This window comes from Hyperoodon ampullatus, assembly GCF_949752795.1.
Source record: "Hyperoodon ampullatus genome assembly, chromosome: 6".
NCBI lineage: Eukaryota > Metazoa > Chordata > Mammalia > Artiodactyla > Ziphiidae > Hyperoodon > Hyperoodon ampullatus.
Window position 1 is genome coordinate 125996831 of NC_136919.1, and position 287637 is coordinate 126284467.

The 287637-nt window shown below is 47.4% G+C and overlaps 3 protein-coding genes across 3 annotated transcripts in view; 2 read left to right on the plus strand and 1 right to left on the minus strand.

Annotated features, from left to right (window-relative positions):
* Positions 1–4564: 4564 nt before the first annotated feature.
* SH3RF1 (SH3 domain containing ring finger 1) lies at positions 4565–152077 on the plus strand (the record flags this gene model as incomplete). The annotated part of the gene is made up of 11 exons (XM_079706875.1): positions 4565–4957; positions 100479–100754; positions 101585–101680; positions 117213–117515; positions 121822–121932; positions 128079–128221; positions 129248–129418; positions 131650–131906; positions 132677–132981; positions 141560–141858; positions 151909–152077. The coding sequence occupies 11 exons, from the start codon at positions 4565–4567 to the stop codon at positions 152075–152077; spliced, it is 2523 nt and encodes an 840-aa protein (XP_079563001.1).
* A 66007-nt stretch (positions 152078–218084) lies between these two features.
* Positions 218085–234934, plus strand: CBR4 (carbonyl reductase 4; the record flags this gene model as incomplete). Its single annotated transcript, XM_079706251.1, has 5 exons — positions 218085–218226; positions 219816–219936; positions 220666–220802; positions 223541–223675; positions 234756–234934. The coding sequence occupies 5 exons, from the start codon at positions 218085–218087 to the stop codon at positions 234932–234934; spliced, it is 714 nt and encodes a 237-aa protein (XP_079562377.1).
* A 45425-nt stretch (positions 234935–280359) lies between these two features.
* Positions 280360–287637, minus strand: part of PALLD (palladin, cytoskeletal associated protein) — a gene marked incomplete at both ends in the record, with an annotated part of 383889 nt that continues 376611 nt past the window's right edge. Inside the window, 4 exons of the mRNA XM_079706944.1 lie at positions 280360–280532; positions 281605–281738; positions 282122–282287; positions 284558–284765. Coding sequence (XP_079563070.1) covers positions 280360–280532; positions 281605–281738; positions 282122–282287; positions 284558–284765 — 681 coding nt within the window. The remainder of the gene's footprint in view (positions 280533–281604; positions 281739–282121; positions 282288–284557; positions 284766–287637) is intronic.

The window sequence follows — 287637 nt, forward strand, 5'->3', positions numbered from 1 at the left end:
ATATATATATCACATCCTCTTTATCCATTCATCTGTCAATGGACACTTAGGTTGCCTCCATGTCTTGGCTATTGTAAATAGTGCTGCTATGAACATTGGGGTGCATGAATCTTTTCTAATTAGGGTTTTCATTTTTATCATTTTTTTTGTGATAAATACCCAGGCATGGAATTGCTGGATCATACGGTAGTTCTATTTTTAGTGTTTTGAGAAACCTCCATACTGTTTTCCACAGCGGCTACACCATTTTACATTCCCATCAACAGTGTAGGAGGGTTGGAGGAGGAATTCGTTTTGAAGGTAGATGATCATCAGACACACGTATGTATATGTATGTGTAAGCACAGTACCAGAGCTTACCAAAAGCACTCTGGACTGGGACCTGAAAAGTCTGATTTGTGTCAGAACGTCATCACCACGAGCAATAACTTCTCGACACCTCATTACTTCCCATCTGCAACGTGGGGATGATTATATCTGTCTTCACTGCTTCAGAGGGTTGCTAAGAAGATAAATGAGATAGCGTTTAGGGAAGCACTTTGAAGTCTTGGTTGGACAAGAACTGTATAAATCCAAGCTACCATTATCATGTCAGGGTGTGTTTATTTTTCATGTATCTGCTCAAAGTCACAGGGGCCATGAGTATATCATGTGTACATTCTTTCCTTCAGGTTCAGTTCCCAGAAATGGTCAGGTGAACATGTTTTTCTTTCCCCAACTCTCCCTTCGGCTGTAGTATTCTCTCGACAGTATTCTGCAATTATTAGTATTGTGGAAGACATTTTAAAGACTCTGGGAAGAAAGGATTTTTCCCAGTATAACTTTTCCCAGTTAATTCTTGGCTGATAAAGATAATGGTGATACCTTCCTTTAAAAGAGATGGACAGGTTACAAAGAACCAGTGCACTGTCTCATAGAATCCTCAACAACAGTCTAAGAAAGGTATGATTTTTTTCACCATTTGCCAGAGGAAAGATGGCTCAAGAAGTTAAAGTAATTTGCCTAAAACTTCACTGTACCGTTGGAGTAATTAAAGCTAATAAAAGAGCTGCATTCTAAAAAATAGAGTGAATGAGCAGCAGGGGTGTTGAAAGAACTGAGCCATGTCCCAGGTGACATTCGTCAGAGCTTCCTCCATCCTAGAACCCTGGACGCAGTCTCCAGGTCTTTGATAATGGGCGCGACTAGGCTTTTTCTGGTCTGGAGTTTCAAAAGCTGGACCATTCCACCCAGGACCTTGTGTACTCTTCTCTACATACAAACAAGCAACCAAAATAAAGTAAAATTGTCCCTTGGTCTCCAGAGTCATTACCTGGTTAACTGTCAGCTTTCCCTTGGAGGACCCAAAGAACATTCAGGTTTGCTTGAGGTGACCTGTGAAAGAGGTTCTTGGGATGGTGGGAAGAAAACTGGACTTGGAATCCAGACATGAGGTTGAGTCTTGGTCCAACGTGGCTTATTGTGATGAGTGAACCTATTTGAGTTTTGGTTTTAATTAAGTGTAAATGGCATATAATAATGTTTATCTGTTTGTTTATCTGTTTACTGACTGTGACCTTCCAATCAGCCTCTCCTTCAGGCGCGCAGTTGCAGGTGCAGAAGTTTATGGGCTAAGCAGTCCCTTTCAGAGTGACTTGTTGGTGGATTACTGGATTAAAAATGCTCCATTCTGATCATTTCTTCCTTTGTCTTTCTCAACTCAAATGCATGGGTATTTGCTCACTTCTTTTTTTTAATCAATGTTTTTAAATTGGAGTATAGTTGATTTACAACCTGGTGTTAATTCTCCTGTACAGCAAAGTGATTCAGTTATACATATATATTCTTTTTTCATATTCTTTTCCATTCTGGTTTATCACAGGATATTGAATATAGTTCTTTGCGCTATACAGTAGGACCTTGTTGTTTATCCATTCTCTATATATGTATTTGCTCACTTCGAATGGAGGGGAAGTGGGCTATCCTTTCTGGTACTCATACAGTAGGGCTGTGCACATATTCATGCATTAGCACAAAGCTAAAGAGGGAAGGTGGACAGAGTTGCAGTGAGGACTAGATGAGCGCCTCTCCAGTGTTGAGCGGGTGACTGCACACAGTGAGGGAGAGACAGCTGGAGTGTCACAGCGGTTCCTTACTCAGGTGATTCTCATTTGTCTGCACTTGTTTCGCTGTGGCCCTGGCTGGAGGCTAGACGATCATCAACTCCCTTCAAATGGTCAGGCTGGTTAGAGGTCGGCCATTGGTTTCTCGAAAAGGTGTATCTGTCACCCTTTCTCCTTATTTTCTGCACACCTTTGAGGAGGGTATTTGGGAAAACTTTTTGTTATGTGGATGGCAAATGCAAATAAAATGACAATTTTGAGATCAATGACAAATTTTTAACTTGTTTTACCTCTAAACTGAGGCTGAGAGAGAAACCCCCAAACCTGTGGACAACGTGTTTTTCCAAAGGACTTTTCGGTTTATACGTGTATGCCTGGGTTTACAGGTGTGTGCCTGGCTTTACAGGTGTGTGCGGGGGCCCCCCCAGAGACCGCGGGGCTGGTTCGGGCCACACGGGCCCCGGGTCCCGGGCGGGTAGGACGGGCCTCCGGGCCGGGCGTCCCGTCGACCCCGCCTTCCGGGTCCTGGGCCGGGTCCCGAGGCTCGCGCCCGGGTCTGTGTCCGGGGTACCTGGTGGCACCCGCCCCTCCTCTGCGGTAGCGCGTCCCCACTCGGCCGTCCTCCCAGCCTCGGCGGCGGCCGCTCAGGTCCCCTCCTCCGTGCCCCCGGGACCTACCCTGGACCCCCGCAGCGCCCGGGCGCTGGAGGCGGGCGGCTGGCCTCCCCCGCCCGTCCTCCTCCTCCTCAGTCTCTGCTCTCCGCCCTCCTCCTCCTCCCCTGCTCCTCCCCTCCCCTCCCCCTCCTTTCCCCCCCGCTCCCTCCTCGCCCCTCCCATCCCCTCCCTCCTTGCCCCTCCCTCCTCGCCCCTCCCCTTCTTCTCCCTCGGGCCCGGCAGGCGGCGGCGGGAGCGCGCAGGCGGCGAGCGGAGCCCGGTGCGGCCGCGGCGTCTGAGGCCGGTGAGCGGGAGAGCGCGGGGCGTGCGGACAAAGAGGGCGCCGCGCGGAGGTAGGACCCGCCCCCGACCCCGAGTCCCCGGGCCCCCGCCCCCGGGGCCGGGTTGGAGCGGAGCTGGGCGGCCCGGCCCGGCCCGGGTCACTGCGGCGGCGGCGCGCGCCCGGGCGCACGGCGGGAGGACCTGGCGACGCTGGCTGCGGGCGGTCCTGAGCTCCCGAAACTTCCCGTGGGCGCGGGGCGGCGGCCAGGCGGCGGGGGGACCCACCCGGCCCTGCCGGCCCTGGCCCGGGGTCTAGGCGGACGGCCCCCTGCACCAGCCCCGGCGAGCGTCTACGCGGGCGGCTCCCGGCACCAGCCCCGGCGTGTCTGCGCGGGCGGCTCCGGGCACCAGCCCCGGCGTGTCTGCGCGGGCGGCCCCTGGCCCCGGCGTCTGCGTGGGCGGCCCCCGCCTCTGGCCGCGGGCGCGTCTACACCGGCGGCCCGGCACCTGGACTGGCGTCCACGCGGGCCCGCAGTACCTGCGGCGAGCAGAGGGGCGGTCCGACCCCGCCCCGCCGTCAGGGGCAGCAGTTCCTGCCGACGTCCACAACGCCACCCGGTTCCCCTGGACACGTCCACACTGAACTGGGGGTAGGGGAGAGCGGTGTAGGCTCTGGTTTGAACGCTTTTTTCCTGAATGGCCCCATTTTCATATTAAGCCCTCGGTTCTCAGTCCAGCATTCCATTCTCAAATTCTTTGGGTGATAATTTTGCCAGATTTTCTGAATGGGATTAACACAGGCCGTTCAGAAATCGTTTCTGAGTTTGGCAGCCGCTGCCCTGATGGGTGCTGTTATATTTGAGCTGCTTTCAGGCCCATCTTTAGTGTGTTGTTTAGAATTGTGAACCTTCGTGTCGTTTTGGTTGGGTAGGATTAAACAGTTCTATTTTTAAGAGCGGCGAAGAAACGTATGTATTTAATATTGGGACCATGTGCCACAGAAATCACATGAGGCGCGGTTTCTTAACCACCAGAGTGGCTTAAATACTGGGAACTTGGTGGGATTGAAAAGGAATTTCAGGTGGAGGAGACGTTCATTGGCCACTTTCACCTTCTCAGGTGGGTTGAGGACTTTACTAAGGCAGCAGATTTCACTTTGAGAGCCGAAGAAATTATGTTCTTATTACGTTTCATAAATCCTGTTTATGGCAAGAGTCCTGAATGGTACTTGGTAGCTCTTTCTGCGCCCTGAACTAGATATCTTTACGGATTCATTTTGAATTGCTTAGAAAGCCTATTTTGTTTTAACTTGTTGACGCTGGAGTTCAGGCCCCATGTTCCAGAGCAAACAGCACTTTTGTGTGCTTCTTGGTTCCTGGCTCTCCTCCGCACCTTTCCCCCAGACGATCATACTTTTCTGTCTTTTCTCCCTCTGCCCCGGTGCCCCCAGAGCAGCGTCTGACATGGATGTTACATGAGCCACTCTCAGGGTCGCGTGGAGCGTCTCCCTCGGTGAACTAGAGGAAGATGGATGAGTCGGCCCTTCTGGACCTTCTGGAGTGTCCCGTGTGTCTGGAGCGGCTCGACGTCTCTGCCAGAGTCCTGCCTTGTCAGCACACGTTCTGCAAACGGTGTCTGCTGGGCATCGTCGGTTCCCGTAATGAACTCAGATGCCCCGAGTGCCGGACTCTGGTTGGCGCGGGCGTGGAGCAGCTTCCAAGCAACATCCTGCTGGTCAGACTTCTGGATGGCATCAAGCAGAGGCCTTGGAAACCCGGCCCTGCGGGGGGCAGTGGCACCGACTGCACAAACGCCTCGAGGGCTCAGAGCAGCGCTGTGGCCAATTGTAGCTCGAAGGATCCACCTTGCCCCCAGGGTGGACAGCAGCCTCGGGCGCAAGCCTGGAGCCCCCCGGTGAGGGTGAGTAGCCTGAAGAGGCCGTGCGGTGGGTGACGGTAGTGATGGCCAGTGTGTATTCTTTAGTCTTTGGATGTTTTCTAAATCAGCTCATGGCTAAAGAAGTCACGTTACTGGAACAGATAGGAGATTGTGCCTTGGGAATTTTTTTTTTTTCTTTTTGGAATGAGATTGGTTATAAAAAATTTTTCTTGTTTTTAAAATTCTCTCCCGGATGGTGGGCCTCTATTACGTTTTAAGATAAATCTTGGGAAACAGTAGCAATTATTCAATGAAATCTAAAATACAGAAGTTTTTTATGCCGAGTTTAAAATGGAAATTTGGTGTGGTTTTACCTTTTCGATGGTGTTGAGAGGACCATGAGTATGTATGTATGTGTGCATATATGTAGACATGTTATAAATATGTGTGTGGGTAGATCACAAGTAGGACATTGAGCTTTAATTTTTAAGTGGCTTGGAGCCATTCTGTTGGTTTTATGAATGCACAGCACAGAATTTTCTGGTTGGAGGAATTCTTAACAAATCATGGCCACAGGTAGCAGAGTTTTGTTGCTGTAGCAACGAAATGTCATTGAGAGCTATGCTAAGACAGCAGACGATGTAGCTTTATGTTGGGTTTTATAGGGAGTGAAACGAAATGTTTCCATCAGAAAGATTTTTTTTGGGTTTTGGGTTTGGACTGAAATAATTTGAAGTGAGGCTAAATATCTGGGCAGTTACCACGACTGAAATTTCTAGAAGGTAAGGTATTTTGAAGAAATGTAAATTATGTTGCTCGTGATGGCACCCCAATAATACATGCTTTTCTCATTTTTGTAAACCTGAAAAGTAGTTGTGGACATTCGATAATTAAAGCAGTTCCAATTTTGTCGGAAGAAACAATCTTGATAATTGGCCAAACTGAGAGAATCCATTTTTAAAGAACAGTTAATCTGGATGAGAATCTTTTTTCAAATATTCGTTGTAAACACTCAAAACTGACTTTTTTCAGTGAGGTAGGAATAACCCTTTGGGATGGCATTAACTAGGGTAAATTCACAGATGTGGCTCTCTGGGAGCTGTAGGGAATGACTACCTTCTAACCATTCCTTTCCTTTCTTCTCAAGTTTATCTTTTATGAATGATGTATTACATCACTTGATGTAGAGTACGCAAAGTGTTGTTGTTTTTTTTTTTTTAAACATCTTTATTGGAATATAATTGCTTTACAGTGGTGTGTTAGTTTCTGCTTTATAACAAAGTGAGTCAGCTATACATATACATATATCCCCATATCTTCTCCTTCTTGCTTCTCCCTCCCTCCCACCCTCCCTATCCCACCCCTCTAGGTGGTCACAAAGCACTGAGCTGATCTCCCTGTGCTATGTGGCTGCTTCCCACTAGCTATCTATTCTACATTTGGTAGTGTATATATGTTTTTTTTTTAAATAAAGAAGATTTATTATTATTATTATTTTTCCTTTATAACAAATTTAATCAGTTATACATATACATATGTTCCCATATCCCCTTCCGCAAAGTGTTTTAATTGCTGGAAAACAGCTTTATCCCCAGGCTATCAGGTTTCTTTTGAGTCATATTTAATTTTTTTTTTTTTTAATGTTAGTGAGAACTTTGGGTTCTGGAGGTTTTCTTTGCTTATTTGAAGCCCCCTAGTTTTGAAATTGGTCTGCTTATAGGGTTTTCTTAGATTTCCTTCTTTTAATGGAGTTTACACGATTAGTATCTGTGGACTCATGAATATTTCAACCTCAGAACCATCGTTTCTGAGACACCGGACCTAGGTCTGCTTCACTTAATTAGGGGGTAGATTTGCTTCCTTGGAGGGATTTTGTTTCCTTGTTAATTAGACTGGAGAGGCCTAGCTTCTGGCTGTGAATAGAAGTGTCTCAGTTGTTGACACGTTGCCTTACCTGTTGTGAGGAATGTGGTGAATGTTTGATTACTGATAAAAAGGAATTTAAGAAGAGGACTCAAGCATTCAGCTCAGTGTCCTTTGGATTTTAAGTTTTCTTTCTGATGTGGAAACTGACAATGTGATGTTGGAATGTTCATTTATTTGAACTGCTAAACTCCCAAAGTTGAGCTTCACGTTTCTTAGGTACATTATTCTGTGATTTTGATGATGTCGGTATTATTTTTCTGGCTGATATGATTTTCCTGATTTACTTTATGTTTCTTCTTTGGCATGAGAAAAATTACTTGCCAAGAAGCTCAGTTGAGCTTGAGCCTTATAATTTGGATAAAGTAGTTGAGGCCAATAAAAGCAGGAGATGATCATGTCTGTTACTTTCGGGGGGCGGGGGGCACAGAGAGTGGAGGACAAGACAATGAACAGACAAAATTATTCGGTAATGTGGGTTAATGCAGATGCTGTAATTCCTGTCAAAAGCATTTCTTTTCCCCCCAAGTCTAAAATAATTTCTTTTACCAGTAATTACTGGTACCTTCTACTTTGAAATATTCAAAACAACCAGGGCTACACAAACAGCCCAAGGACCTGAAAGATATATACATTTCAGAAAACGCTCCTTTTATTTTTTACTTTATTTTATTTTAAAAATTTATTTATTTTATCGAAGTATGGTTGATTTACAATGTTGTGTTAGTTTCAGGTGTACAGCAAAGTGATTCAGTTATACATATATATATATATATATATATATATATACACATTCTTTTTCAGATTCTTTTCCATTATGGTTTATCACAGGATATTGAATATAGTTCCCTGTGCTCTACAGTAGGACCTTGTTCTTTATCCATTCTATACATAATAGTTTGCATCTGCGAATCCCAAACTAGAAAATGCTTCTTTTAAAAGTGAGACCCGTGGAGTTGTCAGCCAGCCCCTGGGGTGTCCCCTGGGTGAATGACATCATAAATCCTAGATCCTCAGCTGTTCTGACTCGCCCCGGGGGTGTGAGAGCCTGTTCCCACGTGTGGTAGAAGCCAGTGCTGGTACCACGTGGGATGCTGTTCGGTTATTGGTTATGTTCCACGTTCCGTTAGATCGTGGCCATGTGGCTTCCTCATGCGTGTACCTCAGGGAGACTGGGTGTTATCAGCAGATAAGAACATTTGCAACGTGTGACACACATCTTGTTCCCAGAATTTTAGTGTTTCCTGCCTCACATGAAGGAGCAAATGGAAGAGTGTTGGGTCGGCGTCACCCCTGGAAACCACCAGCTCTTACTCCAAGTAAAGAATCCCTGCTGGTTTGGCGCCAAAGTGGACCAGTGGGACGAGGTGCAGGGAGTGGGTGGCTGCAGACACTTGCTTCCATGGGCTGAAAAATACCTACAGAAGGTGGATTTTATATATATAAGTATGTACAGAGTTCGATGTGGACATGTTTGATTAATCCCTATAGAATTGTGACCTAATGGAATAAATTTCTGCTTTCTAGCTGTGGCTCCACTGGTTCCAGGTCTAATACCTGTACGTGTATCTGTCTGTCTAGGTGCTGATACTTAATGATTTCACACTGCCGCTTCCTCAGAGTGAGCATATTCAGCCAGCACTGATCACATGGCCCCTGATTTACACTAACTTGCACTTGTATTCTTTCCTTTATCTAGCAAATATTTATCAAGCACTTACTAGGTCCCAGGCACTGCCCTAGCTGCTGGATAGGTAGTACTGGACAAAGCAGACGCGGATTCTGCTTATGAACCTGTGTGTCTGGTGGAAGAGACACACCTGTAATAGCATGATAACAGTGCAGGTAGGTCATTACAGGTGCTAAGTGTTAGGCTGGGAGCTGGGGAGATGACAGGCGAGGGCCTGGTTTAGTGCGTGTGTGTGCGCGCACATGTGTGCGTGTGTGTCTGTCTGTGTGTCTTCAAAAGCTTCTTCAGGCCGAGGCATTTGAACTGAGGTCTTAAGGGTGAAATGGTATTAATTAGTTGAGAGGGGTTGGCGGGAAGAGGGACGGAGTATTCCAGAGGTCCTGACCCATGGCCAGATGAAGCGGAGCTCCCAGGAGGAAGCGAGGGCCGTGCGTGAGAACAGAGCGGGCGACGGGCTAGTGACCCAAGACGAGGCCTCTGGTGCAGCGCTGGGCTGGGAGCCATCCAGGACCGCGCGGCCGTCCTGGTCAGTGCCCTGCCCTTGGGGCCAGAAGGAAGGGTCCTTGGGACTGAGATGGCCGTCAGGCCCAGGACAGAAATGGCTGGAGCGTGCCTCAGAGGCCTGGGAGAGGGGGAAAGAAAAGGGGCACCGGCGAGCTCTCCTCCCTGCTGCTTTCGTTTCTCCATAGTGCCCGCTGCCTCTCTCCCTGCAGCTGACTGTTAGGGGCTGAAACATGTCCCCCCAGGCTCATAGGTTGAAGCCCTGTCCCCCAGGTCTTCACTGTGAGGCTGCGCTCAGGGGTGGCACCTTCGAAGAGGTGCTTAAGGTGAAGGCAGCTTACGCGGGTGGGTCCTAATCCACAGTCTGGCGTCCTCCTAAGAGGAGATCAGGGCGTAGAGCCGGGGAGAGGGGAGACGCTGTGGGAACCCGGCCGGCCCTCTGCAGGCCGGGGAGAGAGGCCTCGGGGGACAGCCAGCCCCGCCCACACCTCGGTCTCAGGCTGCAGCCTCCAGAATGATGAGATAAATGCCTGTTGTTCAGCCGGCCGGCCTGTGCAGCCCCAGTGCCGCCCGTGGATGGGCTCCTGCGGGTCAGCCCCGCGTGGCCTCCGTCCCCTCTGTCCCCTGCGCACCGGCGGGGCTGGTCCTACAGGCCTGTGGGAGGGCGGGCTCAGGCCTCTGCGCCCTTGGACGCTGAGTCACCTCGAGTGGACCTCCAGTCCCTGCCAGCCCCGCTGGTGGAGCCTGGCCGGCTGGACTGGCGGGGTCCAGGAGCGGGGTGGGGGGGTGGTGGGGGGTGGGGAGGAGATGGGGAGGGGGGAGGGGGTGATGCCGTGGGGCGGGGCCGCGGTCGAGAGCGCGCACGTTGGGGAGAGCGCGCGTTTAGCGGAGGCCGAGCACGCAAGAAACAGCAAGCAAGGCAGCAGGTGGTGAGGCCCCGAACTGTGCGGTGAGATACAGGATCGCGCCTGTGATGAGGGTCGTGGAGGAGGTGGGCGAAAGTGGGCAGGACCTGCTCGCCCTGGCCAGGGGGTGGCTGTCAGGGCACAGTGGGGACCACCCCTCCTGGACCTAAGAAGCAAGACTTCCAGGTCGTGGTTTGGACCGAGGGAGAGGTTTTGATGTTTCCCAGTGGCCGAGTCTAAATAGAAAAAGGTATTTGTTTTTGCCAAACACCGTGTTGCAGCCATTCTTGACCTCTTCTTATTTGTTCATCGTGTCATCCTTGACCCCTGCTCGGTCCTCCTGTCCACCTCCACCCTGACCGCCCCCTTGTTCCTGAGTCGGGCCTGCGTCGAGGCTCAGGGCTGGGCCTGTGTACAACCCGGGAATGCTGAATGAGTCTTCTTTGTATCACATTTGTATCGTGTGACTGTTACCGTGTAAATCTCAGACAACCCTCTGCAGCTAAGGAGTATTGTTATTTAAAAAATGTTCAAAATGTAAATTGCAAAATGAGTTCCTAAAAACATTCTGGCTATAAAAAAGTTCACCACTTTGGAAGTATAATGTGTGTCCTTCTGTATCTCTTATGTGTTTATATGTATATGCATCTGGTTGTTTTGATTCTTGACATAAGTGGGATTCCGTACTCTGCATATCTGATGACTAGAATATATCTGGGAAATCTTGTCACGGCTGAGCACATACACCTACCTCGTTAAAAAGAAAACACCTATTTATTGAGGTATACTATATGGAAGAGTGCACGAATTGTGAGTGTACAACTCACTGAATTATCATGCTCCGTGCTTTTTAAATGACTGTATACTGTTTTTCTCTCCGTTTAAAAAATTAAAGGTAATATGTGCTCATAGTAAGAAATTTGTGGTAGAGAAGTATGTAAAGGGGAAAATCAGGGCTTCCAATCTGTCTGTCCCTAATCTCCAGAGGTGACCACTGTGCAGAGGGTATTTTGTGTGTTCCCCCCCCCAGGAAAAAACTGAATAGAAATAGGATCGTGTTGTACGTGCTATGCTGCAATTTGAGCTTTTCTCTGAAATGGCGTCTCTCTCAGAGCTTCCCGTCTGCTCTCATCGCTGGTCAGGAAGGTATCCTCGTGTTATGGACGAGGGAAGCGTGGCTGGAGAGGCCTAGAAACTCGTGCAAGGCCCCCTGCTCTCAGGATGGAGCCGGCCACCACCCCAGGCCTGTCTGCTCCCCGCTTCGCCCCCTTAACCGTGTCCCCCTCATCCTCGCGCTGCTGCGGCCCTGGAAGCTTTCCTCAGTGTAACTGGCGGGGCTCCTTTCACCTCACCGTCCCCGATGCCTGTTTTGTTCTGATAAAAAGGGGCAGGTGGCCCCGTGCCATGGAGGTAGGTGGGCCCAGCCCTTCCCTGGTGTGGCTGGCACACCGGGAGTTGTGGAGGTCCGGGTTGTGTTGGCAGCTGCTCGGCCGCTCTGGGCTCCGTGTCTTTTGTTTGTTTGTTTGTTTTTGCGGTACGCGGGCCTCTCACTGTTGTGGCCTCTCCCGTGGTGGAGCACAGGCTCCGGACGCGCAGGCTCAGCGGCCATGGCTCACGGGCCCAGCCGCTCCGCAGCATATGGGATCTTCCCGGACCGGGGCACGAACCCGTGTCCCCTGCATTGGCAGGCGGACTCCCAACCACTGTGCCACCAGGGAGGCCCTGGGCTCCGTTTCTTCACAGGAACGCAGAACCAGAGGGCCCGAAGCTCCACGCGGGGCCCGGGGCCAGGATCGCTGAGTTTGGTTCACCTGTGACTCTTGAGCACCTTCGTGGCGCCTGGCTCATAGGACACACTCAGGAGAGGTTTGTTGAATGTGTATTAGTTTCCTGTGGCCGCTGTAACGAAGCACCCCCGGCCAGTGGTTGAGAACAACAGAAGTTCTGGGTCCAGAGTCTGAAATCCAGGTGTCGGCAGAGCTCTGGCCTCCGCTGGCTTCTGGGGGCTCCCGGCACACCCCGCTGTCCTCGGCTTGTGGACGCACCCCTCCCGTGCCCGTCTCCTCTTCACAGGGCCTTCTGCCCATGTGTCTGCGTCCCCATCTCCCCCCACAGCCGGGCGGGCGTGGGGTGCACCGTATCGGGGGTCCCGTGCGCCCCTGGTGGAGCCACTGCACGCCGCGCCCAGGATGGCGAGGACTCGGGTGCCGCTCGGGCGTGGGTCAGGCGGGCTCTCCGCAGCAGCACAACGTCCTGGGGTAGACACCTTACACTCGAAGCAGCCTTGCTGCTGAGGCACCCTCACTGTGGAACTCAGGCTTCATCCTCCCGAGCTTTTGTCATAAAGACTGCGTGTATCTCCTCACTTTTTTCTAAACTTCAGAGACTTCTGAGCGCAGTGACGCTGAAGAGAGAAGCTGTGCGCGGCCCCGCCGTGCTTGCCCTTGGCCGAGCCCCGCCGTGCCTGCCCTTGGCCGAGCCTGTGCCCCGTCCGGGGGATGGAGTGCTGGCCTCTTGAAGGCAGGCAGACATGCAGCTGCAGACACAGCTGCTTCAAGGACGGCCCGTGAGTGGGCTCCTCCAGGTAGTGGGGAAGCGGATGGAGGTGCTGGTCCACGTGGTTGGCGGTAGCCGTGACGTCGTAGATGATTTGTCTTGTGGAACGTGGAAGAAGGCAGCAGTACGCAGGCTGTGCAAGTGCATTACGTTGCTGTAAACATAGTGCAGAAAGGCAAGGCCCGTCAAGTTTGAACTTTCTTCTCTTAGCCTAAGGAAGTAAAAATTCCTCCAAGTATTTTTTCCAAGGACAGAAATCCTTTCGAAACACTGTATGTTCACTGTTCATAATTCAGCAATGAATGAACAGGGGTGAATTTTCAGTATTTTAAAATGTAGTGAGAACTGCCCAGGATGAAATGCGGGTTTGCTGTAGGGGCTCCATCCCTGGGTGTAATTCATGTGAAGGACCCCCGCCGTCCCCACAAATAATCCAGCAGCGACGGAGCAGAACCTCAGTGTGGGTGCCAGCAGCCCTGGCATCGGTGTAAGGTTCCTGGAAGGGTGTTTGGACACCAAGGATGAAAGGGTGAACGTTAGATTTCTTACGAGGGGATTAAATTCCTGCAGAGCTCAAAGTATTCTAACGCTCTTCATTATATAACTGCTTGGTTTTTAAACACATATCTTTAAAGAACTTTTAAAGTTCTTTAACATGTTAAACACATAGATTAAACAATGTATGTAATAAATGAAACCTCAGACCTTAAATTTTTATTTGCTCAGCTCATTTGAAGTGACATTTAGTTAGCGGAAGTCTCAGTTTTTTTCTCCCATGGTTGAGTTTGTCTTTTAAACACACTCTTTGATATGTTATTTCCGGCATTTCATATGTTTTTAACCTTTTCTCCCCCGCAGCTGAGCAGAATTGAAGTGCTTAAGTCTTTCAGGCTAAATATGTTTGCCACTTTTGGACAGTCTAATTACTTTCGTTCCGTATTACGTATTTCATAGTACGTAATACTATTAGCATTTTCATTTTTCTGTTTTCTACTTATTTTTATGACAAGTCCAAAATATTAGAAGATACGGAAACCCCAAACTCTTGTCATACAAAGGTACTGATTTTGTTGAAACCGAAGTGTTAGTTGAAGGTCGTCATCAGGTGACAGTGTGAAACATTTACAAAGCCCAAGAAAGCCCAGCTGTGGCACCAAAAGCTCTGGTCTCGCTGAACGAGGTGCGAGAATGTAGGAAGTGTGACTTGAGGACCCCTTGCGCGGTGGTGAAGTGATGGAGCCGTGGTGTTAGTCCTGGCCCGGTGACTTGCAGCCAGTGATTTCTGTTCCATAGGCAGGCGTTTCCCCGTCTCTAAAACGAGGGATTTCTGTATCTGAGTTCCTGTGCGGCCCTGAACATTTTGGCACGATTGCCCAAGCCAAGGCCAGCTCCGGCCGTGAGCGTTTAGAACAGACTGAGGCTGGCGTCTGGGTATCATCTGGGTGCGGTGACGTGCGATGTGCCTCTGAGTCACGCTGGGACACCGGCATCTCCTCGGGGTCCCCTGGAGGCCCTGCCTGCCACAGGGACCTTCAGACGGATGGTAGGGTGGGCCAGACCTTCAGCAGGAAGGCGGGGGCAGCCAGGAGCCCGACTTGGGGCTGGTTTGCTCGCTGGGCCTCCTGGGTGGAAGGACCTCCCCCGTTCCGCCTGCAGTGTCATCCCGCTGCCGGAGGCCCCCCACAGCCGGGGATGGGGTGTCCCCACGTCCAGGGGTGCTGCCCTTTGGAGGGGCCTGAGCCCGTCTCACCGCCGTGCTGTCCCACTCTGACCGGCAGCGGGCGGGCGGCGTATTTATGCTGAATGCGGGTGGGAAGCAGCTGAGCTTCTCTGGGGTCGCACAGGCCTGGGCGCAGGAGGGCAGCGACTGTGGACTGGATCCTGCACGCAGGGACACGTGGGGTGGGAGTGGGGAGGGATGCTGTTGATAGTTTGCAGAGTCCACGGGAGGCATCAGGGACCGTCTGGGGCAGCGGGGGCTTCGTCCGGGGTGGGGAGATGTCCCAGAAAACAGAGGCTCCTTCAGACGGGTCAGGGGGGACTTGGGAGCTGAGTCTTCCTCTGAACGAACGCTCCTTTTTTTTTTTTTTTTTTTTTTTTTGCGGTACGCGGGCCTCTCACTGTTGTAGCCTCTCCCGTTGCGGAGCACAGGCTCCGGACGCGCAGGCTCAGCGGCCATGGCTCTCGGGCCCAGCCGCTCCGCGGCATGTGGGATCCTCCCGGACCGGGGCACGAACCCATGTCCCCTGCATCGGCAGGCGGGCTCTCAAGCACTGCGCCACCAGGGAAGCCCCGAACGCTCCTTTCTGAGCGCTGGAGCGCAGGCCGCGGGGCAGCACAGGCCGGGGGTGTGGCCCCGGGCAGAGGCCCGTCTGCTCCCCCTCTGGCTCGGCACCTCCCTCAGCCCGGCGTCACTCGTGGAGCCGTGAGGGTCCGCCCTCCAGTGCCCGGGACCTGCGACGCTCCGCTGCCGGTCCTCTCTCCAGAAGTGAGAGCTTGGAGTGCCCTGTGTCAGTTACGTGGTGCAGTCAGCCCTGTGTGCGCGTGTGCACGCGCGTGCATGCAGGCTGGCGGAGTCTGGTGATTTAACCAACCGACATTTGTAATGTACACGTCATCGCGCATTTTGTTCTGTTTTAAACAGCCAGCTTAAACTTTAGGTTCACAAGCTGTTCATGAGTTAGTGACTGCGGAGGATGCCAAATCTGGTTTCGTCCAGGTTCTGCACCGGCTGGGTGTGACCCTGGGCCTGGGCTGTGCAAGGAGCTGGGGCCCTCGTGTCTCTCCTCCTGCTTCTGTGGCCCCAGCGGCCGTGGAATTCCTTATGTGCTGGCCAGCCGTGACTGTCTCCTCTCCCTCCCTCCCTCCCTATCTTTCTTTTTGATGATGTAGGGAAAATAATAGCTGAAATAATTTAAAATACTTATCTTTTGACTTTGTTCTTTGGCATAGTTTTGAAAAGTCTTAGATTCCTAAGACTTCTGTAGGAAAGACTAAGTGTGCTTTGTAGTTTGGTTCTAATTTTTAAAAATGGGTGTTAGGAAAGATTCCAGTGCCCTCACAGGGGTCCTTTAATGGGTGCTGGATGTAGAATGTGTGTCTTATTCCTCGCGGCCGAGTTTTGTTTACCCTCTCACCCTTGCCCTCCCCTCCTTCCAGAGCACCCCCGTGCTGTTTTTAGATAGACACTCTGGTTGGTTTATCCGTGTTTTGGTTCTTTTTCTATCTCCTACCTAGAGCAGCTGATCACTTTTTTATGTGACTAGGCCCATCTCTGGCTAAATAAGTACATTTATGTAGCTGGTAACTTTCTGATGAATTTTGAAAATGCAGCAACAGTGAAGAGCCTTGCAATGCTTCCACTTCTAATAAGTCTGGATTTTTTTTTTTAAATGGAGCTTCTATTTATAGTTAAAATATTCACTTCCTGCCTTTGTAGGGTAAGAAAGGACACTGAGTGAACATTTTATGCAGAGGATCATCTACTGTATTTTTTTTTTTTTTTTTTTTTTTTTGTGGTACGCGGGCCTCTCACTGTTGTGGCCTCTCCCGTTGCGGAGCACAGGCTCCGGATGCGCAGGCTCAGCGGCCATGGCTCACGGGCCCAGCCGCCCCGCAGCATATGGGATCCTCCCGGACTGGGGCACGAACCCGTATCCCCTGCATCGGCAGGCGGACTCTCAACCACTGCGCCACCAGGGAGGCCCTCATCTACTGTATTTTAAAGTCTCTGGAAAAGGACGTTTCAAACCTTGTTGACAACGTACTCCAGAGCCGCACAGTCTTCGTAGCCAGGAAGTTCTTTTTTTTTTTTTGTATCAAATACAAATCCCTGTCCCTGCAGTTTAATCCCATTACTCTCGTCCTGTCCCTAATGGGAAGGAGGGGCCCCTTGTGCCGGCCCTGACCACCCTTACGTGGCCTAAACGCTGCACTTTCCTTTACGTGTCCTCTTAGGACCTGTTTCCTAATGTTTTGATCGTTTTAGTCGCTCTCCTTTGGATGCCCGCCAGCTTCTCCTCGTGCTTCGGTTCCGGTCCAGAGGAGCCCTGAGCCTGGTCAAGAAGTTCTGGGTAGAATAGAGCCTCGCGCTGTGGAAGGACTGTCACGTGACCCTCCTGAGTGCAGTGCTCCTTGTATATCTTTAAAAATAACGCGCTGCGTTGCTGATTCATGATTCGCCTGGACCCTCAGATTTTCTCTTCCTGAAAGTTTGGTTTTCTCCCATCTCTTATCTGAGCCCTTAGTTTTGAGTTCCTTCCTAATTAAACCACCTCTTGTTTCTGTAATCCTCACGGTAGAGTCAGTAACCATCCATGGGAACTGAAACCTGTCCATTCCAAATGCTGATTCTGTAATAGAGAATTATCATATGTGGACCCTTCATCTTAAACACTTACTTAACTTGTTTATTCCATTTATTTTGAGGATTCTCTGCTCTCACCTGGTATTTGTTCTCTAATTCATGATGTTTTTTTTTTAGCTTTGTCTTCTGTACCAAGTTGTACGTTAGTTGAGTGCGGGAATCTTGTGTTTTGTGTCTCTTTTCTGTCCTTTACAGTTGAAAACGTAGTGGGTGTTCATTTCAGGAACTACATCTTGATGGGCTTGACAGCTCAGATTCCAGAACCCCAGGTCCACTGGGACCGACCCTTTTGTCTTCATAAGAGAGGGACCTCACCACACGTATCCTTCTGGTGCCCTGAATTGTGTTCATTCTCTATGGTCTAAGACAGCTATGAAGGTGTTACCAGAGGTCGGGGAAGCTTCACTGTCATCGGATCCTCTCTGGAAGGTGGCCCTCACAACGTTTGCGCGACCCCCACCGTGGTGGTCTAGAAATCATGTTTTCCTAGTTTATTAGAAAGTGTTCTGCTGAATTGAATCAAAAGTCTTATGAAAGTTAAAATACGTGATCTGTTATCTCCCACCCCCGACACATTGTCACTCTGACACAGAGGAAAGGGAAGTGGATCTAATAGGAATTAGCTACCAATGATGGTGTTGATCTTTACCAAACACCTTCTTTATTTTTTTTTAAATTTTATTGAAGTATAGTTGATTTATAATGTTGTGTTAATTTCTGCTGCACAGCAGAGTGATTTAGTTATACATATATACATTCTTTTTCATATTCTTTTCCATTATGGTTTATCACAGGATATTGGATAGAGTTCCCTGTGCTCTACAGTAGGATCTTGTTGTTTATCCATCTTGTATATAATAGTTTACATCTGCTAATCACACACTCCCAGTCCATCCCTCCCCCACCATCCCTCCCCCTTGGCATCCACAAGTCTGTTCTCTATGTCTGTGAGTCTGTTTCTGTTTTGTAGATAGGTTCATTTGTGTTGTATTTTGGATTCCACATATAAGTGATATCATACGGTATTTGTCTTTTTCTGATTTTGATTAGTATGGTAATCTCTAGGTCCATCCATGTTGCTGCAAATGGCATTTCATTCTTTTTTTATGGCTGAGTAATATTCCACTGTATATATGGACCACATCTTCTTTATCCATTCATCTGTCAATGGATACTTAGGTTGCTTCCATCTTGGCTATTGTAAATAGTGCTGCTGTGAACATAGGGGTATGTGTATCTTTTAGAATTATAGTTTTATCTGGGTATATACCCAAGAGTGGGATTGCTGGGTCATATGGCAACTCTATTTTTAGTTTTTTGAGGAACCTCCATACTGTTCTCCATAGTGGCTGCACCAGTTTACATTCCCACCAACAGTGTAGGAGGGTTCCCTTTTCTCCACACCCTCTCCAGCATTTGTTATTTGTAGACTTTTTTTTTTTTTTTTTTTTTTTTGCGGTTCGCGGGCCTCTCACTGCTGTGGCCTCTCCCGTTGCGGAGCACAGGCTCCGGACGCGCAGGCTCAGCGGCCATGGCTCACGGGCCCAGCCGCTCCGTGGCACGTGGGATCCTCCCGGACTGGGGCACGAACCCGTGTCCCCTGCATTGGCAGGCGGACTCTCAACCACTGCGCCACCAGGGAAGCCCCTCACTGTAGTTTTGACTGGTGTGAGATGACACCTCATTGAGGTTTTGACTTGCATTTCTCCAATAATTATCGATGTTGAGCATCTTTTCATGTGCCTTTTGGCCATCTGTATGTCTTCTTTGGAGAAATGTCTATTTAGGTCCTCTGCCCATTTTTCGATTGGATTGTTTGTTTGTTTTTTTGTTATTGAATTGTATAAGCTGTTTGTATATTTTGGAAATTCAGCCCTTGTGGGTCGCATCATTTGCAAATATTTTCTCCCAGTCCATAGAGTTGTCTTTTTCTTTTGTTTATGGTTTCCTTTGCTGTGCAAAAGCTTATAAATTTGGTGAGGCCCCATTTGTTTATTTTTGCTTTTATTTCTGTTGCCTTTGGAGGCTGACCTAGGAAAACATTGGTATGATTTATGTCAGAGAATGTTTTGCCTATGTTCTCTTCTAGGAGTTTCATGGTATCTAGTTTTCTATTTAAATCTTTAAGCCATTTTGAGTTTATTTTTGCGCATGGTGTAAGGGAGTGTTCTAGCTCATTGAGTTACATGTGGCTGTCCAGCTTCCTAACAGCACACGCTGAAGTACCAAACACCTTCTGATTGCTCTGCTTGCAAGTCTGCTTTTGGAGTGAAAATGTTACCTGTAATCAAGGCCTCGGTTTTGGTGCAGGTGATTGAGATACTGAGTAATTCCTGTGGTCGGCAGTCCTGCGGGTGGCAGAAAGCACAGGTGGTGATGTGGGTGGCGATGAATGGCACCTCCACACCCTAAATCCCACAAGAGGCATCATGCACGGTCAAAAGTAAATTAAAATTCCTGAAAATGAAGCAGAAAGGGGAAAGAAAGGGGCAGTTAGAAGAATAAAGTAGCCCCAAGGGACACTTTCCAGTTCTCGAATCCTAAGCCAGCTCTGGTTCAAATACCTGCAGCGATGCATCCCTGTGATTGTTCGTGTGTCAGATATTTAACTGTAATGCGTGGAAATATTTTGAGTTGCTGTCACCTCTGTCAGGAGACTGAGCTGTGTGATACTCACAAATAAGTAGCACTACATCGACCCAACATTTCATTATAGTTAAGAGAGTGGTCCATCTTGAGGAACAGCCAGCCCATCAGATAGGCTTGGTCACCTTAGAAATGCTTCGCACTGCGGATTCTAGGCGTGCTGTACGTGGAGAGTTTTCTGTCAAAGGAGCGTGATGCTACCTCCATGTTTATTATGCAGATTCGCATGTGTTGCTAGGTTTATTTAAGTTTCTTCTTTGTGAGCCTAGCTTTCTTTACTTCCTGGAGGGAGAGGCAAGTTTATTTTTCACATTAACCTGATATGTACATTTCTCACCCCTCTGCTGGCGACTTTTTTCTCCTTCCAATAGTGGCATCAGGTCAGGGTCTGGGCAGGGAGTCCTGGCATTAACAGCTGGCTGGTGTCTTATCTCTGTTTAGCTGCAGCCCTGCTGTAACTGGGGGGTGTTGGCCAGGGTGGATCTATTCAACATGCCTTACGTATAAATGGTGGAGTTTCAGAAGGTATGAAAACAGGTTGTGTTTTGCTCGTTCAGGACACATTTTTTTCTCTGTTACTGGATTGAAAGGTCAGCATTTCTTGGAAGTTACCAGACACGTTGGTAACTTAAACCAAAAGGTAGAATAGGTGAATGAAAGGCACATTGAGGCCAAGATTGATTTTCAGTTTGATACTTAGTATCAATTTTTCTAGTCAATTGAGTGTTATCTGACAAGTATGCAGCATTGCCAGTTATTGGCAGCTGTGTCCTCATAAGGCAATCTGCAAAGCTGGGAGAAGTTAGATCACAACTATCTATCAGTAACTTTAGGATGAAAATAGTAGCAATCGTAGTTCGTTGGCAAAATCAATTTTAAACGGTCTGATATCACTTTAAGAGCTGATCCTATGCAGTAATGTGTGTGGGATTCAAGAGAGTAAATTCTTTGACTACCTGACCTTGGGGGAAAAATATGTAGCAAGATGTTTTGTGATCTTGAGAGAGTGAAGTAATACTTCAGCGACTTGGTGTTCTGTTGGTTGCATCTGGGCGAGCCATGACTGAACGCGTTCTGTGCTCAAAGAACTTGTTTTGCATCGATATCCCTGTCTGAGAAAGGGAGAAGTGATAACATTTCATACGCTGGAAAACTCAACATGCCCTCAAATGTGAAAATGCAGGCCTTCCTTTTATATACTAAGTACGACCTAAAACGTCAGCTTAATTGCCTTCCTTCCACGTTTCACGTGGACAGGAAACCAGAGTCCTGACCCTGGAGACATACAGTGTGTCTATTACAGTCTCTGACTGATAAATACACTTACCTGGCACAAACACACATGATCAAAGGTGACTGAACAATAATATGTAGTTTTGATTAATGAATATGCTGGGCTTTCCTTTAAGGTTTGAACAAAGAATGATGTAGCACCCAGTTTTGTTAATAAAATAAACAGGTTAAAGCCTGGAGCTGTTTCTGGTAGACTGTGCAGCCCTAAATCATTCAAGGGCAATGAAGCAGTTTTCTGGACAGATGGTGTTTCCTCATGAAGGAAGGAAGCCACCTTTGTTCTGAGTCCCTGGCGCATACCTTACAGGTGAGGTCGCCCTGTGTACCTGATAGCCCTCTCCTTTCACGCACGCAGGGGAGCGTGGGCCTTCCAGCTCTCCCAGTCCACAGAGCAAGGCTTACGTGTACCTGTGCATTAAAGGCTTTTGAAGGCCGAAAGCCAACCCCAGGGGCTATGTGAACCATGAATGGACAATAAAAGACAGTGTGCTTCTGTTTTTCAAACAGCCTGTTTAAGGACAAAAGAGCTATTCACTCCTACATGACTTTCACGACCAGTCTCTGATGGTCGTTGTGTTTTGGGCTTGATTTTAAGGCTGCTCCGCTGAGACTATTTGAAACAATAGTTGTCAGTTTCTCAGACTAATAAAGTCGCTGAGGCATGTGTGCTAATACGTCTCCATGTCTTGTTTCTTTAGAAAGAGGGGAATTTAAGAAGTGGGTCACCACCCCCTGCAAGATCTGAGGGTGAAAGCGTTTAGAGCGTCAGATTAAGCTCTAACTGTTGAAATCGCCTCCTATCTCGTCCTCCTGCCCCGCCGTGTCCCCTGGGGTCCCTGGTGTTTCTGTCAGCGTGACGTGACGCCTGTTGTTCAAAACTGCAGGATGGTTACACGGAAGCCTCGTACCTGAGCCCCGCCCTCCCCTCCACCTTGTCTTTGCCGCTTACGTGTTTCGCTGCAGCCACGCAAGCTTTCTTGCCGTTTATTAAATCACCAAGGCCCGGGGCCTTGTCACCTGCTCTTTGCCCTCCCTGGAGGGCAGGGCTGCCTTCACCTGCGTCTCAGCGTGGCCCACTCCCTTTCTTCAGTTTGCTGTCTTCCTCAGAAGGTCCTCTCTGACCCCCATGTCCCCAGAGGCCCCTCGTCCTCGTCCTGTCACTCTGTTGGCCTTGCCCTGCTTAGTTTTTCTTTGGGGCACTTAGGTCCGTTTAAAATCATGGATTAGTTACTTGTTTGTTCTTTTCCTTAAATAGACAGTAAGCTCTGTGAGGGCCAGGGCTTTGATTCATTTTATTTCTGTCTGTATCCTCGGCAGCTAGAATGCTGCCTGGCACATAATAGGCCCTCGGTAAAGAATTTGTTAAATTAAGAAATTGGTGAATGAGTTTTACTTGAAGTATGTTGGTCTCCACTACTCTGCAAACGTCATGCAGAAAAAATGTGGCAAATGGGAAAATGATCGTGAATCAGATGTTTTAAGTTGGAGCTGAGAACTTTTATAGACGAGTCCTTTAAAGTGTCATGTTTGCTTACTTGGCCATTCATTTTGTATTGTTCTGTTTTATGAGGATAAATGTGGAATGATTTAAAAAATAATCTTGCCGTGAGCCCTTTTGTTCAACCCAAGAGGTGAGCAACGTGATTTCAGACTAGAGCGGCGCCTCTGCTTTTAGCTTTTGGAAATGAACACGCACCCTGTATCACTGACAGGGCGCTTCAGCACTCCTGCTGAAGCTTCCGGAATAATGAGAGCTCAGAGAGGAACATGGTCTTTTTCATATATTTCTGCAAATCCTGTGCTTCACATACTCTTGGGAGGAGGAGTGACATTGTTTTCTGTACCTACCGCTGTTTAAGGAGTGGGTGGAAACACCTAGTCATCTCGGCTGTGTCGTGACTCCAGCACATCCCTCCGGTGCTGCAGTGGGGATGCAAATCCGTTCTAAGATAGCCTGTACTTCCCTTTCCAAAATAACCCAGCTGAATGGGGGGTTGGTTCCTGTCGGTTCCTGTCAGGAGCCACTTTCCTGTTCAGAATCTGGTCGCGGCTGTGTTTGTTACATGCAGGACTCACCGGGGCAGCCCCCGTGGTCCCTTGTGTGTCACCAGGGACCACACCAGACCCCACGTGCTTCCTCGGGCTCACCGCCCGGGAGGTCACCGCCTGCTGGAAATCCATTTTTCCCGGTCGCTGCCCGGGGGCTCCCAGCAGGGGCACGGGTCTTTGTACTTCTCACGCCCACGTATCGGCACACGGTCCGTCTCCACATAGATTTCGAGGATGTCCAGAACGGTTCCGGGCGGTTCTCCAAGGTTACTGTGAGGCGGCTGCAGGTCACACTGTGGGGACCCTTGGTGTCCCATCCGGGGGGCCGCGGCCCCTGCTGGGTGCGTGGCCGGCTCGCTGTCCCGTTCCCGCTCCCGTGGTCAGCTGCAGGGTCTGCGGAGCCCGCAGCAGGGGCGTGAGCCTCCTTGGCCTCAGATCCCGTGGGCAGAAGCCCCTCTGCAGTGACAGCCCGTGCTGTGCCCCGCGTGGATCGCCATCCTTTGTCGGAGTGCAGCCGCCTCGGGAGCTTAGACTTCAGCGCAGGTCAGGTGAGCTGCGACCGCTCCCACCTCCAGGCCTGCCCTGCGGGGCTGGTCACTGGTGGTCATTGCGGCCGGGCGGGCGCACCTCCGGCACGGCTGTGGACGCTGCCCTCCCGTGGTTCGGTCCCTTCACAGATGCCGATTCGGGAGGAAGCCCCAGCTGGTCCCACCACCCCTGCCTCCCGCAGCCGTCAAGCTTGCTTTTTCTCTCCTCCATCTTGAGACCTCTTGTTTCGCCTTCCTGCCCCTTTGCCCCTCCCCGCCCGTCTCCAGCTCCAGTATCTCAGCCTTGGTCCTCAGTCATCACCTTTTCCCAATTTTCCCAGTCAGCCAGCCCATCGCACCTGACTCTGTTAAATAGCCCTTGGAGTCCTTTTTTTTCTTTTTAGATTAAAAAAAATATTTTGTACGATTTTTAAAGGTTACTTTCAATTTATAGTAATCACAGAGTATTGGCTCTATTCCCCGTGTTGTACATACATCCTTGAGCCCGTCTTACACCCAGTAGTTTGTACCTCCCCTCCCCTACATAGCCCTTCCCCACTCCCACCGGTAACCGCTGGTTTGTCCTCTATGTCTGAGTCTGCTTCTTTTTTGTTATATTCACTGCTTTGTTGTGTTTTCCTTAATGTCTTTTTTAAAGTGAACTACGTTTGACTGGGGGTAGAAAAACCTGTGGAGAATAAAGCACGTGGTAAGAGGCAGCTTTCTTGATACTTTAATTTTCCTGTGAAACGGAACTTTGTCTTTTTTTTTTATTTATTCAATTTATTTATTTTTGGCTCCATTGGGTCTTTGTTGCTTTGGGCTTTCTCTAGTTGTAGCGAGCGGGGTCTACTCTTTGTTGCGGTGCTCAGGCTTCTCATTGTGGTGGCTTCTCTTGTTGCGGAGCACAGGCTCTAGGCGCGCGGGCTGCAGTAGTTGTGGCACGTGGGCTCAGTAGTTGTGGCTCATGGGCTTAGTTCCTCCATGGCATGTGGGATCTTCCCGGACCAGGGCTCGAATCCGTGTCCCCTGCATTGGCAGGTGGACTCTTAATCACTGCGCCACCAGGGAGGTCCCAGAACTTTGTCTTCTTTCACCTACCTTTCTAGATGGAGAGCTATGAGATTATTCATGTTTTTCACCAGCAGTCTTGCAAGATGGTCATACTTCCCAGGGAATTATTTTATAATAGTGTTCAAAATTTGAATTGGCTTTTAGTTTCAGAGTAGAGTAATTGCTGGTTAAATGACTTGCATTAGCGGATCAGACCCAGTTAGTGCACGTGTGTGCCTCTCTTAATATAAAAGTTGAAAAATTGAATTTGTTCCTTGATAATTTGATCTGTAGGAAGTGGGGAACAAAAGATTCCAAACAGGGCTTTTAAAATCAGTTCTAATTAATTGCGTGTGCAGTTGCATCGGTGGAGATGGCGAGGCAATTAGTCTAATTATGTTTAAAATAACAGTTGCATGCCTCAACAGACGTCACACCCTCAGGCCTGCCTATCTTTTTCTACTTTCTCCTTTAGGCATGTGGTGGATTTTTTGGCCATTAAGCATGACCTCGTCAGAGTCTGTGGAGCAGAACAGAGTGACAGGCTGCAGGAGGGCAGGGTCACAGACCCCCCAGCTCCGTGGTAACACCTGCCCAGCACACTTAAATGGGAAGACTGAGACGTGCTGGGGACCATTTTTGTTCTCAAGCTGCTACCGCCCCCCACCCACCAAATCTTATTTTTGGAAGGCTGAGCTCTCTCTGAAGTATTTTTCTCATGCTCCAATTTGGAGTAAACTATAGCTGAGTCCTGTTCTGCACACAATGAAATGATACGAGTTTCAGAGTAGAACTTGACTAAGTAGCACCTTGCCTGACAACTTACCCTTAGCATGAAAGAGAGCTGCAGGCCGGGGGGAGGGGCCGGGGGAGGGGCCGCCTGGCTCGTGAAGTCCTCTAATACCCGCCAGGTCTTCAACTAGTGCAGCTACAACGGATGTGACACCCTTGACAAAACTGTTTTTCTTTTCCACATAAGCAGTTGGTGTTTGCACAGGAGAATGAACCAGAGATGTTTTCCCTGCCTTTTCATTAAAAGCTAACAGGAGCGCTTTTCTCTTCCGTAGATTCAGTTTTATGGGAGGAAGGATCGAAGGTGGTCTTCTGTAGATCCTCCGCTATTGCCCTTGCTTTGGTTTCTGGTAGCTTTAAAAATGATTTGTAAATTACACATTAGTTTTACAGGATATCCTGCTGTTACAAGACTACAGTCTTTATTACCGACCTACCACAGCGACTTTGCTTTCCTTTCAGCTGCATTTGCTGTATTTCTGACCGTGTTATTTGTTGCAGAAACCGGGGCTTGACTCTCATTGCTCTAGTTATGACTGGATTGTGCGCTTTTCTCCATGTAGGTTTCCTCCTGCAAGAATGGGATCTTGTGGGTGGATGGCTGACGGTGTTAGGCCAGTTAGACCTTTGTTTTCTGACTGGTTTTGCTAATCCTGGTGTATGAAGACAAGCTTACTTCATCTGTGGCTGTCGGAATGCAGTGGATGTCGGTGAGCGGTGGACACATTTAGGTGGAGATATTAACGCGGACATTGGAACACGTGGATCATCGGGCAGTGAGGCCTGTGCGCAGGCATTAGGGCCTCTCTGTTCACGGTTCATCCGCAGACACAGGCCTTAACTCTGAGTGGATTGTCCTTCCTTCTTGGAGGGTTACTCTGTCAAAGTGTTGTTGTTTGAGAACTTATTTCTTCCTTTAATCTTTGAAACAAAACCACTCTTCTTAATATGGTAAAGCATAAGCACATTCCTTTAAAATCCAGACCAGTCTAGGAATTTGGTTTGTAGTAAAGCAAAGAGAAATGTATTCTTTTAAACGGATGTTCGATGCTAGTCATGCTGTCATTATGCTGGAGTATCTGCTCACAGAATACGGGTGTGTTTACCGTAGCGTAGTCCCCTCTGTGTGTTGTGTCATCTCTGCGTATGTGTATACGCGTATACGTCGCCATCTCTGTGTATGTGTATCCCGCGTTTTGCGTAAGCTTTAACAAACACTGGGTGACTCACGTTCTTGCTTTGTTATAACATCAGCACCGTTTTCACGCACAGCCTTATGTACTAGCCTTTTTCTTTCCTATTAATAAGCTGTTAAATAATAGTACAGTTTCAAGACATCAAAGGAGTTAGCAGGTTATAAAAACGGAACTGAAAACCACAGGTTAAGTTTAGAAAAGCTTATCACTGGGGTTGCCATTGTGTCTTGGTTAGATATGTGCAACTCCAAAGAAATCATTACTTTGTCCTCTGTATTGTTTTATTAGACAGCCTTCCCATATTCTCTCTTAAATATTGTCCTGAATGTTCCCACATGCATTTTGGTGGTGTTTGTCTTTCCCCTTCAAGTCATCCTGGTTATAGTTAGATGAATTTATTATTAACTTGTGGTCTGAGAGAATTTAGATTGATTGACGTTCTGGCTTCGGGAGTATAGTGAATTCTTGAATTCACAAGAAAGAAGATGTATTGTGAAACTGCAGAATTGGGTAGAAAGAGATCGGCTGTGTAGTGGCTTTAAAAAAAAACTGGGAAGAGCTTTTACAAAAGCAGCAGGAAGTTCTTACTGAATCAGCACTGGGCCATTGTGTGGAGGGGTTTGCAGATTTGTAATTAAGCCGCTGAACACTTACAGTCCTCAATTCACATGGAAAACTTTGAAAATGGTGGTGAGGCTCCTGTCCAGTTTGTGTGTTTGCGTAGAGCAGCTGCATGTAATGACTTGATAGTGAAAATTAGAAAAAAAAAAAGGTAACATACGTGGAAACAGCAAGAAAATTTTAAGTAGAGCGTCTTAAAACAAAATAGTAGGACAAGCACCAAAAAGTCACCCCATGTAATTTCGAGATCAGACAAAGGGGTGGCCAGAGCATGATGGGAGCGTGTAGAAGCCTGTTGCTAAATCACAAACGAGCAGGAGTGCGGTTCAGAACCTCCTTTACTACTCTGTTGCCCTGGAGACAGACTTCACGTGTCAATTCTGGTAACGCCAGGGTAGCTCTCGTTGTCGGCAGTTATTTGAGTGAAAATCTGAATTTGTGATTTGAAAATATGAGTTGACCGTATTCGGTGCAACAAATTACATTTGTGGCTGGGTGGAGACTTCCAGTAGGTTCTCAGTCATCTTGTGGAAAATAATGACATCAAGGATCAGAAATAAAATCTGATTCTAAAAAGTTCAAATAGGAAAGCGTGGTACATGAAAGCAAGACTTCCTGAAAACCCAGGGCAGAGGCTGCCGAGGCTGATTTAAATGTCAGGCATCCTCTCACTCTGTAGCAGAATGAGGTAACTGGAGAATGGAGATAACAAAATTAATAGTTAGGGGAGTGCTGAAAATACTGTTTAAAGGTGAAAATGAGAGACTTAGCCTGGAACGGTCAAGATCGCATGCAGTTGTAATTTTAAATGATTCCTTAGAGGAGTGAGCTTTCCTGCATTCTTCACTCTGTCTGCCGTGCCTTGCCTTCTGGTGTTGTGCTGCAGTTGCAGTGAAAATGACATTTCACAGATTTTCCTTGAAAAACACTCATCCAAGTGTTTAAGAAGTGTCAAATGAAAAAAAAAATCACGGAGTTGCAGCCTGGACAGACAGCTCTAATGGAAATGAATTGTCTTCCCTGCGGTGCTATTTTTCGAGACCACCTGCATCAGAAACACCAGGGTGCTTATTAAAAATGCAGATTCCTAGTCCCCCCCTCCACCCCAAGACCCACTGGTTTCGGTGTCCTGGGGCCGGCCCTCGGGAATCTGTATTTTGAACAAGTCCTTGTGCTCATGCTTGAGGAACACACTTCCAAGATGTAAACGCAGATCTTAGCTATTAAGACACAGGGATTGAATGTTTGCAAATCTCTCTTAACTTTGGAAAATTTTGGAAGTGGTATTGCATCCTGAAACCATTTCTTTATAGAAATGATTACGCGGATGCCAGAACTTGGGTCACTGCACGAGCGAGGTGTCTGTGTGGGGAGAAGAGTTTTCACAGAAAGCAGTTGTATGTTTGGGGTTAAATCACAGATCACATTAATGATCGAAATGGCTTCAGCAGAGTATTTCCCCTTTGGGGAGAGCGGCAGAGTCACTTATTATAATTTTTACTCCTCTGTTTTAAAAAAAGCCTTCTATTTCAACTAGAAAAAAATATATAAATATATACATATATACATATATATATATATATATATATATATATATATATTTTTTTTTTGGCCACACTGCATGGCTTGTGGGATCTTAGTTCCCTGGCTAGGGATCGAACCTGTGCCCCTTGCAGCGGAAGTGCAGAGTCTTAACCACTAGACTGCCAGGGAAGTCCTTCAACTAGAAAAATATTTGATTAAGAATCACATCCCTCCTTTCCCACCAAAGGAGTCTATTTATAATATTTGGGGCCTATAAGTATTATTGTTTATATGTAAAATTTTCAGATTTCATTGGAAATATGATTGAAGTGAAATGTCATCTTATATATATATTTTTTCTTTGCGGTACACGGGCCTCTCACTGTTGTGGCCTCTCCCGTTGCGGAGCACAGGCTCCGGACGCGCAGGCTCAGCGGCCATGGCTCACGGGCCCAGCCGCTCCGCGGCATGTGGGATCTTCCAGGACCGGGGCACGAACCCGCGTCCCCTGCATCGGCAGGCGGACTCTCAACCACTGCGCCACCAGGGAAGCCCCTGTCTTATATTTTTTTAAAACATCTTTAGATGCTACGCCTTCTGCTGTTTTAATTACCCGGTCGTGAATTTAGGGAGCGGCCATAAGGGCAGAGAACCGGGTTGGCTTTGCCGGGCGCCGAGGGCCTGTGGAGGGAAGCTGGCCTCACGTCCCCGGTCCAGGTGCCCGAATGACACTCCAGTGGGGTCTCGGCCCCCTCAGCCATGTTCTCCTTTTGGTTTGGATGCATTTCTGGAGCCGCTGATCTTGGATCCCACCCTGGGGCCTGCTGGCTTTCTCTGTGTCTGTGCGTGGAGCTCAGGTGCCCATGTGGGCGGCAGGCCTGCACCAAAGCACATCTCCTTGCTCAGGTGCGTTCGGACCCTTCCTCGCCTCTGAGGCCCTTACTGCAGGGGATGGTAATTTAAAGCACAGACAGCACTCCTACAAGATAAGGCCAAACGATCCTACGTGGAAGTGGGGCTGAAGTTCGCTGCCTGTGCCGAAGGGTGTGTTTGTTGAAGCACATCTATTCAAGCGCCTTCTAAGTGTATCCAGCCTGCATTTCCTATATTAATTGGAAGGTTTAAACTTAGGTCCGTTTCACATAGACTTGAGCCGTTGGCATAGCTTTAAATTTTTTAGCCACTGGTAGACATTTCAGAAAGGCTTCACTGCCTTCTGAGGCCTCCCTGCACTGAGAAGGACGCTCGGGCAGTGTTCAGTTACGCCTGGACCGTTTACCGAGCGAGCGCTGTGCGCCGGCATTGTCGGCAGGAAAGGAATAGCGCAGGTTGGCATCTCAAGTTGGAGACAGTTTCTGGAACCACTGCCTTAAATAACTAAGTGAACCTGAGTTCATTGTAAAGCATGTTGAGAAGTATTAATTGACTTGCAGAAAGTTGACCATCTTAAGATTCCGGGAGTAGGTGTCCCAGTGTCCACTTGGAGGGTCTGTGCTCTGTGATGCTGTCAGACTTCATTATTTTTATTTTTTAAAATTTTTATTGAAAAAAAATTTTTTTTTGATGTGGACCATTTTTAAAGTCTTTATTGAATTTGTTACAATATTGCTTCTGTTTTATGCTTTGGTTTTTTGGCCACAAGGCGTGTGGAATCTTAGCTCCCCGACCAGGGATCGAACCCACACCCCCTGCATTGGAAGGCAAAGTCTTAACCACTGGACCACCAGGGAAGTCCCTTCATTATTATTTTTTTTGAATTTATTTATTTATTTATTTTGGGCTGTGTTGGGTCTTCGTTTCTGTGCGAGGGCTTTCTCTAGCTGCGGCAAGCAGGGGCCACTCTTCATCGCGGTGCGCGGGCCTCTCACTGTCGTGGCCTCTCTTGTTGCGGAGCACAGGCTCCGGACGTGCAGGCTCAGCGGCCGTGGCTCACGGGCCCAGTTGCTCCGCGGCATGTGGGATCTTCCCGGACCGGGGCACGAACCCGTGTCCCCTGCATCGGCAGGTGGACTTTCAACCACTGTGCCACCAGGGAAGCCCCCCTTCATTATTTTTAAAGAAAAGTTTTTCACTGATGGGTCTTGTGTTATATTATGATTTGCAGTTAATTAATTGCAGTTCTCCCGAGTATTTTAAAAGATTATACTTATTTCATTGAGGTAGAAATGTTTGGTAACGAGGCAGACGTTGCTAACGCTGGAGCGGTTGAAGGTTTTAAACCTTAGACGACGCCGATTCATTTCTTGTGAACAGCTGTTTGGTGCAAATGCACGTTAGTTAGCCTGCTGCCTGGCTCCAGGGCTGCTCCTGGCACTTCTTTGTTTTGTGTTCTGGACAACGTGTGTGGCTCCGAGCTCACCCTGCTAACCTCCTGTTCGCTCCCTACGCCCTGCCCCTTGGGCATCAGCTTCTGTCTGCAAGGCACTTGCACACCTGGCCTGCAGGATACCCCTCGTGGTTTAACAGACATGTGTGACCTCGACAGAAACATCCCTTTATACAAAGCGGGTCGATTGGTTAACCTTCCTTATTGGTGCAGTCGTGGCCGAAAGAGCGACCCACGTATGGTTTGAAAAGGCAAAAATTCCGCTTGAGGAGGGAAGTCAGTAGGAAAAAGATCATCCAGGCATTTCTGAGGTGAGCCACGTGTCTCTGGTATGGTCTTGTGTTTAGGAACTGGCCAGAGTTAGGCTTGGCCTGTAGATGTATGTGGTCAGAACAGACTTTTCGTTTTAATGGACTAGCCACCAAAATTTAAAATTCTGGGTGTCCATGAAAATGTATTTTTTTCTGGAGAGAGGGCCCCTGCACTTTCCCCGGGCTCTCCCGGGGCTCCACAGCCAGACCGTTCACGGGTCTTGCTGTGCCCTGGGTAAGGCTGCGGGGTGCCCAGCCTTTGCGGTCTCAGCGCTGATTCCTCGCAGGGCGAAGCCTGCATCTGACCTTGTCCTCACTGCCTTCCTCCTTTGGCCGGCCGCAGGGTGCTCCCCTGGATTTGTCCAGCACCCTGGATTTGTCCAGCACCCTCTGTGACTCGCCACCAGCGAGCTCCCCAGATCGCATGGCTCTGCCCGTGACTCAGCTGATGGACCTCCCACCAGCCACGTTCAGGGCCTTGTCATCCAGATCTGCACTTAAGCAATATGTGCAGGGGGCGTGGGGAATACGGTGGGAGATTGGGACTGACGTCTACACACCACTGTGTATAAAACAGACGACTAATAGGGCCCTACTGTACAGCACAGGGGACTCTACTCAGTACTCTGCAGTGGCCTATGTGGGAAAAGAATCTAAAAAAGGGCGGATATATGTATATGTATAGCTGATTCACTTTGCTGTACACCTGAAACTAGCACAACATTGTAAATCAACTACACTCCAATAAAAAATTTTAAAAAATACGTAAAGCTCCATATACACATTTTATCACACCAGTCCCCTGACTAGGTTATTTTTCAGTAGCGTAAGATACTTTTCAGTATGTAAATGTGGTTCTTCTCTCTGTGTTTAAGAAAGTTTCCCTCTGTTTCCTTCACCAAAATTATGTCTCGTAAAGACTTCAGAACCTTGCATTTGTAACAAGCTGGTCGTTGCTGTGGGCGACCTCCTGTGGGCGACCCCCTGTGGGCGACCTCCTGTGGGCGACCCCCTGTGGGCACGGGCAGTGACTTCCGCTCTCGAAATCAGTTTTACTCTTGTCCCAAGTAAATAAAGAGCACCTGGCGAGAACGGCCTTTGGAAGGTTATGCTCCTCCGAAGGTTCCATGAGTGTAAGCACGGTCCTCTCCCTGCCCCGTCACCTTCCCTGTGTGTCTAGGAACCTCCCCGGCTGGTTCCCCGTCACATCACTCCTCCTCTGTCTGCCGGCTCTGTCCCCGCCTCCTTGACCTCAGGAGACATTCAGTACTGTGCGTGTCACACAGCCAGCTGGCACCGCACTCGGGGCTCCTGTTGAATCTCTAGATGGCCGGCAGATTGTCTGCTCATTGAGAAGGGGATGTGTGTGTATTCGTGTTTGTTGATGTGCGTGCTGTTGGCAGAGGGTGAGGCAGGAGCCACAGTCGGGCTGCTTAAATGCAGTCATCGCTCTTCCACTTTCTGCCTTTTTCCATCACTTTGTACCAGAGGAGATCATGGGTGTTATTATTCAGGTTTTTTTTCTTTTTTATTAGTTGTTTATTTATTTACTTTTTAAAAAAAATTGAAGTATAGTTGACGTACAACATTATGTAAGTTACAGGTAGGTGTACAATATAGTTATTCACAATTTTTTAAGGTCATACTCCACTTATAGTTTTAAAAATATTGACATTGTACAGTATATCCTTGTAGCCTTTTTTTTTTGCGGTACGTGGGCCTCTCACTGCTGTGGCCTCCCCCGTTGCGGAGCACAGGCTCCGGATGCGCAGGCTCAGCGGCCATGGCTCACGGGCCCAGCCGCTCCGTGGCACGTGGGATCTTCCCGGACCGGGGCACGAACCCGCGTCCCCTGCATGGGCAGGCGGACCCTCAACCACTGCGCCACCAGGGAAGCCCCTTGTAGCTTATTATACATCATAGTTTGTGCCTCTTAATCCCCTGCTCCTGTACTGCCCGTCCCCCTTCCCTCTCCCCAGTGGTAACCACTAGTTTGTTCTCAGTATCTCTGAGTCTGCTTCTGTTTGCTTTATTCACTAGTTGTATTTTTTAGATTCCACATATAAGTGAAACCATACAGTATTTGTCTTCCTCCGTCTGACTTATTTCACTTAGCATAATGCCCTCCAGGCCCATCCATGTTGCTGCAAGTGGCATTATTACCGCCTTTTTTATGGCTGAGTAATAGTCCATTGTGTATATATGTACCACATCTTCTTTATCCATTCCTCTGTCGATAGACATTTAGGTTGCTTCCACATCTTGGCATCTGTAGATAGTGCTGCTGTGAACATGGGCATGCATGTATCTTTTCTAATTAGTGTTTTCATTTTTTTCTGATCTATGCCCAGGAGTGGAATTGCTGGGTCATGTGGCAGTTCTATTTTTAGTTTTTTGAGAAACCTCTGTACGGTCAGTGAGTTATTTGTTAGCGTCTGAGTCTGCGTAGTTATCGTTTCCTTCTTAGAATAGTTGGGAGCAGTGCATATATCTGTCCACCCCTTCCTTGTGGCGTGAAGCCCCTTGACCCTGGCGGCGAGGTGGCCGGCGTGCGGGAGGGGTTAGGGTGGACAGCGGGTGCCGACCGCACCGGGCGGGTTCCGGGTCTTCACGCGTGTGAGCCTGCGTGATTCCCACTGCAGCACCGCGGGGTGGTCGCTGTTACCATCTCGGTTTCAGGGATAAGGAAATAGGCACGGGGAGTTGAGTGGCCAGGTAAAGGTCCCTCAGCTGGTGAGTGCGTGTGTCACTGAGGGCGGGTTAAGCTGTGGCTGGTGACAGACGGCCCTGCAGTCTGAGGGGCCCCCACGACCCACACTCGGTGCTCACTCGTGCCGTGTGCCCAGCGTGCGGTCCTCGGAGCCCCGGCGCCACGGAGGCTCCGTCTCAGCTCTGCTTCCAGGAGGGGGCTGGCCGGCGGGCTCTGGGTTCCAAAGCGTCTCCCGCTGCCCCCCACCGGAAGTGAAACATTTCCCTCCTGCTCACATTCCGTTGTGCAAACCCTTGCTGGGCCCTGACCCAGTTTGAAGGCGGCGGGAGGTGCATCCTGCAGGGAGCAGCGGGGTCTGTGAGCAGCCTCGGGACTAGCCTGGTGGGGGACCCAGCCTCTGCCACAGCTCAGTGACCACAGCCGTGGGGAGTGCATGGCAGGTGGCCTAACGCGCTTGGTGTCCACGACGTTTTGTCACTTATGGTGCAGAGGATGTGTCTTTGAAAGAGATTAAGTAAAATCCCCCTACAGTATGCTCATTATTATATGATTTGTAGTTATGAATTTGGCATGCTTTTATACGAGAGGTGGAGGAGCAGGATAGGCAGGAGGGTGGATTCTGGATTGAAATGCCAGCTCTGTTGTGGATTTCCTGTGTGACCTTGGGTGAGTTACTTAACCACTCTGTGCTTCGATTGCCTCCTGTTAAAATGGGAATAGCAGTAACACCTGTCAAATATAGTTACTGTATCATTTAAAACAGAGTGGGGGGCTTCCCTGGTGGCGCAGTGGTTGAGAGTCCGCCTGCTGATGCAGGGGACACGGGTTCGTGCCCCAGTCCGGGAAGATCCCGCATGCCGCGGAGCGGCTGGGCCCGTCAGCCGTGGCCGCTGAGCCTGCACGTCCGGAGCCTGTGCTCCACAATGGGAGAGGCCACAGCAGTGAGAGGCCCACGTACCGCAAAAAACAAACAAACAAACAAAAAACAGAGTGGGTATTGCTATTAGAATAGCAAGTATGGAATTCATAGTAAATATTGAGTAAATGGCAGCTACTACCTTTTACTGTGAATTTCGTCGTGCCACAGAGTAAATGACATCTCTAGAAACTTAACTCTAAGCAAAACAGACAGATGGCCAGGTTGGTCTGTCAGGGTATCGCTCTGTTGTCATGGAAGCCAGGTTGTCCTGATGCTTGGTGCCAGCAGTTCATAAATTTCCATTTGTGTTCATCCAGGATCAGGGAAATGTTGCTCTGAGTCGTGTTTCCCACGGTAGGGTTACAGGTGGTATCCTATTTCAAGAATATCAACGTAAAAGAACTTGTTGATTTAGTTATTAAATACATTTATACCCAGCAAATCAGTGAATGGAAATGCAGATGTGTAAAGCTAAGTGAGAAGTCTGCTGTGTAAGCTCTGGAGCAGAGGTCATCAGTGGAGTGGTCTCGACCCCCAGCGACGTCTGGCAGTGTCTGGGCCTATGTTGACCTGGATTGGGGCGTGGGGCTGGCATCTAGTGGGTAGAGGCCAGAAATGCTGCTAAACAGCCTACAATGCACAGGACAGACCCTGCCCTAGAGGATTATTCAGCCTAAAATGCCAGCCATGCCAAGGATGAGAAGCCTGACCGAGAGGTAGAAAAGTCTGTACACGTGGATAGCTTTCATAGGAAGAGCCCTCCGGGTCAGGTGGGATCCCGTGCAGTCAAGGCCATTGTAACCCCCTACTGGAGATAGTAGGAGTCTGTCTCCAGACGCGTTGGGTGCTTGTCCTAGCAAGGCTGGTCAGTGAGAAGTCTGCTGTCAGAAGTGCGCTGATTCATCCTCGATGAAGGCAGTGACCAGGATGTCTCTGTTTAGATGCAGTAAAGGTTCTCCACCCAAACCCACGCTCTCTGACTACTGTGACCCTGTACTGGAAGAGTTGTGTGTAGTCTGCGCCCTGTGAGAGCTTGAAGCTTGTGCTGCTTGGCTTGGGATCATTCTCGATCGGGGCTTCTCAACTGCGAACCATTGGCATTTTGGTTCCTTTTGGGTGGGTCTGTTCTGTGCATCACAGGATACTTACTTAGCAGCGTCCCTGAAACCTACCCACCAGACGCCAGCAGCAGCCGCCTCCCCAAACCCCTCCACCTGACCAGGAGGGACCTCAAACATTGGAAGCGCGCTCCGTGGAGGCCCAGTTCCGGAGTGCTTTGGGTGAGGACACTGCTTTTCCAGGGGTGCTTAGGTGGACTCAATGAACAGGTTTGGCAAAGTGAGGTAAGAATGGAAAAACAGCAGCAGCAGCAGCAGCAGCAGGAGTACTTTTCAGTTTGGGGGTCACTTAGGATCAGGATGGCAGGCGAGGGACATCTCAGAGCATAAGGTGGGTAAGCAGATGGTACTTAACAGGGATGGAAGAATTGAAGTCCTGTGTTAATTATTTGATGGGCGTGAATCTTATTTGGGGGTTTGAGCACATCACCGGAGAAGGGTAAAGATCTCTAGTAGCAGCCAGCTTTCCGGGCTCAAGCACAGTTTTCCCAGATTTACCAAATCAGCGTCATTTGGTGTAGCTGTGATGTGTGTACCCTGCTGTTTCAATCGGAAGGCATCTGATCCCAGGTCGGTTCATTTGCCCTGGTCGCGCCAGGGACGTGATGTGACCAAAGGTGGCCTTTGATCTGACCTTCGTGGGGTGCAGAGGAGGGGCCAGTGGCAGGAGGAGACCTGGATTCAGGGCCATCTCTGCCCTTGTTCCAGCATTTTCGTGGGACCTGGGGCGAGGCTGTGACCTAGTTGAGGCTCAGTGTCCCACACTGAAGGGCGTGAGGATGCCCAGTCGGGCTACCGCTGTTGGAGCCTGTGAAAACCATGATGCTCCGTGACTGGGTCTCCCATTTTTCCTCCTTCCTTTATTTTACTGTCCACGTGGCTACAGTGATCTTTTCCAAACGCGAATGTGAGCACTGAGGCCTCTGCTTGAATCTCTCAGGCCCTCTACTGCGTAGGGCACAGAGCCTCACCGTGTTGGCCCTGCCCACAGGCTGCAGGGTTGCCGTCCACTTGCCCTGTCCCCTCGCTGGCCCTCACTCGTGCCCTCCCCAGCCGGCCAGCACTTAGAACAGAGGCTCAGCAGCCTCCCTCCCCCTTGTCCACCTGACTAGCTCCCCGGCCTCGGGCCCCTCCCCCTAGCAAGGTAGCCAGGCCTGCCTTTTTGCCAATAGTCTGTCCTATGTTTTGGATTTCCATTCTAGAATTTTTAAAACTGTTGAAAATTTTTTTTTCATTTTTTTCTCCTTCTAGACTGATAGGTTTTTAAAGACAGGACCTGATACTTACATATCTTTATATTTCTCATGTCAAACAGTGCCCGACAGGTATTGGGTATTTGGTGAATATAGCTGAAGGAATCAATAATTGAAGAGAGATGGTCCAGGCAGAAGTAGAAAAAGGCATCAGTTGTTCAGGACTCTGATGGGAACAGAAGTGGGAGTTGGTGCTTATGGGTCATCGGAGGAGAAGTGTCCTGTCACGGCTTTGGGGAAGAGCTCATCTTCACAGTTTAGGATCTTGAGTGGGGAGAGATGTATTTTCCTTTGTGTTTGTGAATAACAAACAAATTTGGGGCAACAAACATGACCAGCCAGAGTGTCGTGAAGTCAGCAGTAATGTAATAATAACAGGACACATTTGCTGAATGCTCGTGTGCTGGTGCTGTTCTCAGCATCTGCATAACCCAGGGCCCTTGCCTCTCCCGTTTGTTCATGAAGAAGCGTGGATGCCGGAAGGTGAGCAGCTCGGGGCACGCAGCTTGTGTGCAGAGCTGGGACCCTGCCCGGGCCACGACCTTGTGGTCTTTACGCTCTGTCTTAGCATCTCTCAGAGCAGGTCGCTCATTGACCACAGACAGTGCTTTTTAACTTGTTGAGCCTGGTGTATTGTTTCTACTTAATGACTATAAACTTAAAGAAGTAGATCTCATTTATAGAATTTTTTTAAAAGGGAGAGCCACTAATATTTAAACAGCTAATAGTTTAGGATTAAAGGTGAGATTTTTAGTTTAGATTGAAATATTTCTAGACTTTTATTGAAAAACAGGGTGAGAACCACTTAAAAGCAGTTCCCCATCCCTTCAAAATTAACCTCAGCTTATTTGAATTGAATATTCTTTTTTTTTTTTTTTTTTTTTTTGTGGTACGTGGGCCTCTCACTGTTGTGGCCTCTCCCGGTGCGGAGCACAGGCTCCGGACGCGCAGGCTTAGCGGCCGTGGCTCACGGGCCCAGCCGCTCCACGGCATGTGGGATCTTCCCAGACCGGGGCACGAACCCGTGTCCCCTGCATCAGCAGGCGGACTCTCAACCACTGCGCCACCAGGGAAGCCCTGAATATTCTTTTTGATTAACTCCATGGATGAAGAAAAAAACCTTTGGAATGCCTTTTACGAATCTGTTGCTTATATATAGTGGATGAAACATCCATGGCTGTATTTGAGGACCAGTATTTTGAGTAAGATACATTTTGACTATTTATAGATATGGTATGGTTTGTTTAGACAGGGATCATTTAAAGTCATATTGAGTTAAACGTTGTTTCTTTTAAATGACCCATGCATATAAATACCATTAGAGGCTACAGTACATTTTCACAGTTGTGTTGTTTCAAGTAAATCTTTTTTTATTTTTGGCTGTGTTGGGTCTTCGTTGTTATGTGCAGGCTTTCTCTAGTTGCGGTGAGTGGGGGCTACTCTTCGTTGCACTGAGTGGGGGCTACTCTTTGTTGCACTTTGCGGGCTTCTCACTGCGGTGGCTTCTCTTGTTACAGAGCATGGGCTCTAGGCGCGCGGGCTTCAGTAGTTGTGATGCATGGGATTAGTTGCTCCGCGGCATGTGGGATCTTCCTGGACCAGGGCTCGAACATGTGTCCCCTGCATCGGCAGGCGGATTCCTAACCACTGTGCCACCAGGGAAGCCCTCAAGTAAATCTTAATCCTAGCTGCAATATGTCATTGATTGTACATTTGATATTTGCAAATAGATCCCATAAACTCTCTTGGGCTAAGCTGGGGCTGGTTTTGTTCCCACTTGTGATGAGGCTGCTCTGAGTGCTCAGTGAGTGGTGCCCTGTGCAGATGTTCTCATTCTCCAGAGGTTCACGGAGGCGTTGGGAAAACTTTCTGAGAACAGTGAGGTTGAACACTTAGAGCTTTCAGTGCTTTGGGACTTGTAAATTTTAAACAGTTAATGTGCATTGGTGACCCTCTAAAAGAGGATAATGTATACATCCTTTCCCAAACACATGTGACCACAGAAGAGTTTTTTTTTTTGTTTTTTGGGGGGTTTTGTTGTTGTTGTTTTTTGAGATATACCAATTTATATTTTCCAGTGTTCCAAGGAACACAGTTAATTTGGGGAACAAAAAGATCATGTATTTTAGAATAAATTATTTTTAAAATTGCTCTTTAGAAGATTCAGAAACTGTTCCTCTGATCATCATTTAAAGAAAGTGGGCGGGCTTCCCTGGTGGCGCAGTGGTTGGGAGTCTGCCTGCTGATGCAGGGGACGCGGGTTCGGGCCCTGGTCTGGGAGGATCCCACATGCCGCGGAGCAACTCGGCCCGTGAGCCACAGCTGCTGAGCCTGCGCATCTGGAGCCTGTGCTACACAACAAGAGAGGTCGTGATAGTGAGAGGCCCGCGCACCGCGATGAAGAGTGGCCCCCGCTTGCCACAACTAGAGAAAGCCCTCACACAGAAATGAAGACCCAACACAGCAAAAATAAAATAAATAAATTAATAAACTCCTACCCCCAACATCTTAAAAAAAAAAAATAAAGAAAGTGGGCAACAGAAGTATTTGAGAATTGAATTCAGTTTGACGAAAGTATTCTTAATTAAATTCAAATATTTATTCTATGCAAGTCTCTTCACTTAATAAAAAAAAGGGGAATTGTAAAGATGAGTCCATTTTCCCACAACTGAGGTTGGAATTAAAATGTCATGTTTTATTTTTATTGGAAAGCAGTGACAGTTGAGACAGTTCAGATATCTTTGGTTAACTGAATGGAGACCTTAAGAGTTTCCGGAAAAACTCACTCTTTTGAGATACAGTAACATTAACTTAAAGGAAGTGTAGCCATAGGTCAACCTGACTGTAGCAGAATGAATTATACCTCCAGGAGCCTTTGGATCTTTTTTGGAATAAGCCCTGAAATGGGCTTAAAGGAGGTATCAAACTCTCCATGATCCTAAAACAGCTCTTTGGCAGGGCTTTCTTGCTTTTATTATTTTCTACTTAAAGATAGTTTCTGGTTTGTACTCTGGGAGCCATCTGAAATTTCTTTCAAGAACAGATTTCTTTAAAAAAATAAAATTTTAACGCTACCAAGTTCTACAGATGTTTGTAGAGTTATTCAGCAGAGTCGGTCAAGAACTCATAATTGGAGCAGGAAAATCCAAAGAGTGTGTGCGTGTGTGGGGGGGCATATGTCTGTGTGTGTGTCTATGAACAAAATAAAATGGTATGTGTACTAGTAGATGATTACAAATTGTTGGCGGCCAGAGCGATGCCCCCCCCAATCCTGGGACCGGGGAACATGCTGTCACATGGCAAAGGGGAAGTAGGGCGCAGATGGGATTAAGGTTGCTACTCAGCTGACCATGAGGTGAGGAGATGCCCTGGGAGTGCCCAGATGGGTCCAGTGGGGTCCAAGGGCCTTTCGAAGGAGGAGAGAAGCAGAGAAGGGCAGAGTGATGCCGCGTGAGAAGGGCTCAGCTTTTGCTGCAACTTCGAGGTGGAGGAAAGACCCATAAACCAAGGAACGTGGGCGACCTCCGTACGGGGCAAAAGCCAGAGGATGGTTCTTCCCTGGAGCCTTCAGAGAGGAGTGCAGTCCTGTCCACACTGGACTTTAGCCCAGCGAGACCCAGTTTGGACTTCTGACCTTGGAACTGTTAAGACAGTCAACGTGGATGGTTTTAACCCATGAAGTTTGTATTAATTTGTTACAGTAGCCCCAGGAAACTAATACGCATGTGAACTGTGATCTGTTGAGGTTGACTCCCTGTATTTGAAGATCACTTGGTTTTACAGCCAGTGTTTTCTGGTGCAGATTTTTTAGTTCTTATAGAAGATGTGCATTTAGAATATGTATTCAGTGATCTGCTTAGTGCTCCTGGGAACAGTTAAAAAGTGACACTGTGTAACGACTTGTTGAAGAAAAATAAGAATTGAAAATGCATCCTGTTATTTCCATAGGAAATAAAACCCTCAATAAAGTTCAGATCAGGGGTTTGGGACTCAGAGTCACTTCATGACTCCAGGATTTATAGAGTTCCCTTCATTCCCTCTTGTGAAACACCTTTTAAAAAGTTTTCCTTATGAGTGGCCTGAATTGAAGCATTTGGGGATGCGGGAGATTCTGCTCCAGAATCCTGGATGGTATGTTTCCCTGCGGGAAATTCCATTGTAGCCACCCTTGCCCTTTGACATTCCTCTGAAAGTGGCCGGGTTTATCTTGATGGCACTGCTCTGCTGCCTGGGCATCCGAGGTCTCTGCTCTCAAGGCATTTCCACCGGTGGAGAGTAATTACCATCAGCGTGTGGTACAGCGAGATGAGTAATGCAGAGATGCCGAGGGACCCCCAAGGACCCCAGCTACCCCGGCAAATGTTGTTTCAGAGGATAAAACGCTCATTCAGATTTTAAAAGAAACACTGTGCTGCTGGGGGCTCCATTACAAGTCATAAAGCATAAATTCCGACTTGACACACCTGTTAAGAAGACCACTTACTTTTGTCCCCATTGGTGGTCTCCGTGAATCCTTTTACCGTGTACCCATCAGTGAAAGACGGAATATTTGGTGACAGATACATTTTATTCCAGAGGAACATTTTTAAATTATGTGAAATAGGGAATAGTGCTTCGCTTCTCATGAGCCATTTCAAATCTATTTAGTGTTTAATAAATGGAGTTTTTTGAAAAGAGATTATTGATTGATGTTATAGTCTAGTGAGTTTTTAACTTCCTATTCTTGTTAACATTTTGTAATTGGAATTAATTGAACTACCAATTCTTTTTTTATGTGTTTGTAAAACCAGTTTGGTGGTTGAGGTGTGTACAACTTAGATTTAGAATTAAGGGTAACTAATGCTATTTTAACTCATTCAGTTTGTTACCCAGTCACAGTTATTATAAGGCTTTACCTTCATGACAGTTTTGGTGCACTGAATACATATAGTTATAAAGATACACTTTCATTATCTACAGTAGTTTCCTATTAAATTGATGGTGTGTCATGGCCAAATATTGAGAAAGTTTCTGACCTAAAGCTTTTTGTTGTTGCCTTGTGCTGTTTCTGTACCTCCCTTTGGGGAGGGAAGGATGGTTAAATGAAGTCAGCATGAGCTCTGATTTATTATCTCATTAATTACTTAATTCATCTAGGTATTCTGTTCTCTCCTGCCTTTTTTTTTTTTTTTTTTTTAATGAAGCATCATCGAAATTTTCTTCCTTGTAGCATCTTACGTGTTTTGCTTTTCACTGCTATGGAATGGGGGTGTTTTGGTGACCAGGAAAAACCTTGATATAGAGACAGGACAACTGTGGTGGAAAGCAGAATCCTTTTGATTTATGAACTTGAAGCTGAATTGTAATGTCAAGTGATCGTGAAAAACAGACCCAGTAGGAGTTGAACTTAATTTCAGAAACAAAATATACTCTTTTATGTTCAGCGTGTTTTGCCTTATCTGGAAGCTGCTTCTTCATTCACTTACCACAGGTATTTAACCACCCACCTCTTCCCTCTGCATTAAACGCACAAAACGAGACAAGCGTGGGTCCCAGCCTGGCCTGTTCTGATGTCGTTACTGGGATGGTGGCCATCAGGATGCTCTCTCCCTGCTTGGTGACGTTCAGAGTACGCCGCTGGGTGGCTTCTTTGTCTTGTCCCTTAGATGCATCGCCCCGAGGGTCCGTCTCCCTAACACGGGGGTCTTCGCTCTAAGCTCCTCCAGTTCATTCTCACATGACCTCTCCCCCGCCCTGCCCCTCCCTCAAGCTACCCCCGCCCCTTACTCGCCGGCGTCCCCCTCCAGGTGCCCCTCGCCGGCGTCCCCCTCCAGGCACCTGTGCGTGTGACTTCGCCACACAGCTTGGTTCTTGAGGCTTCTCTGCCTCGTCCCGTGACAGCCTTCGAGCCAAGGTTTTCTCTGCCAACCCCCCCAGGTGGTGACATCAGTCTGTGACTTCAGTGGGGGCCGCCTTGCTGATGGCGAGCGGTGACCCTGTCCTCTGCCTGGGCTCTGGGCCCACATCCAGCTGACTCTCCTGCTGGGGAGGCGTCTGGGCGAGGTGCCTGAGGCTGAAGCTGGACGCGCTTCCTTTCTCCTCAGGCCCCTCCTCCTCCGGGTCGGCTAGTTCGTGGCCTGTCACCCTGTGCCCCCGGGGGAGTCTCGGCGGCGGGCATCCCCCACGGCCTGTCTCGGTGACGTCCTGCCCCCAGTCCCCCGGGGCTGCTGCACCTGGGCTCCCTCTGCGGTCTGTCCTCGTCCCTGTGCAGCACGCGCACCGTGCTGGGGTCTCTGCTGAGAGGGGGTGATCTACCCTGGCACCCTGGCACCTGCGGAAGGCCACCACGTGGCCCAGGCCGGCCCCGAGGGACTCAGGGGTCCAGCCTCCCCTGTGATGTCCCCCCTTCAACGCTCTGGCCGTATCTTCATGACCCCCCCACCCCTTGCTACCCTCCAGCACCCCTGCCATGCCCACCCTGTCCAGGCTGTCGTAACCCCCGATGACTGCAGTGTCCTGAGCCCCGTCACCCCAGGCTGCGTTCCCCTCCCAGAGTCAGGTCCCCGGGCAGCAGACAGAGACGTCTTCTAAGACAGACTTCTGGCCACAGCTCTAGAGGCAGACAGTGTGCCGTTTCCTCTGCTCCCAGCACTGCGGCCTCTCGGTCGTGCTCACAACGAAATCACCCCGACTCTCGGTGACGGCAAAGCCACATGGGGTCCGGCCGGCGGTTCTCCCCTTCCTGCCCCTGCAGCAGCGTTTGGCACGAGGGTGGTTCTCTGATGCTTCCGGGGATGGTCCTGTGGGCTTCCAGTGCCTCGGCCCACGATGCCGAGCGGGACGGGACCACCCGCTCCTACCCCAGGGAAGGCAGTGCCCTTGCTGGGAAGGCGCACCCCCCTGCTTGCCTTGGCCGTGGCTTCTGTCTCCCGTGCGCTCGCCTGTTCTGCTCCAGCCCCCCGGGCCCTCCGAGGCTCCTGCCGCCCTCGTGCTCGGGGCCTCGGCACGTGCCCTCCCATCCTTCCTGCCTCTGCCTGAGTCACTTCTCTCACCGGGTTCGGGTCTCTGCCCACGTGTCGCCTCCTCCTCGGTCCTCTTGCAGGATCCGCCCCAGCATCACTGCGCCTTTGCTCGGCTTTGTCTTTCCTCTCGGTACCGCTCACGACCTGTCGTGAGCCTTTGTGTTTGCCCGCGGGTCTGTCTGCCCATCTCCTGACCTGGGGAACAAGCTCGTGAGCGCGGCGCCTGCCGGTCGAGTTCGCGGTGCACCCGTCCGCCGCCGGAAGGCGCCCGGACCGCCTGGTGACCTGCGCTGACGCGTCCTTTCCAGAGGGGCGCTGGGGGCGGGCGTGGGCCGAGGGCACGCGGCCGCCCGCACCTGTCCGGCGCTCCGTCTGCACCTCCACTTCCCGCCGTCTCTTGGGGACCCCTGCCGCTGGGCCGTGTCCGATCTGGCGGCTCCTGAGAGCGCGCCTGGGCCTTTATCTGCCTCCCCCGTTCCCCGTCACTTGAGGAGGTGCCCTTCCGTGTCTTCCTGGAGGAGAGGGCCCCCCCCGCCAAGGTGTGGGCCGGGAAGTGTGCATATGGGGGCGATCCGGGCCACCTGCAGCGACTTGGAGGCCACGTCGTGGGTGCCTCCCCCATGGGGGCTGCGGCTGCGCAGGCCGGCGGGCGCGTGGGGCACCTGGTAATCCACACGTGTCGGGCGTGCCGTCCACACCGCGCGCGTCCTGGGGCGCCGCGCACACCCACAGGATCAGGGGTGCCGTCCACACCGCGCGTGTCCTGGGGCGCCGTCTCGCCCATTTGGGTTCTGGGTCGGCCCGCGCAGAACTTCCTGTCCAGAGCGCTCTCTCAGCAGAGGTGGTGAGTCAGGGGTACGGTGCGGAGCGGGACGGATCTCGGGGAATTAACCCGTAAAAGTTAAAGGGCCGCAAAGTAGAGAGTTGTTAACCCCAGTTCTCTCTCACTTTTAGTTGTAAATCGCAGTTTAGAAGGTGAAAGATTAACAAGGGAAGCAGTAAACTGACTGAATTTTATCCTCAGATTACGATTCCATTTTTATTGAAGCTGACTTTGTTTTTATTTTGTTCTGGTATTTGTCTAACGATGTTGTTAATTTGGAGTTAAACTCTATTATCTTAAATCCCTGTCAGGAAGGTGTCAAAATATACAGAACAACCAACGACTTATAATTTAAAAACAAGTAATAATCGTCGCTGATCTTATGTTGCAGAATGTTTTGCCAGGGAGGGAAACAAGTCAGCCTTAAACACCAAGCAAATGGATCGGATATATGTTATTATCGCACTTCATAATGTTACACGGAGGAGCTAGTGGCGTGTCCTTTGGGTGGAGGAGGGAGGAAGGCTTACTTTAGAAGGACGGATTGTACAGTTTATTATATTGTAGTCTGGTTATCCACTAAGCACTAAGGTTATGCTTTAGCTTAGCAATTTAGTATATGTGCTATGCAAAGACTCAGGATCCCTCTAATAAAAAGCTATTGGAAGGCTTCCCTGGTGGCGCAGTGGTTGAGAGTCTGCCTGCCGATGCAGGGGACGCGGGTTCGTGCCCCGGTCCGGGAGGATCCCACGTGCCGCGGAGCGGCTGGGCCCGTGAGCCATGGCCGCTGAGCCTGCGCGTCCGGAGCCTGTGCTCCGCAACGGGAGAGGCCACAGCAGTGACAGGCCCGCGTACAGAAAAAAAAAAAAAGCTATTGGAGTTGTAGAATGTAGATATTATGTGCATGATGAAACATAAAATTCATGGCAAATTTTAGGGAGGAAAAAATGAAGTGTTATGTCATCTTGGATTTAACAGCTATGCTCTTTTTAAAAATATTTGTTTATTCATTCCAGTTTCATTGAGATATAATGCACATAGAGCACTGTATAAGTTTAAGGGGCACAGCATAATGATTTGACTTACATCATGAAATGATTATCACAGTAAGTTTAGTGAATGCCCATCTCATATAGATTAAAAAAAATTTTGTTTGTCCTTTCTGTGAGAACTCTTAGGATTTACTTTCTTAACAACTTACATATAGAACATTCAGCAGTGTTAATTATATTAATCCCGGGGTACATTACATCTCTAGTACTTCTTGTAACTGGAAGTTTATACCTTTTGACCACCTTTATCTAATTCCTCCCTCCCTCCACCTCCACCTCTGATAACAGCAAATCTGATCTCTTTTTCTGAGTTTGTTTATATGTTTTTGAAGTATAATTGACCTATAACACTATGTTAGTTCAAGGTATACAATACAGTAATTCAATATTTATGGGTATTTCAAAATGGTCACCGTGCTCAAACAGCTACATTCTGTTATTATAAAACATAATTGTAGATTGTGAGGTACATTACCAACAGTATAGTCTTTACAGGCTGAAATGAAGTGCTGCTGTGGAGGAGGCTTTAACCTACTGCATATATTTGACCAAATCTTCTTTTCCAATGTCAGCGTTTTCTAAATTTCCCCAGAACAGAGTTGTTAGTATAATGGATTATGGTAAAGCTTAAGTTATACATGATTTTTCTTTGATGGAGATCAAAACCAGCAATTTGGGCAGTTTCTGAGTTTTGTTTTTGTTTATGAAGCCTTAAAAGGGCTTCCACCGAGTCTGCAGGGTAAGGACTCAGCTGGTTCACTCTTTATCGCACTTTGTTGAAAAGACTGATTTTTTTGTGTGTTTGGAGGCTTCTCAAAGTTCTGTTTATAAACATTGCCAGGAGCAGAGAGTTAGGAATCTTCCACTCGAAAGAAAAATGACAAAAGGAATAAAATCATGACTTGACTTGCCATGGTTTGGTGCCCCTTGTCTCATCCCGATGCCACTGGGGCCACTCCGGGTCCCCCGAGGCATGGAATGGGTGGTGTCAGCAAGTTGGAAGCTGTGTAAAAGGCAGCGTGTGCCTGTCATTTCTGATGAACCGCTCCGGGCCCTTTGGAATTACAGTTAAGTTGTGTTTAAACCATTTTGACACGTGACGTTCAAATTTAACTAAACCAGAATTGTCTGTCTGTTAAACTTCTGCCTTGAAGGCACATTCTACATGTGACTGACCTTCGATCTCATTCATTTTCACAATAATCAGAGCCTCTGCTGTGACTTCATTCTTGAACATGATGATACTGACCTCGTGAAGCGTGTGGATGGTAGACTCTTTCTCCAGTTGCGTTTTCACGGAAAGTCACGTTGCCTGTGTGCCACCCACCCCTACATGATAGGGGGCTGATAGCGTGGTCAGGCGGCTGTGCGTGACGGTGAGCTCGGAGCCGTGCGGTCAGCTGTCTGGCTGAGGAGTCCAGTGTCGTGGAAGCGACTCGCCCTGCAGCTGGGTGCCCAGGTGCCCAGACTGCTGGACGGTGGGCCAGACCTTGAGTTGCTAAAATCTCCAAAGGCCAGACAGTGGCCGCTCTTGAAGCCGAGCAAGTGTCCCCCGTTCCTCAAGCCACCGATGCCAAAATGTGCATTCCAGAAGGACTAGAAAAAGGAAATTTATCTTGTGGAAGAGAGGATCACACAGAAGTTCCCTTGGCTCATTCATTGCTGACCAAGGAAAGCTAGTATAAATGTTTACTCCTAGAACTTGTCAAGTGACATGTATTCAGAATGAAGTGTATTCTTCACAGTCTTCCTGTGAAGAGGCAGCCAGTTCTGGGCGTTTTTCTTTCCGTTACAAGGAGTTCATAGGAAAGACAGAAAATTGTGTCAATTTCAATCTCATTATTAAAACAGTCAAAAGTATGTGCAGTCTAGAACACAAACTATTTCCTGGCTTAGTTTTCTCTAGTTGTAGACAGGCAGTGAGGCAGACTGGCGATTCGCTTTGAGTTGAAGTGATTTTGGTGTCTCTTTAATGTATTAATGAAAAGTTCCTCTTTTTTCTTCTTTCCTCCCTTCTGCTTTTCCCCTAATTTAGATTAGCACAAGCTAATTTGAATTGATTGCACAGGTGTTGATTGTTTAAAAAAAGCAAAACTATCCAAGTATCATTTTTGTCACTGAGACAAAATTAAAATCTTGGAATAAAAAGCATGACATTTAAGTGAACGGAATGCTTTTACACAGGGTGACAAGTAAATAATTGATTCTGGTGGTTGCTGGCTTGATAAGACAAAATAGAGGAACCCACATGCAGAAATATTCCCACCTTCAACACTTATAAGCAAGCCCCTGGTTTCCACAGCAGGAAACGCAGGGACCTGGCTCTGGGTCAGGGGGGCAGCTGTGTCCCGGGCCCCCACCCGCAGTGGCCACAGGGAGCAGAAGACAGTGGACACAGGAGAGGGAACGCAAGCTGCCCTTGCTCACATCCTTCCAGTACTTGGCGAGGGCTGTCAGGGGAGAATATGTTCGTTTTTAGCAGGCAGTGTTTGATAGCCTTGAACTTAGGCAGTGGCTGCTTGGCTTGACATTGGTGGGAAAGAAGGTATCTTCATGGATGAATATTTGTCGGACTTTTTGTTTATGAAGTCAGATAACAGAATCCTTTTTCTTTTTGTAATTTTTATGAAGTCTTTCCTTAAACGCATCATATGCTCCCTTCACTGGTTGGACAAAGACTGCACAGCGTGGACGGCCCTCCCCTGAGGGTTTGGGACCCCGCCCTGTGCTCAGTGTGGCTCCAGGCCTCCACCCAACTCGACTCTTCACCTCTTCCACGTTATTATCCTTGCACCTGTCAGATACGCCTTCTAATCTTGTATGTGTTGAGAAATCAGGTAGCTGGGTTTACTGTGAGCTCTCTGCTGTGTAAGGAAGGCTATGAAGAAGTGTGGGTCTGGGGGCTTTGGGGTGCGTGGTCTTCAGGGGGAGGAATCACGCTTCTGTGCTCAGGGCTGTGTGTTACAGGGTGGATCTGTCCAAAGTCTGATTTCTAAATGCTCTAAATTGCTGTGTACTTCTTAAGGCACCTTGGAAAAACAGTTAACCCCTAATTAGCCTGAGCAAAATCTACTTCTAGATTACCTTTACTTACACTTTTTATTCTTACATAATTCCTCCCATTAATAAATTTATGTATTTATTAGGCACTCTACTATCTACTTTGCCTGCCTACAAACACAGCCCAGTACTGGCTTCAGCCAGCTATCATTAGGTAGTTAATGCTGCTCTAAATTCCCAAATGACCAATAAATGACCTTGGCTTTCTCTGCATTTTGATCATGGGTGGTGGTGGTCCTTTCTGGTCCCTGCTCTTACCCTTCCCTGCCTGTGTCAGAGTGGCTGCAGCCACATCCGCAGGCTCTCAGTCCCAGCTCCAGGGAAATGGTGAGGGGTTTCCAGGTCAGGCTGGTGAATTTCATGGGGGGGAGAGGCAAGTGTTTTATTTAAATGTGTGTATGTATATTTATTACGTATACGTATATGTATGTATATGTATAAGTATGTATGTACACACACATTTGAAGTAAAGATGGCTGCATCAAACTTGATTCTGACGCAAATCCTGGCTACTGCTTATTCTCCATGGGGTAAAGGCATTCATACTTGAATGAATTTCTTGTTGGAAGTTCAATCTGCAGACTATTCTTGCACTGCAGTGATTTGAGGGATCATAGGAATTTCCCAGGGTAATTGAAGAGACCCAGTATTTCTTTTTTTAATTAATTTATTTATTGGCTACGTTGGGTCTTCATTGCTGTGCTCGGGCTTTTTCTTGTTGCGGCGAGCGGGGACTACTCTTCGTTGCTGTGTGTGGGCTTCTTACTGCGGTGGCTTCTCTTGTTGCAGAGCACAGGCTCTAGGCTAATGGGTTGTGACACGCAGGCTCAGTAGTTGTGGCTTGCAGGCTCTAGAGCGCAGGCTCAGTAGTTGTAGCACACGGGCTTAGTTGCTCTGCAGCATGTGGGATCTTCCTGGACCAGGGCTCGAACCCGTGTCCCCTGCATTGGCAGGCGGATTCTTAACCACTGCGCCACCAGGGGAGTCCCGAGACCCAGTATCTTTGACCAATGATGATAGAAAGCATTCTTTTCCCTCAGTTTTGAAACATTTCTTTTTATTGCAATAAAATATATGTAACATAAAATTTACCATTTTAAGTGTAGAGTTCTCACGCATTAAGTCCATTCACATTGTTGTGTATCCGTCTGCAGAACTCCTCCTCTTCCCCGCAAACAGTCACCCCCTGCCCCCCCACCCCGCTACCCTGTCACCGTCAGTCACATCTGGTCTTACCCAGCCCAGCCCTGGTTAGTGCCCCGCCAGATGCCCTCCAGGCCTGGGGTCGCTTTCTGCCTCTGGTGCTGCTTTCCTTCCCGCCTCCCCTGAGCTCTGACCAGTGTCTAGGCCCCTTCGCCGATGCCTTCCTGACTCGGGCAGCCACCACCTACCCTGCTCCTGTCTTCCCGATTCACCGCCTGGTGACGCACACTCCCGATGGTGCTGCTTTGTCGGGTCTTCTCTCTGTTGCCCAGCAGTTAGCGTTGGGGTTTGCCTCCAGCTTTGAGACTTCTCCCAGGATGCTCTGTTCTTCCTACAGCTGCCTGGACTGGCCTTGGTCCTGACCTGCCTGCCCAGCTCATGGTGGGTGACCAAGGCCTCCCGACCATGTAAGAAATAACGTCAGGCAGATTTAAAATTCGACCCTGGGAAGTCTGATGTTCAAGGCACTAAATGGCATATTACTGTGTTATAATATATAACGTTGAAAAATGAAATACCAAATGTACTTCATTTACCAGAAATCTAAATAGCAGGAAACGTACTGAAGACCATGAACTGCTTTTCTAAAAATAATTTTTGAGTTAGCAATTAATGGATAATACAAAAGCGATGGAAGAATAATTCCCATTAAGAAATTTGGCGAGGTGCTGAAGAAATCTGTACTAACCCAGGTTATGAAGATACTTTCCTATGTTGCGGTATTGCTGTTTATTGCTGTGTAACAAACGACCACTAAAGCTGATGTCTTAAAGCAAGAGTTTATCATTTCTCCTGGTTCTCGGGTTGGCTGGGCTCGGCTGGGTGGTTCTTTACCCCGTGTGCTGTCTGCGGGCATCACCCTGTAGGCTGCATTCAGCTGGGAGCCTGGCTGGGGCTGGGAAGTCTATGATGACCCCCCCTCCCGTCTGGCCCCTCAGCAGAGGCCACCTGGCCCCTCTCCACATGGCCTCCCAATCTGTTCCAGCTCCTTTACACTGTGACAGGTACCCCAAGACGGTTTTTATTGACATATTATTCTAAGATTTTAAAAACTTTATTCCAAACTTGATTTAATTAGTTTACTGTTAAGTCTTTTAAAGAAATAGTTAACTACACCCAAATAATTGTTTAGTTGTTATATTTAGTTTACGTGTGTGTGTATCTAGTAGATGAGAGAAAAGAATTTTTGCTTGGAATAACTAGGCAGTTATACTGTTTTGTACACGTAGGTGTAATTTTCAGATGACTTGCCTTCAAGACACAGTCTTCATATATTAGAGTGTAACATGACTCTGATATGAAAACATGAGGAGAAAGCATTTCTTGTTTCTGAACAGATAACGGTGGTCATTGCATAGACCTTATTTACACTCAACAACAACAAAATGAGTAAGGACAGTTACAGAAAACTTTATGAAAAAATATAATATTTCAAAAATGAGAGAAAGCAATTCAGAATAGCTGGATGTCTTTAATTCAGGAATTGTGGAGAGGAATGCTAAACTAACTTTTTAAATGTTTAAACCTCTTAATTTTGAACAGTATAATTTCCAATTTTCCTAAACCTTATACAGAATATGGGTTTTTAAAGGATTCTTTAGTTATTTGGTTGGCTTAGAAATAAAGATTTAGACACATAGTTAGCATACACTACATATACTACATTACTTGACTATTAGAAAACAAGTGATTATCCTGCATATTCAATAATAAATCTATGAATTTGGTGTTCCTGAGAGAAATAAAATGCAACTTCCATAACAAACAAAAATGATGTCACTGAATAGGCAGTCTGAATAGGGCTGTATCTATTTTTTTTTTTTTTTTTTTTGCGGTACGCGGGCCTCTCACTGTTGTGGCCTCTCCCGTTGTGGAGCACAGGCTCCAGACGCGCAGGCACAGTAACCATGGCTCATGGGCCCAGCCGCTCCACGGCATGTGGGATCTTCCCGGACCGGGGCACGAACCTGTGTCCCCTGCATCGGCCGGCGGACTCTCAACCAGTGCGCCACCAAGGAAGCCCAGGGCTGTATCTATTAAAGAAAGTTAATCAGTAATTAATAACATTCCAAAACAGAAAGCAGCATGCTCAGATGGGTTGACTGGTAAATTCTACCAGACATTTAAGGAAGAAATATCAACTCTCCACAGTCTTTTTTTTTTTTTTTAACATCTTTATTGGAGTATAATTGCTTTACAATGGTGTGTTAGTTTCTTCTTTATAACAGAGTGAATCAGCTATACATATGCGTATATCTGCATATCTCCTCCTTCTTGCGTCTCCCTCCCACCCTCCCTATCCCACCCCTCTAGATGGTCACAAAGCACCGAGCTGATCTCTCCACAGTCTCTTTAAGAAGATAGAATATTTTCTAACTCATTCTACAAGGCCAGAACTACCCTAACATCCAAATCAGATAAAGACATTATAAGAAAAGAAAACTACAGACCAATATTTCTCATGAACATAGATGTAAAAACCCTCAACAGAATATCAATATTAGCATATTGAATCCAACAATGTATAGGATGAATTATACACCATGATCAACTGGGATTTATCCTAGGTATGCAAGTCTGGTTCAACATTCAAAAGTGAATTAATGTAATCTGTCACATAAGCAAGCTAAAGAAAAGAAAAACGCCATGATTATCAGTATATGCAGCAAAAACATTTGAGAAAATTCAATACCCATTCATGATAAAAACTCTTATTAAACTAGGAATAGTGAGAAGCTTCTTCAACTTGATAAACGTCTACAAAACGCCTACAGCTAACATCATACTTAATGTTGAGAAACTCGAATCTTTCCCACTAAGATCAGGTACAAGGCAAGGATGTGCTCTCTCAACACTCCTTTTCAACATCATACTGGAAGTCCTTGCTAATGCAGTAAGACAAGAAAAGGAAGTAAGAGGTATACAGATTGGGAAGGAAGAAATAAAACTGTCTTGGTTTGCAGATGCCATGATGGCTTATGTAGAAAATTCTAAAGAATTGGTGAAAAAACTCCTAGCACTAATAAGCAATTGTAGTAAGATTGCAAATACAAAATTAATTTACAAAAGTCAGTTGCTTTCCTACATACTAGCAACCAAGAAGTGGAATTTGAAATTAAAAACACAATACTGTTTACATTATCACCTCCAAAAATGAAATATGTATAAATCTAACAAAATATGTGCAAGATCCATTTGATGAAAGAAATCAAAGAAGAACTTAAATGGAGAGATAGTCCATGTTCATGAATAGGAAAACTCAATATTGCCAGGATATCAGGTCTTCCCAACTTGATCTCTAAATTTAATGCATTCCCATTCAAAATCCCACCAAGTTATTTTATGGGTATCAACAAACCGATTCCAAGGTATGCATGAAAGGCAAAAGAATCCAGAATAGCCAACACAATATAGAAGAACAAAAAAGTTGGAGGAATGATGCTACCTGACTTCAAGACTTAATATAAAGCTACAGTAACCAAGTCAGGGTGGTATTCACAAAAGAACAGACAAATTGATCAATGGAACAGAATGGAAGGCTCAGAAATAGACCCACATAAATATAGTCAACTGATCTGTGACATAGGAGCAAGGACAATACAATGGAGAAAAGATAGTCTTTTTGACAAAAGGTGCTAGAATAACTGGACAACAACAGGCAGTGAAATGAACCTAGACACAGACCTTACACCGTTCATAAAAATTAACTGAAAATGGATCATAGACATAAATATAAAATGTAAAATTATAAAACTCCTAGAAGATAACATAGGAGAAAATCTAGGTGACCTTGGATGTGATGATGAGTTTTTTAGATACAAAACCAAAGGCATGACCTGTGAAAGAGAAACTGATAAGCTGGACTTCACTAAAATTTAAAATTTGTTCTGCAAAAGACACTATCCAGAGAGTAAGAAGAAAAACCACAGGCTGGGAGCTAATATTTGCAAAGACGTATCTGATAAAGGACTGTTATCCAAAATTTGCAAGAACTCTTAAAACTCAGCAATAAGATAGCAAACAACAAGGGGTAAAGGGAGTTAAGTGTATAGTGACAGATGAAAACTGAACTTTTGGTGGCGAGCATGCTGTAGTGTACACAGAAGTTGAAATATAATGTATGTGATACTTACATAATGTTTTAAAACAATGATACCTCAATAAAAAAAAGAAAAACAACCCTATTAAAACTGGGCAAAAGACCTGAACAGACACCTCACCAAAGAAGATACACAGATGGCAAATAAGCATATAAAAAACGCTCCACATCATATGTCAGCAGGGAAATGCAAATTAAGACAACGAGATGCCACTACACACCTATTAGAATAGCCAGAATCTGGAACACTGACAACACCATACATAACCTATTGAGGATGTGGAGCAACAGGAACTCCCATTCAGTGCTGGGGGGGATGCAGAATGGTGCAGCCATTGGAAGACAGTTTGGCAGTTGCTTACAAAACTAAACATACTCTTAGCAGGCGGTCCAGCACTTGTGCTCCAAGTGAGTCAAAACGTATTTTCACACAGATGTGTATAGCAGCTTTATTTATAATTACCAAAACTTGGGAGGAACCAAGGTGTCCTTCAGTAGGTGATTGGATAAACGGTGGTCCATCCAGACAGTGGAATATTATTCAGCACTAAAAAGAAATGAGCTATCAAGCTATAAAAAGACATGCAGGGGGCTTCCCTGGTGGTGCAGTGGTCAAGAGTCCGCCTGCCGATGCAGGGGACATGGGTTCATGCCCCGGTCCGGGAAGATCCCACATGCCGCGGAGCGGCTGGGCCCGTGAGCCATGGCCGCTGAGCCTGTGCGTCCGGAGCCTGTGCTCCGCAATGGGAGAGGCCACGACAGTGAGAGGCCCGCGTACCGCAAAAAAAAAAAAAAAAAGACATGCAGGAACCTTAAAATTAGTATTACTAAGGGAAAGAAGCCAATCTGAAAAAGCTGCATATTGTATCATTCCAACCATATGACATTCTGGAAAAGGCAAAACTATGGCGACAGTAAAAAGATCAGTGGTTGCCAGGAGTTATGGGGGAGGGGTGAGGGAGTTCTGGAGCAGTGAATCTGTACTCTGCATGAGACTGTAACAGTGGGTGTCATTATACGTTTGTCAGAACCCACAGGACTCTCAACAAGGCGGAACCCTCACGCAGACTTTGGACTTCGGGTGATCTAGGTGTGTCACTGTAGGTTCGTTGATTGTAACAGGTGTGCCCCTCTGGTGAGGGTTGTTGGTAGTGGGCGCTGTGCCTGTGGTGGGCAGGGTTATATGGGACTCTCATACTTCGGCTTAACTGTTTCTGGGGACCTAAAACTGCTCTAAAAGGCAAAGTCTATTTAAAAGGAAAAAAAATAGAAGGAAATGATGGAAAAAATTAAAGATATCTGCTTAAATATTAAAAAGAGTACTGAACTTATTGTGTCATTCTGTTTCAGTCTAGAAATTTTTCCTTTTTCTTCAGCAATGATTAACCATTTCAGAGGCTGTTTTAGAAACGAGATAATGAAGGTATCACAGAAACATTTATTTCTCTTCAGTGCTATTCGCAAAAGGCTACGTCGTGGTATGAAGAGTGGGAAGATTAATTAGCTACATTTGGGAAAAAGTATCTAAAACTGGATTTTTGCCATTTTTCTTGCATTTTCGGCATTAGGATGTAAAATGTAAGTTAATACCCCTTTGAAAAGCCCCATCTGTGAGTGGAGTCAGAGGGGTAGCCATCCAGATGGTGGCTTTGGGTGGCGTCAGCACGATTTTGTGCCCGTTTCCTCAGCGTCTGACAGATCCTCTGATATACATGGAAATAAAACTTCTGAATGCCTTTGTCTACCAGCCACACAGATAGGTTTATACATTCGTCGTCCAGCCTATAACTGTCCGCGGTGCTCTGTGGACGCACACAAGGCCGTCACTGAAATCGAGGTAACTTGCTAAGAAGGGTTTGACCCAGTTCCTCATCCGCCGCAGACCCGGCTGATGCGGTGCCCAGCCTGCTCTGATTCTCCAGTGAATGCTGGCAGCATGGCGACCTTGGACTTAGTTCCTTAGAGACTGGGTTGAAATACCAAACCTGTTCAATTATGGACAGTAGTAGAGACTTTTTTTTAGGCAATGCATAGATTTTAATATTTTTTCTTTGAAAAAATTATTATTTGTAATTGAAGTATAGTTGCTGTACAATATTATATAAGTTACAGGTGTACAATATAGTGATTCACAATTTTTAAAGGCTATACTCCATTTATAGTTATTGTAAAGTATTGGCTATATTCCCCTTGTTGTACAGGATATCCTTGCAGCTTATTTTATACCTAATAGCTTGTATCTCATAACCCCCTACCCTTATTTTGCCCCTCCCCCCACTCTGCACTGGTAACCACTAGTTTGTTCTGTGAGGCTGCTGCTTTTTTGTTATATTCACTACTTGTGTTTTTTAGATTAATGGAGACTTTTTATGGGGCTTAGGGATAAGGATGTAAGTGTTTTTGGTCTTCTGTTCTTATTTGCATTGACTTGTGAAAATAATTCTGTTTCGATGAACATGGTGGTTTTTCTTTTTTTTTTCTTTGAGAGCGTAACATTGAAGCAGCATAAAAAAATAAAATAATTATGCAAAGTTGTGCATGTTATTATGAAAAGAAATGTTTTTCACAAAGTACTTAGGCCAATGCAATTTTATTTCAATAGGCTTAAAAAATGTTTTTAAACACCCTATTAGGCTTACATCTTTTTTGGAAATAATACACTGAAATCTGCATAATGTTTCTTTATCATTTATAAAATTAGCATCGCTTCATTATTTGCCTCATATTATGCATACTCATAGGTTGAAAGGTATCTAGGGAAGCGGCCACACAAAACATTTCGCCTTAGTGTGCATTAGAAGGTGAAGCTTGCAGTTTCCAGATGCAAATGATCCTCGGTGGTAAGAAGATGGAAATAAGTGGGAAGGCAAACACAGGAGGAGGAGCAGGGAGGGGAAGACGAGGGAGGCGAAGGGTCACAAGGCCGGGAGGCTCCAGGGAAAGCCTGGAACCCTCGCGGAGCCCGCCCGCCCGCCCGTGTGTTACGTACAATCTTTTTTGTTTTGTTTTGTTTTTTATTAGTTTCTGCTTTATAACAAAGTGAATCAGTCATACATATACATCTGTTCCCACATCCCTTCCCTTATCTACCTTAGTGTCTCCATTTTGCAGGTAAGGACACTTGAGTACTTCACGTCACCGTGTGAGTCAGGGTTTGAACACCCCTGATTTCCTTTTTCTAGTAATAGTGGCTGACTCATCGTGGGCCAAGCTTGATATTGAAACCACTACAATTACAGGCGCCACACGGTCCCTGTCCTCACTCAGCTTGAATCCCAGTGGGGAGGGTGGACTAGTGACTGCACGGTGACCTGCAGGGCAATACGTGCTGTAGACAGGGGAGTGTGTGGGAGGATGCAGGATGGCAGCACCTCCAACAGAGCTGGCATCAGGGAAGCCTTCTTGGAGGAGGGGGCTTCTTTCTGAGAACCGAAGGGCTGAGGCAAAGACAGCTCTCCACTTCGGACTTCATTTTTATTTTGTTTGGTGTGGTTTTCATCTTTCCCCATTTCTTTTTCTTTTTTTTTTTTTTTTTCCAACTCCTTCTTATTTTCCAGCCATAGAAACCAGAGCCTTGAGGAGGTTCTGAGACCATTATCCACGCCTAGGGGTTTGTGCCCGGTGGAGCTCACAGCCTACGTCTGGGCTCCGTCCTTGCAGTCACACGTGACTCACAACTAATGTCCGGGGCTCTCCAGGAGCTGGCTCGCAGCTGCAGGCCCTACGTGTGACACTGATTCAAGTCTGAGTGTCGCCTCATTTTGTCCTTGGGTTGTCAGGACACAGTAGACTTGGTGTAGCTAAGATGGCTGATTGTCATTTACTGGGCCTTCAGGTGTGTGTATTAAATAGGAATGAAAAATAATTGTTTACTAAATCATTAGGAACGAAACATTTGACTTGATAGCAGCATTTCCCAAGTTTTGTTAAAACTCACATAAAGTACATTATGTTTTTTAGAAACCTTTGCGTCTGTCTTCCTAAAAAGAGCTAGAGCTTTATGCTGTTAAGATTGCTTTTTCGTCCTTTTTTTCTCTGGCCAGTGATAACTGTGTGCTTCCTTGGTAGAGAGTTTCTTGAGGAATACAGTAAAAGTGGGCGGAGAGTGAGGCCCAGTGGGCCCCATGGGCACAAAGGGTGGATGGAATTCCGGGCCAAGCCAGGGTGGGTGGGAGGGCAAAGGTCATTTCAACTCTGGGCAGAAACTGCTAGTACTTGGGGTCAGACAGCGGGGCGTGGATGAAGGAGGGTTAGTGAAGGAAGGTGGTTTCCTTCTAGGAGAAAAGCCCGAACTGGACGCCTTGAATAAGCACGTCTGAGCTCGGTCTGGGCATTTCTAGACCCGCTTCCTCTGCTGGAGCAGGTGCCACTTGCTCTGTGGTCCAGGAGGGCCCGGCTGGCAGGCAGAGGTGCCACTGGGCTGGGTTTGGGCCCTGCCGCGCCTGCCCGCTCCTCTCCGGTGCAGGGTCCCCCCCGTGGTGTGGGCACTAGGCCTGTGATCTGAGTCCAGGCCACACAGGCTGGGTGCTCCCGGGGGTGCCTTTGGAGGGTGGCGTGCGTGTCAGCAGCCCTCTCCTGCGTCCTCTGCTGCGTCCCCGTGGGTCCTGGCGGTAGAAGAGCAGTTAGAGAAGGGGGAGCTGCCTGAAGCGGCGTCCGCCACCGGGGCGGCTCATGGAGGAGCTCTGATGACCTCGTGGACAGAGCCGCAGCTTCTCAGCCTCCCTGGGCGCGTATTGGTTCTGAGGCCAGAGGTGATCCTGAAAGGTTGGAGTGTTTCGTGACGACTTGGTTGAAAATGTAGGAACCCTGGTGTGATGCCCAGAAGCCAGCAGATGCCGTGTCTGTTTGGGTTACTGCCCGTCCGCTTTGTCCCCGCCTTGTGTGTGTCTGCAGCTCGGTGTGTCTCCTGCTGCACACCCGGTGTCCTGAGAGCTTGGGATGGGGGTTTGCTGTATAACCTACCTTCACCGTGCGCCCAATTGCTGGGCCCAGGTGTGTTTCGACTTCATTTTATTTTTATTTTTATTTTTATTTTTTTTTGCGGTACGCGGGCCTCTCACTGTTGTGGCCTCTCCCGTTGCGGAGCACAGGCTCCGGACGCGCAGGCTCAGCGGCCATGGCTCACGGGCCCAGCCACTCCGTGGTATGTGGGATCTTCCCGGACCGGGGCACGAACCCGTGTCCCCTGCATTGGCAGGCGGACTCTCAGCCACTGCGCCACCAGGGAAGCCCTTGACTTCATTTTTTTAATTTGATTGAATCCTATGAGCAGTCTTTTTGGACATTAGGCTCTAGGACAGTGTTGATCGGGTCCTGGGTGAGGACTGGTCGCGAAATTATTGCAAGAGGTCATGAATCCAGTGGACCTTCCAGTGTCCCTTGTGGCCAGAATCATGTATGATGCAAAAGGGTATCATTTTCAGGTAACTGGAAGTGTGGTGTCACTTACATCAGTTAGTTTGCCCTAGGTTTGGTCATGTTTCCTCCACGTTCTCTTCAAGGGGGATATTCAGGGCCCTCTTCGGATCAGCTGTGCAAATGCCTGGCTGGATTGATTGACCTGAGAGAGTTCGGGTGTGGTGCCTCTCAGGCTGCTGCAGTGGCTGCGTTCCAGGTCCTGTCACTATTTATTCCATTTAGAAACATGAATTAAAAATTTATTTATTGTTCTTGTGTTGGTGGTGAGGGCAAGACCCAGTTGTAAAGGCCCCGGTGGGGCTGGAGTTGCTTTCTCAGGGGCTTTTTCGCCAAAGCGGATTTGAGAACTCCTGTGCCTGTGGTTTGCTTGTTTTCCCAAGTCGGGGGGGGGTGGGGGTGGGGGTGGTGTGTGTGTGTGTGTGTGTGTGTGTGTGTGTGTGTTTTGTTAAGAAATTCTTCACATATTCCTGGTGTTATCTTTCCTTTCGTTGAGTCAGAAAACTTTCACTGAGTGTCAGTGTGGTGTGTTGGCAAATTTCAAGGAGGAAGAGTGAAATTTATGAGCCCAGTTAGGGATGCCGCCGGGCTCCTCCAAGAGTTCCTGGCTGTGTTACTAAGTGAAAAAATATGCTGGGAGATTTTTCTGACAGGTGAGTATTTGTCAACACTTTAACGAGGTCAGATGGTTTAACAACAACCCCAGGAGGATGTGCTCAGCGCCGCCCTGTGCGCCTCTGCGCAGGGCCGTGTATTTGACAGGCCTGGAAACTGGCCTGCATTTTTGGGTGATTTGATCTTAGTTTTGCAAAATCAGAGTTATTAATATAAAAGAGATAGCGCATGGGGGAGTTAGCCATGCGTATTACTGCCTTATCAGTGGGATTACAAAAATATCAATTAGTTTTTGTGATAGGACTCTGACAAGTCATTTCTTTTTCTCCAAGGTCACCCATGTGGTGTTAATTTTGACCTGATTCATAGGTCCTCTGCAACCGTCCACACAGAGTGTGTGTAAAACAGCCAGACTTACTGGCACTCACTTGTAGCTCTTGCCAGCAAAGAAATACTGTGTACGAAATTTGAATCTGGTTTCAAAACAAATGTCAACATTTTCAAACGCTGGATTTACTGGAACGTAAATAGTGCATTTAATGAAGCAGTTTCTCCCAACTCCCCCTTGTTCTGCCTGCATATCAGGTAACTGCACGAATTTCCATTTTAATATGTGATTCCCATCTCTCCTTCGTTCCCTGATTCCTGATTGGCACAGAGAAAGGAAACCCAGCCCTCTTATAAAGGCTTTTCATCATCAAATCAACTTCTCAGTATTACAGATTACTTCGGATTTCAGAAACAAGATAAACTGGAGCCCAGACTCTTCAAAGGGGGAGGTTGATATCTGACAGCTTGGCAAGATAGTCATTGATTGATTGATTGATTGATTGATTGATTTGGCTGTGCCGGGTCTCGGTTGCAGCAGCGTGTGGAATCTTAGTTCCCTGACCGGGGGTCGAACCCGGGCCCCCTGCGTTGGGAGCACGGGGTCTTTCCCACTGGACCGCCAGGGCGGTCCCCAGATGCAGTCTTATTTGTGTAAGTTAGGTGTGTGCTCGTTGCCCATCTTCAAACTCGAATTGTTAGCGTATGTGCAGTGCTAAACTTGGCTTATTTGGGGACATTTTTAGGTGTAGAGCTGTTGGAAGAAAGAGACTGTTTTATTGTGAAAACTGGCTGGTTTGATTTTGAAGTTGTGAAGCCTTCGACAGAGAATAGGGTGATTTAATGAGATGATACGCTGGGAGTTTTGCTGAATTAGTGTGATGAAAGAAGATGAGCACCTCAAGGTGAAAAGACGCTCCAGCGCTCAAGACCTTTAGGAAGGCGAACGGGGACTAGTGTTACAGTCTTTGGAAGCGAATTCCTTCTTGTCTCATACTTGATGTGGGATTTATTTTGGCTTATTCCACTCACTCAACAGTCCCCCAGGACGTTTTACTTGTCCTTTGAGTTGCTGTTTCCTCGGGGTTTAAATTAGGGAAAAGTCAGTCAGAACGAGGGAGGGAGAAGGAATTGGTATTTTTTGAATCCTTCTTTGTGCCAAGGTCATGCCAGGCCCTTTCTTCATAGTAGTCTGACAGGATAAAAACAGTTTTAATTCCTGTTTTGCAAAAAGTAAGTGCTCAAGGTCACACAGCCCTGTTTTGCACCAGGTCTGTGTTCTTTCTTCTGTCATGTGCTCCTAAGTGTGTGATTTCATAGCATCCCTGGTCCCTGCTTCCTCTTAGGGAGTTTGGAGGGCAAATCAGAAGAGCTATCTCTTGACTAGAATGAAGAAGAAGAAAGAGGATTATTCAGTCATTGATTCAACACGTATTTTTATATGCCAGATACTGTTCTAGGTGTATCCTCAACCAAACAGGCTTCTGTTCTTTTATATCATTTAGCTACGATTTACACATTTTTAGACCATAATTCTTATCTCTGGTGGAGGTTGTTAAACAACTAGAGAACAACACTAGGATGTGTTTATTTTGAGGTATCTAAGAAACGTAAACTGCTTCTCCACTTGTCATGAAGTTGCCTGGTAAAATTATTATGTTATTTCTTTAGAAATAGGCACTTCCACAGGCCTGGAATTAACTGATACTTTGGTTTCTAAAGGTAGGTATTTACTTCCATTGTGTTTTCAGAGGTTCAGACAGTTGTCCCTGTGCCTCAAACCCAAATAATAATTATAAGCTGGCTGCAAGCTGAAGACTTTTATTCATTTTAAATTCCCCTCTGAAAAGAACCACATCCCCTCCTTCGGAGGAGATGGTAAATTGAAATAGTCCTGTCCACTCTGGACTCCATTCTCGTCCACACAGAGGCTCACTGTTTCAGTTATAAACCTGTGCTCTATTTGCCTGCATGTGTGGACACAGGAGAAGATGGGGCCCAGAACCAAGGTTGGTCTCATCCCAGGAGCCAGCCTCCTGCCGAAGAGGTGTGTGTTAAACTGAAGAAGTGGGGGGAGAAACAGCCTTTGCTGTGGCCACAGCACATGCACGGCCCTCCCCGTTCCTGGCCCCTGGGCACTGGGTGGTGCAGACCAGGCACACAACGGATATCTCCTGAGTGACTGAACCCATAGCTTCCTCTTTAATTCTGTATCTGGAGGTCAGAGATCACTGAAAGTTCTGGGGAGCTCAAGGTGGCCTCTGACTTAAGTGGACATTTGCCAGGCACTGTGCTGTGTCTCATTTATATCATCTCATTTAATTCTCAGAACAATCCAATGAGGTCCTTGGCCATTTTACAGGTGGGTAAACGGAGGCTGGAGACCATTGGATACTGTGCCCGAGGCCCGTGTCTCAGAGTGGGGGAGCTCGGGTACAAATCCAGGAGCTGGCTTCTGCTGCTTAAAACTTCACCAGGATTCTGGGCTGCTGGGTTTCTTCTTGCTTCAGTGAGGATGGTAGGTGGGGTTTCGGTGTTAAGACCTTCTCCCCAGAACTTTCAATAGTAACCCTCGTATTTACATTGGAAGGAGTAAAATCAACGTATGATTTGACGGGGGTCGGGGGGGAGTCAGGACTGCCAGAGGGACTCAGCTGTGTTTTCTCTGTGATGTCGCAGGAAGTTACCATGGCAAGGATGATGGTGTTATGAATGCAGAACTATAACCTCGAGCGGGAAATTAGCAACCTAAGGAGACAGAGGCTGAGGAAAAGCAAACAAATTCAGCAACATGAGGTCTAAATGCCTGCTGCTTTCAGCTTTCCTGAAACACCCATGTGAAATGATTCTTTTTACTCTCCCTGGTTTTGTTACTACTTTCAGGACTTGATGAAAGTAAAATAATTCCCATGTGTGCGTATGTGTTTTTAGTTTAGCAGATACTGTTTTTTTTTTTTTGGATCCTTCCTGCCCAGCCCCCTCTAATCCCTTCTTGAAGATATTCCCAGTGGAGATAAACTGTTTCCTGGCATTTAAAAAAAATTTTTTTTAAAAATTAAATTTATTTTTTTTATACAGCAGGTTCTTATTGGTCATCCATTTTATACATCAGTGTATACATGTCAATCCCAGTCTCCCAATTCATCCTGGGTTTTGCATCACCAAATTCCCTATGGAGTAAGTTAGCATGGGTATTTGTTAATTGATAACGCTGATTCTGGCAGTTGGATGGAGGAGGTTCATTAAAAAAACATGCTTTTCCCAGTAGAAGCTTGAATTCCAAATTCCGAAGTTCCTGTCGCTGTTCAGTAAACGTAATCCTTTCCAGAAAATGCTTCTTTCGGAAACATTGGTCATACGCCGTAAATCTTGTCACAGAAAATTTTTTTAGGTCGCTGGGAATTGGAGGTGGCGAGAGTTCACCACCTCCTTTGTGTGTATCTGGAATCCTTGGTTCTCTGTCTGTAACCAGCCCCGTGTCCGCCTGGCTCCAGGGCACCCTGGAGATGTGTGTTCTCTTCTGCTGCCCTTTTACTGTGACAGGAGCCTTACCGTGGTTCTAGCCCCTGAAGCTCTAGAAGCTTGTCAGCTGACTGACTTGAGTTAGTACCACAAATTCGTGTGGGATCAGAAGTATCTTTCTCCCTAGTCTGTTCTGGGATCTGAAGTGTTTTCCTAATCTGTGATTAGGAAGAGATTAGTGAGTAGAAGTGGAGCTTTCTTTTAAATAGAAGAGGATTTAAAACGATGAAAGGAGTCCGTAGAGAGTTGAATTGGTCACAGGTGTCACTGCCTGTTGTCAGATGATGGTAACACGTGACACCCAGGCGAGACCGTAAGGTGTATGTGCTATGAAACTTGCGTATATGATGAACCTCCTCTGTTGAAGAGTCAGAGTGTGTGACCAGTACGAGTGAGAGGTGACGTGTGTTCTTTCACTGCCCCATTCCTCTACCGGGTTGTGTTTATTATTCACTCGTCTTGTAAAAATAGAGTTGTGTAAAAGTACACAATTTGGTAAAGACCAAATTAGTACAAGTAGTTTCGAAGAAATGGAAATACACTAGTCATAATGTGTTTTTTTCACTCAGTATTGTGTTTCTTATTCATCCATGTTGTTGTGAGCTGTGGTTCATTCTCACTAATCTATAAATTTCCTTTCCAGTCTTTACTTTCACTTATGTGTTATTTAGAAATGGTAAAAATTTTTTCCAAGTATAGGTATTTCAAATTTATCCATGTATTACTGACTTTTAACTTAATTGGTTTGTGATTAGGGGACATGGTCTGTATAATCACTAATCTTGAAATCATCTAACCTTGAAAGTTGTTCTGTGGCTTAGCACATACAAAGTTTTTGAAAACGTTTATGTGAAAATAATATGTACTCTTATTATTGAGTGTACTACCTGTGTTTACTACATTGAACATGTCTTGGGATCTCCTACCAAATGATGGGTTTATTAGTTTCTCCTGTGTTTTTATTAAATTTTATATCTACATAATTGAGGCAACTTTAATAAATATACAATATATAGATTGGTTATACCTTCCAGTTAATTTTTTGTCATTATGTAGAGGCTCTCTTTTTTTATTGAAGTATGATTGACTTACAATATTACATTAGTTTCAGATGTACAACATAGTGATTCATTATTTTTATACGTTACAAAATGATCACCATGATAAGTCTAGTTACCATCTGTCACCACACAAAACTGCTACAATATTATTGACTGTATTCCCTATGCTGTATGTTACATCCCCATGACTTACTTATTTTATAACTGAAAGTTTGTACCTCTTTATGTTGCTCACCTATTTCCCTCATCCCCGCACCCATCCCATCTGGCAAGCACCAGTTTGTTCTCTGTATCTATGAGTCTGTTTCTGTTTTGTATGTTTGTTCATTTTTGTTTTTTAGTTTCCACCTGTAAGTGAAATCACACAGTATTTGTCCTTCTCTGTCTGACTTATTTCACTTAGTATAATGCCCTCCAAGTCCATCCATGTTGCTGCCTATAGCAAAATTTAATTCTCTTTTATGGCTGAGTAGTATTTCATGATATATTTATATACACATACATACATACGTATATGTATATCTCTCCACATCTTCTTTATCCATTCGTCTGTTGATGGACACTTGGGTTGTTTCCATATCTTGGCTGTTGTAAATAGTGCTGCTGTGAACATTGGGGTTCATGTATCTTTTCAAATTAGTGTTTTTGTTTTTTTCAGATCTATGCCAGGAGTGAAATTGCTGGCTCATATAGTAGTTCTGTTTTGAATTTCTTGAGGAGCCTCCATACTGTTTTCCACAGTGGCTGCACCAATTTACATCCCCACCAACAGTGCAGGAGGGTTCCCATTTCTCCTCACCCTCTCCAGCATTTGTTTTTTTTGATGATAGCATTTTGACAGGTGTAATATCTCATTGTGGTTTTGATTTGCATTTCCCTGATGATTAGTGATGTGGAGCACCTTTTCATGTGTCTGTTGGCTGTTTGTCTTTTTTTGGGGAAGATGTATATTCAGGGTCTCAGCCAATTTTTTGATTGGGTTGTTTGTTTTTTGATGTTGAGTTGTATGAGTTTTGTACATTCTGGATATTAACCCCTCATCAGGTATATCAGTTGCAAATATCTTCTCCTATTTAGTAGGCAGCCTTGTTTTTTCCTGTTCATGGTTTCCTTTGCTGTGCAAAAGCTTTTTAGGTTGATGTAGTCCCATTTGTTTATTTTTGCTTTTGTTTCCCTTGCCTGAGGAGACATATTCAAAAAAATATTGCTAAGACCAATGTCAAAGAGAATGCTGCCTATGTTTTCTTCTAGGAGTTTCATGGTTTCAGGTCTTACATTTAAGTCTTTCATCCATATTCAGTTTATTTTTGTGTTTGGTGTGAGAAAGTAGTTCAGACTGATTCTTTTGTGTGTAGCTGTCCAGTTTTTCCAACACCATTTATTAAAGAGGTTGCCTTTTCCCCATTGTATATTCTCGCCTCCTTTTTCACAGATTAATTGACCATTTGTGTATGGTTTTATTTCTGGGCTCTCTATTCTGTTCCATTGATCTATGTGTCTGTTTTTGTGCCAATACCATACTGTTTTGATTACTGTACCTTTGTAGTATAATTTGAAATCAGGGAGTATGATACCTCCAGCCTTGTTCTTTTTCAAGATTGTTTTGGTTATTTGCAGTCTTTTGTGTTTCCATACACGTGTTAGAATTATTTGTTCTAGTTCTGTGCAAAATGCCATGGGTGTTTTGATGGGGATGGCATTGAATCTGCAGATTGCATTGGGTAGTATGGACATTTGAACAATATTATTTCTTCCAATCCATGAACACTGTATATCTTTCCATCTGTTTATGTCATCTTTGGTTTCTTTCAACAAAATCTTAAAGTTTTCTGAGTACAAGTTTTTTTCTTTTTACCTCCTTGCTTAGATTTATTCCTAGGTATTTTATTCTTTTTGATGCAGTTTTAAATGGATTGTCTTCTTAATTTCTCTCTGTTAATTTGTTGTTAGTATATAGAAACAACTGAGTTCTGTATATTAATTTTGTGTCCTGCAACTTTACTGAACTCATTTATTCTAATGGTTTTTTTGGTGACATCTTGAGGACTTTCTATATATATAGTATCATGTCATCTAAAAAATGACAGTTTTACTTCTTCCTTTTCAATTTGGATTCCTTTTATTTTTTTATTTTGTTTTAGTTTTTGTCTGATTGCTGTGGCTAGGACCTCCAATACTATGTTAAATAGAAGTGGTGAGAGTGGGGCATCCTTGTCTTGTTCCCGATCTTAGAGGAAATACTTCCAGCTTTTCACCATTGAGTATGATGTAAGCTGTGGGTTTGTCATATATGGCCTTTATTATGTTGAGGTATGTTCCCTCTACACCCACTTTGTTGAGAGTTTTTGTCATAAATGGATGTTGAATTTTGTCAAATGCTTTTTCCACATGTATTTACATAATCATGCTTTTTATTCTTCAATTTGTTAATGTGGTGTATCACCTTGATTGATTTGCCAATACTGAACCAACCTTGCATCCCTGGGATAAATGACACTTAATTGTATGATCCTTTTAATGTTTTGTTGGATTCGGTTTGCTAGTAATTTTTTGAGGATTTTTGCATCTATATTCATCAGTGATATTGGCCTGTAATTTTCTTTTTTTGTGGGGACTTTATCTGGATTTGTTATCGTGGTGATGCTGGCCTTGTGGAATGATTTCAGAAGTGTTCCTTCCTCTGCAATTTTTTGGAACAGTTTCAGAAGGATAGAGTTAACTCTTCTTTAAATGTTTGGTAGAATTCACCTGTGAAGCCATCTGCACTTTTGTTTGTTGGGAGTTTTGTTTGTTTGTTTTATTTTGTTTTTTATACTACTGATTTAGTTTCATTACTGGTGGTTTGTTCATCTTTTCTATTTCTTCCTGATTCTTTCTTGGGAGATTATATGTTTCTAGGAATTCATCCTTTTCTTTTTTGTTATCCATTTTCTGGGGTGTATGATTGTTCTAATAGTCTTTTATGATACTCTGTATTTCTGTGGTATTAGTTGTAGCTTCTCCTTTTTCATTTCTGGTTTTATTGATTTGAGCCCTCTCTCTTTTTCTGATATACGCTAAAGGTATATTATTTTCGTTTATCTTTTCAAAGAAGCAGCTCTTAGTTTCATCAATCTTTTCCTTTTTTTAAAATCTCCATTTTACTTATTTCTGCTCTGATCTTGATTATTTCTTTGCTTCCACTAACTTTGGTGGTTTATTGTTGTTGTTGGTCTTCTTCTGATTGCTTTAGTTGTAAGGTTAGATTGTTTACTTGAGCTATTTCTTGTTTCCTGAGGTAGGCTTATGTCACCAGAAAGTTCCCTCTTAGAACTGTTTTCAGTGCAACCCACAGATTTTAGAACGTTGTGTTTCCAGGTTTTTGAAATTTTCCTCTTAGATTTCTTTGGTGACCAACTGGTTGTTTAGTAGGATGTTGTTTAGCCTCCAGGTGTTTGTGTTTTTTGCAGTTTTCTTCTTGCATTTGATTTCTAGTCTCATAACGTCTGTGGTGGGAAAAGATTCTTGATATGATTTCAATTTTCTTAAATTTTTTGAGGCTTGTATTGTGGCCCAGCATGTGATCTATCCTGGAGATTGTTCCATGTGTGCTTGAAAAGAATGTGCATTCTCCTGCTTTTGGATGGAATGTTCTATATATATCCATTAAGCTGATCTGATGTAATATGTCATTTAAGGCCAGTCTTTCCTTATTGATTTTCTGTCTGGATGACCTATCCACTGATGTAAGTTGGGTGTTAAAATCCCCTACTATTATTGTGATTCTGTCAGTTTCTCCCTTTATGTTTGTTAATATTTGATTTGTGTATTTAGGTGCTCCTATGTTGGGTGCATATATATTTATAATTGCTATATATTGTTGAACTGATCTCTTTATCATTATGTAATGTTCTTCTTTATATTTTTACAGTCTTTGGGTTTTTTTTTTTGGTGTGGGGGTTTGGCCTCACCAAGTGGCATGTGGGATGGGATCTAAGTTCTCTGACCAGGATCAAACCTGTGCCCAGGGCTTCCCTGGTGGCACAGTGGTTGAGAGTCCTCCTGCCGATGCAGGCGACACGGGTTCGTGCCCCGGTCTGGGAGGATCCCACATGCCGCGGAGCGGCTAGGCCCGTGAGCCATGGCCGCTGAGCCTGCGCGTCCGGAGCCTGTGCTCCACAACGGGAGAGGCCACAACAGTGAGAGACCCACATACCGCAAAAAAAAAAAAAAAGAAGCATGAAAACCTGTGCCCACTGCAGTGGAAGCGCAGAGTCTTAACCACTGGACCACCCGGGAAGTCCCTTTGCAGTCTTTGTTTTAAAGTCTATTTTGTCTGCTATAAGTAAGCTACCCCAGATTTCTTTTTGTTTCCATTTGCATGGAATACCTTTTTCCATCCCCTGACTTTTAGTCTGTGTTTGTCTTTAGCTCTGAAGTGCGTCTCTTGTAGGCTGCATATATGCTGTGTCTTTGGATTGCAACATTTAGTCCATTTACATTTAAAATAATTATTGATAGGTATGTACTTATTGCAATTTCATTGATTCTTTTCTGGTTGTTCTTATAATTCTTTTTTGTTCCTTTCTTATCTTGTTCTTTTCACTTATGATTTGCAGACAATCATTAGTGTTATATTTGGATTCCTTACTCTCTTTTGTACCTTTATCTATTATAGGTTTTTGGTTTGAGGTTACCATGAGGTTCATATAAGACAACATATACATAAATTTAAGTTGATGATCTCTTATGTTCAAACACATTGTAACAACACTGCATTTTACTTCCCCTACCCATGTTTTTTTGTTTGTTTGTTTTTTGTGGTACGTGGGCCTCTCACTGTTGTGGCCTCTCCCACTGCAGAGCACAGGCTCCGTACGCGCAGGCCCAGCGGCCATGGCCCACGGGCCCAGCCGCTCTGCGGCATGCGGGACCCTCCCAGACCGGGGCACGAACCCGCGTCCCCTGCATTGGCAGGTGGACTCTCAACCACTGCGCCACCAGGGAATCCCCCTACCCATGTTTTTTTTTTTTTTTTTTTTTTTTTTTTTTTTTTTTGCGGTACGCGGGCCTCTCACTGTTGTGGCCTCTCCCGTTGCGGAGCACAGGCTCCGGACGCGCAGGCTCAGCGGCCATGGCTCACGGGCCCAGCCGCTCCGCGGCATATGGGATCCTCCCAGACCGGGGCACAAACCCGTATCCCCTGCATCAGCAGGCGGACTCTCAACCACTGCGCCACCAGGGAGGCCCCCTACCCATGTTTTTGACATCAAATTTTACATCTTTTTGTTTTGTATATCCCTTTACTATTTATTGTGGATATAGATGATTTTACTGTTTTTGTCTTTAACCTTCCTACTAGCTTTATATTGGCTGAGCTATTACCTTTACTGTATGTTTGTCTTTACCAATAGATTTTTTTCCCTATTGTAATTCTTTCCTACTTAGAGAAGTTATATTTGCAATTCTTTTCTACTTTGAGAAGTCCTTTTAACATTTCTTGGAAAGCTGATTTAGTGGCACTGAACTCTTTTAGCTTTTGCTTGTCTGTAAAACTCCTTATCTCTCCTTCAAATCTGAATGATAGCCTTGCCAGATAGAACTGCAAACCTCCGGTCTGAAAAGTTTCTGCTGAAAAGTCAGCTGATGGTCTTATGGGAGTTTGCTTGTACATAACTAGTTGCTTTTCACTTGTTGCTTTTAAGATTCTGTGTTTAATTTTTGCAATTTTTATTACAGTGTGTCTTGGTGTGGTCCTCTTTGGATTCATCTTTTTGGGATTCTCTGTGCTTCTTGGACCTGGATGTCTCTTTCCTTTCCCAGGTTATGGAAGTTTTTAGCTATTATTTTTTCAAAAAAGTTCTCTGCCCTTTTCTGTCTGTCTTCTCTTTCTGGGACCACTATAATGCAGATGTTAGTATGAATGATGTTGTCCTAGAGGTCTCTTAAACTATCATTGTTTAAAGAAAATCTTTTTTCTTTTTTCTCTTCAGCTTGGGTGATTTCCACTATTCCTGTCTTACAGTTTGCTGATCTGTTCCTCTGTATCGTCTAATCTACTGTTGATTCCTTCCAGTGTGTTTTTTATTTCAGTTATTGTATTCTTCATCTCTGTTTGGTTCTTATTTATAGTTTTTAACTTTTTATTAAATTTCTCATTGTGTTCATCCATTCTCCTCTTGTGTTTGTTGAGCATTTTATGATCATTACCTTGAACTCTTTATAAGGTAGATTTCTTCTCTTTGTTTAGTTCTTTTTCATGGGTTTTGTCCTGTTCCTTTCTTTGGAAATACTCCTCTTTTTCCTCATTTTGCCTTTTCTTTGTTTATTTCTGTGCATTCAGTAGGTCAGTTACGTAGCAGACTTGCTTTCTGGGAACATTTTCCTTCTTGAAGTGCCTCCTTTAGAAGCTCTAGTGGATAGAACCCTACTAGTAATAAATAATCTCACATTTTGTTGGTGTGACTATGTCTTTTTTTTCTCTTATACTTTTAATTCTAGGTTTTAAGTGTAGGTTGACGGCTTTTTTTTTCTTTCTTCCCTTTATTTATTTATTTATTTATTTAGCACTTTAAAGATATTTCCACTAACTTTTGGTCTCCATTGTTTCTGTTCGGGTGGAAATTTGTTTTCAGCCTAATTGTTATTCCTTTGTTATATGTTCTACCTTTTTTTCACTTTTAAATCTTATCTTGTGTTTGATGTTCTCCAATTTCATTATAATGTGTCTAGGCGTGATTTCTTTTTATTTATCCTCTTCTTTTTTTTCAGTGAAAAGAAATAAAGAATTTTAAAAGGAAAAAATATATCTTTGTGATGAGAACTCATAGGACTCTCTTAACAACTTTCCTGTTTATCGTCTGACAGTGATAGCTATAGTCATCACCTTGTACATTAATCTCTAGCAGTTATTTATGTTATAACTGGAAGTTTTTACCTTTTGGTGACCTTCCTCAAATTGCAGTCTTCCCCCCACCCCCACCCCGAAGTCTCCACCTTTGGTAACCACATGTCAGGTATCTTTTTCTAGGAGTTTGGTTTTTGTTTTTGTTTTTAATTCCACATATAAGTGAGACCGTGTAGTATTTGTCTTTGACTTATTTCACTTATATGAACATAATGCCTTCAAGCTCCATCCATGTTGTAGCTTATGGTAGGATTTCCTCATTTTTTTATGGCTGAATAATATTACTCTGTGTGCGTGTGTGTGCATGTGTTCTCATAACTTCTTTATCTACTCATCCATCAAGGAACTCTTAGGTTGTTTCCATGTCTTGGCTATTGTAAACAATGCTGAAATGAACCTTAGGGTTCAGCTATCTTTTAGAGTTAAGGTTTTTGTTTCCTTTGGGTTTATGTCCAGAAGTGGAATTTCTGGATCATATGATAATTCTATATTTAATTTTTGGAGGATCCTCTATACTGTTTTCCATAGTGGCTGCACCAGTTTACAATCCCACAAACAGTGCATAAGGATTCCCTTTTCTCCAAGCCCTCACCAGCATTTAAAATGATGGCCATTTTAACAGGTTAGGTGATACCTCATTGTGGTTTTAATTTGCACTTCCCTAATTATTAGTGGCAGTGAGCATCTTTTCATGTAGCTGTTGGCCTTTCGTATCTCTTCTTTGGAGAAATGTCTGTTTAGGTCCTTTGCCCATTTTTAAATTAGGTTATTTGTTTTTGGCTATTGTTTTATGTTTTCTTTATATATCCTGGATATTAACTCCATATCAGATATATAGCTTGCAAGTATTTTCTTCCCATTCTATAGGTTGTTTTTTCACTTTGCTCATGGTTTCTTTTGCTATGCAGACGCTTTTTAGTTTGATATAGTTCCACTTGTACATTCTTTATTTTGTTGCTTGTGCTTTAGGTGTTATATCCAAAAATTCACCAAGACCCATGTCAAGGAGCTTATGAGTTTCATGGTTACAGTCTTACATTTTCATCTTTAATCCATTTTGAGTTAATTTTTGTGAGTGGTGTAAGATAATGGGTCCAGCTTCATTCCTTTATATGTGAATATCTAATCATCCTAGCACCATTTGTTGGAGAGATTGTCTTTTCTCTATTGAATGTTCTTGGCTCTTTTGTCAAATATCAGTTGACTGGGTATGATTAGGCTTATGTCTGGGCTCCTAATTCTGTTCCCTTGGTCTATTTCTCTGTTTTTATGCCAGTAACATGTTGTTTTGATGACTAGCTTAATACTATAACTTGAAATCAGGAAGTATGTTGCTTCCTGGTCTGTTCTTCTTTCTCAGGGTTTCTTTGTCTTTGGGGTCTTTTGTGATTCCATATAAACTTTAGGAATTTTTTTCTACTTCTGTAAAAAATGGCATTGGAGTCTTGATAGAGATTGCACTGAATCTATAAGTGGCTTTTGGTAGTATTGACATTTTAACAGTATTAATTCTTCCAATCCTACTTATTCTCTTTAATATTCATTTTTGCATACTCTGTATTTATTTATACATTTATAAAGATTTACACAAATTGGATGATCTAAAAAAGGTCAATTTAAAAATTTATTTCCATAGGGAATGCATTATTTCTAATAACACAAATTTCTTTCCAAATATTGTACAAATCAGGTTGCATGTGTTGGTATGTATATGTGTGTGTGTGTGTATATATATATATATATTACATTGAATATGACATTAAAAGTAGGGGCAAAAAACAAATACATGTATTTTGGGGACATGTACAAAGGTGTGTAATTTTAAATACACATTTGTATTGACCAGCCCTATGGAAAATTACAGCATATAAAGACTTAAGAATTTGGTGTTTTAATACTCTGATATTTGTAGACATATATGCATTGCAGAAGGAGAACACTAATATTAATATAACTAAGGATGTTACATATGTATAAAAGTATTCATTTGCTGGTGTTCTAAAAATGAGGTCTTTCATTTGTGGTTTAAAGTGATGAAAACTACAGTAGCTTGACAGTCAATTTTTGGTTATAGAAAGCACATGAACGGGGGGGCAGAGGACCTTGTTTTTAACCTTTCCATCAGGTAATTTAACTTTTTCTCCAGTTCAAAAATAGTGCCAGAAAGAGTGGAAAATCTTATTTGATGCAGTAACTTTGGGCCATTTGATTTTTCTAAACCACTATTATGGAACATTTTTATCTTTCCTTCAAAGGAGAACTTTCTCATTTTGAGGTGTCAGTTTTTATGTAGCAGTTCCAGCAGGCAAGTCAACTCTAGTTTTCCTATACAGCAAAGAAAACTGTTGGAACTTTTTATATTTTTCTCTTCCTCAGTGTCCTATAGTCAGGAGTTAACTTTTATTCATATTTTAAAAGGATATAATACTATCCTAACCAAGAGGTGCTAGAAAAGTTTCATCATTTATTTGTGGAAAGAGTACCAAGTCTGTGATTTTAATATAAAATGTTAATAATTTCATTTATATTTAAAGGATTATTATGCCATTCCAAATTCAGTTTGTTTTATAAAACATAATATAAGCACAGTTATTCTGCAGTGGGCCTTTGTGTAATTAAAAGTAAAAGTTACAGAATTACAGACGATTTTTTCTTTTTCTTTTGTTGTTTTTCTTTTTTTGTTTTTTGCTTTCTTGGTTCTGGAGACTAAAAGTACCAGGTCAAGGTGTGGGCAGGGTTGGTTTCCTTTGAGAGCCTCTCTCCTTGGCTTGTGGGTGCCACCTTTCATGGCCTTCACTTGGTCTTCCCTCTGTGTCTTCTTTTACTTGACTTTTGTTTACTTTTGAGTGTTTCTTTTTCAGTATTTTTAGAATAAAATGGTCAAAACTATTTTAAGGACTTTAAATAGTTGATAATAATGTCTTGTTGAGTAAGACTAAAGTTGGATAAAACTAAAGTTGAGAATAAATATCTTGTTGGATAAAACTAAAGCAATCGTAGGCAAATTCATGGGTGAATATATGGGCTGGCTTTGAGGAGATATAGTAAAGGATCAGCCTGTTAAAATAAAACACAGGCCTAGGGCAGTGGGCTAGGTAAGTTGGGTTAACCCTCTTGCTAAGGAAGACTAGGAAAGCAAATTAAAATATAATTTGTTGTTGGAACAACAAGATGTCTTTCAGTAGGTGCATGGAGAAATAAACTCTGGTACATGCAGGTGTTAGAATATTGTTCAGTGCTGAAAAGGAACACGCTCTCAAGCCATGAAAAGACAGAGAGGAATCTTAAATGCATATAGCTACATGAAAGAAGCCAATCTGAAAAAGCTATTTACTGTATGATTGCAAGTCTATGACACTCTAGAAAAGGCAAAACTATGGAGAGAGTATAGAGATCATTGTTTGTCAGGGGGTGAGGGTGGGGAAAGAAGAATAGGTGGCGCACAGAGGATTTTTCAGGCAGTGAAAATACTCCGTATGATAGTATGATGGTGGATACATGTCATCGTACGTTTATCCAAACCCGTAGCACATGCAGCACCGAGACTGAACCTTAATGTAGACTGTGGACCTTGCATGATTATGACGTGTTCACATAGGTTCATCAGTTGTAACACGTATCACTCTGGTGTGGGATGTTGATAATGGGGGGGCTACATACATGTGTAGGGGTGGAGGGCATTTGGGAATTCTCTGTACCTTCCTCTCAATTTTGGTGTGAACCTAAAACTTCTCTTTTAAAACATTGTCTTTAAATTAAAAAATATTCTACTTAGAGGCATTGGGGAGGTTATAAGATAGTGAAGAAGTATGGGGCCAGGATCAGGGAAGATGGAGGCCCAGCTTCAAATCATCTCTTTCCCTGAAATGAGATGGAGGTGATTCCAGAGTACTAGTCCCATCGGTGTCCAGCAGAAACAAGCTTACATCCCCTTTGGAAGAATAGAATGTTACCCTAACCCTCAAATTATTTCTACTAACAATTTGCCAAAAACAACATCTGACAATCAGAAATAAACACTGGATGAGGAAGGACAACATTAGCACAACCCAGAAAAACAATAGCAGTGGAAAAATGCAGGGAAGCATCACAAATTGGTGTCACGAGAAACAGACTTCAAAATTATTATGTTCACTCTTTTCGAGGAAAGACAAGAATTCAAGAGAACTGGAAAGCATAAATAAGAACCAAGTGAAAACCCTAGAACTGCAAGTTACAGTAACCAAAGGAACAACTCAGAGGTTAGTTGGGTTTGTTTTTTTGTGTGTGTGTGGTACGCGGGCCTCTCACTGCTGCGGCCTCTCCCACTGCGGAGCACAGGCTCCGGACGCGCAGGCTCAGCGGCCATGGCTCATGGGCCCAGCTGCTCCACGGCATGTGGGATCTTCCCGGACCGGGGCACGAACCCGTGTCCACTGCATCGGCAGGCGGACCCTCAACCGCTGCGCCACCAGGGACGCCCTAGAGGTTAGTTTTAACAACAGAGTAGATAATAACCAAGGACAGATTTAGCAACCTGAAAAATAGGTGAAAGAAATAAGCAAAATTAAACACAGAGAGTGAAAGGATGAAAAAATACACAAGAGAGGTTACAGGATGTGGTGAGAAGTTTTAACGTACTTATAATTGGAATCTTAAAAGGAGATGAGAGCTAATAAAGAATAGAAGGTGACTCAGAGCTTTCTAAACGATAACCTGTATCTACCAACTCAGGAACTTCTGTGACCTCCACGAAGGATAAATAACAAGCAGCTCCTTCCAAGTCCTATCGGTTGTAAAACTGATAAAAGCAAAAACAGACAGAAGGTTATTAGAAGCAACCAGAGAACAAAAGACAAATTACTTTCCAAGCTACACTGAAATCAACAACTGACATCTTAGCAGAAACAGTGGAAGCTAGAAGGTGATGGGGTGGTATCTTTAAAGAGTGGAAAGAAAATACCTGCCAACCTAGAGTTCTCTGTCCAACAAAAATATCCTTCAAGTATGTGGGTGAAATAAAGACGTTTCGGATGAACAGAAATTGAAAGGTTCTGTCGTGAGCAGATTTTAAGGTTAGATGAGAAGGTGTTATTTAGGTAGGAGAAAAATTTTGCCAGCTGGTCAGAAATATAACTATAAATATGACTATGCAGAGAAATCAAGAAACTGTTCACTATATAAAATAGTAACAATGTCTTGTTGGATTAAAATATACAGAGAGTTAAAACACATGACACGTAGGTTTTGAAAACGCGCTCAACGTAATTTATTACAGGGAAGTGGGAGGTACAACCACCATGAGATGCTACCACACTCCTCCAAGTGTGGCGGGGAGGGGCAGCTGGTGCTTTCTGGCTCTGCTGGTGAGGAACGTGAATCGCTAACCACGTTAGGAAGTTGGGGTGATCTCCAGACGTTTATACCCTGTGATCCGGCACTTTCACTCCAAGTATACACTTAACAGACGTGCGTACAGAAGACACATTCAAGAATGTTCATGACAGCACATTCATAATGACTAAAACCTGGAAATAATGCAAATGTCCCCCAAGATTAGACGGACAGATAATATATGCGTGCAGTGGACTACGCATTGATGTAAAGGAATAAGCTGACGAGTTCATGTAACCACACTGATAAATTTCACACACGTAACGTGGAGCAGAAGCAGCCAGACACATAGGAATACAGACTGCATGATTCACTTAAGTAACATTTTTTTTTTTTTTTTTTTTTTTTTTTTTGCGTTACATGGGCCTCTCACTGTTGTGGCCTCTCCCGTTGCGGAGCACAGGCTCCGGACGCGCAGGCTCAATGGCCATGGCTCACGGGCCCAGCCGCTCCGCGGCACGTGGGATCTTCCCAGACCGGGGCATGAACCCGCGTCCCCTGCATCGGCAGGCGGACTCTCAACCACTGCGCCACCAGGGAAGCCCTTAAGTAACATTTTTAAAAGCACCACAGAGCCATCGTGTTTAAGGATGCAGACTTAGGTAAGAGGCAGGATGGTGGATGCCTTTAGGAAAAGAGGGGGCTGGTTGTTACCAGGATCGGGGGAGGCTTCCAGTCCTGACAGGTCTGTCTCTTGACCTGATGGTGCTATGTGAGTGGTTCCCTTTGTGGTAAATCTTTGAACTGCATCTCTTGTTTTGCACGTGTCTGCGGATGATTTATTTCACAACAAAAAGGTTAAAATACACACTCAGTCATACTTGAATTATACAGAAAATATTTTGGATGGAGAACTGTCTTGATTTCATTTTCTCTGAGTGTGTGTGTCTGTCCCTGTCTGTCTGTCTGTCTTTTAATATTTTGGAGATTCTCTTGGGACAGGTTTTCAGGGACTCTTGTGCTCGCTGCCAGGAGTCGGCCTGTCCCCTGGTCCCCTTTACAGCTCTGGCCTGAATATGAACAAAATCCACATCCCTTAGGTTGCCTTAGCACAGCGGATAAAGATTTCTAAAAAGAGGATTTTACCAACCATCCAGGGAGGAGAGGGCAGGAAAAATCCCCAGGAACATCAAAGGAACATAAACCTGGAAAAGACTTGTTCATTCAGATTTCCAGTCCTGCAGCAGCTGATTTATTCCCAAGGCTCGTGGGCCGGCCTCTTCCATCACCGAGCGGGTGTCTGTTAACGTCTAAACAGAGACCTTGTCCTTGGTCCAGTCCCCAGGCCAGGAATCTTCTCTTCCGGTGATGGGCAGGCCGTGGGGAGGCCTTTCCACCTCCCCGTGTGCACGGCGGGATGTGCTCGCTGACAGGGCCCACGCTGCAATGATCACTCAGCCACACAGCAGGCGCAGCACCCTTAGTAGCGGGGCAAAGTCTGTCTGTCCCAGAGGGAACAGTTCTGAATGACAGCTTTAACTTGCAGGCGTAATACTTCTATATACTGAAGCGGAACCTAGCTGCTCTGGAATAGCTACCGGCACTTCCTTATGTGAAAGGAAAAGATATCCCTCAGGTAACCCCGGGGGAGGAGTCCTCGTGCTTTGTCTGCTGGAGGCCGACACCGTGTTCCTGCTGAAGCTTAAACCTGCCTGTGGCTGGGGGAGCACAGCAGCGTCCGCAGCCTCGGGTGGTTTGCATGTTCGTCCTTCCTTCAGCCTGACAACACGAGCACGGAGAAGCTCAGAGAGGTTGAGTGGTTTGTCTGAGAGCAAACAGCTAACTAAGCTTGGTGGAGGGGGTCCACGGCTCGTTCTTCCCCTACGCGCCCCGCTTTCTCTGAAGGCACAGGGAGATACTGGTTTTATTTTTAACCTGGGGTATTGTGCTGATGGCCCTTGAAACAGAAAATCTGTGACTCAAAAGATCCGTAGAAGAGAGGCTGGTGGGGGAGCCGTAGTGTACGTGCCGTGACCGAGTCCTCCCCCTGCCCGGATGCTGCCTTGTCTGGCTTTGCAGCCGGAGCTGTGATGGGCGGGGAGCTCATGCTGGTCCCCCTGGCTCTGCCCGCTTGGCCCCATGTGGGGACCAGCTCTGTAAAGGAGGGGCTTTCATGGACTGAATACCAGCAGAGTATCAGCACCGAGTGCTGCAGGCCGCGCTGCTCCACCATGTACCTGATGGCAGAGAGCCTCTCCTGAGTTGATTTAAGTGGTTTGTGGAGGGCGTTGCGTTCATTGTTGTGATCAATGGTCACTTTGTTCTGAGGGCACTTGAATGTTGCATCAGTGGAAATAGAATTGAGAAAAGCAGAGTGCTTAGACGCTTGGCAGAGCTTCTACTTGAACCAATAAGAGTCTCTTCAGAACTCCTTAAGCCAAAGCTATCTTTATGAGAATGAGACAGTTCAAATGTCTTCCCAGAAATTTTCATTTGTGTGTGTATGTGTAATTTTTTTTCTTTACCACAGTTCGTAATTTGTTGAAAATGTCAAGGTAGCTACATAATTCCATTGAAGAAGTCAGTTACGAGTGATACATTGATAAGCTATTTCCCTACTGATGCAGCCACCAAAATATTGGGAGGAGAAAAGAGCCTGTGTTTCACACTCCTTGCTGAAAGGTTGACGCACACACTAGTGTGTGTATGTGTCCATCCCAGTCTCCCAGTTTATTCCCACCCCTCCCCACCGCCCGCTTTCCCCCTGGTAACCATAAGTTTGTTTTCTACATCTGTCACTCTGTTTTGTAAATAAGTTCATTTGTACCATTTTTTTTAGATTCCACATATAAGTGACACCATATGATCTTTATCTTTTTCTGTCTGACCTACTTGACTCAGCATGACCATCTCTAGGTCCATCCATGTTGCTGCAAATAGCATTATTTCATTCTTCTTTATGGCTGAGTAATATTCCATTGTATATATATATCACATCTTCTTTACATGATTAGTTTTCAGTAAGATCTTGACTACTATGTTATTGCTGGATACAGTATATGAAATGTATTCTCATGAAAAAGGAAATAAGCTTAAACATATTGCTTGTCAACCAGAAGAGAGAGCGAAAGAGATTGTCGTAAAGAAAATAAAACTGTGAAACAAGCTAATTTAAACTTTAACCAGTGACCATAGGTTTGTGGGTTTATTTCTGGGCTTTCTATCCTGTTCCATTGATCTATGTGTCTGTTTTTGTGCCAGTACCATACTGTTTTGATTACTGTAGCTTTGTAGTATAGTCTGAAGTCAGGGAGTGTGATTCCTCCAGCTCCATTCTTCTTTCTCAAGATTGTTTTTGCTATTCGGGGTCTTCTGTGTTTCCATACAATTTTTTTTTTTTTTTTTTTTTTTTTTTCAGTATGTGGGCCTCTCACTGTTGTGGCCTCTCCAGTTGAGGAGCACAGGCTCCGGACGTGCAGGCTCAGCGGCCATGGCTCACGGGCCTAACCGCTCCATGGCATGTGGGATCTTCCTGGACTGGGGCACGAACCCGTGTCCCCTGCATCAGCAGGTGGACTCTCAACCACTGTGCCACCAGGGAAGCCCTCCATACAAATTTTAAAATTATTTGTTCTAGTTCTATGAAGAATGCCATTGGTAATTTGATAGGGATTGCATTGAATCTGTAGATTGCCTTGGATAGTTGGTCATTTTAACAATAATTGATTCTTCCAATCCAAGAACACAGTGTATCTTTCCATCTTTTTGTGTGATCTTCAGTTTTGTTCATCAGCAACTTATAGTTTTTGGAGTACGGGTCTTTTGCCTCTGCAGGAAACCATAAACAAAATGAAAAGACAACCCACAGAACAGGAGGAATATTTGCAAATGATATGACCAACAAGGGATTAATTTCCAAAATATACAAACATCTCATACAACTCAAAAACAAAAAAACAAACAAACCAATCAAAAATGGACAGAAGACCTAAATAGACAGTTCTCCGAAGAAGACATACAGATGGCCAACAAGCACATAGAAAGGTGTTCAACATCACTAATTATTAGAGAAATGCAAATCAAAACTACAATGAGGGCTTCCCTGGTGGCGCAGTGGTTGAGAGTCCGCCTGCCGATGCAGGGGACACGGGTTCGTGCCCTGGTCTGGGAAGATCCCACATGCCACGGAGCGGCTGGGCCCGTGAGCCATGGCCGCTGAGCCTGCGCGTCCGGAGCCTGTGCTCCGCAACGGGAGAGGCCACAACAGTGAGAGGCCCGCGTACCGCAAAAAAAAAAAACAAACTACAATGAGATATCACCTCACACTGGTCAGAATGGCCATCAGTAAAAAGTCTACAAATGACAAATGCTGGAGAGGGTGTGGGGAAAAGGGAACCCTCTTGCACTGTTGGTGGGAATGTCAGTTGGTACAGTCACTATGGAGAACAGTATGGAGGTTCCTTAAAAACTAAAAATAGAGTTACCATATTACCCAGCCATCCCACTCCTGGGCATATATCTGGAGAAGACCATAATTCGAAAAGTTACATGCACCCCAGTGTTCATTGCAGCAGTATTTATAGTAGCTAGGACATGGAAGCAACCTAAATGTCCATCGACAGAGGAATGGATAAAGAAGGTGTGGTACATATATACAATGGAATATTACTCAGCCATAAAAATCAATGAAATGCCATTTGCGGCAACATACATGGATCTAGAGGTTATCATACTAAGTGAAGTCAGACAGAGAAAGACAAATGTCATATGATATCACTTATATGTGGAATCTAAAAGAAAATGATACAAATGAACTTATTTACAAAACAGAAATAGACTCACAGATATAAACAGACTTATGGTTACCAAAGGAAACGGGGGGGAGGGATAAATGAGGAGTTTGGGATTAACATACACACACTCACCATACATACAATAGACAACCAACAAGGACCCACTGCATAGCACAGGGAACCACATTCAGTATCTTGTAATAACCTATAATGGGAAAAGAACCTGCAAAAAGAACATATACATGTGTATAACTGAATCACTTTGCTGTGTACCTGAAACTAACACAACATTGCAAATCAACCATACTTCCAAAAAGAATTTTAAAAAGGATATGTAGTGTAAATGTGGCAAATATTTGGATTTTCTGGAATAGTCTCCATTTCAAATATTCTGTTTCATTCTCCCACAAAAGCCACAAAAACTCCATTTATTCATTCAACAAAAATGATTTGAATATTTGCATCATGCCAGGCACAGGTCTGGGCTGGGGCTACAGCGATAGATAAAACAAATATGGTCCCGCTCCTCCTTCTTTTAATAGGCGAGACACAGCAGACAGCAAAAATAGATACGTCACAGAGTATCGTAGGTGTATAGACAGACGCGCAGTGGACTGTGAGTACCGTAAAGAAAATTGAAGCCCAGTAAGAGGATGTGGAGAGTGGTAGGGATGTAAATATCAGACCAATTTTGTCAGACCGTGGAGCTTAATTTTGAGGTTGAAAAACTTGGTCAGGAAGATGGCTGGAGAGCTGAATGGAGAGATCGCCTCACTCAGGCCCCAAGGCCACTTGCAGGAAGGACCGACCAGCTGGGTGACCTTGAAGTCCCCGGGGTCGTGGTCTCGTGCTGGTCTCCATCCCCTCTTCTTCGGCACCACAGTCATAGAAGAATGGGAGCGAGTGGACCACAGCCGCAGAGTGTCGAAAGGACCGAGTGGGCAATGGCGTGGGTCTGAGGGCGCACGGTTTCAGTGATGCAGGAAGGGTGATGGTTCTGGAGCTGCTGAACAGGCTGTGCCCTTTGTTACCAGGACGGCAGTGTGTGCTTGAAAGTGTGTTAATAGGGTAGGTCTCATGTGAAGTCCTACCGCAATAAAATGAAGTTAAGAACAAAAATTGGGGGAATTCCCTGGTGGTCCAGTGGTTAGGACTCGGTGCTTTCACTTCCAGGACCGGGGTTCGATTCCTGGTCAGGGAACTAAGATCCCGCAAGCTGTGCGGCACGGCCAAAAAAATAAAATAAAATAAAATAAAATGAAAATCATCAACTTGAGATCTCTGTTTAAAAAAAAGAATAAAAATTGAATGACATAAGTAGTTAAATTTACGAGAGTATGATAGATAGTTGTCCACATGCTGTAGATGGAAGAGAGCTGGGGCGAGGATCCTTACACACTCAGACGTCGTCAGGGTGCCTCAGATTTCACCATTAGTTTAACTTCTTTGGTACCTAAGAGATCTCATTAATCTTGATTAATGAGTTCTCTATTAAAAGGTTTGTCTAAAGGGAACGCTTGTGAAAAGAATTTTGGACGTGGGACACAGGTAGGGAGCAGGGAGAAGACGGGGTGCCAGGCAAATCAGGGAGGGAAGAAACAGGATGAATTTCCCCGAAAGGCCATTATTTTCCGTGTGGCTCCCAGGGTGGAGCCGGGGCCACAGCGCTGTTTCTGCCCTTACCTGGAGCAACTCAGGAGGGTCTGGCCCAGCATGGAAGGCTCCAAGTAGTAGGGGTTTGTGGCTGAATTGCAACAGGGTAGGAAAGACACTGCACTTGTGTTTCTTCTGTAAAACAAGGGGAGGAGAAGGGGTGCTCTCTGAGCCCCCTCCCACGTAGGAGAGGTACGGGCCCGTGGCCCAGACAGTTGTAAAGAGGCACCCCGCGTCCCAGTGGGAGGCCTGAGCCCTCCTGCACAGGGTGTGCTTTCCCTGAGCACCTTGCGTGGGCACCTCTCAGATTTGATGTACTTCACCCAGGAAAGAGTGCAGCTTCCTCTGTTCCCTGGAGCGAGCGTGTGATTAAAGACAGAGGCAGGGTCGTGGGCCGGTGAGACTCCTGAGCTGGAGAGGAGAATGCCCATGGGTGCCCGAGTCACTGGAAGATTTGTGTAAATTGTTTGCTTGTTGAGATTAGAGATTAAGAAAATGAGGAATAAAAGTGTCTGAAAGCATTGGGTTTCAGCTGTTTTGGGGGAGGGGGCAGTGGTTATGTTAAAACTTACTGAGGGGAAGAGTCACGTGTCTGAGTTTGCTTCGAATGCGCACGAATCTGATGTAAATTAGTGTTTTTCACACGATCGCACGGTGTATTTGAAGTGCTTTTGCTGAATCTTATTCACTTGAGTAGGCGACAACCAAAGGCTGAACCAAGTAAATAAAAACAAAACAAATGGGGTCAGGGAGAGGCTGGGGGCCGGACCCTGTGGATCAAAAGAGCCTCAAGCCACCTGGCGCCCCCTGACTCTGCTTGGAGGCTCTGACCTGGGCAGTGGTTGGTAGCATCCCCAGTTGTGTGGTGTGTGGAGTGCCCTGTTAACCATGGTTGCTGGCTGGTTGGGCGATGCCCACAGCTCAGAGGCGGAGGCTCAGTATTTACACGAGCGGGATTTGGGCCTCGAGCCTTTGGAGGTCTGGTCGGCATGCTTTTCTCCCCGGCAGGTGTTCAGTTTGATTCTTTTCCTCTCACTGCTTTATTGTTCGTGGACAGCCCCGTCCCAGACCGAGCTGCACTGGGTTGGATGTTGAAAGGAAAGGACCACTTCTGGCCGCCTGGGCGTTCTGCTCGCCCGCCGTGCAGGGGCTGTGGCCGAGGGGTGTGCAGGCTGTCTCTGCGTGCAGGTGACGTGTCTTCTGGAGCCGCGCCTTCCTCTGAGACGCCGATTGCAGGCTAGAATCGAAGGGCTTTGCATTCAAGAGGTGATCTGTAGTCACCACCAAGGCTTCTGGTGTGACTCAGTGGGAGGAATATGTTTTAGGAAAAAATACAGAGTTCTGACAAGATGCTTTTTGGAAAGTCCAACCAGCTGTTTCAAGTAGAACACTGTAAAATCTATTCAGAGTAAATTGTATCTCACTTGGAAGCAAATGTCGTTCCAAGAATGAGCTCAAGTAAACAGGGAGTGGCCTTGCCCAGCGTCTGGGCGGGGCTCTCTTTGGCCTGGGCCCCCGGCGGCCCGCTCTCCCGGCCCCGGGCCCGGCCGGGCAGCGCTGCCCCGTTATCCTCGTGTGACCCGAGCACAGACGGACGTGATGTGAGGCCGGGCCTGTCCCCTGTGGCCTTGGACCTCGGACTGGCCCGGGGATGCGAGTGGTGGCTACAGATTCGCATGGTGAGTTAGTCTCCTAGGGCGCCTGTAACAAATCACCACAAACCTAGTGGCTTAAAGCAACACAGATGCATGTTCTTACAATTTGGTAGGTCCGAGGCCCCGTGAGTCTCCCTGGGCCGACACTGCAGCGGCGGCAAGGCTGAGCGCTCTCCGGATGCTCCCAGAAAGTTTCTTGCCGCTTCCGCTGTTTGGAGGCCACGTGGGCCTGGACCGGGACCCTCCTCCACCTTCCGAGCTTGCGACGGGGCAGCCTGTACCTCGGCGTCCACAGCAGCGGGGCTCACCCTGAGCACAGCCGCCTCTGACTCCCATCGCAGCCGGGGTGCTTCTGATTCTAATTACCCTGTGATTCCATTCAGCCCGCTCGGTCCGGGATTAAGCACCCCGTCTGAAGGCTCTTAACTGCACCACACTTGCCAAGTGTCTTTGGCCCCATAAAATCACATCTTCTCGGGTTTTAGGGTCCTGGCTTTGGCACTGATCAGCTGCGTGATGTTGAGATAAGCGTCAGCTTTTTTGTCTTGACGTGCCGGAGTTGGGCTAAATAATCTTGCAGGTTCCTTCCAGCCCCAGCACGCTGTGATTCTATGTCTCAAAACGGGTCAGGCTCAGTGCTTCTAAAATTTGTTTGACTTCTCAAGGACCCCGTCTGTGAGAACCAAGGCTTTAGCACCTTTACGCATCAAATTAGTGAGTATCTGTCTGGATGTGTGTTCAGCCCATACGTACACACGGAATGCTTTCTATTCAGTCATGCAGGGAGAACTGTATCAGTGAACTATATGTTCAGGGTTTTTCCTCTGTCTTCTCACCCCTTACCTCCGTGGAAACTGGTCTCCATATATGTAAGCAACTTGAAAATACAGAGTTATTTTAAAACATTTGAGGGCTTCCCTGGTGGCACATTGGTCGAGAGTCCGCCTGCCGATGCAGGGGACACGGGTTCGTGTCCCAGTCCGGGAAGATCCCACATGCCGCGGAGCAGCTGGGCCCGTGAGCCATGGCCTCTGAGCCTGCACATCCGGAGCCTGTGCTCTGTAACGGGAGAGACCACAACAGTGAGAGGTGCACGTACCGCAAAAAAAAAAAAAAGAAAACTCGACCATTTGATGCAACAGAGCAATATTAGACTTATTCTTTTTTTTTTTTAAGTGGTGTGCGGACCTCTCACTGCTGTGGCCTCTCCCGTTGCGGAGCACAGGCTCCGGACGCGCAGGCTCAGCGGCCATGGCTCACGGGCCCAGCTGCTCCGCGGCATGTGGGATCTTCCCAGACTGGGCCCGAACCCACGTCCCCTGCATCGGCAGGCGGACCCTCAACCACTGCGCCACCAGAGCATGAATCTTTTTTACCCTTACTAATCCTGCTCGGTACTTCGTGAAACTGTTGTAGCTGAGATCTTGGGTGTCTTCAGTGCATGAAAAAAGTTTTTTCCATTCCTGTATTTTTTTCGTGATGCTCCTTCCCCTTATTGCCTGTCTTCCTTCTTTGTGGATACAGGGCTTTGTAGAGCTCTCTTTCATCTCTCCTAGCCCCCCTCCCTTTGTTTGGGGACATACCCTTGACTCCACAAGGAGGGCCATCATCTTATCTGTTAGCCCTGCCTTACACCTTTTTCACTCCAGCCAGTGAAACTTTTCTGATATCACTTGATTTCATTCTTCTGGAAGTTCCTAAAATTTTCTGGTATGCTAATGGATGTTTTCCCTCTTTTTTAGAACTGCTATAGTTTATTTAAAGAAAAACAGCTCTTAGTAAATTCAGTATGACCTTGGTGGGAGGCCACTCAGGCAACTAAATGCATGTGTTTAACCACCACTGCACACCACTGATTTACGACGTGTCTTCCTTTGATTTCCTTGCCTGGATCAGGTAAAATAACCACGAATACAAGCAGGCGCCCGTCTCGGTGCCCTGACCTTTTGTTTGGTTGCTACGTATCGGCAGATACCACCCAGGCTGTCCCACTAACTTCCACCGCAGAGTTCCTGGTTGTAGGACACCAGACGCACGCTGCCGCCTTGGACACAGGGTGCGGGGTGGCAGCAGGTGAGGGAACGTCCTCTTCTCTCCTAGGTTTGTGTGGCAGGTGGGAAGGGGTGCCTGGAGGAGGGAGGGACCTAGTCATTTCAGTAAGTGTGCTTACTAGTGAATAGGGCCCAGTGCTGGACCCTGCAGGTGACTCAGGACGGCATCAGAGATCATCCCTGCCCTCAAGGTGCTTTCAGTCTTGTACTGTTATCAGTTAAGATCTCAAATGCATATTTTAAAGGTGCAGTAAAGCCATCTGAGAACTATAGGCAAAACCCTGTGGGGTCCAGACGGAGAATATACATCTGTATTAAGGAATAAGGAAGAGATTGCACAGTGCGGTATTAGAGTTGTGTGTTGCAAGGTGCATAGGCTTCTGACAGGTGGACTGTGGAAGAGAGCTCGTTAGGTGGAGAGAATGTTGGAGAAAAGTCCCAGGGCTTCGGAAAGAGAGACCGTATTCTGGGAACTAGAGGGGCTCTAGTTTGGTTAGAATACTGGATACTTGTTGAGAAGGAGGATGAGGTATTTGAGCTAATCGTTTGGGGTCTCAAGTGCCAAAGAGAGGGGTTTGAACTGAGTTTGCTAGAAAGGGAATTAGAAAAAGGCTGATCAGACAGGTAATCTGATAAAAGCTTTTTTTTTTTGTGGTACGCGGACCTCTCACTGTTGGGGCCTCTCCCGCTGCGGAGCACAGGCTCCGGACGTGCAGGCTCAGCGGCCATGGCTCACGGGCCCAGCCACTCCGCGGCATGTGGGATCCTCCCGGACCGGGGCACGAACCCGTGTCCCTTGCATCGGCAGGCGGACTCTCAACCACTGCGCCACCAGGGAAGCCCATAAAAGCTATTTTTTAAGAAGATTAATCTGGTGGATCTCTGTAGGATGGAGTGAAATCTAACAGGTTGATTTTGGGCAGCCCGGTCGGCTGTCAAGATGTGAAGGTGAGACCTGGCCCCGACCTCAAGGGGCTCACAGCCTGATGGACATGAAAACCTGGTTGCTTTGCCCAAAGAAACATTTAGTTAAACAATTTTTGAAAAAGCATATAGATGTATGAAAAAGATTGTATATATATATATATACTATACATACTATATATACTATATATATAGAAGTTAATCACTCTGCTATACAGTAAAAATGAACTATTCGTCAATAAGATAAATTTAAAAAAATATAGATGTAGTATATTACATTAATAGATTTTTAACTATAATTAATCTGTTGCCATAGCCATCTCTAATGATCAATTTTCTCATTATCTCAAATTATCTATTTTTATGAATGCAGTTAGAATGATCTGTTATCTTTTTATGCCATATATATTAAATGCTTATTACAAGTAGTCTTGCTTAATTTTATATTCACTGCTAGATGTTTAATCATCTAGAAATATAAAAAATTATATATCTATTGATTAATGGTTCATTTTGGTTAAAAATACCTGCAATTCACATCCTCCTGTTCGGTTATTTAGAAAAAGAAGACTTAGATTGGGGCTTGTCAGGAGTGGCTTAGTTAGTAAATCTTTCCCCTTAAGTTTCTCTTATTTCTTATTTTTGGAGATCAATGTACTTGAATTGGATTACTGTTTTTTTTTTCTTTTTTTGAGGGAGCATCAGTAAAATTGCTTGTTTCAAAATAATTATCTAATGATATAATTTTTCATTGCAAATGGATGTTTCTTTTCCTCTTACATAGTCAAGTATTTGGAGAAAGTAGGGAATAAAGGCAGTTACTGTTTTCCAGTAACACTCATTTTACTCACAGAATATTCTCAAGTGCTTTTCAAGCATCTTTTTACAACAGACTTAGTCAAAGGTGAAAGAGCTTAGCTGAAAGGGCCGTAAGATTGCACTTTTAGTGCTTTTTGAAAGCCAAAATCCCAAAGCGTATGCGCCTAGGTAGGGTTTGTTTGTTTGCTTTTTAAAGACCTTGACTGTACCCTCTGGGTTCACAGGGTCAGCTCTCTGTCCTTATAATATATTATTTCCTAGTGAGAGGGTGTCCGTGCTCTGTGATTACATGCCGTCTTTACGCTCCATCGGCCATCAGAGCGGTCCTTTGGAGAGCAGTGACAGTGACACGCAGGTTACGTGTTACTTTTTCACGGAAAGCGAAGGCCGTGAGAGGAAGGGCTGCGTGCTGTGCGGCGCACGGCCGAGCTGCCTCTGCTCTCCTGTGACCTGGACCCTGGGGCGTTGAGGCCCCTGCACTTGGGTCCTGCAGCTCCTTCACATTCCCAGATGTCTTCTTCCCAAACGTGTCCTCGGTGTCGCCCTCTTTCACCTCATCCCCCTCCTCATCCTGGAGATTCCGCCCCTAAAAAACAAACAGAGACAGAAACATCAGGCATGAAAGCAGCCTTTCGAATGGTCTGGTGGCTCAGAAGTCATAGAGATCCTAAGTCATCATCTCTTCCGTTGCCTTTGGGCAGAGCGCACCTCGTGAGAAGGTCAGAGTTTTCAGAGGCTCCAGTGACAGAGGTGTCATAACCCGTTGCAGTATTTAACAGCTCGCTGTCAGGACACCCTTTCATCCCACTTAAATAATGCACGCATCCGTGTTAGCCCGTGTGTTTTCTTCAGTGAATACGGAGCTGACTTACTCTCCCTGTGTGAGACTTTTCTGTTGTATTGGAAGACCGACTGCCCCACGGATACATCTCAGCTTCTGCAGCTCGTCTGTCATAGTATTTTCAAATATTATGAATAGAGAAGAGTTGAGGGACTTCCCTGGTGGCGCAGTGGTTAAGAATCCTCCTGCCAATGCAGGGGACACAGGTTCGATCCCTGGTCCGGGAAGATCCCACATGCTGTGGAGCAACTAAGCCCGTGCGCCACAACTACTGAGCCTGCACTCTAGAGCCTGTGAGCCACAACTACTGAGCCCTCGTGTCACAACTACTGAGCCTGTGCTCTAGAGCCCGCGAGCCACAACTACAGAGCCTGTATGCCACAACTACTGAGCCCACGCACCTAGAGCCCGTGCTCCAGAACAAGAGAAGCCGCCGTAATGAGAAGCCCGCGCACTGCAACGAAGAGTAGCCCCCACTCGCCGCAACTAGAGAAAGCCCACGCGCAGCAATGAAGACGCAACGCAGCCACAAATAAATAAATAAAATAAATTTATAGAAAAAAAAGAAGAATAGTTGAGATGTAGGCAAAATCATCTGTACCTCTCTCTCCCCACCGAGAACCCTGCAGTTGTGTGTTCCTTTTGCTTGTGAGATTCAGGGTGGATCCCTAGTTGATGGATTCCTAGCCATCTGATGAGAGGCCCCCAGTGCTGGTTTGGGATCAGATGACAGTGGACACTTACTTCTGTGCCTCGGTGATGGGTTTCCTTCCCTCTGGGCCCTGATCTCTGTTTCTGAACTGGGTTTCTTGTTTTCCCAGTTTTGCCATTCTCTTGATGGCCGGTGTGGCTTGTTCTCACTGTGATGCTAGTGTGGCTTTTCCTCCACGTGCGTACATAGCCATGTATCTGGCATATGTGGTCATTTCTAACGTTTTCCCTCAGTGCCACCACGGGTTATTTTTTAAACATTTTAATATTGAGGTAAATTTTACATTGTGTGAATTACAGTGTGGAAATCCTTAAGTGTGGAATTACTGAGGTGTCACACATGTCCACGCCTGGATAACCAACATCCCTGTCAAGGTATATAGAATACATCTGTAATCTCAGGAATTTCCTCATGCCCTGTGAGGATTTATTTCCAGTAGATTAGCTTTACCTATTGTGGACGTCAGGTAGATGTAATTTGTATATATTTATCCTGATACGTGTGTATTCTGATTTCCCACTTGTACGCACCAGTAAGTTGTTCTTTATTTATCTACTTTAAATAGCTGAGGAGTCCAGTGCTCATGTCCCGCAGATGGATGTTTGGGTTTTTGGTGTGGAGTGCTGTGAATAGTTCTGCAGGGAGCGTGTCTGTGTGGCTCTTTATGTGGACATGTCTTCATTTCTTGGATTAACACCCAGGACTGGAATTGTTGGGTTGTGAGTAGGTGTGTTTGTAACTTTATAAGAAGCTGTCGAGCAGTTTTCCAGAATGTACCATTTTAGACTCAACCTGTGTGAGTTGTTCATTCTGTGATATTGACAACATTTTCTGTTGTCAGGCTTTTTAATTTTAATCACTCTGATGGGTGTGAAATAATATCTCATTGTAGTTTTATTTTATATTTCCCTGATGACTAAGGATGTTGAGTACCTGTATACTTCCTTTTCGAAGTGTCTGTTCAAATCTTTTGCCTGTTTTTCAATTGGGTTTGTTGGTTGTTGCTTATTTGCAGTTCTTTATATTTCTGGATTCAGGTCCTTTGTCATGTATATGTATTATAAGTATTTTCCCCTATATGTAGCATGCATTTTTATTTTCTACATTGTCTTTTTTGATGAACAGAATTTTTCAGTTTTGATGAAGTTCAATTTATAAAGTTTCATGGTTAGTTAAGATTTGGGGGGGGAGGTGAGGGAGGTCTGCCTCATCACTAAGATAGTATCCTGTGTGTTCTCCTAGAAAACTTACACACTTTTAGATTTTACATTCGATTCTGGGATCCATCTCAAGTTATTTTTTGTATGTGGTGTGAGGTAGGGGTCAGGATGCCTTTTTCCTCCACGGGCTGCTAAGTGTTCCAGATCCATTGTTGAAAAGACATTCTTTTCCCCAGTTGAATTGCCTTGACACTTTTGTCTAATTGTCCATATATGTGTGGGTCTATTCCAGTGTTATTTCAGTTCTGAAACTATGAACTGTCTTTCACATTTAATGTCATGTTTAAATTATGTGAGCATCTCTCTCCACTGCACCGATGGAATCACTGGACACAAACGTCTAAACCAGGCACTTGAACTAGAGGTCTCACCTGACCTTCCCGTTTAGTATGAAAACCTGCTCCTACCCCCGCCCCCGCCACGTTTCTGGCTCTCCCTACCTCCCTGGGTTTCTGTGAGGGTTGGATGGGTGCTGTGCAGAGCCCCTCATGCAGGGCCGTTCTTCCCCACGACTCCAGTGGCAGGTGGGAGGTTTAGGCAGGGCTGGGGCAGGGGCCTTGCCAGGAATCCAGCCATCTTCCAAATAGAAAGCTGACTTTTTACCAGGAAGTGTCCCTCATCCTGGTATGAATCCTCAAGACGGCAGCTCAAGTTACTGCAGCAAGTTTTCCCAGTAAGTTTTCCTGCTCTCTGGAAAATATTATCATAATTATTAAATGTGATGAAACAGAGAAACTAATATCCAGGGCAATGAGCCACATGAATTTCCTGCATTTTAGTTCAGTGACTGCATTCTCAAGAGCTCTCTGCCCTTGGAAACATCCGTAAGATTTGTTTTCTTTAATGGTTTGTCAGTTGTACACTCTCGGTTTAAAGACCATCCAAGAAAAAAAAGCTATGTATCAGCTGTGTGACTGTTTGCTTATAACCACCAAAAGAGTCTGTAAGGAAGATGCTTGTTTGCTGTGGTGTGCTGCAGACTTTGCTTCGCATTTTTCAAATGCCAACAATTCACTCCGTCCAAAGCCCTCAGCTGCCCTTTTCCAGGGCATATTGCGTTTTTAGCTATGTTTCTAGCACACGCTGAAGTGGACACCGGTGAGCGGTAGTGGCTCATGCTTCTCCAGGTTTTCCTCGTGCACTTCGGTGTGCCAGGCTCCCCGGCAGCCCCAGGGGACGGGGAGTGACAAGCCTCCTTCCTCCTGCTGTTCCCCCGTATCTACCTTGCACTGTGCCCCAGGGGAGGTGCTAAGGACAGTCCACAAGGGTGGGTAGCTGTCCCCAGGCAACACGACACGCATGGAGGTGTGTGGTCAGTGTGTTCACAGCTGGTGAGCCTGACCCACTGTAGAATCGCCTTTTAAGCGGCTTTTCCTTTGGCTGTGGTTTTTCCCACTTTGCCGCCCACACTTCAGCGCTCAGCCCCCAGCGATGACGTTCATTTTTTCATGTATTCGTCTAGCAGGGATGTAATCGCAGGCACCGTGGTGAGGGCTCATGATGGGAGATGACCCTGCGGCTCAGGTGCACGGGTGTTGCAGTCTCTTGGGGACCAGGCTGTGAGCCGAGTGATGGGTGGACGTGGGAACCGTGTGCCCGGGCGCGGGACGAGCAGCCCCTTCTCCAGACCGGGGGCAGCGGGTGTCCTCCCCACAGAGGCCACGCCCGCTCTGGTCCTAAAGCAGGTGTGGCTTCTGCATCTGGGAAATGGTCCGTCCTGTTGACCTGCACCCTGAACTTGGTCTTACTTACGTCCGATTCCAAACAACAGAGGCATCCATCCCAGACAGAAAGCTGTGAGAGAAACCCGACCTCCTTGTCAACTAAGCACGCGTCCAGGGGCTGGGGCCGTCCGGGTAGGAAGGCGGGGTTGAGGGGCCTGCCCTGTGGCCTTCGGTGGAGGGCTGTCTCAGTCCGTTCGGGCCGCTCTCGTAAAATACCACAGACCGGGCAGCTTGTAAACAACAGAAATGATTTCTCGCTGTTCCAGCGGCTGGGAAGTCCAGGATCAGGTGTCTGGTGGAGGCCCCCTCCCGGGTCCACAGCTGGTACCTCTCACCGTGTCCTCACAGGGCAGAAGGGATGAGGGATCTCTCTGGGCCCCTTTCATTAGGGCACTGATCCCACTCTCGAGGGCTCCACCCTCTTGACCTAAGCACCCACCTCTACACCATCACCTTTGGCGGGTGGCGTTTTGGCATAGGAATCTTGGGAGGGACGCAGACAGGCAGACAGTAGCCAGGAGGCGTGGCACGTTGAGGCCGGAGGTGACGAAAGCAGACTGCTTCGCTTGCTGAGGGTGGAAAATATGACATGAAAGCGTCCAAATGGAGGGCCGTGAAAGTCACGGTTTAGGACATTAATCTGATGGAGGCGGGTAACTGGGATCATCTTCAGATTCCAGAGACACAGGTGGTGTGGCCAGGCCCACGCTTCCGGAATGACTCCCGCTGCTGTTGTTGTGTCCCTTTGGTTCTCTTCTTCCCTCTCTAATTCTTAGGGGTTTTATTTTATTTATTTATTTTTTTGAGGTACGCAGGCCTCTCACCCGTGGCAATGGAGGTGGAGGCTTAAGAAAGTGATCAGATCGCAATGCCCCCGCAGAGTGCCGTCCACACAGAAACAGTACAGGAAAGAGCAAGTAAAGTGATGGGCTTTGTGGGGTTGTGGCATTCCCAGCCCCTTCTGCTGTTGCCTTGGAGAAATACCTTGTAATAGTCATCTTGGATGTTTGTTATATTGAAGTGGAAACATTTCAAGTGACGATCAAGTCGTATTTGAGTGGTAATCCAACCCAGAGATTCTGAGAACACCACTTAAGACTTATTCACTATTAAAGAATCAGTATTTTAATGAAATGCTGTTATGTCCAGAGAGGTATTTCGCTTTGCGGGGGTAGGGAAAAGCCAACATGTATTTTGTGTACAAGGAACATTTTTAAAAAAAATCTTTTCCTAAACCATTTTGCTACTTGTTACTCTGTGTGCAGTGCTTAGTGCTTCCTATTTGGTTATTTCTTTCGGCCTCAGTTCTTTCTGGAAAGTTTTTGAAAGTCAAGTTGCAACCAGCCAGAGTTTATGCCAATTGAAATACAGCTAAACTATTAAATTATACACATTTTATGGCTTTCCTATGACAAGCGTATCTTCTAGATGTTCTTTTTAGTAGGTCTTTGAATCTTTTTTTACCTAATGGAGCACTAAGAAATGCATGAAGGAATTTGAATTTAGAGAGGCTGTCTTGCATGTGTATCTGGGCACTGGCATTTAGCGTCTGTAAAATCAGTTGGCAGTGAATGTTTTATTTACCTGTTAGGATCTCAGCTGATCGTCAAGCAGCGCTTTGCCAGATACATTGGAATACACTCGATGGTACGGGAACGGAGTGGAGAGCAGTGACTCAGAAATGTTTGTGTGCCAGTCTCATGAGGATTTTAATGCCCTGAAAAATACCTGTGTATATAATGGAGAAGCAAAAATGATTGGAACAGTAGAGCTGGCGCACTGGCATAGTTACTCTTTTGTACACGAGCAAAATAGTCACTGTTTACCGAAATGTATTTTGGATCAAGAATCGTTATCAGACCTCAAATTGCCTAAACTGCCCAGCTCTTTGCCGAGGCCTGAGTGGCAGCTGCAGAGCGAGGTTGGCCGCGGTGCCGGGTTCTCTGCAGCCTCTTGGCTTCTGAGCCTCCCTTTCATGTGTAGCCAAGTGAAATGTGAGCTCTGCAGATACCGGGGCCTTGGCCGCACAGCAGTTTGGAAAGGCTGCCGAGGGCCCGGAGGCCGGGGCCGGGCGAGGCCACGACTCCCAGGCCTTTGCAGGGCAGTGACCGAGGGGCTCTGAGGTTCCAGGCACGTTTCCCTGCGAGACCAGGCCTGGGCTCTCAGGCGATGGTTTTGGCTTCATCCTTCAGACGCTGCATGAGGAATACGCAGTTTTTATTGCTTTTCAGTCACTTAACCGTTTATCCTTCACCTTCCACAATCTGTGTGGCGATCAGTCTTTTAAAAGATCAGTGCACTTCACTGGATTTGAAATCAGGGTGGGGTTCGTTTTATTTCATACAGGAAGCCTTCTTTGGGGAAGTCTGACACAACTGGCTTTTCAGCCTCTTGGAATTTAATTGGAAAAGCACAGCAGAGAAGGACAGAGCCGGGTGCCCTGGTGTCCGCTGGTGGGTTAGGTGGCCCTTGACCTCGGGATTCCTTCTCTGTGGCTCCCAGTCACTGGGAGAACCTGATTCACAAGTCAGTGTGAGTTGGTGCGTTTCCGGTCGCAGTCAGGGATGTAACCGGGCTGACCGTAACGCACGTCACTGTTCCCTGAAGTTTTATTCTTGCTGCTCGTTGTGTTAAGAATGTTGGATGATTTTAGGAGAACTTAGTAGATTTGCCTTGATGGGAATGTTAGTAAGTCCGTCAGGCCGCCGGTGCGTGGAAATGATCTACGGAGAAATAAATTCCTTCCCTCCCACACCAGCACATGAGAAAAGAGCCATCCTGTGGGTCACTGGGGATCTGACAGGTCTCCCCAGGGAGCAGTCCAGAGCGGTCCTGAGTGCCGGATCTGGGTCTCGGTGCTGTGTTTGGCTGGCCAAACAGAGCTAATCGAGGTGGGGAGAAAACCGAGACGACAGGCCCTAATGGTGCACAGAGCTATCCGTCACCGAGCCAGTAATAGGATCTTCAGTTAATTCACGCAGCCTTCCAGCTCCCTGCGCTGGCCCTGCCAGGGTGAGATACAGCCTCGCACAGAACGCCACCCCTACTAGACAGGGCGTGTCGGTGCGTCTGCAGTTTCTTCTGTTCACCCAGAAGATGAAAACAAACCTGTGCTTCAGAAATGCCCCCCGTGAAGTCCCGATGCCTCCCTAGGGGGAGCAGTCTCTGGGTTGCTACACAGCGAGTGTGCTCTGGAAATGCCAGTGCTGTGTGAATTCGTGCAAAAGGAGGAGCATCCGGCTGCAGAGACGGACGTGTTTTCAGGTGCCCGGGGTCCCTGCTCACAGGCCCTTCCTGCTGGGTGGTGGCAGTGGTGGCACCTCTGCCCACTGGCCGCTTGCGGTGGGTTACACGCTTTACTTCTCTTGGTCCCCATGGCACCCCGAAGGTGAAACTAGGCCCAGAGAAGCTCACCTGCTCAGGCTCACACAGCAGGTGAGCGGCTGGGCCGGGATCCCGGCTTCAGGGCTGCCAGTCGTGTCCCGACGGCTGTGTTCCGAGCGCCGGTTCGCTCCGGGATTGTCACTCCTCCGGCTCTGTCACTCAGAGCGCTGTTTACTGCTTGTTTATTTACTGTCATTTCCTCCAGTGTGTCTTAGGAAGTATTGTTGCACTGTGACTACCAGACTTCCAGAAACACACAGTAAAGTAGAGGACATGGCGAGGCCCTTCTGTGAGGGGGGCGGGGCCTACGCCCCTTCCCCGAAGCCGACACGGCAGGACTGCGACCCCGGTCCAGAGGACCGGGCGGCATCAGCGTCCTGCAGGGGAATCCGAAGGGCGCAGCGGAGTCGTCGACGAGGTTCGGTCAAGGCTGGGTGACGGGGCTCGTGTCGTTAGAAGCAGGGTCCGAAGGTCAGAGGGCCCTTGAGGGGTCCGAGGACTTCTGGAAGGCTCGGCTCCGGTGTCCTCCGGAGCAGCTCCTGTTAAGCAAACCCAGCAGGACACGGGCGAGGCTGGCCAGGCCCCCCGCCCGCAGCCATCGGCAGCAGCCGGCTCTTCCTCTGACGCAGAGCAAGAATGCCTCACCAAGCAGAGTTTGGCCAGACGCTGGATCTCTGACTGGAAGCTAAACTAATTATGCAAAACTATGTTAGGAAGTTCTGTTGCCATCAGGGTTTGATCCACTTTTTTGGACGGGGCGGGGGCAGGGCGAGACTTTAAAAAAGCTTTAAAAAAACCGTTGCCGTGGGCCTCCCTGGTGGCGCAGTGGTTGAGAGTCCGCCTGCCGATGCAGGGGATACGGGTTCGTGCCCCGGTCTGGGAGGATCCCATATGCCGCGGAGCGGCTGGGCCCGTGAGCCATGGCTGCTGAGCCTGCGCATCCGGAGCCTGTGCTCCGCAACGGGAGAGGCCACAACAGTGAGAGGCCCGCGTACCACAAAAAAAAAAAAAAAAAAAAAAAAAAAAAAAAAAAAAAAAAAAAAAAAAAAACCGTTGCCGTCCCCCTGCCTGCCCGCCCCCTGCCCATTTTCTCCCCCCACCCCCGGCCGGACTCGCCTGCCTGGCAGGGTTCTTCCCGCCCAGCACTGCCTGAAGGACACAGCAGTCGAGACGCTTCAGCCCGTCTCTCGGGCCCCTGTAAGCCGCCCGCCCACCTGTGTGCACTTACACACCTATTCCGTCCTGAGCATCGCGTCCTCCGTCACGCCGGTGCCTCTGCCCCGCGTGCTCCTTGCCTTTGCGGGTGCTGCCCCCAGCGCCCCTGCTTTTCTCTTTCTTTCTTCTTGTCCGGCTTTCCTGCCGGCTCCTCTTGTCTCCTTGAAGATGTGGCTCGTGTGTCCCTTCCTGCAGGAAGTGTTTCAGTTTCCCCCTATTCCACCCCAAGACCTCTGCCCTCTGCTGCTGTCACAGCCCGGTCCCTGCGTCCCCGGGTCACTCAGTCCCTGCCCTCTGGCCTAATGACTTCTAGACCTTGTCCCTTAAGGGGAATGGCTGTGCCTGGCCCTCTTTCAGTCCTCAGCCCTCGCACACCACCTGGGAAAAAGGGAAAGCTTGATAAGTGTCTTCCCGATGATGAATAAATGAGTAAGTACGTAAACAGCAGGAGCTCAGGAATCTCCTTCAGTGAATTACTTTGGATGTTTGTCGTGCCCGTTTATCCTCTGAATCAGGGGTAGGTAGCAGTGACCCGGAGAGGTCAGAGGTCGTCTTAAAGTGACACCTAATGCTCAAGAAGGGCACCTCCAGTGCCACCAGAGAGGGAGTGTCGTATCCAGTCCATCTGGTGATTAGATTGCCTGGGGGCACACGCACATGTTAAAGCTGTCATTTAAAACCATAACGCAGTGTGGTCACATCCAAAACCCCGGCTGTTAGCATCTCAGCCTGACGGTGCTCTCTAGGCGGAAAAGAGCAAAGGGGGGTGGTGATCGTATGTAGGTTGTGAAGGCTGTGTGTGCACGGTCACGGGTTATGACCCCTGAGCGGCCGGCAGCGGTGCCTGACCTCCTCACGGCCGTCCCAGACCCCGGCACAGAGTTGGCCCCAGCTCGTCCTTGAGTCCACGAGGGAGAAAGAGCTGCTGCCCACAGCGAACGCCGCTGGAAAAGTTTTCCCCAAAAGCCAAACTCTGATTCTTATCTGTCAAAAGCTTAAGAGCAGTTAGTAAATTAATGAATTGTTTTTCTAAGTGTTTCCTCCTCTTTTTTTTTTTTTTTTTTTGGTGCTTATCATTTATCCTGCTGAGTTAAAAGCGGAAATTAAGTTTTTTATGAGTTTTTGAGTTTTATGCCAGGAAGCCAGACACAGCAGTACTTCCATGTACTAAAAACCCCCAATAAGGCAAAAGCCCCACTAAATTAGCCTTAGGAACAGAATGCCATCTCAGGGGCCGGGGATGGTCTACTGTTTGTTTTGTTTGCTGTTGGTGACACGTACATATACAGTTTTATTTATTTATTTATTTATTTATTTATTTATTTTGTTTATTTATTTTTTTGCGGTACGTGGGCCTCTCACTGTTGTGGCCTCTCCCGCTGCGGAGCACAGGCTCCGGACGTGCAGGCTCAGCGGCCATGGCTCACGGGCCCAGCCGCTCCGCGGCACGTGGGATCTTCCCAGACTGGGGCACGAACCCGTGTCCCCTGCATCGGCAGGCGGACTCTCAACCACTGCGCCACCAGAGAAGCCCATACATATACAGTTTTTTTTTTTTTTTTTTTTTTTTTTTTTTTTTTTTTTTTTGGCGGTACGCGGGCCTCTCACTGTTGTGGCCTCTCCCGTTGCGGAGCACAGGCTCCGGACGCGCAGGCTCAGAGGCCATGGCTCACGGGCCCAGCCGCTCGCATGTGGGATCTTCCCGGACCGGGGCACGAACCCGTGTCCCCTGCATCGGCAGGCGGACTCTCAACCACTGCGCCACCAGGGAAGCCCCATATACAGTTTTTTAATGTGAGATTTTCTTTGTAGGGCAAAGTGTGGAGTTGACCTTGACTTAACAACCATGATAATACAGTTGAGTTTTCAGACATTTTGGGACCGTTCTTTCATGAAAACTCTTCTCTTTCCTTCAGGGAATACCTCAGTTACCATGTGCCAAAGCATTATACAACTACGAAGGCAAAGAGCCCGGGGACCTTAAATTCAGCAAAGGTGACATCATCATTTTGCGGCGACAAGTGGATGAAAATTGGTATCACGGGGAGGTCAGCGGAGTCCACGGCTTCTTCCCCACCAGCTTCGTGCAGATCATCAAGCCGTTACCTCAGCCCCCGCCTCAGTGCAAAGCGCTTTATGACTTCGAAGTTAAAGACAAGGAAGCCGACAAAGATTGCCTTCCGTTTGCAAAGGTAAAGCGAGAACAGCGTCGCCTTCTGTTCGTCGGCTCTCCTCTGTACCTGGCTGCATAGACTATGGCTTCTGTTTCCTTGTGCAGAAACATATGATAGTTTAATGTGAACTATCTCACTGTGCTTCTAAAAATATCTGGAAGCAGGCTTCTCAGAGTCACAAAGACAGTAATTTTGTGCACAGAATGTTCTCTGTGAAAGATAATTTTGGTTGATGTGCTGTGTGGTATCATTTTCGTATTTAGGGCCTAAATGTAATCCTGAGCTACGTTCTGGGGTGTGTGTGCACCACTCGGGGATTTTAATTCCCTGAATTATGGATAACAAAGTGAAACATCATTACTTCCTTATTTTATATGAAAATTTCTTTGCTGAAAAGCACACAAGACTATATCTACTGAATTGATAAAATGCTTTGGGATTTTGAGCAGAATGTTGTGTTTTTTTGGTAAAGAAAAACAGTAGGGTGTACGCTTACATGGGTATTTGGTGTATTATCAGAGAAAAAGTGAAAAGAGCCTGAAAATTAATCTGGACCAGGGGTTCAGGGGGCCTGGGTGGGATTTGAGGTGGCAATTTGTGGGTCTAAACAAAATCAGCCGTCAGTCCCTCGGTGGAGGGGCTGGTAGTTTACAGCTGTCTGGTCTGATGGGGGATGCCAGGCGGACTGGTAATTACCATTCAGCTCATCAGCTTCTTCTATTCACATCCTGAAGACATGTCATGGAACTTTTATTCACGTACTCTTACGACTTGAGTCCCATATTGAAAAGAAAATTAGGTGGCGAGCTTCCGGGGATGACGTGGAGTAACGTTCACTGTTTCTTCAGGATGACGTTCTGACTGTGATCCGCAGAGTGGATGAAAACTGGGCTGAAGGCATGCTGGCAGACAAAATAGGAATATTTCCAATTTCGTACGTTGAGGTAAGTCAGTCTCTAGAAACGTCAGTTGTGTTAGTGTTCTGCTTGGCAAATCAGTCTTCAGTGTGCAGTGTGAGTACTCAGAAACCCTCAGGATCACGTCTCAGTATGTACCTGCATTGCATCATTGTTGCACACCTTGAACTGATACAGTGTTACCTGTCCATTATGTCTCAATAAAACTAGGGGGGAAAAAAAGAAAGACAAAAACCTAATCGATTAAAAAAAAAAAAAAAAAAAAGCCCTCATAGCACAAAGCCCCAGGAATGCACCTGTTCTAAATCCTGGGGTGGAATCCCTCCACCCTGCCCTGCAATTCCTGAGGACCAGGAGACTGTGAAACGTTTGAACTCTGTACTTTGTCCCCTGCTAAGAGCATCAGTGTGTCTGTTAAGTGGGACCCTGGGCTCCCTGCCGGCCCCTGTGTTGTCTGCAGCCGCGCTGTTCTGTTGGCAGCTGTGTGGTCAGAGGCTGGTGAAGGTCCCGACTGAGGTGGGAGACGCATGTTTCTGTCTGTTTACGTGTTTCTTCCATGTGCCCCATGTCTCAGAACTGGGACAGTGATTTGCACGGTAGCCTCCAGAAAACGTTAAATAAGCAATGAACCGCCTTCACCCCATCCCAGCAATAACTAGCAACGCTGCCCCCTTTAACCAGCTTTACTCGGAAAGGTATGGCCAACCCGATTCAGCGAAGTCTTCAGTGAAGGCTTTTTAGGAATATGTGTAAAGTAACATGTATTATTTTAAAGAATAGCACAAATTAAGAATGAACTAGGAAGTTACAATTTACATTCAGCCTTATTACATCATATGTCATAAACTTTTTTTTTTTTTTACATCTTTATTGGAGTATAATTGCTTTACAATGGTGTGTTAATTTCTGCTTTATAACAAAGTGAATCTGTTATACATATCATAAACTTTCATGTCATTTAGTCATGAGACTTTCATGTCAAAAACAAAATTGAAGGGATTTTCAAAGAACGAAAGACCAGCCCAAACAACCGTATAAGGTTAGCTGAGGTCACAGAAGGCTTCTGGGAAGAAGCGATTTCTTAGTGATGTCTGTGTCCTGGGTAAATGTGCATGGAAAAGGTGCATTGTTACGGCAGAAAGGACACCCATGCCGCACAACCAGCATGTGCACAGGCCAGAAAGTAAGAGACAGCACAGATCAGGAAATTGAAAATAATTCTCTTGTTTAAGATATCAAAGCATGTATCTTAAGATGTAAAAAAAGAAAACCCACACCACTTGTATTCCCATCTTTTCATCTGAGGCATTTATTTTGGCGTGGTTCTGAGGTCAAAAATGACAAATTGTGTTATCGTAGCCAGCGTTCAGTCTCCCCACAGACTGTGAGATGGCCAGCGTTTTCCTAGTAGAACTCCCCTGGACTACCGTGTGTCTGTGGAAAGGTAATTCAGACCATGTAAAAAGCCTTGAAGTTTATCCGTATCCTTCAGGTGTTCCTGTTTATTAAAATATTTTTTCCTCCTTTGAAACTAAACAGTAGAAACAAAATCTTAGCTCTCAGGTAATCCTTCCTGCACATTATTTACATATTCTAACCGCGGTCACGAAAAGTTACACGCTTTCCCAAGCATCTGAATCGCTACAGTGAGGAGCGTGGGTACCGCAGGCTTAGTCGTGAGAGCCTGTCTTCGCCTGCTGGGTATTAGCAATACTACGTGCTAGCACCTGGCGTGTGAGGCGTGGGCAGGTGTAGAATTGCGTGATAGGCATAAAAGATCCACCCACGGCAAACCCAGAGTCACCGGGAGTCACTTGAGTCACGAGGATTATTTACTCTGACTTCGGTTGGAAAGATAAACTTCTGCCCAAGTGGAAAATACTTTCATTCTTCGGCCTCTTTTCTTTCACAAGAGTATTTTCCTCATTTGAACCACGGTTTTGCCAGTTGAGACGAGGTGAACAAATCATCTCTCCCAGGGAGACCCTGAGCTTCCCTTTGATGTCAGGCCATCGGATGGAAGTTCCTGGCACCTGGGGGTTAGCACGGGGACTCAGCCTTTGGGGGAAGAAGGGGTGGCAGGTTTCAGTAGCAAAACCTCCGGAAATGCAGCCGTTCAGGTGAAGCGTGAACCGTCTTACAGGGCAGCCTCACGTGGAGCGAAGCCAGCTAACCGTGGGAATCAAAAAACGGGGGCTTTTTCCTAAATAATGTCTTTCTCTTGCTCTGTAAACCCCTTTAGGGTCCAGACCATACCTCACTGTAAAAACAGACTGTGTTACAAAAATCCACTTGCAAGTTATTTTCTTCTACCTTGTAGATACACATTGAGGTTTCCACCAGTGTTAGGTGCTTTTGCTTTTTTCACGGTGCTGCTTCCCCAGACTGTTGCCCCCCAAGGTGTGAGAAGGTTGTGTGTGATGATGTGTCTCAGAGGGCCTGGCCCTGCTGTGTCCTGTGCACCATGGTTTGGAGCTCAGATCGGAGCATGACCCAGAGGATAGCAGTGGTCCTATAAGAGAATCTCAACGCCACGTCTCGTGAGGAAGTGAGTTCAGAACTGAGTCTGCAGAGTGGCATCTGGGCTTGTCGCAGCGGAAGCTGGAACCCCGACGCCTGCTGGCTGGCTGGTTCATGGAGATGTCCACGGAACTTGCCTGTGGCAGAAACTCTGAGCAGGATGGGCTGGGGGATGGGATGCAGGCCTGGAGCAGGACCTCTGGGGTCGAGTTGGGAGCTGAGTGTCAGCGGTGGCTGGGGAGAGAGCTGAGTCAGGGGACCCAGGGCGTGAGGGCAATGCTGGGGCGCTGTGCCCTCCCCACGCCTGCCCCCCACCTCCCGTCCGCCGAACCCCCCAGCACCAGAACTGGGCACTGGGCTCCCCGCCTGTATCACAGGAGGTGAGAAAACAAATGATCTCCGATTAAAGTACCAGATTCTTCAGGGTTTGAGCAGAGAAGGAGAGTCTGGCTGGGGGTGACTAGGGAGAGAACGGCCACGTGAATGTCCTTGAATTCTGCCCCTCGGGTCTCTGTCAAGATGAGGGGTCTCCTAACTTGATCACCATCACGCTTCCCCGGAGACTCTCCCGTCAGAGCCCCCGAGGATGTGGGTTCTGTTCTGTAGGGAAGATAGATGTTTCTTGGGGAAACCCAGGGGACTCTTGGAGACACCGTGTCAGGATATGTGTACGAGGGTGTATTTGTCAAGGAGTGAGTGCGCTTTTAAAAAGGAATCAGTAGCTTGCTATTCTTTTTTGTTCAGAAATATCAGGCTTCTCCAAAACCGAATGATTTTAACACCCTCATTAATTCAGAGCTGACTCATTCACATTTCCTGGTCATTTGGACAAAGATGACATAATGCTTAGCAAGGCAAAAGTTTGAATGAAGTAAGTGCTAAATATGGCATTTTGGATGATTTTCAAACATTGTTGTGTATTGTAGGCTTATGAGCTATACGTTTTTATTAAATGTGTCATACAATATTTTGATTCTTAGTCATTCATGCAAACTATCACTTACCCAGTTTTTTCAACAAAAACAATTGTTTAGCAACTCTGCTGCAGATAGAATGTAAAAGTGAGCATTCCTCGTGTGCAGGTGGTGTGAGGTGGGCGTGGCCTGGTGAGCAGCTGTCTGGCTCTGTAGCTAACTGCCGTAAGGAAGGGTTGCATCCTCGGGTTAGATCGCTGCCCCGAGGTCACCTCTGTGGGCACACCTGCCCTCACCACCTCGTCTAAAGGGGTTCTTCCTCTCCCACCTGCTTTGCCTCACCCACCAGATGCTGTGATCCTGGAAAACCTTGGGCTCGGAGCCCAGACGGCCTGGATTCCAGTCTTGGCTGGACCGGTGATTGTGGCATGACTGGTCTCCTCATGTGTAAAATAGTAGAGCCCTCAGGGTGAGGTCGTCCAGTGGTGCTGTGCGCTGCCTGCAGCTAGTGAGAAGTGTGTAGGGGGACTACGGCCGTCACCACCGCTGTCATTGTAATCATCCACCACATCTTGTCCCCTGTAGCTGTCTCATCTGTGGATGTTACTGTCTCCCAGTGTCCGCCCTGCATAGAACGTGAGCTCCCAGGGTCAGCGTCTTGTCTGGTTCGCCCGCTCTCCCGAGGTCCCCGCGTGTCACCTCCCGCTGGTTGACCCTCAGTAAACATGGGTTGAATGAATGAGTGAGCGACCCAAGGACCTTTTGAGCCGACATCAGGAATGAACTGGTTTCAGATGCGGCCAGCTTTGACATTTTTCAGCTAGAACGCCCAGCATTCGCTACCCAGCCATGTATTTTCTCATCGGTTTATCTTAGTGCTACATCCGGACCCCACCATCCTCAAAGCACAAGGTCTCTCCGGTGACTTTAGGGAGATTGTTTTTTAATGAAACTGGGTGAATCTTTGGTTATGCCTAGTTTAGAATTTTCCAGACTAAAATAACGGTGGCCGTACTCTGTGGATTAGATCCTGGAGCCTCTACGGATTATCTCCTTAATACGTTCTGAGATGAATTTTCACCTGCTTGACACGATTCCTTTGGCTCACTTTGAGCAGATGTAGGGTGGCCTAATCGTTAAGGATACTCATTCTTTTAAAATAACTTTATGGAGTTATCAGTGACGTATAATAAACTGCGCATATTTAAAGCGTAAAGAGGTTTGCTGTTTTCAACTTTCAGAATCAGACAAGTCTTGGGAGATATTTCGGTGGCCAGGGAACAGAAGGTGACATCAGCTTTAACTGTGGAAAGTCACGTGTGCGGGCCTCCCGGAGCACCAGCGGCCTCCAGGGGGGTGATAGCTTCCTTTTCTGTGGACATGGGGACTTGGGAGATGTCATCTGTGTTTCAGGGAATTACAGGTGCAGGTTTAGGTATCGGGTTTGAAGTTGACAAGGTGCCCCTTGAAGGAGCTAAGAAGAGCATTGTTCACTTTACTTCTTAGAGTCTTTGTGCTAGAACAGCAGTCCCTAACCTTTTTGACACCAGGGACTGGTTTCGTGGAAGACAATTTTTCCGTGGACTGGCGGTGGGGTGGGAATTGTTTGGGGATGGTTCAAGCGCGTTACATTGATTGTGCACTTTATTTCTATTATTATTACATTGTAATATATGATGAAATAATTATACAACTCACCATAATGCAGGATCAGTGGGAGCCCTGAGCTTGTTTTCACTTGCCACTCACTGATACGGTTTTGACGTGAGTCTGCAGTTGATTTATGATGGTCTCTGTGTAGTCAAACCTCTCTGCTAAGGATAATCTGTATTTGTAGCCGCTCCCCAGCGCTAGCGTCACCACCTCGGCTCCCCCTCAGATCATCAGGTATTAGATTCTCACAAGGAGCACACAACCTACATCCCTCGTGTGCACAGTTCACAGTAGGGTTCGTGCTCCTATGAGAATCTAATGCCACCGCTGATCTGACAGGAGGCGGAGCTCAGGCGGCAATGCGAGCGGTGGGGAGCGGCTGTAAATACAGACGGAGCTTCACTCGCTGGCCCGCTGCTCACCTCCTGCCGTGCAGGCTGCTTCCTGACATTCAGGCAGCTGGGGACCCCTGCTCTGGAGAGTAATGAGAACCGAGGATCAAAATCGTCCTCTTTGATCTCTTAATCAGAGAGAGCTGATTGAACAATGTAAAAAGATATTTTGTCGTTTGTATTTTGGGATGTATTCTTTTCCTTTTAAATGCAAAAGTGAAATGTTCAATTCACTGAAATCTTTTCTTTTTAAACAAGAAATGTAGGAAAATTGGGGGGGGGAGTTGGAAAGAGAATTATGATATTGCTTGGCTTCCACATACCCCTTCAATTGTAAAGTGAAATAAATTTTATAAAATACATTTAGAGAAATTGTTGGGAAGTCAGGAAGGCAGTTGGTTGCCGCACTGACTTTCTCCCTCCATTTTTGAGGTAAATTAATTTCTATAAATGAAATCTAGAGTTGCTGTTGAGGAACCGGTGACGGAGACTTACCCCGTGCCCAGTGTAATACATTCGTTCACCTCCAAGTCTACACCGGCCCTGCTTTGAGTAGCGCTTTCAGCCCCACGGGCTCTGTCCTGCGCCGCGCGGGTCCTTGTATCCTCTGAGAGCTGTCAGCTTGGTGCAAGTAATAGTTGCATTTTGTTTTGCCACAATGACGGAAGGGGAGAGGATCTCTGGATTCCGAATTTCTCAGGGCAGAGGCAGGTCTCTGGACTCCAGGAAAAACCCCTGCTCGCTGCAGACAGCTCGAGGCAACCTGGCCAGACCCAATCAGAACAGGAGCCCTGTAAATTAGGTAAGGATTTATTTAGGGCAGTTTGCGCCCCATCTATCATTGCAGCAGCCTCTTTCCAATTTAAGAGTTTCCTTTTGTTTTCCATCAGGAAAACACTCCAGGAGCTGAGATTCTAAAGATGGGTTAATGTGTATGGACTTCTGGCTTCATGAGCAGGCAGTTTCCAGCACTCTGGGTAGTTTCACAGAACATAAACCTGCAGGCGTCCCGAGGAGCCTGGAGCTGAGGCCAAGGGTGATGACCAGTTGGTGTCTAATGTCCGCAGCGCTTTCCCCCAGGAGTCCTCAAATTCTTTAGCCTGGCCGTATTCCCCTGGGCCCTCACTAAGTTGGTCTGATGATTGTTCCTGGAAAATTCCATACCTGGGAATTTTCCATACCTTTACAGCTCATCAGGGATGTTTCTTGGTCCATGTGTCTGTGGAAAGCTCACCCTTTCTTCAGGGTCCCGATGAAAACTATCATTTCTCATGAAGCCATTCTTCCCTGATTCTCCTTTGCAGAAACAAAACAGAGCAACCCTCTCCTTGTGTCAGACTTCCCTCGTATGCAGCTTGTCCATTCTTACAGCCTGGCACGTGCCAAGAGTATAGTTATGTGTGTATAGGATTCAGTGTTTTCCTGGGAGCCACATCATAGATAAAAAAACATTTTTAATGATTTTATTTCTATGGTATAATCACATTCCAGAAGAGTTGGAAAGGAAAGAAAGAACCCTTAGGCCCATCACGTATAATTTTGGTAAATATCCTTCCATTCTCTTGCCCTGTGCTTTATTTAATGAGACCACACACATGATTTTGCCTTTCCCTACACTATTATAGCGCTACTAACCATCAGTTTTGTGACTGCATAATAAACATTTTAGGAGCTAAACTGTAATTTAGTTAATTATTTTTCCATTTTTTAAACAAGTGTCTTGTTTAGGGACACCCAGCCAGTAATTGAGAGGGGAATTGTGGTCTTTCTCAGACAGCCCGTGTCTGCCCTAGACCCCTGCCCTGCAGTTGCCTCCGAGGACATGTGATGATGGCTAGTCTTCCTAAGGTTGGTACAGAATCACTGTTATTACCAAGCTTCGCTTAAGAAGTGTTTAGTTCATTTTGATTTTTCATCAAGACTAGTGACAACTTTTCAGGTTTGAACACGCAGAAGGTTAATTTTCAGAAATGATGAACTATTCAACAATTTCAAAGAACTGGGGTTGCTTTTTTTAAGAAAAAAATCACACATTCATTAAAACCACAATATTTTAAGGTCTTAAATTTTATCATTTGAAATTTTTATCACATTGCTTTATACACCCTAAATTTGGTAGTAACTAAGGCTTTTTTTTTTTTTTTTTTTTGCGTTACGCGGGCCTCTCACTGCTGTGGCCTCCCCCGCCGCGGAGCACAGGCCCCGGACGCGCAGGCCCAGGGGCCATGGCCCACGGGCCCAGCCGCTCCGCGGCACGTGGGATCCTCCCGGACCGGGGCACGAACCCGCGTCCCCTGCATCGGCAGGCGGACTCTCAACCACTGCGCCACCAGGGAAGCCCGTAACTAAGGCTTTTTAAAGAAGTGAAGTAGGGACTTCCCTGGTGGCGCAGTGGTTGAGAATCTGCCCGGCAATGCAGGGGACACGGGTTCGATCCCTGGTCTGGGAAGATCCCACATGCCGCGGAGCAACTAAGCCCATGAGCCACAACTGCTGAGCCCGCATGTCACAACTACTGAAGCCCGTGTGCCTAGAGCCCGTGCTCCACAACAGAGAGAAGCCACCCTAATGAGAAGCCCGCGCACCAGAATGAAGAGTAACCCCCGCTCGCTGCAACTAGAGAAAGCCCGCGCACAGCAACGAAGACCCAATGCAGCACCCCCCCCCCCCCAAAAAAAAAGCAGTGAAGTAGGTGCAGTTTAATCAAGCAAGGGTTGTCTTGTGCTCTGGAAGAGACAGAATGACTGTTCTGCATATTTGTGTGCATCTGTGGCATCTTGACGAAGCTTCTGGGAAGAAGCTTCCCTGTAGCGAAGTAGACGTGTTTCAGGAAGGGTGTCGGGAGGTGGTGTGGAGCAGCTGCCCTGGTGACAGTGGAGTGGCCTGTCCCCCAGGCCTCACGGGTGTGCGAGCAGGCATCTCTGCAGGCGGGAAGGGGGAGGAAGGTCCCCAACCCCTGTACGGGGTCGCCGCATGGCCTCTTCCGTGCCGATTCCTTCCTGGCGGTCTCTCTGTTTCCCACCCGCTGCCCCCAACACTTTGGGTTCCAGGGGAGGGGGGCGAAATATCGTTCACCGGTTTATTAACTGATTACATATCAACATGGGATTTCTGTCCGTGTGTCCTGTCACGTCAGCAGATGCTTGCTTAGAATTTAATGGCAGTTCCATATTCCTAACCTCCTGAGATGTATGTGTGTATATTTCTTCCTGCATCTACTCACGAGGTCCTTGGAGATGGAATGTGTCGTTGAACGTATCCTTTGGGTTACCAGACGTTTCTTGTTTACTGTGTGTGTTTGGCGAGAGAGAAACACACCCCAGACCTGGTGTCTTGTCAGACCCAGGAGCACAGGGCAGTGAGCTGGCCCAGGGTTTAAGTCATCTACTGGGCGCGCTCCTGGGCACCGTGATTGATCTGCGGCTGCCGAGGTAATGGTGGGCCTGCCCTTCAGCCTTGACCTTCGGGGTCCAGCTCCCCCCGCCCTCCCTGCGTGGTCGCTGGTGGCGTCTCTGTCGTCCTGGGGGCGGGGCTGCCCCTCCGCACCTGCCCTCCCAGACGGGGCTGCGTCCGCGCACCTCTGCTGCTTTCCGTTTCCGGTGTTTGCTCTCCCAGGCCCCCCTTCCTGTTGGGGGAGCGTCGGCCTCTCGCCGTCCCCGGGCTCTACGCCGTCAGCACCCCCCTCAGTGACGGTGCCTCCTCCGTCCTCCTCTCCTGCCAGAATCCCCAGGGTCACTCGCTCAGTCCCTGCGGGCATCGCCCTCCGGGCTGCCGGCTAGCTGCTGGTCGTGCTTTACCCTCCCGGCGATGGTGACCCCTGCCATGATGCTTTTGCTTCTTCCTTTCCCTGCAGAAGCCCCCGCCGGCCCCCCCACCCACCTCCCTGGTCTCCTCGCCGGCGGCCCTGGGCGCCGTCGCCCCCTCCTGGCCTTGCATGTTCTTCACGCTTCCTGCCCCGTCAGAGCCCCCGGCTGGCACGGCCTGCAGGACTTCCACGCTTGGCTTGCAGGGGTGCTTTTGTTTTAATTAGTTGTTCAAATGGAAAATCAGGAGGTTTTACATAGGCTTAAATGTCTAGCTTTCCTTTAAAAAAGAATCAGCTGACGCTGGCAGCAGCTGCAGAGAGAGAGAGGGGCGGGGGGTGGGGAGGGGAGGGAGAGGGGAGGGAGAGGGAGGGGGAAGAGGGGGAGGGGGAGAGAGGGGAGAGAGGGAGAGGGAGGGGGAGGGGGGAGAGAGGGGGAAGGGGGAGGGAGGGGAGAGAGATAGGAGAGGGGAGGGGGAGAGGAGGGGAGAGAGGGGGGAGGGGGACGGGGGAGAGAGAGGGGGAGGGGAGGGAGAGGGAGGGGGAAGAGGGGGAGGAGGGGAGAGAGGGGGAGGCGGGGAGAGGGGAAGAGGGAGGGGGAAGGGGGAGAGAGGAGAGAGGGGGAGAGGGAGGAGAGAGAGGGGAGGCGGGGGAGGGGAGGGGGAGAGGGGGAGGGAGGGAGAGGGGGAGGGAGAGGGAGGGGGAGGGGGAGAGAGGGGGAGGGGGAGAGAGAGAGGGAGGGAGGGGGGAGGAGGGGGAGGGGAGGGGGAGGAGGGGGAGGGGAGGGGGAGGCGGGGGAGGGGAGGGGGAGGCGGGGGAGGGGAGGGGGAGGCGGGGGAGGGGAGGGAGAGATGGGGGGGAGAGAGAGGGAGGGAGAGAGGGAGAGGGAGAGGGAGAGGGAGAGGGAGGGAGAGATAGGAGAGGGGAGGGGGGGAGAGGGGGAGGAGGGGGAGAGAGAGGGAGAGGGAGAGAGAGACCCTCCCTAGGTCGCTGAAGCGCCCACCGTTGCTGCCGGCGTCCCCTGACCTCTCCTGCCCCAGCTCTGCAGACACACGGCGGCACAGCCCCCGATGACTGCTAGAAACCCAGGCGCCGCTTCCCTGGCCCTCTTCTCTCCCACGTCGAGGGCATGTTTCTCTCCCCCCGCCGGCACTGCGCCCCGCTTATAACAGCCGCTCAGAGAAAGCAGGGGCGAGGGGCGGTCTCCCCGAGCTTTAACTCCGCTCACCGTGGACCCGAGGTCTCGGCCTCGGCCTACAGTGAAGGGGGTCTTTCTGTTTGGTGTTGAGCAAAGGCATTTGTCCCTTGTATGGGCGCAAGACTTTCTAGATCGCGAAGTCCAGCCTCATGTGACGTCTGAGACACAGGAGACACGCCCCCGCGTCTCCCCAGGCGACAGGGCAGCTGCAGGGCAGGCTGGGCCTCGCGTGGCGGTGACGGTAAACCACGTTCGTGGGGCGCATCGCAGGCGACAGGCGCTCTCCCCGTGCCCCCTGGTGCCCAGGACAGAGGCTCCCGTCCTGGTGTACAAACCTGAAGCCAGGGCATTCGAATGGCCCCCGCTGTTCCTCAGCCGGCTAGGATGGGGGCCTGAGACCGCCTGGGCCTCTCACCTCCGGGCTCGGACGGTCCTGTCCTCAGCTCCCCTGAAGCAAACTTCTTTCAGGCTTTCGAGGACGTGCTCCCTCCCTTCATCCCTTACATTTCATAGTCAGAAACCTGGAAAAGAACATGCTAGCGTATTTATTTTCCAGTCACCGGGGCCACCGGAGGGGAAGGTAAGGGACTGGTCGGCGAGGCAGGTCCTGCCGAGCGTGGGGCTGGCAGTGCTGTGTTCCTGGCCAGTGGTTCGGGCCCAGGACGCCGCAGAGGTGCGGCACGGAGGTGCACGTCGGTGTCCTCCCCGTTCCGCACGTTCTTTGCGCTTGATGAACTCAGGAGACGTCCCCCCACCCCCCACCGTGAGCCCCTGATGCCTCTCCGGGGACAGTCTCGCTGTGCCCTGTCCCAGCTGGGATGCAGGCGGGAGGCCAGTGCCCAGTGGATGGCAAAACTCATGCCAAACAAAGGGCGTACCTGTCTCCGTAACTTTACACTGATTACATGCTGAAGGGATAACATCTTCCGTATGTTCAGTAAGATACGTTATTAATTTTACCTGCTGCTTTTTATGTTTTAAAATGTGGCTACTGGAAAGTTTCACATTACACGTGTGGCTCTTGTTCTACTTTGGTGGGACAGTGCTGGTCTTGAGGCAGTGCTGCCTTCCCTCGATGGTTCTGAGAGGCCGGCACGTCTTTATTCGTTCAGCACATCTCTGAAGACGCCATAAATGGAGCTGCTACCTGGGGGAGGCTTCCGGATCCATTAAAGAGGCTTCTGACTACGCCCTTCAGTCTCTCCGTTTATTCCTCTGCTGTGGGGAAGTCGCCTTTTATGAATGAAGACTAAGCTTGCTTTTTTGTATTTAGATCATCCAAAAACAAAAGCCTTGTTACCCAGATTGCAGGGAAGGATGGAAGACTGAGGGAAAAGCAAATTCGCCATTGCCATCGTGTAAAAACAGTTTGCAGAGGAGTGTAACGTGAGGCAGACACTCATCTCTACTTTGCAGGGGTGGTGGCATGAATTCGTCCCTGGGGACTGGGCACTGGGCCTGGCAGTGCAGCAGAGGGTTCTCCCTTTGACCCTGGCTTGTGAAGGTGGCTTTTCAGACCTGGCAGGAGAGGATGGAAGCTATACAAGCTGCTGGGCCACTGGAAGAAAGAACACACTGTCTCTGCTTCAGTCTTTACACAAAAACAAACATCCTCGTGGTTCAAAGACACAGACGGACAAAGGGAGGAACCATAAATATACTAGGAGAAAAGTGATTTTATTTGTAAAAATGATTGTAGAAAAAAGATTTTTAAAGCATGATGTTAGCTTGAGATGCCATAATGGAAAAGGTGAATAAATTTGCACATCCAAGAAAAATGTATATATGACAAACATATCAAGTTAAAAAACAAATTGGAACAATGTTTCTAACTTAATGGAGATATATACACATTCATATACATACATGCATACGTAGTATATTGAAGAATGATTTTTGTACTTTGTAGAGAGCGCTTATAAATCTATAAGAAAAGTACAACTCAGTCGAAAAATGGACGAAGTGTGGGAATAAGGAGATCCTAGGGAAAGAAAAAAGACACTTAATCTCATTAATAGAGAAATACAAATTAAAAGAAAATACAAATTACCTCTTCAACTGATAAGAGTTTTTAAAAAATAATTGATAACACCTAATATTGTAACTGATAGAGATTTTAAAAAATGATAACGTGTAATACTGTAACTGAGAGAGGTAACACCTAACACTGTAACTGATGGAGATTTTAAAAAATGGTAACACGTAACACTGCTAACAATGTGGGGAACAGGGACTTTTTATTCGCTCTCAGAGATGGTGAAAATGGACACGTTTTTTGAGTGCAATTAGGCACTATCCTTCAAAAAATGCTTTAGGCTACACTTTGACCTGACAGCTTCCGTTTTGGGAGTTTGCCTTGCAGATATGGTTGTTCGGGCAGGATGCACAGAGGGGGATGCAGCGGGTACCATGCGACCAGCCTGCTCTGTTCACAGGAAGGGCTTTTCATGAGATGCTGTGAGAGGAGAGAATGTGCGTGCTGCTTGGTTGCATTTGTGTTAAAATTAATCAAGCAGGTGCTTAGTTAACAACATCTACATAGAAAGTACATGGAAGGGTATGTTCCAAACTGTCGAGCGTGAGAGAACTGGGACAAAGGTCGGCGGGGGAGACAGAGGCAGAACCTGGCTGAGGCCCATCACTTTTTACTCACCATAAATCTACACCATTTCCTGTTTAAAGTAATGAACGTGTATTACTTTTGTGATATATATTTTAAAGTCTTTATCTGCCTTTTATTGAAAAACCATCATGTTGAGGAACAAACACCCCAGTGGGTTATGAATTAGAAAAGGTCCCTCTGCACAGACCTACTATGTTTAGCCTCTGATGCCCAGAACCTAGAGGCCGATTCCTCTGCAAAGCTTTATATAAAACGGTGACTATTCAACTTAGTTCTCATTAAATTTTTTTGCTCTCTTTTAGAAAAATTTAAGTACTGTATTTTAAAAAGACTGTATTCTCTTTAGCAAGGAGGCCAGCTGCACACACAGAAAATATCTTGATGTTTCTTAAATTGCCTTGTTATTACTGTTATTATGTCAGTATTTCCTTTCTCGTGTTTATTTATGCTTCCGATAGTTCTCAAAGACTAATTCCTTCTAAATTTCAGGGTTTCCCAAAAAGGGACATTTACACTTTTAAGATCAGCAAATCCTGCGGGCCCCTGCTTTCTGCTCCAGGCTGCTGAATTACCTGGTATCCACCCTGAGTCTTACCAGCTAGTCCTCACCCAGGGCTGGGAGGAAGGTGTTTTAGGGCACAGATTTGTTTTGTGGGTGGACAGTGAACTTAGGTGTTGTGGCTAGAGAAGGTCATGGAAAGAAAGCCACACTGGAGCTCGTACAGAGTTCCTCGAAATTCCATGAAAAGCCGCCGGGTCCTTGCTTTCCTGTCAAGGTGAGCTCACCCGGGAAGGAGGCATGCCCAGACCCCTGAGCTCTGGCATCGCAGTCCTGGTCTTCCGTCTCACTGGGTGCTGGCTTTGGGGTGAGTGGAATGAAGGGACTGGTCTGTCTGCTCCGATTTCAGACCCTCGTCCCTAGCCTGTGCAGGAACAGGGACCTCGCCCCACACAGTCTGTTGCTCTGTCCTGAGGTCTGGGCCACTCCTGCCGTGAAAACAGAGCCGTGGCCTTGCTTCCTTGGGCATATGATTCTCTTGGGGCCAAGGCGGCATTGTGAATACGGGGTCTCCGGGCCAAACGCCGCCCCTTCCCAGCAGCCCAGCCTTCGTCCCTAACACCCGCTGGAGTCATGATTCCCCTCCCCCTGCCCCTGGCACTCGGGCATCGCCGGGCATTACTGGGGCGTTACTGCCTGCGAGTCTTGAAAGTTTGAATGTGGGTAGGATCCCTGCGGTCTGAAGGGGGGTAGGCGTGCGATAGAAACGCTGTCGGGTCCCGTGACGGCGGGTCCCCAGGCAGCCGCAGGAACCCTCTTAGTCGGTTTTCATCTGGAAGCACTGGCTTCAGGGCTCAGTCACCAGCTTCCCGAGCCGCTGGTGCCAGAGCAAGTTCACATCTTTCAGTATCGCGACAGGATTTCCATCCTTCTGGGAGGACGTCCTCGTCCACGGCTGGGGAGACACAGCTGTAAACCAGTTAGGTGCGAAAGAACATGTGATGAAAGAGGCACGTGTGCAAAGTGCTGGGATGGGAAGACCCCCGCTATGCTTACTGTTTCCCCAGTTCTCTCTGAGGAGCTTATTGTTTTTCATCTTCATGGTTGTTAAGAGGTTAAACTACGCCCGATGTTTCCCGTCACTGTACTGTCTGGGTAAGTACAGATGCGGCTGCTTGTCGTGCAGGCTTTCTAGAAATGCTGTGTTTGACCTCAGGGAACAGAAACTCCCTGTGTTCTTTCTTGCTGGCGTTCCCAGGCCCGTGGGCAGCTTTTGACAAACCGTCGGGCCCCAACTTTGCACTCAGACAGCTTTTCAAACAGGCCAAGTTCGCTTGGCAGCAGGGCTTGGATTTCAGGTCTCGACGTGTTAGAACTCAAAATTTAAGCTCAGGAAAATCGCCGGCACGAGATTTTCAGAAGTAAAAGTAATCAGGAGTTTCTGCCGACACTTCTGTGGGGGCCCCCCTAGAACGGGGAGGTGGGGGCGGTAATTCCCGTGGACGTGTGCCAGGCTCACGGTGGCGGTCGTGCCCGTAGTCACCGCCGGCAGCTGCCCTGCAGGTCCGGCTCTGAGCGGAGCCCAGCTGTCACCCAGCAGTAGAGGCCGCCCTGAGACCACACGCCCTGCCCCCCACGGTTCCTGCATTTCCTCAGGGGCCGAAATAAATCTTCATTTGTTACTGGCAACGTTTAACATTAGATATTCTGAAGATTCTTGGGGGGAAAAAGATGTTCTTAATCTTGCTGGTGTTGCATTGGAATTGTTTGTCCTTGGTTTAGCATCTCTCTGTGCTGTACGTACAGTGCAGTCCTCGTATTGAGAGAAACGACATCTCACGTGGGAACAAAGGTGTACTTGCACCTGCAGACTTTAAAGTGATGATGCTCAGCTTTAGATAAAAGGGTGTGGAGAATACCTGTCATCTGACCTTCTCGTGTCCTCTGCTGGTTTGCAGTTTAACTCGGCGGCCAAGCAGCTGATCGAGTGGGACCAGCCTCCCTCAGGGGGCGTTGGCGCTGGGGAGGGCGCCCCGGCCGCTGCCCCGAGCAGCGCGGCCCCCAAGCAGCCCGAAGCCAAGAAGAACACGAAGAAGCGGCACTCGTTCACCTCCCTGACCACGGCCAGCAAGGCGTCGCAGGCCACCCAGCAGCGCCACTCCATGGAGATCAGCCCCCCGGTCCTCATCAGCTCCAGCAACCCCACGGCCGCCGCGCGCATCGGCGAGCTGGCCGGGCTCTCGTGCAGCGCCCCCTCTCAGGTACCCGCACTGCCCAGCCCCGGGGCCACCGTGGTGTCAGCCTTCGGGGGACAGCAGCTCTCCCAGGGCAAAGCCCTCTGCGTTTGTGCGTGGAAATGGGGTGGGGGGGAACCAGCCTGGATGTCCCCAGGTCGGCTCAGGCACCTCCAAAGGGCAGTGCGGCAATTACAAGATGACTCCAGTCAAGCTGAGTGCTTTCCCCACCAGGCCCCCATTCAGCGGGAAACTAGAAATTGGCCTAGCGTTATTTTTTTAACTCGTTATTCCAACAAGACTTTGCATGGCCTTAAGACATAGCTACGTGTTATTCTTGTGTTTATAAAAATACACACGATGATTGGGAACGTTGGTAATTCATCTGGCAAACAGGTCTCGAGTGCCTTCTTACAGATGTTCTGGGTGCCGTGCACGCACCGTGTACCCAGGATGGAGAAGACATGGGCTTCTGTGTGTCAGACCCTAGTTGTGGTCGGACTGAGCCCCGGGCCGGGGGGCCACCCAGGTCCCAGGCGGCTGCAGTTACCTAGGCAGAGGACAGCCGTGTCCTCTACCACCAGAGGCCAGAGAGCCGGGTCCTGAGCAGCCTGCTGTAGCGGGAGACACTGCTTTCAAGTCTTGTGTTTCATCTTAAAATTCATGCAGGTTTTATATACATTCCACTGTGCTTTGTAAAAACAAACATATACTGCACAGGTTGATGTATGCCTGTTTTGGACCACGGAATAAAAATGTGCCGTGCAGCATTTGGCATTCCTTACCAAGGTTATCAAAATGCCCCTTGACCCCGTCCTACAGGTCCACACTGGATCTCGTAGTTTCTGAATGGGATTGTGGCTCAGCAGCGTTATTTAGGTGGTGTGGCCGTGGCACGTGACCCTGCAGGGGAAGTAGGACATGGACACGCACACAGAGATACGCACATGGACACACACACACACACACACGGAAGAGGGCAGAGGGCAGGGGGCTTTGTCTGTTCACTGCTGTTCCCAAGCGTCAGACAGACAGTAAGCAGCGTAAACGTTGGTTGAGTGAGTGAGTCACTTGGACAGTGTATAGAGGAGAGCCAGGAAGGGATCAAGCCTGTAGAAATAGACACGGTTCCAGGTCTGAGCAAGGAGTACGAGGGGGTGACCCTGGAGGGGTCAAAGCTGCAGGGCCCCCTCTGAGGGAGGCTCTGACGGAGGGGCTGGTGACGAGGGCTCTTCCCTATGGAAAATCGGGTCGCGGGACTGTGTTTTTCATTTTGTGACCTTAGCAGCATTCACAGTGACATTTGCTTGAAATAAAAGGTGAGCTTCTGCTGGGACTCGGGGCGGCTCAGCAGGGCACAGACTTGGAGGTGTGGACAGCCGTCTGTGGCCGTGGAGAAGGTGGAGGGGAAGGCGGGTCACCCAGCGTCTGTCCCAGAGACCCCGGTGTCGGGCGTGGCGCTGGGCGTGGGCACGGCAGGGTGGGGCTGTTTGTGTCTTGGGCGCAGTAGCTGAGGAAACGGGCTTCTCTGTTTCCATGAAGACAGCCTCCCCGTGTTCTAACAGGTTCTGTTCTCAGTGCTAACATGTCGCCTCAGGGAGAAGTTATTTCTAGAAGAGATGGGAGAGGTTTGCAGCGCTGCCTGGGTTCTCCAGCCTCGGCTCCGGCACGCACACCCGGCCCCATCACCGGGCACTACGGGCCACAGTGACGCAGGACCAGCCCAACCCAGGACGGACCTGCTGTAGATGTGACGGGCCCTAGGCTGGATGTGTCTCCTGCTTTGGGCCTCGTGTCCTTCTTGCTTTTGTTTCACGCGGTGTGGTTGCTTTGATGAGAAAATCCAAAGCACGGGGCCTGCAGCAGTGAACGTTCATCCTCTCGCACCCGAACGAAAGCCACGTGGAGGGGGTCAGGCCACTGTGATGTCGCCTCCGGGTCAGCTCCCCTGCCCGGGCTCGTCCTCGTGTTTCCGGATGGCACTTAGAGAGCGCACTGTCACGTCGAAATCCTGCAGGACACAAGGGAACAGACAGCTTGCTTGCTATCGTATCAGTGACTCTGGCACCGTCAAATGTGAGAACTGGAAGGTGGTTTGTAGGCTGTGCCGTCAGGCAGGTCCCCAGCACAGGTGTGCACAGATGTCTGTGATGGGCGTCTGTAAAGCACATGGTGTCACAAGCAGCTAGGCGTCGGTCTGCTCCTCTGGCCGCGCCCTCGATGTTTCGTGCCCTCTGCCAGCTGCAGGAGAGATTCATGATGTTCGGTGCTTGGTAGCATTTTTGTGTTGCCGGCAGCTTCAGGGGAAGCAGGAAGGTCCACCCACTCCTTCCTCTTTGCTTTCCCCGCTCTCCACGTAGCCCTTTCCCGGGGAGGAAGCCGAGCCAGTGTGCAGCCCCACGGGAGGGAGTGAGCACAGTAGGAAGCCAGGCTGCCCGACCTGCTCAGGGCGTTCGTCCCGCACCTGCCCCGCTCGGCCCGGTCACTCCTGCCGCTGGCTTCTGCCTTTAGTCATCCTTTGGTGACTGTCTCTTCCTTTACCCGCGTGGAACTGGGGCCTGCAGGGTCCTTCACGTCCAGGGCCGTGTGGGCAGAGACCCCAGGCGGCCTGTGGTCTACCCCATGCCCTCACAAGGTGACTGTCCAAGTTCACGGGCTCGTTCAAGGTCATCACCCTGCCTCCCGGTCTGGGGCTCTTGGCGAGATGTCAGACACTAGTGAGGACTTCCTCCGCGGCCTGTAGGGTCAGGCCCTGGAAGCTGAGTTTTGGCAAGGTTTTCCCACCCGAAGGTTCCTAGGTAACAGCGTGCACTTTGAACGGAGGCTCATTTGTCTTTGAAGAAAGACTTGTGTTTCCTGTGACGCCAACTTGCATCTCAGAGTACGTACTTGTCCTCAGAGTACGTACACAAACAGTTTTCTTGAATAGGATAGCTAGAGGCCACTAGGTTTTATCCTAGGATGAAAAATCCATGTACGTCTCATTAGAAATTGCGTGGAAATAGACTTTGGTTCACAGGAGAGACCGAAACTGAGGTTTGGGGGGGAGCCTTTGTGGAGGTGCCCCTTGGCTCTGCTTAGGTTCAGTCAGTGTATGAGCCGCCAGGTACAGGGATGTGGATTTACAGGGATGTGGATTCCACGTAGCTCAGACTTGACCTGTGAAAATCAGCCGTGTGCTAGGATGCTGGTTGTCCTTGCCTGGCAGGAAATGAAAGTCCTTCAGGCCATCTGGGAACTGATCTCTGAGCCTCTCTTTGTCCTGATAATCTTTTTCCTAATTATTGGGATTGAGGAAACTAGGTTTGGGGTTAAGTTTTTGTTACAAAAAGCCCAGCAGTTTTGGTGGAACATTGTTTCCTGGGGAGACAAGGTAGCAGCCAGCCACATTCCTTTAATAGTGGAGGAAAGACGTCCCGTGCAGGAACCGTCGCCCTGGGTCTGCGGTCACACCCGGGGTGCAGCGGGCGCGAAATTGATCAGGTAGCCGAACACCTGCGATGAAATGACCCGAATAACTTTCTTTCTAGTCAGTTAATCTTGGGTAGTGTCGTGGATAACACACCCTTTCTTGTTTTTTTTTTTAAGACTTTTTTTTTTTTGATGTGGACCTTTTTTGTTTTGTTTTTTTGCCTTTATTGAATTTGTTACAATATTGCTTCTGCTTTTTCTGTTTTTGGTTTTTTGGACCCGAGGCTCGTGAGATCCTAGCTCCCTGACCAGGGATCAAACCCGCACCCCCTGCATTGGAAGGCAAAGTCTTAACCACTGGACTACCAGGGAAGTCCTGATAAGACACCTTTGAAAACAGCTAGTTTGGCTTGACCCTGTTCCCTGAAAGGTTTTGTAAATAACTGCCTGCGATCGGCAGTCCAGGCGGCTGCATTTTAATTATGCATCCCCATGGAAGGTACAACAAGTCATGAGAAATGATCCTGGAGGTGGCACGATACCTTAAGCTTGTCGTGTAGATTTAACGAGTTGGTGGACCGGTGAGCATTCAGGACAACCCACCGGAGCAGGATCCCTGGGAAGGTGTTCATGGGCTAGTTGCAGGCCAGGCCGGTCCCAGCAGCACTCATGTGAGGCAGCGGCCGTGGATTCTGTGCGTGAAGTGTCGTCGTGACCAGTGTTTGTCAAGTGGCTCCCTGGCATCTGACACACCTTAGGGCCTCAGTACGTTTGGGCTGGATAACCTGCAGGGGATTCCGCCTTCCCCCAGTGATGGGAGCTGCGGGTCTTGGATGTTTAGCTGTGACTCGGTGCCCGGGGCTTAGCTGGTCTCATTAGTTGTACGTGCGTGCTCTTTTACTCACTCTTTTTTCCTTGGCAGGTCCACATAAGTACCACCGGATTGATCGTGACCCCACCCCCGAGCAGCCCGGTGACCACCGGCCCCCCGTGCACGGTCCCGCCAGAGGCCCCCTACCCGGCCGCCCTTTCGGTGAGTGTGCACCACCGCCTCCCGCCCGACCCCCGTGCCTGCGGCTCACAGGTGCGCAGCCCTGTGGGCTGGCTGCTGCCGTCCTGACACCACAGCTCACCATGACGCTTGGGGAGGGTGGGGTCTCTATCTCTCATTCTCTCTCTATTCATTTTAGCAAAAAATCACAAAGTCTCAGGCCGGTAGCCAGCACTTTATTTTAATGGCAAGGGTCGGTGGCCTGAGGCTACAGGAAGATCTCCGGGAAGTACTTTTAATTTTCATTAAAGGTCAGCCTGATTTTCTGAAGGCTTATTAACCTTTGCTTCTTTTGGGTTTCTAGACCAGGCGTGTTTATGGAAGTACTGAGGGAGCTGGGATCCTAGAGGCCGTGTGGTTTGCCTCGGGTCACGCAATGCATGGATTCCTGTCTCCGATTACAGTTCCCCTTTCGGGCTCCTGGTCTTCTGTTGGTCTGTGTGACTGGCCTCCCTGGAGGTTATCAGATGTGTGATTCTCCAGAAAGCCCCGCAGCCTGCAGACAGAGTCTGAACAAAACCGCTGAGTGCTTTCAGACAGCCTAAGGGGGAAATTAACAGGAAGAGGGAGGGCAGTCCAGGGAGGCTGATACAAACAAGAACTCTGTGGGGAGAAAACTGAAAAGGAAGAAACAAGAAATTCAACCTCGGGAAGCAGGGACACAATTAATTCACATTCAGCCATTTCATCCCAGGATTATACAAGAGAGCCTGCCTGTCCAGCAAGAGGACGGTTTAGTAACGCTGCGTCTATGCCAATTCCATTTAATGGAAAACTAATTATAAGCACATCTGTTGCCTGTCACCCTGGGAGATGTCTAGATCTCAGAGTCCCTGGTCGGCTGGCAGGAATGCTTTGGATTTAATATGTTAGGTTTAAGTGGAAAAATCTCGGTAACATGTGCCCTCTATCTTCCATCAACCCGGAAGAAACCTTTCCCAAGACTTTGAGTGCGATCACAGCAGGCGTAGGCGACGTGGTGGGAAGGAAACCAGGCTTTTCCTGGTGTGGATTTTACTTTATTTATTTATTTTAATTATTTATTTATTTGTTTAGGCTGCACCAGGTCTTAGTTGCAGCTTGCATGCAGGATCTAGTTCCCCGACTAGGTATCGAACCCGGGCCCCTCGCATTGGGAGCATGGAGTCTTACCCACTGGACCACCAGGGAAGTCTCCCGGTGTGGATTTTAGGTGATAAGTACCTCTGCTGGACTAGGACATGAACATTATTTCTAGCACTTTTTTCATAAGTTGAGACTTTTTAATCTTTTATTCAGAGTGGAATTATGAGCCTGTTGTCCTGTACATCTCACAAGTAACAGTTAAAATGTTAAATATCTAATAATAGAAGCAAAACTGGTATTACATCTCTCTCATTCAGACATCAGACTCTTCATGGCAGGGAGGGTTTTTTTTCCAGCTGATTCTGTGAGGGGAGGAGGTTGCAGAGCCTGCTCTCGTGTCCTGTGCACAATATGGCAGAAGAACTTGTGAAACAGGTGCTGGGTGATCCCTGATCCTCTGGACCAGCTGAGAGGTGTTTAGCTACAAGATGTCACAAGGTAGCCAGGTCAGGAAAGGCCAGATACAGTCCATGGCCAAGTTGAAATCAGATTGCACCCAACAGTGTGTAACCATAACTAAAACAAGTGTGTGGGGCTTCCCTGGTGGCGCAGTGGTTGAGAGTTCGCCTGCCGGTGCAGGGGACACGGGTTCGTGCCCCGGTCCGGGAAGATCCCACAGGCTGCGGAGCGGCTGGGCCCGTGAGACATGGCCGCTGAGCCTGCACGTCCGGAGCCTGTGCTCTGCAGCGGGAGAGGCCACAACAGTGAGGAGCCCACGTACCGCAAAAAAAAACAAAAACAAAAAAAAACAAGTGTGTGCATTTGTGTGTGCACTTAAAGAAACAAAATTAAATGATGTCATGTTCTCAGGATAGCCAAGACATACTGAGTCCATTGTCGCCCGTGGTGGGAGGGTCCGGAGGGTCAGGGCAGGATTCTGGACGTAGGGACGGGACCGCCCAGCTTGGCAGCGTGAGAAGCAGAAGTCAAGCGTTTGGAATCGGCAGCAGTTCTGACGACCAGAATGGGGACAGGATATGGACAGGACCTCCATGGCGACCACAGAGAAGGACCCTGGCATCTCGGGAACCAAGGCCTCTTGATCCATATCAGACCGCCCTGAGGGCGGCAGGCGCACAGGACGCTTTCTCGTTCGTGAAGCCCTCGTTGAGGGTCCGGTACCTCCCGTGGACAGAGCTGGGTGATGGGGACACAGGACAGCGAGACAGTCTCTGACTCTGCAGCCTCGTGAGTTCTGACAGCAGCCTCCATCCTGAGCCTCCGCTGTGCCCAGGGTGCCGGAAGGGCCGTCTTCCCTGACCTACTGCTGCTGAGAACCCCTCGGATGTCGTTTCTGCAGAGTCAGCGAATGGTGTGGGTGTGTCTCCTCACACGTCAAAGGCAATTGGTGAGGGAAAGTCCATTCCCAGAGAGGTTGTTTTAATCTACCAAATTCTTAATTACATCTCCCCTTCCGACATCACCTTCCAAGCATCTGTCTCTGGCATTTTTAAATATACTCTTTAATTTTTTTCTTTTCTTCATAGCTGTGCCCACGAGTGGCTGACTGAGTTCCAGGGAGTGTCCAGATGAGATGAAAAACTCACTTTTCCATCTTCTTAATTTTACTGAATTCTGACCCCTGAGTGTTTTTTTGAATCGCTGGTTATCAGTGCTTCCATTTTTCTGTTTCCTACTCGTTGTTTAAAAAAGGCAGAATACTCCAATGATTGCACACATGTGGCCGTGTGCAGGCGGTGACGCTCTGGGAATTGGTGGCACCACTGCCCCGAGGAGGGATGACCAGCCACGCCTCCTGCTATCCCCTCGGTGGCCAAGCACCTGCGTGAGTTCACGGCACAGGAAGACCCTGAGAGGTTGAAAGTGGGTTCATTGGAATCGGATGTTCAGGAAGGAATCATGACGGGATTGGTGGGTATTAAGTGGTGTTTGCTCGGAGGACCCAGAAATGCCCAGAGTCTATGCCAGCAGCCACTTCTCTGCCCTGGAGAAGAAGGAGGGGCACACGTGAGGACACACGTGAAGGACGGTCGGGAAGAACATGGACCTTTTGCCGTCAGAACCCGCGGCTCCATCCAGGCAAAGCGCTTTCCTGGTCAGCGGCCTGCAGCACTCGCCCGGGGTGAGCACCTCGTGGAGCTCGGCCCCCAGGCGCCTCGGGGCTGGGTGCAGGGAGGGGAGACAGGAGGGAGCCACGGCCCGTCCGTGAGCTCCCACCGTCCACTAGCGGATGTGGCCCGTCGGTGGCCTGGAACCGGTCACACGTACAGGACGCTGCTCTCTTGGAGCGAGCCCGAGGGCGGCCCTCAGAGGCTGAGCCGGGGCTAGAATCTGCGTTTCTGACCCCAAACCCTCGGCGTCCTCCACGGTGTAAAGCTGCCTCTTCCGAGAGATCAGTGGGTCGGGGACAGAGCCTGGTCGGGGCGGACGTGACCGTGTCCCACCGCAGACCCTGCCCCCCGAGCCCTGGTTTTAAGCAAAGTATTATTCAGAGACCGTCGTCGTGGCCTCAGACCATGGCCGCGTGGAGAGGGTAGGAGGGTCTGGATCTGCAGAAGCACAAGCAGAGGCCCGCTTCGGCGACAGCGCGGCCGACATCCGGTCCCCTGCGTTGGACCCCAGAGGCCCGGTCCCGCTCCCCTGGCCCTCGGCCCCTCCACGCGGCTCAGCACAGGCCCGCTTCCCAGCCCTGCTGCTTTAGGTCAGTGTCTGGTGCCGGCGGTGACAAGCGTGGGGTTGGCTTCTGAGCGCTGTCGTGACCAGAGGTGTCCTGCACCCCCAGCAGCCCGCAGGTGCCGTTGCTGCGGCAGGAGGGTGTGTCCTGGCTCCCGGCGCCCAGCCGTGCGGTGATGGGAGGATGCGGTCGCTCCCGCGCGTCCACGTCCCCACATTCTCTCGGCGTGGGGTCTTCACCACGCAGCCCACGGGACCTTCTGGCCGGCCCGGCCCTGGACACGCTGGGGCCCTGGCATCTGACCGGCCCCAGGGGGCAGCCACGCTGGGGAGCCCGAGTGTAACCGCTAGTCTTTCTGTGCGCTTATCCCCCCACGAACGCGCACACACACGTGCACATTTCTCCGAAGATACACAGCCCAGTAGTGGGGAGAAGTCTGCCCAGTTTCACCAGCACCACCCGTGAGGGAGAGAGCTGCGTTCTGCCTGCAGCACCACCTTTGGGACCTTCGAGACCCTCCTCTCTCGTGCCAGATCTCAGATGCCTCCTGACTCACTCTTTGTAAAAGTCACCTATACCAGACATTCCCTTACTGCATTCTTTAACTATAAGAGGTGATGTGTTCTTATATTTTGTCCCCACCAGCGTGGCCTGTATTTTTATCAGCTCCCTAGATTGTCTTGCCTTTTTTTTTGTCTTTTTCCGCATCGGGCCAGGTGAGTACAGCCTCTGTTTCACCGCCATGAAGGCGCAGCAGTTTTTCTCTGCTCTCTTTGCCGGTGGAATTCTACTCCGAGAGCCGAGTGGGCCCCTGGCCCTGCTCTGAGTGATTCCAGGGGTGGGTGGCCTGGGCTCCTTTTGTCTTCTGTGTCACCTGCCCCCCACGGCTCCGCGGCTCTGAGGTGAGGCCTGGGGAGACTGGAGGAGACGACTCGGGTGATTTCGTGCCCTCCGGCTACTGTTCTGTTCAGTGTCCTTGCCCAGGACCCGCCCGGGTCAGGTGCGCTGAGTCTTCTACCAGGATTATCTCGATTTGTCTCCACTTTGTCTCTGAGACCAACGGCATAAGTGCTTGGCCTTCTCCTGGTTAAAGGTGGTAAAGGCTGCAGGGCCCGTGTGTGCCTGCCCGGAGCTGCCCCGGGGCGCAGGGCGGCTTGCTCTGTGACTGTCGCCACGACCCCGCCCACCCTGGGACCGCAATGTGCAGTTTATCCTGCACTGGGTGTCCTGCCGCGGCTGCAGGGTGGAAAAAGCCTTCTCTGAGGTCCAAAAATTAAATACAATGTGTAAAACGGTTGCAGCGTGTGTCTGGAAATTTGATATCCTTTTCTACTCAGTTGATTTTGTTTCTGGAACTGTGTACGTTAATAGGCAGATGAAGGAAACGTTGATGAGATTGAATTTTTTTTTTCCAAAAAATAGAAACAAATTGCTGTTCCCTGTGTTTAGAAACCGTGGGGTTCTTTCTTCTTTTAAGCTGATGTGGAGACGCCATGCACACCTCCCAAGGGGCAGTCTTCAGCCTCCTTATTTCTCCTTTGATTCGGTGTTTACGTGGAATGGTTCAAAGATTTGGGGAGGGCAGGCGAGGTAGGGGTTTGGGCAGGTCTTTGTGTGCCTGTTTTCCCAGGAGTTTCGGTACCCAGACCCTAAAGAATTATCCGGGGTGTATAGATCAGAAGGTAACAATTGCTCCATTGATTCTGAAAAGGCACCGGAGTCCTGTCGGCAGAGCCCATGAAGGAAGCAGCGGGTGCTCACGGTGTACTTGTTAAAGATTACCAGCCTCGATCGTCCTAAATTTCAAAAGCTGGCAGAGCTAAGAAGAGAATAAACAAAAGTAAAACCAATGGCCCAGTGATTGTGGCTTGCTATTGTGTGTGGTTTTGGGAAACCAGGCATCAAAGGAAATTTTCTTTTGTGGGGATGGTTTGCGATACAGTGCAGCTAAATTGTTTTCCGTGGTGTTTTAAGTTTCGGGTTGCAGAAACAATCACAAGTTAATTCCTAGCGAGCAGGGTGACATCATAGCCGCCCCCTTGAAAGGCGTTCGGGTCCTGGTCCTGGTTTTTGCACTTAGAAGTGCCATCAATGTTAAAATTACACGCAGTTGTGTCATTTTTTTCTTTCCCTTCTCCCAGGTGTGATGACTTACCTGTTTGGGGAAGGGGTCGCTGTGGCTCTAAGATCCTAAAGGGTAACAAAGAGGACTCTTTTCCAAGGAGGCTTTTGCACAGGGCAGCTGCTTCTGCTCTGTGTGGATTCCACCGATGTCTTTTTTCACGGGTTTCTGATTCCTCTTCCCTCCTCTTTGCCGTGAAGGATGTGCATAAATCATTTGTTTCTTCTTTTTTGTCTCTCTCTCCAGACTATGAATCCTCCTCTCCCCCCGCCCCCTCTCCAGGAGGCCACCCCCATGGGCGCTGTTGCTGCTCCCGGGATGGGCTCCAGACCCGTGGCCGGACCCAGTGACCAGACCACACACTCACGGCCGCAGACGCGCCCCAGCGTGTAAGTGCGGCGGCCTTTCTGGCCGCGGACTGAGCCCAAGCAGAGACGCGGGGAACGGCTTTCTGGGGGTCGCTGGTGCCAGGGTGGTGTCGTATGCTTGGTCGTGCGTGTCATTCATTAGGAAACAGAAACTAAGTGGGTCTGAGGATGGGCCACCGGGCAGCCGGCCTGCTGAGTGCGGGTCTTCCCGGCCTTCCTCTGCCACTCCTGCCAGGGCTTTGTCCCCACCTTCGTCCCCTGCGTAAGGATGCTTGGGAACAGGGAGGGGCTGAGCAGAGGCCAGACCTAGCAGAGTGTGCGCGTGCAAAGCTGCAGGTCCCCTACAGTGAAAAGTCTGGACATTATCCCGTTCAGGGGCTCCCCGTGGCCGAATGCAGCTCGGCGTTGGAGGCTTTTCCCCTGTGTGGACTGACCCAGCAGACGCTCGGAGCCTGGTTCACGTGGCCCGCCGAGCTGCGGGCTCCACGTGTCGGGGCACAGTCCCGTGCATGCAGGAGCTGTTGGGGGCTCTCTGCGATCTGCACTTGCCTTGCCTTTGACTCTTGCAAATTCCGTGTCTACCCTGGCTGAGCTCACAGACGCGGGTGCGGCCGGCCTTCGGGTTCAGCCATGTGCCAAGCTCCCCAGCGGGATTTTGAACCGTATGTTCCTGCCGGGGCTGCTTCCCAACTCTGACCGGGGCCATCTGAAGGGCTCAGTTTTCCCAGTGGGCACCTGACGCCCCACAGCAGGCTTGCACCCTGGCAAGCTGCATGAATTCCTTCGCACCCATGAGTACCGTGTGGAGGGGTCGTCGCCTTCACACCGGGAGGACCAGGTGGGCAGTTCTGAGTCAGGAGGCCGCTGTCTTTTCTATGTAGGTGGCAGTTCAATGGACAGTGACCAAGGCCACTCACAGCTTAAAGGATTGTACTTTCTGTTTACTTTTGTGTGAAACATCCAAGGCTTTGTGCCAAAGAAGAGTTTTGAGCATCTTGGGGTCTGTCTGTTACTCAGCTTGAAATCGGCTGTTTTTTCCTCTTCTAGGTATGTTGCCATTTATCCGTACACCCCCCGGAAGGAGGATGAGCTGGAGCTGAGGAAGGGGGAGCTGTTTCTCGTGTTTGAGCGCTGCCAGGACGGCTGGTTCAAGGGCACGTCCATGCACACCAGCAAGATAGGGGTCTTCCCTGGCAATTATGTGGCCCCTGTCACGAGGTAGGGCTCTGAGTAAGTGGTTGCTGAGTCCTAAACAGAGAAGCTTTGTCCTTTCCCATGGTTTTCAGCCTGTCCAAGATTCCTCCTCCCATTACAGCTGCTTGTTACACAGCCGACATTTTAAAGATCCCTATCTGTATTTGCCGAAATCCCTTCTAATTCTCAAAATTTTAGCTTACTCTTCACATGGATATATGTGAAATTGTAGGTTTCTACCAATAAATGTACTGGGTTTTAAATTATTTGCTTTAAGTTACATGTGAGAAGACTCAACTACACCATTTTCAAGCGATATTATTAATACTCTATGTGATGCTTACGAGATGCCAGACACGCAGGTTTCTAGATGCATCACACACGTTAATGCCACGTCCTTAAGCAGCTGCCTGATGTATGTGCTGTTGTGATCCCCACTCAGCAGCTGAGCCCGTAGAGGTGGAGAGGTTAAGCAACTCGTCTGAGGTCACCTGGTGAGGAGGTGCTGAAAGCCAGCCGTTTATTCCAGTAGCTTGGCCGTCACCTCTGAATTCTCACAGTTATTTTCTGTCGTACAGTCAGAAACAGAATTCCTTCAATATGACACAGCTCCTTCACCCTTCTCAAATGAGGGCAGTTTTGCTCCCCAGGGTAATTTGGCAACGTCTGGACACATTTTTGATGGTCACGATGCGGGGTGGGGGTGCTACTGGTCTCCAGCGCACAGAAACCAGGGACGCACAGGACACCTGCAGGGCACGGCACAGCCTGCGCAGAAAGGAGCTCTCTGGCCCCAAATGTCACCAAGGTTGAGAAACCATGTCAGTGGGAAGCAAGAGCTTTAGATGTATAGATACATCGCCTTCACTTTATTTAAAGGTAGTCCCCTCTCTGGGCACTGAGGAACGTAGCTTTGGAACGAACGCAATGACCTGTAATGGCATTGTCGTTGAGGAAACCCCAGTTTTGGGCCACCTGGCTCTTCATAAATGGGCCAGCTTCTCTGTGTTAAATCATTTCTCAAAGTCCCTGATTTTAAGTAAATAGTTTAATGAACTGACATGTTGTCAGCTGTTGGCCTTGATTCAGAGGCTGGCCAGCAGCCTAATCAAATGAAAATCATTCTGTTTGCAGATGGTGACAGAATGTTAGCTTTCATTTGACTTGCACATTTTTCATCACTATAAACCTTCTTCTCGGTATATGTTAAAATCTACATCCATATCCAGAAGATGGCAGCTAGATCTTCCCTCGTGGGAAGAAAACAAACAAAAAGCCACAACAACTAAGGGAGATAAACCAAGCAACAACAACAAATCAAGTTAGTGAAGGAAAACATTTTCATAAGATTCAAATACAAATTATCCAAAAGTCTCTGGAGAGAAGCTTACTGACAGTAAATTCTCTGTCATTCCTCATAGTAAATAATAAGGAGGCTCAAGTTAATGAAGTATTCTGCTTGGTAGAAAGTTACTATAGAATTGTTGTTTAAATGAATTTAGAATATTAAAAAAAAATACGTTACGTAAAACTACACTGAACCTAATTTAGTTAAATTCAACCAGTAAATATTTGTTTGTAGCTGGCTGTACCCCTATAACGGTGCATGTACAAGAGGAATGGAAAAGAACCATTGCACATAGCCCTGCTTTCAGGGAACTTTTACTGAGTCAGGAGTATTTCATAAGGAATTTACTAAAAAATAGGACATCGTACTTTGTAATCAAGGGTCATAGAAGGAAGAAATCCACCTGAAACAGTAGAATCCTGAGGTCTTAGACCTGAGCCTTCGGCCAGGCTGCTGGGAATGGCAGGATTGAAACGTGAATGAGGTTAAGGTAGTTCGAAGGAAGCCAGAGGGGACATTGCAAAGTGTGTGCACACACGCACGTGTACACAGAGCAGTTAGGGAGGAGGGCAGGGCACATGAACACAGCCGTGACAACACAGACACTGTCATCTAACAGACCGGCTTCTCCAGGGCCTGGAAGCTGGTGGGGATGTTTAGCTTCAGGCGGGAGCTGAGACCAGGAACCATATGTCCTTGAGCAGAGTGACGCGTGATTTTCTCCGACTCCGTTTCCAGACCGTTCTCTCCTCAGGGCCACCGTTCTTTGAATCTGCGCTTCTTACCCTTGGGCATATGGTTCCATTCACTTCCTAACGTGTTCTGTTTTTAAGCTCTGCATCGTTTTTATGGTTGTTAATTGTTCTGTCTCCTGTCTTGCTGATGGACTGGGCTTCTGTCTCGGCAGGGCAGTGACCAGTGCTTCCCAGGGTAAAGTCCCCATGTCGACCACTGGCCAGACAAGTCGAGGGGGGGGACCGGCCAGCCCTTCCCCCGCAGGAGCGCCTGCCCAGAAGCCCCCGGGGAACGGCATGGCCGGCGGTCCCGGGGTCCCCACTGCCGTGGTGTCAGCAGCTCACATCCAGACGAGTCCCCAGGCCAAGGTCCTGCTGCACATGTCCGGACAGATGACCGTCAACCAGGCGCGCAGCGCTGTGAGGACAGGTAGGGGGGCCGGGCGGGTGGCACCGGGAAGGGGGCTCTGAGCAACATCAGACCTTTTACAACAGATGCTGAGAAGGACAGATGGAACTTTAAAATAATGAATAACGTTAGGAGACAGGCAGGCACAGTCTACTCACAGCTACTTGACTCCGCCTGCCTGGCTCGTGAATTCAAGCCTGATCTACAGATGGGGAGTCTGAAGGAAATTAGGTGGACCCTAGCCATGTCGATAGTACTTGAGAATGTGACTTCTGTGCTTGAGATCAGATGATCCTGAATCCCGCTGCTGCGGCGGCATGGCAGCCTGAGGATCGCCGGGCTGAGGGTCTGGTCTGAGCTTCATCACAGCTCTGCTTCAGACCCAGCCGGACCTTGAAGAGCTTTCTTCTTTCTACAGCATGAAAACCTCCCAAGAGCCTTAGGTAGCAGTGCTGGAGAAGACTGTTCAGTTCTATCAGAATAACCAAAGGGAGGAAAATGGTTACTGAGAAAAGGGAGAACGATGATAATAAGAAAAGATCTGGGGCCAGCCTGACCTGACCCTGTAGGGGTGTCGCTGGGTCCCTGGGTGAAGTGGGCTCGCAGGCACTCAGCAGACGTGGGGCTGACCCGGGATCTGGAAGGGTGGTGTCCAGGGGCCCCGCCAAGACTAAGTAAGCGCTCTTAAAGCACCGTGGTTTCTTACTGCTGTGACAGGTGTGCTGGTCGGCGCGGGCTCGGCGAGCAGCACGCGTCCAAGTCACTCTCTGCTCTTCTCTCCCGTCCTCCAGTCTCGGCCCACAGCCAGGAGCGCCCCACGGCGGCCGTGACGCCCATCCAGGTTCAGAGCGCCGCGGGGCTGCCCCATCACCCCCTGGCCTCGCCCCAGCCCCCCGGCCCGATGGGCCCCCCTGCCCACGTGGCTGCTGGCAGCCTGGGCCGGGTCGGCGCCCCGCTGGCCTGCGCTGTGGCCCCGCCGAGCCTCCCCGCCGCCTCCCTGGAGACCGAGCCCGGCGGTCGCCCAGTGACCATGCTCCCGGGGCCGCCCACCTCTCCCGACAGCGGCTCAGCGGCCAAGCCAGACAAGGACAGCAAGGTGACCACCCCAAGGGCCTGCCGGGCAACCGGGGCCGGGCTCTCTGCAGTTAGACCCTGGTGTGGGAAGCTGGGGTCTGCCTCCGGGGGCTTCCACCCCACCCCCTCAGTGACCTTCACTCCTCCTGTTTAGTGGGCTTTGCTTCTGGTTGACAGTCCTGCAGAAATGTACTTAATATACTAAGGGCTAGAAACGGTTGATCAGAAGTGTTACTTTTGGCTTCATTGTTCCTACACTACGTTTGATTATAACCTGTGTGGATAGTTTTTCTCTTGACTTGAAATACAGGGGGGAGATTATTTTCTAATTTGATACATCTTTCTAAAAGATGTGTCTTTTTAAAAGGTGTATCTTTTAAATACATCTTTTAAAAGATGTACCTTTTTACATCTTTTTAAAAGGCTCTCTCCTTTGGGCCTGAATTTGAAAGAAGATGTAAGTGGGAAGCTGTGTTTGAAAGACTAACTTCTGGTGGCGTTTGGAGACAAGGGAAGTGCCTGGTGATTAGATGTGCACAGAAAGAGCAGAGTGACAGCAGATTCTGCGCAATTGTATTGTAACCATGACTTTTCCCCCAGTGTTCGTGCCTTTTCCCCAGAGCTGGCCTGCAGCTCTAGGGTCATCACCAGGTTCCGTGGTCATGTATGTCGCTCTGTTTAAATGGTTAGGGAAGCCTGTAAGCAGGGGTTTGTAAGGAAATAAACTTTACAGGCTACTAAAAAGTTAATATTTAATTGTTGAGTTAACATGAGTGTTTTTGCAAAAGATTGGTATCTGTTCAGTGTTTATAATTAACTACCTTAAACTTGTACTCAAGCTGACATGGTCAACTTTGTCAGTATCTTCAGAAGAATTATTTTACAGTTTAGATTTGAAGGTTCCGGGATGGTGTGTCAGGGCCACTGTCACAGAGGAGAGCAGACTCTTCAGCCGCAGGCCTCCCAGGGAAGGATTCATGGAATCTCTGAGGCTGAAGCACGCCTGTGCTAGACAGAATAATGGCTCCCCCAAGGATGTCCATGTCCTGATCCCTGAAGTTTGAGAATACGTTTCCTTACATTGCAAAGGGGATCTTATGGTTGGGATTAAATTAAAGGTTTAAAGGTGTTTGGATTATCCAGGTGGGCCCAGTATAACCTCAAGGATCTTCACATAAGGGAGGGAGGAGGATCAGGGCCCGAGGAGATGTGAGGTCAGAAGCAGAGAGCAGAGTGACCCGAGGAGGGGACCGCAAGCCAGGAAATGCAAGTAGCTCCTGGAACCTGGAAACGGCAAGGAAGTGTTCTCCCCCGGTGCCGCCAGAAGGACCCAGCCCTGCTGACACCGGGTTTTTGCCATGAAGTTTGGGGTGATTGGTTACAACAGCAACTGATAAGGCCCTTACGTTTATCCTGCTGAGTCCCCATCCTTGACAAGTGGCCACTGGTCTCTGCTTGGACCCCTGTGGGCCCCGTGCCCTGGCTCCACATCGTCCTTGCTGTCTTCAGGCACCTCCAACTCGGAGAAAGTCTCTTCAGCACACACCTGTCTTCTGTGACTTCAAACCCTTGCTCTGTGTTTTGAGGGGCTACATAGAAAATGATGATCTCAGTTCCTTGGTGGTCCAGTGGTTAGGATTCCGCACTCTCAATGCCAAGGGCCTGGGTTCAGTCTCTGGTCCGGGAACTAAGATCCCACAAGCTGTGCAGCAGGGAAAAAAGGAAAGAAAGAAAGAAAGAAAAAGGATAGTCTCCTTTGTAGTTCAGGGTAATCTTCTTTTTTGAAAGGCTACACTCTACGGTTTTTTTTCCTATTCCTCGTGTCACAGGTTTCAAATGTCCCTTTCTAAGTCTGCCACCTCATTTAATGTTCCCAGCTCACTACAGACACTGTCCCAGTCACTCTTGACTCAGTGATCCCATGATTAGCACGAGTGTCACTTTGCCTCCATCGCTCCATCCTGCTGCCCAGGGCATCCAGGGGCAGCTTGACAGAGGCCAGATGAGATCTGAGCGTCTCTGTTCTTCCATCCAGACTGTTCCCTGGCTGCCCCGTTGTTTCTGCTGTAACTGACTATAGCCAGCATCTCCTGGAAGAGACTCTTCCTCGGTCTCACTTCCTCTCCTAAGTCAACCTTTCATCGAATACACTGTTCTAGGATTTTCCAGATGGTCTGCAAGGCGTGTTGTTGTCTTCTTTATGAAAGTGAGGACTAGACATGCCCTTCTTTGGCCTGTTGAGTTGACCCTGATCCCATGTTCACCAGGATCTGTCAGATTATTGGTTGCATTTCAGCTGTTCATTTCCTCTGTTCGCTGGGGTGGATTCAGCCTGTGGGGAGGAGTGGTTTGATCTCTAAATGCCGGCCTCCTCCCCCGTTTCCCTCCTGTCAAGGGGCATTGTTCTCCTTTCCCGTTGGAAGGTGGCCCTTCCCTTTCTTCCTGCGTCTGAGGACCGCCATCCACCCCGAACGGCAGCTCTGCGTCTCTCTTGTTCTTCCTCTCTCAAGCGTAACTTTAAGCAACACTCCCTACACACACACACTTGTTTTTTGGTCATTAGCATTTTTGCCAGTTTAAGCTCATTCTGGTCTTCAGCTTCTTGAATCGCCCCAGCTGTGATATGTTCTTCTTAGGGCCCTTCTCCCGATCTTTTTGTGGAGTCCTTTTGGCCGCTTCCTGGGGCATCACATCGGTGCCTTTAGGTGCCTCTGCATTTTCATCCACTGAGGTAGTTCGCATTTGTGTGCTTAGAACCTCGTTCTGGAAAGCCCTTCCATTGCTCTTGAAGTATCTTTCCTTTTGAGTTTCAGGTCATGCATATATTTTCTTGGAACTTTTAAAATCAGTTCTTTTACACTTCAGAGTTCAAGCCTGACCACGGGCAGTCTGTCCTGTGGGCACTTACTTCCGAGTCCTCACCAGCTGGACATCTCTGCCCCTGGGCTGTGCCTTTCCCCCAGGTCATCAGAGTTAGACCCTACGTTGCAGTTAGCTCGGCTTTCTGTGAGATTAAATTATCAGCAAGTCAGGGACTTCCCTGGTGGTCCAGTGGTTAAGAATCCGCCTTCCAGTGCAGGGGATGTGGGTTTGATCCCTGATCGGGGAACTAAGATCCCCCATGCCGCGGGCCAACTAAGCCCAAGTGCTGCAACTACCGAGCTTGCGCCCTAGAGCCCGTGCTCCACAATGAAGAGCCTGCCCACCACAACAGAAGATCCCGAGTGCTGCAACTAAGACCCGAATACATAAATAAATATGAAAAAAAATTATCAGCAAGTCAAGGGAAAAGTGTATCCAAGATTCTAAGTGTATCAGAGATTCTAGTTTTAGTTGGGACTTGCAGCCACTCTCTAAGTTTCTGACAATTCCCTCATTATTTCTGTCTTCCTTGTCATTCTGTGATGGGCATCGCCCATGTACATAAACTCTCCCCCAGATGCAGGCCCATCCATCGTGCCCTTCTCTCTGCACACGGGGGCCCTCTGGGGGGCTGCCCGGCTGCCCCACATGGCAGGTCACTCCCACGTGTGCTCAGAGCCGTTCCTCTTGAGCAGTATTTTGTCTGGAAGTCCTCGCTCACCAACTCTCAGAAACGTGTTTTTGCCCCGACGTGAAATCTCTAGCTAACTCTGTCGGTAACTGTGTTGTGTGGTTTGATAAATAGGTATTGGAAGCTCTGTCATATGTTTCCAAACATCATCTCAGTTTTTTCTTGTTTGAAACTCTGAGCATTTCTACCACTGTTTTTCTTCTTCCTGTAAGACCTCTGATAGCCTTTACGGTTATCAGTTTAACCGCCTATCTGGACATTTTTCTAATTTCATGCTCCATTTAAAGGCTTCATTATTTGATCAGCTTGTCTCCAGGCAAATGTATTTCTCAGTCCTTATGAGATACTCATGTATATGTATATACATTTTTTATTGTTTTCTAATTATAAACTTTTTTAACTTCTGCATATTTATTTAGAAGTTAGAGAAGATCCAGACATCTAAAACCTAAATGTGATCCAGGGTTTCAAAGAAAACCACTAATATGGTGGTGTTTAAATGCTTTTTTCCCCTAGATACCAAAATATAGCAAATATTATTTTGGTCTTTTAAGCTTTCATCTAGAAATAAAATCTTTTTCATTAGCACCAATTATATAATCGGCTGTTCTTATAAACTCTGAGTTCTGTTGAAACATAACTGAGGCATTTAAAAAATGTAACAGTTTGATTTGAGCAAAATTCTGTTCAAATCAGGCAGTGCCCCAGTGGGAGTGGTCAGGAGACACCAGCCAGGAGCTGAGGGCCAGGCTTTTATAGAGAAGATGGGGAAACAAAGCAGGGAAATTATGTAATTGGCTACAGGTTAAGTGTCACCTTATTTGGGGAGGACTAGTCCTCTGTGACTGGTTGTCCTGGGTGTGGATTTCTCAACCCCGAGGCGTCTGCAGGCTGAGGGCTGGTTTGCTTAGAGCTTGTCTAATGGCCTCTAATTAAAGCCTGATGGTTTAATTAGCTCAGCTGTCCTGATCTCACAACAGGAGAGGAGAAGGATCCATCTGACGCCCTCCTCTTCCGCCCACCTCCTTAGTCCCTCGGGTGCTGGGAGCATCTTCCCCATATTGTCCTTTGCTCCCAAGCCCACCAGCCGAGTGCTGCTGGTCCCCAGGCTCCCGGAACACCTTCCTGGAAGGTGGCTTTCCTACACGTCCAGTTTAGTGCCCAGATCCCTAACAGCTGTCCCCTTCTTTGTCACTGTGCCGATGCTTGAGGACCCTTGCTGTTATTCTTGGGTTTCTTTTTTTTTTTTCTTTTTTTAAATTTTATGTTTTGCCCTCTGGATCTTAGTTCCCCGACCAGGGATCAAACCCATGGCTCCTGCATTGGAAGCACGGAGTCTCAACCGCTGGCCACCAGGGAAGCCCCATTCTTGGGTTTCTTAACTGGAGCATCCATCTAGGGTTTATGTGCTTGTTTCCTTCTCTCTTGAACACTCATCCTGAAGTCCCTGCTCGTGGCTTTGCTCCACGATCTTCCTTCCTCCCAGCTCGTTTTTCGCTGTCAGAAACAACGTAGTCTGTGGCTTGGCTGTTTCGTTGAAACAGTTTCATCTGAAACTGTTTCGTTGTCTTAAGGAGAAGAAGTTCCCGCTGAGCTGGGTCTGGAAGGTCCAGATCCGCCCGCAGAGCTCGGCCCCCTGGCCTCTGGCCTGCAGCCCAGGTGGACGGTCCCCAGAGCAGAGGTGCTTCCAGAGATGTGGCCGCACTGAGCTCACCGGAGAGGAGGGTGGGCTCGGATGAAAGCCCACGTCACCCCTGACAGTGATGACCATTGGTGAGCCTTAGGTGGTGGGGCCAGTACTGATTCCTGTTCCATCAGGTGGGTATCAGGAACAAGCATGGAGACTCGTAGCAGCATTGAGCAAGGCTCTTGAGCCCAGTGGTGTTTAACCACGTCTGGAATCTCACGTGGCCTTTCCCTCTCGCCATGCACGATGCCTCTTGAGCCGCGCGTCCACTGGGGCCAGCACCCCGTCGTCCTCCCCCGGCCCTCCTGGGTTTCCTGTGAGTGCCTGTGTGCCCGCAGGGCTGCGTCTCTGCCGGAGGGTGTGAGCTTCTTGCTGCAGGTTCACTGCTGTGATCCCAGAGCCCAGGGCACTGAGGCATCACATTCGATGCTCAGTAAATAGTCGCTTAAAAAACGAGTGATTATCATCATATGATGGTGTGAATTAGGTGTCGGAGGTGGCTTACCCGTGAACAGCACCTCTTATCGCTGGGAGCCTGACGACATAGATTTTTGATACCAAAGGCCCAGAAGCCTCCCTCTTGCTACGTTGTGTGTGCATCTCAGGGCACAGCAGACCAGAGGGGAAGACAGGCTCGGGTGTGGGTAATGGTGAGTAGTTCAAGTGCAATTCATTTCTGCTTGGGAAGGAGCTCTGACGTGGCGTTTCCATAGTGTCCCCAGCCTCTGCTGTATGACTAATACAGACTTATTAACTTTATGTTCAGATATTATGTTTATATATGAAACTCTTTCTGGCTATCTGGTGATGATTTCCTGACCCAAATAGCTTTTTGTTTTCATATGAGACGTGATTTTAAATGATGAAATCTTCTGAAGAGGAATTATGACAGCAAAAACATTATACATCTAGGAATAGTTTCTTGGAAAAACCCACAGGAGAAGAATTATTAAGATTTATGTTAAAAGATATGCCCTTTTCCATGCATGCTAACATGACATTTTAAAAATTGCTTTGCTGAAGTGTAGCTGTTATTAATTCATCCGTAGTTTTCATTTCTGCTGTTGTATTTTGAGAAACAAAGGTGCCCTTAATGATACATGTCTGAGTTTGCAAAATTCCCTCAAGGGGCTCAGTGTTCTGCTAACATGGAAACACTGGAATATGGTATTCACAGCCCAGCTACTGGACCCGGGGTAGCGTCCCTCCATGCCAGTGCCCCATCCTCATCCCCACCCCCACCCCCACCCCCTGGAAGTCACTGGAGCTGCACTTCATGTGTGTGACCCTTCAGAGGAACAAAGTCACCTTTCTTCTTAATCACTTTCGAGGCTGTTCCCCTAGAGGCATCCAGTCAACTGTTTCCCTGGCATCAGGACTGAGCTTTTAGGCAGAGTCTTAGCGGCGGTTTCCTGAGACCGAGTTTATCATGGACTGTGTTCTCAGTAGACCTGTGGGGCCCCTGGGCTCTCGTGTGCGTCCTGATGTCCCAGCGGGAACCGCTGAGGACCTGCAAGGCTGGACGTTCTTCCCAGCTCCTGTATCCGCCCCGAGGCCCCAGGCCCCCTCAGAGGAGGCGCAGATGTGCCAGCAGGTGTGTCCTTCCCCGTCACAGGCCGCCGTGTAGATGGAATCACCATTGCCCTGTGGAGTGCAGACTGCCCTCTCCTCCTCCCTCAGCCCTGGGTCCGGCCAGCTTGCTTCCCATCCCCCGTCCTCTGCCAGCTCATCCGCGTCCTGCTCTCGGCACTGGCGCCGTAGGACATGCAGGCTCGGGTACCTGGCCAAGGATGTGGGACCATTCACTGCAGTGCACACATGGCCCTACGGAAGGTGAACGGGTGAAGCAGAAGCCAGAGAGGTGCAGCTGAGGCCCGGCCTGACTAAAGATGCAAGAGAACCTTCCTCAGGAGGGAGGGGAAGGGTTGGGGGGCTGATGCGCCAGCTCTGCAGCCTGAGCCCCTGACAAACAGAAATGGTCCAGCACATCCCGCCCCTCCCCCCTTCATTCTTGCCCCGGGGGTTACAGGTGCTGTGGGCAGCGATAGCTAAATGGGGCCTGGGGGTGCAGACCCCCTGGGATGCTTGTTCATCTGATACGTGATTACTTTTATTTCTTCCTCTTTCTGCCAGCCTGCTTCTAATGAAACTGTGTTATTATGCCTCCCCCAGGGGGCTTTTACTGAGTCTGAACTAACTCAATATTCAGGAAAACTTCCTCAGTGTTCTATTAACTCAATATTCAGGAAAACTTCCTCAGTGTTCTATCTCCTTAAGGGCCCCTCATAATTCTGCTTCCCTGTTAGTGGACCTTAATAATCCCAGTTTGCCTGGAGCGTGTTCTAAAGAATTATTTCTCTGAATTGTTTTATTCTCAGGCCGTGTTTTGAGTCAGAGGACCTGATGATGTAGTTGATATCTTAGTAAGACAATTTAAAGTGACGATTGTTAACCTGTGCTTGGGCATCAGAAGAACACTGACACTTGGGGTCTGGGCACGGAGGAGAGCCAGCCCTCTGTCTGGTTTCCTAGCAGAGCAAAGACCAAGAGCCACGAGATGGCTAGGAAAAATTCTTATTTGTATGCTTGCTTGCAAAAAAGAGACACAAAAATGTTTTTTATTATACTGAAGCTTGTTTTTCTAATTTTGTGGAGTTGTTTTTGGCTTTTTAATCAAGGAAGTACTTGCACAATAGAAATGGTTTGACTTCTGTTATTATTGGTTTGTTTAATTTCATCAAGGTGGTGACAAGTGAACACTTTGATCAAAACGTCACCCATCCCCTCCATGGACTTCCCTGGAGGCCCAGTGGTTAAGACTCCGCGCTTCCACTGCAGGGGGCACGAGTTCGATCCCTAGTTGGGGAACTAAGATCCTGCGTGCCGCGCGGCACGGACAAAAATAAAAGACATCACCCCTGTAAATGATAAGCGTCAGGTCTGTGGCTGTAGAAATGGGAACAGGTTTATGCTAATTCCGCACACAAGAATTAGAGCTCGGGTCGGCAGAATTCCAGGAAGTTAAAGCCGTCATCTGAAATTTCCATTTGGTCCTAAAGTGCCACTTTGCCTTCACCAAGCCTGAGAAGTGAATAGGTTGGATTTGGGTTTCTCATCATTTTTCTCTACTTGTCTTACCTGCTCTGTGGAGGATGCTGATGAGCACTGGAATGTCCAGAACGAGGGAAAATGCCCAGGCGGGTGCGGGGGAGGCCAAGGGCAGGTGAACACACGGCCCCCGGGATCCGGACCGAGAGTCCCCAGACACCCACAGGCGCCCCTCGAAAGCTTACATCAGAACTTGAAACTGCAGCAACGGAACCATGTCTTCGACTCTCGTGCTTTTTTCTTTTTTTCTAGAAAGAGAGAAAGGGACTGTTGAAGCTGCTCTCCGGGGCCTCCACCAAGCGCAAGCCGCGGGGGTCACCGCCGGCCTCGCCCACCCTGGATGTCGAGCCGGGGGCCGAGCTGCTGCCCGGGGCCCCCTGCGCCCCCTGCGCCTGCCCCGGGCCCTGTGACGCCGACACGCCGGCCCCGGCCCCCGGCCCGCAGCGCCGGACCTGCTCCCTGGACTCGGCCCCGGTGGCGCCACCACCGCGGCAGCCCTGCTCGTCCTTGGGCCCTGCGGCCGGTGACGCGAGGCCTGCAGTCTGTGAAAGGTGAGTCCACGGTCACGGCCACCGGGGAGCCAGCAGGTCTGCGGTGTCCGGGGGGCCTCACGTCCCCTTCCCTGGGTCCGTGGTGACGGCCAGCCCGGCCCCTGGCCCCCCTGGGGTGGCGGGCTCCCCCTCTGCCGTTCTCTCCGTGTTCTCGCCCCGCGGGGCTGTGACCCCCTTCCCGTCCGTGTCTCCAGCACTGTCCCCGACGGGGCTGTGGGTCACCGCCGCCCTGGCCCCGCTCCTTCTCGTTCCTCGCTCGGGGCCAGCCCTCTGCCCTCGTTTCGTATTTGGCATTTTCCTGAGAGGTTCACGTCACGACCTGCTAGTTGTGAAGCACCTCGAGGACGTGCCCACTCACAGTCCTCTTTGGGTGCTTCCCGAGCCAGAGGGCGGCCGAGTTCTCCCGGGCTGACCCCCTCCTGACCCCCTCCTGACCCGCTGACTGGGTTCCGATACCCGCAGGACGCCGAGCCCTGTTCCGTGACTGTGGCCCTGAGTCACCGTAATTTACACACGGGAGCCACCCTGTCTCATTCTGCTGCTGGGGCTCTTAGGAGCGCATTAGGAGAGAAAATGTACTAAATAAGACAAAAACCTACTAGGATCGTATGAATTAGAAACGCGGCACAGTTCATTGCCCGGGAAGACACCATGAAGTACACTAAAAACGGGACTGTTTTCCCATAATGCAGAAATATATAAATACGTGCTTTACGGGGTGCCGTCTGTGTCTGTAAGCTTTATTCCCTCCTCTGTCCCTGCGTCTCATAAATAAAGCAAATTTCTAGTTTGTGGAGGTGTTGCCTTTGGGGCAGCCTTTTCTGTTACTCATTCACAAACTACTATCAAGTGTTATACTTTCAAATGACTGAAATTCACCTTAACTCTGTATTTCAGATGAACACTTGTACCCACCAAAATCTGAGGCTTTCATTCAGACGACTTGGGGGGAGGCATATACTTTATTACTCAGAAATAACCTGGGGAAGAATTCGTCAAACAATCTATGCGCCTTGAGTACAAAGTACACAATTTACTGTGTACTTTTACGGTGAAGTAAAATAATTTCATGTATTTCTGACCCTTATGGAACCGGTTTTGAAATGAGACGTCACCCTGAAAAGTGTTCCTGTCCCGCCGATAGGATCGTTGTGTCTTTCCCCTCATCTGTGGGGCTCTCAGTAAAGCCTTGAAATCCTGCCCCAGATTCACGCCATCCTTTATTCTGAGAGTCTTGCTCTTCTCTGCGGTGTTTCTCTGCTTTCCAGGGATCGCACCTGTGTGCCAGTCCAGCAGCTGGTTTCCTTTCTTTCCGTCCCAGGCACTAATATGCAGTTTCCCCCCCCGAGCCCTGAGCCTCCCCCCTCCCCTGTCATTTGTGGTGGTGGCGTGACTGTTCCGAGTGACACTTTACTTCCCCGAGCACACGTTCCTTTCCAGACGCCACATGTGCCCAGTCTGTGAGCTTCTGCATCCCAGCCCCTTCCTCTTCAAGGAGCTCCTTGCTCACAGCAGGCTCCTGCTGTCCAGAGCATCTGCAAAGGAGGGGCCTCGGGTGCAGGCAGGTGACAGCGGTTCACGGGCAGGCTGCCCCTCAGGCAGGGAGCGGGGAGGGTTTACTGGTGGGGACGGAGGGGGCACGGTGTGCTGGGATCCTCTTCCGGGTGTTGTATAGCACCATTTCCATCTTTACAAGTGGGAAAGTGCTCTTGGGAGAGAATTTCTGCCCCGCGTTTATATTTTTATAATCCATATGTTCACTGGAATACTGAATATAATAGCCAGCCTGACCGACTTTTCCCAGCCCTTTTGCCTTCGTACAGCGCGGCTGATGTTATGTATCTAACTTGGATTCTTAGGTCTGCCTGACTATGAAAACAACAGGAAAAATGTGTGGAAACAAGTAGAATAGGAAAACAGTCTATTATCCTGTTGTCCACTGGGAATGAAATTTTTTGTTTACTCAAAAACTACCGAGGACATCATTTAGGGATTGCCTGTTTCAGTATTTCAGAACTTTCAACATAATAAAAAGTACTTCATGCTAAAAATGCAGGGAAGATTAACTGTCACATCAGTCTAATTCAGGAAGCATTTCAGGATCTCAGAGGCCTCGATTCACAATCTAAAAATCACGACTCCAGCCCCCGCAAAGCGCAGAAGCCTGAGGTTCTTTGGGTAGAATTTTTCCTGGTAGAATTTCACTGAAATATTTTTCAGTGTCTAACATCGGTCCAGTATGAGATAGGATTCATCTACAGATGAGAATGAGAACAGGAATAAAATTTCCTCCCAAACCATGACCCTGCCCCATAAATCTCAAATGAAAGAATGGGACCAGGGTGCCCAGTGCTGTCAGGCGGAAGAAGCAGTCTCAGGAGAGAAAGACATAAGCATCTCACAATAAGGAAGGAGGAGCCTGGAGGTGTGTTGACAGATCTTGGTGTCAGCTGAGACTGTTCTCTGAGGAACAAAAGGATTCTTTTGTGTTTGTTAGAGAAACTGAAGAAAACAAGCAAGAAATGTTATATCCTGGAGGCAGAATAGAATTGATGACAGTGGAAATAATAGATGTTTTAGGCTCTATTGGAGAGACTGGGAAAAATATAATTAGGAAATTGCAAAGAGAAAGTAGAAATAAAATATTTCAGAAGGGATGGCAAATAAAAGAAAGGGCATGTGACAGTTTTTTTTCCTACTTAAAAAAAATTACAGATAAAGGGCTTAAGGAGACACAGCAGGTCATCTCCGTATATTTTTAAGTTTAGGAATTAAACTGATAACCACATACCTATAAGCCCATCTGCTAAATTGGCAAAGAACCTCTGATCTTTGATGAGGGATTTGGCTAGAATGCTTAGAAACATACAAATTGGATAGAGAGAGATTTACAGAAAGGCAGTCGGGCTTAAACAGCATGATTAATTTGAGCCCGTGACAGTGAACCCACCGGGTGAAGCAATGGACATAATTCACTCGGACTTCAAGCAAACTACAAAGCGAGTGAGTTTGGTTTTGCCAGTGAAGTACTTAATTGGATCTCAGTTTGCTGTGGCGCCTGGCAGAAAGCAGTGAAGGCCAGGGAGCTGGACAGGGTGCTTCCCAGAGTCCCAGGGGGTGCAATTTGGGCTAAACCAGGAGAGGTTAGAAACAAAAATGCACGAACTACAGAGAACATGAGAGAGACCAGAAAAATTAAGGAAATAGAAAATTTGTGCTAATAAAAGACTGCAAGTGCTCGTCTAGTCAGAAGCCAGATATCTTAGCCCAGAGCGGGAAGACTGCCCTTGGGATGTCAGTGAAGCTTCTTTATACAGCAAGCGTCTTTTTCTCAAATTCCACCCTGGTCATTATCACCAAAAATTCATTTAGTGTCACACAGCCACCAAGAGGCCGAGGCCTATCTAGGGCCAGGTCTGTGAGCCACTCTGTACGTCCCACAGTGACCCCAGGGCTCTGTCCAGAGGGGGCAGGAGATGCCTCCCAGCAGCCAAGCACCGCGCAGCTTTGGATGGTTTTTCCTCTTTCTCGCTTCCTTCCGTGCTTTCTCTCTCTCTCTCTCTCTCTCTCCCTTTCCCTCCTTCCGTTCCTCCCTCCCTTCCTTCCTTTTTCTTTCTTTCTTTGCTTTCTTCCATCTTTCCATTAACTTTTAAATTCACTTATCTTAATTTTTAAATTGTGATCAAATAGCATTTTTACCATTTTTTCCAAGTGTACAATTCAGTAGCATTAAGTACATTCACGTTGTTGTACAGCCATCACCACTCTCCACTTCTAGAGCTCTTCCATCATCCCATTCAACACTAACTCCCTGTTCCCTCCTCTCTCAGCCCCTGACAACCCCCATTCTACTTGCTGACTGTATGAGTTTGTTCTGCAAACCTCATAAGTGAAATTGTATATTTGTTCTTTTGTGTGCGGCTTATTTCACTTAGCATAATGTTTTTAAGGTTCATCCACGTTGTAACCTGTGTCTGTCAGAATTTCATTCCTTTTTGAGGAGCTTTGTCCATTTAAAAAGTAGTTTTCCTATACGGTCAGGACTTTTATTTTAGTCACTTGGCATGCTTATTAAGGATGACCATATGGGGCTTCCCTGGTGGCGCAGTGGTTGAGAGTCCGCCTGCCGATGCAGGGGACACGGGTTCGTGCCCCGGTCCGGGAAGATCCCACATGCCGCGGAGCGGCTGGGCCCGTGAGCCATGGCCACTGAACCTGCGTGTCCGGAGCCTATGCTCCGCAACGGGAGAGGCCACAACAGTGAGAGGCCCGTGTACCGCAAAAAAAAAAACAAAAACAAAAAAACCAAAGAATGATCACATGTATTTACTATGTTCGCTGGTGTGAGGTGTATACCGTGAGTTTACCATCACTTCACCCCTGAAGCAGCTCATGTTTTGTTTTGGCCAAATGAATGAGGCAGGGGTGCAGCTGGTGGTGATGCAGTGTAGACTGTGCTAAGTGCCGAGGCTTCTGGAATCTGGTCAGGTGTGAAGTTACCTGCAGCCGTGGGGCAGGTGGGAGCCAGGCTTTGAGAGGCCTGTCAGGCGTGGGCGGCGCGGAGGTTGTCTGAGAGAGTCCCCAGGGGACCACATGAGCCAAGACATGGGGTGCGGAGAGAGGCCACGCCTGGGGGAGTGTCCCCGTGTGGAGGCGCGCTTGGCACGTTTGTGGGGATAATAGTAGCTGTAGCTATAAAGAGAGACTGAGGCCGGTCACTGAGGGCTTCACACACCAGGCTGAGGAATAACCTAACTCCGAGGCGCTGGGAAGCCATAAGGAGTTTTGAGCCAGAAATAGCTACACACAGAGCTGGCAGTTAAAGTTAGTATTTCGCTTCTTTGCAAAATGGAATGGGGACGGGAGGAGATTTGAGGCGGGAGGACAGGCAGGTTGTTTGGTCAGGTGGGAGGGGACACAGCGGCGCGGCAGACTTGCAGGTGGACCCCAGGTCCCGTGGCGGTCATGGGAAAGAAGTCTGGCCGCTGAGGCTCAGGGCTGCCCCGCGTCCCTGCTCAGATCAAGCCGAGCATCATCCAGGGGCCTGACGGCTGTGCTCACATCTGCCGGGGGATTGCTGAACATCCACTTGGCAAAGCTCCTCCACCCCTGAGACGGTGGCCGGCTGGGCCCATTGTTGGCCTTGGGCGTCTGCATTGGAAACCTGGTGCAGACACCCTCGAGGCATATCCAGCATCTGAGCAGAGTCTCTGCTGCACCAGCTGGTCTCCCTACAACCCAAGGTCTCCCTGAAGGCCCGTCACTTAGCGGTGAAAATCCACTGCCCTGTGGGCTTGGCACGAAGATCATGGTCTTAGCCTAGCAGCAATTCTAGTTCAGAAAATGTTTGACAAAATTGGTTTAGTACAGTTTTTAAAATGCAAATATTAGAACTATTCACTTTTTTCAAGAAATGTTTTTGTTCCATTTCACCTGTAAGGCAGCTGGCAGAGGACCGGTGGGGATACATTTCATCAGAGAGCTACTGTGAATATGATTTGAGTCACTTGTACGCTTCTTTCCATAATTATAAAGCTTTGCTCAAATTTCAACTTGCCCCAAGTGGCAGCTTGGATTTGTTTTTAATTTAAATATTTATTTATTTGGCTGCATCGGGTCTTAGTTGTGGCACACGAGCTCTTCGTTGTGTTGTGCAGGCTCCTCTGTAGTTGTGGTGCGCGGGTTCCAGAGCTCCAGAGCACACAAGCTCAGCAGTTGTGGTGCGCGGGCGTAGTTGCTCCGCGGCATGTGGGATCTTAGTTCCCCGACCAGGGATCGAACCCGCGTCCCCTGCATTGGAAGGGCAGAGTCTTAACCACTGGGCCGCCAGGGAAGTCCCAGCAGCATGAGTTTTTCCGTGGATCTTCAGCCTGCTGGCATCAGAGTTGAGCAGCCTTCTCATCTGGATTCCTTCCTTCAGGGTAGTCCACAGTGGGAAGCTGTCGGAGAAGGGTTTCCAGAGCCCTAACTCTGTCATTCTAAAGTCTGTCAGTGTGTTGTCAGGACGTTCTCCTTCAGGGTGTGGTCTGAGTCGTTCCTGGGTAGAGGCGGCTGTCGGTCACCTCCCTGAAGCGCCAGGCCCCCGCCCGCTCTAGCCTGAGCCACACGATCGTGCTGGGGGCTGGCCCTTGGGGTGTCAGCTCTGTGACAGACACCATCCTGGGTGCATCCCACCTGTGTCCTCCACACATCACCTGATGCTACCTGCTCCAGTCCCTGCAGTCCTAGTCCACAGATGAGAAAACCGAGGCCCAAGCAGAGATGGCCGCCCACAGTGAAGCTGCTCCAAATGGCCCCAAAGCCTGCGTGGATCCCCAGGCCCACTTCTTCCACGAGGCCAGGCCTCCCCCACCTCCTCCAAGCTTGACTGAAGCCTGTCAGTACTCATGTTTCAGTTCTCTGGACCTTTCTTGGAGATAATCAGGCAGCCTCCGTGCCATGCTTCTGCTCCAGACCCTGGAGGATAGTTTGGCTCCTGAGCCCAGGGTTGTTCAGAAATGGTGTAGGTGGCCCCTGGGCCTTTGCAGAGATGCCTTTTTTAATAGAGTCATAGCCTGGGGCTCTTGCTCAGGTCTTAACATGAGTGGATTCTGGTTTTTATGGAATGGAGGCTGGTGAAACTAGCAATCTTCCAAAAGGACTGGGCTCAGATGGCTTTCATGAGTTTGGGGCAGTTCTGTAGAATCGGTTTTGATGACCAACTTTTCACCCATGACATTCTCTACTTGCTGTTAAGAGTAATTCCTGTGAGGCTATAAATTCATTTTCTGACTTTGAGACCCAAATGAGAGTAGAAACTCAACCCCTTTTGTAGCTGAAGAACTAACTGATTAGCATGAGACAGGGAGAGATTATTTATTAGTTATCTTTTGCTGTATAACACATTACCCCCAAAACTCAGTGGCTTAAAATAACTGTAAATATGTATTATTTCATAGTTCTATGGGTTGAGAATTTGGGGATAGCTTATGTGGGTGATTCTGGCTTAGGCTATTTGTTAGGATGAGTGTCCAGATGTCAGCCTGAGCTGCAGGTGTGTCAAGGTTTGACTGGGGCTGGAAGACCCCTTTCAAGGTGGTCCCGCTGGCTTATGGGAAGAGACGTCTGTTACCCGGCATGTGGTCCTGTCCACAGGGTGATGAATCAGCTGACAGTGTGGGACTGGTTTCCCGGGAGACAGCCGGGTGGGAGCCGCACCTGTTAGGACCCCACCTCAGGACCAGAGACCGTCATTTTCACAGGATTCTGTTGGTCACACAGGTGGGCGGAGACCACACAGAGTGTGAAAAACAGCTCACCTCCCTCTGGCTTCCCTGGCTCTTAACCATAATTTTGCAGAAGGAAAGGAAGAAGCATGGAAGCAGGGGGTAGATGACCTTGAACCAGCAAGGCTTCTGGAATCTTTCAGTAATAATTACATATTTTCCCACTGATACCTGAGTTGAGAACCAGTGGAGAAACGGACACAGATGTCAGACCAACTGAGTTCTGAATGCCGGCCTCCTTCCTGGTGGTGGTGGATTGAACTGGTGGTCTCGGTCCTCCCGTCCCTGCGTGGACCTTGGGAGACCTGCCCCAGGGAGAACTGGGGTGTTTAGGGCAGGATTTCCTTAGCCAGGACCTGGTCTGTGGACCATTATGCACATCCAAACATTGTTCATGCCAAGTCTCTACTCAACAGGGGACGGTGGCATTTTGAGTCATTTTACCAACATTATAGGCAAACTTGTGCTCCGTCCTGTTCTGTCAGCGTCTCAGGCGCGTGCACTGGCTTTGCTCAACTCTGAGCAGCTGTGACTAAGCCCACTGTCTCTCCCCGCCTCCTCCTCCTTGCTTCCCCTCCCTCCTTCTCCCCTCTTTCCCATCTCTCTCTCTCTCCCCATCTCTCCCCCATCTCTCCCCCCATCTCTCCCCCATCTCTCCCCCATCTCTCCCCATCTCTCCCCGTCTCTCCCCATCACACCCCATCTCCCCCATCTCTCCCCAACTCTCCCCCCATCTCACCCCCATCTCACCCCCCATCTCTCTCTCCCCCCCATCTCACCCCCATCTCTCCCCCCATCTCCCCCCATCTCTCCCCGTCTCTCCCCATCTCTCCCCAACACTCCCCCCATCTCCCCCCATCTCTCCCCATCTCTCCCCCCATCTCTCCCCCACACCCCATCACACCCCACCACCCCACACTCCCCCAACTCTCCCCATCTCTCCCCCCATCTCTCCCCATCTCTCCCCCATCTCTCCCCCCATCTCTCCCCCATCTCTCCCCCCATCTCCCCCATCTCTCCCCATCTCTCCCCCCATCTCTCCCCATCTCTCCCCCCATCTCCCCCATCTCTCCCCATCTCTCCCCCCATCTCTCCCCATCTCTCCCCCATCTCTCCCCCATCTCTCCCCATCACTCCCCCATCTCACCCCCCATCTCTCCCCCATCTCTCCCCATCTCTCCCCCCAACTCTCCCCCATCTCTCCCCATCTCTCCCCCATCTCTCTCCCCCCCATCTCTCCCCCCATCACTCCCCCATCACTCCCCCATCACCCCCGTCACTCCCCACTCTCCCATCTCTCCCCCCATCTCTCCCCCATCTCTCCCCATCTCTCCCCCCATCTCTCCCCCACTCTCCCCATCTCTCCCCCCATCTCTCCCCCATCTCTCCCCACTCTCCCCCCATCTCTCCCCATCTCTCCCCCATCTCTCCCCCCATCTCTCCCCCATCTCTCCCCCCATCTCCCCCATCTCTCCCCATCTCTCCCCCCATCTCTCCCCATCTCTCCCCCATCTCTCCCCCATCTCTCCCCATCTCTCCCCCCATCTCTCCCCATCTCTCCCCATCTCTCCCCCCATCTCTCCCCATCTCTCCCCCATCTCTCCCCCATCTCTCCCCCATCTCTCCCCATCTCTCCCCCCATCTCCCCCATCTCTCCCCATCTCTCCCCCCATCTCTCTCCCATCTCTCCCCCATCTCTCCCCCCATCTCTCCCCCATCTCTCCCCCCATCTCCCCCCATCTCTCCCCATCTCTCCCCCCATCTCTCCCCATCTCTCCCCCATCTCTCCCCCATCTCTCCCCATCTCTCCCCCCATCTCTCCCCATCTCTCCCCCATCTCTCCCCCCATCTCTCCCCCATCTCTCCCCCCATCTCTCCCCCATCTCTCCCCATCTCTCCCCCCATCTCTCCCCATCTCTCCCCCATCTCTCCCCCATCTCTCCCCATCTCTCCCCCCATCTCTCCCCATCTCTCCCCCATCTCTCCCCCATCTCTCCCCCATCTCTCCCCCCATCTCTCCCCCATCTCTCCCCATCTCTCCCCCCATCTCTCCCCCATCTCTCCCCCATCTCTCCCCATCTCTCCCCCATCTCTCCCCCATCTCTCCCCCCATCTCTCTCTCCCCCCCATCTCTCCCCCCATCTCTCCCCCCATCTCTCCCCCCATCTCTCCCCGTCTCTCCCCATCTCTCCCCATCTCTCCCCCCATCTCTCCCCCATCTCTCCCCATCTCTCCCCCCATCTCTCCCCCATCTCTCCCCATCTCTCCCCCCATCTCTCCCCCATCTCTCCCCCCATCTCCCCCCATCTCTCCCCATCTCTCCCCCCATCTCTCCCCATCTCTCCCCCCATCTCTCTCTCCCCCCCATCTCTCCCCCATCTCTCCCCATCTCTCCCCCCATCTCTCCCCCATCTCTCCCCCATCTCTCCCCCCATCTCTCCCCCATCTCTCCCCCCATCTCTCTCTCTCTCTCCCCCCATCTCTCCCCCATCTCTCTCTCCCCCCATCTCTCTCTCTCTCTCCCCCCATCTCTCTCTCTCTCCCCCATCTCTCCCCCATCTCTCTCTCCCCCCATCTCTCTCTCTCTCTCCCCCCATCTCTCTCTCTCTCCCCCATCTCTCCCCCAACTCTCTCCCCATCTCTCCCCCATCTCTCTCTCTCTCTCCCAATCTCTCCCCCATATCTCTCTCTCCCCCATCTCTCTCTCCCCCCCATCTCTCTCTCTCTCTCCCCATCTCTCTCTCCCACTCCATCTCTTTCTCCCTCACTCCCCCCTCTCTTGCAGGCACCGGGTGGTGGTTTCCTACCCCCCGCAGAGTGAGGCGGAACTGGAACTCAAGGAGGGCGACATCGTGTTTGTGCACAGGAAGCGGGAGGACGGCTGGTTCAAGGGCACGCTGCAGCGGAACGGGAAGACGGGCCTCTTCCCCGGGAGCTTCGTGGAAAACATCTGAGGAGCCACCGGGGGCTGGACCTCTCCTATCACCGCATCCATCACAAGGTCCACAGGGACCCGGGGCGGCAGGACCAGGGTGCGTGCCATGTGCCTGGTCCTGTCTGATTCACTCCACAGAGGAACCTTTTCTAAAAAGATATCTAGCTGAGACGGACAACTGTTTACAAGGCTTAACTAATTTATTTGCTTTTTTAAACTTGAATTTTTCTTGTAATAGATAAATTCTTTGGATTATGATTTTAAGAAATTATTAATTTATGAAATGATAGCCAAGGAGAAGCTGGATGATCCCCTGTCGGGAGCAAAAGTGTGTCCTTGATGCGGATGCAGCCCCTGCCCCCCTGGGCTTCACCTCGGCTTCTTTGAGTCAGAGATGCCCGTTCTCGGGTTTGCTTGTCTCTTTGGGAAACCAGGACACACAAGTGAATCCGTGTCGCTGAGGGACCCCGGGGTAGCAGGGCAGGAGCCTGTCTCTCTGGTTGGGGTTGGGAATCACTCCAAGACCTAGTCCTTAGTTTAACCTTGAAGGTCTCTGATTCCCTAGAATAAGGAAGAAGAAAGCACAGCCCTTGGACAGAATGTGTTCAGAAATAGATTTAGTTTCATAACAGAAGCGGCTCAGCTCGGTGGCTGGAAGTTGAACTAAGGTTGCCACCTGTCTGAGGATGGCTCTGAATGTTATTGCGCTGTCACCCTGGGACCTGCCTGTGCAGTCATGCAGGAGGGACCCTGTGAGGCGACCCAGGCATCCGTGTGGCGCTTCCCACGCCCCCGCCCCCGAGGGTGGTGGACCCCCTGCACAGAGGCCACGGGCGATGCCCACCCGCCTGGGCTGTACCGGGCAGCCCCTCCTCTGCCCCAAACCAGGCCCTCCCCGGCTGTGACCTGGGCTCCCTGTCCCTCCAGGTGGCTGCAGGCGGGGCCTCAGGGCAGCGCCTCCCTGGCAGGCTGGTGGGTGCAGGTGGGCGGAGCCCACATCCTGCAGCCCGGCCCTGGCAGCCCACCTCCACCCTGTCCGACCACGCGGCCTGGGTCAGGGCTGCCCTCCAAACAGAACCAGGGAATTGGGCTTGGCGACATCAGAGACCGTGGCCACGGCTTTCTCATGAAAAAGCAGATGCAAAAGCCTTTTTCATTTTTTACTTTTAAGAATTACAGCTGGGGAATCAAAACATAGACTGTGAGTCTTCTCACAGTAGCAGGCGGTTTCATGGTCTTAAAGAGATATATTATGTGGTTGAAATAAAATCATTCCTAAATTAAGCATTTTTTATAAGACACTGTACATTATGTTCCTGTGTATTGAATTTTTTAAAAAAATACTTTACTGGGATATTCATGTAATATATAAAGTTTTGGTGAAATGAAATTTAGCTAGAAACAAAGCTGCCATCAGCTTTCATCTGTGTAAGTTGACACCAATGTGTCATAATATTCTTTATTTTGGGAAATTAGTGTATTTTATAAAAATTTTAAAAAGTAAGACTACTACTACAGGATAAGATCATTTTTTTACCTGTCTTTTCTCCATATTTTAAGCTATGTGATTGAAGTACCTCTGTTAATAGTTTCCTGGTATGAAGTTGGTTAAAATTTCATCTGTTAATAGATCACTTAGATAATATAATGTATGGGTTTTCTGTTGGTTTTGGGGGCACAGTAGATGGAGATTTTGTAACAAGGGCTTGTTACACGGCGATTAAGGTAATGATAAAATTGCAGTTTATTGTTCCTTTTCATGTTAATAATTTGAAGACTGGAGAAAAGGTTCAAGATTAAAATTTGATGTTCAGCCTTTTTGCATCCATTGTGTCCATCCTTAAAGTTTTTCTTTTTCTTTTTTTTGTCTTAAACATGGCATAGTTTCTACTTCATAAAAATTCTTTGCATGTTCCTCAGACAGACGGCATCCACAAGAATCGGTTCGGTGGTTATGATACAGTTTACCTCTCCAGCCAACCAACCTTATTTGTTAATGAGGTTTCCCCAGAGAGTTTACGGTCTTGACAGAGCGTGCGGCGTCTCAAGCAGGGGCTGGGTGACTCGTGTGCTCCCCCTTCCCCCTTCACGGTGGCTAAGCCGTCCGGTGACTCTGGAAGTTTCTTCTTGGCCACAGAAGGGAGTACCAGACCTAAACCAGCCGTGCAGTAGCCTGCAGGTCTCGCAAGGCACGGACGCATCATCTTCACACTCACTGTGATTTTAACCCCCATGGAAAGCCAGCAAGTCGTAAGTTTAAAAAGACTGCGTCTATCGGGTTTAAAAAGTATTTTCCTAATTTAACTTTTAGTTGCTAACAAATTGTCAGAATTAAGAATCAAGAAATGTAGGTTGTGTGAGAGCTTTTGCCGAAAGCTGCCTTTGTAACCACCTGGGCAAGTCGGTGATCATTTAGTTTCCCCCTGTGAAAAGCGCTATTTTAACATGTGCACTGTTTTCACCTCTGCTTTCAGATATTTCACTACACTCTCCTGGGGTGTATGCACGAGCCTTTGCTGGGTCTAATCAGATTTAGAAAGAACAAGTTAAGGTGGTGTTTCCAACTGCGGTGCATGTAATTTTCTATTTCTCATGAGAACAGGACAGTGTTTTCATGCCTCCAGAAGCTCAGGTGAACATTTCAATCCAGAGCTCTATACAACATTAGGATTCAAGTTTGGAAAGCGCTTTTAGTAGATGTTAGACTAAGTTGTACAACTTTTTGTGTGTATCCATGTGAAATTTTTAAAATTGTCTTGAACCAATTAAGCTATGTTCTTATCGAGGTAGCATCCTGTTTGAATTGCTTTTTCCCAAGAAAAAGAATATGCCAACCAACCGCAGTAACAGAGGGGGTGTCATGCAAGACTAGCCGTGTCCAGCTGAGCACAGGCTTGCCCTTCCCTGACTCCTGTGAACGCCCGGCTCTGTTCTTGGTGGTAAGTGATTCTCACCAGAGACCAGAAGGATCTGGTGGGGTGGCCTGTGTGAACTATAAATGCCTTAAAATACCCTCCCTCTTTCACAGAGGAATGTTTATCTCATTTCTCTTGTCTTTCTGTTAATAACTTGTAATAACTTTCTGACTTGGCTATTTAAATTTCCATCCTAAACAGCACCTTAATCTCACTGGATGCAAATTCTTGTTGCTCTGCAGCCACCCAGACCCCAGGAACCTTGATGGAGAGACCTGCGTGTGGCATTGGTCTTCGAGTCACCATACTGTGGTTACAGGTCAGACTACTTGAGTGATATCCTTAAGTCTCCAGAGGTAGCAGAGTGGTCAGTGAGCCAGCTGCCACTGCTATGGCCCACAACTTAGAGAGGAAATTCAGTTCCAGAAGGCTTTGACCTTGAGTTGAATCTTTCCGGGTATGAGACCTTTGTAAAAGTCCCAGAAGGAACCGGGAGAGACCTTCCTATATGTGACTCAAAAACCAGAAGCCATACAAAAGAAAACGTGGATATCTTCAACTACAGAAAAAATACCTACGTGATAAAAGACCTTAATCAAAGTCAAAAGAAAATAATAGAAAAAAATTTTGTAACTCCTGTGACAGGCAAGGAGAATTTCCTTCATATATAAAGAGCTCCTGGGACTCAATAAGAGTAAGAATGAAAACCCAAAAGTAAAACTGACCAAGAATATGGGACAGAAACTGCCAGTGCCCTCCCAATACCCAGTGCCCTCTTCTCCCTTATTAACTTATTCCCGGGCAATGACCTCACTTTAAAAGCCCCATTTTCCAGTTTCCTTCAGACACAGCCACGTTACTGAGTTGTTGCTGAAACAGAAGCTACGTGTCAAAGGGGGCTTCTGTGAGGCTTCTTAAAAGGGAGGAGGCACACACCCTGTGGCCGTTTTCTTTGTGTGGCCGTTTTCTTTTTCCTTCTTGTAGCCTGCAGTGTACACACGTTAGCTGGTACTCCAGCAGCTATCTTGAGCCTAGGTGACCTTTAAGACGGAAGCCACATTTTAATATGATGGGGGCCAGGAAACGAGGAGCTTGAGACCCTGATAACCTTGCAGCCTTTGTGCCGGCCTGAACTACTCGTCTCCAGACATGATCTGTGTGAGAATAAACCCCTTGACTGTAGTCCGGTCTCTCACCCACACCAACCTGATGCCAATATTAACTGGCAGTTCCTCAAAAAAGAAATGCCGGGGCTTCCCTGGTGGCGCAGTAGTTGAGCGTCCGCCTGCCGATGCAGGGGACACGGGTTCGTGCCCTGGTCCGGGAGGATCCCACATGCTGTGGAGCGGCTGGGCCCGTGAGCCATGGCCGCTGAGCCTGCGCGTCCGGAGCCTGTGCTCCGCAACGGGAGAGGCCACAACAGTGAGAGGCCGGTGTACCGCAAAAAAAAAAAAAAAAAAAAATTCATAGCATCTGTGCTGGCCCTGGCCCTCCAGCTCGCTCTCTCTGTAGGTTCTCTAGTTCACCCTTCAAGGAGTTCCATCATCTTTGCAGGTGGAGTGTCTGAAAAACCCTCTTTGGAAGGAAATCAGTCTGCCACAACCAGCTGGCCTTGAATTCACAAGACTTAGTTGATGAAAGAGGCTAAAGGCAGCTGTACAGTTATCTTTGAATTGCTGGTAAATGTTTGAGATACGGAATATAGGTGAGCGTAGTGGAGAAATAAACGTATCAGTGGTTATTCTCTAGAGCAGTGCTGTCCATCAGAGCATCTGCTCCGGGGAGCGATGGGATGTCTCATACCCGTGCTGTCCAGTACGGGGGCCGCTTGCCACGTGTGGCTGCCGTGACCCAGGAACTGAATCTCTAATCTGAGTGCATTTAAATTAATTTAAGTTTAAATAGAAATAGTCACATGTAGCCAATAGCTACTGTAATAGTGCAGTTGAAGAGAATAAAAATCTGTTTTTAGATGATCACCCAAAAAACGGAGAAACGTGCTATACTGGGTCCAGCTTCTCATTCAGGGGCACCAGCCCATGATTTTAAGATAAATCATATTAGAAACCTCAAGGGAATTCCGTGGCAGTCCAGTGGTTAAGACTCCACGCTTCCAGTGCAGGGGGTGCGGGTTTGACAACACTTGGTCGGGGAACTAAGATCCCGCATGCCGTGCAGCACGGCCAAAAAATAAAAATAAAAAAATGAAAGTAGAATTAGAAATCCGCCCAAGATATGTGAAAGCGTCGTACCTTTAGCAGCAGAGATGACTTCTTTGCTCTTTAATAGTTTCTTCTTCCCTCATCATCGAAGAATTGGGCCAAGTGACAGATTCGAGTCACGAAGAGAATTGGGGTCCCCTGAGGCCTCTGATGTGTGGAGGGAACGCCGCTTCTCTGCAGGCAGAGGCCGCTGAGTCTTCAGAAGTCAGCCCATGTCTTCCAAGTGCGTCTTGATGTGATGCTGAGTCCACGAGGGGCCAGCAGGATGGACACGTGACTCCCTGGGCTGTCAAGGTGATGGTCAGGGGCTCTGCCTTCTGTGAGCTAATGAACGTTCTCAGCAGATTGGGGTCGGGGTTTATAGAGAGAAAACACAGAATTCGAGCCCTGTCATTCAACGTGAAATGAACCCCGGGAACAAGGCCGTGCTTCTCATCCTATTCCTGGCGAGCCCATTCCTTCTGCCAGTGAAAACTGAAAGCTTGATAGAATTACCTTTTCCCTTTTTTTAAGCACTCAAGGGCATTACAAGACATAAAGCGAAAACGTCCTTTTGGGTTAAGCCAATTTCCTGATCTCTGATATCCCAGGAGCACATTCAGTAAACCCCGTAAAGGCAGATGCAAAGCGAGGGCGGAGGCCTGGCTGCCAGCTCCTCCTCGACACCTGCGAGCCCAGGGTCATTTGTAAGCCACCTGTCTTCCCCTCCCTTGCACACGTGGAGTGAGCTTTCTGCTGGGACCTGATTCTGATGGAGAACCCTGGTTTGGGGGAGGGAGGGTCTGGGGATAGGATCCTTCTGAGGTTTTACAAGATGCCAAGCAGCAGGACCACCAAGTCTGCGAATCCTTTCTGTGGATCAGCGACCAGCTTTAGCCGCTCCAGTTCCATAAGCGCACCATGGCTGTTGAAACCCTCCATGTCCAGTAAATAAAGACAGACACAGAGAATAATTGAACAGACGCGGTGCTTAAAAGCAGCTCCCCTATCATGTGGGCCCCGTGGTGCTCGAGCAGTGGGGTCCACACAGCACAGGCACCTCCAAGGCCATGGGGTGAGGACGAGCCCTCCATCCCGTCCAGGAGGAGATGCCAGGAGGGTGACGAGCTGCCACGCCCTTTGGCTCTGGCCATGTGGCGCTGAGGCCATGTCCACATGTGACCTCGCTGCTGGTTCCCCTGGGGCAGCAACTGTGGGGTTGCTGTGATGTGGCGATGGTGGCAGAAATCAAAGCCGGGCTCGAGTTTCTACCCTCCAAGCTGAAACAATTCCGCCTGTGATTCATTTACCCACTGAGACAGATGCTCAGGACTGGCCTGTTATCACTTGGCCCCTGTAATCACCCTGGGGTAAGTGAAGCTTCCAAGAAGAGGGCGTCACAAAGGAAACGCGCCACCCGAGCAGAGCTGTAATGATCTTGCCCACCGGCTAAATTCGCCCAGTGGCTTAGGCATGAGAGAACAGACACAAAACTTTGAAAATCAGAGTCTTAGCCTTTGATCCTGAGCTGTTCCTTATGCCAGAGAATGCATTTTTTCTTTCCTTAAAAAAAAAAAAAAGATCCTATATACACTAATGTATAAAATAGATAGCTAATAAGAACCTGCTGTATAAAAAATAAAATTCAAAAAACAATCCTGTTTTGTATTATTTCTGTCCTGTCGCCCTGTCTCTCTGTGTGTCTGCGGCTCTCCCTGCCCTTTCCCTGCTCAGTGTGGGTGTTGGGCTCATGGAGCTTGGTGTGTGGAACGATGTCCCATCAACCCGTGTCCTCATATAGAAATGATCTACCAGGTGTCCTCTTTAAACTCCCATCTGAAGAGCCTTTGAGGTTTTTTGTTGTTCTTGTTTGATTGTTTTTACCTTTTCTCTCTTTTCAGTTTTAGTTGTATCAAGACATTATCAGAGTACTGGGATATAATGAAAAGCAGCAGAGCTGAATCAGAATGGGGAAAAAGGCCTAAATGATTCCACTTAAATTCAGATTCTTAAGGGGCTGAAATACATTTTTTTTTTAGTTGCCTGAGATTAATACCTATGTGCCCTACTATATTTCAAAATCAACTCCATATTTATTGAGTGGGTTCTCACAAACCACCTGTGTTTAGCTACTACAACGATGGGTATTATGAAAGATACAGAAGAAATGATTTTTTTATCCTGCAAAAGTTTGGGGATTGCTTACAAAAATGTATACAATAAAAAATGGTAAAAGCAAAATAGATAAAATGTGAGATCATGGAAAACAAGTAGGATACCAGGAGGAGGGGATAATTAGAAGGAAGAAATATAAGACACTGTCCCTGCCCTCAAGGAGAGCACAGTCTGGATGGGGAGAAGCACACAAGCTGAAAATTCTAAGAAATATTAGAAGACAATGCATCACTCTAATAACTTTGCGGCAGAGATTACAAACCCGACATGAGCTTGGAGGAGAGGGAGGCGAGAAAGGCAGGAGTATGTTTTAAATAAAAAGGTGATGGGGCCTGAGCGATGAAGACGGAGAAATTTCAAATACGTTTCGGAGGAAGCACAGGACAGGCGGGCACAGGAAGGACCGCAACACAAAGGCTCAGTGGCAGACACAAGGCAGCTCATCTCTGGGGAGATGGAAACCCAGGGCTTGCACAGAAAGTGCGTGCTTTGTAGTGAGCACAGGGCCAGATGCCTGCCTGCAAGTCAGGGAAGGCCAGCGGAAGGGTTCATCTGATGCTGCTGAAGGTTTCCCGATACAGAAGTGACATGGAGGGAAGACCAGCCCGGCCATGGTACGGGAGATCAGATGCGGAGCTGGGGGCCCGGGAGTCAGAGATGTGGAGATGAGAGCTGCTCGCCCCGCCCCCTCTGCGCAGGGCAGAGGGGACAAAGAAGCTGGAGGAGACATTTAGAGAAAAGGGCCGGTAGGAATTGATGGCTGAAGAATAGAGATGGAGGAGGTGGGACAAAAACAGCATCTAAGATGTGCAGCAGGGTGACCATGGCAACCGCGGAGCCTCTGGGAAGGATGCAGACGTCAGCCGGAAGTGTAGTTCCAGGTCAAGACGGGAAGTTCCATTTTGGAAACCGTGAGTTCAAAATGATGGCAGGACTTTTAAATTTCTTCCTGAAAACATGACATTTAAGCTCAAGTGGGGCAACGGTGGGAAAACGACCAACCAGGTGCTTTGAACTCCTTCAGGGACAATGGGTGTGTGAGGTGGACAAGCCAGGACCGACGGCTGCAGCTGGGAAAGGCTCACAGGACAGAGTTGTCGTCTGGTGACGGGGCGAGAAGAGGGTCCCGGACAGCAGCTTCCAGCAGGAGAGGCCAGCAGGACCCCCCACGGCAGACGGAGGGGCCGAGGAAGGCGGCGTAGTTCCCGCCTCCTCTGCACGGAGCCCCTGCGGGGTGGGGGGAGCTCCATTTGACCTCAGCGAGTTCTGTTCACAGTGCTTTGGAGCCAAACCAAGAAGTTCTTGGCAGCCATGCTGACCCTTTTCCCTCCTCTCTTAAAAAAAAATTGTTTTTAAAGCTATTCCTCTTTGAGAAAAGAATGCAAAGGCCTTGTAGACCCAGTCAGAGCTGAAATAAAATCCCTGTGTCTTTGCTCTAATATAACTGTGCGATGATGTGGAAATTCTGCCGGCAGATCAGATGGGGATGGACGTGTAGGAAAGATGTCTTTAAAATCACAAACGTCTCAGTGAACACAGCCCAATAGTTGATATACAAACATGAGAGTGTTTCCTTACATTGATTTTTCGTGTGCAAAGTAAGGCCAGATCCTTTATGAGACAGGCCACCCTGCTGCTCACTGTGCTGTTCGTATAACTGCGGGTGGAGAACCCGCAGCCCGGCTACGAGGAGAGATTTCGCCAGGTGCCCCTGCATAACCTGCAAGCATCCCGCTTGCTGTCTGGACCTGCATCTTGCTGGGCCTTCCCCTGATGCAATTTCTTTCCGTCTCTAATCCTTTTCTCTGCTTCTTTGATTGCATCCCTCCACCCTCCCCGGACACATGGCCACAGAGAGGGAAGAAACACATGTTGTTGATGATCCTATTAACTCTGCTGGTGATTTCTCAAGGTCGGAACACAGGGTGACTTGAAAATGTTTCCCTTCTAACAGGACAGAGGGAGGAGAAGGACCCAGAATTGTTTGTGTTTCTCCCTCGAAGAAAGGAAACATCCTGGGAGCCAGATGACCACGCAGACCCTCAGAGATGGCAAGTCCACACCGTGGATTCCTGTGTCCCCAAATGCAGAGATGGACCTGGGGGAGGTGTCACCTGATGTGGCTGAAGATCGTGCTGGGCTGGTACAGACTCCCCCTGTCCTCTGTCCTGTGCTGACGAATCTCACCCACAACCCAGGCATAGAAATAGAAGGTCAGTCAGAGATCCCAGGTACCCGTCCCTGCAGTGCAGGCGGCGTGGAGGGGAGGCTGAGCAGGGCCGTCCCGCCCGAACCCAAGCCCCCAGGGGCTGGGTCTGCTCCTCTGCTGGTGGGCGAGGCCGGGATCTGAGCGGGAAGCTGCTGGTGGGACCCCCAGAAACGCTGCCCCTGGTGATCGTTCCTCAGGAGTACGAGCGGGTCTCCCGTCTCTCGCCCTGTTCTCTTGCTGTGTCCGACCCGTCTCCTCTGCGCTGTTCAATCTGCTCATGTGCCTGCTGAATTCTTTTTTAATTGGAGTTTAGTCGATTTACAATGCTGTGTTCGTTTCAGGTGTACAGCAGAGTGATTCAGTTATACGTATACAGGTATCCACTCTTTTTGAGATTATTTTCCCCTATAGGTTATTACAGTGTTGAGTAGAGTTCCCTGTGCTCTGCAGTAGGTCCTTGTTGGTCATCTATTTTATAGATAGTCGTGTGTGTACGTCAATCTGAAACTCCTGATTTACCCCTCCCTCCTTCCCCTTTGGTAACCATAAAGTTGTTTTCGATGATGAGTCTGTTTCTGTTTTGTAAAATAAGTTCATTTGTTTCTTTTTTTAGATTGCACGTATAAGTGATAGCATACATTTGTCTTTCTCTTTCTGACTTCACTTATATGATAATCTCTAGGTCCATCCATGTTGCTGCAAATGGCATTATTTTGTTCTTTTTTATGGCTGAGTAATATTCCATTGTGCATATGTACCACATCTTCTTTATCTGTCATGTCACGTGTTGACAGACATTTATATTGCTTCCATGTCCTGGCTATTGTAAATAGTGCTTCTGTGAACATTGGGGTGCATGTGTCTTTTCAAATTATGGTTTTCTCCATCATGTACTTGCTGACTTTTGTCTGTGATTTTCCTTGTTCTTAAAGGTGGCAGAGGGTGCGGGGTGTCCTGTGTGTCTCTGATCACGGTAGTTAAGATGTGTTTTTTTAGGATGAGGTGGATCCTGCTGCAGACCTTTGGGAGAAGCGAAACATTTAGATTTATGGCAGTTTTTGTTTGGCATCTTAGCGACAAGGATGAGAGTAGGTGCAGGGTTGTGGGAACCTAAGGCTCTATGTTTGGGGCTTAAAGACGTGGAGGAATCACAGGACCCCTTCCGGCCCAGCAGAGCGAGCGTTCCAGGGCCCCTCCCTGACAACGGAACACGGGTGGTAGTCTTCCTGAGACGCGCCAGCCCCTTTCCCCGTACCTGACCGTGAACTTCTGGTAGCCTGGGTGCAGACGTGGGTGCAGACGGGCTAGATCGTGGGTCACTAAGTGATCAGGGCAGAGAGGAGCCGGTGGCTGAACAGGGCCTGGTGGTGGCGAGTCGGGACCAGCGCCCGGAGCTGGGCTGGGGGAGGAGGCAGTGGGTTCGGGCAGGGTCTCCTCCCGCAGCCTGGCGGGTGTCAGAGCCCGTGCCGTCTCCTCCCGTCTCACTGGCCAGGGACCCTCCGAGCATCTCTATCTCAGTGAAGGGCGCCCCCGCCAAACTGGCCCAGGGACTTGGAGCCGAGCCCCTTAATCCCTGCAGCTCCCGGGCACCGGGTGGGGTAGTGGTGGGCACGGCAGCTGAGGCCTGGGGCTGGGGGTCTTCTCAGTAGCAGGGGAGGGAGAGGGGTGGAATGTGTCTCTGAGTCTTGTGTCATCTGCTGCCATTGCTCCACTGGGCCAGAGAAGAGCCCTTTGTAGAAGTTCCGGGAACAGTGACTCTCTAGGGCTGGCTTGGTCGGGAGGCCCTCACGCCCTCCCAGGCCCGAGCCCAGGGTGTTACAGCCCCAGGGGCCCAGGGCCAGGGGCCAGAGCTCCCCTCTCTGTGACAAGACCGCGACCTCGCTGACAGGAAGCCCGCTCCTTTTAAACCCTCAAAGCACAGGGCCTCAGGGGTTGGCCCCTTGCCTACAGACCATGTGGGTCTTTAACACCTCTCAGCCTCCTGGCAGGGGTCCTTCTCCACTCTCCCCCGCACCCCCATTTCTAGTGGTCTGAGTAGTTCATTGACTGAATAGTGGATATTTGTGCACAGATATGTTGAACTCAGTACTGTGCTTTTGAAGACTCACGATTCTAACAATTTGAAATAATCTTGCTTTTGTTGCCAGAGAGACGTAAGCTGTATTAAGTGAGACTAAACGGTGATGCTTAAGAAGGTAAATAAGGCCCAGAGATTATAAACTCTTCTACGTGGTGGCTCCTGTGTGTTTCTGTGGTGGAATCTGAGTCGCCAGTGACGGGCGTGAAGCTTGCAGGGCAGCAGGCGTCTGGGGTGGGCTGCAGCCACTGGTCAGAATGTCCACCCACGCACAGGCTCTCCGGGCACAAGGACGGCGTGTGTGGGCTGCAGGGCATGGGGTTTGGGCTCAGACGTCGGACGCGCAGACAGCTGCACGCTGCCTCATCCTCCAGGGATGTGCTGGGCTGTGAGGAAGCTGCCGTGGAAGCTGGGTGGGGGTCGTTCACAGATCACAGAGAACGTGCAACCCCTCAGCCCCTGCGTGGCTTCTGTCTTCTCAAAGAAGAGTCCTCTGCAAACTAAAAAGCGCAGATCAAACAGCCAAGAGGATTGTATGAGAGCATGTTCCTAGCCAGGAAAAGGAAATCCCGGGATGCTGAAGAATCCACAGATGCAGTTGAGAAATCCTTGGGATAATCTCGGAGGAATCGTGAAAAATATCGGAGCCCCAAGAGATGGGGAGATGGTAGTTGTAATTTTCAAAAAGAGAAAGAGGGCAGGTTCTGTGAAGTTCAGGTGAGCGGACTTGATGTTGACTCTTGGCCAGCATGTTGAAGAACGTCCGCGAAGATGGTTTCCAAGCTCTTGCAAAGGGCATCAGTGGCTCTGAAGAGCCAGCCCAGGTCCCGAAAAACACATGGTGTCAGGCTGTTTCCACCTTTTCCGACAGGACTGTCCGACTGGCAAACGTGTAAGTGAGGTTGGTGATGACGGCCCACAGTCCAGGAAGGACTCACTCCAGGGCCGTGAGGATGAGGGAAGAGGCAGGTCTCACTGGCCGCTTTTAGGTCAAAACAGAAGAGACAGATTCTAGTTAGTTTAAGCAGAAAAAGGATTTTATTCAAAGATACAGAGCCGCTTACCGACTCTCGGGAAGGGCTAGACAGCCGGGTCTGGACATCACACATCAGAACCACATCCAGAAATCACGGGGCTGGTCCTGTGAGGACACAAGAGCTTGTCAACACCAGCCTGGGCATCGCCTTTCCCACTGCCGACACCATGACCCTGGTGTCCCCAAGGGCATGAAGCTGTCCCCACCCTCTCGAGCTCCTGGGTCAAAGTTCTGCACGATGCTTCCAACCGCTGGGGCCCGGATCCCATGGCTGTACCCGAGCTGCAAAGGATGCTGGGAAAGCCAGCCGCTGGCATTTTCTGCCTTACATTCTGGGAGATGGTCTTGGCTCCCAAAAGACTCATAAGGTGGGTAATTGCCCCACATAGAAAAGGGGCTCAGATGATGACGGCCATAAAGACTGGCTAATGTCCTCCTCCCAGGGGTTGAGGGAGAGGGTAATTGGGTAGGTTTATAAATGGTCGAAGGATCATAGGGTTGCTAATTAATCACTCCTTTTTAATCTAAAAGAAGGTTGTTATTGGCATACCGCAGGACTCTGCGTTTTTGTGCTACACAAGATTTTTTTTTTTAATCGGTGGCTTATTTTATCTGCAGGTGACACAGAACTAGAGTGGAACGCTAATACATTCAAGGGAAAAATCAGAATCACAAAAGGTCTCTGAAAGTCTGAATGAACCAGCCCATAGGACAGGACAAAGTCTACCAGTAAGTAAATGGCGGCTCTGTTTTTGGGTTTTGAAAACCCAACCGGCTCAAATGCGTAGTCGCTGCTAAGAAACAAGCCATTGTTTAATGCGGTTGCCAGGAAAGCTAATTAAACTCCAGGCCTCGTGAATGGACCACAGTGTTTAGAACAAAGCGGTCCCGCTCGGCACTGAGCGGCCACAGCTGAGCCCTGAGCCAAGCCACGAGCACCGCGGTCCACGAGGGCCCGGCCGGTCGTAGATGTTCCCAGGGGCTCCGGGAAGGTGAGTGGGCTCAGCGCTGGGCCAAGAAGAGGGGCCTTGGAGGGAGGGATACGAGAGGGGTCACCAGTCACCCAAAGAGTGTGCACATGGCAGAAGGGGAGATTTCGCCCACAGGGTGTCAGGGGCCGAAACTGAGGCCCAATCCAGCAAACCATAGGGCGTCCTCAGCAAGAGGAAGAAACCATTCTGTTGCAGGAAGGGGGCCCCCTTCCAGGGCCCGAGAGTGGGCTGTTGTCTGACACTCGGATGTGAACTGTCCGGGGAGACACACGTGCTGACAAAGCAAGAGACGTTACTGGGAAGGTGCGCCCGGGCAGAGAGCAGCGGGGTAAGGGAGCCCAGGAGGACTGCCCTCCACATGGCTCACAGTCTCGAGTTTTATGGTGATGGGGTTAGTTTCCGGGTTGTCTCTGGCCAGTCAGCTTGCTTGGCTCATATTTGGTCCGACTCAGAGTCCCTCCTGGTGGCGCACGCATCTCAGCCAAGATGGATTCCAGCGAGGAGGATTCTGGGAGGTTGGCAGGACATATGGACTGGAGTCTCCTCTCTCCTTTCGACCTTTCCCGAATTCTTCCGGTCGGTGGTAGCTTGTTAGTTCCGCATTCCTTACCAGGACCTCCTGTTGAAAGAGAACTCACGCAAGCGGTTACTCCCGGGCCTGGCTGGGGCCGGAGGTTTCCGTCAGTGGTTCCCCAGCAGTTCTGCCTGAGCTAGAAGAGTCTGGGGCAGGGGTGGGGTGGGGCGTATCACACGTACCTGTCACTGGAGGTGTTCAGATGAGAGGTCGTGGCCAGCAGTAGAGGCGCTGTTGAGGGGCCCGCAGCTAAGCTTAGACTAAGTGAACGTCCAACTTTTTTTAGCTTTAATATTTTTATTTAAACATTTTATTGAGATACAGTTGGCATATAACACCGAATTAGTGTCAGGTGTATAATGATACAATATACGTATATATTGTGGAATGATCGCCACACTGTCGAGGTAACATCCTTTCTCATACAGTTACAGAATCCTTTAACTGTGACGAGAACTTTTAAGATCTACTCTCTCTGCAACGTTCAACTCTGCGGTACTGTATTGCTAACTATAGTCAGCATGCTGTACACTACATCCCAGGGCTTAGTCATTTTACAACTGGAAGCTTGTACCTTCTGACCCCACTGTTGGCAACCGGTGTTTAGCTTTCTCTGACTCATTTCACTGAGCATAATGCCCTCCAAGTCCATCCATGTTGCTGCAAACGGCAGGATTTCTTTCTTTCTCGTGGCTGAGTAATATTCCATTGTGTGTATCCACCACATCTTCCTTATCCATTTATTTATTGATGGACACTTAGGGAGCTCCCAAGTCTTGGCTCTTATAAATAGTGCTGCTATGAACCTAGGGGTGCATGTATCTTTTATAATTAGTGTTTTCATTTTTTTTCGGACAAGTACCCAGGAGTGGAATTTCTGGGTCAGATGGTAGTTCTATTTTTAGTTTTTTAAGGACCCTCCGTACTGTTCTCCATAGTGGCTGTATCAGTTTACATTCCCACCAACAGTGCAGGAAGGTTCCCTTTTCTCCACACCCTCTCCAGCATTTGATATTTGTATTCCTTTTGATGATGGCCATTCTGACAGGTGTGAGGTGATATCTCACTGTGGTTTAGATGTGCATTTCCCTGATGATTAGTGATGTGGGACATCTTTTCATGTGCTTGTTGGCCATCTGTATGTCTTCTTTGGAAAAATGTCTATTCAGGTCTTCTGCCCATGTTCTAACTGGATTGTTTGCTTTTGCTATTGAGTTGTATGAGCTCTTTTGGAGAGTGACCCCTTACCAGATATATGGTTTGCAAATATTTACTCCCATTCAGTAGATTTCCTTTTCATTTTGTTGATGGCTTCCTTCGCTGTGCAGAAGTTTTAGTTTGAGGTAGTCCCACTTGCTTATTTTTGCTTAGAACTTTCCATTTTAAGATTTTATTTTCTATGGAAATATCTGGCATTACGAAGGTAATATAAGTAGCTCTAATGTATGCATGAGCATTTTAAGAGACTTGATTTAGTCTCTGCTGAATACTTGAGCTGCACCCAACTTACAGTGGAGATGGGAGATAGCCTCGTTTTACCTGCAGGGTTGATAATGCTTTCATTTCAGTTCCGCATGAATTGTGACAGTCACGCCAGCCTGGAGCCGCGCGAGGGAAGGGGGGTGAGTGAAGAGAGTCCAAAGAAAGCAAACGAAGACGTTCAGCTTCAGGGCACTTGGAGAAGCACGGTCCGGGCCTCTCACCCACATTCCAGGAGAGAAGCAACGCAGGGGACGAACGAAGGGAATTGTGGTGCTCAAGCTGGTTGCTCCGGGTGGACGGGGAGGGGTCCCGAGGGGCCCTGAGCACAGTGGGTGCCACGTTGGGAGGACAGGGTAGCTCGTGCTTACATGGTCATTTTCTGCTTCCAAGATAACAGCAGGTGGAAGGGGGGAGAAACAAAGAAAAAGCAGACCCTCTACTACGTACACAGTGAGTCCCTACATACAGACACGTTCCGTCCTGAGAGTGTGTTCGTAAGTCCAATTTGTTCATAAGTCCAGCAAAGTTAGCCTAGGTACCCAACTAACACAATCGGGTATATAGTACTGTACTGTCATAGGTTTCTAATACTCTTCACACAAATAATACATAAAAAACAGAGAAACACAAGAAATACAGAAACCCTTTTAAATCTTACAGTACAGTCCCTTGAAAAGTACACTAGTCCAGTACAACAGCTGGCACACAGGGGCTGGCATCGAGGGAACAGGCAAGAAGAGTTACTGACTGGAGGGGGGAGAGGAGGTGGGAGATGGTAGAGCTGAAGGGTCCTCAGCAACAGGAGACGGAGGGCGAGCTGCAGTTTCACTCCCGCCTGACGCTGATGGCACAGGTTCTGGGTCCTTGCTGGAACCACATGCATGTTCGCATCTTTGAAAGTTCGTGACTTGAAGGTTCGTATGTAGGGGCCTTACTGTATTACCTTAGATTAGACCAGCATGGTGGGAACTGTGATTATGAGGATGACAAGGCTGGCAGTGCTCGTGGCCTGTGACCTGTAGAGAGACCACGTGCTTCTCTCTCCTGAATCCTTCCCCGAATTAGGGTCAGGAAGTGCCAAGGAGCACTCTGAAAGCAGCAGATTTCTGGAAATTCAGAGTATGTCTTGTCCAGGTCCTGCTAACCCCACCCCAAAGTGTAGGTGAATCCTCAGCACACAAGGCGGCCTTTGTGATTGGACTCTTTGGGGGCACATGGGGCAGGGGGCAGGGATTTCCAACGTGTACGGTGGGTTTCAAATGTATGGTGACACCTCTGACGTGCAAAACGGGCCTCTATTCCTCTGGAACTGCACCGAGTTTGCTGGTGTGGTGGTGAAAACCCAGACTTGGCCCTTGAGGGTAACAGACCCCCTTCTGGCCTAAAAGCCTCCTCTGGGCAATTCCTCGGTCAGTAGGATTTTAACTCGTTCGGGGCTGGTCTCCTTCGTCTTCTCCACCGCTGACCCTGGGGTGAGGCCTGTGCTTTCTGTGCTCCTGTCCCCAGCCCCCCACCTTGGAGACGTCTTGTCACCTTGCTCTCGGTGTCGGCCTTGGGCCCGTGCCTTCACCGCTGACCCCCTCCACCCCGGCGGGGCTGCTCTCAGCAACCCCTCCTCCCCCGCTGCCTTCCTCCCCGTCCCGAGGGCCTGTGACTTCCCCACTCGGAGAGAGAGCTGAGGGGGCTGAGGTGGGTGGTCGTCCGCCGCCCTCCATCAGTCCAGGCCTGCCCTCCCCGCGTCCCTGTAGGGCAGGCGGCCAGGGCGGCGGAGACACAGGCCCCAGGCCCTCCGCCCTCACCCCGCGTTCTCTGCCCCAGCCCGCAGACTCGCAGCGCTGGGGATGCGACCCCCCGCCCACGCCTCCTGTACGGCTCTCCCCCCACCTGCCTGTCTAGGCTCCGCCGCCGCCCCCTGTCCTGTGTACGAAATACTTTCATTGCTTTGTTTCTTGCTGGGGAAATGACCTCGTACCGTGACCTGCATCCTTTAGAAGGTAACACCTGCTCCACGCGCTCTCCTGCAAGGTCTTAGCATCATCTTAAAGCCAAGCCCCTTTGAAACTCCAGACCAAAGCACCACCCCTCTCTCTCTCCCGCCCCGCCCCACCCCACCCCGCCCCACCCCGCCCCACCCCGCCCCACCCCGCCCCACCCCGCCCCACCCCGCCCCGGCGCCTGCCCCACCCCGCCCCCGCGCCGCCCCGCCCCCGCCCCCGCCCCTGCCCCGCGCCGCCCCGCGCCCCGCCCCGCGCCCACCTTTCTCTTACGCACACGCTCGCACGCACGCGCACGCCAGCGTCTTCAGCTTCACGTCGTAAATTGTGACTCCGCTCAGCACCTCCCCTGACTGCTGCGTCCGGGCCGTGTCCTGAGCACATCAGCGCCATCGGACCCACGGGTGGACAGCCAGTAACTCCCCGAGGTAAAGAACCTTAAAATTTTAAAATGTTGTTTTAATCTTCGAGAACCCCTATGCCTCCACGCCACGTAAGTGAAGATGAAAACGTGTGAGTAAAAGGCAGGGTGACGTGAGTGTGCCTTGCCCCCGTCCTGGTGGAGCCCCGGTAAAGGAGAAGCGGGGTCCCTCGTGACCGCTCAGAGCACCTCACCTAGTCGGCGAGTGTTTCTCCGTTTCCAAACCTTCCCCAGAGGAAACAGGGAGATCACACTGCCGCCCCGCAAATCCAGTGGAGGCGCAGCCCACCTGCACTCCTGCGGTCGTCCGTAAAGACCGGTCGGTTTGCAAGCTGGCACAGTGGTCATGGCGGCCCTGTCGCTTCTCGTCCAAAAGGCTTTACGTTTTAGAGGGCAGCTAGGTTTCTGTGCTTCGAGTCTGCCTGGGCCCATTAGGGGTTGTCTGGGATGTACTTCCCGTAAGCGGCGTGTGGGGTGTCGGTGCCGGCCTCACAGCAGGGATCGTGGGGGGGCTGTTCGGACCCCAGGCCTTCCGTGTGCCGCTGTCCCCAGTGGTCCGCCACCTCTGGAGGCCACCTTCTCCCACGCCGCCAAGCCTGCCACCCCTCGTTGCCTGGACCACAGCGCTGGTGGCATCTCAGCAGAGCTGACGGGCGTTTGGCAGGGGTGTGCTGATGGCAGGGGCAGGCGGTGGCCCGGAGGACGCAGCTCCGGGGACACAGCTGGGGCCGCCTTCTCGGGAGAAGGGAGAGAGGAGAAAAAGCAGAGGGGATGACTTTCACGAGGAAGAGTGGGCGGCGCCGAATCCGGTGAACATGTAGACGCTTTCAGCATTTTCCCTGCGCTTCTCCACGGGACGTGGGGGGCAGAGGTGGAGCCTGAAGTTGACACGATCCAGGGGGCCTCTTTAGGGAGAAGAACACGGAGACACTGCTTGGGGAGAGATCCCCAGTGTTCTCCTTACTTGCTGCAGGTGATCCTTTCTTCTGACAATAAAAAAGAAGAAGAATGCAAAATTAGGTTACAAAATTAGATATGACATAACGAGTGAAGAAATCACCGAGAATTATGTATTTTTAAAAAGCTAACAAATAATACAAAATCACAAAATCCAGAAACATAATACAATATTTGCATTAACTAACTGGCTGCTATACTTCTGTAAAGCTTTTCCCTCCCTACCTCCTTTGCCTGTATATTCTTTGGTCGTGTTTTTATTTTTTTTTATTTTATTTATTTTTTTTTTTGTGGTACGCGGGCCTCTCACTGTTGTGGCCTCTCCCGTTGCGGAGCACAGGCTCCGGATGCGCAGGCTCAGCAGCCATGGCTCACGGGCCCAGCCGCTCCGCGGCATATGGGATCCTCCAAGACCGGGGCACGAACCCGTATCCCCTGCATCGGCAGGCGGACTCTCAACCACTGCGCCACCAGGGAGGCCCTGGTCGTGTTTTTAAATAAAAGATTGAATATCATTCAGTCTTTCCTCTGGCCTGGCTGGTTGAAGTGGATTTATGGATAGTTTGAACGTGTTGTTCTTGGTTAAAGCCATTTAAAATCCTGGGGTGGTGTTAAATCTGGGATCACGTCTATCACATTCCCTTTACTCTTTCTTTTTTTAAAAGATTTTTTTGCTGCGGACCATTTTTAAAGTTTTTATTGAATTTGTTACAATATTGCTTCCGTTTTATGTTTTTTTGGCCACGCGGCATGTGGGATCTTAGCTCCCGACCAGGGATCGAACCCTCACCCCCTGCATCGGAAGACGAAGTCTTAACCAGTGGACCGCCAGGGAAGTCCCTATCACGTTCCCTTTAAAGATAAGCTGTGGACTCAAGGAATGGCCCACAGACTGGCTTCCAGCTCCCAGTGTTCTGAGAGTGCTGTAAGATTGCGATCCGAGCACTTGGTGCCAGAGGCTGCGGTGCACGTCTACACTGAATGTAGAGCCGGGCCTTGCTCCTCCTCATGGTGAGGTCGGGCAAGTTGGCATAACGTGTGGTGGTTTTCCTGGAGGCCGTTCCTGCGTCGGGCGACCGGCAGTGACTAGCCATCCACAGATGCGTCTGTGATCCAGGTGGATGCGCCCCTAACTCGGCGCCCGTGGCTGCAGCCCCAGAGGGCTCACGGCCACCTTGGCGCCACCTGACACGAGAGGCCCTTGAGTTAAACTATCTTACGTTTGTACATTTTATTACTAACAGATACACGCACAGCCAGGGGCCTTCCTAGAACCTTGGAAGGAGTTGTGAGGCTGAGGGATTCTGAGGCTTCGGAGCAGCCGCATCTTAAGGATGAAGGGTGCCGGGCGTCAGGTCCTACCCGAGAAGGCTGCCCGGAAGACCACCCGCCTCAATGGCCAGTTCTGGGACTTGCTGACAGAGTCATTTTGAAGGAGGGGTGAGGCGTGGGGGATGAATGCAGCACGAGTGGCAACTTGGGGGGGTTCTGCAGGCTCTCAGACCGCCCCCACCAGTGCCCACCAGCAGAGTCCAGTGCCCCGAGCAGACACAGCCCTGTCGTGATGAGTTTTAGGAAGGTAAGCAGTGTCTCTGCCTCCTTAGCTCTCTGGATATTCAAGTGATGTGATTTTTGTTGTCACTGTTTCTCTTTTGTGCTGTTTGTGCTATGAGTGGGTGGCGAGCGTCAGGGTGAGGGTCGTCTGTGGACTGAGGTGGGGGGAGCACGCTTTGGCACACCTGGAACGCGGTCACTGCCAGCCAGGGCGCGAGGAGGGGGAGTGTGTGGGCTGGGAGCCAGCAGGGCAGCATGCAGCTGAGGAGCTATAGCTCTTCCTGCGTGGCCGTGAATCACTCTGCCCGGACCGTCCGCATGTTGCACGGCTGCTCCCCGGGAAGGACGGACGCCCTGGAGACCCTGGACCAACAACGGCTTCTTGTGGAGCAGAGACGCCAGCTTCACGGCCACCTTAGGGGCTGCAGACGAGCGTCGCAGGAAGGACACAGGACGGGGTGTGGGCTGCCCTCCTGCTTCCGCCTCAGAAGGAAGAAGCCACACCATCCTGGGGCCAGTCACCAAGGCCAGCGTGATGACAAAACGTCGGGACGGACAGTGAGTGTGTGTGGTTGTGAAATGACGCTCGTCCTGTTACTGCCGGGTCCGCCCACTGTGACCAGGACTGTTTCCGAAGCACCCTTCTATCCAGCGCGTCAGAGTTTGAGGAGTGATGCTTGGGCCGTTATCTTTTTTCTTCCCCGTCTCTCTTCTCTCTTTCCTCTGAATTGCTGCCAAAGCGACTTGAGTTGTATAACGTAGAGCCGGGAGCTAGGTAGGGGTGGGGAGCAGTTTGTATACAGATGAGCCGAACGTGGAGGAAACTCAAGAAAGGGTGGGTAACCCTCAGGTGTGGACCCGACGCACCTAGCCCACGTTAGCTGGTGTTGGCCGAGGGTAGAACTCGAGGGAAGGAGTGTTGGTTCAAGTTAGAAAGGCTCTGGTTTCTGTTTGATGTGAAGCAAATCATGCCGTTCAGAAGTCCTGTGACGCTCAAAGGTGTAACCAGCATTTGCACCGTGCTGTATGGGGTCCAAAGCACAGATGCCAACACGGGGCCTTTGAAAACGACACATCTGTAAATGATGCCTGCCCTTTGGGTGTTCCACCTGTGGTTGCTTTTCTTTCTATTGTCTTGTTTAATATTAATTTTGTTACGGTATCCTCTTTTTCCCCCCCTTTTTTTAAATTGAAGTATAGTTGATTTACAGTGTTGTGTTAGTTTCAGGTGTACAGCAAAGTGATTCAGTTATACATATACATATATTCATTCTTTTCAGATTCTTTTCCCATATAGGTTATTACAGAGTGTTGAGTAGAGTTCCCTGTGCTATACAATAGGACCTTGTTGGTTATTTTATATACAGTAGTATGTATGTGTTAATCCCAAGCTCCTAATTTATCCCTCCCCCTGTCCCACGTTTCCCCTTTGGTAACCATAATTTTGTTGTTGAAACCTGTGAGTCTGTCTCTGTTATATAAATAAGTTCATTTGTATCATTTTAAAATTAGATTCCACATATGAGTGATATCATAGGATATTTGTCTGAGTTACTTCAGTTATATGATAATCTTTAGGTCCATCCATGTTGCTACAAATGGCATTATTTCATTCTTTTTTATGGCTGCATATATTCCATTGTGTGTATGTATGTGTGTGTGTGTGTGTATATATGTGTGTGTATATCTATCTATCTATCTATATATATATAAAACCACATTTTTTTATAACCATTCCTCTGGGTGCATGTATGTTTTCGAACCATGGTTTTCTCAGGGTATATGCCCAGTAGTGGGATTGCTGGATCATATGGTAATTCTATTTTTAGTTGTTTTTTTTAATGAATTTGAAGTTTGTTTTTTTAAGTTAATTAATTAATTAATTTTTGGCTGCATTGGGTCTTCGTTGCGGTGCACGGGCTTCTCACTGCAGTGGCTTCTCGTTGTGGAACATGGGCTCTGGGTACATGGGCTTCAGTAGTTGTGACACACGGGCTCAGTAGTTGTGGCTCGTGGGCTCTAGAGCACAGGCTCAGTAGTTGTGGCGCACGGGCTTAGTTGCTCCGCGGCATGTGGGATCTTCACGGGGCAGGGCTCGAACCCGTGTACCCTGCATTGGCAGACGGATTCTTAACCACTGCTCCACCAGGGAAGTCCTATTTTTAGTTTTTTAAGGAACCTCCGCACTGTTCTCCATAGTCGCTGTATCAACTTACATTCCCACCAACAGTGTAGGAGGGTTCCCTTTTCTCCACACCCTCTCCAGCATTTATTGTTTGTAGATTTTCTGATGATGCCCATTCAAACTGGTGTGAGGTGATACCTCATTGTAGTTTTGATCTGCATTTTTCTAATAATTAGTGATGTTGAGCATCTTTTCATGGGCTTTGTTGGCCATCTGTATGTCTTCTTTGGAGAAATGTCTGTTTAGGTCTTCTGCCCATTTTTGGATTGGGTGGTTTTTTTTTTTTTTTTTTTGATGTAGAGCTGCATGAGCTGTTTGTATATTTTGGAGATGAATCCCTCGTTGGTCGCTTCATCTGGAAATATTTTCTCCCATTCTGAGGGTTGTCTTTTATACCACATCTTCTTTATCCGTTCATCTGTCAATGGACATTTAGGTTGCTTCCGGGTCTTGGCTGTTGTGAATAGTGCTGCAGTGAACACTGGGGTGCATGTATCTTTTCAAACTGTAGTTTTCGTCCTTTCTGGATACAGGCCCAGGACAAGCATCCTCTTCTTGTCCCTCAGATGTATTTGCCAAAATGTATATTATGGGAACAAGAGGAGCATTGGATGATCGTGGTCTGCCTGGATGACATTGTTCCCTGATCTGTGGCCTTAGTTTAACCAGCAGCTGTGTCTGTGGCATCAGAAACCTCATCCAGTGTAAGGGATGGATGCACATGAGGGTATTCGGTATCTTTGAGCCGGAAGCCCACACGATACCAGACGCCTCAGTTGACAGCTAGGACCCAGCCCGTGCACTTCCTCGGGGCTGCGGGAGACGACTTGTTTCCTCTCTGCTTCGGGCTGTTTCCCTCACCTGCCCCCAAACAAGAGGCACCACCACCACTGAGAGGACGACTGGTGTGCCTCGACTGACCACACGTCTTGTGGGCGTGTGGACCTGCCCTGCGCCCAGCAGGCCTCTGTGGCAGCGGGCTGAGGCTCCAGCACTGTGCCTGCTGGGCAGAGCCTGGCCGCAGAGAAGAGGGCCTGGGCTCCTTGCAATTGTCCTTGAAGGAAAGCACAGGGCCGCGGGGCTCACAGGTGCCGGGGGAATGGGCACGTGGCGGTGATGTTCCTGCTCCCTCGACTGGAGACAGAGCCCAGCCCCCAGGAGGCACTGCGACCCCGGGGTCCCAGGATGCTGGGAAGGAGGGATGCTGTCAGTATGACCTTTAGAATCTCTGACCCGGTCTTCTCCCACAGGAGGGTCTGGGGCTCCAGCGCTCTGATGGAAACAAGCAGGTTTTAGGAGGTCTGGTTTCGGGGGCGCTCCCATAGCTGAATGTTCAGTCTTAACTTGTTCCAGAAAGTCCTGGCAGCTTGGTGCAGGGAAGGCACCAGCACACACGCCCGGCTGTTGGTAAAGAGGGGCAGCTGGGGCCCCTCAGACGGCACAGCCCCAGGGGAGCAGCTGCGGGGCCCAGGGGACCTTTCTGGGAGGGGTTCCTGAGGGTGGGAGCTGTGGGCTGGATGCTGACTGCTTGCAAGGGTTTGAGAGCCAGCAGGAGCTCTGCTTTTGGTTCGTTGAAAGATATTTATTGGGAGGATTTCCACTCGGGGTCTGGCTGGAAGGACATGTCCGCTCTTTCCCCTCCCCCTTGCAGAAGTCTAAAGCCCACAGGGGGTCCCCAGGATCCGGTTCTTTCGCGGTGTTGCCGCTGTATTTGGTCTTAAGAGCTGATGCACTGGAGCCTTGCTGTCCCTGCACTGGGCCCACCACGTGGCTGGTGGTCATGATGCTGTGTTTCCGACACAGGCCTGAATGCAAGAAGTGGGGGGCGGAGGAGGCGTCTGTCAGCTTTGGGAAATGCTGGATTTTCCAAAGCCTAAGTCGTAGACCGGCTTTTGTGACACTGTGGAGGAGGCTCTCGGCTTGTCCAAAGGAAGGGAGCAGAAGTCTGGAAAGCTTTGGGGAGCTTGGAGGAACTGTCACTGGGGCGTCTCCCTGGTCACGAAGCCCCGGAGGAGATAACGATCCCCGAGACTCACACCTTGGGTGTGTTTGCTGGGAAGGGCACCGTGACAGCAAGTGACATGGTGGCCCTGTCCTGGGAACCGAGCCGAGCTCAGGGACATGGTGTGGCCTGGCTGTCGAGGAAGTTCCTCTGTCACTGTGCTAGGTTCCACGTAATTGTCAAATTGGGAGTGTGTCATGGTGGGTCTGTGACTTCCCAGGCTGGCGGTGACCTCACAAGGACTATTATAGACCCGTGGGACCCACAGCCAGCGGAGAGAATCGCTACCTCCCACTCTATCCCATGACCTCGAACGTTCTGGTCACCACCATGGCCTTTTGTTCTTGGAGGGGACAGGAACTTTGCAAAGTGGGGTCACTCTACTGCTTCTGTAGGTCATCTTCCCAGACTTGCCTGATTCTCAGGATCTCAGTCTTTGGCTCTGTTTCACATATCTGTTTTTTGAAGTGTTTTTTTTAAAAATAAGATGATACTGGGTGTCAAGCATATAGAAGAGTGCAGAAAATAACATAATAGGGATCCAAGTATCCACCATCCAGATTTAACAAATACTAGCATTTTGTCCCATCTGTATCAGACATTTTTAAAGTTGCGTTTAGAATTAAATCCCCTACCTATCTATTTTTGGTAGATGGGAAGCATCGATAAGTTCAATTCTAGTTGGTTGCTGGCCGTGCACAGAAATGCCTCTGAGTCTCTGGATACTGGAAACGTTGTATGTTTGTGCAGAGCAGTACTGCCCCAGCCACGTGCCTTAAGCAGAAGGATTGCCCTAAAGACTGTCTCAGCACCTGGGCAAATTTTCTCGGACTTACACCGTGTACATTTTCTCCACCAGTTTGCCGTATGTTCACAGTGCTAACGCCCATCCCCACCAAATGCAAGAACCCTCTGGCTCCAAAGGTTCCAGGTGTGAAAAAGTGCACCCAAACTGCTGAGTTTTGCCCCACTTAATATGAAAGGATACTAAATATTTTCAGAAAATTAAACAACCCTTTAAACAGTGTTCAAAAACATTTTGATGTCCTCATGAGCCAGACTCCTGGAAAGCTGAGTGTTCAGGCTTTACGGAGAGAGAGACATTTCTCCTAGAGTTTAGCCCTGAATCTCCTGTGCAGTTCATTCTTACCAGCCTGTCCTGAGAATGTTCCAGACTTGAAAGGCCTGGAGACAGACTCATGCTCTTTGCACCTAATTAGGCCATCTTTGCAGTTTCTCCGCTTTTCCGTGAAAGGCACCGCTGTTCTTCCAGCCGCGTGATCCGGCCTCAAGTGCCTCGTCTCCTTTGTCCTCAGCATCCAGTATCTTTCCTCGAAATGTTTCTCACTTCTGTCTACTCCTCCCCAGTCCCCTGACTGCTGTCCTAATTGGGGTATTTCTCCTCATGTGGTTGGGCTGATTCTGTCTTTTTGCTTTCCCCTTTCAGTCCAGTTTCAGCACCAGATTATCTTCTGAAAGGAGCATTTTGTGCCCTTCTGCTCAAAATCATCCAGTGGTCCCCACAGCTGACCAAAGACCAGCTTTCTACCCAGAACCTCCCACGTTTTCCTCATCTTCTCTGTCCGCACGTACATGCCTCTCTGTGTCCCACGCAGCATCCCACGAAGCCTCTGCCCAGGCACACAGCACTGCTTGCCCTCTCTGATCCTCTGAGTCTTCTTCGATTATTTCCTCTGCCTCAGTCTTCCTTTCCCTCCTTCATTAAATGAACCAACCCTCACGGGGCGCCTACTAGGAACCAGGTTATGTGAAACAACACCTACGCATACAGACCTTGCAACCTAGCGGAGAAAACAAAAGAATAAACAGGCAGGCAGCAAGCCAGGCTGCGCAGGAAGTACCACAGCCAGGAAGCACAGGGACCCCAGACCCAGGCTTCCCAGGGGAGAGGCACACAGAGGGTGACTCGTCCTTTAGGATGGTGAGTGGGGGGAAGGGGAGGGGGACGGGAGGCAAGTAACTCGGGGACATGGCACCGTCGGCTTGGAGGAAAGCTGGGGAGAAGCAGTGGGTTCTGGGCACGTCTCAGAGCAGGACCATCAGGACTTGCCATGGATCAGATAGCGGGTGCAGGAGAGGTGAACAGATTCTGTTTTTGCAGCTGGAAGAAGGGAGTTGCTCTTTACAGAGCCGGGGAGGACTCTGGGGAAGAGAGAGGTTCAGGCTTTGATGTGCTGGTTTTAGTGCGGAATGATCTAGTAAGGTTTCAGTGAAAGAAGTCCGTTCAGTAAATACTTGAAGGAGATGAGGAAAGAAAACTTGGGTGTTTGGGGAGCACCGAGAAGACACAGAGTCAGGCAGGCTCAGTCCAGTGGGGCCCACTGTCGTCCCTAAAAGATCTTCCATCTCCAGGGGCAGCGGCTGGTGCGCACTCGTCCTGACACCCTCCCTCCAGTGGGGAGACTATACCACGTCCACTGCAGTTGCTAAACAGTATTTGCTGGACGCATGAGAGGAAGGAATAAGCTCAATCAGTAAAAGAGACTGTTCGAACCGTCTTCCCTTCCAAGGAGGAGATCCTTGCCAAGGTGCTGTACATCTGGGGAACAGGACCTGGAGGTCTGCACCCTCTGTCTCAGCATTACCAGAGCCCCCCTGCCGTAGAATCAGCACGCACAGTGGTACAATGCACCTCTGGACCCTTCCCCAGACCTTCGCAAGCTGAATTCCTAGGGGAGGAGCTGGGACCTCTTGGTTACAGACTCACTGAGTGATTCTTCTGAAACTAAAATTTAAGAACTGCCGACCCTCCAGAAGATGACCGCTGTTGACGCTTTTCCTTGGAGGCAAACCATTTCTAGCCGTGATGGGGGGGAGTCACAGCCGCTCCGCAGTGTCACGATACTCGGTACTCTGTGCTCGTCGCCTCCTCAAGCTGCCGCAGTCCAGTTGGAACCGGGCTGGCCCAGAGCCCCACGCGCTGTCAGGTGACAGCTTAGGCAAGCGAGGCCTTTTGCCAGATACCTCCCAGTCGAGCTCTGCAGCTTGAGAAGAAAAGTACAAGAGAACACGTAAATGCCAGATCTCATTATTCTGGGAATTTTCACACAATGACTACACATCTGTCTCTCTCTCAACTGTAATGAAGCAACAGGCTCGTTCTTTCACACTGTCTGAGCCACAGCAAGGACTAAAAGTCACATGTTGACCTTGGACATCACGTTTAGTGAGACCTTTTGACCTGTCTTCCAACACGAGGAAGAGGTCAGCTCCACGAGGGCAGCGGCTGCCCCCTGGGTGCCTACAATGCCTGGCACACAGTAGCCGCTCAGTCAATATCTGGATGGATGACGTTCTCGTCCCGCTTGCTGAGGTGAAGGGCCAAGTGCTCACAGATCCTGTCTGTGGAGTTTCACTGTTACCTGTAGCTTCCACACCCCTCGACCCACCAGTTTCCTACCCCTGTAGACATCTGTGCAGTTTTCACTTAAGATGTAACTTTCTGCTGACCCCATAAAAAATTGGCAGGAATTCTCAGAAAGGATGATATTGTAGTTGTTCTTGTGGGGCCCCACGGAGGGATAAATTTCACATTATTCATGTTTCCAGATGGACTTTTGGTTCCCCAGGGCAGTCATTCCAGAACCTTTTCTCAGCCTTAAGTTTACTCCAGGAAATAAAACTAGTGATTTAGGGCTTGATCGCTCCCTCAAGAGGCTCCCCTGTTCTCGGCGCAGAGCCGGAAGCAGGGCAGAGGGGAAGGCAGCTGGGAGACAGGCTGAGGGGCGGCTGGTGCCCACAGGGGCCCGTGGGTCAGGGAGACACTGCCTGCCCGGCCTCTGGAGGGTGAGGGCCTGGAGGGCAGGGGGCCAGGCCAGAGATGGAATCGTCCGCGTGGTCAGGCAGTCCCAGAAGCTTGGAGCAGCAGTGAGCGGTGGACGCTGGCGCCCCGAGGCTGGAGTAGATGTGGATCCATCCCACCGTTCCCCGCAAGTGGTATTCACACACCAGGGCTGGTGTCCGAGGCTACTTAATTTAGCTGGTTGGGATGCTGTACTACCGAGGTTTAATCGTTGTGTTTCTTGAGCTTTTACTAGGCTAATATGTGAACTCTTTCAACAAATACTTGTGTGTCAGCCTCTGTGCTGGGTGCTAAGGATACAGCTGTGAACACGGTCGGGAACCAAGGACCTCTGATCAGTGAATGCTGCTTCTTAGCCTCAGATTCAAGCCCTGGTCCCAGGCCTGTTGTTGTTTCCAAGGGGCACATCCAGAGTCAGTGGATCAGGGTGAATCCTTCGGGAGTTCTCACGACGGGTCAGGGGGACCCCCTTTTCTAAGGATACAATGATCTAACGCGTGATTGAGAATCCGCCCAACAGACAGGCGCCAGGCGTTGGACTCCTGTAAGGCTCACAGTTTCTGTGTGATGGCCGCTCCTTGCAGAGGGACCAGAGGGACCTGGCGGGAGGCTGCCTGGCCGGTGGCAAGGCCCCTGCTGGACGCGCCTCGCCCTGGCTCTGTGGCCCGGGCACCCTCGTGAGCCGGCTGGACCCTCCCGGGTCTTCCTGCTGCAGGGGGAGTGCACGCAGAGCCTCACCGGGTCCTCCTCCCCGGGCTCTGCTCCTGCTCTGAGCCCTGGATTTCTCTAGAAGCTTATTCTGGCCTCAGAGCTGGCCTGCAACCGGCTCTTCATCATCCCGGGCTCAGCTCACACACCTCCCGGGAGGAGCCCGTCCAGCCACCCATCTGAGGACGCTCTGATCTTCATCATCAGCGCGTGCCTTGCTCTCCAGAGCAGGCGCTCCAAGCGGGTCGGCTCAGTGTCTGTCTGGTGCCATCGTCATTACCATCTCTCCCTGCTGGAATGTAGGTTCCTTGAGAATAGGGTAAGTGGCACTCAGTAAATAATGAACATGGATCACGTTTCCTGCGTGCCCGCGGGCTCTCTGGGGACGTCTGTCACTGTTGTCAGGTCGCCGTGCTGCTTTCAGGATCGTAGTTCCCCAGCCAGGGATCGGAGCTGGGCCACGACAGTGAGGACGCCGAGTCCTAACCATGGGACCACCAGGGAGTTCCCCAGACAGCACTTTTGAAATCATATCTGGAAACACAGTATATGACCCAGAGCCTCAGCGCCCAGGAGGAACCTAAGGCTTAAAGTCTTTTTGTTCAATTGAACTAAATTAGCGCCAGACCGGTAACTGGGAAAATGGCGTGTGACCCAAGAATCCCCTTGATGGCGCTGGACAGCGGCCCAGGGGGATGCGCTCAGGGTGGCCGCTTTTCACCCATGTTCCCTTTCCTAGGACGGAGGCTACGGCAGAGCCCAGGGAGCTGGTGCCGCCCAAAAAAGAAAGCCCCTCACAGGGGCAGGCTGGTTGAAATGTGATGGAGGGAGATGGTGCAGCCATCCTGTACCCCGTGTCACGCTGAGCCGGGGTGTTGGCAGGACGGGGTCCTTCTGCAGCCCGCGTGGTAGCCGTGCTTGCTCAAGTGACAGCCTCTCTGTTGAAAACTGACAAGGAGAAAATTAAAGTCTCTCCTGCTTTCTGTGTCACTCAAATGCCCGATTGCTTGGTAGCTGGTTAAAATGCATAGTTCGCTTGTCAGGCTTTTAGCAGCTGTGAAGATCCAGTTAGTGTAGTCTCCGTGCCTTTGCCCTCTTGGCTGACTAGCCGGCCGTACGCCTTTGCCCTCTTGGCTGACTAGCCGGCCGTACGCCTTTGCCCTCTTGGCTGACTAGCCGGCCGTACTTGCTTTTCTTTCTGTATGAAGCTTTTCCTCCTGTCCTTTCGACGGCACAGTGTCAGAAACGATGCGTTGTCTTCACAGATGTTCCACGTTGCAGAGCATTTGCTCTTCAGTAAACATAGTGACGTAAAGGGACATGTTGCATGTGTCCAGTCCTTTTAACAACTTAAGGTCCAAGGTTGTTTCTTCTCAGTGGAATGGCCATTGACAAAAAGATTGGTCAACTACTAGCAATTTGAGAGTTTGCTTATCCTGCTGGAATGGGAAATTCTAAGTGTTTGGAAGTAGACGTTTCCATCCGTCGAGATTCACGGACAGGTCCCGGACCATGCAGTTCTGACTCGGGGGAAAGGGAGGCTGACTTCACTTCAGCGTGTTTGTCACACCTGGGAAACGCCTGGCGGTGGTGCCCTTTCTCTTCCTGGGGAGGAGAGTGGTCCAGCCTGAGAACTGGGAAGACGGGCAGCCTTGCTCTCACCCTCTCCTGCATCTGTTCTTGGTCCACAGCTGACAGGGACTTGCAGCTGAGAATCACTCACTGGCAGCTGCAGCCTCAGACCTCCCCGCGTCGCTGGGAAATCGCCGAGAAGGCAACTCAGAGACTCCCAGCTGCATAGACGCTGCCTCAGGAGCACGCGGCCACCGCCCTGCTCAGGGCTGAGAACCCAGAGCAGGATGTGAATTTCCCACCCAGACAAACCCAAGGGAGATCCCTCCTGAAGTTTGTAGGAAATTTGTTTCTGACCCACGGGTCACAAAATAGCTTGCTATGAATTTTGATTGGCTGCCAGGTCATTGCTAATTCATCTCTGACTTTGACAGAAAAAAAATTACGTGTTAAAGAAATGAACTGGGGGCTTCCCTGGTGGCGCAGTGGTTAAGAATCCGCCTGCCAATGGAGGGGACACGGGTTCGAGCCCTGGTCTGGGAAGATCCCACATGCCGTGGAGCAACTAAGCCTTGCGCCACAACTACTGAAGCCTGTGTGCCTAGAGCCCGTGCTCTGCAACAAGAGAAGCCACCGCAATGAGAAGCCCACGCATCGCAACCAAGAGTAGCCCCCACTCGCCGCAACTAGAGAAAGCTCGCACGCAGCAGCGAAGACCCAATGCAGCCAAAAACAAATAAATAAATAAAAATAAAGAATTGAGCAGGAAAAGAATTTTTTTTACATGAGCATGATCCTACAGCTGCTGGAAGTCTAGTAGAGGGGGTGGTCAATAAACCTAGGAAGCAGAGTGCGTTCATTTTCAGAACTTTCTGCTTGAAGAGGAGTCCGGAAAAGTGCGAGCTTCATTCTGGACGATCAGTCTTCTATGCTGACAAGGGAGTGAACTGCTACGGCCAAAAACAGGCGAGACCAAATTCAAGATGCTGTGAGAGAAGGACCCGTCAAACAAACCCAGCAGCGACCTCCCTTGGGGTTGAGAAAGTGAATCCCAGGTTCCCGGCTTCCCCTCCCCTGCTTCAGGGTCCCCAGCTTCCCCTCCCGTCCTGCGGGGTCCCCGGCCTCCCCTGCGGTCCTCCTGGCTTCAGGGGAGCCGTCTTGGTTTTGTCCCCACTCATTCCTCTCATTTCCTCCTCTCCCTACTTTTTTCCTGACTTTTCTTTCAAATATCTTCTCTCTTTCTGCTACTTGATATCTATTACATATACACATTAAAATATATTTCAGCACTCACAGTTGAATCATCACACAGCCACACATCTGAAATGCAACCGCGCATCCTTTCTGGGAATTTGTGCTGCTTGACGGGCAATGTTGATCTGTCCTTTCCACCAGCATCCCGGCCACCCGGGCCCCTGCCTTCTTTAATTGTAAAGGTTAGAAAAGAACCTCTCAGCTTCCCAGCTTCTCTGGCAGCGACGTGGGGCCTGAGGGGTCTGGCTCCAGGGTAAAAACCTGTCTGCGGTTTCTCAGGCCAATAAGGCCGTCAGAAAGGCTTTCCCCGGGAGACCTCGGGCGTGAGCCCTCCCCCACGAGACTGGTGCACGGCCAGGCTGCAGGGTCTACAGGGAGCATCTCCCCCACAATCTGGTCCCTTTGCTCCGGCTCCCTGGAGAGTGAGACCCCCATGTCTGCACTGACCCAGCCTCTCCTTCAGTGGGATGGAGGGGGAGATGGGTGCTTGTAGCATTGCAGTGGGTGATTACAGGCTTCACTGTGGCTCCTGGTTGCTTCCGTGGCTGCTCTTTAGCCCCTGACAGCTCAGTGCTCTCTCCCAGCTCAGCTGAGCTCCTGACAGCCATGCCGCACAATTTTTGGCCATTAAATGTAAGAGGAAGTCGGCCAGATGGTGTATGAGAAAGCTTTTACATGCCTGCCCAGGCAGGCAGGAAGTTGGGGGTGGGAGACAAACGACATTCTGCCTTCATCCTTCCTAGAAGACAGATGTGATTGCTGGTGAGGCAGCAGCCATTGTGTGAACCTAACATGAGAAGCCAGGTCCTTAAAGATGCTGAGAAGAAAGGTCGAAGGAGCCTGCATTTTGATAACACAGCTGAGCCACTGCAGAGCCTCCGGATGCCTCTCCTGGTGCTTCTTGTGCAAAGACCAGAAACTTCTATAATGATTTTAAAATGTATCCACGAACTCTTTGATTCTCTTCCTATCAGAAGGTAAAGGCTAATACCCTTCCCTTCAATTATGGGGCAGCTCTAGCTTCTTGCTCCTAATAGAACACAGCAAACAGGGTGTGGAGGCCAGGTTACAGAGGGTGATATGGCTCTGGCTGGCTCTCTGTCTCCGTCTCTCTCTCCTATGCCTTGGGGGTCCTCAGCGGACACATAGGATGTCCAGCTGTACTGAAGCTGCCATGCTAGAGAGACCACGTTTTTTTTTTTTTTTTTTTTTACCATGAGCACCACCCTGCTGCTCCTGACCGTCTAGGGGAGGGGACGGGGCTGCGGACAGATAGTGGCAAGTTGAGAGCCAGGGTTCGGGTTACTCAGGATTTATCGTGAATCATTCTGGGGGGGTGGGGGGCCTGGGGAAGAGTAATGCAGGCTGCTAATTAGCCTGCTCAACAGTTCTCTGTGACTGGAGGCTATCTGGTTGCTGAGGCAATGACCTCTTTATTATGTACGAACCTATTGACATGATCCACGGGGGCATCTGTGGCTGGTTAGCCCGGGAGCGCGGACACCCAGACTAATAACACGCTGCGGAGTCTGGCCCTGCTGCTTCCTTCTGTGCCCGGGTCATCGGCCACCCTGTGGTACAAGGTGGCCACCTAGTCTGGAAACAAAGCTATCTCATTATGTAGTATTAATAAATGATTTATCATCTGTTTATCTGTGCTGCCAGAATTTGGTGGCCACCCTGCAGACATCTTGGGGGGTATCTTTACCAAAACTCAGCATTCCATCCCACCTTCTCTGAGAAGTGCCCGCTCCATGTGGATGGAGACTGTCACGTGACTCGCGTGCCGGCCTTGATGGCTGAGCAGGGGGTGGACCCTGGGTCCAAAGCAGGGCCACTTAGGGTCTGTGTCCCGGGAGGAGGGAGAGACAGCCGGTGGGTCACGCTTGTGGCAGGAACAGCCGCAGAGGGGCCGGCTGGCTGTGCTTGCCCGTCCTCTGCCGTGCGGGGAGCTGGGCTCTGGACTGAGAGGCGGAAGCAGGACGGCCCGGGGGGACCCTCCGGAAGGCAGATGCTCTCTGCTTCTCAGCTGCAGCCCCTCCTGCAGCCTGGCTGCGCCCCTGCCTCAAGCTCCCGGGGACACTGCATCCTGGTCCCACGTGCCCCGGCGCCTGGGAGACGCCCGTGGTTTCTGGTATTGCCTCCCAAAACCCTCAGGGGCATACCTTCAGCTGCAGGGGAGGAAAAGTCATTTCCCTCTGCCCCTCCGGGCTCTTTGCTGAGGCTCCTGCAAGAAACGTCAGGCTAGCGAGCACCACACACACAAGTTTGGTGACACGTTTACCTCGTGTGTACTTGGCAGGTGCCCGAGGAACATGAGTGACTGCCCCGGTGGCTTAGGAGTCGGGCTCAGACACCAGGTTGATAGGGAACGGGACGGGGCAGGACTGTGGGGGAGAGTAGGTGATGTTTAGGGGGTGAAAGGGCCCTTACAGTGGGATGGGAGGGGTGATGGTTTGTGACAGAGTTCTCCCGGGTGCGGTGTCGACTTCTGGTCACCTCCCCTGTGACAAGTGCGACCCCTGGACTGACAGAACTCCTGGGCAGGGGATTTATGACAGCTGAGGTCCTTCAGGGGAGGACCAGTGTCGGGCGCCAGATAAGAAGGTTCAGGGAAAGCCTCTAGCTGCCGTCGCTGCTTTTCAGGTGCCTGCCTGCAGCTCAAAATAATCAGCACGCCAAAGTGGCATGTTCTGGGGAGCGCCGCATATTCCGCCGTCTCCCCAGGGGCTGCCGTGTCTCGAGGGTTAGGAAGGGGCGTGTCGATAAGGGCAAATCTGTTGTCACCGAGGTGGAAGCGTGTAGGAGCCCCGCCCCCCAGGAAGGCCCCAACAGCACCATGTGCGAGCACAGAGGGCCGTGCGTCTGTCCTGCTGGGCACGGAAGTCCCTCTCGCTACCCCAGAATTGACCTTTTTTGTAATAGAAAAGAGCTTCCCTGAGGTACTGAGAGAAGAATCTGCTCTTTGAAAAGCAATGTCAAGCGCTCACACTCCAGTAGGTCTTCACTAAATGAACCGTCGTCCTCAGACACCCGTGGCTCAAGTGTCCTCACCGGGTACTGGCACTGCGCTTCACTAAAACGATCTCCACACGGTATAAACCACAGAACGGCTTCCCCAGGCTTGACCCTGCGTGCAGTACCCCGAACCACATTTTATTTGATGTTTCCGGTGTTTTCAGGGGCGAGCAGAAGGGGGCAGAACGTGGCTTCTTCTTTCTCTCGTCTTACTCGGGTCCCTCCTGCTTTGTCGCCGGTCACCTTACAAGGCTGGGCGAAGGTAGGAAACGATGGAAACGATGGCCGAGGACTTTAATCTGAACGTTTAAGGCGAGAAGGACGGGAAGAGAAAAGCTTCCGAGAAGCAGGAAGCGGGAGCGGGCGGGTGGGCGGGCTCTTCAGGGCGAGACCGCGTCACCCCGGAGTCAAGCCTGTGGTCCGGAGCGAGCAGGAAACGGGGACCGTTGATGGGACTGACGGAGCGAGCGAACAAAGGACTGGTCCGAGGAAGCCCCGAAGACTGGCTTACCCACTGCTGACGGGACGTGGATTCGTTTCCGTCGAATTTCAAGCATTAAGTCCTCCTGAGTTTGTCCACTCCAAGTGGACTCTGATGTGGCCTCTGCATACGGAAAGTAAACTCCTGAAAGCTCGTCAGGCTCCACAGTTGACGCTCTTAATACGATCTTGGATGTAGCTACAAGTCACAGCCCTGACGCCCTGCCGTGTGCCAGAGGAGGCTTCGCTGTGCCTTCAGGTGAGCCCTGGCTGTGACCACCTGTGTTCTGACGTCTGCCCTGCGGCCTCCAGCACACCGGGACAGGAGCGAGAGGCAGACCTCTGGCCTGGTGTCCAGGGTGGCGCCCGCCTTGTCATGGGGCGCGGGGACCACTGCCACCCTTCAGTTACCGCCTATGGAGGAGGAGGCCGGTTCCTGCATCGTATCAGCAGTAACGAGTCCCAGGGCTGCAGCAATGACAGGCTGTTCCCGAAGCAGCCAAGGTGCTTATTTGAGAGAAAGACAGTATCCTTCCGTGATGAATGTGAGCACTTCCTCAGAGCCGAGGGTGGAGTGTGTGTCCCCCTGGAGGGGGCACAGCGATGGGAGGTAAACCACTCGGAGGACTCTGTTCTCAGGATGGCCGCACGATCAGCGTGAGAGCCGGGCGCGGGGGCGGGGACGCGGCGCGGGGGCGGGGACGCGGGAGGTTTTGTTTTAGTTATTCTGCCTGAAGGAAAACGGTACTTTTTTTTTTTTTTTTTTTTTGCGCGGGCCTCTCACTGCTGCGGCCTCTCCCGTTGAGGAGCACAGGCTCCGGACGCGCAGGCTCAGCGGCCATGGCTCACGGGCCCAGCCGCTCCGCGGCATGTGGGATCCTCCCGGACCGGGGCACGAACCCGTGTCCCCTGCGTCGGCAGGCGGACTCGCAACCACTGCGCCACCAGGGAAGCCCGAAAACGGTACTTTGTTCATTGTACACTGAAGCTTAGAGAGTCGTGAAGACGGGATGCTACCTGCCCTTCTCAAACTGTGGCAGACACGGCCGCCCTCCTTCTGCAGGAGGGGAAACTGAGGTCCAGGTGGGTGGAGCTTCTGTTCTCAGCAGAGTCTGCAAAGGTTCACATGGCACCGCATCCAGCAGACGTACATCTCTCCGCTCCTCAACGGCTGTGATCATTGTACCTGAAAATCCACCCAAAAGGGGAGAGATGAACAGAAGGCAGTGAAAAATGTGCCAGCTTCTTAATTTGCCACGACGTGTGTGTGTACGCAGGTTTGGGTTCTGCGAGGCTGTGGTTTGGTGGTGAGCATCCGTTGCAGCCAGCGACCTGGGATCGGCTGCCTTGCCTCCCAAGCTGCGGCATGTGAGCCGAGGGCTGGGATGGCAGAGATGGGAGCTGGGGGCGTGGGGGACTGAAGAAAAAGCTCCTAAACCACAGCTCTGTCGGCCAAGACACACTTGGAATAAAATCTTCAAATTTAAAGAAAAACCCTGTTTCCTTGTTGATACAGGGCCCCTCTCTGAACCCGTGCACTGCCCAGAGTGGCAGGTGAGGATGAATTGTCATTCAGGGCTCACGCAGCAGACCACCAGGAGGGCCGCCGAGACCACACGGAGAGGTCATGTCCCCCTTTGCCATTTCTAAAAAATGAAAATCAAATCTATTTGAAATCCATAGATAGGCGTCTGCAGCACTCCCCGCCAGAAGAACTAAACATTCCTTGGGACCCCGCTTATTTATATTCCCAGGGATTCGTGACTGCAGCACCGCTCTCAGCGCTTCTCAGACGAGCTCCTGGCTCAGGGCGACAGGCCATCACACTGCCTTTCTGCACAGCTCTCAGCCCCGTGACACTCATGGGGGCTTGGAGGAGATCCCCCCGAATTCAGAGGAGCCTTGCTTCTGCTCACTGCTAGAGGAGGAGGACACAGAAATTCTTCTCCTTAGAAGCGTTTCTGGAATTGGGCTGTTTACATGGTTTGATAGTTTTAAGGGAATCAAGTTGATTCCCTTACATCACGTTGACTAAATCACTGGCTAGTTCAGTGAAGCGATCAGCTTACATCATTGTCCGGTTGACAATCAAATCAATTCACTGCTTTTGTCTGGCTTTCTTGTTTTTGTTTGTTTTAGACCTAGTGTAGGCAGGGCTCAAGTGAAGCGAACCAGACAGTCTTGTCAATGCTTCGGGAATAGAAGTGGACAATAAATTAAAAAATGTGAGAGCCGTGTGGAAAACAGAGCCTCATTACAGAATTAGATGGGATTAAATGGGTTACATGCGCCAGAAGGAAAAAAATGAGAAGGCTGTTCTAGCCAGGGAATCAGGTCTGCAGGAAGTGATTGTGTGCAGGGTCCCTCTGGGCCTTGGAACAATTAGCTCTCAGAAAATGAGAGGACAGCCTTGTGTTTCTAGGGATTCAGACATAACGGCTGTGTCCTGCCCCTTGGGAGGCCGCTCACTCCCTCCAGCCTCTCGGTTTTTGGCCGCTTGACCCTGCGGGGCCAAACCCCAAGCCGTTGAGAGTTCAAGATTTTGAGTCACGGAGAGTCTGAATAAAAATTGGATTCTTGGAAGACATTACTTTTGTAAGATTCTGCCCCAGATGTACTTCCTGGGGTGTTTTCTGTCAACAAGATAATAATAAAATAAAATCCCTTCTCGGTACTGCGAAAAGGCATGAGCTAAGAGGCTGTATTTCCTACGGTGAGCACGGGGGAGGGTGCTGTTTCTGTTCCTTCAGCGACTTCTCTCTGAGGACGGCGTGAGCAACGAGAGAAGGTGACCAGGCCAATCTCGCCGCTGCTGGGGGATCGTCAGTGTGGAGGCAGCGTCTCGGGTGTTTAGAGACGGGCAGAGGCGAGGCTGGGGGCGGGCCCAGGGGAACGTGGCCACGTGGCCGGCCAAGGTGGGCGCCGCACCTGCTGGGTGTCGGCCGGGCCGTATGTCGTTAGCCAATGAGAGGCGGCCTGACGAAGGTGAACGAGGGGCGGGGGCTGGGCAGGAAGTCCGACGGGAGGGCGGGGGCCCCCCAGCAAGCAGGCAGCTCCTTCCGCCGTCCGGTAGAAGGCCGGGCGCGTTTGGAGCGAGGCGCACAATGCCGTGTGTCTCATCCGCTGGCGTGACCCTTCCTCGTCAGGGGAGACCCATCTCTGGGGGAGTTGCCGGCGCTATACCTACCCCTGTCGCCCCCGGGAGGAGCCGAGCCGGGGCCCAGCCTCCGAGGCCGAGCCGGGCAGTTTCGGGCTTCGGGAGAGGCCAGAACTGACCGCACGTGTCGGGGGAGTGGGCTTGATTTCGTCCTTGAAATCAAGGAAGACAGTGGGCTTGAATCAAGGTCAAGTGGGCTTGACCGCGTCCAGGCCGCGGTCACCAGGACAGGGAGAGAGAGGGAGGGTGTGAGGTCTTGAGGCAGAGGCGCCCCTGAAGCTGGGAGGCCGCGCTGGGCTCCGGGGGCCCTCGAGCACCTGCCTGGTGGCGGAGTCCCCGAGCAGAGCAGGGGCTCCATGCAGAGGGAGGGCGTGTTCCAGTTGTACTGTCTTGTAATCCGTTGTCTGTGTGCGCTGCAGAGCGACCACCGACAGCTACGAAGAGGGCCCTAGGACAGGCGCTGTGTCTCTCTGTGGTCCTCGTGGCCCAGCTCTCACGTGGGGCTCCTTCTCGTTCCCCCCGGGACCAGCACGATGGCCCATCCCCGCGTCCCTGCAGCCCTGGGAACCTCAGCTTTGTTTCTGAATCTGAACCTGGCAGACTCGGGCCACTGGTCATCGATTTGGGAATATTTAACGGGCTGTGGAGACGGTGAACAGAAAGCACGGGTCCACCTTCCTGACGAGAAGGAGGCCGTTGTGCATGAAGAAAAGGACCGGCGTTCGCCGAGCCTTGCAGAATGAGAAGGGAATATTGCACGAGTGCGGTCTTGTCAAACGGAAGGTTTTAAATCTCACATGCTGCAGACCCAGCAGAAAAGGAGGCACATAGACCGCATTTTGCTAGCTTATATTTTCAGACACTTAAAGGATGTTCTGTATGCTTGTGTTGATTGAGGGAAGTGATCAAGAAGGGTCACGCGGGGTTTGCCATCTTCAAAATGGCGACGGTGCTTCTGAGAACGCCCCAGTAAAATTAAATGTGTTGTGAAGGATAAATTACAGCTGGACGTGAGTTGTTAAAACGTCATATCTCTTCCCCAGCAGCCTCCTTCCTGTCTCATTAAGCCAGCTGACTGGCTCTATCGAGACAATTACGACGGTGATTTACTGCGTTACTGCTCGGTTGTTTCTGGGAGCTGAACGGGGGTGGTGGCGTCCCATCTTCTGTGTCTCGTGGGGGGGGATGCTCAGGTCTCAGCTGCAGCATTAAACACAGCACCAGAAAGCAGAGGCGCAGGGACGCACTTTCCCTGCTGTTACGAGCCGAGACATAAAATGAGATTTATTTGCAACAGTCTGATAGAGAAAACTGAGTCCTGGGAATTGATGTCCCAGAAAGCCTTTCAAGTCAGCCAGGAGTTACTGCAGGACGTGAGTCACAGAATAGGCAGGGGTCAGAGGAGAAAAAAATTGGGCCCTGATACCTTCTGTGGCCACTGTTAAGCGTAAAGGGATTGACCAGTTTGCACAACGTGAATCACTGTCTCAGTTACAGACTGCCTTATCCCCTCTCTGCTAACAGTTGGATACCTTGGGCCCTCAAGTTGGTGCCGTAATTCAGCTTTTTAAAGATGCAATTCTTCCGCAGACTTGACGCCAGATAAGACCCCCCGATGGCTCTCTCCTTTTCCCGAAAGTTTTCATCCTAATAAATAACTTCATATTATTGTGATGGTTCTTCTAGCATTTCACAGTTTAGTTCTTAAATTTTCTGAAAGTTACTATTGGAATTTGAGGATACAGCAATCCCCAGTTCATGTTTTTAAATTCCTGCGGAAGTTAGACGTTTATGTTCAGTTTCGTTTACTCGGGTGTTTGTTCAGCAGCCGGTATTTGTCACAACTTTAATGTGTATCTGGCCTTGCTGGACTGCGATCAGAGAAGATACACGTGATTTTTCAGTCGGCGCAGCTTGCTTCCAGAATATCGTGCAAGTCTCTACGTGTTTGCACACTGTCAAAGGTGGCAGGTAAAGCTAAAAAAAGAAAGTGGAGGTTCATGACTGCACGAGGGCTTTGCAGAGTCAGGGGACCCCTTCCCTGCAGGGCTACCTTCAGCGCTTTGGAATAAGCCAGTGTCTGAGCTCAGGACAGCTGGAGAGGGAAACCAGCTTCGCCGCTGAATCCTCTGATCCCCCCCAAGGCAGTCCCACCCCTGCTCCCCCTGCCTGGGCAAGAGGGTCATTGTTTCCAAAGTTACAGCCATCGGGACACCCCCTCCTGCTGCTGCGGTTTTGTCCCTAACTTATAGCCACTTCCATGAATAACCAGATGATGACTTCCAAAGAGAAGACTTTGGACAGCTTTATTGCCCCCCCCCAGACAGGAATGAGGGTGGTGACAGCCTTCACGGTAGCTGGCACATGGGACTGTCACTCACTGCCATGTCAGCTGCACCCAGGGTGGCCCCCAGGAAGAGTCTGTGTCAGAATTGTGCAATCGCTTCCTCTGCTTGTTGCGAATATGTACAATTTCTCTTTCCAGGGAAAGTGCATGAAGCTTTTGTGTAACTTGCCTAGTAGTCACAGTTTGGTCATTTCATCTTATTTTCCCAAGAGAGGTGGGAAAAAAACAGTAAATTGTGTGTTAGGTGACAGAGTCTTTCTTTGGCCCATAAAGGGTAATTGGGTCAAGAATTTCTCAGAACATCGATGTTGACTTAAAAATTCAAGTCTGCACTATATTTATGTTTACTTTTTTTTTTGGCCGCAACACGCAGCATGCGGGATCTTATTTCCCTGACCAGGGATTGAACCTGCGCTCCCTGCAGTGGAAGCGCAGAATCTTAACCAAGGGAATGGCAGGGAAGTCCCTGTTTATCTTATTTTTTGACCCATTGCTCTGCTTGAATAAGACCCTCAAGGTCAGTTTTTAAACTAAGAATCTGAAAATATTGAAAATATTTTCATTGTTTCATTATCGCCCTCCTCTAAGTCCGAAGGATATGTATTGTTCCCTGCTTTCTTCTTCCGTGCCCCAAACTTTGTCTTCCTATAGTTATACCACGTTGACTTCGTTGACGGAAAAAAAATGCACAACTGAAAAGTTGAGGATTATGTTTTATTTGGCGGACAAAACTGAGGACCTAAGCCCAGGACACAGCCTCTCAGACAGCTCCGAGGGGCTGCTCCCAAGAGGTAACAGAGGAGCCAGGATGCACAGGAGGTTTTGCAACAAAGTCCAGGTGGTCGGAACATCAGAAGATTACTGTTAATTAAAGAAAACCAGACACCTCCAGTTAAGGAACTTAGTGCTTTTCTGTGTATGGGAAGATGCAAAGTCTGGGCTCACCGGAATCATTCCTTTGATCTGCACCTCAGCTCTCTGGGGCCAGCGTCCTGTGCTTTCCCATCCTGAGTGTCCTTGGGGTGCATCATTGGGGGGCTGCAGTGGCTGAGGGCTTGATGGCCGGCACCCTGTTTCCATCCTGAGTTCCCTCAGCGCTGTCAGGGCGGCTGCAATGTGATGGCTTGATGGCTGCAACATCCTTTGTTTACTGATATGGCAGGTGATATTTTTTCATTCACAACTTTAATAAGGCAGAGTTTCTATCCAGCTTAAACTGTATGAGAAATTTGAAGGAAAACGATTGTAGATTCCATTCAGGAAAGATATCTGCGTAGTCAGTTTTCTTTTCTGCTGATGACTAGGACTGATTTTTGTTTTGTGTTTTTGAGTGTTATTTATTTATTTTTTTATACAGCAGGTTCTTATTAGTTATGTATTATATACATATTAGTGTATATATGTCAATCCCAATCTCCCAATTCATCCCACTTCCACCACCCTCCCCCTGCTTTCCCCCCTTGGTGTCCATACGTTTGTTCTCTACCTCTGTGTCTCTATTTCTGCCTTGCAAACCAGTTCATCTGTACCATTTTTCTAGTTTTCACATACATGCGTTAATATACGATATTTGTTTTTCTCTTTCTGACTTACTTCACTATGTATGACAGTCTCTAGATCCATCCACATCTCTACAAATGACCCAGTTTCGTTCCTTTTTATGGCTGAGTAATATTTCAGTGTATATATGTGCCACATCTTCTTTATCCATTCATCTGTCGATGAGCTTTTAGGTTGCTTCCATGACCTGGCTATTGTAAATAGTGCTGCAATGAACATTGGGGTGCATGTGTCTAGGACTGATACTTTAAAAAGCTTTTGTGTTGAAATAATCATAGGCTCACAGAAAGTTGTGAAACAACACACATGGTTCCATGATCTCCTCTCCCATCTTCCCCAGACAGTGACATCTTAGGTCTCCGCAACCCAGTATCAAACCAGTCAACTGGTAACAGTCTGGGAGCCTTACTTGGTTTTCACCAGTTTCTACAGGGGTGTGTGTGTGCGTGTGTGTGTGTGTGTGTGTGTGTGTGTGTGTGAGATTGGCCTTCTCACTCAGTGCAGTGCCCTTGGGTCCATCCAAGCTGTGTGGTGTTCTTCGTATGGATGGTTCCAGAGTCCATTTAACCACTCATTCTTTGAAAGACATTTGGGTCGTTTGCAGGTTTTTGTGCAAACGACACTCACACAAAAGTACGTGCTGACTGCCCTCCCTGTTGTAATCCTCTAATGTGAATTAACCCTCTATGAACGTAGGTTTTTGTGTATGTATTTCTGAATATGAGTGTTCATTTCTCTGGGATAAATGCCCAAGCATATGGCTGTTGAGCTCTTGGATTGTATGGAAAGTGCATGTTTAGTTTTATAAGAAACTGCTGAACAATCTTCCTGGGTGGCTGGACCATTTTCTATTTCTACCAGCAGTACAGGAGAGGAACATATTTTCCCAGCAGCATCTTCTGTTTTGGTCACATGTCCCTGGATGTGGCCAGCTCCCTCCTGGCTGGAGTGGTGGAGGGAGAGGGGTCTTGGAGAACAGCTGAGCCAGGCAGCCCTCCGGTCCATGCAGGGGATAGTCCACATCCCCTGTGGGCAGTGTCAGGCCTCATCTGCTGGGATCACCATATCCTCAGGGGTTTCTGGGCGTTACTGGGGGTGGTTGGTCTGGGTGTGTCTGCACAGCTCTGACACGTGGCCCTGTAGTGATCTGGTGGGCCTGGAAGGCTTGATGGTGTCCACGGAGCCCTGTTCCCCCAGGCCTCGGTCACAGTCTCCTCACTGTCACCCTCGAGGAACGAGCCCTCCCAGTGCTGGGCTGCGGTCCTTTCCCATATGGGAGGACATGGCAAGCGTCCCCTGGAGCCCCTCAGGGACCCGTGTCCTCACATGGCCGGCTAACCTGCACTCCCCACTGGGTCCTGCCTCATCCACGAGCTGGGCAGCAGGCCGGCCATTGGCCACCCTTCCCACTGATGAGTCTTTCTCAGTCTTGACGCTCACACAAAAGTACGTGCTGACTGCCCTCCCTGTGGTAATCCTCTAATGTGAATAGAAGCTGCGGAGAGAACTCACCTGCCAGACGGGAATCTCAGCTTACGCCTGGAAAGGACCCCTGTGTGCCCCTCCTGTCTGATCACCTGGGAAAGGACGCCCGTGCACCGTTCTCCCACCTGATTACCTGGGAAAGGAGCCCCATGCACCATCCCCCCATCTGATCACCCGGGAAGGGACCCCTGTGCACCGTCCTCCCATCTGATCACCTGGGAAGGGACCCCCTTGCACCGTCCCCCGTCTGATCACCCAGGAAGGGACTGATACCCAGGAAGGGACCCCTGTGCGCCGTCCCCTGTCCGATCACCTGGGTAAACTCACCTGGTCTAACTCTCTGGGTGACTGACTCACTGCTCCGTAACTGCTCAAGGCTGTTCCCCTGGGGGTAGTATTAGAACAAATAAGGGGCATTTTCCATTGAAGGGTGGAGAACCAGTTGGAACCTTCCTTAAATTCCAGTAGGACAAAGAAAGCTCCTCCTGTCTTAACCTCTGCCTTCTTGACTTAGTACCTGTGCCACTAGTTGGGATTTGCCTTATTTAGTTAAGGTGAAAATGCCAGTTGCTGTAACAAAGGCCCCAAGGTAACAGTGGTTTAAGCGAGACAGAATTTATTTTTCCCTCTGGCTGCACACAGGAGAGGACCCAGCTGTGATGCAATGGCATCATGGTGAGAACCCTTGTCTTAGGGACATGTCTTTAGAAAGCCTTAGCCCACCATGTTCTGGGAAATTTTCTAAAGCTAGTGTCCTCTTAGGTGAAATTAGGGAGGTATCAGTGTGCTTCCAGTAAATTAGAATTAGAATTTTCTGTGGTCTGAATGTTTGTATGCCCCCAAATTCATATATTGAAAATCCTGCCCAATGTGATGGTGTTCGGGTGGGGGGTGGGGTTTGGGACGTGCTTAGGTCATAAGGGTGGAGCCCTCCTGAATAGGATTAGTGCCCTTATAAAGGAAACCCCACAGAGCCCCTTACGCCTTCTTCCATGTGAAGACACAGAGGAAAGGTGCTAGCTATGAATCTGAACGAGGCCCCCACCCTGCCAGGCTGGCCCCTTGATCTTGGATATCCAGCCTCCAGAGCTGTGAGACATAAATGTCTGTTGTTTATAAGATGCCCAGAATGGACTGAGACAGGATGTAAAGTGCTGTGGGTCCGTTTGCCATAGGTAACTTTAAGGACAGAATGAAACTTTGCCACCCACCAGGCATAGTTCTGCAGGAGCTGTTACCAACCCAGCTTCAGTCCTGAAAGTGAAGGCTTCCTTGTCTGGGTTTTCCCAAGCTGTATAATAACATACAACATCCCACTAACACAGAGGAAGGAAGAAAATCTGTTCAATTAAAGACAAGTGTAATTTTGTACAGTTAATCATAGTCTCCGTAAGTGAAATAAAATAATTTGTTTTTAGTAAGAAGAAACCAGTAATTATTTGGTGAGGGAGGAAAAACCACCTGTTAGCACATCGTGTTTACTTTGAGTGTGGGGAGACACACTGCAGCTTTTGCTGTTAGTCTTGGGCATGAAATACTGTGTGTTAAATCTTGTCATTTCTGGATCTGACAGTCTGCTTGGATGACAGATTAAACATGCAGTTTGGCATTTCAAGACATAAATCTCAAATAATCAGCCTGAGAGGATGGCACCAAACCCTCCCTGGAGGTTCCTAACATGAGGCAGTGACCTCCTTAACAAAGTCAGTGTAGTGATGTGACTTGTCTCTGGTTCAGCTGGGAGGAGCAGGAGAAGGTGACCACTCAGAAGCTGTGTCCTGTGAATCTGGAAAACCAACCTCTGGAAGTTGTCCCCTGGAAATAGGACACGTCATGTGTCAGCTGTGCCCCACGGGCACCTTATATTACTTCAGGGGGCTGCTGGGCATCACACGGTTTGCTCTCTGACAGAAACAAGCCGAGTTCCTCGTTCCTGTTTCCCTGGATCTGAGAGACCTTCAGGTCCTTCATGGGATGTCATGGTCACCTCTGTTAAAACAACCATTTCACAGCGAGTCACACACACTTCCTCATTTTTGTTCCACCTCTAGCCTTTATTTTACTCTTCATCTTTCCAATTAGACAGTAAAAGCCTTGGGAGGAAACTTCTCTTCTTAAGGTGGTACATATATACAATGGAATCCTACTCAGCCATAAAAAGAATGAAATACTGCCATTTGCAGCAATAAGGGTGGACCTAGAGATTATCAAAGTGAAGTAGGTCAGACAGAGAAAGACATTTAATATCACTTTTATGTGGAATGTAAAAAAATCATACAAATGAACTTATTTACAAAACAGAAAGAGACTCAACAGACATAAAAAACAAACTTACGGTTACCAAAGGGGAAGGACCGGAGGAGAGATAAATTAGGAATTGGGGATTAACCCATACACACTACTATATATGTAATAGATAACCCACAAGATCTTACTGTATAGCACAGGGAACTATATTCAATATCTTGTAGTAACCTATAGTGGAATATAATCTGAAAACAGTATCTAACTGAATCACTGTGCTTACACCTGAAACTAACACAACATTGTAAATCAAATATACTTAAGTAGAAAAACTTCCCTTTATATACTTTGTTTCTCCCATGACACCTGGTACAGTTCCTTACACATACGATACCTCTTTACTGATTGTTATGTTAGCTTCGCTTAATACCATGCTTACTAAGCGTGTTCTCAGAGTCACCATGACACTTAACAACCATTAGGTGACTGTATGCAATTAAATTGTTCTTAATCAGGAATACAAAAGAATTTGCAACATAACCGAACAGAGAATAAAAGATCCGGATTTTATGTGACGAGATATTTTAAATAGGGAAATAATATATACATTAAAACGATATATAGAACTTTAATTTGTTGTATCTGCTGCTATCTAGTAAAGATCCTTCAAAGCAGAAAGCATCTGAGATGTTGAGCTTATGGGGCAACGAAGGGAATTTTGTTTTATTAAAAGAGAATCAATTGACTTTATTTTTTAGCAGAGTTTTAAAGACTTGAGAAGGTAGTTCAGAGAGTTCCACATACCTCTGCCCTCCACAGTCTGCTCTGTTATTAACATCATGCCTTAGTGTGGTGTATTTGTCATAATTAATGAACCAATACTGATATATTATTAGTTTACATTAAGATTCACTATTTGTGTTGTACAATTTTATGGGTTTTGACAAATGTGTGTCATGTATCCATCATTACACTATCATACAGAATAGTTTCACTGCCCTAAAAACCCTACACTTCAACTGTTCATCCTGCCTCCCTAACAAGGGGAACTTTTTAATATCCCTGCTTGTCTGTGAGCTGGAGGAGTCTGGCTCCTGGCATCCGATGAGGTCCTCATCACGCTTCGTCCCTTGTTGGCGGTGTGTCGGTGAGTAAGCGACTCTAACCTCCACGGCCTCTTGTGCGTAACGTGGGATCATGGAATCTTCCTCTCAAGGATGTTACGAGCACAAAATTAAAGACATTCCCATATAAAGCACCTAGCACCCTGCCTGGCAGTGTCATAGTGCTCGGGTTACAAGCAACCCACACCAGCGCTCCCAAGCTGAAGGGAGAAAAGCGTTAGAATAATACTGGGTCCCCCGCATGATCGAGGAAGAGGTTAATAGCCAAGTGTCACATGGGGGCTCTGGGCGTCCTGGCAGCAGGGGGTCCTGACTGTTAACTGGGCGCAGCTGTTCCCCTGGGTGAGTGGATTCATCACCTCTCCTGGCTCTTCTCAGGAGTGAAATTCACGGGAGACACATGCGTATTTTTGCGGATTAGGTCACCTGACTTTACAAGGCTGGAGAGTTGGCGCATCACTGGCAGCCTGGCCAGGACCATAAGGAGAGTGGGAATGCCATTCTCTGTAGGAAATGGGAGGTGCTGTTGCCAGAAGGAAAAGGGAAGGTGTGCTGAGCAGACAGACATAGCGCCCCAGTGCACCAGACATAGAGGGTGCTAGGAGGTGGTGATCTCCTTTTGGTCTGCCATTTTGACGACATGTGATTTATACCTTAGTGTGAAACTTGCGGTGTGTGTGTAACATGATAGTTTCTAACCAATTGCAGTTGCTGATCACAGAGCTCTTGCTTGGCACTCCCCGGGGAGGGTGGGAGTTTGTCTGAGCTGCCGGGGGTGCCTGCCCAGCCCAGCCCGCCCCCTCACACAGGCCCTGGGCCCAGCCCTGCTGGGTGCGTGTGGCAGTGATGGCCCCTGAACCCATCACTGGGCTCCCACGTGCACGTGGTCCACGTTCGGGCTCCTGGGGAGAAACCCCAGCTCTGCCACGCGCTGCTGTGCGATCCAGACACTTGAACCTCTTGGGGCCTTGGGTTCCTTGTTCACGAACACGGGGCTAATAGTATTATTCTACAGCATAGTTTGTTGTGAGGATTAAACACAAGTGAACAGTGGACTTGGCATGTGGTATTTAAGTATCCAGTGAGCATTAGCTGTTTTTTTAGTAATGGCTTTTACACACATGCACACTCACAAACATATACACATATACATACATATAATGGTGTACACATGCCTATAATATAAAAATACCTATAATAAAATGTTATCTACTTTATGTGTGGGTATGTGTGTGCATTTGTACATATAATAGATGTACACACATATACCCATGTGTACACATATTCATACATGTGATGTACACATGCCTATAATAATATCTATTTTATGTGTATGTAATAGATATACACACTCACATATATACAATACATAAATATGATAATGTACACATGTTTATAATATAATACCTATAATAAAATGTTATCTATTTTATGTGTGGGTATGTGTGTGCATTTGTACATATAATAGATGTACACACACATATACACATGTGTACACATATACATATGTACACATGCCTATAATACATGTCTATAACATCTATTTTACATGTATATGTATGTATACATACATGTATACACAATACATAAATACGATAACATACATATGTCTATAATATAATAGTACCTGTAATAATGTTGTTTTTTGTGTGTATGTGTGCATACATATAGAAGTACACGCACATGCACACGCATGCACACCTTCACTCCCTGGCCCAAGTTGGAAGCCCTGTGCTCCCACAGCACCTGGTCCACAGTTATATTAGATGTCATCATGTGACATCATCACCTACTGTGTACCATCTCTCATCACCTGGGGTTCCCACGGTTGAGGTGGCTGCTTCTCCGTCCTCTCATCCCAGAGCTTTGTGCTGCTGCCGAGGGTAGCCCTGAGCTCACAACAGAGCTATGTTGTTGGACAGGTGGATGCCAGATATTACTTCACGGTTAGATTGTCATTCCTTTAGCTTAACACTGGGCTCTCGGTTAAATTCTCATGTCTCTAAGCAACTTCGTGCCCCGTGCTATTACATTATTTATGACACTTAGAGGGAAGGGATTTCAAAGTCCTCCCTGAAAGTAAGCTTTGGCCAGCAGACGGGAGAGGTCTTAGGGGTCTGGATGTCTGTGACTGATGGTGAGTGATGAGAGTGAGGTCCATGGTCTTTATGCTTTTGATCTCATGGTGACATTTACATTTCTCTTCCCAACTCAACTCACGTGTTCAGTGGGCTGCGTGGTGTTATCCAGCAAAGATGTCGCTTTGTGGCTCGGTTGTAGGAAGAAGAAAGTGGTAGTCCTATTGTGTTAGCCTACGGGGGGCGGCCGGAACAAAATCTAGCAGTTCTGGAGCGTAGAGATCCAAGACCTGGGTGCCGTCAGGTTGGTTTCTGGTGAGAGCTAGTCCTGGCTTGTGGATGGCGGCCTTCTCTGTGTCCTCACATGACCTTTCCCCTGGGTGCACACAGAGGGACAGAGGAGAAGAGAGAGAGAGATCACTGGTGTCTCTTCCTCTTTTTACAACGACACCAGTCCTGTAGGATTAGGGCCCCACCCTTGCTATACGCTGGGTGTTTGTCTCCCCCCGGATTCATATGTTGACATCCTAACCCCCAGTATGATGGTATGACGGGGGAGGCGCTTTGGAAGTGATCAGGTCTAGAGGGTAGAGCGGGGAATGGGGTTGTTACCGAGTCCAAGCTCACTCTGCTCACCTCACAACAGGCCAATAAATCGGAGACGAGGTGTTGAGGCACAAATACGACTTAATTGGGAACGCCGGCAGACCTTGAAGATGGCAGACTGAAGTCTCAAAATAACCGTCTTCTCAGGGTTTGGATGCCAGTTTCTTTTATAGCACAGAGAGGGGGAGATGGGAAAGTAAAGTAAAAAGGCCACACATTTTGGAAATATCACCTGGAAAGGCCGGCCTCAGGGAGGGGATGTGTTAATTTCTTCTTTCTTGCAGCCATCCCAGGTGGGCAGGGTCAGGATGCTTCCCTGGACAAAGGCACTTTGGGTTAAGATTCAGGCAGAGGGGCAGGGTCCCCTGAGGCAGGCCTTTATGTATAGGACAGTATCCTTTTAGTGAACAAAAGCAGCGGGGAAGCAAAGGTTAAAGTAAACGAAACAGATCCAACATGGAGTCAGATTTGGCTCTTCCCTGTTACAATTCCCCACTGTCAATGTCCATTCCATAATCTTGTGGAAAAAGGGGTGACAACCATTCTAATTGCTTTGTCAGATGGATCTTTCTGGGAGTGTCCGCCATCGGTGCCAGTGTTCCAAACGTTGTCTCTTCTGTTCCTCTCTGGAAAGTATCTCCTTTACACCTGTAGCCTTAAAAAAAAAACAAAAAAACAAAAAACTCACAACCTAGAAGTTGAGAGTTATGATCTATTCAGTGGGAATTTTGAGGGCTTCAACTTCAAGCCTGGAGGCAGCATCTCAAGTTAAGGAATTCAGCATTTTTCTCTGTATGGGAAAATGCAGGAGTCTGGGCTCACTGAAATCACTCTCTTGATATGCACCTCAGCTATCTGGGGCCTGTATCCTATATTCTCATATCCTGAGTTTCCTCAGGGCTCACAGGCTCACGTTGGAGGGCTGAAATCGCTAATGACTGATGTGGCAGGAAATATTCCATTTCTCATATCCTCTTCTCTTGGTCAGGGTTTTGACCAATATTTGGGAGACACTGAACAGGATCAAATTTTGTCCCACAGCGCTGGGAGGCTCATCCATCCCAGGTCAGGCGAAAATTCTTGATATGTCACTCCAGGTGCTAGATTTTGGATTAGGCCCTACTGATAATTAAAGATTCTCTGGATCCTCTATCTAATCATGATCCAGGAGACATTTTCCCTTGTTGCTTCTTCCCATAGCTAGAAACACACTATTACAATTATCTTATGTTATAAATGTGATCTTTTGTTGGAAGCCTGGTTACATACTGGGTACTGTAAGAGACAACAGTCTTATAAAATAGACAGGATATAAGTAATGCAGCTAGTAACATTGACAAAGACATAGTGCAGCAGGGAGATACAAAGTACAAACAATTTGGCTTACAAAGGTATAATTTACCAAATTATTGTAAGTCATAATTAGTTTAAGGGGAAGGTTTTTCTTACACCTGGAAAACACAGATTTAAACCACTCATTTTTCAGATAGAAACCATAAAAATTATAACCATATTCACCACTTTACTCAGTCCTATGTAACTAATCCTTCTTGTTAACAGCTTTATGAAGCCATCAGGTTTCCCATTAGAATTCTTCAGTTTCTTACCCAGTTCAGCATTATGGTCTGAAAGCCAGAAACTTGTATTTATCCACAGATCCATTCTATAAATCTTCTTGGAGAGGAAGCATTTTTGCCAAGGCATCAGAGTGAAACCATAACTGTCTATAATGACAAAAGACTTAAGAAGGCACATTTAAATCTGATTACCATGCAGTTGACAAAGTAACTTGGTTACTGTTGTGACATGCAACACTTTCAGATAATAACTAGAATTATGACTGATAACATTTTACCAGGACATACCAAATTTTAGGAACTCCATATAATCTCTAGAATACCTGTATCATTTGCCATAAAATATAACCTAAGAAGATTTATTACTTATTTGACAACACTTCCCATGTAATTTAACATACCAAGTGAACCTAATTAGTTAATATCTCTCTTTGGGGTGTTTCAGGGGCCCTTTGAAGCATCCCAGAGTTAGCTAGAGGTCAAAGGAACTTCATTATAATTTGATTTGGGAAATTTTGTCAAAAAAATATCATAAGGGTCTATAACAGTCAGATAGGATCACAGGTCACTGTGAAACAATAGTTATTCACTTAGCCGAAGTAACAAAAGATTTCAAAGGTAAATACAGAACCAGATCACTTAAAAGGTAGAGAAACTTAAAATTTGTTATCAAAGGCAGTTCAAAATCTTAAGAAACCTTGTCGTCTTAACAGAGATAAAAGCCAAATTCAAGTTTTGCGCCAACTTACTTTTAAAATTTATTTACTCAATTAAACTTATTTTAAACTTAGTGAATCCTGACCATGTACAAAACTCTTTTCTTGGGGTTCACTTTCCATAAACCTTCCATCACTTAACTTATTTTAGCACTATTCTAACTTTCAAGTTGTTGAATATCTGGAGAGATTAATTTTAGATAGACATTCCTAAAAGATAATTATTTTTAAAAGTTCACCTAAAGCTCTTATTTCATTTGCATTTTCTTTCCTTAAAAGTTTCTTCACATCAGGTTACTTTCCTTGCTGACAAATTTGCAAGAGACATAACAAGATTTTATTTAGCTTATATAAAACTGAGGCACACTAAAAGTATTATACTTAATGCTGATGACTCTAATGACATGTCTATATTAATTGGATTAACAAACAGTAATACTGAATATTTCTGAGTTCATGTGAACCTGAAACTCATTTAGCTTAATTTTTCTTGTATTTAGAATTGTTTGGTTTGTAAGTGCTTACTTTTCTTTAAGCCAGTTAAATAGAGTTCATCCACAAATCAACCTCAGCGATGTTATACAAATACAAAGACTCATACAAGGAGACAAACAGAGACCTCGTAGTTTTCATTTCAAAATTTCAGCCCTGAGTCAGGTACAGCAGTGTAAAGCCCATCAGTTTACAAAAAGAGGTTGAATTAAGATTAGGTTTCTGGCAGGTGGAACAAATGAAGCTCACTTGTCTAGATGGCTGAATTTTTACAGACACTTAGGTTTTTTATTTATCCTTGACAAGTCAATTTCTAAATTACCTTACCCTCTTTTTAAAGATTGCACTTTAAAAAGATGGAAGAGATGAGGGTTCCTGAGAAGACCAGGTAGGACATTTGCATCTCAGAGTTACAGGCAAGTTTTTCCTAGCATGACTTTGTTTCCCCTTTGTTTACTATTTACAAAAGCCTCTTGAGACCAATAGGGAAGGTGGTCAATCAACTTGTTCCCCACTGTCAACGTTACCTGGGGCTCCTGTGGGGAAATTAGAATTGGATGCCTCAAGTCCAAGGGAGTCCTCTGGCCTCTTACAGGATGTTGGCACAAGGGAAATTGCCCTGCTGCAGAAGTGGCTCTCGGTCCAAATTGGGTGTCCTGTCAGGTCTTAGATGGTGATACTAAATCAGGCTCCTGTGCTCTGGAGGTTAACATAGAAACTTCTATTTGATCCCCATGGGTAGGGGAAACAGGAGGCAGTGAATATGATGGCGTCATGTGGGCGGGGGGCAGTTGGAACAACTGCCAGTGCAGGCTGCTCTTTTGCAAAACACTTCTGTGAGATCATATAATAATTGAGTGAGACATTCAGGGGCCATTGCTCTTATGATCTTAAATATTGGGTTCACACCCTATTACAGTAGTACATCATGTCTTTCTTAGTCATAGGCTCATGGCTATGTTTCACCCATTTATCTAATATATGCCCCAAAGGGCTCTCCTTCGGGATAGATGGAGTATTTCCCATTTTTATAAGTTTGATAACACCAAAACACAAAAGGCGCAAACAAACTCTAGCATTGTTGCACACAAAACGAAGGTGAAAACCAACAAGCTGGTTCCCAAATTGGGTAGACTTACCCTACAAAACCAACGAACTAGATCCCAACGAACTGGCTCCAAATCAGATAGAGTCCAACAACAATTCCCCCCTGGAGGAATTGTACCTGGTACCTGTTGCAACAGTGTACCCCAATCAAACAAACTGGCTTATCCTGTAAAGAAAAAGCCCAAATTGAGAGGGGAATATGTTCCCAGTATGCACGCCAGAGTGACTTACCCTACAAAGTCGAGTCAGTGAACTCGCAACGCAAAAGGATACACAAAACCAAAACAAGACCAAGACCAAAACAAACGAACCGGTTACCAAATTGGGTAGACTTACCCTACAAAATCGAGTCCTAGGACTTGCAAAAGTTGGTCGGTTCCTTGCTTCAACTGCCAATCGCTGTGATAGCCGGTGCTGCTTCAGGGAATTTTGAAGGGAAGATCCTCAGGACAAAGGGTCCTGGCAGCTGCTAGGGCCTTGCCCCAGTGTTCCCTCACTGGGGCCAGCTAGCCACAAGCAGCAAGTTTCCTGGCTGGCTCGCCAAATTTGTTACCAAGTCCATGCTTGCTCTGCTTACCCCACAACAAATAAATCGGAGACTAGGTGTTGAGGCAATGAATACGAGACTTTATTCGGGAAGGTGGCAGACTGAGCAGATGGCAGACTAAAGTCTCAAAATAACCGTCTTCTCAGGGTTTGGATGCCAGTTTCTTTTATAGCACAGAGAGGGGGAGATGAGGAAGTAAAGTAAAAGGCCATAAGTTTTGCAAATATCACCTGGAATGGCCAGCCTCGGGGAGGTGATGTGTTAATTTCTTCTTTCTTGTAGTCATCCACAGGTGGAACAGGGTCCGGATGTTTCCCTGAACAAAGGCACTTTGGTTTAACATTCAGGCAGAGGGGCAGGGTCCCCTGAGGCAGGCCTTTATGTATAGACAGTATCCTTTTAGTGAACAAAAGCAGCAGAAAGCAAAGGTAAAGTAAAAGAAACAGATCCAACATGGAGTCTGATTTGGTTCTTCCCTGTTACACGGTCAGTGCCTTTACAACAGAGACTGCAGAGAGGTCCCTGCCCCACTGCCAGTGAGGACATGGTGACAGACGGATGGCCGTGAACCAGAAGATGGTTCTCAGCAGGCACTGAAAATGCCTGCACCTTGATCTCTGACTTCCAGCGTCCAGAACTGTGAGAAATAAATGTCTGTTGTTCATAAGCCACCCAGACAGACTGAGGCAGCCCTTAATTACCTCCTGAAAGGCCCTATTCCAAATACAGTCCCCTTGTGGGTGAGGACATCAACAGATGAACCTTGTGGAGGGGGTACAGTTCAGGCCCCAGCACTGAGGCCTGTTTTAGGTAGAAGTTTTGTGTGTGTCTGAGGAGCCCCAGTTTTCTGCTCGGCATAACTCGGGGGATGGGTCTCTGCAGCTGTGGATGAGGAACAACAGGCTGTGATCATTCCAACAAGACCTGCAGCCACACGGCAGGACCTGGAGATGCAGGAGCCATGGGTTCAGGCCCATCTCAGATGCTGACACACAGTGTGGAGTCTGGCTTCCCCAGGAGAACCCGGAGGGGTGGGACTGTGCAGAGTCCCAGTGAGTCAGGGCACCAAGGAGGGGCCTGAGCCGGCCAGGGCCTCTGACACAGACCTGTGGGATGGGGGGCTGGGGTGGGGAAGCTCCCCTGAGTCTGGGAGATGCAGCAGGTGAGGTGACCCTCCAGCCAGAGGGCAGAGGTAGAAATGGGGTGCTGGGGGCAGTGGGGCGGGGCTGGTCAGAGGACTGAGGCCAGACTCGGAACCACTTCTGGGACACTGAGCCTGGCAGACATGCTGCCCTAGGGGCTTGATCTTAAGTATCCAGAGCTGGCCTTACACTATTAGAAAACTGGGGGCAGATTTTTTTTAAGAAGGAGTTTCATAAGATTTCAGGGTTACACTCTCCCCTGGTACTTCCTGGTGAAATGTCCAAGCTAAGTGATCTCATCAAGGAGGAACACTTGCCTTCACTAGGAAATCTCCTTCATCAATCAAAGGGATCTCTTAAGTCAGGGCTTGTATTCTTTATGTGTAAATAATGCTGTCTCCTAGCTAACCTTGTAACATACTGATGGATAGTAACTGTAGTTATCATGCTTGGTAATATTTCTTAGTTATTATTCTTTTACTTTATGAGCATTAAGGCCTCAGAGGAGCCTTCTCTGACCTCAGACCCCCACTAGCAGACTGGATCAAATCCCTCTGCTAGCACCCTGTCCTTCTGCCTTACAGGCCTTCCCACTATTGCAATGAAATAGCAGTTGCATGATTAATTGTTTCATGCCTGTCTCCCTTGCCAGATTATTTTCCCAATGAAAGCAGCAACCAGGTCTATTTTAATCATAGCTACAGCCAACACTGGGTCTTACCCATAGCAATAAATTATTTTTAAATGAGTTATTTCATTCCCTCATTTATTCAACCACTAGCTAATGCATTTAGTGTTCACAAGCCCTAGGAACTAAGCTACAAACAGGGAAACAAAACGTAATGTGATCGTATCTGCATTCAAAGAGCTCACAATTTAGTGCAGAGAGTTCTTAACCCGTGAAGGTAAAGTTCCACTTGAGAACCTGGTGAAAGAAGTGGTCCCTCTTCCCAGAAACTACTTATTTGAAATGGGTGCAACATTTTGTATGTGACTTGCGGTGTTCACAGATCGCCGGAAGTCTATTCAGTGTCTTCCTAAAATTTCCTGAATTCAGAGGTCAGGATCCTTCCACGAAACACAGACTTAAAGACACACACAAGTTAAGGAGAGGGAGGAAGGAGGGTGTCAGCATGTCCTGCTGGATCACGAAGGGCTTCCCTGGAAGAGATGCTTGGGCCGTGTCTTGAGTGATAAATCTGATGTCACCAGGAGAAGAAGTGAGAGCCCTGGAGGTGGGGAAGACAGCATTTGAAGCCACACAACCCAGAGTGGGACTTGAACCCACTGGCTTTTAACTGAGATCACACACCTGGTCTCAGGACTTAATGAAGCTCAGGTCCTTTATGTCTCATTGCAGAAAGAATTTGGCGAGAGAGAAAGCGATAGGTAAGAGGTGGATGTTTTTAGAGAGGTACACATTCCATAGACAGAGTGTGGACCGTTTCAGAAGGCGAGAGGCCCCAAAATATGGGGTGGTTAGTTTTTTAGGCTGGGTAATTTCATAGGCTAATGAGCGGGAGAATTATTCTAACTATTTTGGGGAAAGGGTGGGGATTTCCAGGAATTGGGCCACTGCCCACTTTTTGGCCTTTTCTGGTCGGCCTCGGAACTGTCACAGCACTGGTGGGTGTGTCACTTAGCTGATGTGTTACAATGAGCGTATACGGAGGCTCAAGGCCCACGGGAAGTGGAACCTTCCTCCATCTTGAGCCTAGCCGGTTCTAACCAGTTTACGTCCTATCCTCAAGGGCCATGTCCTTCTTTGAGAGGTGGTGCCCTGCCCCCTTCCCTCCTGCCTCACGTTTGGAGCAGTACGGAGGTGGGAAGGGACATGTCACTCGGGGAATTGCAAAGCCCTGTCCCGTAGGAGCGGTGACGGGAAGAGCGGTGATGGGAGGAGTGCGGTGGGTGAGGGTGAGCAGGCGGGGGTGGGGCCAGATCGGGGGGGCGCAGCCTTGTCGTGCGCACGGTGGGAGCTGCTACAGAGCCTTCGTGGTGGGGACGGAGGAGCGGACGTGACTTCAGGGGGAGCCCTGTGTGGAGGGGAGGGCACATGGGAGGGCGCGATCCTGGGGGGCCGTCGCCCAGCTGTCCAGTCATTCAGGCCCAGGGCCCGGACGCGGGCCCGGCTCCGCTTCTGGAGAGGGTGCAGGCCGGAGCAGCAGCAGGACCCTGCCTGGAGGTGGGCTGGGTGCCGGAGGGTAGGAATACACTCCAGGTTTCGCCTTAAGCAGTTGAGCCCTCGGCGGGGTAGGTTCAGGAGGCATCCTTGGGCACAAATGCCCTTCTCTGTGGCATGGATGCCAACTCAACAGAATAAGAGTGCTCACGGACACAGTTTCCCCATTCAGGATGAAATAATCTTCTGTAAATCGTGAAAAGGACGTTCCTTACAACTTAGATGACCTGGCAGACTGGCTAGAAGAATGTCAAGAGAAAACCGATGCTGCTTTTTCATCACGAAAGTTGTATCTAAGGCAGCTTTCTAATCTCCCTCTTGGGAGTAAGAGCACGGGCTGTACTGAGGAGCTGGGCTGTCCACGCGCCGTCTGGGCGCTACGGGTCCCCGCGGCCTAGACGGCTGGGAGGAGTCGTGGGCCTGCTAAGTTGGAGATGCTTAGTACAGCGTGTTATGTAGAGATTTTCCCCCAAATATCAAACCATAATTATGAATTTCTTATTAATTTCTGTAGATTAGGAATCTCGGGTGTTGTAAATCTTGGCTTATAAGAATACCCATGAAAGAAACACACTTACAGTTAGCTGCCGTTTTAAACTTCATGTACAAGGGTAGTGGGCTTTCAATTAATTTTTTAATAACAGGTTTTTGTTTTTTTTTTTTTGCGGTACGGGGGCCTCTCACTGTTGTGGCCTCTCCCGTTGCGGAGCACAGGCTCCGGACGCGCAGGCTCAGCGGCCATAGCCCACGGGGCCAGCCGCTCCATGGCATGTGGGATCTTCCCAGACCGGGGCATGAACCCACGTCCCCTGCATCGGCAGGCGGACTCCCAACCACTGCGCCACCAGGGAAGCCCCTAATAACAGTTTTTTTTTTTTTTTTAATTAGTTTATTTATTTTTGCTGTGTTGGGTCTTCGTTTCTGTGAGAGGGCTTTCTCTAGTTGTGGCAAGCGGGGGCCACTCTTCATCGTGGTGCGCGGGCCTCTCACTATCGCGGCCTCTCTTGTTGTGGAGTACAGGCTCCAGACGCGCAGGCTCAGTAGTTGTGGCTCACGGGCTTAGTTGCTCCGCGACATGTGGGATCTTCCCAGACCAGGGCTCGAACCCGTGTGCCCTGCATTAGCAGGCAGATTCTCAACCACTGCGCCACCAGGGAAGCCCCCCTAATAACAGTTTTATTGAGATATAATTCACATACCATATAATTCATCCATTTAAAGTATACAACACTTTCAATTAGTTTTTATTTACCTTAAAGATATAGTTTTTTCTAAAATTCTTCTTGCAATTAAATGGTATTCCGTTTGTAATAAGAAAAAAGAATACAAAGTATGTACATTTAAAACTGTGTACAATGGTCTTTATACATAAGGAATTTTCTCATGTGACTCCAGTTATTGGAGTCAAGAGAAAATATATTCTTAGGTTGGTTTAGATTAAAGTGTAAAATACAGTCAACGTGTTATCACAAAAATGACATGTGGTGTGAGAAGGAAAGACCAGAGGTGGCGCATCCTCATGGCTTTCTTCACTGTCCTGCTGGGGAAGGAGACCCAGATGAATTTACAGACCCTCATTCTGCTCTCAAGGGATCTGGGAGACCCTCCCTGCTGCAGCCCTCCTGCCTGATGGCTGATTTGTTGTGATGAGTGTCCTCAGCTGGGATGGTAGTGACATTGCACTAAGAGGGGGGAAATTGCCTTGGGGTTTAAACCGAAGGAAGTGGCAAAAGAGCGGCTCCTCCTAACAATTGGTGTGTATACACAGGAACATCGGAAAGCTCTGAGAATTTGAATGTCACCTTGTCCCTAGGTTCATAATTTTTGTGGTAGATGCAATACATCTAAAAACCAGGGTTTTTGCTAAAACAACATGCAGAAAAAAACCCTTTTCCTATTGAAATTGACAGAACTTGGCACAAGGATTGAACCTCTCTGCTTTGCCCCATGATGCTGGATGCCAGGAATGTACTGATGATTGGCATTTAAATTGACCCATATACCGGTAATTTATCTAAAACAGGTTTTCCAAGGTTGCATATGAGTGTGTTGTCGCACAGAGGCTTAGACAGATTTGGTCTAACCCACCCTGATATACACCATGTTCTTAAATTCAGCTTTTATCTTGTGACTTCTAGGGTTAAAGCGCCTCCCTGTTTAATGCCTGCATCTGGTTTTAAAGCCTCGGTAACCTAGCACTATCCCAACTTTCCTGTAATCAGGCTTATCTCCTCAATGTTTCAAGCACCCAAAGACCCATTCTTGTGTCTGGATGTTTGCTTATATTGTTTACATTCCTATTGCACTCACTTTTAATAAAGTCTGTTTTGGGGTTCTGTCCTCTAATAAGAATAGATGCTCTAAAATGACCTTACAGTATAGTTTTTTCATGACAAGCAAAGCCCACTGTAATGCTCAGGGTGCCTTTTATGAGACCCACGAGGAGGAACCATCACTCAGACCTCTTTGCTGTACAATCAGTATATTCACTTCTTATAGAAATTACAACTTGTAATTAATCGTGTGTCCTTATTTGCTTTGACCACTAGGAAACTCGGAATCACATATGCATCTCTTCTTTAGTACTGCAGAGATTCTTACAGCATGGCTTGATTTTTATAACCTTTCCACTGACCCCATGTTATTTTCCTTGCCTTGAGGGGTGAAGGTGGTCTCCTTTGCCTTTTAAAATTTACCCATGTATTTTTTTTTAAAGGGAACACACATTTGTTAATCTGACAGCTCCTGTGGGTCAGCAGTCCTGGTGCCACACCTCACATACTTGGGGTCCAGGTATGGCTGGTGCCGAATTCTCACCCGAGGCTTGGGTCCTCTTCCTATCTCACTGTTGGTTAGCAGAACACATCTCCTTGTCCCTGTGGAACTGGAGTCCTTATTTTCTTGATGGTTTTTAGCTGGGGCTTGCTCTCAGCCTCCAATGAGCAGTTCACAGCATAGCTGTTTGCTTCCTTCCTGGAGGCCGGCAGGAACATGTCTCAGGCCCTGAATCCTCCTCAAGCTTCAGTATCTTTGTCTTTTTTTTTTTTCAAAAAAAATTTCTTTTATCGCAGTCTAGTTGATTTATAATGTTGTGCCTATCTCTGCTGTACAGCAAAGTGACTCAGTTATACACATTACATTATAGACATTCTTTTTTTATATTCTTTTCCATATGGTTTATCACAGGATATTGAATATAGTTCCCTGTGCTGTACAGTAAGACCTTGTTGTTTATCCATTCTAAATGTAATAGTTTGCATCTGCTAACCCCAAACTCCCAGTCCATCCCTCTCCCTCCCTCTCCCTCCCTCTCCCCCTTGGCAACCACAAGTCTGTCCTCTGTGTCTATGATTCTGTTTTGTAGATACGTCTTTGCAGTGGCTTAATGTTTGAAATTACTTTGTGGCTTTCTTTGGTAAATATTGAAATGTAGCAATAATGTCTTTTGAATATTACCAAGCCCATGAGTCCTTGAAAATATTTTTTATATATACAGTAACTTTATGTGTAAATATGTAAGCAGTGCAAGTTTACTAGAATCCATATTTTAGATTCCACATATAAGTGATATCATATGGTATTTTTCTTTCTCTTTCTGACTTACTTAAATGATAATCTCTAGTTGCATCCACGTTGCTACAAATGGCATTATTTCATTCTTTTTTATGGCTGAGTAGTATTCTGTTGTGTACCACATCTTCTTTATCCATTCATCTGTTAATGGGTATTTAGGCTGTTTCCATCTTTTGGCTATTGTCAATAGTGCTGCTGTGAACATAGGGGTGCATGTATCTTTTTGAGTTATAGTTTTGTCTGGGTATATTCCCAGGAGTGGGGTTGCTGGATCATATGGTAATTCTATTTTTAGTTTTCTGAGGAACCTCCATAATGTTCCCCATAGTGGCTGCACCAACTTACATTCCCACCAACAGTGTAGGAGGATTCCCTTTCCTCCACACCCTTTCCAGCATTTGCTATTTGTAGACTTTTTAATGATGGCCATTCTGACTGGTGTGAGGTGATACCTCATTGTAGTTTTGATTTGCATCTCTCTAATTAGTGATGTTGAGCATCTTTTCATGTGCCTACTGGCCATCTGTACATCTTCTCTGGAGAACTGCCTGTTAAGGTCTTCTGCCCATTTTTCGATTGGATTGCTTGGTTTTTGTTGTTGAGCAGGCTTCAGTGTCTTTGACTTCTCCTCTGCCACCAGCCAGAGAAAATGGTCTGCTTTAAGAGCATCACCTGATTAGACTAGGCTCACCCAGATCATCTACATATTTTAAGGTTATTGAATTGGGATTTAATTACGTCCTCAAATTCTCTTCCCAGTGGTTCCTAGGCTCGTGTTGGATTGAATAGCTGGGGTGGGAAGGGGAGGGTCGGCTTTAGGATTCTGCCAGTCACAATCCCTATGTGGAGGACTGTGCAAGTGTGAAAAGAAACATGGCATGATCTCCAAGATATATTATTATCCTGAAAAGAGCAAGGTGTGGAACAACTGTTGTAGTGTCTGACCTTTGTATAAGAAATAGGGTAAAACAGGAAAGAGGCATGCATTTTCTAATATTTTCAAAAAGAAAGAATGGAAGGATAAATAAAAATTTAACCTTTTATAGGGGTAGGAAGAGAACAGGAAACAGAGGCAAAGATGAAAGCTGTGCTTCTCTGAATGTACCTGCTTTGTGGTTTACACTTAAGAACCATGCAAATGTTTTATATAATTAAAAGACAAAATTAAATAAAAAATCATAAAATAATTTCTAAAAATTGAAAACAACCCAGTATCAAGTTTGTGCTATAACTCCTCAGAGAAGAAATATTTAAAGTGCTCTTAAATCACAGTATTTTGACAGGATTGTTACATACGTTAGGGACAAAAGACAACCCCATTAAGAAACTTTAAACTGCATTCAGTGTTCTTGTTGTCAATGTTAATATTTGTATGGCTGTGGTTGTTTTCTTCCCCAATTTTAAAAACTGTGGTAAAATACACATAGAATTTACTTTCTTAACCATTTTTAAGCGTACAGCTCAATAGTATTAAGTAACACCCATATGGTAACCTCCATCACCACCATGCCTCTCCTGAACTCTTTTCATCTTGCAAAAACATTACACCTGTTAAACACCAACTCTCCTTTTCTCCTCCTCCCCAGCCTCTGGCAATTTCCATCCTGCTTTCTGTCCGTATCATTTTGACTGCTCTGAGTACCTCGTATAGGTGGAATCACACAGCATTTGTTGTTTTGTGACTGCCTTATTTCATTTAGTGTAATGTCCTCCAGGTTCATCCATGTTGTAGCATATTGCAGAATTCCTTTCTAAGGGTGACTAATGTTCCAGTGTGCATGCGTGTACTCCATTTTGCTTGTCCACCATCCATCAGTGGTCACTTAGGTTGCTTCTGCGTTTTCGCTATTATGAATAATGCTGTTATGCACATGGGTTTACAAACATTGCTTCAAGACCCTGCTTTCAATTCTTTTGAGAAGTGGAATTACCCAGAAGTGGGATTGCTGGATTGCATGGTAAGACTGTCTTTACTTTTTCTGAGGAACCACCATACCGTTTTCCAGAGCAGCTGTACCAGCTTACGTTCCCATCGACAGTGCACAAGAGTTTCAATGTCTCTACCTCCTCGCCCGTGCTTGGTATTATTAGTCATGTTTTTAATAGTAGCCGTCCTAATGGATGTGAGGTTTTACTGTATATTTTGCAAGCCACTTCACATCCCCCCAGGAGCTATAGGTAGGACAAACACGAGGCTCCGTTCGCTTGGGGTTTCTGTTGTGTTGTGGCTCCTCCCCTGCCGCCGTGCAGTCTGCACCCAGCGCTCAGATCCAGCCTCTCCGCGCATCGCTGCGTCCTTCACTGACCTCCCTCTCCTCTCAGCTCTCCTGTTAAGATAACCTTGCGCTTCATGACTGTGTGCTGCTCCTCCGCGTTCCATGTGTAGTTGTCCTCTTGCCCCCAGATGGTCTCCTTTTTAGTAGTAGGGACCACGGGTTACTTTTCTGAAACATTTAATATAAAGATTGTATCAAGTAAACTGTAACAGATGCTCACCTTGCAGCTGATTAACCCGGAGAGCACTGAGCACATCCTCTTCAGAATTGCAGTAAGTGTTTTTGTTTGTCTGCAGCAGCCGAGGATGCTGAGGCAAGACCGCTCAGTTAGCCTTTCTTGAGCTCCTCCTGTATGTTCTTGACTGGGCACCTGCCTCAGCAACAGCTCCCTTGAGAACAGTGTGTCCGGGTGGGGCAGGGGGAGGGAGGGCGGGGTCTGGGCTGAGTCTGACCCTCGTGTCCCACTCCTTCAGGCGGGTGAAACTGCGTTTATGATTAACCCCTCTGTCCAAAATGTTATTCCTTTTCTTGTCTAACACTTGTTCCCCTGAAGATGCAGGAGAATCAAAGAAGGCGGGGGGGATTGAAACTGAGCAGGACCGTGTGGGACCCTCCCGGGTATAAAAGCTTTTCCATGTCACCTATTTCTCGTTCGTAGGAAAAAGGCTTTCCCCTTCCTAGACCTTTCCTGAGTTCTGAAGGGCAGGTTCAAACAGTTACTTATTAGCGGAGGGGTGCAGGAAGAAACAACAGCGCGAGACGTGGCAGAGTCCTGGTTTCTCCTCAGGGGACCTGCATAACAGCCTCATACGTGTCTGAGCTCTTCTCTGCAGGAACTAAGGTCCCACCCGGTGGAGGATGGTGACTTCAGGCCGAGCACAAGCACGGGGACCCAGACTGTTCGGAACCAGAGGCTGATGATTGAGATTGCTGGAACACCACCCTGTTACCTCACCACCAACCAATCAGAAGAGGGGTACGCACTCCGCAGACCTCCTAGCAAATGGTGCCCATAAAAACTCCTTCCCTGAAGCTGTTACTGAACCAAGTTCATGTGCCAGACACACAGTGAGGCCAACAATACCGACACGTCAGACTCTGGAGCAGAGAAAGGTTTATTGCAGGGCCATGCAAGGAGATGGGTGCCTTGTGCCCCCAAAACCGCCAAAGCATTTTTAAAGGCCAGGTGAGGGAGGGGGTGTGGCTGGTTGTTGCACATTTTGTGTAGGAATCCCTTGTTCTTGCAGCTTCTCCACAAAGGTCAGGTCACGATGCTCCTGTAAACCTCCAACTACACCACGTTATTCTTTGTTCTGCAACTTTTTATCTCTGTATGAATGGAAAAGTGCTGTCCCCTTAAAGGTCAGAGCCTTGAGCACTGGCTCTCCAGTATATTTCAGGCTGCAGGCAACATTCTTAAATCAAAGTAAAAGCAACAGAATACAAAGGTTACCGTGGAAGAAACAGACCCACTATGGAGTCAGGCTTGTTCTTCCCTCTTACAGCCCTATACGAAACATTTCTCTGCTCCAGACGCGCCCACGGTTTGGTTTGTTAGGCCTCACCCTGCGTGGGGCACGTGAGCCAAGCTGGACAACAGGAAGACCAAGGTCTGCTGTGACGCTGACTCCGGTGTCCACTCCTTCACGGGAGGACCTCAGGTCTCAGCCAAACACAACCTGGAGAGTCCATCCCGGGTCCTAACGCTGTGATCCCCGTGTCCCAACCCGGCACGGTTCTGATCTTACGACGGAACATCCAGCGTCCAGGGTGTTGGCAAAGCCGGAGCCCAGGGCCCACCGACTGCAGGGCAGCCCCCATCCCACCCACAGCACCGCTACCGTGCCCTTCCGCCGGCACCGAGACTACAAGTCCCAGCATGCAGCGCGGCCCCTTCCAGCTGGCTCTCGCGCTCCGTCTCTCTCGCCCCGGTCTCTCCCGCCCACGCTCGCGTCCGCGGAGGGCGTGGCGCCCGTAGCCTCTGCGCACTGACGTCGGCGCGCCGACGTGACGTGCTGACGGGGCGCTCTGGGCGCCTCCGCCCTCCCGGGCTCCAGTCCGGCGGCGGGAGGCCTGGGGCGGCGCTTCGGTTTGTGGGAGCCGCTGTGGTGTGAAGGCGCGAGGCCGGTGGGAAGGGCCGGCCCTTGTACCCTCCTCCTCCGGGTCTGCAGCTCCCCGTCCCAGATGGACAGGGTGTGCGCCGTGTTCGGAGGCTCCCGGGGCATCGGCAGGGCGGTGGCCCGCTTGATGGCCCAGAGAGGCTACCGACTGGCCATCGTCGCCCGGAATCTGCAGGGGGCCAGAGCCGTGGCCGGGGACCTGGGCGGTGGGTACCGACCGGGGGCGCCCCGCCTCCGCGCGGCGAGTGTGGGCCACGGCCGGTGCGGGTCCGAGAAGCCGTCGTGGATGCCCTTCTCCCCGGGCCGGTCGGGCTCACCGTGTGGGGCGCGGGGCGGGTGCGTGCGGCGGGTGCGTGCCGCAGGTGCGGCGCGGTCTGGCGAGGCTTCCCGGCGCGCCTGCGTGTTCTTGCGCGTCGGTACGTGTGCGCATGCGCAGGCAGTGCCGGCCCAGGACGTTTGCGGCCCTTCCAGTCCTGGCTGTACCGTGTTTGCTTTCCTGTGTCCAAGGCACTGACGTCACTACGGTGCTTTGGTGACCATCACCAAGGGACAATGAGATTTGTTCCGCCAGATTCCTTGTTATTGCACTTAAACTCCATTTCCCCCCGTTTATTAGGAATGGATCGTCAGTTTCTCTGCGAATTTCAGTTTCTGGAGGGTAGGAAGACAGGGTGCTGTGAGGGTCCGAGCTCTCAGCTGTTGTTGAGGTAGTAGGCGGGCCGGGAGCAGGGGCACCGGCTTCACCGTCGGGGCCGGGGCGGGGGGCACCTTTACAGGAACGTCACCGACGGCTTCACCGAAGTGATTACGTGGGCCGCGGGTACGTTATGGACCAGGGAGCATCTCAGCCATGCTTCTTGCTCAGATTCAGAGGGGCGAGAACGTGGGGGTCCTTCTGGGCTACCCCACGCCATCAGTGTTGGCTGGACAGTATGAAACCTGCTGTTGGGTTTCAGGGGTTGTGGGTCCAGCGTGTCTTCAGGTAAGAGCCGAGAGAGAGGCAGATGCTCTGGGGCCTTGCATTTCCTTGAATTACGTGGTCCATGAGTGACTGGTTTTCACCCAGGAAGTATCACTTCCCGGATGACCTACTGTCTTCGAATGTTTAAGGAGATAATTTTAATGTTAATGTATTAGGCAAGGTTAGCCAGAAGATAAACAATTGTTTAGTTTTTTAAAAAAAATTTACAGTTAAGAGTGTTAAAAAGGTGTATTATTAAATAAAAAAATGCTTTCTTTGAAGGGTAATTTTTTTGGTATTTAAACATTTCAAAAAAAAGATACGTTTAAAAAACAGGTAAGAGTTGTTTTTAGTAAAAAAATTTTAGCTTTTTTTTTTTTTAACAGCTTCCGCTTTGTCTTATCTCTCCTAATGGTCAGGCTTGAACAATAGTCATTATAATATATGTGACATAAACAAAAAAATCTTAGAGTTTATTTCAGGGCCAGGAAACCAATTCATCAAAAACCTAACTGAATTAGACGTTAAGTTTCAAAAAAACAAATATAAAACAGAGAAAACTGCTGAATTGCATAGCATGGGGTCAGTGTCAAAGCTATAAATATTGTTAGATGAATCATACAAAGTACTTTATTTCTTGTTACCCACCTGCCCCCATCCAGTTTATTAGACTGAACTCCACGAAATCAGGAATCGGGGACATAATCATGTTTTATCTCATGTTCTGGATAGAACAGATCTAGCTCGTAGTAGATGCTTGACAAATGTGTATTGAACCATTTTTAAATTCAAGTTATACTTTATTAGCAATTCTGATCTAATTTTGTTGTATAGGAGATCATTTGGCATTGAGCTGTGATGTTGCCAAAGAACATGATGTTCAAAATACATTTGAAGAGATAGAGAAGAACTTAGGTCGAGTTAATTTCTTGGTAAATGCAGCTGGAATTAACAGGTTGGTCACAAAGTTAAGTACATTTCTATGTCTTTTTTTCCTTCTATGTCTTTGAATAATATGAGTTAACATATTAATTAACTTGTTTTACTTCTCATTGGAAGAAAAACTGTATTTTGACACTTGATCTGTCCACGCACTCTTTTCATTCTTTTATATTGAGATTATAGTAAGGGTACAGTTCAGTTTTAACATTGTAATCACCACCCATACTGAGCTGCAGAACTTTTCCAGAACCCTAGCAGGCTCTCTCAGTTTCTTCCCAATTAGTACTTCCTTATAGGTAACCATGGTCCTGACCTCTGCCACCATATATGTTTTCTCAGTTAATATTAATGGGATCAGAGTGGGTATTCTTTTTTTTTTTTAATGAATTTAGGACAGAATATTTAGAATAATATAAAAATTTACTTTCTAAGCAAGGCGTAGTGTGGCAGTTACTTCATTCAAGCTATTTTGGCCACGTGGCCCTACTTTGAGCAGTTAGGGGTATGTGCCCCTCTACCTGAGTGGGGCCAGGGCCTGTCCTCCAAGGGATCCTTTCTGGCTTATCAGTTGTTATTTCAGTGCCTCAAACCAAGTTTAAAATGTGCTCTCTAGGTGTTCTAGCTCAAATATAAAGCACTTCTTGTATTCTGCATTCAGGGAAAATGTTACATATTTCTTGACTTTTTAATTTGTTTTGTTTTATCCCAATTTTAAATTACATGGTTTTTGTGTTTTTGGTAGGGATAACCTCTTAGTAAGGACAAATGTCGAAGATATGCTGTCTCAGCTTCATACTAACCTCTTGGGCTCCATGCTGACCTGTAGAGCTGCCATGAAGACCATGATTAAACAGCAGACAGGGTCCATTGTGAATGTGGGTGAGTCTGATCTCTGTGGATTTATTATTGTCTCATATACCATAAGAAAGTTATCAACTAATTTGGAACATATTTACTTGTGAAACTTGGACGGAATGTATCTTTATTATCTGTAGAAAAAGGATTAGTTTAACTGATTAATCTGTAAAACAGGAATCACCCATTTACATCCTTCTAGTGGTCAAGCAGGTGTTATATGAGTGACACCACCTGGCATTGGGAAAGTGACAGCACGAGCCAGGTGATACATGACAAAAGGTGCCCAGTGGGGAATGGCTCAGATCCAGCAGGTGGTTGCTGTGCACAAACATGGTGCAGTTTGGCCAGCTATTTGGATTTTTTAAGAGAAGTTGGACATCCTGTTCTTTTTTTAACTTTTAAAATTATTCATTTATTTATTTATTTATTTATGGCTGTGTTGGGTCTTTGTTGCTGCGCGCAGGCTTTCGTTGTGGTGAGTGGGGGCTACTCTTCATTGTGGTGCACGGCCTTCTCACTGCGGTGGCTGCTCTTGTTGTGGCTCACGGGCTCTAGGCGCGCGGGCTTCAGTAGTTGTGGCACACGGGCTCAGTAGTTGTGGCTCACAGGCTCTAGAGTGCAGGCTCAGTAGTTGTGGCACATGGGCTCAGTAGTTGTGGCTCATAGGCTCTAGGCACACGGGCTTCAGTAGTTGTGGCGCATGGGCTTAGTTGCTCTGCGGCATGTGGGATCTTCCCGGACCAGGGCTTGAACCCATGTTCCCTGCATTGGCAGGCAGATTCTTAACCACTGTGCCACCAGGGAAGTCCAAACATCCTGATTTTTATGTGAAACCGCATTTTCACACTGGGCAAGAAATTAAAAACTTTTTGATAGTGGGGGCTAAAAAGTGATTTCTACAGCGCTTGCATGGGTCACTAATAAATCTAGTTCAGAGGTCTAAGAGGAGGTTTTCTTAAGAGAACAACCTTTTCAGTTTTTTAGGATGGATGTAAGTAACTCCTAGTCTTCAGTTCACCTGCCCCATGGGGCAGACAGACTGTAGAATGTGCCTATAGACCTTAAAATGCAAAGTGGCTTGAAGTTGTATTTCAGTCTGACAGTTTGAAAATAGCAGCATGCCATCTGCCTTTTAAGTGGTGATACTGTAGAAGGCCACAGAAGGGGGATGCTGCCCTGTTAAAGTCAGTGACCCTGTTCTTTCTAATGCAGGAGATGTCTTTCCAAGCCAGAATATAGGGTTTATATACAAGGTTTAAACCAGAATATAAGGGTTTTTAAAGCCAGAATGTAGGGTTTTTCTTTTTTGAAAATGAGAAAAGGAAAGAATACTGTGCTAATAAGAAGTAGAACATTTTTGACATTTACCCTTAAAAATGTGAGAGGTCAGTTTTCTTATAAAAGCTTAGTAAATGAGTTGACCTTTGCCTTCTAACACAGCCAGATATGATTTAGGTTCTTGTAAGCTGGTACACTGGCCTGTATGTTTCACCTGATAAAGTGGGGTGTATTTGTTTAACTCTAAAATATCCCCCTTTTAAATATATATAAAAAGCCCATATCAGTCCTTTGTTTACATGCAAATTTTTAGATTCATGCTGAAAGTAAATAAAAATAGAGTACTGAAAATAAACAAGGGGACTCTTATCACAGAGGGGACTACTTTAAACTGCGAGAAAGTCCATTGTATTTCAGAAGTTATCACTCTGACAGGGGAACTGTAGCGTATGGCGTGAAATAAAGCTGCTCCAGCCTCATGCTCGGCCTTTCCTCTTAAGCCTGCGTTGTTCTTTCTTTTTTGTGTCTCTCCTTGTTTTTCTTTCTCCCCAAACCCCTTTCTCTCTCCACCTGCGTTTCCTGTGTCTGATGTGTCTTTTCTCTCTTTCTGTGCTTCATATTTCTCTTCCTTTGTCATTAACTGGCATGTGACATCTAACGTGGTTAAATATTTTAATATTGGACTTGTTGATTATAATTTGAGAAGTATTTGCAATGTTCTCTTTTTCTAAAATTAAATTACTTTCTCAGAAATTTTCTGAGGCTCTTGATTAATTTTTATATCATAAGTACAGGTTATTGGTGGAGAAGATTATTTCCCCAATTTCTCTTCTGCAAGAATTTATTTCCATACAGTTGATACTTGAATTATAAATTATTCTTTCATATTCATATAAATGAAGCCACCCAAGAATCTTTATAGTAGGCAGTACAGGTTAATACATCACTGAAGGTAACTAAATTGCAATTTTACAGATAGAGTGCAATTGAAACTTTGCTAATTTAGATTTATAGTAGTTGAAATTTAGTAAGATTTATCCTCAGATAAACTATTTATTTTAGGTGGAAATAAATACTTCCTTATGTGTGTGGTAGAATCATAAAATCAGCCTTTATCTGACTTTTTTTTTCTGGTTTTAACCATGTCCTATTGGAAGCCTTTGTAACTATTGTAGAATTTTCATCACGTTTGTCCTCCTCAGAGATGAGAATGGGTTCCTGTCACTTAATGGATCCGTTCTCAACCCCTGCCTGGCACTCAGGGCTTCCCGTGAGCTTCTTTTGGATCCTGTTTTCTCTGTGTATCTGAGGAGACTCAGACCCTAAGTCTTACTACTCAAATGACAATGGTTAGGATTCCTAATTTTAGCAGAGGACAGGGTAGAATAGTTTGTACCTTGCTTGTTTACTGTAGAGTATCTGAACATTCAGAATAGTAACCCCATTAATTGGTTTGAATTTGCTCTCATTTCTTTTTCCAGGAAGCGTTGCAGGTGTAAAAGGCAGTTCTGGCCAGTCCGTGTACAGCGCCAGTAAAGGCGGGCTAGTTGCGTTCTCACGCTCTCTTGCTAAAGAAGTAGCAAGAAAGAAAATCAGAGTGAATGTAGTTGCGCCAGGTGAGTGGGCACTTCTTTTTTCCTTTAATTTATATGCGTCTGTGGCTTTTTACAATAACAGTAGACTGTTTTTGTGTCTGTAAGTACGTCATCATCATCAGGCAGTTCTCAGAGGTGCTGGGACAGGAGCAGGGGACCCGCACTGTTACTCAGTCCTGGAGCAGTGCCACCCGGGAGGGCGTGACCTCGGTCTGATGGGACTCGGGGGGCCGGGACGCTGCATCTGTACTAAAACCACAAGAGAAACTTCTCATTTAAAGTCAGTTGTATTTAAGTTAAGAACTCTCAAGAGCTGAATGTAAGAATTTCAAGTAAGTGGGGTGGGGAGTACTGGTAGCATACACCCTGCAGGTGAACAGGTCCACGTTGTGTCCCTTTGGAGAACTGTTTCCATTTTAATTGTCTTTCTCCTCTTCTTGGGATGTTTCATTGATTTGCTGCTCACTGGGATACAGTATTTGTTCATTTAGACTTTGTCAGTTTGTCAAAGCAGAACTTTCCAAGTAATGCATCTATTACCTAATGTATTCCATACGTCTAGATTAAAGAAATAACACATCTTTATATCTAAAATATCTGAATAGCTCTATAATACAATGTGCTTTTAATAACAGTGTGAACCAGAGGAGGTAATCCAACAAGGCTATGTAGATGATGTCATTTGCACATTTCATGCAGTAATCCCCTACAACAACTGACATACTGGTGACCTCAGAGACACTGCTGGTTCTGTTCCAGGCACCGCAGTAGAGTGCATGTCACAATGAAGCGAGTCAACAAACCTTTTGGTTTCCCAGTGCATATATAAGCTGTGTTTACACTATGCTACAGTCTATTAAGTGCGCAGTAACACTATATCTATAAAAACAGTGTTCATACCTTAATTGAAAAATACTTTATTGCTAAAAAATGCTAACCATCACCTGAGCCTTCAAGTCAAGTTGTAGTGCTAACATCAAAGATCACTGATTACAGATACCACAGCAAATACAGTAATAATGAAAAAGTTTGAAATATTGTGAGAATTACCAAAATATGACACAGAGACATGAAGTGAGCAAATGCTATTGGAAAAATGGCACCAATAGACTTGCTTGATCCAGGGTTGCCCAAAACCTTCAACTTGTAAAAAACACAGTGTCTGCAAAGTGCAATAAAACGAGGTCTGCCTGTACTGCAGAAAGCCAGTGTTTGTACAGAAAAAGAATGATCGGAGGTCACATATGTTTGTCTCCAAAATGGAGAAGATGCCTTTCACTGGGTGTCACTGTGCCCCAGAGAGCTACCCCGTATTCACGTTAGAATTTCAACACAAAGAAAATTTTGAAGGAGAAAAGATATTTTACGCAGACTTAGGAGGAAGAAACATCTTTTGAAAAGTCACTCTGGGAAGTAGTAGGTTGTGACAGTGATTTTAGCTGTGGTTGCCTCTTTGGTGAGCGAAGGAGGCGCTCTGAGGCCTGCTGTGTGGTGGTGTGGGGGGGGCAGTGGTGGCACGTGGTAACAGAAGTGAGGGCACGCACGTCGGCCCCCACAGGTTCTAGCCCGTGTGCAGGAGGTATATTCCCAGAGGAGCTCAGGCTGCTAAAATCCGACCTGTTTGGGAGCGGCCGACAGTGAACGTGGTTAGAGAGGTGGGAATTTAAGGAATCTTCAGGAGTAGAAGTCACAGGGCGGGTGGGGCTCGAAGTAGAGCTGGCTGCCTGTGGAGAATCCCTCAGGAACACTGGTGTTCTTGTGAAGCCTGTAGGAAGACCAAGCCAGCAGGGCGCAGGTCACCTGGAAGACAAAGCAGATGTGATGTGGGCTCGGGACCGCGGCAGTCAGAGCCTCCTGAAGAAGGCGAGGGAGCGTTTTATAAAGCGCACCTGTTCCTTTCACTGTGCTGACTTGAGGCCCTCCACGCGAGTCGAAAATATGGATGGATTAAATAGGACGCAAAGCCAACTTAGCCTGGTTGGTCTGTTACAGGTAATTGGAAAATATTGAAACAGAATGATGGGAATTATAGTTTAGGTTGCTAAAGGATAAAGAAGCTCTCCAACTTCTGCTAAGACTTTTAAAACAAATCCGAATGTACAACTTAGAGCTGGTTTGTTGCTTTTCAAATTAGTTGCCCCAGTTTGTAACCAAGTTTATTCCGTTTGGTAGCCATCTGCACCCATGAACACAAAGCATTCTACAAAAGACTGAAGTCCCATTTTAAACTTGGATTTCCACTGTGTGCCGGGTGACCTTCAGGGCAGAAGGGAGAGGCGGTGGAGTGACTGTGGACGCACTCCTTCAAGGCAGAGCTGCAGAACCAGCCTCCGCCTGGACCAGAACAGGCACAGGATTAGGAGGAAAAACTGGTGCAGCGCAATTCAAAAAAGTTACATTGCCCCAAAGCTCCAGTTTTAGACACACGTCTCCCTTTCTGATGTCCACACGTTTTGAGGCTCCCGGGAGTAACTGAAACAGCCAGCGAGCATGCAGGCGCCAGAAGACAGCACTGTGGGTGCGCGGAGTCCACAGGATGGTGGGGGCAGGTGCGAGCACTTTAGAGTATGTACGTGAAAACGTATCAGGTGCTCCCAAATGTGAAAGGCAGAGTCTCCGGGACTGTCCTGTCACTGTCCTGTCGGAAAAGGCCAGAACCATTGAGAGTGTGAGTACAAAGTACGGTGCTTCTAAGATGAGTCAGAAACGTACCAGGTAGCGTCCCAAGGTGTATAAACCAGTTAAGCACATATAAAGTTAGTACTGGTCCAGTTAGATACACAAAATGAAAATTATGGAAGCTGCCTCAAATATCTGGGGTTCCACAGTTTACAAGCAGACCTGGGTAACAAAGTAGACTCTGGTTTTAAGAAAACAGTGCAGTTCAGTATCCAAACATAGCCTCCGGTCCCAGCGGTGACCTCAGAAATCACGTCTCTGGATAGTAGAACCATTTATATGTTGGTACAAATTTGCAGATAACAGAATAAACAAAAAAGTAGAAAAGACCTGTCCAAGGCTGACGTTTAGTCTTTTTTTTTTTTTCCAAAAGAGTTGACAAGTCCACGAATTGAACGGGTTGATGTCGGGCTGTTGGTTCTCGTGTGAGCTCTGTGGCAGTGGAGCCGGTCCCAAGCTGCTCCCCGGAGGTGTAGACAGCTGGGGTGGCTCACAGAGCACGGGGGACACGAGAGCGTGGCAGCGTGAGAAAGTGTGCACTTCGCCCAGCCCAGATGCATGCCAGAGCACACACACACACACAATTACGTATTTGTCAGACACACGTTTGTGTGTTTATCTAAAACTTATTAAAATAACTATTGATTATGGTTTTTGCTTTATGGAGAAGGAAGCCGTTAATTAGCCTGTGAATTGATACTCATAGATAAGAGTAGTTTAGAACCTGAATACTTCTAAAATGATTAGAAATAGTTCTAAAATGAGTAGTTCTAAAATGGTTGTGAAAAAAACCAAGTAATGAACTGGTGCCTAGAAAAAAATTTCTTGTACCTTATATTTTATATAAGATCTTTATTTTTAAATTTTGCACTGATTATGGGATAATGTTAGGTGGACAGGATCTTAGTGATGATTTATTCTAGTCATCTTAACTGTTTAGAAGACTGGGCCCCAAGAGACAGAGTGAGTTGCCCAAGGTCCCACAGCTGGTTTTTGGTGGAACTGTTACAAAAGCGTTACCTGTTGATTGCCAGCTAATAAGGCTTGAAAATTATGGCCCCTTAGATTTGTTTTATATCATTACAAGATTTAGGTCTTTTTGTTCTTTTGCTATTATGTTCTGTCTAAAATATCAGGAATCTTCCAATTTTATAACTTTTACCTTTACATTATTTGCCTTTTGACAAATTACTAGTTGATAAAAATCTCCTGGATTAGTTAAGAGACTAATAAAAAGGTGCTAAAACTCAAATCTACATCATCACTCATTAGCTGGTGTGATAGAAGGTTTGGTTAGTGGATTGTTGAGGACAGTGAGTGTTCTCCTGTGTCTCTGCCAGGCGCCGTGGGACCTTTGTCCCAGCTTGCTGTGGGCACTGGGGCTGGCCCGCTGGGGGCTCGTAAGGAGGAGGCTGCAGTTCACCCTGGCTGCTCTGCTCTGTGGGCCCTAGAGCTGGTGTTGCGTTTGGCACCAGTGCTGAACCAGCAGGGACCAGGGAATTGTTGGAATGTCCTGGCAGGCCTCTTGCTCTACAGCGTTCCTTCATCCCAATTCATTGTTTAGTCAGAGACCAGCTGAGTTCAAGCATTCCAAATCCATGAACATTTGATAAATGACTCGATTTAGATACATTCATTTTTGGGGGGAAAAAAAAGAAAATCTCAAAGCTGCATTGTGGTCTTGGCACTGCTTTCTGTGTGTGTGCTTTGTGCAGCCTGATTGATTTTCGTGTTAGCCGAGTTTAACCATGTACAGAGTATATTTATGGTTTGGGGCAGCATGTATGTGCTTCCCTCTTTTTTAGGGAGTGCAGTAGTGTGGGTGATGAAGAGTTAACTCTAGGTCACGATGATCCCAAAGCTGGGTGGTTTCAGGGTAGTGCAAGTGTTCCTAATCCTGATTCTAATCATTCATTCAGCCGACTTCCTGAGTGTCTCCTGTATGTGAGGGCTGGCAACGCTCCAAAATCACAAACACGAATAAGCTATTTCTGCCACAAGGAAAGAAGCACAGTGGGAAAGACAGGTGTATAGACAGATAGTTACAGGGCCATGTGGTGAATGCCAGGCAGGTCCCCCTGTGATGCTGTGGAAACGCTGGAGAAGGAATGCTTAGTTTTGTCAGAGTTAATTAGTTGTCAAGGCAACAGGCTAACTAGTGCAAATGCAGCTTGTATATAAAGGGAAATTTTATGAGTGTTAGGGATGTGTGTGTGTATAGCCTTCCCTAAAGATCTTACTTTCTAGTGCAGTTTACACTGAAGGAGAGAAAAAACCTGTTGCTAAGAAATGTGGACGCTGAGTAGGGTGGCCTTTATTGTCTTGGCCGTAGTGTAATGTATTATAGTGGCTGTGCTGTGAGCATGGTGTGAATATGCTTCATTCATTAGAAGCAAAGTACAAGTTGAAATGGTAGCATTAAATCGAGTCTATGGATTATTTATTAACTTTATTTTAGATAGTAATTTCAACTAGATTCTTCAGATTCTTTAACAGAGTTGATAAACATCAGAATTGATATGTTTATTTTTAATGTTAGTTTTCCTCGTCACCTGCAAATGGAGTTTCCAATTAAGTTAAAAACAGTTAGAAAGCAAATCATAATAGGAAAAATAAGGGACAAGCAAAATAATAAATTAGGCTATCATTTGCTGCCTAATATTTTAAACTTTTTAAAGGTGAATTAGTTGCTAAGCTTTGGTATTACATTAACTATAAATTTCTCATCATGGATAAATGTTACTGATTGGAAAATATTGAATACGAGAAACAGAATATTTGATAAATTGAAACTATATTGGATACAGTACTTTTTTTTTTTTTTTTTTTTTTTTTTTTTTTTTTGCAGTATGCAGGCCTCTCAGTGCTGTGGCCTCTCCCGTAGCGGAGCACAGGCTCCAGACGTGCAGGCCCAGCGGCCATGGCTCACGGGCCCAGCCGCTCTGCGGCATGTGGGATCTTCCCGGACTGGGGCACGAACACGTGTCCCCTGCATCGGCAGGCAGACTCTCAACCACTGTGCCACCAGGGAAGCCCGATAACGTTGCTTTTAAAAATGTGTTTTCAATAGATAACACAAGCATGTACAAAATTCAAAAGTACAAAAAGGCATAGAGTGAAAAGTGAGTCTTCTCTAGCCATTCAGTTCCTTCCTCAGAGGCAACCAACCACAGTCAGCTAGTTCTCTCTGTATTTCATATATAAGTCAGTAGAGCATATATATATATATATATATATATATATACTGTCGACTGAAAAAAAAAGCACAACCTAAAAGTTGAGAATTAGGTTTCATTTGGCAGACTTTCTGAGGACTTAAGCCTGGGAGGCAGCCTCTCAGACAGCTCCGAGGGGCTGCTCCCAAGAGGTAAGGGGGGAGCCAGGATGTAGAGGAGTTTTTGCAACAAACACCAGGTGGTCGGAACATCAAAAATGACTGTTCATTAAAGAAAACCAGAAATCTCAAGTTAAGGAGTTTAGCGCTTTTCTGTGTATGGAAAGATGCAAAGTCTGGGCTCACTGGAATCATTCCTTTGATGTGAACCTCACCTCTCTGGGGCCAGCGTCCTGTGCTTTCCTATCTATCCCATCCTGAGTCCCCTCAGGGCTCACCGCTGGGGGCAGCTGTAGTGGCTTGATGGCTGCAACAGCCTTTGTTTACTTTTTTTTTGGCGCCGAGGCTTGTGGAATCTCAGTCCCCAGACCAGGGATTGAATCCGTGCCCCCTGCAGTGGAAGCACAGAGTCCTAACCACTGGACCACCACTTTGTTTACTGATATGGCAGGCAACATTTTTCCTCACAATACATATTTTTAAGAAAACACAAATTGATCGTACTATTCACAATGTTCTGTACCTTGCTTTACTCATAGAACAATCTTCCATATAGAGGACTGGTTCACTTTTTAAAATAACAGCTCTATGGAAATATAACTCACATATCTCATCATTCACCCATTTAAAGTGTCCAATTCAGTGGGTTTAGTGTAGTCACAGAATTCTTCCATCATCACCGTGATACATTTGAGAACGTCATATTTTCATCATCCCAAAAGAAACCCTGTAGCCATGAGCATTCTCTCCCCATTTCTCTCCACTCTCCCCAGCCTTTAGCAACCACTCATCTACTTTCTGTCCCTGTCATACGAAGTGTCGTCTTTTGTGACTGCTTTGCTATTTTTAATGGCTGAGTTAAAAGATAATAATGTCTGTTTTATGGGTGCACTGTAATTCATTTAACCTGTGCCTCTCATTGGGCACTTCGGTTGTTTCTGATCTTTTGCTGGTCTGACTAGTAATGCAGTGACGATACTTGTAAGTGATTTATTTTGCACATGTGTGAGTATATATATGAGTGTCATCTTGGGACTGAACCTGCCAGGGCTCAAAGGGTATGTGCCCTTAACATCTGGACAGATGGTACAGCAGTCGTGTGTTTCTACAGGGCACCCTAAGTGTTTTGCTCCCTCTCCTCCCTTTTTTTTAGTTGCAGAGCTTTTATGTTTACTCCTGGGACAAAGTCTTGCTGGCAGATGCTTGCAGAAGCTTGCAGCTACTTAAAACAGATATTGCTTTAGGTGCTGTTGTGTGCTGTTCAGTGTGGTGTTGATTTTTTACATTGCTTCCCTGTACACTTTTACAAGCGTAATATTAGAACATACAAATTTGTTCTGGTTAAAATCTTGGTCTAGATTTTGGCAACAACCTTGTTTTATCTCCCTAAAAAAGTGTCTTGGATTATTTTAATTCCTTCTAGGTCCTAGGAACTTATATCAGAGAATGGACATCTAAGCAGAGAGCCGTATTAGGCAGTGCACATCCCACAATTGGTAGTACTGGTGTCTAAAACTGGCTAAAGTCCTGGCGTCTTATTTAAATATAAGCTCTCTGCTGTATATCAAAATATTCAAGACTAAAATAGTGACCAGGTCATATGGAAGTGAGATGCTGTTTATTTATACTCTATAGGTAGCCAGAAATGGGTCAAGGAAGTACATTTCCTTGGGAGCTGACCCAATATAAGCGGTCACTGGACAAGAACCACACACCTGCTTTTCTGAGAAAGCGTATCCTGTTCCTCAAGGGCTCCCGTCTTTCAGAAGTGCACTGAGCGTGTCGTCACGGGTGTGGAGCCGCAGCAGCGGTGTCCTCGTTCTCAGGTAGCCGAGCGCCTGTTGCTCAGTTCTCTCGCTGGCTTGAGGAGTGACAGCTTTGCAGCCCGCCGAAGCCTCTAACTCCCATAGGTGATCCACAGTGACGTCGTCTGTGGACAGTGGCACCAACTGGGAGTCTGTAATTTTTATAACCCAGCTTGAAAGGTGTTGTAAATATATATGTAGTAAAATGAGTAGTAAAGTGAAATTTCCAGAGCTTTATAAATAAAGTGGGAGAATGCTATGGGAGAGCATCCTCAGGGGCCGAGGAGAGATCATACATTGGGAAACAACACAAGCACAAAAACGGGTGTGTGCAGTGTTTACAAACTACTAATATCTCTGCTCAGGTCCTACGAGATCTGATAGAGAGTCTAGGAGACTTTATATGCAGTGCCCTGGTTGTGGATGTATTTAGAATTCAGGACCATGTAATTCATGAGCTGTAGCATAAAATGATAGTGAAATCTGGTAGAGCCTGGACTACTTTATCGCTAGAGACTAGCTTCATGGTTTTTTTTTGATTTCTGATAAATTAGGGGACGATATATATGAATTTGAAGAAGCTGCAGATAGAGTTTTAGTTTTAGTAAAACTGCTCTGTGTGAGACTGTAGTGGTGGATACATGATGAGATGCATTTGTCAGAACATAGACCCGTCCAACCCAAAGGGCGGCCCCTGAGGTAAACCATGACTTCACTTAATAGCGTATGAGTGCTGGTTCACCAGATGCAGTGCGCTAAGGCAGGGTGTTAATAATTGGGGGGTGCAGGGGGAAGGCAGTGTTTTATGAGGTATGTGGGGACTCCCTCCACTTTCTGATCAGTTTTTTTGTAAACCTAAAGCTGCTCTAAAAAATAAAGTCTATTAATTTAAGAAGAAAAAAAAGCTGCTGACAGTGAGAGGACGGTGCTTGCGTCTGGGACAGGTTCCTGCTCTCTGTATCCGACATCGTGGTCCAGGAGAAGCCAGCGTTGGGGACGGCTTCCCTCCCTCTCAGCCTGGCCTCCGCCCCCAACTGCACTTTTAGGCCTTCAGCACAGGGTCCAGCGCTGGCCGGCAGCTGTCCTGTGAGGCCTGTCTATCCAGCTGTCCGTTCCCAGTGGGAGAGGCCGTGGAACGCCCCCGTGAAATGACGCCCTGATCCTCCACTCGGTGGGAGCAGTGGAGGGAGAGCCGGCCCGCGGGGCGGGGGCCTGAGCAGCCTGACGCTGTGCTGGACCCGCGGGCTCCACTCTCTCCTCGTCAGATCTGACCCCTCACGGACGTGAGTCCAGGCCGTGGTGTCTGGACGAGGCCTGTCTCCTGTCAGAAGCACGCGTGTGTCAGTCTGTCTGCCGCGGTGGCTGGCTCCCGTGGCTGTCTCTGGAGGACCAGGTCTGTCCCACGGCCGCATCTCCGTGGCAGAGGCCTGCCTGCCTTCTCCCCGTTTCACTGCCTGAATCTCCCTTCCTGTCTGTGGTCTGCCTTCCCGCACCTCGCGCCCTGTTCCAGATCTGCCTTTTTCCCACGGTAAAAACACTTCCGGTGGCCTCTCACAGACCGCGTGGCCTTACATCCCCCAGAAGCTGGGCACCTCAATTCCCTTCAGCACAGCCTGAGTAACAACCCGGATGAGCATCCACCTGTGCTTGCTGAACAGGAGCTCTTCCAGCCACGCGGCTGCAGTGTAAGAACTGAGGGCCTTTGAGGGGAAATACGACGACCCGTGATGAGGCGTACCTTCATCCTGGAGTCGTAGCTATGTAGAGCTGAAGTCTGCCATTCTCAGTCTTCTGCCCCTGTTTGACGAGACAGGAGCAGCCTGCAGTTTAGATGGTGCGTGCTGCCCAGCTGTTAGCTTGCAGAGTACAGGAGAGCGGGGGACGGAAGCTAGTGGGGGGCGTCCTCACCCAGTGCCCTGCTTGCCACGAAATGCCACCTCTGAGAAGACGTCAGCAGAGCCACCGAGAAGTTGAGCTAACCGGTAGTCACGAGGTCTTTCTTGCAGCGCGTTTTTACTGTAGTTTATTGAGGTCTGTTTTGTTTTTTAAGATTAAAATGCACTATTGATTTTCTGCCGAGGGTTGGGAGTTAGTGGGGAAATATTTTATGCCAATTTTGCTAGAATTCAAAACAACCTTAGAGTAAATAATTGTATCATGAACTCTTTGAGAAGATGACCTGGATATGTAAATGTTAGATTCGTGATTTATTCAGTCGGCGTTGTAAGCATGTGAAGTGCAGTCTCTTCCTGATTCACTTTCTGGGGCACCTTTGACCCTGAAGTGTTTCCAGAGGCTTCGGATCCGGGGGCCCTGCGACCCTGCTTGTTGGGTAGCCGCAGCCCGTGCAGTACTGGGATCTTCCTGTAGGTGGAGCTTCGCTCACAGCGCACCCGTGACGCGGTTTCATCACAGCTGTACTTTGCCTTCTTTTTTTAAGTCTAAATGATGAGTAGCGTACAGAATACTGATTATAGAAGTTATTGGTAATATGTATTCATATGTATCAGACGAATCTCACAAGATTTCCGTAACAGATATGCAGTTCTTCTGTGCTATGAACCATTTAGAGCTGGTGCTCCACGTGTTATGGCGCTTTAACTACAGCTCTTGCTGCTTGAGAACATGTTCTCTGCGAGCCTTACTGCACACAGCGCTGCCGTGTTAACTTTAAAAGTTTAAAATTTTCTGTGTATGCTTGCATCAGGATTGGATAATTCCATTAGATTTTTTTCTTACAGGAACATTGGAAATACTGGTCTTTCTAATCATCAGCTATCTTAGATATAGCACATGAAACTGATTTTTGACAGAACTGCCAAATCAGGTCATGTGACCACGTTTGTGATGCTTTCCTTCTCTCTACTACCCCACTCCTCCCCTAATCAAGTGAAAATTAATCACTTGTGTGGTTCTTTGTGTTCACCTCTATCAGGATATTCACCCAAGTTCCTTTTGTTATAATTAGGGGTGCAAGTGAGTGTTTCCTCCCTAGGTTACAGGTTCCTTAAGGAATGGAATTTTATTTATGTTTATATCTATCCAATCATATTGTGCTACGAGTTGGGTCAAATATTTTAGCATTCAGTAAATGTTCATTGGGTTAAATTGAATAAAAAATGAGTGCTTGGGTACTGATTGCTAGCAAAACTCTGTATTTCCTAAACAAGGTTTACTAATCATCTCAAATTTTCATCAGCGAATTTATTTATTTTTTTTGAAATTGAGCAAGCGTCTTAGTGTCTGCCCTTTTCAACTAAATGAGCAAACATTTCTCTTTCAGGATTTGTTCATACAGATATGACGAAAGACTTGAAAGAAGAACATTTAAAGAAAAACATCCCCCTTGGGAGGTTTGGAGACCCCCTTGATGTGGCCCATGCAGTTGTGTTTCTTTTGGAGTCTCCGTACATTACCGGGCACGTCCTGGTGGTGGACGGAGGCTTGCAGCTCACCATGTAGCCAACTGATACGGCTATTATTAGAGTCAAGGGCACACAGTGTTATACCTGCATTCGCTAATCAAACCTACTGATGCTACAAATGTTGATTTCCATCTTTATATGAATATGTCTGTAGAGGACAGTATGTGACCAGCTGTGCTTTCTAAATGACACGTACCTTCCAGGCTGCAGCAGTGTTAGTGTGTAGTCACCCTCGGTACCCACAGGGATCTGCCCTAGGAGCCCCCGAGTCTTCAGATGCTCCAGTCCCTTACATACCGCAGCCTCCATAGTATTTGCATATAACCTATGTATACTTTTTTTTTTTTAGTTTTCTGCTTTATAACAAAGTGAATCAGTCATACATATACATCTGTTCCCACATCCCTTCCCTCTTGCGTCTCCCTCCCTCCCACCCTCCCTATCCCACCCCTCCAGGCGGTCACAAAGCACCGAGCTGATCTCCCTGTGCTATGCGGCTGCTTCCCACTAACCTACGTATACTTTAAATCATCTTTAGATAATGCATAATACCTAACACAGTGACAAGGTTGTGTAAATAATTGAAGTACAGTGGAAATGCAGTGTATTTTTGGAATTTGTGGAATTTTTTAAAAAATATTTTCTATCCGTGGTTGGTTGAATATGGATGTGGAAGTCATGGATGTGGAGAGCTGACTGTATAGGCATTTTGCAAGTGATATAAACAGATGTTATCTTAATTTATACATTTTGTGGCAAAAGTGGGAAAAATTATATGGTCTAATTGTCATTAGTTGTTTTGTTGTATCAGGCTGAATACTCCAGAAGTTAACCTTGGAGGCCATTGCCAAAGTAAGAGTATTTACAGGGCATGGGTAGGTGTCAATACCTCAGCAGCCCTGCTAGAGTTAAACATTGTATCCCTTTTGCCCCTTAGACAGTCATTTGATTTACAGGTTGAAATGAATGTGGAATTTGGTTTCTCTGAGTGGCATTGCTCCTCCTTGAGCCACTGGGCTCAATAAAATGCAAGTGCAGGTGTGGACAGTTGACCCATCCTGTGGAAGTTCTCAAAGATGGTGAGGGTTAACCCTTACTGTTTTAACACCTGGTACAGTTGTAAGCTGCGTAGATCTCATCAGCTTAGGAAGTGGAAGTGTTTTGTTTTTTGTTTTTGTTTGTTTTGTTTTTTTAAATCCACAAAAACAGTTTAGCAGGCTACTTAAAAACAGCAATAATAATATTCTTGCCTGACATTTTAGAAAACTAATAATTATGAACAATCATAAATAAGTAAATATGCAGTAACAGTGAGTTAAATGTCTTTACAAGGAACAGGTTAAGCATTAGTCTTAAGATGTTTGCCTGAGATTAGAGATTAAGACACAAACTGAGTGAAAACATCAGATGACGCCTACTTTGCATTGAACTGTTTTGTGGGGAATACCGTGAGCATTTTAAATGTCACTGGATTCATGTTGATTTCTATAATTTGTCCTTTTTAAATGTTTTAAATGTTTATTGCACCTTAAACAGCAATCTTTTTACAGTTTTATTGGAGCCGAAATGATTTTATGTAAACATTTAATTTATATTGAAAGTCGGTGCAAACGTATTAATAGGATATATTAAATAAATGCAGAGTAATAAAAGTAAAATAACAAAGTCAAGTCTGTGTTCCAAATCAAGATTCCTGATTCCTTAAAAATTCTTTTGCACTGATCTTCAAAATAGCCTTCTTTACTTCGAGAAGTCTGTTTAGGACGTGAGCAAGCCAGCTAAGTGTAAGTTACTATTGTAACCGGACGGTCTGCTCACCGCAGACACGGCGGTGCACAGACCGCGCTCAGGCGTGCACAGTGCCCGGCGCTCGCAGGGAAGCAGCGGTCGGGGCGGTGTCCGGCGTCCTGCGCACGGAGCACGCGCTTCTCCAGCGCCGCCTGCCCGCAGGCCTTGCCGGGCGGCCGCGGGCCAGAGCCCTCCTCAGACTCCAGTGCTCCAGACCCCGTGGGGCCGCCTCGGCTGGTGGTCGGCAAGGAAGCAGGTGTCGCTGGAACGAATGGCGCTGAGGTGTGGCTTACGGACGGATTTAACCTTCAAGTGTGTATATTCACACGTCAAGTCATGACCCCTTTTGAAGCGTCCACCCGCTCCCGCCCACATCGAACTTCTGGAAGGTGGAGCGAGGCCTTAGACAGGTGCAGCCAGCCGCCCCCACCCCGCAGGTGACGTCTCCATCGGCTCCCACCGCCTGGGCGGGACGTGTTTCGTGCTCTCTTCCTGGTGCTGAAATGGGTTGCCAGCTGTTGCTCATATTCAGAGATTCAAGAACTTCAGTGAATTCTTAACAAGATAACTCAGCTGCAGCTCTTATATGGCTCTTAGGAGCCTGCAATCCAGTCTGTGTTGGGTACTTGTTAGGAAATGGTTTATGGCTAAAGCCAGTGTTAACATTTTGCATGGGACGTTTTTAAATTTGTGCTTTTCATATTTTTTTCATATTGTTTTTTTTATAAATTTATTTTATTTATTTTTGGCTGCGTTGGGTCTTTGTTGTTATTCACGGGCTTTCTCTAGTTGCGGCGAGCGGGGGCTACTCGTTGTGGTGCGCGGGCTTCTCATTGCAGTGGCTTCTCGTTGCAGAGCACGGGCTCTAGGTGCCTGGGCTTCAGTAGTTGTGGCATGAGGGCTCAGTAGTTGTGGCTCGCGGGCTCTACAGCGCAGGCTCAGTAGTTGTGGCGCACGGGCTTAGTTGCTCCGTGGCATGTGGGATCTACCTGGACCAGGGCTCGAACCCGTGTCCCCTGCATTGGCAGGCGGATTCCCAACCACTGCACCACCAGGGAAGCCCCCATGTTCAGTTTATAAGAGGGATTTAAACTGCTTTCTAAGAGAGAATTATGTTGTAAATTTCGGGGCAATAATTTATGTGAAGAAGATGATTTAATGTGTATGCTGCTTCTGTTATCTGGAATAAAGGGAGAAGATTACTCTGGACATTGAAGAGTTATGCCTTACATTGCTGAAACATTTTCCCAAGCTTTTTAGATGGAAGTATGTGTAAGTTGAAAGGGCCTACCACTGACTTAACTTGACAAACATACTACAAAGTATTTAATAATTTTAAAGTTTCTTTTATATTAATTTTATCTTTCAATTACATTGCAAGCTTCTGAGGGTAGAAACCATACGGTGTTTTCATTCTTTTCATTTTAGTTAAATAACTCCGTAAATATTGGTTGAATACCTACTAAGTGTCTTGTACATCTTCTGATTCCTCCACTTTACCTGCTCAGCTCTGAGAACATTTGGTACATCCCAGAACTACACTGATAAATCCTTTTATATGTTTTGATTCAAGATCAACAGTCATTAATTACATTGTGTTATAGTGGAGGGAGGGGTGGGTCATTGAAATATCAATACATCTGTTCCCTCAGTACACATCCTGGAATGTTCTGTGACTCACTCCTTTTTTGGCCATTTATCTCTGACTTTGATGCTTACTTTCAATTTATAACTGAATTTGAAATGCTAAGCCAATCAACCGTTTTCTCTTAAGACAACATGACTGACTTGGAGGAATTACCACCAGTTTAATTTGGAGCCCTTGGACTAATCATCCAAATGGTGCTATCGGTATCACCTGGAGAATATTTTCCCCCCAAATTTAAACACAAGTCAGGAGCCCTGTCCCTGAGAATTTTGCTATGGGTAGGGCGGGGTGAGGAAAATGTGGAGGTGCTTTTAGGAAAAGTTTTCAGTGGTGCACAGTGTTCATTACTTCATTAAATAAGTGTTTATTCATTCATTCCTACTGCACACCAGACACTGCTAGTCGTGGGAGGTATAGTGGAAACGAACCCTGGTTCCCGGGAGCCCACAGGCTAATTGGTGTGGGCCGTGGGCAAGCGGACCTTAAACCATCACCAGACGTCGGATTACAGCTGAGGTGAGCACGGGAAGAGCGGGGAGCCCTGGTTGCCATTGAACCTTCTTGCTCTTGCTGGGGGTTTGAGCTGCCCTGGAAGGTCAGGAGGGGCTTCTCTGGGGCGGGATAGTTGAACTAAAAGTGAAGCCTTCGTTCAGAGGGAGCAGTGCTACTCTGGGGGGAGGAAAGATGCCGAGTTCGATTTTAACCAGGCTGAGTTGAGGCGTCTTGCCGATACCTAAGAGGAGACCTCAAGTACGCATGCGTGAGGACCTCCCGGGGCTGGGGGGCGTGGGGGCAAAGGGCGCGCGGTGATTGGTCTCCGCGTGAACCGGCAATTAAGGAGTGAAGAGCGCGCCCAGGTGAGATTGCGGAGTGAGGAGCTGACGCTGGCAATTGCAGAGCCGTGTAGCACCTGACAGGTGCCGCGTGCAGTCCTCAGGGAGGGAGGGAGGGGTGCCCGGGGGAGCCAGGTGGGCCCGGGAAGGAGCCTGAGACGCGCTGGTTGGGCGGTGGGTGGGAAACAAGAGACGCCGGTCCTCACGCCGCCGTCTCCGCCGCTGCCGCCTCCGCCGCCGCTGCCGGTCGAAGGTTTTTCGGAAGGAAGGCGTCCTGAGTGTCGGCTCTGCTGGACTCGGTGAGTCGCGAGTAAAAAGGGGCTCTAGTGACGCGGGGATCTTTGGTTACGTGAACAAGAATGAATTTGCGGATTGGTGGGGACAGAAGGCAGAAGCTTGTGGGGGAAGAAATTAATTTGGGGCTTTACTTCACGTTACAGAGATCAGTTCGGCAAGGAAAAAAGCCTTAAGTGTCAAAATGCTCGGTAGAAAATACAGCTGACCCCTGAACAACGCGGGCGTTAATCTGCGTATAACTGTATCCCCAGCTCCTCCGACCACGGGCTGTGTGGTAACTTTAGCATTTACTACTGACAAGCATCTGCGTACAAGTGGAGCGGCGGAGCTCAAACCTGTGCTGTTCAAGGGTCAGGTGTATACAAGTGGATAGTTTTCAGACGCCGGTATGTGGCAAACGTTCTTAAACATGGAAAGAAACGATTGGTTAAACGAATTACGTTAAAATTAAGACCTTGTGTTCATCAGAAAACACCTTAAAATTATCAAAAAGGCTGATTATAAACTGACGGAAGGTTTTATGCATCATAGATAAGTAATAAACAGTTGAGTATCAAAAATATGTACTCAGGGCTTCCCTGGTGGTGCAGTGGTTAAGAATCCGCCTGCCAATGCAAGGGACATGGGTTCGAGCCCTGGTCTGGGAAGATCCCACATGCCCCAGAGTAACTAAGCTCATGAGCCACAGCTGCTGAGCCTGCACGCCTAGAGCCCGTGCTCCGCAACAATAGAAGCCACCACAATGAGAAGCCCGAGCACCACAACAAAGAGTAGCCCCCGCTCACTGAAACTAGAGAAAAGCCTACGCATGGCAACAAAGACCCAGTGAAGCCAAAAATAAAATAAATTAAATTAAAAAAATATGTAATGAACAACAAATCAATAATAACCCAATAGAAAAATGGGCAAAAGATACGAAACAGGAATGTTACAGAAAAGGAAACATAGCCAACAGGTGTTGAACATATGTTGAAACTAATTAGGGGAATGCAAATCAAGACCATAGTGAGATTTCATTTGACATTCAAGTGGCGAAAATGAACAAGTTTGATAATTCCAAGTGATACAGAGCAGGGGTTCTCAAACTTTAACGTAAATCCCTTAAAGATCTTTTAAAACTGCAGCTTCTGATTTAGCAGATTTGGAGTGGGCCCTGAGATGCTGCTTTTTAACAAATTTCTAAGTTGATACTGATGGTCTCTGGACCACAATTTCGGTTGCAAGGCTGTGAAGGATGCAGACCAACAGGGTCTGTTAAATGTGACATTGCTGTTGGGAGTATAAATTGGTAGACAGTTTGGAAAATGGGTAGGTAACCTGTAAAGTTGAGCACACACGTCTAACCCTACTATTAACCCAAGTCAGTCTTTTATTTATTTATTTTTTTTGTGATACGCGGGCCTCTCACTGTTGTGGCCTCTCCTGTTGCGGCAGGCTCAGCGGCCATGGCTCACAGGCCCAGCCGCTCCACGGCATGTGGGATCTTCCCAGACCGGGGCATGAACCCGTGTTCCCTGCATCGGCAGGCGGACTCTCAACCACTGCACCACCAGGGAAGCCCTAGAGCAGCTTTTTTTTAAACATAGAAATTGATAAGCCGATTCTAAAATTTATAAGGAAATATGAACAACCTAGATTAGTCAAAGCAATTTCCTATAAGGTGAGCAAAATTAGAGAAATTACAACCTACTATCAAGACTAAATGTAATGCTATTAGGCAGTGTGGTATATGGTATTGGTGAAGGATAGACATATAGATTAATGCAACCAAAGTGGGAACCCAGGAGGGGGTCCACTCAAGAACAGGTGATAGTTTTTTGTCAAAGGGGCCAAGGAAATTCGATGAAAAAAGGAAAATGTGTGTAGTCAGTCATCTAGAGAAACCAACTGTGACCCTGACTTCACACCAAAGTTAAGTTGAAATGCATAAGATGTAAATATAAAAACAAAAATTATAAAACTTCTAGAAGAACATAGAGGAAAAAGACTTTGTGACTTTGAGATAGAAATGACTTAGGTGGGACACAGGAGGCAAAAATCATAGACAAAAAAACCCCTGGTAAATTGGGTTTTATCAAAATCAAGAATTTTTGCTCTTTGGAAGACACTGTGAGGAAAATGAAAAGGCAAGTCATAGACTATGAGAAACTATTTGCAATACTATATATGATAAAGGACTTGTATCCAGAAAATATAACAAGTTATTACAACCAAAATAATAAGACAACCAAATTTAAAAAATGGCTGAAAGAATTGACTAGACACTTCAAAAAAGAATATGAATGACTGTAAGTACATGAAGAGATGCTCAGATTTAGTGACAGGGGAAATTAAAACCGCAGTGAGACACCACTGTATGCCCATTGGAATGGCCCAAGTGAGAAAGACTGATGAGGCAGATTGTTGCTGAGGATACGGAGTGGCCAGGACTCCCCTGTGCTGCCAGTGGGCATGTAAACCGTTAAAACTCTTTGAAAAACTGTTCAGTAGTAGCTTAAAAAATTAAACGCACACCTACCAGACAACTCAGCCATTCCACTCCTAGGTATTTTCTCAATATAATTTAAAATATACGTCCCCACAAAGCTTTGTAGATGCTTGTTCACGGCAGCTTTATTGATAATAGCCAAAACAGTGAGCACACGTGATCATTAATAAGAGCATGGATAAAGGATAGGATGCCCTACAGTGGAATACTACTCAGCAGTGCAAAGAGCCAGCCTCTGCCGTGCACGGTGGATTGTGAAATAAGCGAGTGGAAGAAGCCACTCAAAAGAGTCCATGCTGAGGAGTTCTAGTTACAGAAAACCACGAAAGTGCAAACAATCTAAACAGCGGGCAGCATTTGAGTAGTTGCCTGGCCTGTGAGCAGACAGTGGGTGGACCACAGGGGGCCCTGGGAACCTTTTACGGTGGTGGGAAGGTTTTGTATCTTCATCGTGATGTATATTTCTTCAAAATCCAATTACACACTTTAAATATATGAGTTATATCTCAGTAAAGTGGATCAAAGGGAAAGGGAGGTGGTAGTAGATTTGTGAACTTGGTGAGACTCCATCCTGGGCACACCATCTGGAGAACAGAATTCCTTCCCTGTGCCAAGGGGGCAGGACGTCTGTGTAACTAACAGTCCTGTAAGTGACACGTCATATGTGTCATCTCCATAACATTTGCCAAAACAACCAAAGTCATTACTTAGCCTTTTAATTAGAAGCCCCTAAGTTGTCTTCAACAGTAAATAGAATCATTTTTAGTTTAGACTGAACAGAAATGTTTAGTTTTCGTTTCTTCCTCTGAATGCTTTGGGGTGAACGGGGCTGATGTGGTTTCAGAATATATCCTGGAGGGGCCCTTGGTTCCTTCCTGAGAGTGACAGAAATCTGTGCCTTATCTTTAAGTTACTTCAGCTGGCTAACAGATTCATCTAACTGTTTGTGGATATACTTGAAATTAATACCCTTTTCACTTGCCACGAGTGTGTAGGAACCTTGTTTGTGTGTATCTTACTGGAATTTGAGTGATCTCTTATACTAACTTTTTGTCCACTGAAAGGTAATCATGTCAGTATTTTTAGTGCCTTTTCATAAATGCTCAAACCCTGGTCCCAGCAGAGGATTTCACATCATTCACAGTAAAGCTTATTGGAAAGAAGACATGGCCTTTGGGGGCAGAAAGTCCTGGTTTCAAGCCCAACTTTGCAACTAACTGACTGTGACTTGGATGAGCTCCATCCCTCCTTGGAGCCTGTTTCCTCGTCCGTAAAAGAGAGTAGCAATTCCTAGAGTTGTTGTAAGGGTTAAATTAAATAGCATCCAAGTACCAGTATAACGACTGGCACGTAGTAGGTGCTTAGTAAATGTTACTTCCACTCCTTATAGGACTTCTGGGGCTCCTTGTGGGGCGTCGTATGTGGAGTCCTCCCAGGGCTGCAAGCTTTGTATTTTGTACTCCAGTATTTTCACTTTTATTGAGGTACTTTCTGAGCCTTCCTTTTCAAGTCCTGTTTTCAGCTTTATCTGTTCATGTTGATCTGACACATATGGGTTATGAGCCGCATGATTTCTGGTTTACTCACGAGATATTAACCCTGATCTGCATCTCTGAGTGTGAGAGCTTGTTCTGAAATCAGTGCTGCTGTGTGGATTCCATTCTTCCCATCACTCTACTGCCCTTGCTTAAGGGGTCATTGAGAAGTAAATATTTGTCCCTTTAGGCCAGTAGGGGATGGGCACGCCAGCCAGCAACTTGCCCACAGTTCCCCAGAGTCTGACTCGGTTTACTCGTCCCTTTCCCTGGGGCTCTGTTGTGCTGAGCCCAGGTTAATCCTGTGGCCATTGCTGTTCCGCAGCTTTTGTGCCTTGGCTGTGGCTCATGGTCTGCCTCAAGCAGCCACACACACACACACACACACGCGATGTCAGTTCCAAGCCTGCTTCTGACCTTTGACCTATAGTGGGGCTGGGGCACATCCCCGCGGGTCCTCTGAGCGCTGGCGTCCACAGTGGCCACGCTCTGCGTTCCGTTTTCCACACCTGGGAACACGGTGTATCCATCTCGTGAGTGAGAAACACAACCTGAGAGCCAGCAGAGAGAGACCCTCACACTGTAAATAGGTCCTGCTCTTCTGGAAAGAGTATCTACTGTCCAAAGCTTCAGAAATAGCACCTGTATACTTCGGTATTTAAATCTTATTCTTATCTGTATCGCTTATACATCATTTGGAGCCATTTCCTGTCCTTCAGAGGGAAACACTTTAGTCTCTGATCCATGAAGTAGTAGCCTCCTTATTTCTAGTGAGCGTATCTATTGTATTTTCAGAATTAGGCACTCTGTATCGGCTCCCCACTGAGCAAGAAGAGGATTTACCTCCCTTCCCGACCTGCACCCCACACTGTGGCCTGTGAGCACACTCCCCATCCCCCATCCCCCCTAGGGTGAGGTCATGATCAGCAACTGCATCATAATGATCACATAAACATGATTCTCAGCTGAGCTCCATACTATATGATGACTACTTCTCCTTTCCTGTGAAACATTTTGTTTTCCCTGGAATTGATAATATTGTTTGTTTCTTTCTTTAGTTTCCTGCTTCCTCAGCACTCACTAATCCCAGAGCCTTCCCAGCTGTGTAAATGTCCTCTTGGTGTCTGCAGAAACGTTCTGTAAATTCATCAACTTCATAACTCTCTCCAAATCTGATCTGTTTCAACCTTGACTGGTTGTTCTCTAGATCCACCACAGAGCTGTCATCCTGGGATCTGCCCTCAAGATCACCTTGTAGCTTCCCTTGGCCTCTCCTGTCCATTGGGTCCCCTGTTCCATGGACCTCATGTCTCCCTTTTCTTGATTTATGACCTCATCTGGTAGAGCACATCTTCTAGCAACTTCCTGAGAAAAAGTACACGGGGGATAAAATTTTTGAGACCTTCATTGTTTGAAAATGTCTTCCATTACTCCTCCTTACTAAATTGGCTGCGTACAGAACGCTAGGTTAGAAATCATTTTCCCTCAGAATTTTGAAGGAATTGCTCCACTGTCTTAAGTCTTCCAGTGTTGCTATTTGGAAGTTTTAAATAAAACCTCTTTTTTTTTCTTTTTTTGGTGTGCGTATTTCCCTCTGGAAGTTCTCAGGCCCTTCTCTGTGCCCCTGGTGTTACAACAGTTTATTCTGGCGTGCTTTCTATGCTGTGAGTCTTTTTTCATCCATTGGTGGACACTTTCAATCTCTCTTTTTTTTTTCCTGCCTACTTTCTGGGAGAGTTCCCCACTACATTTGAGTTTTTAATTTTAGCTACTTATTTTGAATTTCCAAGAGTTCCTTTTCATTTTGTGAATGGTCTTCATAGCATCCTGTGCTTGTTTCTTGGGTGCAGTGTTTCCATCTATTTCTCTGAGCTCATTGATAGTAGAAGCTCTTTTTCTGTGTACTCTGGTTCTCCAGGCTGCCTTATTTGGGGTCCTTATCATGTTAGATGCTGTCCTCACATCTTCCGTGACCCTTGTTCCCCACTCAGTCTCCTGTGCAACCTGTCTGAGGGGGTCAGAGGATCCGATTGCTTCCAAAACATATTTTCAGCCAGTCCTGCTGTTTTAAGCTCTGCCGTCAACCTCGACATCCCAAAGTACCAAATAGTCTAAATTCTGGGGTCGTTCTGGGGGCCTGTCATGGAAATTGGGTTGTACTTCAGTTTTCCCCATTCTGCCCAAATTCAGCTTTGTTAGCAACTTCCGCTGCTGTGGAGCTGTCAGAGCGCTCTTACACGTGTCTCCTCTCCGTTCCCTCTACCTCTATGCCCTGCTGTCTGGGGACATAGCGGGGCTAAAACCGCATGTGTCCCAGGCCCCGTCTTCAGTTGGAAATCCACCCGTGCTGTTTCAGTGCATGTTTCCCTACCACTTATGTACATTTTGTGGTGGAGCATTGTTTTCGTGACCTGAATGCACGTTCTTGGAGAGGGGTGACACCGCTGGTGACGTTGGGAGGGTTCTCGGGACAAGACCCAGCACCCCGGGGGGCCTGCACAGACCCCGGGGAGCCTGCACACACCCCGGGAGCCTGCACACACCCCGGGGGGCCTGCACACATCCCGGGGGGCCTGCACAGACCCTGGGGAGCCTGCACACACCCCGGGGGGCCTGCACACACCCCGGGGGGCCTTCACACACCCCGGGGGGCCTTCACACACCCCGGGGAGCCTGCACACATCTAGGGGGGTGGCCTCCACCGAGCCAGCAAATGAAGACCCGGTGCCGGGGCCCCTGGAAGACGGCCTCACTGGCAGAGAACAGACTGTCTTGCAGTCTGCTGTTCTCATCAGGATGCTGCAAAGAACCTGTGCAATATCACTGTCTCCAGGAAGATGGTTTCTTTACTAACTTTATAGAGATGCTGTGAGAACACAGCAGACACATACAGCCCTTAGAACCAGTGCAGCAGGGAGGGAATTAGGACTCCTGATCCTCCAAAGACACGGATTCTCCAGGTTTCACGTATCAGAATCATCTGTACGGCTTGTCAAAGCCCAGAGTCTGATTCCTTGGTGGATGTCGGGTGCAGGGATTCGCAGCTCAAGTGTCTGACAGTCTGGGGGTCTCACTGGGAAAACTGATGCTCTAAGGGGTGAACAGGCAATTGAAAGGAGGAATTCAGTGGAAGGAGGAATTCAGTGGAAGCAGGGTTCGTGTCTAAGAAGGAGTTATTTCTAGTGAAATAGGGAAACTCCCTAACTAGATACAGTTTTAACATAGAGGAGAGATCACTGAGTATGAATAAAGCAGAATATCACATGCTGTGGGTGAAACGGAATGTGTCAGACGCTCTGAACAGCATGGGTTAATAACGGGTTTTCCTGGTTTCATGTTTGACAGGCTCCATGTATGAGTCATAAGCAGACCACATGGATGCACATATGTCCGATGGCGCCCGAGAGGCCCGGGGGCATTAAACACCAGTGTGTCTGGTTCTTTATTTTATAAACACCAAAAGAATCATCTCCACCTGACACTTTTTTCCTATTAAATTCTTCAGTGTCTTTTTCTTTTGAATAATTACAATTTATGAAAACATACATAGAGTCCAAATTCATCATTAAGCTATCTCTTGTGGTTGAGGAACTTCCAGTCTTTTGGGAAAAAAGAATATTGAGAGACTAAGATTGAGAGTGAGCCTGTGAGGGTCCTCTAACTATTTTTCTAGTTCCTGAAAAATTAAAGAGTGGCTTTCAAGTGGGAACATGGAATGGCATGGAGTGTTCCGTTCCCCGAGACCTGTCTGGCTGTCAGTCCCCATCAGCATGTCTGGCTTCTCTCCGGTGCTAGGGCTTCTTGTTGCCTCCAAGCATACCTTGATTCTTAGGATGAAAAGGTTATGAGGGACCTTTTGAAACCCTGCTGCACTTAACCAGTGTCCAAGCTATGCTTCATCCGGCCCCTTTCAGAGAACAACATTAAGTACAGTTTACCTCTCTTTCTCTCTGTCTCCCTGAGATCCTGGGTGCAGGAGCCCAGCCGACGGAGCAGGGTCCTGACACCTGGCCAGCATCCGCTTTCTACCTTCTTCCCTCCTGTGGTTCCGAGGTTTCACCCTGCCTCTCCTGGGACTTCCCTGGCGGTCCAGTGGTTAAGAATTCACCTTCCAGTGCAGGGGATGCAGGTTCGATTCCTGGGCGGGGAACGAAGATCCCACATGTAGCAGGGAAACTAACTCCCCGCGCCACAACGAGAGAAACCCGCACACCCCAGTGAAGACCCAGTGCAGCCGAAAAAACAAAAACCAAAAAAACATCTGCCTCTCCCAAGTTTCCTATTTTTCACAAAGTTGTGTTGCCAAAATCTCTATTTCTACGCAGGCTTTCATTGTGCTGCTTAAATGGTCACCTTTAGCCTATGATTCCAAAATTCTACAGCATTTACCTTCAAAAGACTATTCAAAAGGCACCTGCAAGGTCCATGACGTGTAGTGATTTGCATTTCCGGCAAAGTGCTAATTTGAATCCTCCAACGTTCAAGGCTGCTGTGGTGTCCGCTCACGCAACAGTGATGCCAGCAACCCGCCAGGTATCCACCTGGTGCCCACACGGCATCGCAGCTTTGTTATTCTTTACTTGTCACGTCCGCAATGACTTTCCTGCAGTGATAGAAACACTCTTTCCTGGCGAAGCGTCAGTGGACGGTACTTGCAGCGGAATGAAGAAGTCTAAGAAATGATGCCTCCTCGCCTGAGAATCAGAAGGGCTGTGAGGAGAACTGTCCTGCGTGGCGGCACTTCTTCAAGTGTGCGGCCGCGATGCTACTTGTCTTATGGGAACTGAATTAAAAGAGGCTTTTATGAGACGCTTCTCGAAAAACACAGCCTGTGGCAAAAACTTTGGTACACACTGGATTAAACAATTTCTTTACTGCAAGATTTATAATAATGTTTATTGATGTGTACGTTTAATTTCTCGTATCTTTTTTATTGAGATATAATTGACATATATCATTGTTAGTTTCAGATGTAAAATGTGATTTGATATGGGTACATATTGTGTACCATAATCAGTCTAGCTCACAGCCATCACCTCACATAGTTAAAATTTTTTTTTCTTTTGAAGAGAATTTCTAAGATCTACTCGCTTAGCAGCTTTGAAATACGCAGTACAGGATCGTGAACTATAGTCACCATGCTGCACACTACATCCCAGGGCTTATTTATTTTGTAACCACAAGTTGTTTTTTTGCCCCATCACCCAGTTTGCCCACCCCATGCCCCTCACCTCTGCCAAGCACCAGCCTGTTCTCTGAGCGTGGTTCCCATGTTTATTTATTTATTTTAGAGTTCACATATAAGTGACATCATATGGTATTTGCGTCTCTCTGTCTGACATATTTCAACTATCATAATGCCCTCAAAGTCCGTCTGTGTTGTCACAAATGGCAGCATTTCCTCCTTTTTATGGCTGAATAATATTCCATTGTGTGTGTGTGTGTTTATACATATATATATATATATATACACACACACACACCCCCCACACTTTATCCATGCATTCATCAATGGACACTTAGGTTGCTTCCATATCATGGAATATTGAAATAATGCTGCAATAAACATGGGGTTAGGAGATATATAGATATATATTTATTTATTGAAGTATACTTGATTTACAATATTGTGTTAATTTCTGCTGTCCAGCAAAGTGATTCAGTTATACACATATATACATTCTTTTTAATATTCTTCTCCATTTTGGGTTATCACAGGAGATTGGATATAGTTCCCTGTGCTCTACAGTAGGACCTTGTTGTCCATCCTATATATACTACTTTGCATCTGCTAACCCCAAACTCCCAGTGCCTCCCTCCCCCAACCCCCCTGCCACTCGGCAACCACAAGTCTGTTCTCTATGTCTGTGAGTCTGTTTCTGTTTCGTAGATAAGTTCATTTGTGCCATATTTTAGATTCCACATATAAGTGATATCTTATAGTACTTGTGTTTCTCTTTCTGACTTACTTCAGTTAGTATGATAATCTCTAGTTACATCCATGTTGCTGCAAATGGCATTATTTCATTCTTTTTTATGGCTGGTAGTATTCCATTGTATATATGTACCACATCTTCTTTATCCATTCAGCTGTTGATGGACATTTAGGTTGGTTCCATATCTTGGCTATTGTGAATAGTGCTGCTATGAACATAGGGGTGCATGTATCTTTTTGAATTATAGTTTTGTCCACATATATGCCCAGGAGTGGGATTGCTGGATCATATGGTAATTCTATTTTTAGTTTTCTGAGGAACTTCCATACTGTTTTCTGTGTGGCTGCACTAACTTATCCTCCCACCAACAGTGTAGGAGGGTTCACTTTCCTCCACACCCTCTCCAGCATTTATTGTTTGTAGACTTTTTGATGATGGGCATTCTGACCGGTGTGAGGTGGTACCTCATTGTAGTTTTGATCTGCATTTCTTTAATAATTAGTGATGGGGCTTCCCTGGTGGCGCAGTGGTTGAGAGTCCGCCTGCCGATGCAGGGGACACGGGTTCATGCCCTGGTCCGGGCAGATCCCATATGCCACGGAGCGGCTGGGCCCGTGAGCCATGGCTGCTGAGCCTGCGCATCCGGAGCCTGTGCTCCGCAACGGGAGAGGCCACAACAGTGAGAGGCCCGCGTACCGCAAAAAAAAAAAAAAAATTAGTGATGTTGAGCATCTTTTCATATTCCTCTTGGCCATCTGTATGTCTTCTTTGGCGAAATGTCTGTTAAGGTCTTCTGCCCATTTTTGAAGTGGGTTGTTTATTTTTTTTTTTATATTGACCTGCATGAGCTGTTTGTATATTTTGGAGATTAATCCCTGTCCCAGTTGCATCATTTGCAAATATTTTCTCCCAGTCCATAGGTTGTCTTTTCATTTTGTTTATGGTTTTCTTTGCTGTGCAAAAGCTTGTAAGTTTGATGAGGTCCCATTTGTTTAGTTTTATTTCTCTTGCCTTGGGAGACTGACCTAAGAAAAGCTTGGTACGATTTATGTCAGAGAATGTTTTGCCTATTATCTCTTTTGGGAGTTTTATGGTGTCATGTTTTATGTTTGTCTTTGAGTCATTTTGAGTTTATTTTTGTGCATGGTGTGAGGGAGTGTTTTAACTTCATTGATTTATATGCAGTTGTGCAGCTTTCCCAACACCAGTTGCTGAAGAGACTGTCTTTTCCCTGTTGTATATCCTTGCCTCCTTTGTTGAAGATTAATAGACTGTAGATGTGTGGGTTTATTTCTGGGCTCTCTATTCTGTTCCATTGATCCATATGTCTGTTTTTGTGCCAACACCATGCTGTTTTGATTACTGTAGCTTTGCAGTATTGTCTGAAGTATGGGAGGGTTTTGCCTCCTGCTTTGTTTTTGTCTAACTATTACTTTGACAATTCTGGGTCTTTTATAGTTCCATATAAGTTTTTGGATTATTTTTTCTAGTTCTGTGAAAAATGTCATGGGTAATTTGATAGGGATCACATCAAGTCTATAGATTGTTTTGGGCAGTATGGCCATTTTAACAATATTAATTCTTTCAATCCAAGAGCATGGGGTATCTTTGGGGTGAGGATATCTTTTTGAGTTACTGTTTTCATTTTCTTTGAATAAATACCCAGAAGTGGAACTGTTGGATTGTATGGTAGTTCTGTGTTTATTTTTTGGAGGAATCTCCATACTGTTTTTCATGGTGGCTGCACCAATTTACATTCATACCAACAGGGCACAAAAGTTCCCTTTTCTCCACACTTTTGCCAACACTTATTATTTCTAGTCTTTAAATAATAACCATTCTAAGAGGTGCGGGGTGATATATCATTGCAGTTCTGATATGCATTTCCATGATGATTAGTGATGTTGAGCACCTTTTCATGTACCTGGTGGCTCTCTGAATATCTTCTTTGGAAAAAGGTCTATTCAGATACTCTGCCTGTTTTGGATTTTTGTTTGTTTGTTTTGCTATTGAGTTGTTTGAGTTCTTTATATATTTAGGATATTAATCCCTTATTAGAAATAAGATTTGCAAATATTTTCTCCCATTAGTTTTCCTTTTTGTTTTGTTGGTGGTTTTATTTGCTGTGCAGAAGCATTTCCCACTTGTTTGTTTTTGCTTTCGTTACCTTTGCTTTTGGTGTCAAATCCAAATGCTCATCGCCAGGACCTATGTCAAGGAGACTACTGTATATATTTTCTTCTGGGAGGTTTATGATTTCAGGTCTTACATTCAAGTGTTTAATCCATTTGGAGTTAGTTTTTGTATATAGTGTGAGACAGTAGGCCAGTTTCAATCTATTTTATGTGGCTTCCCAGTTTTCCCAACCATTTATTTAAGAGATTGTCTTTACTCCACTGTATGTTCTTGGCTCCTTTCTGATAAGTTAATTGACCATATATATGTGGGTTTCTTTCTGGGGTGTTGATTCTGTTCCATTGATCTATGTGACTGCTTTTGTGCCAGCACCATATTGTTTTGATTACTGTACGTTTGTAATGTAGTTTGAAACCATGGACCTTGATGCCTCCAGCTCTGTTCTTTCTCAAGATTGCTTTAGGTATTTGTGGTCCTTTGTGGTTCTATACAAATTATAGGATTATTCTCTAAAAATGTAATTGGTATTTTGATAGGTATTACACTGAATACATAGGTTGCTTTGGGTAGTATGGAAATTTTAACAATATTACTTCTTCTAATTCATGAACACATGATATCTGCATTTGTGTTTTCAATTTATTTCATCAGTGTCATAGTTTTCAGTGTACAGATCTTTCACCTCCTTGGTTAAATTTATTTGTAGGTCTTATTCTTTTTGAAGCAGTCATAAATGGGACTGTTTTCTTAATTTCTCTTTCTGATAGTTTGTCACCAGTTACAGAGTCACAACTTATTTTTATGTATTGATTTTGTATCTTGAAACTTTATTGAATTTGTTTATTCTAATAGTTTTGTGATGGAATTCATAGGGTTTTGTAGGTATAAAATCATGTTATATGCAAATAGTAAGAGTTTTCCTTCTTCCTTTCCATTTTGGATGCCTTTCATTTCTTTTTCTTGCCCAACTTCTCTGGCTAGGACTTCCAGTATTATGTTGAATAAAATTGGTAAGAGTGGGTATCTTTATCTTATTCCTAATCTTAGAGGAAATGCTTTCAGCTTTTCACAACAGAATATGATGTTAGCTGTGGGCTTATCCTATGTAACCTATATTTTGTTGAGGTACATTTCCTGAATACCCACTTTGTATATATGTTTAACATAATTGGTTTACAATGGTGTGTTAGTTTCTGCTGTATAACAAAGTGAATCAGCTATACATATACATATATCCCCTTATCTCCTCCCTCTTGTGTCTCCCTCCCACCCTCCCTATCCCACCCCTCTAGGTGGTCACCCACTAGCTATCTGTTTTACATTTGGTAGTGTATTTATGTCCATGCCACTCTCTCACTTCGTCCCAGCTTACCCTTCCCCCTCCCTGTGTCCTCATCTCCATTCTCTATGTCTGCGTCTTTATCCCTGTCTTGCCCCTAGGTTTTTCAGAACCATTTTTTTTAATTCCATATATATGGGTTAGCATACAGTATTTATTTTTCTCTTTCTGACTTACTTCACTCTGTATGACAGACTATAGGTCCATCCACCTCACTACAAATAACTCAATTTCATTTCTTTTTATGGCTGGGTAATATTCCATTGTATATATGTGCCACATCTTCTTTATCCATTCATCTGACGATGGACACTTAGGTTGGTTCCATGTCCTGGCTATTGTAAATAGAGCTGCAATGAACATTGTCATACATGACTCTTTGAGTTATGGTTTTCTCAGGGTATACGCCCAGTAGTGGGATTGCTGGGTCGTATAGTAGTTCTATTTTTAGTTTTTTAAGGGACCTCCATACTGTTCTCTATACTGGCTGTATCAATTTACATTCCCACCAACAGTGCAAGAGGGTTCCCTTTTCTCCACACCCTCTCCGGCATTTATTGTTTGTAGACTTTTTGATGATGACCATTCTGACCCATGTGAGGTGACACCTCATTGTAGTTTTCATTTGCATTTCTCTAATGATTAGTGATGTTGAGCATCCTTTCATGTGTTTGTTGGCAATCTGTATATCTTCTTCGCAGAAATGTATATTTAGGTCTTCTGCCCATTTTTCAATTGGGTTGTTTTTTTTTTGATATTGAGCTGCTTGTAAATTTTGGAGATTAATCCTTTGTCAGTTGCTTCATTTGCAGATATTTTCTCCCATTCTGAGGGTTGTCTTGTTTATGGTTTCCTTTGCTGTGCAAAAGCTTTTAAGTTTCATTAGGTCCCATGTGTTTATTTTTGTCTTTATTTCCATTTCTCTAGGAGGTGGGTCAAAAAGGATCTTGCTGTGATTTATGTCACAGAGTGTTCTGCCTATGTTTTCCTCTAAGAGTTTGATAGTGTCTGGCCTTACATTTAGGTCTTTAATCCATTTTTAGTTTATTTTTGTGTATGGTGTTAGGGAGTGTTCTAATTTCATTGTTATACATGTAGCTGTCCAGTTTTCCCGGCACCACTTATTGAAGAGGCTGTCTTTTCTCCACTGTATACTCTTGCCACCTTTATCAAAAATAAGGTGACCATATGTGCATGGGTTTATCTCTGGGCTTTCTATCCTGTTCCATTGATCGATATTTCTGTTTTTGTGCCAGTACCATACTATCTTGATTACTGTAGCTTTGTAGTATAGTCTGAAGTCCAGGAGCCTGATTCCTCCAGCTCTGTTTTTCTTTCTCAAGATTGCTTTGGCTATGCAGGGTCATTTGTGTTTCCATACAAATTGTGAAATTTTTTGTTCTAGTTCTGTGAAAAATGCCATTGGTAGTTTGATAGGGATTGCATTGAATCTGTAGATTGCTTTGGGTAGTATAGTCATTTTCACAATGTTGATTCTTCCAATCCAAGAACATGGTATATCTTTCCATCTGTTTGTATCATCTTTAATTTCTTTCATCAGTATCTCATAGTTTTCTGCATACAGTTCTTTTGTCTCCTTAGGTAGGCTTCTTCCTAGGTATTTTATTCTTTTTGTTGCAGTGGTAAATGGGAGTGTTTCCATAATTTCTATTTCAGATTTTTCATCATTAGTGGGTAGGAATGCAAGAGATTTCTCTGCATTAATTTTGTATCCTGCTACTTTACCAGATTCATTGATTAACTCTTGTAGTTTTCTGGTAACATCTTTAGGATTCTCTATTTATAGTGTCATGTCATCTGCAAACAGTGCCAGCTTTACTTTTTCTTTTCCAATTTGGATTCCTTTTATTTCTTTTTCTTCTCTGATTGCTGTGGCTAAAACTTCCAAAACTATGTTGAATAATACTGGTGAGAGTGCACAACCGTGTCTTGTTCCTGATCTTAGAGGAAATGGTTTCAGTTTTTCACCATTGAGAATGATGTTGTCTGTTGGTTTGTCATATATGGCCTTTATTATGTTGAGGTTCTCTCTGTGCCTACTTTCTGAAGGGTTTTTATCATAAATGGGTGTTGAATTTTGTCAAAAGCTTTTTCTGCATCTATTGAGATGATCATGTTTTTCTCCTTCAATTTGTTAATAATGTTTATCACATTGATTGATTAGCATATATTTAAGAATCCTTGCATTCCAGGGATAAACCCCACTTGATCATGGTGTATGATCCTTTTAATGTGCTCTTGGATTCTGTTTGCTAGTATTTTGTTGAGGATTTTTGCATCTACGTTCATCAGTGATTTTGACCTTTAGTTTTCTTTCTTTGTGACATCATTGTTTGGTTTTGGTATCAGGGTGATGGTGGCCTCACAGAATGAGTTTGGGAGTGTTCCCCCCTCTGCTATATTTTGGAAGAGTTTGAGAAGGATAGGTGTTAGCTGTGCTGTAAATGTTTGATAGAATTTGCCTGTGAAGCCATCTGGTCCTTGGTTTTTGTTTGTTGGAAGATTTTTAATCACAGTCTCAATTTCAGTGCTTGTGATTGGTCAGTTTATATTTTCTATTTCTTCCCGGTTCAGTCTCAGAAGGTTGTGCTTTTCTAAGAATTTGTCCATTTCTTCCAGGTTGTCCATTTTATTGGCATAGAGTTGCTTGTAATAATCTCTCATGATCCTTTATATTTCTGCAGTGTCAGTTGTTACTTCTCCTTTTTCATTTCTAATTCTATTGATTTGAGTCTTCTCCCTTTTTTTCTTGATGAGTCTGGCTAATGGGTTGTCAATTTTGTTTATCTTCTCAAAGAACCAGCTTTTATTTTTATTGATCTTTGCTATTGTTTCCTTCATTTCTTTTTCATTTATTTCTGATCTGACCTTTATGATTTCTTTCCTTCTGCTAACTTTTGGGGTTCTTTTTTCTTCTTTCTCTAATTGCCTTAGGTGTAAGGTTAGGTTGTTTATTTGAGATGTTTTTTGTTTCTTGAGGTAGGATTGTATTGCTATAAACTTCCCTCTTAGAACTGATTTTGCTGCATCCCATAGGTTTTATGTCGTCGTGTTTTCATTGTCACTTGTTTCTAGGTATTTTCTGATTTCCTCTTTTATTTCTTCAGTGATCTCTTGGTTATTTAGTGGTGCACTGTTCAGCCTCCATGTGTTTGGTTTTTTTTACAGATTTTTTCCTGTAATTGATATCTAGTCTCACAGTGTTGTGGTTGGAAGAGATACTTGATATGATTTCAGTTTTCTTAAAATTTACCAAGGCTTGATTTATGACCCAATATATGGAGAATGTTCAATGAACACTTGAGAAGAAAGTGTATTCTGTTGTTTTTGGATGGAATGTCCTATAAATATCAATTAAGTCCATCTTGTTTAATGTATCATTTAAAGCTTGTGTTTCCTTATTTATTTTCATTTTGGATGATCTGTCCATTGGTGAAAGTGGGGTGTTACAGTCCTCTACTATGATTGTGTTACTGTCGATTTCCCCTTTTATGGCTGTTAGCATTTGCCTTATGTGTTGAGGTGCTCCTATGTTGGGTGAATAAATATTTACAATTGTTATATCTTCTTCTTGGATTGATCCCTTGATCATTATGTAGTGTCCTTCTTTGTCTCTTGTAATAGTCTTTATTTTAAAGTCTGTTTTGTCTGATGTGAGAATCGCTACTCCAGCTTTCTTTTGATTTCCATTTGCATGGAATATCTTTTTCCGTCCCCTCACTTTCAGTCTGTATGTGTCTGTAGGTCTGAAGTGGGTATCTTGTAGACAGCATATATATGGGTCTTGTTTTTGTATCCATTCAGCCAGTCTATGTCTTTGGTTGGAGCGTTTAATCCATTTACATTTAAGGTTATTATCGATATGTATGTTCCTATTACCATTTTATTAATTGTTTTGGGTTTGTTATTGTGGGTCTTTTCCTTGTCTTGTGTTTCCTGCCTAGAGAAGTTCCTTTAACATTTGTTGTAAGGCTGGTTTGGTGGTGCTGAATTCTCTTAGCTTTTCCTTGTCTGTAAAGGTTTTAATTTCTCCACTGAATCTGAAGGAGATCCTTGCCAGGTAATCTTGGTTGTAGGTTTTTCCCTTTCATCACTTTAAATATGTCCTGCCACTCCCTTCTGGCTTGCAGAGTTTCTGCTGAAAGATCAGCTTTTAACCTTATGGGGATTCCCTTGTATGTTTTTTGTTGTTTTTCCCTTGCTGCTTTTAATACTTTTTCTTTGTATTTAATTTTTGATAGTTTTATTAATATGTGTCTTGGCATGTTTCTCCTTGGATTTATCCTGTATGGGACTCTCTGTGCTTCCTGAACTTGACTGACTATTTCCTTTGCCATATTAGACAAGTTTTCAACTATAATCTCTTCAAGTATTTTCTCAGTCCCTTTCTTTTTCTCTTCTTCTTCTGGGACCCCTATAATTTGAATGTTGGTGCGTTTAATGTTGTCCGAGAGGTCTCTGAGACTGTCCTCAATTCTTTTCATTCTTTTTTCTTTATTCTGGTCTGTGGTAGTTATTTCCACTATTTTACCTTCCAGTTCACTCATCCGTTCTTCTGCCTCAGTTATTCTGCTATTGATTCCTTCTAGAGAATTTTTTATTTCATTTATTGTGTTGTTCATCATTGTTTGTTTGCTCTTTAGTTCTTCTAGGTCCTTGTTAATTACTTGTATTTTCTCCATTCTATTTCCAAGATTTTGGATCATCTTTACTATCATTACTCTGAATTCTTTTTCAGGTAGACTGCCTATTTCCTCTTCATTTGTTTGGTCTGGTGGGCTTTTACTTTGCTCCTTTATCTGCTGTGTGTTTCTCTGTCTTCTCATTTTGCTGAACTCACTGTGTTTGGGGTCTGCTTTTCACAGGCTCCAGGTTCGTAGTTCCCGTTGTTTTTGGTGTCTGCCCCCTGTGGCTAAGGTTGGTTTAGTGGGCTGTGTAGGCTTCCTGGTGGAGGGGACTGGTGCCTGTGTTCTGGAGGATGAGGCTGGATCTTGTCTTTCTGGTGGGCAGAAACACGTCCAGTGGTGTGTTTTGGGATGTCTGTGACCTTATTATGATTTTAGGCAGCCTCTCTCCTAATGGGTGTGGTTGTGTTCCTATCTTGCTAGTTGTTTGGCATAGGGTGTCCAGCACTGTAGCTTGCTGGTCGTTGACTAGAGCTGGGTCTTAGCTTTGAGATGGCGATCTCTGAGAGAGCTTTCACCATTTGATATTACGTGGAGCTGGGACGTCTCTGGTGGACCTGTGTCCTGAACTCAGCTCTCCCACCGCAGAGGCACAGGCCTGACACTGGGCCTGAGCACCAAGTCCCTGTCAGCCGCACGGCTCAGAAAAGGGAGAAAAAAAGAAAGATAGAAAGAAGGAAAAAATAATAAAATTAAGTTATTAAAATTAAAAAAATTATTAAAAATTTAAAAAATGAAAGAAAGAAGAGAGCAACAAAACCAAACAAATCCACCAATGATAACCAGTGCTAAAAACTATACTAAAACAAAAAACCAAAAAAACAAACAAAAGAATGGACAGACGGAACCCTAGGACAAATGGTAAAAGCAAAGCTATAGAGACAAAATCACACAAAGAAACATACACATACATAATCATAAAAAGAGAAAAAGGAAAAAATATATATATATATTTTTTTTTAAAAAAACACGAAGCGAGCAACCAAGTCAATAAACAAATCTACCAATGATAATAAACTCTAAATAGTAAACTAAGATAAACATGAAACCAAAAACAAATTAGATGCAGAAAGTAAACCGCAAGTCTACAGTTGCTCCCAAAGTCCACCTCCTCAATTTGGGATGATTCGTTGTCTATTCATGTGTTCCACAGATGCAGGGTACATCAAGTTGATTGTGGAGCTTTAATCCGCTGCTTCTGAGGCTGCTGGGAGAGATTTCCCTTTCTCTTCTTTATTCTCACAGCTCCCGGGTCTCAGCTTTGGATCTGGCCCCGCCTCTGTGTGTAGGTCGCCTGAGGGCGTCTGTTCTTCTCTCAGGACGGGGTTAAAGGAGCAGCTAATTCGGGGGCTCTGGCTCACTCAGGCTGGGGGGAGGGAGGGGCACGGAGGCGGGGCGAGCCTGTGGCAGCAGAGGCCGGTGTGATGTTGCACCAGCTTGAGGTGCACCGTGCGTTCTCCCAGGGAAGTTGTCCCTGGATCCCGGGACCCTGGCAGTGGCGAGCTGCACAGGCTCCTGGGACGGGAGGTGTGGACAGTGACCTGTGCTTGCACACAGGCTTCTTGGTGGCTGCAGCAGCAGCCTTAGCGTCTCATGCCCATCTCTGGGGTCCGCGCTGATGGCCGCAGGTCGCGTCCATCTCTGGAGCTGATTTAGGCGGTGCTCTGAATCCCTTCTCCTCACGCACCCTGGAACAACGGTCTCTTCCCTCTTAGGCAGTTCCAGGCTTTTTCCTGGACTCCCTCCCAGCTAGCTCTGGTGCACTAGCTCCTTCAGGCTGTGTTCACGCCGCCAACCCCAGTCCTCTTCCTGGGATCTGACCTCCAAAGCCCGAGCCTCAGCTCCCAGCCCCGCCCGCCCCGGCGGGTGAGCAGACAAGCCTCTCGGGCTTGGTGAGTGCCAGTCGGCACCGATCCTCTGTGCGGGAATCTCTCCGCTTTGCCCTCGGCACCCCTGTTGCTGTGCTCTCCTCCGCGGCTCTGGAGCTTCCTCCCTGCCGCCCGCAGTCTCCACCCGCGAAGGGGCCCCTAGTGTGTGGAAACCTTTCCTCCTTCACGGCTCCCTCCCACTGGTGCAGGTCCCGTCCCTATTCTTTGTCTCTGTTTATTCTTTTTTCTTTTGCTCTACCCAGGTACGTGGGGAGTTTCTTGCCTTTTGGGAGGTCTGAGGTCTTCTGCCAGCGTTCAGTAGGTGTTCTGTAGGAGTTGTTCCACGAGTAGATGTATTTCTGATGTATCTGTGGGGAGAAAGGTGATCTCCACGTCTTACTCCTCTCCCATCTTGAAGGTGTCCTCCCACTTTGTATTTTTAAATCATAAATGGATGTTGAATTTTTTCAAATGCTTTTGCTGCATCTACTGAGTTGATCATATGATTTTTACTTTTTAGTTTGTTAATGTGGTATGTCACATTGATTGATTTATGCATGTTGAACCATCCTTGTATTGCTGAAAAAAAAAGATCATGGTGTACTACGCTTTTAATGTATTGTTGAAATTGTTTGCTAATATTTTGTTGAGAATTTTTGCGTCTATGTTCATCAGTGATATTGGCCTATAATTTTCTTGTGGTGCCCTTGTCTGGTTTTGATAGTGGGTAATGCTGGCCTTGAAAATGAGATTGGAAGTGTTCCCTCTCCTTCTGGGTTTTTTGTTGTTGTTGTTTGGTTGGTTTTGGTTTTGGTTTTTTTGGAAGAGATTGAGAGGGATTGGTAGTAATTATTCATTAAACGTTTCATAGAATTTACCAGTGAATCAACCTGGTCCTGGAATTTTGTTTGCTGGGAGTTTTTTTATTACTGTCTCAATCTCCTTACTAGTAATTGGTCTGTTCAGGTTTTCTGTTTCTTCGTTCTTGATAGGTTGTATGTTTCTAGCAATTTATCCACTTTTTTTCTACGTTATCCAATTTGTTAGTGTATAATTGTTCCTAGTTATCTCTTATTATCCTTTGTGTTTCTGTGGTGTCAGTTGTAAGGTCTCCTCTTTTGTTTTTGTTTTTATTTACAAGTCCTCTCTTTTCTCCTTAGTGAGTCTAGCTAAAGTTTTAAAAATCTTTACATTTTCAAAACACAAGCTCTTTAGTTTCACTATTTTTTTTTCCTTTTTTTTTTTTTCCTTTTTAGTCTCTATTTATTTTGTTTCTGCTCTGATCTTTGTTATTTCTTTCCTTTTACTAACTTTGGGCTACATTTGGTCTTTTTCTAGTCCCTTCAGGTATAGTTAGGTTGTTTATTTGAGGTGTTTCTTATTTATTACTGTAGGCAGTTATTGTTATGAGCTTCCCTCTTAGAACTGCTTTTGCTGAATTGCATACATTTTGATATGTTGTATTTCCATTTGTCTCATGGTATATTTTGAATTCAGCAGCATGTTGTTTAATTTCCACAAATTTGTGAATTTTCTAGTTTTATTTTACTTGCTGTGTAGTTTCATACTATTGTAGTCGGAAAAGTTGCTTGAGGGCTTCCCTGGTGGCGCAGTGGTTAAGAATCCACCTGCCAATGCAGAGGACACGGGTTTGAGCCCTGGTCTGGGAAGATCTCACATGCTGTGGAGCAACTAAGCCCATGCACCACAGCTACTGAGCCTGCGAGCCACAACTACTGAAGCCCATGTGCCACAAGTACTGAAGCCCACACGCCTAGAGCCCATGCTCTACAACAAAAAGAAGGCACCACAATGAGAAGCCTGCACACCACAACGAAGAGTAACTCCTGCTCGCAGCAACTAGAGAAAGCCTGTGTGCAGCATTGAAGGCCCAACACAGCCAAAAATAAAAATAAATAAATTTCAAAAAATGTTGCTTGATATGATACCAATCTTCTTAAATTTATTAAGAGTTCTTTTGTGGCCTAACATATGATCTACCCTGAAGAATGTTACGTATGTGCTTGAGAAGACTGTGTATTCTGTTGCTTTTGGATGGAATGTTCTATATATATTTATTAAGTTCATGTGATCTAATGTATCATTTAAGGCCAAGGTTTCCTTATTGATTTTCTGTTTGGATGGTCGGTCCATCCAAGGTGGGTATTAAAATCCACTGCTATGGGGCTTCCCTGGTGGCGCAGTGGTTAAGAATCCACCTGCCAATGCAGGGGACACGGGTTCGAGCCCTGGTCTGGGAAGATTCCACATGCCATGGAGCAACTAAGCCAGTGTGCCACGTCTACTGAGCCTGTGCTCTAGAGCCCGTGTGCCCCAACTACTGAAGCCCACGGACCTAGAGCCCGTGCTCTGCAACAAGAGAGGCCACCGCAGTGAGAAGCCCGTGCACCACAACAAAGAGTAGCCCCACTCATCGCAACTAAAGAAAGACCACGTGCAGCAATGAGGACCCAACACAGCCATAAATAAACAAACAAACAAATAAATGTCCCCTGCTATTACTGTGTTGGTGTGTATTTCTCCCTTTATATCTGTTAATATTCATTTTATATATTTATATGTCCCTATGTTGGGTGTATAAATATTTACAAATGTTATATCCTCTTGTTGGATTGACCCCTTTATTATTATATAAGGACCTTCTTTGTCTCTTACTATGGTCTTTGTCTTAAAGTTTATTTTGTCTAAGTATATATCCCAGCTTTCTTTTGGTTTTCATATTCATGAAACATCTTTTTCCATCCTTTCACTTTCAGTCTGTGTGTCCTTATATTTGAAGTGAGTCTCTTATAGGCAGCATATAGATGGGTCTTGTATTTTTAAAAATTCATTCAGCTACACTATGTCTTTTGATTGGAGAATTTAGAAAATTTACATTTAAAGTAATTAATAGGTATGTATTTATTGCCATTTTGTGTGTTCTGGTTGTTTTGAATTCCTTTGTTCCTTTCTTCTTTTCTTGCTCTCTTCTTCTATGATTTGATCATTTTCTGTAGTGTTGTGCTTAGATTCCTTTATCTTTTGTGTATCTACTCTAGGTTTTTGCTTTGAGGTTACCATGAGGCTTACATAAGATATGTTTCTCAGTCAGTTTTAAGTTGATAGCACCTTAAATTTAAATGCATTTTAAAACTCTGTATTTTTTCTCTCTCCCACCCATTTTATGTTTTTAATGTCATGATTTACAGCATTTTATCTTCTGTATCCCTTAACAATTATTGTAGTTATAGTTATTTTTATTCCTTTTGTCTTTTAACCTTCATACTAGCTTTATAAGTGGTTAACCCACCACCTTTACTATATGTTTACCTTTACTGGTGAGATTTATACTTTCATATGCTTTCTTGTTACTAATTAGCACCCTTTCTTTTCAACTAAAAGAAGTCCCTTTAACATTTCTTGTAAGGCTGGTTTAGTAGTGATGAACTCTGTTAGCTTTTGGTTATATAGAAAACTGTTTCTCCTTTAATTCTGAATGATAACTTTGTCAGGTAGAGTATTACTGGTTTGGAGTTTTTAATTTTTTTTCTTTCTTTCAGCATGTTGAATATACAATGCTACTCTGGCCTGCAAACTTTCTGATGGGAAATATATTGATAGTCTTATGCAGGTTCCCTTGCATGTAAAAAGTTATTTTTCTGTTGCTGCTTTTAAGATAATCTCCTTTCTTTTAATTTTTAACATTTTCTTTATAATGTGTCTTGATATGGGCTCTTTGAGTTCATCTTATTTGGAAATCTCTGGGCTTCTTGCATCTGATTTCTTATTTGGAAATCTCTGGGCTTCTTGCATCTGGAGACTGGTTCTTTCCCTAACCTGTCTCTTTCCATCCCAGGTTAGGGAAATTTTCAGCCATTATTGCTTCAAATAAATTTTCTGCCCGTTTCTCTCTTCTTTCTGGGACTCCTGTGATGTGAATGTTGGTCCACTTGATGTTGTCCCATGAATTCCTTAAGCTATCATCACTCTTGTCATTCTTCTTTCTTTTTGTTGTTCAGTGGGATGTGTTCTCTACCCTGTCTTCGAGTTCACCAGTCCTTTCTTCTGCCTCATCTAGTCTGCTTTGAATGCATCAATCGTAATTTTCAGTTCAGTTATTGTATCTTTCAGCTGTGTGACTTCTACTTGGTGCTTTCTTATACTTTCTGTCCCTTGCTGAAATACTCACTTTGTTCATTCATTGTTGGCCAAGAGGGTAAGCATACTTAGGGTCATTATTTTTTTTTTTTGGCATTGCAAAGTGCATCTTTTTTTTTTAATTGGAGTATAGTTGATTTACAATGTTGTGTTAGTTTTAGGTGTACAGAAAAATGAATCAGGTATACATATACATATGTCCATTTTTCTTAGATTCCTTTCCCATATAGGTTATTACAGAATATTGAGTAGAGTTCCCTGTGCTATATTGTAAGTACTTATACATTTTATATATAGTGGGGATATGTTAATGCCAATATCCTGATTTATCCCTTTCCCCCGTTTCTTGTTTGTAACCATAAGTTTGTTTTCTACATCTGTGAGTCTATGTCTGTTTTTGTAAATAAGTTCATTTGTACCATTTTGTTAGATTCCACATATAAGGGATATCATAGGGTATTTGTCTTTCTCTTTCTTACTTACTTCACTTAGTATGATAATCTCTAGGTCCATCCATGTAGCTGCAAATGGCATTAGTTTGATCTTTTTTTATGGCTAATATTCCATTGAATATATGTACCACATCTTCCTTATCCATTCCTCTGTCCATTGATATTTAGGTTGCTTCCATGTCTTGGCTATTGTAAATAGTGCTGCGATGAATATTGGGGTGTATGTATCTTTTCGAATTATGGTTTACTCTGGATATATGCCCAGGAGTGGGATTGATGGGGATCGTAATTTTGTTCTATATTTAGTTTTTAAGGCAACCTCCATACTGTTCTCCATAGTGGCTGCACTAATTTACATTCCCACCAAGAGTGTAGGAAGGTTCCCTTTTCTCCACACTTTCTCCAGCATTTATTGTTTGTAGACTTTTTATGATGGCCAATCTGACCAGTGTGAGGTGGTACCTCATTGTAGTTTTCAGTTGCATTTGTCTAATAATTAGTGATGTTGAGCATCTTTCCATGTGCTTTTTGGCCACCTGTATGTCTTCCTTGGACACATGTCTATTTAGATCTTCTGCCCATTTATTGTTTGGGTTATTTGGTTTTTTTTGATATTGAGCTGCATGAGCTGTTTGTATATTTGGAGATTAATCCCTGTTGGTCACTTCATTTGGAAATATTTTGTCCCATTCTATAGATTGTCTTTTTGTTTTGTTTATGGTTTCCTTTGGTGTGCAAAAGCTTTTAATTTTAATTATGTCCCATTTGTTTATTTTTGTTTTCATTACTTTAGGAGGAAAATAAAAAAGATATTCCTGAAATTTCTGTCACAGAGTGTTCTGCTTATGTTTTCCTCTAAGATTTTTATAGTGTCCAGCCTTACATCTGAGTCTTTAATCCATTTTGGTTTATTTTTGTGTATGGTGTTAGGGAGTGTTATAATTTCATTCTTTTACATGTAGCTTTTACATGTAGTCCAGTTTTCCCAGCACCACTTATTGAAGAGACTGTGTTTTCTCCATGTGTATTCTTGCCTCATTCATCATAGATTAGTTGATCATATGTGTGTGGGTCTATCACTGGACTTTCTATCCCATTCCAGTGATCTATATTTGTTTTTGTGGCAGTACCATACTATTTTGATTACTATAGCTTTGTAATATAGTCTGACGTCTGGAAGCCTGATTCTTCCCGCTCTGCTTTTCTTTCTGAAGATTGCTTTGGCAATTTGGGGTCTTTTTTTTTAAGGGTTCTTTAAAAATTTTTTTTTATTGGAGTATAGCTGATTTACAATGTTGTGGAGGTTTCAGTTGTACAGGAGAGTGAATCAGTTATACGTATACATATATCTACTCTTTTTTTAGATTCTTTTCCCATATAGGCCATGATAGAGTATTGAGTAGAGGTCCCTGTGTTATACAGTAGGTCCTTATTAGTTATCTATTTTATATATAATAGTGTTATATGTCAATCCCAATCTACTAATTTATCCCTCCCCCCCATCCCCTGGTAACCATAAGTTTGTTTTCTATATCTGTGACTCTACTTTTGTTTTATAAATAAGTTCATTTGTACCTTTTTTTTTAAGATTCCACATATAAGCAATATCATATATTTGTCTTTCTGTGTCTGACTTTACTCAGTATGACAGTCGCTAGGTCCACCCATGTATATTTTGTTCTTTTTTATGGCTGAGTAACATTCCATTGTATATATGTATCACATCTTCTTTATCCATTCCTCTGTTGATGGGCATTTAGGTTGCTTCCATGTCTTGACTATTGTAAACAGTGCTGTAGTGAACATTGGAGTGCATGTATCGTTCTGAATTATGGAATTGCTGGGTCATATGGTAGTTTTATTTTTAGTTTTTTAAGGAACCTCCATACTGTTCTCCATAGTGGCTATATCAATTTACATTCGCACCAACAGTGTAAAGAATACACCATTTATTGTTTGTAGAATTTTTTGGTGATAGCTATTCTGACTGGTGTGAGGTGATACCTCATTGTTGTCTTTATTTGCATTTCTCTAATGATTAGTGATATTGAGCATCTTTTCTGGTGCTTTTCAGCCATCTGTATGTCTCTTTGGAGAAATGTCTATTTAGATCTTCCACCCATTTTTTGATTGGGTTGCTTTTTTGATATTGAGCTTCATGAGCTGTTCTTATATTTTGGAGATTAATCCCTTGTCGGTTGCTTCATTTGCCAATATTTTCTCCCATTTTGAGGTCGTCTTTTTGTTTTCTTTATGGTTTCCTTTGCTGTGCAATAGTTTATAAGTTTAATTAAGGCCCCTTTGTTTATTTTTCTTTTTATTTTCAATATTCTGGAGTTTTTTTTACATCTTTATTGGAGTATAATTGCTTTACAATGTTGTGTTAGTTGCTGCTGTATAACAAAGTGAATCAGCCATATGCATACATACACCCCGTATACCCTCCCTCTTGTGCCTCCCTCCCAACCTCCCTATCCCACCCCTCTAGGGGGACACAAAGCACCGAGCTGATCTCCCTGTGCTATGCGGCTGCTTCCCACTAGCTATCTGTTTTACATTTGGTAGTGTACATATGTCAGTGCTACTCTCTCACTTCGTCCCAGCTTACCCTTCCCCCTCTCCGTGTCCTCAAGTCCATTCTCTAGGCCTTCGTCTTTATTCCTGTCCTGCCCCTAGGTTCATCAGAACCATCTTTATTTTTTTAGATTCCATATATATGTGTTAGTGTACAGTATTTTTTAATTTAATTTTATTTTTTTATACAGCAGGTCCTTATTAGTTATCCATTTTATACATATGGACATCCTTGTCTCATTCCTGATCTTAGAGGAAATGCTTTCAGTTTTTCACCGTTGAGAATGATGTTTGCTGTGGGTTTGTCCTATGTGGCCTTTATTATGTTGAGGTAGGTTCCCTCTATGCCCACTTTCTGGAGAGTTTTTATCATAAATGGGTGTTGGATTTTGTCAAAAGCTTTTCCTGCATCTATTGAGATGATCATATGGTTTTTATTCTTCAATTTGTTAATATGGTGTATCACATTGATTGATTTCTGTATATTGAAGAATCCTTGCATCCCTGAGATAAATCCCACTTGATCATGGTGTATGATCCTTTTAATGTGTTGTTGGATTCTGTCTGCTAGTGTTTTGTTGAGGATTTTTGCATCTACATTCATGAGTGATATTGGTCTGTGATTTTCTTTTTTTTTATAGTATCTTTGTCCGGTTTTGGTATCAGGGTGATGGTGGCCTCATAGAATGAGTTTGGGAGTGTTCCTTCCTCTGCCATTTTTGGGAAGAGTTTGAGAAGAATGGGTGTTAGCTCTTCTCTAAATGTTTGCTAGAATTCACCTGAGAAGCCATCTGGTCCTGGGCTTTTGTTTGTTGGAAGATTTTTAATCACAGTTTCAATTTCATTACTTGTGATTGGTCTGTTCATATTTTCTATTTCTTCCTGGTTCAGTCTTGGAAGGTTATACCTTTCTAAGAATTTGTCCATTTCTTCCAGGTTGTCCATTTTATTGGCATAGAGTTGCTTGTGGTAGTCTCTTAGGATGCTTTGTATTTCTGTGGTGTCAGTTGTAACTTCTTTTACTGACACCTTTTACAGAAACTCCTTTTTCATTTCTAATTTTATTGATTGAGTCCTGTCCCTCTTTTTCTTGATGAGTCTGGCTAATGGTTTATCAATTTTGTGTATCTTCTCAAAGAACCAACTTTTAGTTTTATTGATCTTTGCTACTGTTTTCTTTGTTTCTATTTCATTTATTTCTGCTCTGATCTTTATGATTTCTTTCCTTCTACTAACTCTGGGTGTTGTTTGTTCTTCTTTCTCTCGTTCCTTTCAGTGTAAGGTTAGGTTGTTTGAGATATTTGTTGCTTCTTGAAATAGGATTGTATTGTTATAACCTTCCCTCTTAGAACTCCTTTTGCTGCATCCCATAGGTTTTGGATCATCGTCTTTTCATTGTCATTTGTCTCTAGGTATTTTTTGATTTCCTCTTTTATTTCTTCAGTGATATCTTGGTTATTTAGTAACTTATTGTTTAGCCTCCTTGTGTTTGTGTTTTTTACATTTTTTCCCCTGTAATTGACTTCTAATCTCATAGCGCTGTTGTCTGAAAAGATGCTTGATATGATTTCAATTTTCTTATTTTACTGAGGCTTGATTTGTGACCCAAGATGTGATCTATCCTGGAGAATGTTCTGTGCGCACTTGAGAAGAAAGTGTAATCTGCTGTTTTTGGATGGAATGTCGTATAAATATCAATTAAGTTTATCTGGTCTATTGTGTCATTTAAAGCTTGTGTTTCCTTATCAGTTTTCTGTCTGGATGATCTATTGGTGTAAATGAGGTGTTAAAGTCCCCCACTATTATTGTGTTACTGTCAATTTCCTGTTTTATAGTTGTTAGCAGTTGCCTTATGTATTGAGGTGCTCCCATGTTGGGTGCATAAATATTTACAATTGTTATATCTTCTTGGATTGATCCCTTGATCATTATGTGGTGTCATTCCTTGTCTCTTGTAACCTTCTTTCTTTTAAAGTCTATTTTATCGATATGAGTATTGCTACTCCAGCTTTCTTTTGATTTCCATTTGCGTGGAACATCTTCTTCCATCCCCTCACTTTCCGTCTGTATGTGTCCCTAGGTCTGAAGTGGGTCTCTTGTAGACAGCATATATATGGGTCTTGTTTTTGTATCCATTCAGCGAGCCTGTGTCTTTTGGTTGGAGCATTTAATCCAGCAATTATCAATATGTATGTTCCTATTACCACTTTTTAAATTGTTTTGCATTTGTTTTTGTAGGTCCTTTTCTTCTCTTGTGTTTCCCACTTAGAGAACTTCCTTTAGCATTTGTGGTAGAGCTGGTTTGGTGGTGCTGAATTCTCTTAGCTTTTGCTTTTCTGTAAAGCTTTTGATTTCTCCATCAAATCTGAATGAGATCCTTGCCAGGTAATCTTGGTTGTAGGTTCTTCCCTTTCATCACTTTAAATATGTCATGCCACTCCCTTCTGGCTTGTAGAGTTTCTGCTGAGAAATCAGCTGTTAACCTTATGGGAGTTCCCTTGTATGTTATTTGTTGTTTTTCCCTTGCTGCTTTCAATACCTTTTCTTTGTCTTTAATTTTTGCCAGTAATTTTTTTTTTTTTGCTTTACGCGGGCCTCTCACTGTTGTGGCCTCTCCCATTGCGGAGCACAGGCTCCGGACGCGCAGGCTCAGCGGCCATGGCTCACGGGCCCAGCCGCTCCGCGGCATGTGGGATCCTCCCGGATGGGGGCACGAACCCTCGTCCCCTGCATCGGCAGGCAGACTCTCAACCACTGCGCCACCAGGGAAGCCCTGCCAGTAATTTTTGCCAGTTTGATTACTATGTGTCTCAGCGTGTTTCTCCTTGTGTTTATCCTGCCTGGCACTCTCTACGCTTCCTTCACTTGGGTGGCTATTTCCTTTCCCATGTTAGTGAAGTTTTCGACTATAATCTCTTCAAATATTTTCTCGGGTCCTTTCTCTCTTTCTTCTCCTTCTGGGACCCCTGTAATGCGAATGTTGTTGCGTTTAATGATGTCCCAGAGTTCTCTTAGGCTGTCTTCATTTCTTTTCATTCTTTTTTCGTTATTCTTTTCCGTAGCAGTGAATTCCACCATTCTGTCTTGCAGGTCACTTATCCGTTCTTTTGCCTCAGTTATTCTGCTATTGGTTCCTTCTAGTGTAGTTTTCAATTCAGTTATTGTTTTATTCATGTCTGTTTTGTTTGTTCTTTAATTCTTCTAGGTCTTGGTTAAACATTTCTTGCATCTTCTCGATCTTTGCCTGCATTCTTTTTTTTGTTTTGTTTTTTTTGGGGTTTTTTTTTGCGGTATGTGGGCCTCTCACTGTTGTGGCCTCTCCCGTTGCGGAGCACAGGCTCCGGACGCACAGGCCCAGCGGCCATGGCTCACGGGCCCAGCCGCTCCGTGGCATGTGGGATCTTCCCAGACCGGGGCACGAACCCGTTTCCCCTGCATCAGCAGGCGGACTCTCAACCACTGCGCCACCAGGAAAGCCCTGCCTGCATTCTTTTAACGAGGTCCTGGATCATCTTCACTATCATTATTCTGAATTCCTTTTCTGGAAGGTTGCCTATCTCCACTTCATTTAGTTGTTTTTTCTGGGGTTTTATCTTGTTCCTTCATCTGGTACATAGCCCTCTGCCTTTTCATCTTGTCTATCTTTCTGTGAATGTGGTTTTTGTTCCACAGGCTGCAGGATTGTAGTTCTTCTTGTTTCTGTTGTCTGCCCTCTGGTGGATGAGGGTATCTAAGAGGCTTTGCCAGTTTCCTGATGGGAGGGACTGGTGGTGGGTAGAGCTGACTGTTGCTCTGGTGGGCAGAGCTCAGTAAAACTTTAATCCGCTTGACTGCTGATGTGTGGGGCTGGGTTCCCTTCCTGTTGGTTGTTTGGCCTGAGGCGACCCAACACTGGAGCCTACTGGGGCTCTTTGGTGGAGCTAATGGCAGACTCTGGGAGGGCTCACGCCAAGGAGTACTTCCCAGAACTTCTGCTGCCAGTGTCCTTGTGCTCATGGTGAGCCACAGCCACCCCCCACCTCTGCCTCTGCAGGAGACCCTCCACCACTAGCAGGTAGGTCTGGTTCAGTCTCCTATGGGGTCACTCCTCCTTCCCCTGGGACCCTATGCACACACTACATTGTGGGTGCCCTCCAAGAGTGGAGTCTCTGTTTCCCCCAGTCCTGTTGAAGTCTTGCAATCAAATCCTGCTAGCCTTCAGAGTCTGATTCTCTAGGAATTCCTCTTCCTGTTCCCAGAACCCCAGGTTGGGAAGCCTGACGTGGGGCTCAGAACCTTCACTCCCGTGGGTGGACTTCGGTGGTTTAAGTGTTCTCCAGTTTGTGAGTCACCAAGATGTGTGACAAACTGCTGGGTAGCAGTTATGGGATTTGATTTTATTGTGATTGCACCCCTCCTACCGTCTCATTTTGGCTTCTCCTTTGTCTTTGGATGTGGGGTATCTTTTTTGGTTAGTTCCAGTGTCTTCCTGTCGATGATTGTTCAGCAGTTAGTTGTGATTCTGGTGCTCTCGCAAGAGAGAGTGAGAGCACATCCTTCTACTCCACCATCTTGAACCAGTCTCATGGTAGTTGTTTTTCTTCTTCTGACTTACTTCACTCTGTATGACAGACTCTAGGTTCATCCACCTCGCTACAAATAACTCAATTTCGTTTCTTTTTATGGCTGAGTAGTATTCCATTGTATATATGTGCCACATCTTCTTATCCATTTATCTGTCGATGAACACTTAGGTTGCTTCCATGTCCTGGTTATTGTAAATAGAGGTGCAATGAACATTGGGGTACATGACTCTTTTTGAATTATGGTTTTCTCAGGGTATATGCCCAGTAGTGGGATTGCTGGGTCATATGGTAGTTCTATTTTTAGTTTTTTAAGGAACCTCCATACTGTTCTCCATAGTGGCTGTATCAATTTACATTCCCACCAGGAATGCAAGAGTGTTCCCTTTTCTCCACACCCTCTCCAGCATTTATTGTTTGTAGATTTTTCGATGATGGCCATTCTGACCAGTGTGAGGTGATACCTCATTGTGGTTTTGATTTGCATTTCCCTAATGATTAGTGATGTTGAGCATCCTTTCATGTGCTTTTTGGCAATCTGTATATCTTCTTTGGAGCAATGTCTATTTAGGTCTTCTGCCCATTTTTTGGATTGGTTTTTTGTGTTTTTGATATTGAACTGCATGAGCTGCTTGTACATTTTGGAGATTAATCCTTTAATCCTTTAATTAATCCTTTAGTCAGTTGCTTCATTTACAAATATTTTCTCCCATTCTGAGGGTTGTCCTTTTGTCTTGTTTATGGTTTCCTTTGCTGTGCAATAGTTTTTAAGTTTAATTAGGTCCCATTTTTTAAATTTTTGTTTTTATTTTCTATACTCTAGTAAAGTGGATCATAAAAGATCTTGCTGTGTTTTACGTTAGAGTGTTCTGCCTATATTTTTTTCTAAGAGTTTTATAGTGTCTGGCCTTACATTTAGGTCTTTAATCCATTGTGAGTTTATTTTTGTGTATGGTGTTAGGGAATGTTGTAGTTTCATTCTTTCACATGTGGCTGTCCCGTTTTCCCAGCACCACTTATTGAAGAGGCTGTCTTTTCTCCACTGTATAGTCTTGCCTTGTTCATCATAGATTAGTTGACCATATGTTCCTGGTTTATCTCCGGATTTCTGTCCTTTTCCAGTGGTGCACATTTCAGTTTCTGTGACAGTACTATACTGTTCTGATATATTACCTTTGTAATATAGTGTGAAGTCAGGGAGTCTGATTCTTCCAGTCTTGTTTATCTTTCTCAAGATTGGTTTGGCTATTAGGGGTGGTTTTTTGTTTTTTTTTTGTATAAGGGTTCTTTTTTAAAAAAAAAAATTATTGGAGTATAGTAGAGTTACAATGTTGTGTAAGTTTCAGGTGTACAGCAAAGTGAATGAGTTATACATATACATATATCCACTCTTTTAAAGATTCTTTTTCCGTATAGGCCATTACAGAGTATTGAGTAGAGTTCCCTGTGCTCTACAGTAGGTCCTTATTAGTTACCTATTTATATATTGTAGTGTGTATATGTCAGTGCCAATCTCCCAATTCATCCACACCCCATTTTCCCCCCTTTTCTCCAAACAAATCCTAGGTTTGTTTTCTACATCTGTGACTGTTTGTTTTGTAAATCAGTTCATTTGTACCTTTTTTTTTTTTTTTTCCCACTGAAGCTGTGTTTGGTGCTGGGATCAACATAAAGTTCCCAACTTTTGAAGTTGCAGGTTTCAGGGGCAGACTATGGGGTAAAACTAGGTTAGGTACATTAAAGGGGGTGGAGCTGATATAAAGCCTGGTCAGAGAGATATAGGGATCAGCTGATTGATTTAAAGCCCCATCACATGACTTAAAGGGTGGTTGAGTGGAGGGAGCCCTAAAATGTTTCTTTTCTTTCTCTGGCCAAGGAGATCATATTATAACTTTGGAATTTTTATGACCTACAAAACTAGAGCTGTTTCTATTTGGAAACAAAAAGAAAAATACAGTATTTCAGTTTCGTTCTTAAAACAAACTTCTCATGGTTAACATGTACTGATTAAAAGATCTTCCTTCTGGAGAGATCCTAAAACTCTGTAGGTGACTTTATTGTGATTACAAAAAGAAGGGGAATGTAATCAGGCTGGAAGGTGCCCACGGCCAGTGCAGCCAGCTGCGGAGCGGGGGCGGGGCAGGAGGAAGGGTTCAAAACTGCAGTTAGAGAGGACAGCCACTAGAGGGTGCCAGAGCACCGGCGTCGTGCACATGCAGCTCCCAGTTTGGACCTCCAGAATGTGAAATGGGCTGGGAGATGGGGTTGCTCTAACCTTCGGAAGGTGCCTGGACAGGAGGAGTTGGTTGCTGTGCGCCTGTGACTGGCCCAGGCTCCCTTCTCAGAGGGACACAGGTTGGCTAACTATATCCCATCCGGCAGTTACAGACAGATCGAGGGGCACAGTGGCCAGACAACCTGGCAGGCTGTCTGTGCTCTGACTGCATTTTCTCTCACCAGAGGCAGGACTCCGGGCAGAGCAATATTTTGCTGGACTCTTGGTCTTCAAGCCGTAGGCCTCTGTGAACGCTGGCATCTGGAAAACAGAGCGGGTGGTTGTGAACCTGGAGTGTGTAAGACCAGTGGTATTCTGGAGGGCAGGCTGTGCTCCTCTCTGGGCCTTTCTGTCCAGAGTTCTCCCCAAACGTCTTTCTTCCCTGAGTCTCTTCCACCTGTCTGCACTCCGGTGACCTGAGCCATGAGTGATCACAGCCTGTATGCCCAAGAGACATCATATGGTGTTTGTCTTTCTCTGTCTGGCTGACTGCACGCACTAGGACCATCTCTAGGTGCACCCATGTTGTCTCAAATGGCATATTTCATTTTTCTTTATGGCTGAGTAATATTCCATGGTATATATGTGCTACATCTTCTTTATCCATTCATCTGTCGATGGACATTTAGGTTGCTTCCATGTCCTGGCTATTGTAAATAGTGCTGCAATGAACATTGGGGTGCATGTGTCTTTCCGAATTATGGTTTTCTCCGGATATATGCCCAGGAGTGGGTTAGCTAGAGGGTATGATAGTTCTGTATGTAGTTTTAAAAAAAATTTTACTGGCGTATTGTTGATTTACAATGTTGTGTAAGTTTCAGGTGTACAGCAAAGTGAATCAGTTATACATATGTCCACTCTTCTTTTTTTTTAGATTCTTTTCCCATGTAGGTCATTACAGAGTATTGCGTAGAGGTCCCTGTGCTATTCAGTAGGTCTGTACTAGTTATTGTATATACAGTAGTGTGCATATGTCAATCCCAATCTCCCAATTTATCCCTGCCCCCACCCATCCCCTGGTAACCAAAAGTGTGTTTTCTATATCCGTGACTACTGTTGTTTTGTAAAGATTCCACATATAAACAATATCATATGATATTTGTCTTTCTGTGTCTGACTTCACACAGTATGACAAGCTCTAGGTCCACCCATGTTGCTGCAAATGGCATTAGTTTGTTCTTTTTTATGGCTGAGTAACATTCCATTGTATGTGTGTGTTTATGTGTGTATATACACATACACACACATATAAACACCACATCTTCTTTATCCATTCATCTGTCAGTGGACATTTAGATTGCTTCCATGCCTTGACTATTGTAAATAGTGCTGCAGTGAACATTGGGGTGCATGTATCATTCTGAATTATGGCTTTCTCCAGGTATATGCCCAGGAGTGGGATTGCTGGGTCGTATGGTAGTTCTATTTTTAGTTTTTTAAGGAACCTCCATACTGTTCTCCATAGTGGCTGTACCAGTGGACATTCCCACCAACAGCATAGGAGGGTTCCCTTTTCTCCATGCCTGCTCCAGCATTTATTGTTTGTAGATTTTTTGATGCTGGCCACTCTGACCAGTATGAGGGAATACCTCATTGTAGTTTTGATTTGCATTTCTCTAATAATTAGTGATGTTGAGCATCTTTTCATATGCCTCTTGACCATCTGTATGTCTCTTTGGAGAAACGTCTATTTAGGTCTTCTGTCCATTTTTTGATTAGGTTGCTTGATTTTCTGATATTGAGCTGCATGAGTTTGTATATTTTGGAGATTAATCCCTTGTCGGTTGCGTTGTTTGCAAATATTTTCTCCCAGTCCATAGGTTGTCTTTTCGTTTTGTTTATCGTTTCCTTTGCTGTGCAATAGCTTTTAAGTTTAATTAGGTTCCATTTGTTTATTGTTGTTTTTATTTTCAGTACTCTAGGAAGTGGATCAAAAAAGATCTTGCTGTGTTTTATGTTAAAGAGTGTTCTGCCTTTGTTTTTTCCTAAGAGTTTTATAGTGTCTGGCCTTACATTTATATCTTTAATCCATTTTGAGTTTATTTTTGTGTATGGTGTTAGGGAGTGTTGTAATTTCATTCTTTCACATGTAGCTGTCCACTTTTCCCAGCACCGCTTATTGAAGAGACTGTGTTTTCCCAATTGTATATTCTTGCCTTGCTCATCATAGATTAGTTGACCCATGTGTATGTGGGTTTATCACTGGACTTTCTATCCTGTTCCACTGATCTGTATTTCAGTCTTTGTGACAGTACCATACTGTTCTGATTACTTTAGATTTGTAGTAAAAAGTCAGGTAGCCTGATTCCTCCAGCTCTGTTTTTCTTCCTCAAGATTCCTTTGGCTATTTGAGGTCTTTTGTGTCTCCATAAAAATTATAAAAATTTTTTGTTCTAATTCTTTAAGAAATATCATAGGGATTGCATTGAATCTGTAGATTGCTTTGGGTAGTATAGTCACTTTCACAATATTGATTCTTCCAATCCAAAAACGTGGTATATCTCTCTCCATCTGTTTGTGTTGTCTCTGATTTCTTTCATCAGTGTCTTATAGTTTTCTGAGTACAGGTCTTTTGCTTTCTTAGGTAGGTTTATTCTTAGGTATTTTATTCTTTTTGTTGTGATGGTCAATGGGATTTTTCCCTTAATTTCTCCTTCTGATCTTTTGTTGTTAGTGTATAGGGATGCAAGAGATTTCTGTGTATTATTTTTGTATCCTGCAACTTTACCAAATCCATTGATGAGCTCCAGAAGTTTTCTGGTAATATATTTAGGATTTTCTACGTATAGTATCATGTCACCTGCAAACAGTGAGTTTTAGTACTTCTTTTCCAATTTGTATTCCTTTTATTTCTTTTTCTTCTGATTGCCGTGGCTAGGACTTCCAAAACTATGTTGAATAATAGTGGCGAGAGTGGACATCCTTGTCTTGTTCCTGATCTTAGAGGAAATGCTTTGTTTTTAACCGTTGAGAATGACGTTTGCTGTGGGTTTGTTGTATGTGACCTTTACTATGTTGAGGTAGGTTCCCTCTGTGCCCACTTTCTGGAGAGTTTTTATCATAAATGGCTGTTGAATTTTGTCAAAAGCCTTTTCTGTGTCTATTGAGATGATGCTATTATCCTTCGACTTGTTAATATGATGTATCACATTGATTCATTTGCATATATTGAAGAATCCTTGCATTCCTGGGATAAACCCCACTTGTTCATGGTGTATGATCCTTTTAATGTGTTGTTGGATTCTGTTTGCTAGTATTTTGTTGAGGATTTTTGCATCTATATTCATTGGTGATATTGGCCTGTAATTTTCTTTTTTTGTGATCTTTGTCTGGTTTTGGTATCAGGGTGATGGTGGCCTCATAGAATGAGTTGGGGAGTGTTCCTTCCTCTGCAATTTTTTGGAAGAGTTTGAGAAGGATGGGTGTTAGCTCTTCTCTAAATGTTTGATTGAATTCGCCTGTGAAGCCATCTGGTCCTGGACTTTTGTTGGACGATTTTAAACCACAGTGGGTGGCAGCCACACCTGGTTGCTAGTCATGTGCCCACTCCTTTCTTAGAGACACAGGTGAACTGGGACAGGGCCCCCCTCTGGAGAGGGTTGCAGTCGGCCCCTAGGTGTGTGTTTAATTAGAAGCCTGCCCCTTATGCCATAGCTGTGAAGACCACTGCCCTGTGTCACCAGAGAGTCTGGGGTGCTTCAGTGTGCTGCCTGTGTGCTCTGTCCGGGGGGGTAGCAGGGTAAGAACTGTTTCTCCATTACAGATTTACGGGACTCGCAAATGTAAGCCCCCCTGGCCGGCAGAGCTAGGCCATTCAGGTGTCCCCTGGGCCCCAGGCCAGTGCACGGGCCCCTTTACGGGAGCCAGTGGCAATCTGGAGGCAGAGGGATGGCGTGAAGACAGCGCCCGCCCTTGGGGGTTTCTGGAGAGGATTTGGGTTGGCCTGCCACGTGTCCAGCTAGATGTCTGTCCCTCAGGCTGAACATAAGCAAAGAAGCCTCTTTCACAGAGGGTCTGGGCGCTTTTCAGTCGGCGGCCTCTGTGCTGGCCCGTGGGGTGGGCTAGTCCATGCAGCCCTGTTAGAAGCATCTTTCAGTTCCCTGCAGCCTTGTCTTATGGACAGAAGCCCTGTTGGCTTTCAAAGCTGCACGTCTTGGGGGCTGGTCTCAGGGGCAGGCCTTAAAAGTTGGGGTCCTGGTCAGGGGTTCAAACCCTTCACTCCCCGGGGAAAGCTTGGGATTGAGTTCCCTCCTGTGGGTCGCCGTGCCGGGCAGTGGGGGTCACAGTGAGGCTGTGCCTCAGCCCCTCCTGTTGTGACGTGGGTCTGTTCTCATTCACCCGAGGTTTCTTTCGGAGGAAATGGGTCTGTACGTAGTAGCGGACCTGGTGTGTCTGGGGGAGGACCTCTTGAGCCAGAACCCCGTATACTTAATCCCTAAGAGAGCGGCTATGGTACGTGGTTTCAGGACACTTTCCCGGGGGATCACAGGATCCACTGTTACAGGCACATGTCCGGTAAACTGCAGAGGCAGGTGGGGTTCTGAGCCGGCTGCCAGCGTCACCCCCACCCTGGGGTGCACCCCCCTTCTCTCACCCACACGCAGATCCCAGATCAGATGGTCCCTTAAAAGGCACGGGACGCTCCTTGACCAGTGTGAAAGCGTGAGAGGGATTTGTCCCGAGGGGGATTCTCACTGCCGGTTTTGGTGACGGAGGGGGGTGACGCGGCCTGTAGCAGCCCAGTGCCCCCCGCTGACAGACCACGTGGGACCCCCTCCTACAGCCACAAGGAGCCCAATTCTGTCCCAGGCGCTTGCGCTCAGGTGAGAATGCACTGCAGCAGACACAGTGGTTCTAGTCTGTACCAGTTTATTACAGCAAGCAATAGAAAATGAAAACGACTGAATATTTGCTTCACAAAATTGCTATTATTTGTTAAATATTTATTGATGTTAAACCCACATTACACCAGCACAACAATCCAAAGTGGTAACATAGTACTTATTTCTTTATAAATACAAGAAAGGTGGCAAAATAATGCTACTTAATCCCAAACCCAGCAAATCAGCAGAAAGTCACATTCAGAAAAATTTGGCAAGAGATGATGTTAAGTCATAATTCTACAGTACAGAAAGGTCCAGGAGAGACTCTGCACGGTGTCTGAAATCTGACATCAGCAATGCATGTAGGTGTGGTCAGAGACACATGTGCCACTCTGCACAGAACGTGGGCACCAGAGCTCCAGCCTGGCATTTAAAGCTTGATTGGTTGGTGCTCTTACAAGGAAGTAGAAAGCTGTCCATGTGAAGCAGTACAATGGAATATACACGGTGGCACAGATACAAAATGACTTAAAAAATACTACGTATTGAATTGAGTAACTGAGCTAAGAGAGTTCAACATTTTTATTATAAATAATGAAAGATAAATGTGTTTTGCATAAGGAATACAGTGTGTTCTCTTCATAGGAAAGTACCATTAAAGACTCAGGTTTTATAATATCAGCCCAAATTTGTTTTTTTCTCCTTTTTAAAGTTTATTGGTTCTAACTTAAAACCATCAAGTCTGGTCAGAATCCACTCCATCTAGCTGATGCAGAATCACAGGCATTCAAAAAGCAGTCTTTGCCGAGATGCCTTTACAAACTACTTGGAACCCAGCACCTTCTTAAGGCAAAAAGGTCTCGTGGCAGCAGGGAAGTGAATTAATAGTTTCCATCCACCGTATGGCGGTGCCATGGAGAAGATGCATTCTGGCACCCCCGTCTTTGTCTCCCCAAGTACACTAGCGCCCACAGGCTGTCTCTGATCCTTGACAATCTCACAGCTCAGCCCATATTCAACTTGCGGTGTGCGCCTCCATCTCCTGCTGCGGCGCCAGCTCTGACACTGCAGTGTCCTGAGCACGAGCTTCCCTCCGGCTGACCCTCAAGTCCCTGACTTGGAAACGGTGGTGTTTTGTCGCTTCTGTATTAGGTTAAGTTTGAAGAAAACCAAAGAAAAGCCTGGCCTTTACCGTCTCGTGCTCCGCTGCTTCCATCTAAGTGAGCACAAGTGTCTGGCCGTGCTTCCTCTCCCTCCTCTCTGCCCCTTCCGGACCCGTCTCCTCCAGATACTACACACCTTGGTCACTTGGGTGGTTGGGAAGCCCTTTGTGGAATGGACTGCGACATGCTTCTGCTTTATTCAGAGTACTTCGCATTGTTTTAATATGGTTTGTAAGTAAGCGCCCTACCAAGGTAACGTGAAAAGAAAATACTACACGTAAAGAAAAGGTTAAGAACACAGGTCTCGACCTTGTTAGAAAACTCTCGATGTTAACAGAACTGAAGGCAGGTGGCTCCTTCTGCACGGTTTAGTGGAAAGCGATTTGCAGACAGGCGTTTCCTTGGGCTTCCTGGTGGCGCCCTCCTCGTCCCATGCCCTGCATGGGTCCCTGGCTGCGTGAGCACACTGCCCTGCAGAGTCCAGGCGGTGTCCCCTGTGGTGCAGCCACCTCTGGGGAGCCCCCCGAGCTCACGCTGGGTGGCAGCACCTACACTAGTGAAGACACTCAGGACAACACAGGTTGTGGTCACCTTTTTTCCGTTAGCACTTTGGCATTTCAGACCCCCTGAATCACAGCACTTCCCAAAGTTTTAAATTGGCTGATGAATGTGAATTCTCCGTGCAAGGTGTGCATTCCTATCAATCAGCATCACGTACACAGCCTCTACGTCTGGTCTACCAGGAAGAAAAGTAGGATTTTGGTGACCTTTTGTTTCTTAGAGCCAAAGGTATGTTTCTGCCTTTTACGTCCCGTGACAGAGGAGGGTGTGGGTCAAGGCAGCGGTGGTTTCAGTGTCTGGGCTCCGCAGAGAGCGCCAGCTCACAGGTCCTCGCTCTCCACCAGGCCGGGGCTCAGCATCAGGTGGGATGGGCTGGCCTCGGGCTGGAATGCAGCCCTGATGTCGAGTCCCTGGTCCGAGAGCGCAGCGTAGCGGCTGGCCGAGGGCCGCACCCGCTTCGGCTTGGTGCTTGGCGGGGGCTGCTGCCACTGGGCTGCAAGACACAACACGGAACTCAGAATCTGTAACCAGGTAGCATGGCTCTGGCTGTGTACCAGGCACGTGTTCTTTGCAAAAGACAGAACACATCCATGGTAGAAGTCCTAAAATGTATGGGTGGTTTTGCAGTCTACTCACATGTTGCAGATTTACTGCCTACACAGGGTGCTGGGACTACAGCAGCTCAGGAACAGAGACAGTGTGTAGCTTATCTTGTAGTCAGTACTCACTGCAGCTCAGGGGGTCCTCTGAAATGGCTGCTACACTTCCTGATTCTCACTTTGAAAAAAACCTTCAAAGCTCAAAATGTATAAATGCCACAGTAATGATAGTCATCAGGTATTCTGGATGGATGTTCTAACACGAATTGTTTGAAAGGAACCGGGCGATAGGGAAGGTTGAGGTCAGTCATTTCTTATGTGTGATATCAGTTCTGAATTTTTCCTAGTGGTTTTCTTGTCACTAGATCACATAATGCTACTGGGCTAGTTTGTAAACTTAGAACTTTTTTCTTTCAATCTGGGATGCAGGTACACAAATATACGTACACAAACACTCACAAACCTACTGCTGAACAACTTAAGATACGTTAACACAAAGCACTAAGCCACAGGAAGTATGCATTCCAGGTTCAATGGGCCACACGTTTAGGGTGAATTAAGATGCTGGGACAGGATCATAGCTTAGAGAGAAACGTTAAAAGGCAGTCATTTGCACAAGGCAGTAACAAAATGTGAAAGATCTGTGCTTATGCCTTTGCCTGGTGTTAACTCCTAAGGGTGCTGGGTAAGAAAGCCACAGCTGGGTAGCCAACACCAGAGAAATCCACATGCACGTTTTGCTAAAAACGCAAAGTTCCTGAGTGATACTTGGGCACTGTTCTTCTGGAGAGCTTCACTATTAATGTTGAGAAACTAAATAGAAAGAGAAAGAGCAGTGTGAAATTTCCGACAAAGAAAGCGCTAGAGTTGTTGATCAGATCAGAGGAACGTGATTTGGTGTGTCGACGCCCGACTTGTCGTAACTGAAGGAACCAATGCATCGAGGCGAGAGGGAGGGGTACTCACTGTAGACGTCCAGCCGGGCCGTGCAGGACACGATCCCGGCCTCGTTCTTGGCCGACACCGTGTACCAGCCAGCGTCGTCCTTGGAGGCTCCCTGGATGAGTAGACACACGTAGCCGTAGTTGTCCTGGTGCAGGCTGCAAAAGACGGACATGGCCATAGGGCTCGAACTGTTTCAGGACACGAAGCATCGCTTTTCATTAGCTCACGAGAAACAGAACTGTGCAAGCAGCGGTAACAGGGTCCTCCTAATTCTGCAGAGGCCGCCCGCCCGTGAGAGGGGAGGGGCCGGGAGGCGGAAGGAAGCCGAGCACTTAATGCCCGGGAGAGGACCTGCCCCCGCAAAGCACCGCCTGCATCAGGCGGGGAGCCGCTGCACCGCACAGCAGGGCAGCCGCCTCCGGAAGGCGCAGGCGTGCGGGGGCCGGCCCGGGGGCGGCGCACACAGGCGCGTGCTGTGCACCTGCCTTTGGGACCATCAGGACCCCTGCGGGGGGGGAGCGGCCCCGTGGGCTCTCACCTCACGCGGTCCGTGCTGTGAGTGAGCGACTCGTTTTCCTTCTTCCAAAATATCTGCGGCGGCGGCACCCCGGCCACCCGGCATTCCAGCCGCACCGGGTACCCGTCCGCCACCCCCGTGTTCTGCAGCTTCTCGAGGAACACGGGGGGCTTGTGCGCTTCCTTAGCTGCGAAGACACGAGACGGATGACCTACCCGTGACGGTGCAAAAGGTATCACAGAAGAACGCAGGTGCTTTCAGCAATGCCGCCCAGCCTCGCTGACGCCGTCCTTCCCTCCAGGCGGCAGCGTGCGCGTCCTCCCTCCAGGCTGTATCCTCCTCCACCGAGAAGGGTTCCTGCCCTGCATTCCACGCCCTTCTCTCCTCAGTCAGTTCAAGTCCGACAGGCCCACACCTGCTCCCCAGAGCGCCTGCCCGAGTCCTCTCGGGGGACCTCCGTCGGGCTGGGGACTGATGAGGGTCCCTGCCTCGGCCCACCGCCGCCACCTAGATTCCCGCCCTGCTGGCTGAAAGACTGAGATTTCTAGGTCCTGGCTTGAGAGAGACATACCACAGGCTATAAAGGGGGAAACGAGGAGAGGCAGCTTTAAATAGTTACCTCCACACTAGGAATGTACATTCTATACAAGTTCCAATTTGTACTTCTTTGAAGAAAGCTATGAAAACGACGACTGTTACCCAGTCTGGGAAAATCAGAACCGTTAGTAACACTCTGACTATCACCATCAGTGTCTCCGTGGACCCGCGGTGGGGACAGTCCCGGAGGGAGAGTAAGTCTTAGCTACCATCAGCCTAGCTGCCAACAATAAGTCTGCGGGGGCGGCCTTCTCCCTCCTCTGTGACAAATAACAGCAAAGCAAAGGGGAACGTTCTACTGACATTTTAAAAACCTAAGACCCTCTATGACCTTGCATTATGTAGAGGGTTAATTTTTATTGGACCTTTTGTGGTTACGTGACCTGGGCTACTCTGGGAAGAGACCTCACTCGGTGCTCTTCCTGGGTCCCAGTTTTCAGAAGAGCATAAATGTGTATAAGACGGGCCCTCCACAGTAGGTATCACAGCTACGCTCGGGAGCTTGGCTCTCAGCAGGCTCGTGGGGACACAGATTTCGTCCTCATGCCATGACTTAGTCCTTAAACTCTGAGCATCATGGCCCCCCGTTTACATTTGGGGAAACTGAGCTGCAGAGACAGATCTGCCAGAGGACACGGCCAGAAAATGAGAGCTGGGCTGGGAGCTGAGCCCTGGCTTCCTCTGGAAGTGCCGACGGGGGCATCTCGGGCCTGAGGACAGGTATGGTCAACGGGGGGACCCCAACAGTTGAGTTTTGAGGAGGGCGGGCTGGAGGAAGGAGTGAAGCTGAAGCGGGTCTGACACACAGGCTGCACGCTGCCCGTGTTCTCGTGTGAACACGTCTAGGTGTATATTGTCACGAGAATCCCCAGCCCGGACTGTAGCCGGGCTGCCCGCTGTTCCCCCAAGGAGCTCGAAGGCTCCTGGCACCGGAGCCTGGCCCCTGGGAAAGTCACTTCATCTCTCCTAATTCCCATTTGCTGACTGCATCATGGGGCTGCCGTGAGGACCAAGTGAGTGCTTTGCATGCAGTGATGAGCAATAAACGCTCCGTTCTGCTGCTTTTTTCAGATGAGCACAGAGAACAGGGTCTCTACTCATGCTCAGCTCCTAAGGACACTAAACCTTTCCATAAACTCATCTCCCATACCTCAGGGTAAAACTGTATTCGGGTAGGTAAATTTCATAAAGATATATAGTCAATTAAAAAGCAAGCCTAAGTTTAATCTATGACATTGGAGGTAGATCACAGTGTTTCAAAGTTTCGAATTTTTTTTTTTTTTTTTTTTTTTTTTTTTTTGCGGTACGCGGGCCTCTCACCGTTGTTGTGGCCTCTCCCGTTGCGGAGCACAGGCTCCGGACGCGCAGGCTCAGCGGCCACGGCCCACGGGCCCAGCCGCTCCGCGGCACGCGGGATCCCCCCAGACCGGGGCACGAACGCGCGTCCCCTGCATCGGCAGGCGGACTCCCAACCGCTGCGCCACCAGGGAAGCCCCCCAAAGTTTCGAATTTTGAAATCACCGCACATGACTTCAAAGGCTAGGTCTACGTGGAGAACTTGCTGCACGAGCACATTCTCCTACATCGTCTGGTTCCTGGAGGCCGGGCTGCTGCTGCCTTTCCTGTGTGACACTGGGGGCCCAGGAGAAGGGGAATGGCCCAGAAAAACTGCTCAAACCCTTTTCTCTGGCTGCCAGGGGAAGGGAAGAAAAATAACCACGGCTGCAGCGAAGAAGAAGTGACGTTTCTGACCTGCCAGGTGAGAACCGTCTGTTTCTTCAGCGGTTTGATGTACTTTCCACGTGGGTTAGTTTGTTTCTACATCTGACGCTCACCCTGGGAGAGGTTCCTGGGACCTACCTGCGACCACGAGCTCCAGGCTGAAGGAGTTGTGTCCAGCCCGGTTGGTGGCCACGCACGTGTAGACACCGGCATCCTGGGCCGTGACGGGCTCGATGATCAGAGAGTGCACCCCATTCTCTCGCACCAGCATCTTGTGGGTGCTGTCCTGGCGGATGGGCTTGCCGTCCAGCAGCCAGCTGAGATCGGGGGTTGGCAGCCCACTGACCTAAACCGGGAAGGAAATGCGAATGAATTCCTCTGCTACGGAAACAGAGCAAAGACACGAACACCTAAGACACTGGCACAGACGCCTCCTTCGGGACAACATGAGGCTCTCAGCATCAGGTCATGTTTCTTACTTACTTACTTATTTATTTTTGGCTGCGTTGGGTCTTTGTTGCGGTGCGTGGGCTTCTCACTGAGGTGGCTTCTCTTGTTGTGGAGCACAGGCTCTAGGCGCATGGGCTTCAGTAGTTGTGGCTCATAGGGTCTAGAGCACAGGCTCAGTAGTTGTGGTGCACGGGCTTAGTTGCTCCGTGGCATGTGGGATCTTCCCAGACCAGGGCTCGAACCCGTGTCCCCTGCATTGGCAGGCGGATTCTTAACCACTGCGCCACCAGGGAAGCCCACATTTCTCTTTTGCTTAAAATCTTTGAATAGCTTCTCGGCGCACACGGGCTCACTTCTAAACGTTTCTCATAGAGCAGCCCAGAGAAAAGTGAGATGGGGACTTAAAACATTCGCCTTCGTCTTTCCTCACCCAGGTTATAAAGATGCTGAGGGTGATGTCAGCCCAGGGCTCTGAGCCCTTTGGAAAAAAGATGTCCAACCATGACAAGGACTCACACTCAGCTCACATGGTTCACGATAAAGCCTCTCATCAAGGCTGCTGTAGCTGCAGAGACATTAGTTAGTGCAGCCATTAAGACACAGGGCTATTATTATTTTATAATCCTTGAAAGTAAGTAACAGGAGCCCTATGAAATGACCTGGAAGGCCATCCCAACAAACTAGCCTCACGATGGAAACGGTGAAAAAAAAAACCACCACTCTCCAGACCGTGAGTCGTGCTGACCAGAGATCAGACAAAAGCACATTGAATGGCTAACAGCGTGGTGTGCAGTGAGGGGAGGGGTGGCCACCGTCTGTCAGCTCTTTACTCTAGGGCCCTGCATTCTGAACGGGAAGAAAAGCACCAGCAAGGAAGGCCCTTTCACCCCCTACCCCAAATGTACCAGTGGGAAATCACATACGGAAAGATGTCAGTGGGACTGTAAACCAATTCTTTTGAGAATCAGCTCTGCCAAAATCAGCCAGAGAACTCACAAATTCCACTCCTGCTGTGTGACGCTTATGTATACTGCCCCCAGGATGCCTCACCCCCCAACAAACACACACAGCAAAGGCCTAGGGATTTACAGAAAACAATTAAATCAGTGGCTAAAAGCGGGCCAGGCTCTGCACGCTCCCATCCATCCACCTGCCACCCCTGGCGCTCCACGCCCGCTCTACCTGTCGGGCCAGCACAGGTGCATGGAGGAAGGGGGTGGGCTCTCCCTCCCGGGCTGCACACCTGGCCCTCCTGGCCGGTCAGGTGCCGGCGAGGCCACAGCAGGTTTAGGAGGGAGACGCCGCACGCACTCTGGGCCCACCTGGGCCAGAGCTGCGTGGCCGGGCAGAGGGGAAGGCCGAGTCCTCTCCCTCTGAGGCCAGCAAGGCAAGCCTGACCTCAGGAACTGGGTCACTGTAAGCAGGCCCCAGCCTGGCCAGGTGGGCGGCTCTGGCTGCCGTGGGCACGGGGGGAGGCCGAGAGCCGGCCGGGGCAGTCAGTGTCCGGGGGGCGAGTCAGGGGCCCAGCGGCTGCCTTAGCGACGGGCCTGTTCCCATGATTCTTTTTTCCCGCTTAAATACACTGGAAAAGTTTTTTTTTCCTGAACTAACAGCACTGTGTCTGTCCTTGTGACAAGATTTTCCACATTTGTCCAGGTCTGATCATAACAGTAAAATCAACAGATTACCTTTTGTTTCCAATATTCTTTTAAAGGCAGGCATTTCAAGGACAGTTGTGTCCCTCGCAGAAAAATAAAGTGCTATGATTTCTTTCTTAAATATGATCAAAAGTAGAGCCAATGGTATTGTGAATCTCCATGTAGCTATCACCTAGATTCACTCTTTTGTAATTTTTCACATTTTAAAAATAGACCCCGAACTTTATACTTTATGATACTTTATGAAGTATCATTCTAAAAAACAGATTTTTCTTACATAGTCACAGTTCCCTTTTTACACATAAAATTAATAGTAATCCCTTGGTATCATCTAATTAATTTACTAAAATAAAATTTCCCCTGTGGACTCAAATGTCATTTTACAGGTGGTCTGTATGAATTCTTAGTTACAGACCCCAAATAAATACACACATATAAATATATATACACACTGAAACTCAATCTGTAAAAAAATTATGTTGCAAACAATGTGACTGACAAGGGATTAATCTCCAAAATGTACAAACAGCTCGTGTGGCTCAATAACAAAAAAAACAAAAAACAAACAACAACCCAATCAAAAAAATGGGCCGAAGCCCTAAACAGACATTTCTCCGAAGACATACACAGGCACATGAAAAGATGCTCAACACTGCTGATTATTAGAGAAATGCAAATCAAAACTACAGTGATATATCACCTCACACCAGTCAGAATGGCCACCATCAAAAAGTTTACAAACAATAAATGGTGGAGAGGGTGTGGAGAAAAGGGAACCCTCTTGCACTGTTGGTGGGAATGTAAACTGATACAGCCACTATGGAGAACAGTATGGAGGTTCCTTAAAAAACTAAAAATAGAACTACCATACGACCCGGCAATCCCACTCCTGGGCAAATACCTGGAGAAAACCATAATTCAAAAAGATACATGCACCACAATGTTCACTGCAGCACTATTTACAATAGCCAAGACATGGAAGCAACCTAAGTGTCCATCAACAGATGAATGGATAAAGAAGATGTGGTACATATATACACAATGGAATGTTACTCAGCCATAAAAAAGAATGAAATAATGCCATTTGCAGCAACATGGATGGACCTGGAG